This window comes from Anas acuta, chromosome 2 (genome assembly GCF_963932015.1).
Source record: "Anas acuta chromosome 2, bAnaAcu1.1, whole genome shotgun sequence".
Classification (NCBI taxonomy): Eukaryota; Metazoa; Chordata; class Aves; order Anseriformes; family Anatidae; genus Anas; species Anas acuta.
Window position 1 is genome coordinate 130,919,545 of NC_088980.1, and position 288,358 is coordinate 131,207,902.

At 36.8% G+C, this 288,358-nt stretch overlaps 5 protein-coding genes, 1 long non-coding RNA gene and 1 other non-coding gene across 16 annotated transcripts; 3 read left to right on the plus strand and 4 right to left on the minus strand.

The window, feature by feature from the left end:
* Positions 1–13,698: 13,698 nt before the first annotated feature.
* Positions 13,699–37,118, minus strand: LOC137851256 (uncharacterized). Of its 2 annotated transcripts, none has more exons than XR_011093092.1 (3): positions 35,686–37,118; positions 35,309–35,421; positions 13,699–14,035 (listed from the first exon to the last, which is right to left on the minus strand). It is a non-coding gene; the product is annotated as an uncharacterized lncRNA (long non-coding RNA). The 2 variants fall into 2 exon arrangements; XR_011093091.1 differs by lacking the exon at positions 13,699–14,035 and adding an exon at positions 33,195–33,269.
* Positions 17,445–34,990, plus strand: ATP6V0D2 (ATPase H+ transporting V0 subunit d2). The gene is made up of 8 exons (XM_068672211.1): positions 17,445–17,723; positions 23,380–23,551; positions 25,355–25,533; positions 27,349–27,428; positions 29,259–29,336; positions 32,438–32,614; positions 33,968–34,045; positions 34,585–34,990. The coding sequence occupies exons 1-8, from the start codon at positions 17,594–17,596 to the stop codon at positions 34,744–34,746; spliced, it is 1,056 nt and encodes a 351-aa protein (XP_068528312.1). The 5' UTR covers positions 17,445–17,593; the 3' UTR covers positions 34,747–34,990.
* Positions 37,119–54,911: 17,793 nt separating the features above from the next.
* WWP1 (WW domain containing E3 ubiquitin protein ligase 1) lies at positions 54,912–115,467 on the plus strand. Of its 7 annotated transcripts, XM_068672213.1 has the most exons (25): positions 54,912–55,366; positions 67,791–67,892; positions 77,272–77,362; positions 80,825–80,963; positions 83,271–83,395; positions 86,391–86,528; positions 86,628–86,694; positions 88,689–88,870; positions 92,823–93,174; positions 95,045–95,140; positions 95,792–95,966; positions 99,790–99,844; positions 99,956–100,040; positions 100,144–100,272; positions 101,347–101,419; positions 101,510–101,581; positions 102,631–102,719; positions 105,315–105,474; positions 107,843–107,976; positions 108,079–108,219; positions 109,563–109,683; positions 111,220–111,324; positions 112,578–112,674; positions 113,018–113,090; positions 114,529–115,467. In XM_068672213.1, the coding sequence occupies exons 3-25, from the start codon at positions 77,293–77,295 to the stop codon at positions 114,626–114,628; spliced, it is 2,778 nt and encodes a 925-aa protein (XP_068528314.1). In that variant the 5' UTR covers positions 54,912–55,366; positions 67,791–67,892; positions 77,272–77,292; the 3' UTR covers positions 114,629–115,467. The 7 variants fall into 7 exon arrangements, with proteins under 7 accessions (XP_068528314.1, XP_068528315.1, XP_068528317.1 ...); XM_068672214.1 differs by lacking the exon at positions 67,791–67,892 and having other exon boundaries at positions 86,631–86,694; XM_068672212.1 differs by lacking the exon at positions 67,791–67,892 and having other exon boundaries at positions 54,913–55,366.
* A 2,686-nt stretch (positions 115,468–118,153) lies between these two features.
* Positions 118,154–131,764, minus strand: RMDN1 (regulator of microtubule dynamics 1). 2 transcript variants are annotated; one of them, XM_068672224.1, is made up of 10 exons: positions 131,635–131,764; positions 131,213–131,324; positions 129,136–129,223; positions 127,682–127,841; positions 126,927–127,016; positions 126,176–126,231; positions 124,071–124,158; positions 122,912–122,942; positions 120,311–120,444; positions 118,154–118,300 (listed from the first exon to the last, which is right to left on the minus strand). In XM_068672224.1, exons 1-10 carry the CDS (start codon positions 131,731–131,733, stop codon positions 118,262–118,264), a joined length of 897 nt encoding a protein of 298 aa, XP_068528325.1. In that variant the 5' UTR covers positions 131,734–131,764; the 3' UTR covers positions 118,154–118,261. The 2 variants fall into 2 exon arrangements, with proteins under 2 accessions (XP_068528325.1, XP_068528323.1); XM_068672222.1 differs by lacking the exon at positions 131,635–131,764 and adding an exon at positions 131,496–131,628.
* On the minus strand, positions 122,629–122,700 carry TRNAE-CUC (transfer RNA glutamic acid (anticodon CUC)). The gene has a single exon. It is a non-coding gene; the product is annotated as a tRNA-Glu (tRNA).
* On the plus strand, positions 131,690–162,936 carry CPNE3 (copine 3). Of its 2 annotated transcripts, XM_068672220.1 has the most exons (16): positions 131,690–131,829; positions 139,817–139,956; positions 140,548–140,727; positions 141,663–141,737; positions 142,187–142,258; positions 143,140–143,223; positions 144,829–144,918; positions 148,321–148,419; positions 150,590–150,676; positions 151,273–151,332; positions 152,456–152,589; positions 153,035–153,089; positions 153,191–153,242; positions 153,917–154,050; positions 158,748–158,984; positions 160,019–162,936. In XM_068672220.1, exons 2-16 carry the CDS (start codon positions 139,825–139,827, stop codon positions 160,127–160,129), a joined length of 1,602 nt encoding a protein of 533 aa, XP_068528321.1. In that variant the 5' UTR covers positions 131,690–131,829; positions 139,817–139,824; the 3' UTR covers positions 160,130–162,936. The 2 variants fall into 2 exon arrangements, with proteins under 2 accessions (XP_068528321.1, XP_068528322.1); XM_068672221.1 differs by lacking the exons at positions 153,917–154,050; positions 160,019–162,936 and having other exon boundaries at positions 158,748–158,942.
* Positions 162,937–162,971: 35 nt separating this feature from the next.
* CNGB3 (cyclic nucleotide gated channel subunit beta 3) lies at positions 162,972–227,892 on the minus strand. The gene is made up of 19 exons (XM_068672219.1): positions 227,791–227,892; positions 224,628–224,703; positions 220,809–220,820; positions 215,160–215,259; positions 199,253–199,407; positions 197,626–197,811; positions 196,835–197,043; positions 194,416–194,466; positions 192,524–192,610; positions 190,593–190,657; positions 187,911–188,033; positions 180,466–180,607; positions 178,499–178,658; positions 177,983–178,080; positions 176,856–176,939; positions 173,929–174,047; positions 169,425–169,571; positions 167,240–167,420; positions 162,972–166,085 (listed from the first exon to the last, which is right to left on the minus strand). The coding sequence occupies exons 1-19, from the start codon at positions 227,890–227,892 to the stop codon at positions 165,807–165,809; spliced, it is 2,376 nt and encodes a 791-aa protein (XP_068528320.1). The 3' UTR covers positions 162,972–165,806.
* Positions 227,893–288,358: the final 60,466 nt, after the last annotated feature.

A 288,358-nucleotide genomic window follows, 5' to 3' on the forward strand; every position in this document is an offset into this window, starting at 1 on the left:
GAGCAGTTTTCTCTGATGTTGCTGCAAAATTGCTAGAAATCCTATGAGAACAGCCATTCATAGACCTGTGTTAGACTTCCTATCCCATCCCATGTTCAGTGTTGGATCCACTCTCCATGCAGTGCATGATACATATACTTAGATTTCCATCCAATGTTTTGTGAAAAAGTCCTGAGTGGATGACCAGAGACATAATAAAGAAAAAGAAACTTGGAGAGGTTGCTGCATAGAAAAACAAAAGCAATGCAACATCTACTAGCTTGGGATCCAAAGGAATGTAAAAAAAAATATTTTTGGAGGTTAAGCTCACTTTATATAAACTACATGCATTTTAGTATTTCATTATCTTCCTGAATGACTAATATTTCATCACAAAGAGACACTTCTAATCTGTTTGTATTTTTAACTATGTAAATTATAGGATGTGATGGATATAGGATATGACAGTACATGGTCATCATGCACCCATAAATCATAGGATATTGACTATTGTAAATTTTAGTTTCTGTGGCTGCACATATAAATATAATATGCATATATAATATAAATATCATAAGATTTATAAAATTTATACTATTATAACATAAATAAACCCATATATTTAAAAAATGATTCATCTTTCAGGATAAAAAAATACTCAAAATTTTAACTATAAATTGTAGTTATGACATCATGGACTACTTTAGGTTGGAAGAGACATTTGGATGTCTATTCTGAAACCCTGCTATAAGCAGAGCCAACCCTGATATTAGATCAAGTTGCTCTGGCTGAGTTTTGAAAAAATTCCAAGAATGGTATCACAGGTCACAGGCCAATTGGTTGAGGTAGCCACAAAAACAGAGCCATACCACTCAAAAAGTATTAACATAGCAGGGTAGATATATCAGGCAAGCAATATTTCTGTTCCAAGATTTCTGTTCTACTACATGCACTCACACACTTGCAAATCAGGTCCCAGCTCCTCTTAGCCAGTTAATACAAACTTGCACTATGGACCTGAGGGAATGGGGCACTCACTGTGACTGCTCGACATGTGGGGTTCTGCTGACATCTTGGCCCTTGCACATAACTGTTCTGCCTCAGGCTCTGCCTTTTACATGTCCAAACATAAACTCCTGGTGTTTCCCTCCTTTCCCAGATGCTTGGGGCTTGTCTTAACTATTCATTGCTTTCTAAATTAGATTGTCAACATAAACTGTTAATGACCTTGCTAATCACACAGCCCCAGGCCAATTTCTTTGACTTTCTCCATATCTAAGGCAATTACTGATCGTCCCTAGTGTTTCTATCACCCTCCTTCATCAAATATACTATAAAAAGTATAGATACTACTACCTCTGGGCTTTGTTTTCCAGCTAATACCAGGTTAATCTAGTCAGTTCTCTGAATGGGTAGATGCAGTCGTTTGCAGTCTCATTTGCTTTTGCAGTACTTTCGGCTGTGCTTGTAAATTTTTTTCCTACACCTAGTAAGAATTTCTATTGTAATTTGTAGGGAAGTCTCTTATCTTTTATTGTACACTTCCAAGAAGAGTCTGGTTTTGTTTTCTCTATAAATTTCTATTGGACCTGTGAGGACAGCAAATAGTTACCCCTTACCACATTGGACTTCTCTGTTGACTCAAGTTCAGTTTGCTTGCTCATCTCCAGACCCCTCCTTTTTTTTTTTTTTTTTTTTTTTCTTGTAAAGTAGCTCCTGGTCAATTGGCCTCCTCTTGCACTACTGAGTGGAGCAACTCCATCCCTAGGGGACAAAAGGCATTGCATTTTCCTTTGTTGAACTTCACGAAGTTCCTGCCAGCCTAATTCGCCCGATACTTTGACATCTCTCTGACTGTAAGCCTGCCTGTGTTCTCAGCTTACCTCATTTTGATATCATCTACCCATCAATGTGGTTAAAGTCACCCAAGCGTGGGATTAGGAGACTTATTTCAGTAGTGTGAAAGTGACTTTAGCTACTTCTGCTTTTTGATGGAATGGTCTGTAGCAAATGGTAAATGTGACATTTTCCTTGTCCACCCACAATACTCTCAACCTCTTGACAGGCCTCTGATAGAGCAGAGCTCCATGTGTTTAAGTCATTTTAGGCAGAACACAACCTCCTTTCCTTGTGTTTCTTCTCTCTCCCAGAGAATGTATTTCTACCTCCTGCAGTGGACTTTTCCCACCATCTTTCTTTAACACCAATGATTCCATATCTGTGACTATGCATGGACCTCTTTCTCCTTTTTGTTTCCCATGCTGGGTGTACAGACACTTCAGATGGGCCCATGGTAGCTTTGTTTCTTAGAAGACTGTAAGAGTCTTATCTGTTATGCTGCCTTGGCTGCTGTTTCCGCTTTATTTCCTTGGGCTGTGGACTTAATCCAAGGTAAAGATGGTGTGACATCTCCCTCAGTTGTTGGAAATTTTTTCTTAATTACTTCATCAGTCAATTCTGTCTCTTCTCAGCAGTCCTCATTGCTCAAGGAAGTTCCATGGCCATATCAGACAATAGAATTCTAAAAAGTCCATGGGAGGCCTTTAAGAAAACTTCCAATAATGAGAAAGAGTATAGATATTCTCACACATATGAATTTTTCTGTTAAACCCGATTATATAATACATGAGAACAAAGGGATGATTTCATATTAGTACAAAGAACTGAAATTTCAATTTAAAAAGCTACTAAACCAGAGACATCAGCCTTAAACAGCCAATTAGAGACAGAAAAAATACTGCTACCTCATGTTTTTCAGATGTTTTCCAAGTTTTCTTTTTAATTGAATTTACTTAGGTTGTTAATGCTTATCGTCAGTGACGGAATAAAATAAGCATTGGTTACAGCCTAAAATGCTAATTGTTCCCATGTGACATCAAAATCTTTAGCTCTCCAGAAAGCATTTTTTTCTCATTGTAAAAGAGGATTGCTAATAGCTACTTATTTTACTGTCACACTGTGAGAAATATTTAAAGTTCCTTTACTAGTTTTGAAAACACAATTTCCCATATTACCACCAGCTTCAACTCCTTAGCGCTGAAATAAATTCTTTTTTTTTATACATGTTAATGCCAGAATTTGTCATTAAGCCATAAGGTTCACAGCAAGAAATAATGTTTTTTTTTTTTTTTTTCTTGAGTTAACAAAGCCAAATTTATGTGTAAAGTTAATCTATAAAGACTGAAGGCAAGTCACAACAAGCTACAAGATTTCCATAATAAGTTTATAGAAGATGCTTTACTACAGAAGTTTTACATAGGACCAAAAGTGTTATAGCAGTTTTGAAAACCAATTAAAGCAATAACATTGTATTTTTTTTTTCTGAACCTGTGCAGTAATATATGATTGAGTGTGTGGGCAATGATTAAGACCATAATTATCTAGAGAGAATTAAGGAAATAAAATAATCTGAAATAAGATCTGTTCAATTTTTGGAAATAGAAAGATGACATTTCAGAGTATTATGATTATCTCTTAAGGACCATGGCATCTGAATTGCGTCTCTGGTCTGTCTAAACTTCCAGCAGTGCCAGAATCTGACGATGTGAACCATTTATAATGGCCCATGGGGAAAAAAAAAACAGACAGTTTGTATGTCATTTGCAATCTGAAGCAAGGCATAGAGATTTAGACTGAATTTAGATTTTGTAGATGAAATCGTTATCAATTCTATAAACAGCTATTTCCTTCTTTTAATTCAGGATGCAAGTGGCCTAATAAAGGGATTTATTTCACTCACTGAAATTTCTGAAAGCACACTGAAGTTTCAGCTTGTCTGTGGCTTGTCTAAATGACAAGGAATAGATACCCAAAAGGAACAATCCACTTTTAGGAGACAGATTTAAGGTTCTCATTGAAATCACTTTAAATAGACATAATTTGGTGTAAAGTGTAAAGTAATCATTTTTTGCTGAAAAAAAAATATAATCATATCACACATGCAGGATTACAAAAATGCTTGTATAGTTTTCCACCTGATTCTCACCTCTGATTACAACTGAATATATTATTGAAATCTCCGATCTCCAACCTATGCAAAAATTTTGCAAAGTCAGTTGTGAAGTCCTGTCCTGCTGAGTTTGATATCTGCTTATCTTCCTGTTCTGTGGACCTTGATACTAGAGCATGTCTACAACACAATACAAGGAGGATGAACAATGTTTAATTTAAGTACTAAAAACAAAGCAGCTTTGATGACATGGAATTTTGTTGTAGCTAAAGCTCATGATGCTTGTACTTCATGAAGGTATTTGGTAGCTAAACTATCTCATTTATGTCAATATGAGCAATATTTCATCTTTGGAATAGAGAAGCAGAGATAACAGTAACTTATCTTGTGAATGTTGTAACTGGCCAAAGGTTAGATATTTTTTGGTGCCTGAATATTCTCCAAAGACTTGAAACAATGAAGAATGTGAGTAGGCATCATTAAAACAGTCTTATTAGAAGGTTACCATTTATAAAATCCAGAACTTCTCTTTGGAGTACACTTAATCATATCTTAAATCCACTCTGGTTCTGATATGGGGAAAAAAATATTTAAACTCTTTTGTACCTGGAGAGAAATGTGAAGCAACTGGAGAGAATCAAAAGGAGAGTGAAAAGAAAGATCAGAGGCCTAAAAGCATGTTTATAATAATACATAATTACATAAGAGTAATATTAACTTATTCTACAAATGTACAGTGAGTACAAGCAAGTAATAAATTCAAATTGCAGTAAGGAAAATTCCTATTAGACACTAAGACAAACTTTCTGATGCTATGGCCACCATAACAATGCAGTAAACTGCTCATGAAGTTTTCAAGAACAAGACAGACAGATGTCTGTCAGAAGTTAGAAGCAGTTTTTCCTACCTGATGATCTCTTCAGGTTCCTTCCAGCTCTCCTGTGCTAATACAGAAGGGGATATTGTGAAGATGAAGTAATGCAATCTTGTGTTTTCTGGAGCAAAGAGAAAGTACATCACCAACTAAGCCAAAAAGGGACACTCAATTTCATTTTTTTATTTTTATTTTTAAATCTTTTATCTTTTAATCCAAGATATATGCATGTATTCATTTTCAGAGGAAGAAATGGGATGAAGAAATGGAAGATTATGATGGCATATTTATTTGAAATTCTATCTCACAGTTTTTGGGTACCTCATGAACATTCTATAGAGTTGATGAAATAGTGAAATATTATAAATTAGCACATTCAGTCCTATTAATTTATTTCAGATATTTTTCTGACACTGCTGCAGCTAGAGTGTTTTGGAATGTTTTCTGTTAGTTCAGCATGTTTTACATGTGGATGAAGTATGCACAGCGGAATTAAAGCCTCAGGGCTCTTCCCTACTAACTAAACATAATTTTGGCTTAAGAGAATGATCAACACAAAAGTATAGCATACAGCAGGACAGGCAAGGAAAGGAACTGCAGGACCAGCGTTTCAATTGCATTCACTAAAGCCACTAATTGAAGTCTTAGAGATCTGATAACCACTAAACTTGCACTGTTTCCCCTCTCTAGATACTTAAATACTTAGATGACTCATTAAAAGATATAATTTTAAAAGATAATGCCTGCATTATTTTTTATTCACCAAAAATAACCAAAAAAGAACCCATCTAAAACAAACGAAACAAAATAAAACAAAACAAACAACAATAAATTGTGGAAAAGCAGTATTAGTTCGCAAAGGAGATAATGTGACATCATCTACAGAGCTTGAGGAATAAGAACAGACCAAGAACTCTAGAAATGAACCATTCTTTGCTCTGTCTTTGTATAAATTCCCTCTATCAAAATACTTCATATATGTATGTGTATGTCTGTATTTGTATATGGCTGTTTAGTTCGTAGGTTCTCAGATGAATGTTTGACCTTTGTACAATAACTGTAGCTACTATAAGAATTCTAGTTTCAAGAGTTTACTATCAAACACACAGCATTCATATGGCAGCATTTCTTCTCATCTCAGTTTTTGATTTTTATCCTTTTTTCACCTTTAGTGGGACTTCTAGCAGTACAATACTACTAGCAGTAGCTTAAGTAATATGCAATGTTTTCAAATAAATTTAGTCTTTCAATATTTTACTCAGCATTTTGTATTTTGATTTGCTTGGTGAGGCAGTTATAGGCATAAAATCATAAAAAAAAAAAAAAAAAAAAATCAGAAAAGGCCACTATTTGAGGTCACTGAATGCCAGACACCCTGAGGCACATTTTCCACAGACAAGTGAAAAATTAGGACACGAGTTTCACCAATGTCATTTGGGAATCCATTGCATTACAGCCACCTTTACCGTAGAAACTGTCCTCCATGGATTTTCAGAGATACTTAGCTTTTATAATTCAGAACCTACAGATAAATGAGATTTGGAAAAAGGGAAAAATGAGCAATCATTTTGGAAAATTTGGGTCATATACTTTTGTAAAGTACTTACTGGACTACCCAGTTATCTTCCCCAAAGTTTTGATTCTCTGCCATTTATTACAGTCTTCTTCCATTCTGAAACACCTATATGCTTCACTGAATTAGAAAACAATCACGGATTAATCATGGAAAAAATACCAGAGAACAGAAGCTTCTCAGAGAATATGAACTTAACAGATAAGTACTCGAGCAATACATATTTAAAATTTATTTTCTTTGCAGAAAAAGGGAAGAAAGAGGAGGGAAAGCATGAAAATTAACAGTGAAAAAAAAATCACAATCATTTGAAAACAAATGTTAGTGATTTCTGTTATGGTGTCTTGTTTTATAGTTAAGAATATTTCAAAGTCATTGAGAAGCATCATCCTGTGACTACCACTTAGAAATTCTCTGGGTTATAGTCCAACTAAATTCCTTGGGTCAAAAATCTGGTAGATAAATGAATGAATCTAACTAATACATTATTTCACAAACTATGCTGGAAAATTCCATATTTTCTATGAATAAATCTGAAGACAATAACCAGCTGCTGTTCAGCAGTGCCTTTTGCTTGCACTTGTTCCTTATTTCTGTATTTATGTACTCTATGTAACTTAGTGGAATCCATATATTTACTTGGAATGGCAGTAGTAGATGTAGAGAAGTATGAATAAAAGCGATTTTTACTGTGAGAAGCCCAACCTACTTTTTTTTTTTTTTTTTTTTTTTTTTTTTTAATCCCAGTAAATGATCTTTTGTATAACTAGAGTTCTTTCTATTTCTAACCATATGTGCACACAGGTAACAATAGGGATGAAAAGGCTATATGTATAGTACCAGCTTAAACCTTTACCGTATTTGACTTCTGTTCATAATATCAAAGGCAAGGAACTATAAATATAATTTGCTCAAGATAATATATAGGACGTGGTGATTAAAAAGATATTTCATGGTATTATTTTTTAGCAAGTTACTTACCTGTTTTCTATGACTGCTTGCCTTAAGACCTCCCATTTTACTATAAAGCTTTAAGTCTGCGTTTAGTGAATCTGCTTATATTTATGAAGACATGAACATGATGTTTATGGGCTCTGTGGACCAGATCCTTTCCCCTCAAGGTATTTTAAGATTTTCATATATATTTCTTTTATAACAATTACTGTTGCGACAACATCAACTTCTATTTGAAGTCAGATCAAGTTCTGATCTGTTTGCTGGCACTCATCCTGTCCATAAGAGTGCGAAAAGTTTGGCAACTCATTATACCTTTATTTTTTTGACAGATTGGGTCTGGGATCAAGAGGGCCTGAGATGCAAAACTCCAGAGTGTTTAATTCAATACTCCTGGCAGTGTGCATGATGTTTGCAGCCACAGAAATCCATGTTTTTACTTTTTAATGCTAAATCAGATCCCAACTACACAAATAATGTTTTGTTTTGTTTTGTTTTGTTTTGTTTTGTTTTGTTTTGTTTTTATCGTCTTTCCCATCTGTCCTCAGTAAATATGAATATGGAGAAGCAGGCCCTGGCACTAAAGAAAGTTTAGCTTATTTATTTATTTATTTTAATAAAGGAAGCACATGCATTACATTATATCTTATCACTATTAAAAATTTTATATTTATTGAACAAAGTATATGACTCTTTATTGGAAAAGGTAAAAAAAGAAAGCATTGTCCTGAGATAACCTTTCCCATGATTTGTGCTTACTTGGGTTTGTAGGAAAATGTGATATTAAGAACTTTTACCCTGAATAGTACTTTCAGACTTCTACTGTTGAAGTCCTTCTGACTATGTGCTCTGGACATTCAGTCACTCAATGTGCAGTAATGTTGAAGTAGAGTTCTGTTCAGCCAGGAATTAATAAAGGGAGGGATCTCTGCATCCAAATATCAAAAATAGCAATAATTGCTTAAAACCAACTTTGACATTTTACTGAAGACTGAGATTAATTTAATTATGACATTCCCATGCTCAAACAATCTATAAACAAAAAAATCTTACAGTTAGAAGGTGTTAATAAAATGTAACAGAATATCATTTCTGTGTTTTCTTTCTAATTTAAGATTTATTGTATTCATCCTTTCCAGCAGCAGCTCTAAGCTGTCTTTACTGTGTCTGATGGTTATTTATTTTCTTGTCCTTTTATATAATTACACAAACACAACTTTAATTCTGATACATGTGTAGGAAATGAAGGGAACAAATGCATTATCAAACTCACTCACAGTATTTGATATTTCACTATTTCACAAATAATTCACAATATTTGCTTTCACTTTATATGACATAACTATGACCATATGGTCCTTAAAAAACTTCAGACACCACACAAATGCAAAACTGAAAAAAAACTCAGTCATTTCATAAATCATCAGAATAACACATTCAGGTATTATTTTCTAAGTCTGAAGCGACAGAACTAGGAAAACATAATAGGAGCAAATCAAGCTGTGAACTGAAATGTAGGTATTAAAATGTAAAACAAAAAGATATCACTGAGCACTGAATAAAAAGTACAAAGCTATCACCTTGAAATGTTATCATAAAATTATATGCCCATCTTTCTTTGGAAAATATAGTTCTGTATAAAACAGATTCATTAAATTTTGATAAAGAATAATTATCAATCCAGGAACCGAGAGGATTTCTTTAATGTAAATTCTATATTCTGAAAATTTCTAAACCTTACCATCAGTATTTCTTAAATTAAAAGTCTTGAGATGTGATTGAAAGGGGTTTGATTTTTTTTTTTTTATTTAAGTATCACTATGTTTAAAAGCAATCTACCTTGAAAAGAGATTTTCACACAAAATATAAAGAAATGATTGCCTAAATTTGCACATATGTGAAATGACACTTACAGAATTGTAACTAAGCATATAGCTACACAACATACAAATCAGAATTTCTTTTTATTTCTTGTTACATACATCAAAAAAAAAAAAAAAAAAAAAAACTGGACTGTTTTCTGAGTTAATTTTGTATCAGTTAAGAACCACTCATGAAGATGAGAATAAAAAAGAACTAAAAATAATAATTCTACATTTGAATAATTCTTAAGAGGTATCCGAGTTAGAAAAATGCTTATCTGAAATTGAAAACAAATATTCAAACGGGATAAAATTAAAGAAATAAATTTCCAAGTTTATTTTCCCCATTTACAATATACAATGATTTATCTTAGAATGTATTTGCGTATTTAGCATTCCTGGCACAGCAGCTGTAAGCTGGTGTCATTTTAGGAAAGGTGTCTGGCTCCATCTAGTGACAAATTTGTAATACATCAGGCTTCAAGTCAAACTGAATAACGTACACATCACATCTTCCGTATTCATGCAGCCAAATAATTTATTATTATTATTATTATTATTATTATTATTATTATTATTATTATTATTATTATTATTATTATTATTATTATTTCCGAGTTATTAATTCCTGTATTAAAATAGAACTGTGATTTTGCAGTTCATACAAAGTATTAAGACTTTATTCACAACCATTACACATAAAAATAATAAATGGAAAGGAGAGCTGTAATAAAGATGTGCATGAAACTGAATGTAGATGTCCTTCATCCCAAATGACTGAAGACATCTCAGTGTCCATCCAGTTGCTCTCTCTTTCAATACAATCTCTCTAATCCTGATTAATCTATTTTTTCTATCTTATACTGTCTCTATTTATGATAATCTTTAATAGCCTATCCATCCTATGGTATCCTACTTTTTTGATCCTAATTCAAGTTATTCTCACAATTTTCAATAAAAGCCATCCCTGTCAATGACCACTTCCCCATATTCATTTTTCTTAATTTATGTATTTGTCAGCAATATACATTAATATCATCTTCACTTATTAGGCACTAGGAAAGTCAATAGAGCTAAAAATATCAGAAAACCATGCCCTCAGAAAGGCTTTATTTTTTTTTCTTCCTGGCTGTTCTGTTTCCAGTCAGGTCAGGAAGTGGCTCCAAACAATAGCTCCAGGGCTGTTTGATTTTCAAATTCATTGTGTTATTTGTTTTACATTGAATAACATACTAAAAATAATATTTTTTTTAAATGTTCATTTTAGACATGAATATCACCTATTTACAGTAGGGTTTGTTTTATTTTATTTTATTTTATTTTATTTTATTTTATTTTATTTTATTTTATTTTATTTTATTTATTTTATTTTATTTTATTTATTACACATGTTAAATCATAGTCCATGGTAGCCCTTGTGAGGAGGCTCATCTTCCATGTGTGTACATTATTATTTCTAAATGATGCATTGTACATTTGTGCAGAATATCTGTAGAATGTAAAATAACCTAAAAAGTTGTAAGAACCAGTGCAACAACAAATATTATGTGGCAGAAGAAATAATAAGGGATCTCTTTTCAATGTGTGGAATGTATAGCTGCTCTTTCCCATTTAATAATTATTTAACAAGAACTCAGCATGATTAGAAACATGTTATTTTTATCCATTAGATTGGAAACCAATTTTAAAAGTTGAATTTTGACAATACCTGCTACTAATTTATCTGAATCTTTTTTTTTTCTTTTTTTTTCTTTTTTTTTTTTTTAAGATAATGTATACATGCATTTAAATTATATCCAAAAGTTATTACTTTCCAACTCTACCCTTCATTGAACTACCCTTTCAAAGTACAGTGAAAGCTATTTTTCCAATTCTACAATTGTTTTCTTATGGTAAGCAATTTTCTTCCATAAAAAGAGAGCTAGCAGACTTCTGGTATGACTCACATTGTAACACAAGCACAATCACAGTTGCTTTCAAGTACTTAGCTGCTATGTTTAAAGAGCAAGAAATAAAGGATCCTTCTTTTGTCTATCATGAACTTCATGATATGTTAACAGAAGGCTACATTTTGCATTCATGTACATCTTCTGACTAGTTTTTGAAGTGGATAAAGTTGACAATGAAAAAGAGATTTTAATGTCCAATGACTTTATCAGAAATATTAATTTTCAGAATTTGAGTCTGTGTCAGAAACTGTTATGGAGCTGAGGAAACCACTCAAATTGTAGTCCGCAGAGTGAGGGGATTGGCTCAGCAGAGAACCGTGAGCAATGGACCATTTGCACTTCATACTGAGTTGCATGTATGTTTTATTTTAAAGTTTTGTTAATCTTTCAGGATGTATCCAGGATAAAACCTTTATGATACCTGAATCTGAAGATACTATCAGTTGATTGTGGCAGTTAAGGAATAATTGGCCAATGAAGAAGATAAAAGGGTATTCATCTGCATTTAAAACCTTGTCAGTAAGAGGAGTAAAAATTGAGATACCAGACAAAAAAAAAAAAAGCCCTGACACTGACACTGTGCAGATAAAGGCTTAAAGGCCTTAAAGCCAGGATGTTAATTCCTGCAGTCCTCACTAGAATTAGACAGAACTTGAGTCCTGACCAGAAGGCTGCTGAGTTCATGTGAATGCCAGCCCCACCCCTAAAGTACAAATTATTCACACCAAAGTAGCCCAAATTTGTAACTGAGTGCATAAGTTTTGTAAAATTCCAGCTTCAGTTCTGAAAGCATTCCAGAGCTTTGTTAATTCTCTTAAATCTGCTTTTCTCTAGGTTTACATCTACCAATAATGATTTTCTGCTGGCTTCTCTCCACAGACTTACCACTTTAAGTCTCTGATAAAATCCATCTTATTACACTGGCATGTAATTCTTTGAACAAAGACCAAAAAAAAAAAAAAAAAGAGAGAGAGAGAGAAAGCTTGCTGACCTACAAAGCTGATTAGCTTTTGAAGGTGTAGAAGGGGAAAAAGGAAGATCTTTGATATTTTATAACATCAGTGGGAGATGTTTGTGAACCCAATATGAAAATGACACTTCTAACAAGGAATAGGAATAAAAGATTCATTTTATGTAAATTGTACAAAAAGCTAGTCAAGATAGGAAAGTTGGTGCATTACTGCTGTGAAGGCTCTCAGCAAAGGCAGTGTAAATTGGCTGGGTGGGTTAGCACTGGGTGTGCCTGCTAGGTACAGAACTGTTGTTGGTACACAAATACTGCCTCCCCTGTGTGTAAATGCAGATCTATCAGTAAGATCTGCATGAGCACGCCCCTTTATCTTGCTTTAAAAGTAGCTACAAAGCATGGCAGCTGGGTTGTGCCTATTCAGGTATAGTTTATCATCATTTTCAATTTTCATATATTTTTAAGTACTCAGAGTGTATTGGATTTACATGACAAGTTTTTGGTAGTAGAAGGGCTGCAGGGGTAGTTTCTGTAGAGCCCAGCAGCTGACCCATGTGCTATCAGAGCCAGCTCCAGTGAGCTCCAAAAGGGACCAGAGGAGCTGGAGAGAAGCTGGCCAGAGCTGAGCCAGCGAGTGACACTGGGTGGGCCTCTGGCAGAGCAGATTAAAGAAGGGGACAATAAAACAACAAACAACAAAAATTGCTTTACAACAGCAGCAGGAGAGAGTAGTGAGAACCAGACTCACAGACCATCAGGTGAGTTCAGCAGGAGGGCAGGAGGTGCTCCAGGCATGCAGCAGCAGTTCCCCTGTGTCCTGTGGAGGGGCCCCTGGTGGAGCAGGCTGTCCCCCTGTAGCCCACATGGAGCAGATCTCCACACTGCAGCCCGTAGAGGAGCCCCCGGTGGAGCAGGTGGATGTGGCCTGGAGGAGGCTGCAGCCCATGGAGAGCCCCCGCAGGAGCAGGCCCCAGGCCAGAGCTGCAGCCTGTGGAGAGGAGCCCACGCAGGAGCAGGTAGTCGGGGTGGGAGCTGCTGCCCGTGGGAGACCCGTGCTGGAGCAGGGGCAGAGACTAACCGTGATGGAGCAGCAATAAAAGCATTCACACTAACAAAGCAGTGTGGACTGACCACAACCCCATCCCCATTCCTTAGAAGAGGGTGGGTGGAGGGAGAAGGTGTTTTAGTTCTCACCACGCTAATCTGCTATCAAGAGGTAATAAATAACATTAATCTCCCTATACTGAGTCTCTTTTGCCTGTGACAGTAATTGGCAAGTGATCTTCCTTTTGTCATCTCAACCCCTGAAATATTTTATTGTATTTTCTCCCCATTCTTTTGAAGGGTATGGAGTGAGACAGCAGTGTGGTGGACCTGGGCTGCCCATCAGGGTGAAACCACCATATCCATTATGGGCTATTACTTTGTGGCTGAGTGAAGCTCAGCAAACTGCAGAAACTGGGACCGGCATAATTATATTAGCTGAGTGTACTGAGGTAGCTGAGCTACACTTTTGCTACCCATGCTAGCACACTTCTGATTTCTATGTAAAGGAGGTGCATTTTCTACAGATCGTGTAGGAATTATAGAGTGTTAGGTCAAAAATCTCCCACATATAAACAGAAAGAGTCATACTATACACAGAGATAAAGAAATCTGTTTAACCCACACATTGAATCAGCACTTTATACTGATAAAAGCGAAACTGGCACATATAATGCTGATTATATATGTAAGCAATTGTGCAATCACAACTTCAGTAACTTCTGTTTTATTATCTTTCAGTACTTGTGAAAAAAGGAGTAAGTTTAATTCATGTGAGTTAGGTTCAACATTCCATTGGTATAACACATAACATGCCTTACTCACTCTTCTGCTGATTCTTTATCATTTGTTCGTCAGCATTAACCTCGTGGCTGTTAACACTACTAAAAAAAGGAGAAAAAAAAAAAAAAAAAAGAGGAAGCTCAGAGAAAATTTGTAGATGTAGCAAAAATATATGTAAAACGGAAATACTTTGTTTGCCACTTCTGAGTATATGTGGTTTTTATTGTTAACATTAGATTAGTTAAAAACAAATTAAAAACACCAGAACTTCTTGTGTATTTCTTTCCAAGTCAATTTCTTCTAGTGAAAGTGAAAAAACTGGCTGTGGTTTACAGCAGTCTTAGGATGACCTCTTGTGGTTGAATAATATGCACATTTTGTTTCACAGTTTCTCAGAAACCTTGATATCGAAGGTTAAATTCTGCTCATAGATTTGAACAGTTTTGTATTGCTAATTCTGCTTAACCTCAATTAACATCTGCTTACAAACATGCTATCAGTATTTGCTTAGCTCACTGATAGAAAATTCTTTTAAATATATCTCAACCTTTGCACTCCACAAAGGTAACAGGTGAGAGTATTGTATTTTCTCACATGGTCATTTTTTTAAAGTCAATTCTGTCTAATTAAGTTCATAAATATAAAAAACTATAATTTCTGAATAAAAACATACCCACCCCAAAACACTGAAGAATCCATATGGTACCAGCCATTCATGATAAGAAATTACGACAGATACTGAAGATATTCTCATATATTTTTATATAAAAATTTAGGCAGGTCTCTAATTATGTGCATTCTAAGTTTTGCTGGTAAAACTGTCTCCTTTCAACCACAACTTCTCTTGAAACAACAACAACAACAAAAAAAAAAAAAAAAAGTGAGAGAGAGAGAAAACCATTTCCTGGTGTTGCTGAATGCAGCCTACTAACCCAAATTACAGCACTGGACTCTTTATCCCCTAATAGATAAATTCTCTAATAGATAAAATCACCCGAGAGTCTAGCCTGCTTTCATGATGACGTGAAATCTTTCAAAAATACAGCGATTTCATGAAACAAGTTTGTTGAGAGATAGCACTTCACATGATGGGCCTGAAAGCAGTATTTTTGGATCTTGTGGTTGCAATTTCTCACTGGAGGATCACCGGTGGTGGTATTTGCACCTGCCAGTCAGTATTTACATGACCCCAAACCTTACTAAATTTAGGCTCTGGTGCAAAGCCATTTTTGCACTGGCTCTGCTGTTTGAAGTTCTGGAAGCTCTTCAGCAGGACAGGCTTGGACTGCCACCAGCTGGATGTGTTCCATCTTCTGATACACTCTGATTGCAGCTGGGGGAGGCCTGAATTCAGCTGCTGCAAGACATTACTTGTTTATGTAATGCACACTTTTAGAGATGTGTAGGGTAAAAACAAACATTGCTGATAGTGTACACAATAATGAGTCCCTCGTGTTTTTATTTTTCGTTTATATTCCTTGAAAAAATGAATAACAGACAGTTGAGTGGAACAAGCTAGAACAATGATGATGACATCGAAAAAGCAGGTTTAAATTAAAATTTAGATATCTTCACATGGCAATAGGAGGCACTGAAAATGATAACACACCTTGAAAAATTTCCCTGGATTTTGAAACACCAACAAACTTCTGTCAGTTTCTTGCATTCTATGCAAGAGGAGAATCTGGACACTGTGGGCATGGAGACTTGGGAAACAAAAACAAATAGCTTGTTTGGGGAAGGGGGGGGTCATCTGTTTCATTCTTTTGCTGGGTTAACTCTGCAATATTAAAAACAGACTTCCTTAAAATTGTTAGCCCAATTTTTGAGAAGGAAAGAAACTTCAATACCCCGGGCACCATTTGAACTTTCAGATACTTACACTTTGCATATCAGTGCACATGATTTTTTAAACATCCAAAATGCTGTCATTATTTTCCCTGAAGTTGCTCACAGGCATGGAATTAACCATGTCAGCCTGAATCAATTTTAATTCAAACTTCAAGCTGCTAGTACTAATTGTACCAGTATTGGCCTGGCCTGACGGGTGGGCCATAGCTCTCGCTAGCCCACCAGGGACTCCTGGACAGAAAGCCAGGTAGCTAGTGACCTTCTTCCTAGGGTGGCTGCTTGATCAGCAAACACCCAGGCACCTCGTGCTTCCCTGTGTGGCACGCAGAGCCGTGCCGCGGCCAGGAGTGAGGCAGTATAGACAGGAATGACCTAGTGAGTACCAAGTTGTCATCACTCAGCTCCCAGGTTAGGGACAAAAGTCCCATAGTTTTGCCGGTGTGGCTGCCAGCTCACAGCTCTCACTGCAGCCACGTTTCAATGCAAGAGATCAATAGAAAAGCCAAGCTGCACATCTTCAGCCAACAGAAGGCACCAAACTTGTTAAAAGCACTGAAAACCGAGCCCAAGTGTTGAGATGCAGACGACAGACAGCTGCTGTAGTTCCTGTTGCTGGTGCTAACCCTCCAACCACACAGCAGTCTTCAACACCTCACTGAAATGTTCCTGAGCTCCAGTTAACTACATAGCTTAGTATCACCTAGTGCAATATGAGACTTTCCCTTCCAGCAAAGCCTGAAGACATATGTTGCATGCGATAGTGAATTTAGGGGGTAAAAAAGACTTTTTGTGTTGATTACAGAAGTGTAGCCACTTTGAAGAGTCAGACTGGGGACAACTAAATATGAAAGGCAGCAGACTTACCAGTTCAGTATAAAATTCACTGATAGATTTAGCACAGTTCTGAGTTTAATTTTTAATCAAAATCCAGAAACCTACAAAGGCCCGAAATTTGCATTACAGAAATCAAGATTCTTATTTTTCCAATCTTTAATTTGTAAGAGGAAAAAATATGAGTTATTTCCACATCTTGGTGAATATAACCAGACTATTTTGACTTGATCTTTGACAAATTATGGTTTTGAGATAAATTCTGGATATCCACTTTAAATGTTAATGTTAATGTTTAAGGTTAATGAAAATTGAACCTTTCAAAGACCTTTCACTTATCTAGCACCTATGGGCACGATCTAATGTTCACAGTAATTATTATAAGACTCTTATAATTTATATACATATTTCTCAGTAGTGATAGGCAGTAGGAAATTTGGGGTAATCAGAAATAAAAAGTCATACACAGACACTTAAAAAGCATTTAAGTAACATTAATAGTTTATGAGATTCTTTTTCTGTGGTCTACTGCAGTTGACCATTTTAGTGTGGAAATATTTATTCAATATATATTCACAGATAACTTTCTGTTTGTTTCATATTTAAGAAATATGAAAATGCTATCAAGCTTTTTAATAAGCTTTTTTATTTTCCAGTCAGTACAGAGCAGTTTTGCAATCAAAGGTTAAATCTCATGCTCCCTTTTTGGCTTCTCTTTCAACAATAATAGATTCATTTTCTGGCTCTGACAGGAGGGAGTTGGATTTGCTGGCTGGCTGTTGTGTAAGCATCAACTATACTGGAACTATATATACTTGGAGCAAGAAACAGGAAGAAACTAGTTGGTAAAACACAATCATAGGCTGGCAGGAAAACAGTGACTATTTGTCACTCCTTCCAAAGGGGAGGAAAACAGTTGGTGGCAAATACTCAGTACCATCAAGAATCCAACAGAAAGCTCAAATCTCCTTTTCTCCATGCCGGGCTACTCAGAGTTTTACTTCAATGTGGACCATGGCTACCTGGAGGGTCTGGTCCGAGGGTTCAAAGCTGGGATCTTGACAAGTGCAGACTATGTCAATTTAGCACAGTGCGAGACACTAGAAGGTAAGTTTGGTGGATTATTTTATTTGGGAAGAAATACTGTTGCTTGGATCTTTGAAGAATGGAAGGTAAAAGACCAAAGTATTGACAGCCTTATCTTAAAAGTCATATATGACCCTGCTTTCCTTTAAGAACTGTTCTTATATTTAATCTAATAGGTTTCCATTGAAATTACCCTAGGATTGTACAGACTGTGATTTGAAAAGCAATCCAGATGATGGGGTTTTCTAGTTTACTGATAAATCTTGGAAATCTCATCCACAGACTTCCTGTAGGCACTGGTAATCTCACATATATTAACCGTTGTACAGGACTACGAGAATATGGAAGTTTTGTAACATTGCAGCTGGGCAAAATACTTTGCAGAATCTTATTAAAAACTTACCATTCAGCACTGAATTTCTCTATAAAAGATATAAGATATAATTTCAATACTTTATTACTTCATGAGTTCTAGGGCAGTCAAGGACATTTTGCTTACCATGAAGAGAAACATATATGTCACAAAGGTAGAAAACTGAAATACTCCGAAGCTAAAAAAAAAAAAAAAAAAAGGTTTTTTTTTTTTTCCAAGGTGACTTTGCCACAGTAATAAAAGAACACACAGTAGTTTCCAAAGCAGCTTTCCGTGGCCAAGACTGGTCACAGCCTGATGAAGACAGACTTGTACAAAAAATCATATGACATACCTTCATACCTTTGGACACTTGGCAAGACAAAAAGGCAACAGAAAAATTCACCTTTTTAAAGGAACATAAAGTTTCTTTCCTTGACCCCAAATAAAAGCTATGATTGTATACTGAAATCTCATCTATAATACAGAGTATATTAGATTTATTTGCAAAAAGGACAGCAAGAATTAATAAGCTTATTCTGTTTTCAACTGCTTTGTCTATGCAGTGATAGAGCTGAGGAAATGAGAAGTGAAGAATGTGATGACTCCCACATGCATCAGAGTCTTGAGACTGTCTAAACTGTTACAGTGTAAGCCTGGGAAGGTTGCACACATTAATCTTGCAGATTAAAAGAACTGCATTTAAATAGGCAGATGTAGGTATTTAGCTGTCAGCTGGGAAAAAATCCTCTCATAGTTAAAGAAGAGATTTTTCAGTACAGTCAATGGGACTAGAGACTGTTGAACTGACCAAGTGCATGTGCCTACTCTAGTTGATAAACTGGAGACCTACATGAGCTCTTCATTTCATACAGTGTCAGTTTGGACACACAGAACACATGTAAACACTTACTTACTCTGAGAACTGAAATGTATTCTTTATGTCAGCTAGACAAAACCAGCAGTGTATGATCTATGAAAATTAAGGACTCTACAGATGTTGCATTTAACTGCTTAAATTGAACAGTCCTGCTCCATGAGTTTACACATGCTTTAGGAAAAGCTAATAGAGCTTCAAACATCTGTAAAGGACAGGAAAGACAGAATGATGGAATCATTAAATCTTGTTCTTCATTTTTCTCTGCAGAGGAACCCTGGAGATGATGTCACCAAAGGTTCCATGAGGAAAAAGAAAATAAAATCCTGGCTATTTCTGAATAAGTTAAAAAATAGACAAGTTTAAATATTTTTTTAAATGCATACAAGGAAACAATATTTTCCTCACCCTTTCCAAAAGAATTCCTGTTCCTGTTCAAGAGACATGGGTAAAATGGTTAACCATGTCTGGAGAATGGTTAAAAATTATTTACATTTTTAGTGATTTTTACAAGAAAGATATTTACAACCAGGGAGTAGTTCTCAAATATTACTGAGATATATGAACCTTTATTAAGCGTGTGCCCTGTTCCTTATGGGAAGATCACAACAGAGAGGTGACATCATTTCTTAAGTAAGATTTACAGTAGAAAGAACAGCAACTTTTTTACTTTTGAACTTTCTTCTTTCTAATGTTCATTCAATTTTAGAATGCAAATGCATTTCAGCTATAGAAAGAACAGTCTTCATCAAGCTGCCTATAAGAATATCTTCAGCACCCACTATCACTTCCTTTTTCTTTCCTAATCAGCTTAAGAACATCACTACCTCCATTGTACCATTTTTCTACTTGTAGAAAAAGTGTATTTGTTGTTGTTGTTGTTTTTTTAAATCAGGTTGCCATCACTTATCTACCAAGCATACTACTGAGAAATATTGGATTTGTCCATGGGGTTAATTATACAAATCTCTGTGCAAATAAATGATGCTGTAGTACTGAAGTTGAATCACAAGTGTACAGTACACCAAAAGCAGACCCTTACCTCTAAATTAGGAAATGGAGTTGGATCCAGCATATGCATTTGTGCTGTAGTACTACTTTGCTTGTCCTATAATGCCTTCAATTCATGTATTCACATTCAAAGGTAATAAATTTACACCACTGTGCATTCTGTGGCATTGTACCAGACCACAAAAAGTGGAGTAAGTTAAAAATATTATAAATATGCTAAAACCAACAAGCAGAAACAAAATCAAAACCACCCCAAGTAACCCATAAATAGAATCAAAAAGGTCTTTTAATTTCAAAGTGGTTTTGATATCTCTGGAGGAGAACCCATAATGCCAGTACAGAAGAACCACAAGCAGAAAACATGGGTTAGAGCTTTACATCTGCTTGGCAATAACAGGGTATGTAGAAAAGTGAAAGGGAAAGGTAAAAAGGAGGTTGCTAAGTGGCTTAAGTTAGCATTGTGTCCTCTCAATTCAGGGCCACACAGAGAGAAGTGCCCTTCAGCTGAATTTAGATATCCTTTGGGGCTTGTATGAATTATTATCATTTTCATGGAGCTACCTTGTGGTCCGCAACACTGGCTGGAACCTCTGCAACATGGCATGCTACCAGTCTGGCTCTACAGCATCATTTGTCTTGGGGGAATGGGATCTCCAGAGCAACAGCGCTGGCACTGAAGCAGAATATGTGAGGTTTTACATTCAGTGCTTTGTTCTTTCCTTGATTCCTTGCCTGATGGAAAGAGAGCTTCCCTGCTCTCTAGAAGGGAAGCAAAGTCACAGAAGGATAAGCAGTCCAGCTCTGCTCCCACCAATGAAATAAATTCACAACTTGCCTGTGCTGGAACACCAGCATGCAGCAGCTGAAATAACTGTAAATGAAAAGTGATGGTAGCTGGCTATTAAAGTGAGGAGTCAGACAAGACTCCATGTGCTTGATGCTTAGAGATCAGACTAATGCTTGGTTCAACCTCTTCCAGTACTCTTTCTTCATGTTTTAAATACTCTCATCTTAAACTAGCCTCTCCCTGCCATGGTGTGAACTCTGATTGTGATGATCCTGATTTATATTATTGGAGCTTGTTGATTATTATTTTCTCAATTGTTCTGGCCAAGATTATGGCATCAGGTTGACTACTGTTTTTTACATACAGTGTGCATGCTGGAATTTATTAAATTGGGTAGAAGAAATATTTCTCTAAAATAGGCCATGGAAGTGACAGGGTCATTCATCCAATATTCCTGGACATTGTATTTCTTCCATGATTTTGAGAGCCAGGTAGGACAATATCATGTGTTATGGCTAATATTTTTTATACCTTGTGATTTGGTGTAGATTCTAAAACTACTCAGACAATAAAAGAACCACGGCAGACAATCACAGTCTTGTCAGAGACATCCTACCCACAGTAGGTTGGATTTGGTTTCTGTTCATCACATTATACTAAACATATTTCAGAATGGTCAATACTTAGGATTGATATTTGGGTTTTGCTGTCTGCTTTAGGTGCTAAGCTCCTGGAAACCTGTGTCCAGAATGCATTTACAGAGTGTGACTCAAGCTAGGTATCTGGTTCATTTGGAAAGGATTTGAGGAAAGCTAGATTTTGGCTCTCTGCATGTAATGAGGTAGTGTATTGTAATCACACCATACACCGAGTATTTTTACCTTCTTTGCAGTAAAGAGAAAGTAAAAATTATCAGTTTGCAGAGGAAATTTGGCTCTTATATGAAAATATTTTTGTATTGTTTTTTGTTTTGTTTTGTTTTTAAGTTAGTCTTAAATATTTAGATAAACTTCTGTCATAATTCTGTATTTTTTTTTCTCTCCTTCACCTTTCTTATCTCTCTCTTGAATTAAGTAATTTTCTTTTTTTCATATTTGGATTCTTTTTCTTCTTCCTGAATAGAAACCTGTACTGAAACTATGACTATTTCCTAGTATATGACTCTGATGACTGAAAAAACAACTCTCCAGTGCTCTCTTTCATTAACAGTTCTTTGATGACCTATATTATTTTAAGAATCAATTAGTTTAAACTGACAGCATGACTTCAATCTCATGCAGGAAAATCTAGAGAAATGCTACCAGTTCAGGAGTGCTACCTGAGCAAGACTGTCCTATCCAAAACAGTGCATTGATGTAGTCACTGGAATGAGCTGTATTGCCAGTAAAACTCATGTAAAAAACTCTAAAGGTTATCTATCTCGTAGTGTTAGTGCTAGACTTAGGAGTCAGAATTGCAATGCACTAATTCTTTTGCATTGTCTCAGTGTAGGCATACTAAGAAAATATGCATGTGTGGAGTTAGGAAAGAGTATCTACTCTACTGATAAATGCACACCTTGCTAATGCATATTAAATTCTCTTGTAGACACACCCTTAATTCAGTTGGTGGGAGTGTTGCTATTCATTTCCCTAAATATCACTTCAGTTTTTATATGGAAATCTAATAATTATAAATGTTAAAGCCTTATAACATTATCTCAATCTATAATTTATGGTACTTTTAATAAAGCATTTGAACATAATTACACAATATAGCAGGGCCTTTTCTAAAAGGAAGTGTTAAACTGCTTTGAACACTAAGAACTGATTCAAATCAGTTTTGCTTCATGGTGGAAAATAGCTAACAGAGGAAACTTATCAAATTAATTCTTTGATATTATAAAAGATTCTTTCAACTTTGCTGCCTAATCAACCCATTTTCTCCAATTACCATGGTGGGAGCACTGGCAGAATGTCACGATAACCCAAGTTTCTGGAACAGCTTCTTAGGATCTGTTAATAGCAGCCATAAATCAGGCAAAGCCAAAACAGAAATGCTAAGGGAGGGTAACTGTGCCCTTTCAAGCACTCTCCTGCAGACCTCATTTGGAGACCAGAGTCTGAGCCAGGCAAGATGTGTTCTCTCATTTTCTTCAGGCAGCTTGATTACATGAGATTATAGTCTTACATGAGATTTAAACGTTTCACATGAAAATTGAAGATCTTAACAAAGTTACAGGATGATTCTTTTTGATACATAACAGTCTACTGTATCACAGGAGAGAAAACCGACACATTATAATGATTCAGTACTGGTGCCCTGAATAAATCTGTGAAATCAAAACATTGAGCTGGGAAGGGGTGAGGGACAGCAGTAATTAACACTGTGCTTGTTGTGACTGTAAATTACATTTACGAGTAAAACTTATGGCAGAGGTGTAAAATACTTCTGGTTTCTTGTAGCAATGAGTCTTACTCGGAGAAGGCAGTATAAATTTGCAGTAATTATGCATTTACTCTGTATCATCTATGGTAAAATCTTATGTATGATCAGACCCTTCATATGAAAATATAACATTACAAAGGAACATTTTAAATATTGTTTGATTTTATTTGTAGACAATATAATGGCATTTTATTTTCATGATCTTCCTTGAATCTAATTTCAGATCTAAAGTTACATCTACAGACTACAGACTATGGCAACTTCTTGGCTAATGAACCTGGCCCTCTCACTATTTCCACTATTGATGAAAAACTGAAAACAAAGCTACTCACAGAATTTCATTACTTTAGAAACCATGCTTTTGAACCACTTGCAACTTTTCTGAATTTTATCACGTAAGTAATATTACCACATTGCTTAAATTATGTACTCAAAGCAAAAGCACAGCTTCAGGTTAAAACAATGTAAATACATCTTAGTGGAATTTACATTAAATTTCAAAAACAGTGAAATTACTTTGATACTGTAATATTTATATACCTTATTTGCTAATATCTATTTTGAAAATAATTGTTGTCTTTGCAACCACTTATTTTAAAGAACACAAGATTTTTACTGCACACATGGCCTAGAGTAGTGGGGGAGACTGAGAAAAAACTATTATTATTTTCAAGTGTCATTTAAATCAGAGAACTTGCAAAAATAAGTTTGTGGGGGTGACTCATGCAAGATGTACAATTTCATGATATCCAGTGATTTAATTCCTAGGCATGTGTCAAATTCTAGATTTTGTTTAAAGACTACACATCATATACCCACCATACTTTTTATACCATTTGAACATTAAAACCAGAACAACCTTATATTGTATATAGCAAGATACTTAGATCCAAGTGGCTTTGTTTAAAAGCACAAGTGCTGTTTGATGTCAGATTAAGAGAAAGTTCTGATCTCTATGCAGTTATAAACAGACAAAACTTGTAAATAAATGACTTAACATTAAGGAAAGAATGGGGTTCTGCTTTATAACAGTATAACAACACGGATTAGTGAAATGTCACTAGAATATTTTACTTAACTGTTTATTCCCCTTGGTCTTTTTAATGTATTCTCACAAGACTGTTCATCTTACTTTCAAGGAATGTTTTTATCATAACAGTATCATTTTTTTTTGTTCAAGTGTGACTAATCAGTTTTAGGTTGTTATATCAACAGGATCTTGGAGACTGCCCTGGGACAGACTGCTATAACCTATTGGTATACAATGTTTGGGTTTTGCTTCAGAGAAATGAAAGTGAAAATATGAAAATTATGGCAGCTCTTTTCTTATACTGATTGATATGCGTATGTACACATGTGCATACATTCTATATGCTGTTGTTTTGTGGTAACAGAGACATTAGTTTAAGATATTTAACAAAACTATTGCATCACTGAACTATGTATCACCAGATCCTTAAGCTCCACCACAGATTTTGTGTGAGATCATATTAATCTCTGTATGTTGCTAGCTGTGTTTTGAACCTACAGCACAAGCGGAAGACTAGCATCCTTGTTATAAGCATCCCAAGGGAATAGCTTTCACATTTCCATTTCTGAGTCACTGATGAAACTCTTACCAGTCTCCAACAGCAAAACTAGTAAGAAGCTCATGGAAAATTTCTACTGAAAAGTTTTAGCAATAAATAAGAAATCTGTGAGACTTTGTTCATAGTTTCCTCCTAAGATGATGTTTAAAGCTGAGTGAGAAGAAAGTCTAAGACTGGTCCATCTGCAGTTTTAGTGCCTAGATTCCTGTGCACTTCTCCCCGTCTGGATGTGATATAGCAAAATCCCAAACTAGAGAAGCTATTAGCTCAGGTGATTTACTTTTCTGTATCATGCATTGTCAAACCTACATTTCACAGCTGCTAAGCTTATCATGTTTCAGTTTCCCCTTCTTTAGAAGTGTCTTTTTTGCAAACCAGTCATCATGTGATTTAAAACAAAAACTGTGTTGCCAACTTGCAATTTTAAAACTTCTGTTTGTTTTTGATAAATGAGACATTGATAAAGAGTGAATATAAATACCTGCAAATACTGTGGTCATTTCTGATTTCAGTGTTTTTAGTAATTTTCAAAAATCTTGCTTTTGTATTTTTTTCAAACCAAAATGCATCATAAAACCAATGTTAATTTATTTTTTATTTCAAATACAGATACAGCTACATGATTGACAATGTAATTCTTTTAATAACTGGCACATTACATCAGCGACCCATAGCTGAACTGGTTCCCAAGTGCCATCCACTGGGGAGTTTTGAGCAAATGGAAGCAGTCAGCATTGCCTCAAACCCCACAGAGCTCTTCAATGCAATTTTGGTTGACACACCATTAGGTAGGAATACCAAATTACTTCTTATTTGCTTCTTGAAACTACTAATTTTGTATACTTGAGAACATCTGAGATCAAGTAGCATGTTTTCCACTGGATATGCTGTGCTTTGGTAACAAAAAATGTTTAAATAATTGGCTGATGAAACTAGATCAAGCACTTCTGAAGTGGTGTTCAGCACTTTTTCTGGTAACATTTATTAACAGCGTCTATATCAGCCTTGATAGCAGACACAAAGAAAACACGCTACTCAAGAAGAGTAATGGATATCTTTTATACTCAAAGTAGCCATTGATTTAGAGCATCTAGATTTTTATTTCAACACCTGCATCTATAATTAAAAAATTCAAGATAAAATCTTGCCTATCCCTCACTAAGGATCAAGAAACAGACAGTTCTAATAAATATTAGATGTTGTGATATAACCTAGAATCTCTCTCCTGAGGATTTGGGCATTATTCAAGCACACAGACAATCCCATCCTGAAGGACTAATTCTAAAGGCAAAATAGAGCCGGGGCTGGGAACTTCACATTCTGAAAGTGAGGTGAAATTCTCCTCAATGTGCTGCAGTAGCCAACACAAACAAAAAAAATACCAAGTTGTGGGGCTTTGTTGGGAAGGGTACAGAGAATAAGATGTATCTGAATAGATTTGACCATCTATGGAAGCACTGAAGTTATGGCAGGTTCGTGGTTTGGCTCCAGGCAGAAGCCTGAGTCCCACTCCGCTGCTTGCTCTTTCTCTGCCTCCATTGGAAGAGGGAAAAAATGGACAGAAAAGGGAACTTGTGGGCTGAAATAGAGACAGAGATCACTTACCAGTTGGTGTTGCAGATAAAACAGACTCAACTTGTTTAAAATTAATTTATTGCCAATTAATACATATATATGTTTAATTACTGAACATTATCAATTATTATTATTATCAAAGATTGATATTATCATTTATTTATTATGTTTAATACTAAGTATTATCAGATTTTTAAGAAAACAACAGAAATTCACAGGCAATCAGATACTCAAGGAAACTATCAGGGCTATGCCCCTTAGTGTCTTTCATCTCCCTACTGGATGCTGGGAGAGTAAGCCAGGCCTACACACTCTCCCGAAATACTATCTCATGTTGCCACTGTCTCAGACAATATTCTCTCTAATGCAGCACTGGCCTGCCCCACTAACAAAGTTCATTAACAGTGACAGATTGGCATACTTTTGCAAATTATTTTATATAGTATTTTAAAGTGGCCCAGCCACATAAATGAACTTCATCCCCCGCCTGCCTTTTCAAAAGTTTGCTTTTTAGCCAGTTCTGCAGAGGACCTGGAAATACAGACGGTCAGGGTCAAAGCTTGTGCCCCTTTCTAGTTGCATCCTGTTACCTTTCTCCCACTGACAAACATATCCAAAAAGGAAGAGGTAAACTAGGAAAGAGGATTCTCCTTAACAATGGAAGAACACCTGTGTGATTTAGGACAAAAATTATATTTAATGTTCCTCACTGGGAAATCTGCCTAATGACCAAACTATCTACTTCAGAGAAGATTAGGGCTTTCATTAGCATTTCCCATTTGATGGTCTTTGGAGATGTGGACTCTGCTGCACTGATTGATTCTCTTCACAGCAGATTCTTATTAAAAAGGAGGGAGTACAAGGATAAGCAGAAAATCAAGAGGATTTCTCTTCTCTGTGTATCACTGTGTCTCGTACAACAGAAATATCAGATCCTTGCTCATGCACTGGTATGAATGGCAATAGACAAGAGATGCATATTACCAGCATGTACATTCATACTGCAATATAATAAATTCTACTTTCAGCTGCTTTCTTTCAAGACTGCTTGTCTGAAAATGACCTGGATGAAATGAACATTGAAATAATGCGCAACAAACTGTACAAGGCAAGTTCTTGCAACATAACAATAATACTTGGGGTTTTAAAAGCATTTTAGAAAAGGAGGTCAGCATCATTAACCCTTTTTTATGGATGGGGAAACAGAAGCATGGAGAGACAAAGCAAGCTGTCTAAGGTCACCTGGATGGTAAGCCCAGGAATCAAATCCAGCTCCTCTGATTTCTACTCCAGTGTCTGAAGAGATTTCAAATTTTAGGTCTGCATCCAAAATCGAATTTAATATCTCATTAATGAAAAAGCTTTAGATGTCAGGCTAATATCCAGATCCATTTGTTTGTGAATAACTCTTTTATCCACCAAGTGCCACAGAACTGTTATCTACTAAATAATCCTGGGCAGACTTTTGGCTAACATTTATTTTTATTCATAAAAGGTAAATGTAATTTGAAAAAGGTCTAATTTCTTTGAGTCTAGATGGCATTTTTTAAATTAATGTTTTTGCTTAATTTTCATTCTTTTTTTTTAAATTATATTTAGCATTGCTATGACACACTAATGTAAGGATATTCATCTAATATGTGCCTTGTGTTTTCAATGTACTTTACAAATATTAGCACACAGGTCAATACTTTTATGGTGGTGTCTTTAAAGGCTATAGATATTTCATCCTGTTAATGGTTTCTCCCAGCATATTCTCTGCAGATTCTTTGTCATCTTTCACAGTGGATGCCCCAGACTGCAGGAAGTATTCTTAAAGTGATCCGATTGCATTAAGGGAAAAGAAAAAAAAATCTTCTATTAGAAATGATATTTTTTAATTCCCAATATGATATTTAATTCTTAAATACTCTGCTAATCTTATTATTCTTAACAATATCAGTTACTAATAAACTAGACACTTTCTATTTGATAACATACAGATTTGATTCTTATGTCCTGTATTTGTATTTGTAAATTTGTATTACAACAAACTTACAATTATTAAAACTAATATTTATATTTTTTCTTCTCACACTGCTAAGTGTCAGGAGGATCATTCTGCAAACACTTCTAAATTATTAACATATCCTTTCTCCTCTGCTTCAGCTGTCAATGTGATCAATTATGTTTCAGCTCTATTATCAGAACTCTACAGAATCTAACTAAAAATCCCATGCAGCAAATCCCCCTCGAGACATCTCTACTTAAAATTCACTTAATTGCATAGCTACTGACATCTTCCTTCAACAAGATTGGTGGAGTTGTGGCAAATGCATTCAGATAATATAAATGTTCCTTAAGACAGTATTTTGAAGGAGGGGGAGGCAGGGGGAACAACATTTCTGAGATACGTGGGGTCCTTCCTGCTCAGGTGTATTGAAATGGATGCAAAGGAGGGAGTCTTCAATATACCAAAGGGTTCTGCAGACCATTATTACAGAAACTTAGTCCACTGTTCTGTCCTAATCCAGGGTTTTGAAGGGTAGAGCAGTAGGGATTAGTTTGTGTATCCTCATAGTGCTGGCCAAACAGCCGTGGCATATACCCAAATCCCCTCCTCCACACTATAAACACAGAGTTGCCTTCAGCCATCTGCTTATTATGCAGTGGAAGCTCAATGGAGCTAAAGAAGTTCATTCTTTATGAATGCAAAAGAGAGCAAAGAAAGCATAATATTTGTTCTGTAACATCTTTTAAAAACATTTAAATATATATTGTAAGAACATGGTATTTGCATTTTACTATTCAATCCAGCAAAGTAATTAAGCACATAAATGAATTTAAATTCGTAGGTAGAATTATCAAAGTTAATGGAAGTATTTAAAAATGAGATTCATGACTATGTGGTCAACTTTTTAAGTAGCATTTAAAATATTTCTCTTCTTCTTTTTTGTAGTCTTATCTTGAGGCGTTCTATAAGTTTTGTGAAAAACAAGGAGGTACTACAGCAGAAATAATGAGACCCATTCTTGAGGTAAGAAAAAATTCACTCATTGTACATGAAAGTACTCCAAAATGCTTTTATAATTAAGTCACTTTGCTTTTCCTGTTTCTTCTCTCTCCACTTGCAGTTATTTGTCAGATGTTTGAATAATAACTCTGAGAGGTACTGAATTCTTTATTCTAGAATGAGTTTTACCTCCTGACTTGAGAAACAGATAGTCCAGGGAGGAGTTAGCCTCAGTTAATATTTTTCTATAACAGAACAAAAAAAAAAAAAAAGGTTCACTGATCTTACACTGTTGTCCCTTAACATATTTCTATATTATATAGAGAGAATAAAGGGAGCTCTTATATCTCCTAGAGCAAAATTAAATTTGGTATAGCTACATTCTGGCATTACTGTGTATGAATGAATCAATATTTTTTAAACTTCATGGCACCATCATGTTTATTTACTCTTCTATTAAAATTAATGGTTGAAGTTATAGTTGAATGGCATTCAGAAAAGTCCAACATTTCAGGATTTTTGTCTCAACTCAGAAAAGTTAAGCACTTATTTTTTCCATGGTATACAACATTCCTAGCACACTCATAATATTGAGTTCTCAGTATTCAGCTCTTTTTTTTTTTTTTTTTCCTAGATCATTTCCTTCCGGGAGGAAATAATCCTAACAATCCTTTTTCTTTCTTTCTTTCTTTCTTTTTAATTTTTTTTTTTTTTTTTTTTTTTCTGGGTAAGCAAAACTTGTACTCTGCAAACTGACTGAACAAAATTCACTGAGCTTTTATGACCTCATGCTAAAAGTCTACATTATGGGAGAGAGATACAAATGAGCCTAAATTATATTTTATGAAATAACATACTAATAGGACAATGCAATTTGATGTTTTATTTTACCAGTTCATAATGTTATGGTTACTTTCTAAAGAAAATATCCTTAATCAAGTTGAATTGTCCAGAAATTAAATATTTTTACTATTCCATTCTGAAAAACAAAAATCAAGAGATTGGTTGGCAGAGGTAAAGACATTTCTCAGTGATTCAGATTTTGCAGAAAGTTCATTTTTAGTTTGACATTCATGCTGAGAGATTACTAACTAGCATTGGGTTAAGCATATTGTAAAACTCTGTTTATACTAGTGCTAACAGTTTGGTCCATTATAAGCTCTTTTAAAATCCCTGCCTAATGTCAGCAAACTTTTCTCTAAATTTCCTTTTCTACTTTAATAATGTGAAGGTAGATTGTTGAGTTTACAAAAAAGCCCAAAATTAGTTATTCAAAAGAATACTGTTTATTTATTCTGCCAAAATGAGTTTTCTATTTTAAAATCCCTAAATCCTTGACCATCACATTGCCAACCTACCACATTGAAAGTACTGGTGATCTCTCTTTGGACAACAGATGTTGCATGTTTTACCCTGAATCTGACAAGAAATTGCACTGCAGCTAGTGCTGGGCATGTTATTAGGGTGCCTTGCTAATATTCAGGTAGCAGACACAGAGCTTCAGTTTTCCCTAAGGAAACCAAAGCAATTAGCAAATGGTCATCCTGTGACTCCACCCTCACCTGCAGCAATGAAGTGGCCCAAGTCACTGAATAACTAACTGCCTCCTGACATTACCCTCAATGGAGAATCTTGTGTGCCAATAATTTGATGAGTTAAGAGGTCTGGCTGGATAGGACCGATTCTGCAATTTTTCTCAAGCTGGGAACCACTCCAGGATTAGGCCCCATACCTGGTAGCATTAGTTGCAATTGCCTCTGAGCATGTTTTTCCAACAAAATATTACAAAGCTACCAGCTAAATTCTACATGGCTTTAATAGGTTAAAAAAGCAAAGCATTCATCCTTCCAAAACAGTTTCACTAGGGCCGATACGCCTGTTCGTATTAATAAGGCAAGTCAAATTTGGCCCTGTTACTCATTAGCTAGAAATCTTTTCAAGCACACTTATTTTCTTCTCATTATTTCTGTATTGTTTATTCATTTTCCTTACTCTGAAGTCAGTGCCAAAGGGCAGCTGGGTACCTGTTACAAAGTGTTCCAGTACATAGGAGTAGGACTTATGTGCTTCACTGCTAAATTTGTAGAACAGTGTCGCAATGGCATTTGTCAGTCTTTTTCAACAGAAAAGGGTACCTTTCTGCTTGAAACAGTTCAAAAGTTCACAGCACAGGAAAAGTTGCAAACTGCCTAAAATCTGCACATGCTGTATTTTCACTCAGAAATTTTTAGACACTTCTGAGTGGACACTTCCGTGTTCTTAAAAAATGAAGGTAAATAATAATAAAAGGAAGAAAGAAAGTCATAGTCAGTTTAGATCTCAAGACAAAAGAACAGATTTAAATCAGACAGAATTGGGTAAGATTATTTTTATTTGCCATATTTTTAATTAATGTTGTAAGTATGGCAGGTAAAATTTTGCCTTGTAGAAAACACCAGTGCAAGATCTAGTCAACTGAATGACCTTCAGTCTGCTGCTGCAGGGAAAATGTAGATGCTATAGCCTTTTAAAAGTGGGAGAAGAAATATAGCCCTTGATTCTATGTATTTAAAAATAACTGTTATTTGAAACATTTGAAAACTTTAACTTGGCAGGTAAACAACCTCCTCCACAGAATTGAATCATTGTTTTAAATATGTGCATTCAGAAACTATATTTTTCCATTTTTTTCATTCAACTTTTACTCTCAGCAGCACTTTGAGGTATCTCAGAACAGTGCTATTGATTCCTGATCCTTTCAATATATTAATATTATTATTTCTAAGACTATTATTTCGTAACTTCAAAGGGTGTGTGAGGAGATGTTTTGTCAACAACTTGTCAACCGAGCAGGGAAATGAGGAAGTAGCAGTGTTGATATTTTCAGTACAAAATTCACAGAATAAAAGCTGTGCTTGCAAAACACTGTTTGACCTTCTAGTTAAAATTTAACAAGTATTTGCAAACTAGAATTTCCAATTTGTAAATAAGATGTTTCTAATGCACAGTTTTATTTTTTAAGCCTCCATAGTTTAGCTTACTGAAAATGAAACAAAAACAAAACAAACAAGCAAACAAATAAACAACTGTTATTTTGAACTGAGATATCTAATAATGCCTGTTTATTCCTTATTTTATGCATTAAGTTTGAGGCAGACAGACGTGCTTTTATCATCACCATTAATTCGTTTGGCACTGAGCTGAGTAAAGATGACAGAGAGAAGCTATATCCAACCTGCGGAAAACTGTATCCAGAAGGCTTGCACCTGTTGGCCAATGCAGATGACTACGAGCAAGTGAAGTGTGTTGCAGATTACTATGCGGTATGTAATCTAATTTCTTAAAACAAACAAAAAAAGAAAATAAAAATACTTAACATCTCTTGATGTCAACAAAATTGTAACAAAAATTCACATAAGTTGAAAGCATTTTTGAAAGAATAAAGGATTCATCAAAGATACAAATACAAAAGATCCTGCAGAGAAATATATTGAATCAAAGGCCTTTGATATAAAGACAGAGTAACTTATTATCCTAATGCAATACAAAGTTCTTCTTACAGCAGTGTTTAAATACCACTAAATCACATCATAATAAACAAAACTGTTTTTACTTCATTAACCCTCCCCAAATTGAAGTTCACAGCTGCTGCCTGATTTTGGCACAAAAACATGTTATTTTAAAACAAGAGGATCAAATAATTCATGCCACACATGACTGCAAACCTCATTCTTTGCTAGTGTACTGTAAAAATAAAATGTTCTTAACATTTTTCCCTAAATCACAGATTGAATCCAAGAAGTAGATGGAGTTATTAATACTGATGCAGCTAGCACTGCTATTAAAGATGAACCAATATAGAACATTTGCTCTGTAAATTAGCTATGGTACTGTGATTACTTTTAATATTTAACCTACCTCAAAGTAGGTACACCAAACAAAATTATGTCCAGTCTATTGATTTCTCCATACCTGTTCCTGTGCACAAGCAGAATGATAGAAGTACGTTACCATATCAAATGTGGGACAGAGCGAGTATATTCATGTGATGGTGGGACATTTAGATGAATTTGGGAACCATTGTACTAGACCTATATTGTACTGCTACTTTATAGGAAAATCATAACCAACACATGAAGAAGCAAAACACACAGAAAGGTAACATAAGAAACAAAGTCAAATATGTCTGTGCATATTGCAGAATATTCCAGTTACATATCAGACTGATGGATTACAATATTAATGCAGATAAAGCAAATCTAGCTGACTACTGGAATAAAATGATCACTCGTGAGGATCAGAGTTCAGGGTTTTGGCTCCATTTACAACTCTGGCTCTGATGGATACTATTTGTACAAGAAGTTCAGTACTCTATATCCAAAGGAGTGAAAGGTCATGTGTCATTTTGCAGTCAGTCTCTTTCAGTGCCTTCAGAAAATTACTTTAAGCTGTAGGAAATGACAATAAAAACCACAAGAACAAACACCTTTTTTTTCCTTCTATTTATTTTTGGTGACTATATGCTTTCAACTTTTGATTTATAGAAAATTGTAATCTATACATGAGTTCCACACAGAAAGATTACTTAATGTAGATTAATTAATAAAGCAAGGTAGCTGTGATGCACAAAATGCAAAAGTTCCTTACTTCTGTTGTGTGATTGTCTATGCTTTCAGGAATACAAGGCTGTGTTTGAGGGTGTAGGGAGTGACGCTGGAGAAAAGACACTGGAAGATGCATTTTTTGAACATGAGGTAAGAGGGTCTAACCATAAAATATAAAAATGAAAGTTAACCCCCCCCCCAAATAACATTTAAAACAATGAGATACTATGCTTTTGCTTCTACTATATTGCATCATTCAGTTTTATATTCAAAAACGCAGAATTGTTATGACTGCCAACTTTTCAATGAAATGAAATAGGATTAACCTTTTTTAAATAAAATAAATCCCAGGGCATTTTTTTTTGAAGAATAGCTATAGAACTGTCAACCCTGATAGCCTACCTGAATGGCATACCATGTAAAATGCTTAGTGAAATTTCCCTTGAATAGTCTACTGAAGAAGGTATTTCACCACTGCCCTTTACTTTTTACTTGCCTCTAATGCTGCTGTAGTCTGTTACCAAAAGAGATAACCAGAGATGACATTTCAGTTATATTTCTACTTGAGTCTCCTAATCAGTTATGATTGCAAAATTACGTAGAAATCTTCATGATGAAAGCTCCCGTTTAAAAATCCCGCTTGCTTTCTTTAATATATTACCATAATACTTGTTTAATCTTTTCCACAGGTAAAGCTGAATGTGCTTGCATTCAATAACCAGTTTCATTTTGGAGTATTTTATGCCTATGTGAAATTAAAGGAACAAGAATGCAGAAATATCGTATGGATTGCTGAATGCATTTCTCAGAGACACAGAACCAAAATTAACAACTATATTCCAATTTTCTAAATCTGAGAATTTATAACCCTACTGTGCTTGAAAAGAAGTAATATTTCATATAATAGAAGAAAAATGTTATTTTAAAAGTTAACTCTTATGTGTTGAGTTGTATTAGTGATTCTCCTTCTATAGTGCAGTGTGACAGAAAAGTAATATAGTTATGGATATATGTATCAGGAAATATTAATGGACTCATTCATAGCTTTTGTGCCCATTTTAATTTAAAAGATCAATAAAAAGTCTCTGGAAAGGCCTTATATGCATATTCATTTTATCTCGTGGAAGTAAGTTTTACACCAAAGATGTTTGTAAAGCTCTTTAATGCTTAACTTTGATTAACAGTTTTTTCAAAACCACTACTTCTGTCTTACACTTATAGTCTTCTTCATGGCATACAAGATCTTACCACACAAAGGTCTTACCACACAAACAGAGATAAACTTTAGGGTTACTCTGAGAGTCCCCTCAAGGAATTTCAAGAGGGAGCTTCCTGAACCTTCGTAACTGTGAGATGTCTCTGGAGTTAAGTGTAAATATGTAAGTGGGATGTCATGAACATGTCTTCACTTACTTCTTTACGGTCACTTGAGGTGCACCATAAGTGTCCAGCAGGTGTCTGATCCACTTCACAGCAATATAATTATCTCCTCCAGCCACACCAAAGATACCGACTTCATGTATGCACTAGGAAAGATTATGAAACATGAATGAAAATACCAGCCAAGTCTGTATCAGTTTTACATCAGGCACAAACAACACCAGCTCTGAGCTATTTAGGACCTGGCTAAGATCAGTAACTAAAAATAGAGCAGACAGTTGAAGCCAGATTGTAGTAGGACAAGATTAATTCTGCTGAGGAAAAAGAAAGGATTTTGAAAACCTCATCAACATTCTGCCTTCAGAATCCATTCAAGAAATTTGCCCTCTTGTATTTCAAACAGGCTATACCTTGATTTTCTGCATGATTTCTTAGCTTCAGGCTGGACCACAGAAAATCTCAATCTTCAGCTGAGTATGTAATAAAATCCATTTCCTGCTGAGTAAACAGAATATATATATATATTATATATATATATATATATATATGATGTCAACACCTTAGAGTTATGGAAGACATTCAGGCATCATGTTTTTAAGAACTGAGATATATCTCTCCTTGTAACACATACATGCAGACATATATACATACATAAAAAACAGAAAACATCACACTTTTTGTAGCTAAAACTGCACTGCTTAAACTGTAAATGTAACCAATGGGTTATATCCCAGGACATCCCATACAGATTTAATGAAGAATTTGGAAGATTTTCAATATTTTGCTTTATCATGAATCAGTAAGAACTTTAAATAATTACTTTAAAAATATTTTCATTTAGAAATAATTTAGTAGGCATTTAGGAGGATTGCCTAAATAGGCATAATTGTAAAAGAAAATAATAAAATCTTATTTCCATATTTAGGCTTCTTTATTCTGTAAACCTAGTAATCCAGAAGCAAAACAAAACAAAATACCCTGACCTGTAAGATGTCTGCATTGCAACTGCAATTTCATTTTGGAATGTGCATCTGGAATGTGTATTTCTTAATTTGTATTTCCCATGCTAATCTTTGACCAACATTTTCCAGTTCACACCTATATTGCAAACTATATCATAAACTGCAGAAAAAAAAAAAAAAAAAAAAAAAAAAAAGCAAGAGGGCTGCATTGTCTCGAATTTGCATTTTCCACATAGTTTAGTAATTGCATAAGAAAAAAAAATTAAAATGTTATGAGCAGAAGAACAAAATCAACTGATCTAGGACGCAGAAACTGAATTCTTGCCTTTCAGTGCAGTATTTATAAGAATACTTTTTCTGTGCTGATAGATCAAACCTCCCTACTTGAACAAAACAAATCAGCTGGCTTTCTGCCAAGAATTTTCTGAAGTGATTTGAAGGGGAAAGAATCTGCTCTCCACCCTAAATCATTCTGTGCCAGGGAAGATATGCAGCTGCTGTTGCTACAGTCCGTGGACACTGTTAGCTCAGAGAGAAATGAGTAGGAGTTGCAGCTTACACAATTATGTTGTCAGCAGAACTGGTCTTTAAACTATGGAAAAAACAGCATGAGTGTTGATTTTTTATTTTTATTTTTTAAAACCAACTTTCTAGATATTTGCTAAGTAAGCACAGGAAGTAACAGGCATTGTCTGTACTTCATTTAAGAATAAGCAACAGAGTCGACAGACTAAGAAGGAAATTGGGACTTCAGAGTTACAATTCCTCAAACACCTAGCTTTTTTTACAAATAGTATAATTTAAATTACTTTCTTGTTAACAAATTAGCCTCCACGCTAGTCTATATACATCTATACACAAGGAAAAATATTATAACATGTAATCTCTAACAATATCTACAGCGGAAGTCCAGATCACAAAATCACTACTACAAGCATCATTAACTTAGTAATGATCTGTCACTTTGTGGAATAGGGAAATATGAGACAATGAGCTACTTTTCTTGTTCTTCTTTGCATTTCTCAACAGGAACTTGTGTTCCCACGCTTAGATGACTAAACTTACATAGGCAAGTTTGTTCAGTATGATTATCATGACTATGCCCCTTTGCCTATGTCTTCAATGTGAGATGAAGAACAGGACCAGGATCGAACTTCTGCTGAGCTCTGATAGCTGTGAATCTTTCGTTCTCTTCATTTGCTGTAGCCCAGGCTTGAAGTACTCACAAACAGCTCAGCATCACTGAACTGTGGATGGACAGGGCTGCAGTGTTTCAAGAACTGCCCACGAACAATCCCTCCTTCCAGCACAAATGATAATTTGCATCCATGCTTGAAAAAGAATATTGTTCACTTACAGAATGAACAAGAGCAGAACATGATCTTAAGACTAAATCTGAACCTACAATCAGTCAACAGTCATAGAGACTCTCTTATTCTGGTTCTAGCAGTTCCAACATAACTTTAAGGTAAAAATAAATAGAATCCAATACCATACTTGGCCTATTCTGAATATTTATTAAAGCTAATATTGTGCAACTTAATTTTCTTTCATACATGACAATATGGTGCTTCCTGTTTTTAATAATTATGCCTAAGTAACACAGTATATTTAACTTTTCAACAATTCTACTTAAGATCAAAACAGCAGATCCAAAGTATGTGGATGGAAGGATGGTTGGCCATCATTCTATTTGCATCGGAATTATGAAGTTGTTAGCATGAAGATTAATGGCTTAAAAAAGAGATGAGACAAAGTCCCATGATATGCTGGACAAGTGGAGTACTTTACTAAAGAGTGGGAAAATGGTGTAATATAAATCACAAAAATAAATGACAGTGACGTCTATAAGACAGTCAAAATAGTGTATAAGATACAGGAACTGTTCTCAAACACAAAATAAATTATTCAATATATTGGGATATCTCCTGAATGACAAATGAGAAAAGCAAGTCATGGAATTCAAGAAATAACAAGACAAACCTCACAAAGAACCCACATAAGGATTTCATATTAATGACACACAGTGAGAGAAACATTTGAGAATTAGATAGTTTAAAAGATTTTTAGTAAAATCCATTAAAGTCAAATAAAGCAAAGTATTTGCATTTTCAGCTACACTGATTTAAATCAGTGTGGAGGAGGGGATTTGGGACAAGTACTGCATTCTCTTTATATTGTTCAGCACAAAAGGCAAATGACAGCACTCAAATAATTACAGGCCAGACCTAAACTCATCAGAATTGTTTATAACTACAGCAACACTTTAGTGAAGTTTGGCTGAGCCCTACATGAGTGTTGTTTACAACCTCTGACTGCAGTTACCAAAAATCCAACCAAAAAAAAAAAAAAGCAAACAAACAAAACAAACAAAACAAACAAACAAACAAAAAACCACAAAACAACAAGATTGAGTATGCACAGCTTGGGGACCAATGCTGCTTCTTCTCTGGACAAATAAAGAAGCAAAGATGAGGAGGTCACATAATCTCTGTCCTTGGTAAAAAAAAAATCTAAAAACTCAAAAGCAGAAATTAAATAAGCTTCTCTTCCCCCCACCCCCCCACCCCATAGATTACAAAGGAGTTTTGACAGAAATATCTAATTTAATATATATATCTTGTAGCAAAAGATGACTGAGCCATCATAACTGTTACAAAACTGAAGTGTTTTTATCAATCATCTGCTACACAAAGAGGGAGTACCGACACTGTTACAAACGTGTAGAAACCAATAGAGACAAAATAAAACAGAAGTTTATTTATAGCAAATATTATGACTTTTGTAAATGTATGAAAACCACAAACTCCAAATTACTCAGCATGTTATAAAATCATCTTGCTCAAAAAATTAACAAATGATTTAACAAAATATATAAAAGTACAATAAAAGCTACCATAGGTCATAGTCCACTAGTCTGCTCTTAAGGAAAAACAAACAAAAAAGAGCAATATTCCTTTTGGAGTCAGTGACAGCAGGGTTAGAACCTCTGGGGTTCTATATTTTCTTATATATATACTTTTATATATATATATATATATCACATGTATTTATAGCCCCATTTGCTGTGGGCCTGTAAGTTGTATACAAATATATATTTATATTTGTATAATATTTGTATATATATTTTATATATATATATGAAAAGCCTGAAGCTGTTCTTAGAGCTGCCCAGTATGTTAGACTGCTGTCCAGCAGGCTGCAGCAGCCAGGATGCTGAGAACTGTTGTGCTAGGTGGTTAACCAGCATGGTCACTGTGCCCAGCACAGGTCACAAAGTACTGAGCAGCAGATAACATTTTTCTTAGAAACCTTACGTGTATTAGTGTTGATGGCCAGTGATATCTATTTCTTTGAGCACATTTCTCTAGCACTCCTGGTTGGCAGGAGGCAATGACATAGAAGTTCTGCTGACATTGTTATCACTAACTTCCCTCTCTAGTGTCCATGATCTATCGTTAGAGGACTTCTGAGGTTCAGAGGTTTCAATGTCTGACTAATTAAACAAATCTATTCAATTTAGTATATCGGGAGCCAACCACATGAACCCTCCTTATTTTGATCACTACAAGCATGTGGAAAACAAACAGCCACTGCTAGTAAAGTATGCTAGTAAATGTGACTGCATAGAATCACGTCATTACTTACGTATCAAAGCTCTATTTCTATCATTCTAATGCATTTAAAGGTGTGAGCTTTAACTTTTTTTTTTTTTTTCTTAAAAAGAGCTGTAACACTTTACAGCTTCCACCATGAAACCATGGCTATCAATCTATAAGTAATCCTATCAGCGCAGCTTTTTGCTCCCATGGTTTTCAGATCAGTCCTTGCTATTGAATCACAAGTAGTAGTTTTCTAGTTTATCTTAATCTCTCAGGACCTTATCCTTACCAAAGCTTAAGTCAAGTTTTGTATTTAAACAAATTCTTGCCAAAAGTGTTAACTCATTGATCAAAATGCCTGCCTTTCTAGTCAGGCCTACTCATTCTAACCACATGTTCATTAAATGCTATTTTATCTAAGTGTCTCTCAGTAAATCAAATATTTAATTGCAAAAGTCTTCAAGAGGTGTGGGCCAGACCTTGAACAAACATTCCGTCTAGCTGTCCAGTCTTGTCCTTGATGTGGAACCTTCAGGTTCCTTGGAACTAACTGAAGAAAAATGTTAAGTCACTGAAACAGATTACAGCTACTCGCTCAAGAACTCAGAGTACTGTGAACTCTGCAACCTGAAACTGGATTTGAGACCTAGCAGGATAATAAACAGGTAATGAAGTAACTAGAAAGTTCTTTCCTGTGAGTATTATGAATAGGAATCAAACCCAAAGCCAACTGCAGGTGGGAAGAGTGGTTTACTAATGGGCATTATTGACTGGAATTAAACTGAGTAGTCCATGTACTGCTTTGATGATCTCAAGAAACGAACAGAAAAAATGCCTGCTATCATAGTTTAGTAAGTGTATATAGGATTGATTAATCTCAGAAGCCTCTTTATAGATATCTGGGACTTCCGGCTCCAAAGGAAAATCACTGCTATGGGAAGGTCCATACTGTTCTTAAATATCAACCAATGAACGGCTTCAGAGACGACTTGCCCCTACAGGAGACTGAAACAGTACAGCTCACTAAGTAAACTAAGCTCTTCTGATGTTTCTATGGTTTCTTGGCAGCAGGACAGTCAGTGAATACCCATTTTGTGTGAAATAACAGACAAATAAATTTTGTAAATGGCAGTTCAGAACAATAGGGAGAGTCTCATTTCTGGGTGTGAAATAAACAGATATGGTTTAGTATCTCACAACAGTTTTAAACAAGACCTCTAATGCTGAAAAGGTTATTTGCAACTATGGCTATGCACACTGGGAAAGTGGGAGAAAGATTCTGAAGTAGAGACAACCACTAAGGAGATACGGGAGCCATAGAATGGTTTGGGTTGGTAGGAATGTTGAAGTTCCAACCAGTTCCAACCCCCTGCCACGGGCAGGGACACCTTCCCCTAGACCAGGTTGCCCAAAGCCATGCACGTACACCCATAACCAGCATTACCTCAGACATGCTTAGGTTCAGTTTTAGCCAGCTGTTGCTTTTCTTTAAATGTTAAGCTGGACAATATAGGGAATGTACTATCTGAGATGCTGACAGAAGACAAAGTTGACCTAGCTCTCTGCCTTCTAATAGATTTAAATTATTTTTTCTTCTTAGGCTTCGCCCTTTTGGGCATAAAAGCATGTATCATATTCCCCTTTTGGGAATAAAAGCAACAGCATAGTTCCATACCAGTAATAAGTCTCTGAAATGCTACAGACAAAACACGTTTACAAAACAATATTCACTTGTATTCTAATGAAGCGATAGCAATTAAAATGTGGGAGCTCTCACATGTCCTACTCCCTGATTTTGCTTACAAAATAGGTAAGATATGTAGGTATGTTTTAATTTGAAATACGATATCTATAGCTCTTAATCAAGATAATGAGGCCCCTCACCCATTAGCAGAGTACACAATTAAAGCACTAAATACTGAAAGTCTGCCAGGTACATGGCTACCTCACAGGGTGTCCTAACATTAAGATTTGTTTCTTCCCATGCACTGTCTGGACTGCTTAAGCAACTCAAAATGGATCCTGCATACTGAGCAAAGAGACATATTGCTGATTAACAGCAAATGCTAAGCATAGGGCATATCTATACTTCACAGAAGCATAAGTGAGCAATCCAGTGCTGGAAAAGGTACCTGTATCTAATCAGCATCTAGAGGCTGCTCCTACATATGGATGCCAACAGCTGCATTAACTTATCAATTAAAGCCCTCTGCAGGGAGAAGATCTTGGGCTTGGTCCCTGCTGCGAGAACCAATTCTTTATCTCTATTCAACAGAAAAAAGAGCTGAAACAGTTTTTTTGACTGGCTCTTGAACAACCCAGGCTCAACGAAGCATTCTAACCAGCATAATTTTAAGGCATGAACTTGCACAACTAAGACATTGGAAACCAGATGAAAATGGGCCCTGCAACCAACAGATCTCTGGTCTCTGGATGTCTTGCATATGTACAGAGTGACTCTGCATGACAGGAAATGACTTGGAGTTGCACCAGTTCCTTCTCCTAAGCAAGTTTAAGCAAGACCTAGTCACTAACTTGTTCAGACTGAGACAATTCTGAGCAGCCAGTAAAACCAGCAAACAACTGGAAAACTCTGGAATCAAATAACAGGTGAATTCAGACATTTCGAAGAGCTGAACAAAATTTGCTTGGAGCAATTTTAGAATCAAAACCTTCAAGCATGCCAGAGTTCTGTTTTCAATGCCAAAGTCCTAATTGGTTTAAGTCCTATAAACAAAACAAAGTGGAAAAATATTAACACGTTCATGCTAGTGGATCAAAGAACAGAGTGATTTCCCAAGGCCACTTTGGCAAAAGAGACAAATACTGAACACACATTTCTCATGCCACAGCCTGGCATTTCCATCAGAAGATTCTTTTTAAAAGATTTATTTCCCCAGATACCCCCGATAATCTCACCAATAACGCACAGCTCTCCTACCCATCCCGTTCCCCCCCCCCCCCCCCCCCCCCTTCCCCACCCCCAGGAGTTGATCAAATTATCATCAAAGAATAACTACCCTGAAAAGACTCTGTTTTCTCTGCTGTTGTGCTAAGCAACTGAAACAAAATCAGTCTTTCCTTGTAGATCACATTTTCTAGATGCCTGATAAAATCTGTTGGTTTGCTCTGGACTCTTTCCAATTAGTCCACATCTTCTGAAGTGCACCAATTCAGATTAGTTTTGGGCACAGCACCAGGCACATTAGTGACAATGATGATTATTGAAAACTCTCTCAAAACATTTCTGTTTGTGCACTTATAGAGGGCACAATATAAGTGGAAAGAAAAATAAATAAAACCTTTTGGAAATTTAAGCCTCCCAAAAGAGTTCTATCACCTACTCAAGGATGATGGAAAACAAAGTCTGATTATTATTCAGACAGTAAGTCACAGAAAGAGCAAATAGCTGACATATTCTGGCTAAGTCAGACTGCATCCAGAATGGCGACAATGATCTAATTCCACTGAAAGAAAAACAGTTAGACGGTCTATATGAAATCAGAATTCAGAACTATACAGATTAATATCAAAAGCTGCCATAAGCCTGAAAAAGTATAATGACATAATCTGATGGTATTTTGATACCAGCTCAGAACTGTCCAGCTTCATAGAAATTTTGTTTGAAGACAAACAAAATGTATTGATGTATTTCAAGCAAAGTGTCTGAACCCAACTAAGGGGGGGAGGGAGGGAGGGAAGGCAGTTTTTCATCTTATCTGCTAACATATACAAAGTTAATACTAGCTGCAATAGGATGAGTTTTAAAAGATTAGCATTAGTGTATGTTAACATACAAACAGATAAGTTTGGGTGCAGTTTCCCCTTGGCTAAGAAAAGTGATGCTCACACACAGCTCAATGGCTTCTCTATCCGTAACACAGAATCTCAGCATAACTAATGCCAAATTTTCAGAAAATAATCTATCGTTCCCCTGTTACAAATGGAATCCATCAACTTAATGGAAGTTACAGCAATTCTAAATGGTCGCGTATCTTTTTATACCTTCATGGTGCATGACAGAGCTACCCTCCACAGTCAGGCAGGCTCTTATAGTCTCAATATAAGAAAATGCTCAACAGTGAAGGAGCCTGTCCCAGAAAGAAGACTGAATAACAGCCAGACTATTACTCAGCAGAAAGAAAAAACATGTTCTGTGGCAAAAAAAAAAAAAAAAAAAAAAAAAAAAAACACTCTTGTAAAGATGAAATTTAGGCTGTGAAACAAAAAATGTAATACTTTTTGTCTTCTTAAAACAATGGCAAAGGATTTTCACCTCCTACCTATATTCAGGTATTCATAGTGGCCTATATAGAAATAAGAGTTATCATTACTAAAAAAAAAAAAAAAAAAAAAAAAAAAAAAAAAAAAACCACAATTAGGGTTGCTTTTTGCCAAATTAATACAATATCTTGTTCCTGTTTTCTTCCAGGCTCCAAGCTACATGAAATTAATTAATAAGCTGCTTCCAGGATGTGTCTTACTCCCATTCAAAAGCAATGAAAAATTAAATTTATCATATTTAATCCCCTTACTCTCTCAAAGAGAGTATTGGGTAAAAGCAAACTTTGATGTATATGCGAATAGTGAAGATGATGAATTTAAACCAGCCTAACCTCTCATCTGGTTTTTGAAAGTTAGATGCTTAGGAATTACACTGCCTTGACAGACAGAACTACATTCATTAGAAAAAGTCTTCAGGCAAAAACACAGAATGAAACAACAACAAAACCACCACAGAATAAGCTAATTCAGTATTAAAAGAAAAATAAAAACACTATCCCTGCACTCCTTATAGAAGTCTTCATAAAATGGTCAACATTTCATGACACTATGGATTATGTACATCACAGAAGTTAAAACCAGCCAGTTTAAGGGTCATGTCTAATGACTGAACTCAATGGAAATGCTTCCATTACAGTAACTTTCTCTGATCCATTTCACATTTGCTCAACAATCTATTAACAGTGATTTTCAGAAGTTTTTTAAATATAAGAGAAAACATTTTTTAAAAATTTTGGAATTTTAGATAGCAGTTTTTGCACTAAACCATGTAGAAAAATATGTTCAGTTTGCATAGACCTTTCAGGCCAGCAGTGCAAGAAAATAGAAAATTAAACTGAGATAAATAGCTGAATACTGGTGATGCTAAAGAATAGAAGAGATTTTGATGACTGACAATCTTGGGGCAAAGAGTCAGCTACTCTAACTAATGATTAAAAAATTAATTAAATTCCTTCATAAAGATCACTTTACTTAATTCTTCTGTCTGGAGCCTATCTAGCATTCCTAGTTATGTTGACTAACAAAAAAACAAAAACAAACAAACAAACAAACAAACAAACAAAAAACAGTTGGTTACAGCTCAGTCTTGTTATCAATTATTTATTTGCAGGTATTTCAGTATATTCAAATTACAGTGAATCCTTTTAAATATACACAGTTTTTAACTTTTACACTTAATCTGTATTTCCATGCCTTTTTTTTTTTTTTTTTTTTTTTTTTTTTTTTTTTTAATATAATGCCCTCTCTTCTCCATTACAAAGTAATCCAAATTGAGTAAGGATGCAATTACCACATTTTAGCTCTTGTCCAAGCCTTCTGCTTGCTATTTGGCCACTGGTAGTGCAGCTAGCACAGCTGATGAAAAAAAAAAAAAAAAATACCTTGGAGACAGCAAATCCTAGCATGTAGACCACTATTGTGCATAGCATTTTATGAAAGAAGTCTGATTCAATAATACCAAGAGGCTAATGTAATTGAACCTGACCAGATTGCCACAGCTTTGCAGAAAGCCAAAGCAATAGTCTGCTATGAGCAAACTATTTCAGAGTAACTCTGCAACATCTATGTCTTAGAAGGGAGAATACTCATGCAGTAATATCTCCACTTATTTCTGCTTTATTTATTTATTAATTTCCGTTTCAAACTGTTTCTGGCCTTGAACCTATCCGAAAATTTAAAATCCGTCAAGTTCAAGGTGAGTTACTACTAAAAAAAATGTGTCATCCAATATTATGAGAGTTCTCACTTTGTTGCTAGATGAATATTTTACCCTTTCTGGTTCATTGAGTTACAGTTTTGTTAACTTTCATAAAATAAATGTGAAATTAATCTTGTATCCCAAGACAAATCAGCAAAATTGGTCTGACTTCCCTGAATACTGCTGGACTCGCATGTTCATTATAAAAGTTAATGTGATACTTTTTGGGAAAGAGGGGAGAATACAAGGCTTTTACAGTTGAGAAAAACAAGTTAACTCTCTCCCCCCAAAAGTAGTTTTTAATTTCATTCATAATAAGATCTGTATCACTGGGGACATTGGTCTTGCTAATTGACTTTTTTTTATTATTATTATAGGTAAACAACACGTTAGAACATTGCAGCATTTTCAAATAAACCATTGCTTTACTGGCAGTAAGTATCAAGAAACATTACTGGAAACCTGTTATTGCTGGAAAAGCATTTTTGAATGTTGTGCAGAAAAGTACAATAATCAAACATCTTAAAGAGTTACATTAGTCAATATCACTTTTTCCTTAGTAAATTTTTGGAAGGAGGATGAAAATAAGTCATGTTTTCAGGGTTCCAAAATTATTTTTGGCATATAACACAAATTACATGTAAACAGTACACTTTCTAGTTAATCAGTCCTCCATAAATACTGAAATAGTTTTTGTTTAGTTCTAGAGAGGAAAAAAAACACCTTTAAAAGAACAATGCACCAGCCATGTTATATCTTTCATTGCCAAAACTAGCTGTTGTTTCTCCCTTAGGAAATGCTGGACAGAATTTTTAGCAAAAAAATAGGAATAAAAAATAAATTAATTATTATTAATAATAACATATACGACCAGCAACCTTGTAGATTTCTGTTATTACATGTGATCCTTCTTCCCTCAGCTTTCTCAGTTCAACCTTGCATTCATTTTTCTGCTACCTATCACCCAATGAATGTAAGACAGATGGTGGGTAGTTCTACTTTCTGAAAATAAGAACCATCCCTGAGGCTGTGTTCATAAAACAATCTTTTGGTACAGTATCTCACGTCAGTTCTGTAATTCACTCAGTGCTTGGTAGAGAGCCAAAGGAGATACCTACAGTTCACACACAGAGATGTGCAAGATAGGACTCACCCTTGAAACACACAACAAAACAAATGTATTTGAGTTTATCTCCCATATATATCTTACAAATACCTTTGCATATAGGAATCTATGCTCTTGAAAATTCTCAAGAAAGCCTTTTCTTCAAAGCCTTACACATGACAGAGAAATTGCTGTGGATAAACATGGATTTTCTAAATGAATGTGTTTTCACTTGGAGCTTACTTCTGTCCACTATATGGCAAATACTTGAGACTACAGCAGGAAATACTACTTAACGCTCATTGAATTACTTGTGACACTGCCAATATTTTAGCGATCATATATGTATAACAAACTAGTTTTCCAAATCAACTGATGTCATCTAGGTGAATGCAGAAGACAAAAAAGTGGAAGAATTGCTCTATTTCAAACTGATCTCTTGCCCATCTGTCAGATTTGTGCTGAAACTTCTGTATTGTAAACTGAACGTGCAGAATGTGAAAGTAACACTACAATTCATTTTAAATGCTTTTAAAGAGCAACATACTCTGATTTCTACAGTAAGCATGCATGTGTTGTTCCATATTAATATTTAATTGGTTAAAACACTCCTGTATAAGTCATGAGAGAAGTTTTAAAAATAACAATTTATAAATATTCTTATTCCCCTTTGTGTCTAAAAGACTTTAAATATCAAATAAAGTATACATGAGTATGAATTTTGTATCTCATTTTAACTATACAACATGCACAAATTGCTAGTGAAACTTTAATTACATTCTGGGGACAATGTCTTATAGCTGAGAATAAGAAAGCCTAAAGCAGTATAGAAATTTCTAAGGTAAACATTTTCCAGTCTATCCCCAGTTACAGTTTAAATAGTCATGGAAGAAACTGTTCACCGAGATTACTGTTCTACTATGGATGTGTATTGCCTTAATAATGAAGTGAACATAAATTACTTGAAACATTGGAGTTATACATACAGAAACATAACAGTAACGATACTGCAAATACCTGGGGGAAAAAAAAAAATCATATTTTTAGAACACATGCATGGAACTATAAGTCTATTTTATTTACTGTACTATCTTGGCCTAAGTCTTATCTCCAGTTCAGGAAATGAAGTGATGGTTTTCAGAGATAAAAGGAGTACTAGGGCTTGAGAAAAAAAAGTTTGCAGTTAAGAATATAAGAAAGGTCAGAGAGGCAAGTCAGGAAAAAGCTCAGGTTCACGATCTTTGTTTTTCTTTAGAAGAAAAGAAAACTGTGTTTTCATGAAAGTCATGAGTTTTGCACAGAAATGCAATATGGACGTGTTCTCTATCAAAGGAAGAGTTCTTAAATAGAGTTCACAATTCTTAAATAACCATGAATGTTATAATAACCCATATAGTGTTAAGAGGAAAAAATAGATGGTTAAGTCTCAGAAAATACCAAATTGAAGATTTGGATTTCTTATTTTTTCCAGATAATGCTCAGAAAAGGGTCGTGAAAAGACAAGTAACTTGCAGATAAAACCAATGTCTGACTGGTTCACTTAGGCCATGCACTCACAATGGGTGAACACAATTTACACACACTTGTGAATTTTCAGTTCTGCTACCTTAATAGCTAGATAAAAGAAAAAGGACATATAGTAAACAAAACCTTGATTCCCTTTTACTGTGGTCCCCAGAGCACTACATTTCTCAATCTTTTAACTGAAGAAGCACTTAACCTGTAGAAATAAGTAAGTAAGTAAGTAAATAAATAAATAGAACCAATCTCACATTTCAAAGACCATCTTGCACTTACTGTTACAAAGTAGTCGCAATTGCTTTCTCTTACAGACAAATACAAAGATACAGAAATTATCCTAAATTTATTTTCCTCTTCCATTTGGCTTGTATGGCCTGAATGAGACCATGTGTGTGCACAAATTTCTGGCTTTGATTTTCTTTCTGAGTTCCCCTTTTATATGTTATTGACCATCAATAACTATCAGACTATCGGCTTCATAGCCTTGCTTTAGGTGATGCTGCAGTTAAATCACATCACTCAGTGGTACGGGAGCTAATAAAGCTTGGTCTCCTAAAGATTTTTTTCTCATGGTTGATTGAGTCTGGGGCCTAAGAATGCAATTCCAACTGAAGCCTTCTTTTACAGCAAGCATCCATAAGGGCTGGCTGGCTTATTGCTTACTATTTATCTCCCCATTCTTTGGTGATTAATAGCACGCACTTTAATGATATAGCTTTTCCTTTACCTGTAGACCTTCCAGGGGGCATTTGCAGAAAGTACCCTGCTATCTATTTTTTGAAAGTTTGTATTTGCCTGCCTGTTTAAGACACATTTGAAGTCGGCCACCAAATTCAAAAGTTGTGGAGGGGTAATTGGTCAGTGAACACACATTCACTCAACATAGATCCTACTTCTACAGGAAGTGACACTAAAATCATTTTCCATACTCTGTTTTGCTTTTCCAAAACTCATTGTCTATTTATTGCAGAGAAAAAAATAATAAAGCTACTGTAATATGAATGGAACAAAACAACCTATTCCTGTCACCTTATTTCAATGACCCTCTCATACATCATGCCTTTCTCTTCCTTCCCCTGGCTCCACACTGACTTGCTACGCTCCCACACTCTTCTGGTGCATACCACTTACTTTCATAAAGCAGGACTAGAGTCCCTCATTCTCCATTACCTGACTTTTATCTCCTCAGACATCTCAGCAACACCCAGCTTACTAATTATCTGCTCCCAACCTCACCCTACCTGAGACCTGCTTCCAACCCAGAAGTGCAGCCATGCTTCAAAACAGTGACCCTGTATGAGGCAAGGACTTCAGACAGGCTCAACTTTTTTTCTGCTACAATTTCAAGAAATGTGAATTCATGTTAGTAAATTACACACTATTGCAGTGTGGAAACGGCACTTGATAAAAAGGTACTGTACACTTTGTCTACGTTTCAAACACTTTCTTGTGAAATTTGTTTTTCTGAGTTTGGAGAAGACCTTGCAGTATCAGACTTAAACCAAAGCAAACAGGTATGTTCCCTGCAACAGGAGATGAGACATACTGGTTTGTACATGATTTATTTTCACAAAGTAAGTCTTACATCTTGTGAGACAGCCCACCAGAAATAACAACGCTTTCAAAAGTTGTTTTCGTTGACTTTTAGGATTTGGCACACAAACCTGAATGCTTACATGAAAAAATAATAAATTCATTGCTGGTTCACCAGTGCCTCAGGGATGAGTAACAGACCTGAAAAGATGAAAATGTCAAGGTACCGAAATAATTGTACTCCCAAAACACGAAGCCATTTTGGAAGATGCTTGTATACAGGGAACCTACACTTTATTGGACTGTAGATAAAAATAAATGGTTTTTACCCCTCTCAGCCATTCACTTGTCCTTTACAGGTACAATTTTTGGATTGTAACATTTTGTTTTGGATTAACACTTTTTTGGTGTTGTTGTTGTTGTTGGTGGTCCAGGCAGAGGAAAAAGATTCTCCTTTTATTTCCAAACTTCTAGGTAAAGAAACTGATATTGTGTAAGACCAGAGCACCAAGGAATTTTATTGATTTCTGCTAACTGGAAGTCAAGTCTTTGCAATTTGTCTGTTTTTAATTTCTCCATAATGCTGCTTAAAAACAAAATAAAACAAACAATATTTTAATGTAATCAGCCAGAAAATTCTTGCTAGGCATCAAGTTAAATCAGGTGTGGCCAACGTAATTACTAGGTATTATTTACACTGCTACACATGTGAAAAACCTTGTATCACAGACTAGAGCCTTATTGTGCCAGATACTGTGTACATAACAGTAGAATCCATATTTCATACCTTAAGTAAGAAGCAGCATACGCATACCTCAGAGAGATGGGAGGAGATATGAAATAGTAAATAACTGGAAGGTACAGTACCCAATTTCCCTAATCATTGGAAAGCTAGAGACTTTAAAATATGCTGGAAAAAATGCCTAAGGTAGGATTCTACTTTGAGTATAATGTTAAAAAACATATACCGCCATTAGCATAAAACCCTGCCCCTTACTTGCCATATAAATAAGATATTCTCATATGTTTGAGGTGTAGTTTTACAAACATACATATGTATATAAATAAAATGTATATATAACTATACTCAATCCACTTTCAGATCATAATAATCATGGAACCAGAGAGAGAAATATGAGGAGACTCTGACAGGATGCCAACAATGCAGACATTCAGTTGTTATAGGGAGTGTTTATTGTCCTGGAACAGGAGCCAATACTGTGCATTGAAAAGCCATTGGTTATGTCTGAACGCTGTTGGGAAGTACTAGAAACTAAAACTTTCCAGCTGTTCCAGCTAAGTTCCCTAATTGCTGGGCCATCCAGCAATACTCTTGCACTACTTCAGTGTGCTTTTGTGAAGCTGCACAGAGACTGCTCAGGATGGATAATCCTGACCCAAATCAGACAACCCTCACTGGTCAGTCAGTCTTGTCAGAAGAGGTTGGCCTGAGCTTTTTGAAGCTGAGGAGGGCAGAGAATGCAAGTTCTCTAGGTCCCATCTTACCTACGCATGATAATACTGTAAGCCCGGTGATCACTGCTACCACATTTCCGTCTGCTTTTATCCTCACAGCAACTTCTGTACTTTGTGTGGGTTTCACATCTTTTGTGTACTTGGTATACCCTAACCATGACTCTCTGATTTGGCCCACCGTGGATTTCAGATGATATACTACCTTCTGTTTGGACTGCAAACAAAACAGGCAGAAGTCAATCAGCATTTTTTTTGCTGCAGCGAAGACATCAGGTGCCCACTGCCCATGCTTAGAGTCACCAAATATGCACACTGGAAGACCCAAGTGACTACCTCCATGGTGCTCTGCAGCTTGTGCTCTTGAAGCGAGAATTTAATTTCTACCCAAGCCACACCTCACGTGCCCAGATGCATTTTTACATATGGTCCAAAGAAACTTATACATAAGTTTTCTTACTCTGCATGAGTTTTGTATAATAAATCTTCATTCAAACTGTGTTACAGTTGACAGGCAAATCTTCCCTCTACTCTCATTAGATATTGCTTCTCGGATTTTTCACAGTTGGAAGATTAGCGCTGCATAAGCAACCAACCTAACCACTTGCATTTAAAACGTATTATAACTCTTTGCTCATTTCAAACAACAGAAACCACACATACATGCAGAATAGTTCTGCATGCCTTTTCTCAAGTGAAACCAGTTTGTATTTGAGTCTCTTAAAGAAAGAAAGATTTGGTTTCAGCATCATCTTCTACTACTGTGTTACTGTTATGGAAGTTGAATTATTACACTTCATTTTTACTTTTTTTTAATAAAATTTTCTAAACTGTTCTGTAGCACAAGGACATTATAGTTTAATGGGGCTTTTATAAGATGTCTGAGAAATTCAAAAAGAACAGAAATTAAAATAGATGGTACTCTGTACTAATTTTATATGCTGCTGGAGACACATTTATATCTTTTAACGGTTCATTTCCTATTGAGTTCCAGAGGAGTTCTCCAGAAGCGTTGTTTGAGCAAAACCACTGCCATTCACACAGACTTTCCAATTAAAGGTTAGCTGTGCTCACTGCCAGTCCTCTGTGAGCAGTAATGTTCGCTGAAGAGGAAAGATACAACTCTGACCAGTGGACACTCTAGTCTTCTCTAACCCAGATTTTGCAAAAGCCGTGCTGATTGAATTTCAAATAAATCTTCACACAGGCTGTTTTGTCAAGTTCAAACTTTGGGTACTTTATGTTTTGATAAGGTTTCTGAGACCTTACCTGAGGTTAACAAGGTATTTCAACCCCCTAAAGAACAAAGGTTTGAAGCACTGAGGCAACTGAACCTGCATTCATTCCTCCCAGTCTTCAGGTCTGAATGACAGAAAGTGTAATCTTTACTGGCCATAGCACAATAGAAAAAAAATAAGGTGGATACCTGCAAAATGAAGTAAACCACATTTTTTCTGATTCTTAACAAGTATACCTTAAGTATAACATGTTTTCGGCTAGTTTTCCATGCATAGTTTCTAAACACTATGCATATACTTTTATTTATTACCTATTGCCCTAAAACTGGTTGTAAAAATGGAAGAATCCTGAGGTTTTATAAGACATTTAAAACCCAAATTGTGCTATTAATCAACTTGTGACTTTTTGCTTTCAGAAGTGTATCAAATGTCTTTTTAAGAGGGAATAATACTTGGAATGTCACTGTTCCCCAGGGTGAGACAAATGTACGACAAAGCTTGTTTTGAAACAGAGGAGGAAAGCCAGAGAAGCCCACAACTTGCATACAGAGTATTGTCTCAAATCGCTACACACTTTCATACTTCATAAGGCAAGGGTAATTTTAATAATTTTACACTTATAGACTATTCTGAAGAAATAATGCTCATATTTTTCATGAAATACCAGTATCAGATTACTGACATAAGTAATGAGCAAAGCCTTGGAAGAGGAGAACCTCAGAAATGGAGAATTATGTACAGAGCAAGATGGAAATGTTGCTATTTACACCTTCACCAGTCCTTTAATGCTGAGAATGCAAAGATGCATCCAATGGAAAGTTCCTCAACATAATTTTTTCTCCTGTAAGAATTGTCCCCACCCAAAGGTACTGGCATTTTTACTCTAGATTTCAATTAGATTGCTTTACCTCAGGTAAAAAAAAAAATAAGTTAGTAGGAAAGAGAGATGGACCTTACTGGCAGACTCCGAAAGACAGTAAGAGTAGTTCCTTGGAGTAAGACAGTAGTTCATTTGGGACAATCTCATAACAAAAGCAGGATTGCATTCTTTAAATGTGTTAGTTGATGCACAGAAAACATTATTTGTTGAATTCTGCAAATCAGATGGCTTAATTAGGTTGCTAACTAAAACCAGGGAGCCTTACGGCCCATGATGGATTTTGCAAGCCTGAAGCTCACATCTGTCACAGCTGTAGTGTGCAAATACTCGTACTACCACAGTTTTCATGCTTTCTTGTACCAGTGTTACCAGTGAAGAGAAGACCTAGTATTATCTTGTAGAGAAGGCCAGTCAAAGAAAACTCTTTAAGTTGAATTTTACATGTTTATTTTTTCTTCTCCAAACATTGTGGTACTCCTATAGATCTTGTATAAAGAACAAACAGGTTGGAAAGCAGTACTTCTGTGCGCAACCTGAAGGACTTTGTGTGCCCAAGTCAGGCTGCTGGATTTTTATTTTTATTTTTTTAATCCAACAAAACGCCAGACTTGGCTGGAATCACAGAATCACTTAGGTTGGAAAATACCTTCAAGATCATCTGTTCCGACCAGCCCCTTACCACCAACGTCACCCACTAAACCATGTCCCTAAGTGCCACGTCCTGCCTTTCCTTGAACACCCCCAGGGACGGTGACTCCACCACCTCCCTGGGCAACCCGTTACAATACCTGACTACTCTTTCTGAGGAGAAATGTCTCCTCATTTCCAACCTAAACCTCTCGTGCAACTTGAGGCCATTCCCTCTAGTCCTATCACTAGTCATCTGAGAGAAGAGGCCGACCCCAGCTCCCCACGCCTTCCTCTCAGGTAGTTGCAGAGAGCAATGAGGTCTCCCCTGAGCCTCCTCTTCCCCAGACCAAACACCCCCAGCTCCCTCAGCCGCTCCTCACAGGACTCGTGTCCCTTCAGGCAGTCCCTTCAGGCTTCCACGCTGCGAGCTGTTGCTCCTCGCAGCTCACCGTTTACCCCTCGGCGTGAGGCAGAAGCCTCTCGCTGTGCCCCGCCGGGACAGCCCGTGCCTCCCTCAGCCATGCCGGGGCCCCGTGCTCCAGGTGCAGCTGCGGGGGGAGCCCCGAATCCCCCTCAGGGAGCAGGATCCGACCTCCACCAGCCGCCACCCCCCTGTCCGCGGGGGAGCCCCTTCCCGGGGCGCTCCCCCTCAGGGGGCAGCACCGCCCGCCCCAACCCGCGGCTCCTCCTCCCCGCCCGGCTCGGCTCCGCTCCGCTCGTCTCCCCGCCGCGCCGCCAGACTTGGTTCAGCCCGGGGCAGGCGCTCGGCAGAAGCCCTGTCCCCCTGCGAAGAGCCTCGGCCCGGACCCTCCTTTCTCCTTCCCTCCCTCCCTCTCTGCGTCCCTCCCAGCGCCGCTGCGCACTGCCGGGCTCCGAGCGGGCCCTGACGCCCGGGCGGCGGCGGCTCCGCCACGGTTCCCGCAGCCCGTGCCGGGGGCGCGCACACGAGGCTGGCTCGGCCGTTGGGGGCGCGCCGCGGCGGCGGGAGGGGGGTTGCTGTGGGCGAGCCGCCGCTGCCGCGGTGAGATGGCATCATCCTGCGCGGCGGCCGAGGGGTGAGGAGGAGGAGGAGGAGGAGGAGGAGGAGGAAGGCGAAGCAGGAGGAGGAGGAGGAGGAGGTGGGGGGAGGAGAAGGAGGCGGCAGCTGCGAGGCTGCGAGCCACGGTAAGGAAACAAAACAGGCTGCGCCGCTTTGCGGGCTGGCCCGGCGGCCTGCCGAGCGAAACGGCCGCGGTTTGGGTTGTTTTATTTTTATTTCATTTTATCATTTCTCCCCCTCACACCCACCCACCCACCCACCCTCTTCCCATCCGCGGGGGAGGGGGGAGCCGGGCGGCTGCGGGCCGCCCCTGTCACCGCGCGATGGGCGTGGGGGCTAAAATGGCGAAGGGAGCCGGGGCCAGGTCGCCGCCGCCTCGGCCTCCCTCCGCGCCCCGGCCCCTCGCCCTCCGCAGGGGGCTCCGAGGGTCCCTCGGCCCCCACCTGGCTGGGAAGGGAACGGGGAGGAACCCGGCTTATCGCGGCCCAGGGCTGGGACCCGACCTGTGGGGAGCCGCCCGGCGGCTTATCTGCGGGCTGGGGGCCGAGGGGCAGGGGGGGCGTGCGGCTTCGCCGGCCTGGGGGGCGGCCTGGGGACAGGAGGGGGTGAGGAGAGGTTTGTCCTGCACCGTGGGCTGCTGTCACCCTCGTCGCTGTGCTCCCCAAAAGGGGGGTACAGCAGGGAGGGGGGACCTCGCTGCCACTGTTTGAGGTGTCCGCAGGGCTGTCGGGGTCCTCCTCATGCCTGTTTTACCGAGCACACCGTCTGGGTGCAGCGCCTCGAAGGGTCTGTTTGTGTCGCCCGTCCCTGTTTATGTGGTGGCAAAATGTTACAACTTGGTGTCAGTGTTTATTTACTTGGATTTTTTTCTGTAAAGCCTAATGCTGGGAACGTCTGTTCTCCTCCAAGTTGAAGTAGGATGATCTAGCTCTGCTCCCAGGTCTATAAATGTTTAAACTGTGCATCGGAGGGACAAGGACTGCATGCTGCCTAGTTTTAATGGGAGCTCTTCGGTGTTTGTGTGGAATTTCAGTATTTGGATGAAACAAAAGGAGATTTTCATATTTCAACCATATTTTCACACAGAACCTGCGTCATATAGAAAACTTTGCATAAAAAGCCCAGGTTGTGCGAGTTTACCATCTAGCAAGTGACAGTAATAAAACTGTCACTTGATGGAGGTGGCCGAGTTATTTATAAACATACACATGAAAGACAATATTGCCTTCATAGTAATAAGTGTCTCCCTTTAAAACTCATACTCTGCTTTAATCCCTTTCTTGTCAGAGGAATGAAACGATTAATGATTGGCTGTAATAATTCTTCATTAACCTGGGCTTTTTTCTGTGTGTGTGTTGCCTTATTTGAGTAAGCTGGTGGATTTAAACTGAACTATTATTTCTCATGAATATTAATACCAGTGAAGATTAAAAAAAATAGAAAATATCTGTGTATTTTTCCTCCTTTTGAGAAACATTGTACAGTTGTAAAAGCACAGTTTGTCTGGAAACTTGATAAAGGTGCTTTCAACTGGGACAACTAGAAATAGTTTTAGCTGATGGTGCTTGTGAAGCTGTGGGCTTAGAATCCTTTTATCGCTTCCTTGGTGTGTATGTTCATCGTTAAAGTGAAGATGTGATTCTGTAAATGCTTCTAGTTTGAGTAACTTATCATTATCAGTAGTCTTTTTCCAATGATACTGTAAGATAATTCTCTTAAATGCATAATTATACCTGAAAACATGAAAGCAATGTTATGTACCAAGACAGATTTAATCTGTCAGTATGGAACAGCTTATTACCAAAAGGGATATAATTTTTTTTTTTTTGAAACGTATGTTTGTTGCTAAACATCAGTGAACAAAACATTGTGAGTTTGCATGTATTCTTGTTTAAGGGTTGACAATAAAGTTAAAATAATCACCTGTCTACAAGTGCTTCTTAAATCAGGGGAATACTCACAGGGTTCTGAGCTGATCGGTCTCGTTTCCTGGCTCTGTAGAAGGAAGAGGAATATCTGCTAGTTCTGTTGCTTATTGTTTCCATATCAAGTTGGGAACTTTAATAAGCTGGAAATTCCACCCGCTTTCCTGGTTTCTCTCTGAGAAGAATATGTGTGGAAGTTCTTCTGTTTCTCTCCAGCTCTTCTTCGTGTCCAAACCCAGCATCTGTCACAGGAAGTTGGTTTGCCTTCAGTTTTGCCCTATGCCATTAAAATAGTAGATTTGAAATCCAAGGCACCATAATAAAAAATTAATGGCCTATCCATTTCCAATTAATAAATACGGCTTACCATTTGTGCACTTAGGCCAAACACCGTTAGCTTAAAACTAAGCAACAACAACAAAAAAACAAGTCCATCCTAGAATTTAATTGGCAAAAATGATGTGGTTTGGAGGGGGAGTGGACAGAGGTACAGACAAGTGCAGACATTTGTGCTGGGATGGCTTCCTCCAAGCTGTGCTTCAGTGATTGTTGGAAGCTACTTTTAATTTAAGATTTTCTCTTTTGTCGTGATGGAGACTGAAGAGAAAGAGTAAAGCTACTCGAAGTATGTCATATATTTTAAGCTATGTTACCTGCTTCCGCACAGTGTAGCATTCACCTCAATTAAAAAGTGGCTTTTGAGCTCTTAATCAATTGCGTAAGACTCTAAGTCAGTAGATAAGCTGCTCCAGTATGCCTTCCTGAATAAAAATGTGTAAACTGGGGGGCAGGGGTGGTGGTGGTGCTCTCTACTTTGTATGGTAGTGTCGAACCAGATCCTGTCATTTTTTGCCGTCCTTATGAAATTATGTAAGCTTAGAGCTGTGGAGCTTTCTTTGGATTCCGAGTTAAGCCATGGCGAGGGACGTGTTCTTTGTTCCTTCAGCTTACGTGCAAGTGCAGAGAGCAGGATTTGCTTACATTCAGGCATTTCTTTAACATTTTGTTTTCTTTGCATCAGTAGGCCACTTGGTTTCCTTGTAGGTGTTAGGTCAGAGCTAGGATGTTCTGTAGTGACCTAAACTAGTCACAGGAGGGACCAGTACATGTTTCAGGGATCTCACCTCTATTTTCTCGAAGGAAAATGGTTTAGTTGGGGGGAGAAATTCATTTTCCCCATTGGAAAGGAGTTGGTGTGGTCTGGAAGAGGCAATCTGAGGGCTTGTAGTAAAGAACAGATTGTATGAGTGGTGCACTCTCTTTTTTTCCTGCAGAGCAGTGGCATGACATGTTTATTATTGCTTAACATTTCCAATAGTATCTTTTTAAGGGAGAGTTTTTTATTTTTAATTATTTTCTCTAAGTGGGAATTCGTAATTGCTGCCTTCTGGGGTATGTTTTTACTGTGTTTCAGGACCTAATAGTTTAACCAGAAGCATGTTTGAGTTTAGCTTTGTATTGCTTAACCTAATGCTGCTTTACAGAATAACATGAGGGACTCAGAGGAGCTATGAGCTGTCAAAATAGTTATAGTATGTCAGAATTGTTTACCTGGGAGTGTGCTATGGTTTTTCCTACTTAACATTTCAGGGAAACCTTTATCCTTGTATTACGTGTAGTTCTTGGTAGCTACTAGACACGTGGAATGTGGTATGGAGTAACTAATGACTGCAGGTTTGCATGACTGTATACTGCAGTGGTTCTCTAGATACAGGGCAAACAAGTTATTTTTCAATCCCTCACCTCTCAGTCAATTTTGAGGATTTGTCATGTAACGTAACGTTTGGTAATTCAATATTGTCATGAAAGCACTTTCAAAGTCGTATTTAATGAGAATATGAATTCAGATTTAATTTACAAGTGTCTTGACTTTGAAGAATAAACTGAATTTTGCTTGGAGGGTAATGTTACTTTATGAGGCCTTTTGACTAAAAGAAGCCTTTAATAAAAAATGGAATGAAGCATGTATTTAACAAAGCAGATTATCTGCTTGAGCTTTTGATTTTTTTTGTATTTATCATCATTTTTCTTATTGCTGGAATATGTGAGAAATGTTAATGTTCTACTTCAAGTCACGAGGGTCTGAGGGTACTCGATTGTAACCAGTTCAAAACCTGAAGACCTCTTAACATCCATCACATGAGATGTTAACTGGGAGTTATTTAATTACTTCTGTAGTAAAATTCAACCTCTGATGTCTGAAGCAAGGAATTTTTCGCTGACTGAAATCACTTTGGAATAATTCCTCCAAATATAAAGATCTGTTCTTGAAAACACAGTAGCACTTTCTCTCCATTTATCTTGGATATAAATGGCACAGAGTACAAGTGTTTGTAACTGACCTTCTCAGGTGGTTCTAAAGCACAGAATCATTCCATACGATTTTTTTTTTAATAGAACTTCAGAGTTAGGTTGCTGATTGTGGAGGTAGAAGAGAACAATAAATAAATAAACAGAGGAAAGTAATTTTTTTGTTGTTCTAGACATTCTGGGATCTTCACATTGTAACCTGAAGTGGGCAGGAGAGAGCTCTTGTCCTCTTGTCTGTGCTTCTGTGAATGCACAGAGGAAAGTGCATAAAGTATATTCTGTACACGTTTCTAGTTACTGGGGTTTCTAAATGAGATTTTTACTATCAATATTTGAATGGAGCAGCAGATTAGCAGAATCCTTTTAAAAACAAATCAAAAAACACCACCACAAATGAAACTTTTCCTCTGTTTCTCATGTTGTTGGATCTTGAGAGAATTTTGGACTGTATATACATTTAAATGTAGCCAGTGATATTTCAGTATAAGTCAAATCAAAGGAGCTATGGTTTTAGAATAGGGAAAAGTAAACAGGAAAGATTATGTTCCTAATCTGCGAAATTGCACAATATGTTCAGGCATTAGAACTAGAAAAAGAACACACGTACAGTTTTGAAACACAGTGCTCTGCTCATTCTTGAGAAATTCAGTAAGATGTAATGTATTTTTTGTATGCGTAAACTAAAACTGCCAAACAGATCAGGATACATACGTTTTAAAATCTGACCTTGTTTTTACTAGCTGGTAAATTGAATTAACTCTTGCATTTTCTAGTATGCATGCTGACACTAGAGAATCTGTGCATAACAGTCAAAAAACAAAATTAAACATAAGAGGAAAGCTGAAATGAAGATGAAGAGCAGCAGGGTTGCCACACTTCCCTTTTCTTTTCCCCTCAGGATAGAAGTGTGGAAGCACTTTTTTTTCTTGAATTTCAGTTCCTTTTATGCCTTCTTTCTTGCCACTTTTTTTTTTCCTCCCTCTTCCCCAATTCCAGCTACATTCTTGCACTGTTATCTTTTCAAAAAATGAGTGCTGTCCTACTTTAGTATCTGGAAAGACTTTTTTTTTAAAGTGTGTTTTGACTTTTGGATGTTAGTTACAAGAATGGGAAAAAATTCAATTAGAATTGAAAATCTGATGGAAGACTGATGTAATCTGTGTGCCATTTACAAATAAAAATAATAATAAAAAAAATCCCTACCTGCCTGTCTTGTGAGAAGTTTATGACAAGGCTGTCTTGTCATGGAATGGTGAATAAAACTGCTTTGTTAAGGGAATGGTTTTGAGGTAGAAAACTAGTTGGAATCTTAGCTTGTTATATGGCAAAAAAAAAAGTGCTACTAATGGATTGGATGTACAAGTGGTTATTTGTCCTTTTTCTAAAAAGAGATTTAAATAAAAAAAATCTGTCAAAATCTGTAGGTTGTGAAATTATTTTTTGAGTAGTAGAAGTGGGAACTTCAGAGGGACAAAACAGGCTAGCTTAATACATCATGATGGGTACTTTTTTTTTTGCTAACATACGAGGCTTAATGCACACTGGAAGAAGTAGCTAGAACTATTCATCAAAATGGGGTGTAAATTGAGTACTTAGTAATAAAAGCTTGACATAATTACAGATTACTCTATGAAAACATCTGATTGGGAATGAACTAAAATGTAAATGTTGGAATGTATTAGGAAAATACTATAGATTAGCTTGTATACTAGTTTTTATATTTATTTTATAAGCTGTTTCAGAAACTGCTAAATGTTACCATTGTATGTCAGGTGGTCCCTGTATTATATGGGGACCTCCTATCTTTAGTTCTTTTGCAAACAGACTTGTTTCTTGATTGTTTGTATTCAATTTTTTGATAGGGAAAATAACCAATTCAAGTAGAAAACTAGTACTGCGTCTGTGCAAACAAACTGGAAAGTAGAGCTTATTTTTTAGGTTGAAAGAACTGGAGGAAGAGGGCACCTTCAGCAGAGGCCAGCAGACCTTTGAATGAGGTTGAGTCTGAGTAAATTCCAGCTTGCGCTTTTAACCTTCTGCCGTGTAACTAAACAAGCAGATACTGGAGCACACTTCAAAAACCTGAGTAGGGTAGTCTGTCGGGAAGTAGTTGTTACAAGGTTCAGTTGGGATTGGCTGATGTACGACTCAAACTAAGGAACAGATATGGACAAGGAAAAGATGTGTTGATAAATAGTAGGTGCTTTAATAAAAAAGATTATAGACTTTACAGTTTAGGATGTGGACTAATCATGTTTCTAAGTATGTCCTATGAATGTATTATTCTAGACTGACCACTACAGGCTTTTGTTTGTTTATTTCTTGGTTAGTTGGTTTATGCTTTGTTTTCTCAAGTACTTGGAACAGACAGTTTTCAGGGTAGGGTGATGTGCTTCTTTATGTTTGGTAATTCTATTAACATTGTTTGCTTCAGTTTCAAAGTTCGAAAAGGCGTAAGAAAGTAAGATCAGAGGAAGTAGATCTTAATTTGCAAAGAGATGCTGTTTGGGCTTGTTTTCCTACATCCTAGAAAATTTTGTTTCAAGTGTCCTATTCTCCCACCCTGAGGGCTGAAGTAAGAACACATTTCTAGATGTTGATTGACACTACCTCTCGCCCCCAGCTTAAATAGTTGATGTCTCAAAGGTTGATGGAGAAGATGTTTATTTTATTCTCTGTTCTATTCTAACAACATCATCATGCCACCATTTATACCCATGGTATATTCCAGTCTCAAATGAACGTTTTGTGCATTTTTTGATCTTACCCTCTCTTTGTCCTGTCTTTAAATAGTGTGTCATCAGGACAAGGATGACTGACTTCTGTGGATGAAGACTTACAGAATGACTAAGGATTCTTAATACTCTTCAGACTGGAAGAAGGAAGGATATAATAACCAAGACTGGCATGAACAATAGAGTGATTTATTAGTGTATTTTCTGATAAATTTTACCAAAGGCAACAGAAGCAAGGCCATATCATATGAAACTAGTAAGCATTATTTTGAAAAACAGAAAAAAGGAAGTGGTTCTTCACAAAGCTTAGGTGTGGAACTTTTTACTGCAGGGTAACATAGATGTGAAACATGTGGTATTATGGAATACGTCAAGCACATTTTAGTCTGTTGTGTGGCAGCTCAAGGCAATATATTGCAGTCTTTGAATCCAAACATCATGTATTTACGATGAGAATTTTATGCCTGTGTAGTTTTTTGACTGGTTTGTTAGGCTCAATGGCTGTTGTGAGGGACCTTTCTGGGAGGTTGACTCTGGAATCAGGGCTGTTCTTTGGAGGTAACATCTCGAAGTACATGTTTTTTTGGAAAATTGCCAGATAAACCAAAGAAATGTGGGTTTGTGGAAAATGGGAATAGTTAATGTGCAAATTCCATTACATATAGCCCCTCAACTCCTCAGAAATTCACTTACTGCATTTATGGACTGAAAGGATTTGCAGCAAAAAAGTTATGTTGGCCATGATTAAGTTAGGGGGTGCTGGTGATGCTTTTCTCTTTCTTGTCACTCCCTGCCTCTAATATCTGTCCTAAAAAGTTGCTCTAAAATGAACAAGAATGGGGGAACAATTTGGAAATTGACTTCCTGCAGTGGGGAGTTGGGTGGCCTTTGCTGTGCAGTGTTTGTTGTCACTTGGTTTTGAAGTTTTCAGGGCAGTGTTCTCCAGAATTAGCTGGTAATGCTTTCAGGTTTATAAAATAGCCTTTTGCTTTGTATCAGAAGGATACAGACCCTCGTGAGCGTATTTCTGCATTCCTCATGATTGTCATGTGCTAAATGGAGAAATGTAATCAATATTTCCAACACTGTTTTACTACAGAATTTAAGTTCTTTTCTTATAGTTCATTGATTCATTTGTAGCTTTGAACTAAACTTGATTTCAGATATATTGATGTGTTTCAGTACTGACGCTTGGGAATACAAGGTGCTTCTGGTAAGGCTTATATATTACTAATTTTTATCTTCTCAGCTTGCAATATTTGTATGGGACAAGTGTTCATAAAGTAGTTACATTTTGTTATTGGGTTATCTCAGAATCATACTGGAAAATAAGTAGCAGAAATAGGCTGCTCTTTGTTTTAAGGAGGGTTTATCACCTGTGCACCTTATTAAGGACCAGGTTTATTGCTAGAGGATTCTACAGACTGGAGGGCCCTTCTGAAAAACAGGGACAATGCTTGGGTGAGTGATCTCACTAACAGGTAAGACTGGCGGGCTCTGTGCTGGGAATTAGGACAGGCATGTTTTAATGTTTAACACTGTTGAGATTGACAGCTGGAAGGAGGCTTGCATAGCACGTTATAAAAAGCAAACACAGGGAGGAAAGAGTGGGAACATTCAGTGAATTCTCCTTTACTGAGCTGTTTTTTGAGGTAGCTGTTGAGAGGTGGATCACATCAAACCTCTTACTGCCAAAAATTGTGCAAAGACCATTTCTGCTGTTTCAGCCCTTAACACTAAGCAGGTTTCTCTTTGAGTATTGACTTACTGCCTTTTACTGACTTACCAAAACAACAGAGAGACTGGGAAAGACCTATTTTGCGAGACAGTATTAATGCATTTCTTGTAATTGGTATTGCTTTATCATGGGTTCTTCAAACCCCCCCAGAACCAAGGGGGAGGGATGATGAGGGCACAGCAGAAACAACAAAGCTCTTTGTCATTGTCTTCAGTGTTCCTTTGGAATTTTTTGGTTAGTTCTGCTGTGCCTGCAGTAGGGACATGCTTACACTAGTAATGGTTCTTGTGACTAATAAGGCTGTGGTGATGCGAGTGGATTTTATAAGCTATCTGGGCACTCGTGGTATGTGCTCAGGCTGCCTGCCTGCTCTGCAGCCCAAATACTTCTCCATTTCCTGTATTGCTGTAACACGTTACATACAGTGTTAAATTTAATATCAATGTACCTCCATGTGACTGCAGTCAGGTTTTCTGTTCACCATGCAGATAGACTAAAAATGCTGATATTTTAGGGATATGTTTTACTACATTACTTTCATGGCTCTCAATGCAGGTCTGATACACAATAATTTATAAGTACCATTAGGGTTTCCCGTAGCAGAAGGTAACCCAGAGAGACTGAAGACTAATTATAACCAGTATATGATGTATGTGGGATTTTGACAGATGTGGAAGCTATTCAGTTGAATATTAAAATGAGGGGGGAAATACTCACCCCAGATTTCTTGATATATGGATTGTGACCATTGTTCTATTCAAGATACCTGGAAGTTGTTTATTCGGGTTATTACTTTGTGGGAGGGGGGGCCTATCTAATACACAGAGGAGGCATTTTAGTGTTTTTTTGTTGTGTGATTTTTCTGGTAGGATCAAGAATCATCATCATGACTATGATTCATAAGCAAGGTGTGCCCTAAATATTTTGTCACAGAAGTTGTTCTGTGATTGGGGAAATTTGCCTCATGATTTTTTTTTTTTTTTTACATCATCACAATTCTCTCCTCTTCTTCTGGACCTTTCTTACAGTTTAAAAAAAAAATCCACTGTACACAGCAGCAACCTAGACTGATTTATAGCTCTGTCTGTCTTTGGGCCAGGCAGCATGGATAACTTTAGTTCATGCTGTAGTCCTTTGCTCAGCAAGTGCAGGAAATTGTCTTTTTCCTCTACCTAGCTGTTGATTTTCATGAAGCTTCTGGGATCCAAGTGTATCAGAGGATGTTACTTTTCAGTTAAGTTAAACTGAATCTGGTGGTGAACAGATTCATTTAGAGGGATAGAGATGAAAGGAAGAGTGGGAAGAGGCGGTTGGACAATATGAATCATACATGCGATGTTTGCTTGGGAAAACAGGCTAAAAAAGGTCTTTGCCAGGGAGCTGCTAGTCTAAGTATAAGACAAAACAGAGCAGGCAGACTTGTGCCGTGGATTCATAGCCTGTGATTTGTTTAGACCTCTTGCATAACCCTCTCAAAAATAGGTTTTGTAAACCTCTGTAATTGTACTGTATTTTTTCTTAGCCCCTACTATGCGGCTGGCAATATGTTACAGTTAATGCATGGTTCGGTATTCCCACGTCTGAAACAACGGTCAGTCGATGTGCTTGAGAAATGACAGAAAATGAAATATTTTTATATGTAGCTTGCTCTCCATGCCTGCTGCCACTCTGAACGGACAAAGGTTTGTTTGCTCGAAGTGGGGGGTGGGGAAGAACTGCATGTAGGTTGGCCTGAGAAAGATGAATTAATGTACAGAAAAACTTGCATCAAACCCAGTGTCTGAAGAAGAGTAGCAGTTTGCTTGCCAGTTCAGATCTGTCTCGGTCTGCTATAACGCTGGTAACTTGGAACTTACTAACAAAATATTTGCAGTTTATTGTGAATGTTGGAGCATCTCAGGAGAAGCTGTTAGTTGCCAAAAACTACAGCCTTGTCTTGCTGACGGGGCCTTACAGACTCTGAGGAGGAGACTGCTGAAGCTGAAATTGTGCTACTGACAAAGCAGGTTCTAAGGAAGCCAACAGTATATGCCTGCCCATCAGGACACTCCATGGGCTTGATGTAAATGAAACATACAGGATTATATATAGTGAATGTGCAGTTTATATACTGAATGTTAAGTATCAGGAACACTTCAGTCTCCAGAAGTTTTCAGTGTTCAGAATTAACATGGAATATATCCTACAATTACAAAGGTTTTGAAACAATGAAAAGTACTTGCAATTGTTCCTTCCTGTTGTCCAGATCCATTTGTTTTTGTAGTTAATATTTACAAGTCTGATGGAGTACTGCTACTTGGTTGACTGAAGTTCAGAACCAGAAGTAGGTGCCACAGAAAATAATTTGTTGCTCAGCAAGTGATGGTCACCATATTACAATCTAGTCCTATGACTTAGATTATTCAAAGACAAAAATAGCCATAGGACTGAAAGTTGAAGGTGAAAACAACAAAATATAATGGTCTTAAAAATAGTAAGTGATTGAACTTAAGCAGGTTTAAAAAAAAAAAAAAAAAAGAAATTTGATTGGGAATTGACAGTTTGTGTTAGGGCAAAAGGAGAATACCAAAAGACAAGGAACTTGGCATATTCTGTGAAAAAATGCAACATTTCAGTGTCATATAAACAGATCTATTGAGTTAAATTGACAGAATGTAAACTCTTCAAAGTAAAGCAGACAGATTAGAAAACAAAGGTTAGAGCTGTTTGTGTAATTTGGACCTTGCCTTCGTTCTGTATGTTTAGTAGGAGTTAATTAAAGTTAATAAAGTTAATTAGTTATACCCGAAAAGGAGAATTATAAACCAGTGTATGCTTATATTAAATTCAGGCATCCAATTGAAAGGAATCAAAACTAACCATCAAGTATTTTGACTAAATATATAAGATACTCATGGATATAGCTTCTTACTTTAAGCTTCTGTTCATAGGAGAAGATTGTTCACCCCTCACATATACAGATAAATTATTTGTTAATAAAAGCTAATACTGGCTTACATACTGTTTCTTGTCCATGCCCCTAGACGATCACACCTAAAATAAAGTACCTTCTTGGCTTCACAATACATTCTTAGTTACTTCATATTTGGTTAGAAAGGAGGATGGAATTGCTAACCTTTTAATTAGCCGGTAATAGGAGATCTTAACATGGTGGAGAACATCTTAAATGGAAGAGGACAGATCAGATTTTTAGGAAGTAAAGAACAATAAATGAATTTTGTTACAAATATCAAGCAGAAACTTTAATGGTTCTCAGATGGCCCTATTAGTGTTTATAGGAGATATCCCTTGATGATAAGTGTAGGCTTTCCATTGCTTCTTACAGTCGCAAACATGCTGGTGGAGCTCAGGGAAATAAAGCTTTGACTTTAAAGTTTTGTATTTGCCTAGGTGCAAGTATTGTTGTAATTTTAGTTGTTGATTACCAAAGCTATCTATTTAGGGAGTGTCATTTCTTAGAACTCCTTTGTTAGTGTTGGCTGTAGGCAAGACGAGAGTTGTACAAATACTCATTTGCTGGCTGTCCGGCTCAGTTTAATAAAGGTCAATGCATTTTTGGGTACACAGATTCTTCTCCAGATCTGAAACAAACATGTCAAACTTGCAGGTTGGATGTTAAAGAGCAATAGTTCCAAATTTAGTTAGGTATGCACTGTAGAGATATCTGAGAGGGAAAATGGCATCCCTGGATTAGAAGTTATGGTGTTTATGGGGAAAAGTGGTGTATATGGTGGGGGAAAAATGACAGGTGTTCTTCAGGTTGTGAAACATGAAGAGGCTATTAAGGGGAAGGAGAATCTATAATGTGCCATAAAACTAACTGTCAAATGTGTGATTCCAGATATCCAGAGGAGCAGGCCCCATGTGGGCAGAACTTTGTCACGAGGTTGTTTCAGAAAGTGTCTTGTGGGCTGCCTTGGGCATGAGGACTGGGAGACCAGAGGTAATGATTAGTCTGCAAGATATTCTACTGTGCAATCATTGATTAGTTGGCCAAAGTGCAAGAATTCAGTGCGCTGGGTAAGGCATTAGAGTGCTATGTTTAGGATCCAGTGAACGACCATTCATTTAAAATATTTGCTGTATTTGTAGATACACTTGAACATTTCTACATTTATTGCTCAGGGATGCACTTAATATGTTGGGTACCGGGAGAACCATGGGAATTGTTAAGAGGGGAGGGCGTCTGGGAATACTAGTTCCAAGGTTGGATCTCTCTTAATGTTTTAAGGATAAAGTCCTGCTTTGGTCTCTTTGTGTATAATCAGCTCTGAGATGGATTTTTTCCAATGTCAAAAGGAGATATCCTTTTTTTTATTACTATTATTAATTATAAAGAATTACTGCTTCTCTGAAAAGAACGCAGCTGCACTGGCAGTTTTTTTTTTAATCAGTTAATTAGGAAAACTTTCAATTAGCTTTAACAGAATTAGAAAAATACTGTGCTTTTGGTAGAGACATTTTGCATTCTACAATTACCTTAAAGGAGGCTATAGCAAGGTGGGGATTGGTCTCTTTTCCCAAGCACCAAATGATAAGATGAGGAAGTGGCATTAAATTGTGCCATAAGAGGTTTAGGTTGGATGTTGGATGTAGGAAAAAACACTTCACTGAAAGGGTTGTGAGGCATTGGAACAGGCTGTCCAGGGAAGTGGTTGACTCACCATACCTTTTTTGCTTACAGGGGAAAAAACTTAAATAGCTGTGCTTCCTTGTTTTAAAAAAAAATTAATAATTTGAAAAAAGATTTTTTTGGTCTGTATTTCCATTTGAATTCGGAGGATATGCTCTCATACAAGAAAAATAATACTTATGACACTGTGAGAATTTTACCCATCTGTATTCTTAGTTACACTTAAAGTAAATTGAATGAAAGGTGCTAGTAACATTTAGGCTTTTTGCATATCTACTTCCTTTGTCCTTGCCTAGTGCATTTATACAGCTAGATTTCAAGTTTTCTTATTTCGATTTGGGGGGATTCAGGAAGGCTTTTGATTTGACGGTACTTATTCCTGGTATAGTCTGTATTCGTGCTTATTTTTCATTCCCTTATCCATCCAGTTCTGTATTGTTTCTGGAACAGAAGCATCAGATTAGCAAGAGCATAAATCAGCGTTTATTAAAGCATGATCACTAAGCAAAATACATTGTGATTGCATATAACTTGTTTTAAATGGCAATTACATTTATTTTCTATTCAATCTTCTCTCTTGTACTGGCTGAAACTGCAGTCAGCTGAGTGACTTCTTAAGTTCTCTGCCATAGTTTTGTATAAATATCTGATCTAAATGTCTGAAACTAAAACTGGAAAAGTTGCTGTAGTCCAAATTGGCATATGAAGTAAAACTTCAGCTTTATGGATGGTTTCTGAGTTCCTGGCTATGTCAGCATGTGTGTTTTTTTATTTTTAAGTGGACTAACGTCATAAGAATGTGTGTGTGTGCATCTGCTCATGTGACTGGCTTCGTGACCCACTTTATTACATTTTTGTCAGTATGGCCAGACAGCTTATGCTAAGGTAGGGTGTGTTTCAGAGAAACACTCCAACATCCTTGAAGTTTTCATTAATTGGACATCAGAACGTATATTAGAACAATTGCAAAAAATTGTAACGTCATCTTCCTCACTCAGAGCTTCTTCGATAAGTATTTTCTTGGTATTTCCCTGATTTGTTAATTCATAAATATGTATTTGCTGTTCCAATGATACTTTTTATCTCTCAGTTTTAGAAGAAATGCTATTGTTTGTTTTAGTATAGCACGATAGAAAGTATCAGCCAGGTGCAACCATTACCAAATGGGCAGTGTCATAAAAAGATAACTACTAAAGTTCCATGAGTCCATTATCTACTAAAGACTAAAAATAGAGTAATGCAATATCCACTGAAGTAATTGTCTTTTTTTTTTTTTTTTTTGTGATGCTTTAATAGCATTTTGGGATTCAGAGAAAGTGTTTCCCAGAATTGCAAATCTAAAATATTGTTATTAATTAGACTGTCTTCCATGAAACTGTTGATTCACATGAAACAGGAAGCGAGCCTTCAATTAAAAAAAATTAAAGGATATATCGTGGTTTAGGTAGAGTCTTACTTTGTCTTAGCTGATCTGTAATTACACAAATTTGTATACAAAACTAAATTAACACTAATTTTAATGTATCTGCTACAGGGGTTTATAGAGAGATTGTATTCTTTGAGCTAATGTAGTGGTTATGTATGTTGAGGATGGTTCAGAAAGAAGTTTGTGACAACTGTGAACTTTATGTGGCTCTCAAGACTCTGTTAATTCATTTTTGGGGCCCAGGAATTCATTTTTAGGGCCCAGGGGGGTTCTGTGTGTGTCAGTGAAGCAGCTCAGAAAGTAAAGCTTCATATCTCTTACAGCAATGAAACTTAGCCCAGGCACTTGAATAAAGAGATGTAGCAAGCTTATAGTCAGGGATGTGTTATGGCTGTAGCCCTTGTTAGAATTAATCCAGTGATGTTCAGCAGGATTATAAGTGCATGGATAGTGACCCTTTACATTGCTGTATTTAATCCTCTTTTTAAGATTATACAGAGATAACATCAAACATTTTAAGCCTTAATCAATATGTTTAGTAGCTAAACTGGACATTTATTTTGAGTAGCAAAAAATAAAATAAAAACGGGGGGGGGAGGGGGGAATTGGGGGCTGCGTACCACGTGGCGGTAAATGGTGCCTATAGGACATACGGTTCCTTGCGCACTAGTAGCTAGGGTTTGAGCTACTGGAAATATATATATTTATATATTATTTTATTATAGCATATTTCTGTGCTTCCTCAGCAGCTGTTTCTCTTTCTCATCTAGACTTTCTTGCAAATAAGATCAAGAAAGTACTGGTGTTTTGCTTTTGACGTCTCTGGTTATGAAAACTCGGTCCTCCAGATGAGTATCATCACTTTAATGACTTGCTGTAACTGCCGTCCCCTCCCCTCCTTAATCAAGATCGGACAACTTGTTTAGTTTAAGTTTTGGTTATTTTCTGCTGTGCAGATGTAGGGTTTTCTGGCTTACAAAGATGGGAGTCTCCCATTCCTTGAAACTTGGATTATTTTTTTCAGTATTTCTTTGAATAATTTCTAGTTGCATGACCTTTTTTTTTTTTTTAATCAGCTTATGATTTTTTTTTTATTCTAATGAGGTAAAACAGTGTTGGTGTAATCCCATCCTACAGCAAATCTGTCAGGCCCTCTGTTATGTGACTTCTTTACTGTCCCTGCTTAGTTTCACACAGCCTGTGTTTATGCTTGCTCTCTGTCTGGTGCAGCATTGCCTGCACTCTCAGAAGCCTGAGGTTTTTTGCAAGCAGTATTTTATTTCAGTAGCCGTTACGTTTGTTTCCTATGTGTTCCCATGTATTTCTAGATTATTATCAAATTTACTTTAGCCTTAATTCTTGTTAGACTACTCTGTCTTTATGCTCCCAGTAATGCTCTTCGTGTCTTGTCCTTTTCTAGTATATGGCAATCTACCACCAGCACCTTACACAATGTCACTAATGCTATTTTTGTCACTACTGGAAACACTTAAATGATAAATTGCTTTTTATCTATTTATTATTTTTATTTCTGTGGCTGCATCATAGTAGTAGTTTGCCTGTTAGAGGAAATTTCCTGAGGGGATAAGCTTTGGTTTGTACTTCTCGTCTTTGACTGTGCAGCAGCATTTGTCCTCTGTCCAGAACAGCCTTCAGAGGGTAATAGGTGTTTCTATTTCAACTCTCTCGATAAGATCCTTCATCTTGTACAACATAACTTGGCTGGCTTTTCTTCCTGAAGGCTTTGTTTACCTGGAAGAAAGACCTGTCCAACTGTGAGTGTTACTCAATGTGCATCAGGCAATTAAGTTTCTTTTTTTCTTTGTTGTTTTGGACCTTGAATGAAAATCACAAACATGAGGTGAGCAAGCTGTCTCTTCTTCCAGGAGAACCAACCCGGATCAAGCCTGATTTGACAATAACTTTTTAGCCCTGTTCAAAAATGTAGTAGCTGATTTGAATGGTTACTGATTGAAGTAACTGACAACTGTCTGAAGCATTGTCTTTTTTTGATGTATTCCTAAAAAATAAGTTACTAGAAAAACAATTGATAAATTTTCCTAATTTGACTTAGAAAACTGAATGATTTTTCCCCCTATTAATTCTGTATCAGTTCTTAATTCCTAATTAAGCAAGGATGGGGAGGTCTGCAGCTTTGGAATCTTTAAACCATGAAGTGACCAGAAGTACTTAATTCAACTAGTTTGCTCAAAAGCCATTTTGAACACAAAATATGATGAAAGATCTCCTTCACGTATTGTTGATACTGAAAGTGATGTCTATTTAAAAGAAAATGCTCTTTTTTTTTTTTTGGCAGCTGCATATATTTTATTTTTCTAAATAGTATTTGACATGCGTGCTAATGCAGTATTTTATTTACAGCATTCTAAAAAATTTAGAACTGTAATCATTGCTGTGTACATGTACCTAGGTGTACCATATTGTCAAGAATTTAATACAGGCATTTATTATAAAAGGATGTTGATTTTTACAGGGGCAGCAGAAGCAGAACATTGGGGCACTGATGGTAGGGACGTAGTCGTGTAGTTGTCACAGAAACATGGAGTCCCGCAGGCAAAGCCAAGCCTAACTCCGTTTCATGTCCTTGATACGTTGGTAGCTTCCTGGCATTGTAATGTCTTTTTTCCTGGCCATTGTCATCATTTTTTTTCCCCTGATGGGGAAAGATACAAAGCTAAGTGTAGTCAGTTTTCATTTCAGTGTTATCGGGCCATTGGTAAATGTGTACACCAAATTCAGTTCATAGCTTAGGAGCAGGCAGGGCCAGAAATTCAGGTTAGGGCCGGCTCTATGTCTTGCAGATAAATCAGCACCTGAAACCTGAAGCCTAAGTAGGTTGGGCAATGAGCTGTCTGCCCTGTCTTCCTGGGGACTTTGACACAGTTTTTGTTTTTATTTATTTATCTTGATTTGTACACACTAAAAGTACAGTTAAAAGGAAACAAAACCAAAATAAAACAACTCAAAGCAATACCCCAAGCATTTTAGACCTATGCAAGTTGAGTCATAGAACCACAGAATGGTTTGGGTTGGAAGGGACCTTCAAGATCGTCCAGTTCCAACCCCCTGCTATGGGCAGGGACACTTCCCACCAGACCAGATTTCTCAAATCCCCATCCAATCTGGCCTTGAACACCTCCAGGAATGGGGCAGGAGGACAATAGGGGGAGGAAAAAAAATATATATATATATAAAAGTGATTGTGATTTGTCAGTTACAAAAATATGCCTAAACTTAATTTTTTCATGTATGATCAAAACTAGAGTGCAGATTGTGTTTTCTTGTGAAGAGTTTACTTTAGCTGCTGCAGAATTGATTGCGTGTGTTGCTTGCTTAATGCCTTCCGTATCAGTGGTCTTTAAAGGGAGGCTCCCAAGATGATCCGTTTAGGTGTGGGAAGAAAATCCTAGGACTTGTGTTTTATCTGAAGTAATAGGAATACAATACCAGGGAGATAGCCAGTGGGACCTGTGATTCCTGCTAGGGTGAAAGGCTGGAACACAGAAGATGTGCCTTTGGTATAACAGGATCAGGTCGGAGAATACTTAAGTAAGCTGGACATTGATAAATCCATGGGCCTTGATGGGATCCACCCATAAGTGCTGAGAGAGCAATCAGATGTGATTGTGAGGCCATTCTGTATAATCTTTGCTGAGTTGTGGCAACTGGGATAATGCCGAAAGACTGTTGGAAAGCAAATGTTGCTCCTATGTTCAGGAAGGACAAGGAGGATGCAGGGTTCTACAGGCCAGTCAGCCTCACCTTGATCCCTGGGAAGGTGGTGGAACAGCTAATGCTGGAAACTATTTCCAGGCACAGGAAGAAGAAAATCAGGAGTTGTCAGCATGGATTCACCACAGGCTAGTCATATTTGACCAGTCTGATAACTTCCTGTGATGAAACAGCTGGCCTGGTACAGGTCAGGGGAGAGCAGTGGATAATATCTTTCTGGACTTCAGTAAGGTCTTTGACACTGTCCCCCATAAGATCCTCATAGGGAAGCTGCTCAAGTATGGGCTGAATGAGCAAACAGTGAGGTCTACCAGGTCTAGTCCTGTTTCATGTCATCGTTAATGGTCTCAATGACGGTGAAGAGTGCATACTCAGTAAATCCATGGATGACAGACATGCAATAGTCATATTGCTATCTAGAGGGGGACATCAACAGGCTGGAGAAATGGGCTGATGGAAACCTCATACAGTTCAACAAGGAAAAGTCCTGCACCTGGGGAGGAGTAACCGCAGGCACCGGTACATGCTGGGGGCCACCCAGCTGGAAAGCAGCTTGACAGAAAAGGACCTGGGGGTCCTGGTGGACACCAAGTTGAACGTGAGGCAGCAATGTGCGCTTCCTGCTAAGACAGCTAATGCTATTATGGGCTGCATCAGGCTAAGTGTTGCCAGCAGGTCAGGAGAAGTGATCCTTCTCTTCTACTCAGTGTTGGTGAGGCTGCATCTGGAGTACTAGGTCCAGTTCTGGGCCCCAGTGCGCAAGAGACGTGGACATACATGCACTCAGAGGAGTCCAGTGGAAGACCATGAAGAGGATGAAGGTCAACATGGTCCTGGTCAACTGGCTGTCATTGTCCCTGCTTTGAGCAGGAGTTGGACCAGATGCCCTCCAGAGGTCCCTTCCAACCTCACACATTCTGTGATTCGGAGGGGAGGTGGAATTAAACTTTAGTAATACTTAACATGGTCTTGCATCTCATACGGTTTCAAGAGGGGACAAGGTGGTATTGTGCAGCTTGGGGTGTGTGGGGGGGTGGGTGTTCCATAGTGGCACCTTTCATATATTGAAGGTAGTACTAATAATGCAAGCATGAGTGAACAAGAGCATGGCAGAGCTGATGCTTCTCCTACCTCAGGTATGAACTCTTTGTCAGTCATATTGTGAGGTAAAAACAGTGACAATTTAATCAAATCTGACAAGAAGTGGACCAAAAGAAAAATCAAAAGTATCAAGAAGACTATTTCAAATACAGGTCACCATCTTTAATGATTAACCTCATCTCTATTGTATCTTGAGATATTAGCTAATGATAATGTGAAGCACCATCATGACTACCAAGGCATTTATAAACTAAGCATCTAAAACACAAAGTCTAACCTCTCAATTTTTTTCTGCATTGTTTAAAGTCATGTGGTTTGCAATCCAGTACTCTACAAGATTTCACTATATGATAATGATAAATCTTCAGAGAAACCCCTCCTGAGATTCCTTACATAATAACAAAAGGAAAAAAAAAGCCACATATACTGGGGAAACATTTGTTCTTCCTGGTGTGGTAAAAATGTCTGACATAATAAATGGAAAAGAATATGGCAACTAAAATACATTTCTTTGTTAGCAATTACTGTTAGAAAACACACAGAAAGTAGTACTGAAGATCTGAAGAAAGAAGTACTAGAACAAATTGCACTGTGTGAGGTTTACTTGGATGTAAATATAAATGTTTCTAACATCCCTCAGTTTATGGTATTTGCTAGATTCTGTTTTGATAAGGAAATAGACAATGAACTAAGCCACTAAAGGAAAGATGTACCAGAGAAGAGATATTTGTACCAGTAAATGGCTTATAAAAACATTTTTTATGGAAAACTGTAACCACTGATGGAGTGCCTGGTTTGACTGATGTTTAAAAAAAAAATAATAAAAAAAAAATGGGTTTGGGGAATTACCAGGTAAGGTTAGAGAGAGCACCAGATGTGAAATTGACTCACTGCATCATTACAGGCTATTACAGAAAGGAAGTTGGAGCCAGAAGTGCACAAAGTGCTGCAGGATGTTATTGATGTGGTTAATGATATGGAAGCAAGACCTTTAAGTAGCAGTATCTTTACAATACTTTGCTGATTATCTCATGGCAACGTGCTGTCAAACAACGATGAATTATGTATTTTTCTTTCACAAAGCAACAAGTGTTATGTATTTGCTGACCTTCTGTTACGACAAGTGGCTGTCAGTAGTATACTACCCAGCAGATATTTTACAAACAGCAACACCAACAAAAAGACAATGTGTCCCTTCCACCCATTAAAAGAGATGCTTTGATGTTGAGAAAGTAACTGCTTTTTGAAAGAAATCTGTGCCATGGAGCATTTTGAAAGTGAATGTTTGGAAATGTTTCCATGCTTATGTGCTTTTGTTGCCAGAAAGGATGTAAATGTGCCACCAGTATCACATCTGCATCACCTCTCATATCTGTACCTTTAAACTTGGAAACAATTTCCTAACCTGAGGAGTTTTTCCTAACCTGATGAACTTAACCTGGTTCAGTGGGCTATGAACCTGTTTGTTAAAAATACAAAAGTGCAACACCTTCCACTGATTTGCAGAAACAACTGATTGTCATTGGTGAAGGTGGAAATGTACTAGCCACATCTGACAAAAAATATATGCATAATTGGTGGGAGTCAAAAATGACTTATGATTTAGTAAGTGCAGCCAATAATGTACTTCTATTTAGATCTGTGTATCTTTGTGAATTACGTTTTCCAGCTATGATGGATATTAAAATCAAGTATTGAAATAAACCGAATGTATAGCCTACTTTATTTCTAGCTTTGTTTCCAGTGTAGTAATTTGAAGGGAAGGGATTGATGCGGTGTGCACGTGCTTCAAGTGGTGGGATGCCCTAGCTAAGATCAGAGCCCCAGTATGTTAGTTGCTGAAGGGTAAGATGGGGTGGTCCCCACAAAGTACTTGCTGCCTCGATGGAGGAGGAAGGCGATTGGTACGTGGACCAGCAGAAAGCTGGTTGCAAGTCCTAGAACAGAATTCAAATTTTCTTTGTCTAAATCACCTGTGGTGCAGCTGCGGCATCTTGATTTTCAAACATATAAGCATTTTGGACACATTCACTTGAAGTTGTGGGTGCTTAGCTCATCTGAAATCAGACCATGGGCATAGTTTCTAGAGATAGATAGGAGCATTGATGTCACAGCTGATTTTTTTTTTTTTTTTTTTTTAAGCAAGTAACTGTGTAAGTGTGCATGTATTCATAAAATGTATTCTAAACATACGCATTACTGAAGTGCCTCGGCATGCTCAAAGGTGTAAGGTGTGACAAATTTGCAAAGTAATTTTTTTTTGGACTGGTGTTATGAAATAATACTGAATTGTCATACAGAAGTAACATTTGGTAATTTGGTGATTAGTTGAATACTTTTTTTTATAGTTGCAACTAACATGCAGAGACGAGTACTTTTTAATAAGCATCTGTGTGCTTTTTCTTTTAGGCTAAAGCCTAAGCCTCTGACATGGCCACAGCCTCACCAAGATCTGATACAAGTAACAACCATAATGGCAGGTTACAGATGCAAGTAACAGGCAAGTAGTGATTTTTGTCATGGTGATTTTTACTGTGAAATATACATATTATAAAAAAATAAATAAATTTGAAACCAGTGTGAAAAATAGATCAGTGTAGTCAATATCTTAATTAACTGGAAGGTTATGAATACGAGTATGACTATAACATGCGTAGGTGAATTGCAGCTAGGTAGAAATGGTGGAATGAGTTAGGTGACAGAACTATATGAGCTTTTCAAATCAGAAAAAAATAAGTTGCAATGCAACAGTAGGGAAAAATGTAAGGAATTGTGCTTGGGAGCGAGTAGCTAATGGCACAACATCTGTAGAGTGGAACATATATTACTCTAGTCTTACAAAAAAAGATGGGCAGTTTTAATGAACTGCAGTGAAAATGAGTGCAATGTTGCATATTGTGACTGTTTACTTTTTTCCTCTTAATGTGTTTGTTCTCAGTTTGAGGTAGATTTTAGTCATCCCAGTAATCTACTGGAAGGGAGACAGTGGTCTACAAACAACTCTGAAAATTTCTGACTGCGTTGGGGATGCTTTTTTTTTTTTCCTAATTAATGCTGGACAGGCCACATAGGTGATTGTATTTTGCTATTCGTGGATAAGAACTGGTCAGGAATGTGATAATCGGCATCAGTCTTAGCTGTTCTTTTTATGGCATGGGAAAGCAGAAGAAATACCCATTGTAGTCCAAAGATAAGCAGGATGAATCTAGGCTAACAAGCTTGACAATTGCTGTATTGCTGTCTTAATTACCCAAATGTAAAAAATGTTATCAGCAAGTAGTTAGATATTATGCATAAATATATATATATATATATACACATTTATATGTGTGTGTGTGTGTATATATATATGTATGTGTTATTTTACCATTGATACATAACCTGAACTTTTCAAGGGTTCCTGAGAAATCTGGGAACCCTGAAGTAAGAAAGAATGCATGACTAAGAATATATCGAGTCTATCTTGACTAAAACTTGAAAAGCATCAGGAGGATACCATGTCTTAAAAAAAAACATATCTGAAGAAAGATGCAGCACACTGGGTGGTAGAAAGAAGACCAGGTTATCTGAGAAAAAAACAAAACAAAACAAAACATTGTTGTCCCCAGAATGGATATTTTCATTAATGAAATGAGAGGAACCTTCTGTGGGGAAATTGATTAACCTTGTGTAAGGATCAGGTAATTTGATAACATGACAAATTGTCATAATCAAGTATAAGTAATAGCATAGATGGGGCCACCTGGATCAAGTGTATAAATAACTGTAACAAACTGAGTTACATAAATGACCTGTAACTTCAGAACTGGGTATGCAGAAATGATCATTCTGATACCCTGTACTGTACTGCACTGCTAATTATATAAGTAGTTTTGTATTTTCCTGGCACTGGAGCTTCTCTGACTTCGAGATCTGGTTCAAGGATTGAAGTGGACAGAAATCTGTACAATTTTTAAGATTAGTTTTCTGAAAGTTTGGTTCTCTAACCAGCCTTCATTGCAAGATCAGAGGAATGCCAGTGGCAGTACAGAAAAAGAGGTGGGAGGCAGAGGAGTGTCAACTGTGGTTTTTGTTCAGATTAGTTTGCTGTTGCAGAATCTAGATTTATATTTCAAGACCTGTAGTTGAAAAGCACTTACGTAAAGGAAGCAAGCAGCTTATGCTCATTTTGTAGGCAGGGAAATTCATATGGAGTGGTTTTGGTTTAGATAGTTACAAGCCTGTTGCCAACAAATTATACCATCATTATTTTTTCAAACAGTCTTAGTGAGTTATCTTGTTTAGTCAGTTGTTTTTGAAGTCTTTTTGCTAATATTTTGTATTTATTCCTTTTTTTTTTTTTAAGAAGTCCTTACCAAAAAATGGTACAATTCTCTGTGCTTGTCAGGGGACTGAAAACTTAATGACTTAAAGCATAATCAAAGAAAAGGGGAAAAACTAAAAGGAAGCTTGTATATTCTGACAGAATAGCTTTATTTTAAGAACTGTTGCAGTTGCTTTTAAAAAGCAAAATATGGAGAAAAAAATAAATGTGGAATAAGTAGGGGTTTTTGAAGCTGAAAAAGGTATCAATTTCAGATGAAAAAATATGGCCTGTGTGTGGAATCATGTTTCTAATCTTTTACATTTAATCTTTTCATCAGTATCAATGCTGCAGCTCCCTTTTATGACACGTGACACGTGAATTAGACATGAATTTTCAAATGTAAAGGAGTTAAGTGTACACCTTTTAATTGAAATTAGGTAAAAATTTGTGGTCAGTGTCTTTAGGGTCTTGGACAGTTGCATCCCACTGACTTTTTACATAACTAATTCATACTTTTCAGAATACTGTAATCCAGAAATATATTACAAACCTTTTTTGTCTTCCTTTCAGACAGTTTAGTTAACTCCCACTTATTTCTGGAATAGCAAGTACCAGGCAGAAAAGTAACAGGGAAGGATTAGTTCCAAGTGGCTGAAAGTATTCAGCTTTGCTTTAGGTTCAAAGTGAAGGGAAGGAGGATCGCATTGAAGTATAGGAGGAATAAGAAAAAGCATAGCCAGCAGGTGTGTACAGCTGTGAGCCTACTGATGTGTTCTGAAGAATGTGCCTGAAGTAGAATTTAAAATATTGGCAGCTTGGCTGCTGTTGGTTTTTATAGTAACATTATCAGCTGGGTGAGGAAGTGAGAGAACAGATTTATATTCAGGAGCACTGAGGACCTCACTAGTCATTTGAAGATAAAAAATAGCTTCTTTGGTCATTTGCTCTTTCTAATTGTTGAAGATTTAGCTGAAGCCTTAAGTTTATCTGCAAAGCTAAATAGGGGGAAATTTTGCTAAAGCAAAATAGGGGGAAAGTTGAGAGTTGTTTTAATTTTAGCAAACTGATGTGTTAAAACAGAGGTTAACTGGACAGGTGGAATAGGCGAATAGATGAAGTGCTGCATACTGGCTTTGCAGGGAAACATATATAGCAGTGAAAAATTTTTAACAGTGAAATTTTGTAATAGGTTTAAATTGCGTATACCTTCATAAGTACATAAAATTTAAAGTACTAAAGATTCTATTGAAAAACAGCAGCAACAAAACAAAAAAAAATTGATAATCTTTCAGATGTATCATACTTAGCTATTTTTCAGTTAGAAAATAGAGGAGTTGGAAGAGGAAGAACTGTGAGAAGATAAACAAAAGAAACCACATGATTTTCAGTTTTCTGTAAAATAATTGTTGTGCTGTCTCTCTTAACTATGCTATCAGTACATGGGTAAAGGAACATGTCAAGCTTGGTGTCAACTACCTGACAAAGTAGTTTTTGAAATTAAATGCTACCATTTTAGCATTGACCTCTTTATGTTCAGCAGAAGTAGAAAAGGTGAGGAGTAACATTGCTCTGCCATGTTCTATGCATTGTGTAAGTGGTACTTTTTCTAGTTTTCAGCAAGTATGCTGTTTTAGATAAAGCAATACATTTTATTAGTTTCTAGTGCCAAACTGAAACGGAAAAAGAATTGGTTTGGAACAACTTTCTACACGGAATTAACTGCAGATGGAGAAATCAAGAAAACAGCAAAATCAAGTAGTTCTTCAAATCCAAAGTGGGATGAACAGCTGACAGTGTAAGTAGTTTTTTTTTGATTATTTAATACTATTTATTAGCCAGACCCTGCAGGCAAATATTTACTAGGCTTGGCTGCCTACATAATTTTTTCTGGCTGTTGATAACCAATTGCAGATGTAAGATGCTGTTTATCTTAAATGAAAAGTCTTACTCAGTGCCTATGATGTTCCAAGAACATTTTTATTTTGTTTTGTTTTGAGGAGAGTGTTCTTGTATACAGCTACTGTCCACAGTATACCCTTAATATTTGTTTGTATTGTGGACCTTTCAAGTTTAAGATTCATCTCTAGAAGATCTGACTGTCATTCTCAATGTTAAAATGCAAAATTTCTCAGCCGGATAAATAGTAGTTATGAGGAAAGTCACTTTTTGTTTTCAATTTCCTAATGGAACAGATACATACACAAAAACAGTTTACTGCAAAATGGCCATGTAACTTATCCTTCCGTTTGAGCAGTTTAATTTGGTTATGGTTTAATTTGCTTACTGTGCAACAGGTGCAGATATACCTGACTATGACCCTATGAAGAACTGGCAAATCTTGCACAATGTAGTTGTCTAGAATGCATTATTATGCAACCAAGATTGTACTACTACAGATTTGGGTGTGGAAACAACACAGCTACTTTCAAGAGGCATTGAACATGGGCTAGTATGCCTTACAGCATCTGACCTGCCTTTGTACAATAATAGCCAGTTTGTTAGTTAGGGGAACCTGGTTTGGTTCTGGAGAATGGGGAGAGGCACAATATAACTAACTTTGGGGGAACTGTTTGCTTAGGAACATTAGTTGATAACTGCAGACCTGGGCTGAACCAGGTGGGTATTCCTCTGTCACATTTCTTGATGTTTCAGGTTTAGTAGTTTATTAGCCCTTTGTAGTACAGCAAAACTGAATAGAAAACATTGATTTCGAGGAGTTATTACTAGCACAAGTACAGAGCTATCGATATTCACAGAGACCAGAGTTGAGGAGGCAGGTTTCATTTGACAGGATTTGGTGAGCTGATAGAAATGAAGTAATTTGATGTATACAGTACAGCCAAACGAACTCATTCCATCATCAGTATTATTTAGGATCTGATTCTTATATGTCAGGTATTCTGGTCCCCTTTTCTTCTGTCTGTCAGAAAGGTATCACTGTTTCAGTTGTCCGATCTATTTAGGAATAAGTGAACTCTCCAACTTAATAAGTTCCCATGACATGTATGGGGGTATGCATGAGCACCAGCAGTGTATTCTGTGTGTACTTTTCCTCCCCACTCTCCATTTCTTTTTTTTAAGCTGGTCTTTTAGTAAGTCTTCCATTAGAAGGCAGACTATTCAAATTATAAAAGCATACTTCCTCATGGATTTCTGCAAAAATGATCCATGTTGTCCAACATGTTTAAGTGACTAAAGTTAGCTCTGTTGATGCGGCCTGGGGATTGTTTTTAGCATTATTTTTAGCAATACTGATATAACTTCATGTTTCTAGTTCTGACGGATATGTGACCTTGGACTCTCAGTACAATGCTTCTGCTCCATTTTTCACAGCACCCTTGCTGTAATAGACCCTATCTTGCAAAAACTTACTCTCCAGGACCTAGCATTGTTTTCCTTCCTGAGCAGGGGGGATATACTGCCAAGGCTTATTGTAGCATTACTGTAATTGGGACCTTTATCTTTCTGCTTTCCTCTAGTTTTTACTTTAGCTTTATCATTTGAGTTTTTTCCCCTCTGATTTTTGTGAGCATGCATTGTGATTTTATATATATATTTGTGGATTCATAAGCAATGTTTTATCAACATTTTCATGGCAAGTTGACAGCTATGGAATGTATTCTTCCTGCTTGCAAGTAGTTGATTGGTTGTATTTTCTTTTCATTTTTAGTAATTGGTATTTTTCTTTCTAGTCACAGACAAATATACTTACTACCTTTTTATTCACATTAAATAATGTGAGTTTTTAGTTAGAATTCTGGAATAGTGAGGAATAAGGAAAATATGTCTTTCATAAACCAAGTAAGATATGTTGTTATATAACTGAGCTTTGAGCTTAGGGTAGGTTTTTCTGATACTACCCAAATTCCTTATGCTATTATAGTAATGCTCTTTAATTGATCTTAAAGATAAATATTACAGTGTTTTCAGTGCTTAGTTAATTAAAAATTTCCCCTAACGGTACAAAAACCACTTTCAGTCAATTATTATCAAGAAATAACAATAAATATGAGAAAGTGAATTAAGATCAAATACTCCTAATAACACGAATGAATACTTTAAAATTTGTATATATTTTTTAAAAAATGTATTTTATATGCAGGAATGTGACTCCACAGACTACGCTGGAATTTAGAGTGTGGAGCCATCACACTTTAAAAGCAGATGCTTTATTAGGAAGAGCCACTGTAGACTTGAGACAAGCTTTGGAAATACACAATAGAAAATGTAAGTTATCCTGAAGGATATTTTAAGTAGAATTATTATTACTAATCTATATATCAAAACTGGCAATCAGACTACTAACTATACATGTAATTACAACTGATTTTCAGTTGATGTCTTTCCTTGTCTCTTCTGGACATGTCTAACTGTGCTATAGAGAAAAATTTGAATGTAACAATGGGATATAATAATTTTGAAACATACACCAGAGTACAAGTTACTACAAACTAAGTAACCACAGTAGTGATTAATTGAAATGTTTTGTGGCAAACTAATATCTAATTTGCTAGAAGATCTGTTTTAGACTTGTTTTTAAAACAAACAATAAATCTAAAGTTTTTGAAAAGCCATCATTGTTCCTGTTTTCCTTCTTTGGAATTGTTAATAGAAGGGCTGTATATTTTTCTCTCATAATTTAACTGCCCAGAGAGCAGTAGAAACCATTGATGAAAAAAGAAATTTGAGAAACTTATTTTTAGCATATCAGTGATTGTTGTGTTCTACGTAACTTTTAACTTTTGTTGTCTTTAATAGAATTAAAACAGGTCTTCTTTATCTAATTCACTTTTAAATTTTTTTTTCATGAATGCAAGAAGATGGTGAATCCACACTTTAAATTCCACTCCAGAGTGGCAGTAGAATTCCAGCTAATCCAATTTCTAACCTTTCTCACAAGTTAGATACACAAATCTGAGAGATCTGTGTAGGGAGGTGGAGGAAAGGAGATCCCACCCAGCCCCCTTACCCTGCTTCATTTTTCTGATTCTTACAGAAAATCGAAACAGAATGCAAAATCAAGTGGAGTTTCTTCAGCATTACAAAAAAGATTCCTGACCAGGATTTTATAGTTAAGCAGAAAAGTTGCATATTTTTTATTTTATTTTTTTTAAAGTGATTTCTAAAATGACATTATAGCGAAATAAAATACTATTTAAATATTCATTCTGACATTACATGACCATATTTTTAAATACTTTCTAACAGAATAAAAAAGTGATCACAAAAAGAATTGTGCCTTCCGTACATCTAATGCATGATGTTTTATGCTTTAGCTGTGTCAGAAGAAACTGGATTGTAATAGCAACAGCAAACAAAATAGTTAATATTTTGTTGCTGTAGATACAGGGATTGTAGGATCCAATAACCTGTCAAATTCTTTCAGGAAATGGTTGACTGAGTTAGCTGTACATTGCACTAAAGGTAATTTATGTGCAGCACTTCTGATTTTGATGTGTCGACAGTTTGACACATGCTGGATTATCAAGTAATTCATAGACAGAATAATCTGATCAGTATCCTTCAGTGTTTCAGTTATTTGTACCTAACGTAAAATGCAGTACTTTAAAGGTGCTTTACTGAAGAAAATGTAAAGAGGATGTCTTCTAAATGAAGAAATTTTAGAATTACTGCTATTACTTCCTTCTGCTAAGCACCATTAGTAGTGAATTGCTGCCCACACCCCTCCCAACTTTCTTGCAAACTCAGTTGGAGTACAGTGAACAGTTGGTCTGGTTTTGGAAGTTTACCTTTTAAAACAATACAAAGTAAACCAATCATCCTTTGCAGAGATGACAATTAGGAATATGTATCCTAACAGCTCTGTGGTAGGCTAGTTTCTTCTCCCTTTTCTTTTCCTACCATTTTCCAAAACGCAGATCTCAAACCCAATAATTTTGTAGTAATTTGGCAGTTTTGTGCTTGCTCCAGTGAAATCCATTTGTAACATAGCAGTGGGTGTCTGCTAGTAACAGTTGCCCCACTACATATAGTTGAATCTGTTTTTTGAAATAACAGATGTCAGTATTGACCGTAGCAAAGCCTTGGGGACGTCTGGTAATAGCTGATGGTAGCATTCCCTGTTTTCATGTTTATTGTTCATTTATGATGTTTATTAAGAAATTAAAAAAATAAGGAAATGCTGGCTAGTTTAATGCATAGAAGTGCAAGTTGCATAGGGAGCTTTGACTTTAGCTTGGAACACTGTCATATTGAGGGAAATATGCTGATACATCTTGAAAAAAATAATCCTTTAATCTGAGACCACAAATATTAAAAGGCCGTAACCATTTTAACCTGATTAATGTGAACTCATAGCTTACTGTGTTTGCATTTCTGACGTGTAGTTTTAAATTCTGTACTAGTAACAGGTGACTTAGGGAGAATTATGCAACATCCACAGCATGTTTTACCTCTGGTTATGTATGTCTGTCTACGTGTGTATGCATTGCTTACCAGTTATATTGAATTTTTTTTACTGCACCATGTACATGTGTTTTGTGTTGGTTTTTTTTTTTTTTTTGTATATCTCGAAACAAAAAGTTTGTCAGTTTCTCATTTAATTTTTGATTGCTTGAGGTATCCTCTCGTACTGTTTAATCCTTGGAGTTGGAGTCTGTGAAAATGCTCCTAAGAACTTACTAAAATATATATATGTATATATATATTTAAATAGGAAAGACTGTGTGGAGTTTTTGGATTTATTTTTTCCTCGAAGTGATGTTCTTTTTAGTTGTCTCTTAGAACTACTTTTGGAAGGTGATAGAAGAAATGAACATAAGCTATGGTTGTAGGATAAAGTTCCCTGTGACTTGTAACATGTAGTATTTGGATGTGTAGTTCAGAAGTTTTTTTACTTTAAGCCTTCCTGTGTTATGTAAGTAGTGCATGGTTTCAGAAGGGCTTAGTGGAAAAAGAAAACCTGGGAAATCATTTACAATAAAGTGCTGAAAATACATGGATTCTATAGTATACCTAGAATATGTTACGTAAATGGAGAGTTTATTTCTGTAATATACTGTGGTTTTACCCACAGCTGGTGTAAATTTACACAATTTCATAGTGAACTGTGGTGATTCAAATCGTCTGAACATATCATGTTTCATTTTGTGCAACTAAATATATTTTTTGTTGACAGTCCTTTTTTTAACATCGCTTAGAATTTAATCTTTCCTTTATCCCTTCTCTCCTCTTCTCCTACCCAACCCAATTCCGTTTCTAGTGGAGAAGGTGAAAGAACAGTTGAAGCTATCTTTGGAAAACAAGAGTGGCATGGTGCAAACAGGTGAACTGACAGTTGTGCTAGATGGTTTGGTGGTTGAACAAGAATCTCTTACAAATATCAGTTCACCAGCAACCAGTAAGTTAAAACAATTCAACTGGATTGTAATATTTTGATTAATATTTCAAACAGATGTAGTGGAATATTTCTATTGATTTTTGTTTGTTTACTGTTCAGTAGAAGTTCAGCAAAATGGTGAAGCTGTGCATGAAAACAGAGATGCTTCAGCAAGAAGTACAATAAGGTTGGAATTTATTTTTGTATTTTAAACTCTATGTGACATATATCAGCAAATTTATCTGTTAGCATTTTTTTGTGTGTGAATGGGAGTGATTTTCACTGTCAAGCCCCTAATTATTTTACCAAAGGCTTTAGAAATACAGTTTGTATAATAATTACATAATGTAGTTTGACAGAAATTAAATTTGCAATTGTCCTTCCTCTCCTGTTAGAACCTGCTCTCCAGTAGTTTATGATTGCCTCTTGGAAGTGTAGCCCTCTGAAAACAGATTTCTTGTTGGCTGAAATTTTATGAAATCCTGGGAGCAGTGGCTCACTGTGATTTTGAGTACTTACTACGTTCTTTTTTTTTTTTTCTTGCTGTTTAAGAGATATTTCTGTTCATGTGTACTAACTTCTTGCAATGTACCATTTGAACGGAAGGAAGAAGAAAAAAAAGTATAAATGACTTCCCCTTTGCCCGGTTCCTTTTTTAAGGTTGTTATCAGGAAGTTGTTGAACAGACTTGTATTGCATTTAGGAAGCAGTATTCAGAACACTAAGGCAAAGACTTTGCCTGCTTCAACCTGAAGTGGCAAGAAGACGACTTTCGGATCAATTTAGAGCTTTGTTCTTGGTGCCTCCATTTTTATGCCAGATGATGGACTGCCTGCAGAGAAGTAGGTGTAGACTGTTTGACCTCTCACTGTTAGTGAGTCAAGTAGGTCAATATTCACATCAAATTAACATTACTTTTTAGTTTTTAACACAGGATGCAGTGAAAAAGCATACAGTTGCTATGAATTTGAACGACAGTACACATTTGTAGTTGTATGCTTGACTTGATTCTTCTTTTGAAAATAAGTTCTCCCATAGGTGCCCAATAAGAGGGAGTGAGGATAAAAAGTTACTTACCCTAGTTTGCTTTAGAAAGGTTTGGGACTATGCAAAGTGAATTGAAATGCATATGCATAACACTTTGAAACATGAGTAGCAATTCTTTGTTTTCATTCAACTGTTACTGCTCCCAGTGTAGTTTTTACTGTCACGTTTACTTGATGCTTGTATTCTGATTACAACAGTTCTCCATATAAATTTCCAGCAGTTTTGATTTACAGTTTTAAAACAAAAAGTTTTCTAGTCTAGAATTGACAAGGGATTGTATTTTAATTATCTGTTAATACTACTCATCTTGTTGGGTAAGATAGCATGGAAATTCTATTTCTTCCTTTCATATTCTGCAAAGTGGGACTTGTAACAATTCTCATGTTTTTTTGTTATATATTTAACTTGAATTTTTAGCCACTACTCCTTGCAAAGATGGGGAGTTGGCACTGAATGTAATTTTCATAATATGTGATTCTGGTGGGTGGCTTTATGCATTCTGGGATAGATTTAAGTAAAAGTAGTGTAGTTGAACAGGACTTTGCATTCATAGGCCCTTACAGTACATGTATTTCATTGCAGCCATTCAAACATAGAGCTTCTTGTGTATGTCTGTCCACGTACTCACCCATCCTGCCTATACATAGAGAAACTAACTTTACTGAAGGAGTTTTCTTACTTAAGTTATTACTGGAAAAAAAAAAGAGATATGACAAAATTATTGTTCCAGTTGCTTAATGAGAGAAAAAGTTATCCTGCTCATAGCTGCTGCTTTGGAATGGTTCCTAAGGCATTTTTGGAAGATGTGGCAGGCACATTGGTCTGCCCAACTCAATTCTAATATGCCATTACAAAGTAAAAGATGAAGAGGAAATGAGAAATCTTATCTGTTTTAAGTATCTAAAATTCTTCAAAACAACATTTGTATGTTGTTCCTTAATTGTTTTTGTCTTGCACTTGACTGTTACCTAGGCTGCATACGTGGTATTATAAACTGTTGTGAATTTACCACGGTTTCTTTGTGTTTCTTTACCATGTAATAGTGTAGGATTTGTTTTATTTTGCCTAACTGTTCGACGTGTTTGTACTAGTGTAAACCTATATATATATATATTTTTTTTTATTTTTACCAAGATCTGCTTGTGATATTTCTAATGGGATAGACAATCAAGTACCTTCAAACTCTGTAGTACAGAATGCGTTCTGCACAGAAGCTATTAATGGAGACAGCTCACCATCTCCTACTCACGTTGCAGCGAGACCCAAAAATACACCAGTACCAAAACCACTTGCAGCTCAGCCTGTCAACAGCACTGGTAAGAATGGGAGGGTTATGAGACTATGTACCGTAAGGTTTTTTTGTCTAGTTGAAATGAATCTGAAGTTGAATCACTTTTCCTGTACATTTTTTTGTTAGATTTTAAAAATTCTGAAAGAATGTTTCTGGGCTTGAATTTATAATCTTGTGTTTTCACTTCCATGAATTTTTCTGGAGTAGGTCCATTCTTCAGTCTACCAACTTTCACACTTCCCTGTGAATTCTCATCTTGGATGAAGAAAGATGTAAAGCATCCAAATCTTCCTTCCCTATCCCAGATGACTAAACCATATTATGAGTTGTCAGGAGGAAAACTTAGGTTTCTTTCACAGAATTAATTTGAGTAACTGTAGTTAGGTTTCTTGTGCTATTGGATAAATCTGCTGTTTATTGCTGTCAGGGAATCACAGAACCATCTAAGTTGGAAGAGACCTCCAAGATCACCTAGTCCAACCTCTGACCTAATAGTAACAAGTCCTCCACTAAACCGTATCACTAAGCTCTATATCTAAACGTCTTTTAAAGACCTCCAGGGGTGGTGACTCAACCAGTTCCCTGGGCAGCACATTCCAGTGCCTAACAACCCTTTTGGTAAAGAAGCTTTACCTAATATCCAACCTAAACCTCTGCTGGTGCAACTTCAGCCCATTCCCCCTCGTTCTGTCATCGGGAACTATTGTGCTCTTAGTTGAAATGTGTTGTAGATTCTTTTTGCCTTCCATTTAAAACAAAGACAAACATTCACTAAAGTAAAAGAAGTGAAAAGCAAATATTTTTCATTATTTTTGTTCTTCAGAGAGAGCTTTGCATCTAATCATGACTATGCTTTCTAAGCGCTTTCCGTCTTTCCTCAGCTGATTGACTGAGATTAGAGTGATAGCAGAGCAAAAAGGTACTCTTAAATAGGAAGAGGCAAGCTGTTAATAAACAGGAGAATGGAGACTGTCAAGCTTCCTGTAATAGAGTGGGAAATGTGGGATGGTAGGAAGATGACGGAAATAATTATAAACTTTAAAAGGTAGTAATTAAATCAGGTCTTCTGTGAAGTGAATCTCTATTTAGAGAACTTGAACTCAATTCCCTTCTCTTTTCAGTTGAAGGCCAAAGAGCATATGTATTATTTAAGTGTTGTTCCCTTTTTAGGGAGAGAGATCCAATAGCTGAGAGATCCATTTTAAATTGGTATTCAGATAGTGTAATTGCAGAAATAATTGATTTGTTCAAATAGTAATATTGATGAAACCATACTACCGAGCTTGCACTAAGTCACTGCTATAACAGTTTTCAACTACTGTACCTGTTGGTGGAGACTTCTTTGAGACAAGATGTAGAATGAGTCTTCATGATTTGTTGATGACAGTTTTTTTGTTTTGTTCTTCTCACTGTTGTGCTTAGCAGGATTGTCATTTTATGTGATGTTGCCAGAATTGCTTTTTCAGATCTGAATGATGAGGTAATCAGCTGATAAAATGTTTTATAGATCTGTTTTGGAGATCACCTTACTAAGAGAGACAACAATTTGTCAGTTACTTTGATCTCTGACTTCGTTTTGGAATCTCATAGATCCTTTCATGTAGATGAATTGAAATTACTTTTTTAATGAAAGCTGAAACTTCAGCTGGCATTTTTTCTTATTTAAACAAAGCTGTTGGTAGTTAAAAGAGACATTTGAAGAAAACTGATCAGGTTGTCTGTAGTTATATATATATTTTTTAATCTCATGGTTTATAGTTGCTTGAACTAATACAAAGTCTTGATGTGGCTTGGTGTTGGTTAACCTGTTCTGTGTGAGATGGAAGTAGTGATATATTGCCCTGGAATAGTTCTGTTAATAAAGCAATGCCTTTACAGATCTTACAAATCGGCTGCTAGCTGCAAAACCATGCTCATTGTTCTGCATGTGAAGAAACATATGTGGCCCAGTGATAATTCCTTAAAGAGACTGGCTTGCTAACTGGAATATATTACTGATTTCTGTTTTATTGCTTGTAATTCTTTGATCTGCTTGTGTGTGTGTGTGTGTGCATGTGCAAGTATTTTAGAGGAAAATGAGATTTACAGTTTGCCAATATCTGCTCTTACTTTCTGGGAAAGCAAGAAATTGCTGACATTACAGAGCTATTGCAAGTAGTATGTAGAGTCTAGCTAGCTATTTATTTGTGAGGATGCTATACATAAATAAGTAAACTCTTTAAAATGGTGTTCCATCATTTTATAGGTACTAATCTATGGCTAATTTTTGCACATTTCTATCAATAAGGTTATGAATATAGAGAGCAATTGTAGTATTTTGGCCTCAGAATTGTAAGCTGATAGCATGCTATCAGTTAGAAAATCACTTGAAGTCTGTGTTGCATATTATATTTGGTCTTGAGGGAAAATACTTCCAACTCTAAAAAAGGTATGAATTGAGAAGATTAAATAGAATTATCACTGATGTTAGCCTGCTTTTTCTGCACCCCTAGTTGTGACTGATATTGCATTGCTTTAAATAAGGGCCTTGACTTTTAATGGGGGTCCTCTGACTACTGTACCTAATTTGTCTTGTCTGAGGCAAGGTCATGTGCTGAGATACCGTTCTGTTAAGCTCTGCAGATGATCGGTATTGATGTATTACTAGCCAATTGGGCTTGGGAGTACTTATGCCTTCTTAGCCCCTTTTTTCTGCCAAATCCATGTCTGCTTTAAACCTGTTATGAGATTATGCTTGCTTGAGTTGGATGACATTTGTGTTGTTCTTAAAAAGACAGAAATCAATTTAGTTTGATTCTAAAATAATTTTCTCAAGTCTTTGACCTATATAAATTGCAAGTGTCATGGGTCGGACTGTGATGGAGTTTGTATGCAGCTGTATTTTAGATTTGTGACCAAAATAATGTTGATTACACAGTTATGTTTTAGCTGTGGCTGAACAGTGCTTGCACAGAGTTAAGGCATTATCTATTTCTTACTCTGCCTCCCCCAGGTCAGTAAATAGATTGTGAGTATGCATGAGGTTGGGAGACAACCAGGCAGATGACCTGAACGAACCACAGAGATATTCCATGCCTGTAGTGTTATGCTTGGCAATTAAAAAAGGAGATGAGGAAGTTTAGGGAGGTTAGCCATCTTTTTGCTAGGAACTGACTGGGTATCAGTCTACCCACTGAAGGTGGTGAATGATTGCCCTTACATCACTTGTTTTGTTTTGTTGTCTTTCTCTCTTCTGCTTCTTATTAACTATTTTTTGCTTTGACCATCAAGTTTTCTTGCTTTTACTCCTCCTTTCCTCTTGTCCCATCACACTGTGGGTGGGTGAGAAGTGTGAGTGAATGACTCTGTGGTACTTAGCTAATTACTTAAGTATGGTTAGCCCACAACAGTTAGCAAAATACAGATTTTTAGGACTTACTGACCTTGTTTGGGGTGTGAGGAGGAGTTTTTTCTAAGCCGTACACAGGTGTTTTTTTGCTTAATTGTACAATTCTATATCTCAACTCTAAAAAAATGGAAAAAAGTGTAAGAACTACCTCTTAGTTTAATGTATTTCATATAGTTACTTAGCTCCTAATATTTTTCTTTCATCTCATGCTAATAAAAATTCTTTTTTGAAGTTTGTACAAGTTCACAGTTTCAAAGCAAATAAGGTGAAGCAGATGTCTACCTTTTGCTAATCTAAAGAATAGAGTGTAAAGTTGAATTGAACAAGATATGCGGAAACTAAGGTGTTACCTTTGCTGGATGTATAAAGAATGGTTTGCAGATTGTACGTTTTAATTACAGCTTTAGCTGAGGCAGGTGCACTGTGACTTTTTTGTCATCTTAGGCAAAAATGCTGCTTATGGCATGTAGGTGTGAATTAAACATGTTCCTTTCTTTCTTTCAATGTAGATTGCTCTACAAGTAGATCGTTAAAAAAGTAAAACTCATCAGAATCTGATATGCAAATGTTCTTATTTCCCATTTCTTAGTTAATGGTGAGTCATCTGCCTCTGCACCAGAAGCTGGTAATTCTTCTGTCTCCGAGGCAGTGGTGGTAGGTTCAGCAGAAGCTCCCATGTCTACAGATTGCACTAACACTACAGTAGAACCTCAGTCAACAGCAGAAGCAGCTAGTTGTTCCGAAAGCCACGCTTCTACATTACCTGTTGTGTCTGCTGGACTAGAAGATACAGCTACAACGGACTGTGCGCAACCTAATGCCAGAAACAGTACAGCAGCAGATGCAGCAAAACCTAGGGAATCCTCCTCAACCTCAAGTGCATCCGGAGAGCCTGTAAGACAGCAGCCTGGTAATGCCAGTACAGAACCTTTGCCACCAGGGTATGTGGGCTTGATTTTAATACTGTATTTGTGTTTGGTCTGAATGTGTATATAAAGAAACAGCAATTTAATTCCATATGGAGATTGCCAAATGCAGATCAGTTGGCTGAGAAGGGGTTATTTGATCTAAAATGGGGTTTGTACTGTGCTGCTATAATTGGCTAGTAGCTCATGCCCCAGAAACTAGCAACTGATCACTGATTTGCTGAGACAGTAATATGATCTAAATAGAGGAACTCTTGGGCATTATGGATGTGAAAGCTTTTCATTTGATCTATTCAAACTTATTTGGGTTATAATTCATTGCTCCTTCAGTTCTTAAACTATAAGAATGTAGTAGGAACTAAGATACAGAGAAGTGAAAATGAATAAAATAGTCTACAAATACTTGTAGGTGCTTGCAGCATAGGAATATAACCAATAATGTTAAAAACAAAGATTTGAAGTTTCTATATATGCTCAGAATAACTAGAAACTGTTATTTCTATGGAACTGTCTGAGACTACTGCTGTAGTCCTAAACCTTAAGTACGCAATTAAAGATATGCTTAAACATTTAATAAAAATATGATACATGTTCCAATACATATATCAATCTTAAACAAAACAAACAAAAAAACAAATGCTTTCATGTTCGGGTGAGAAGGTGTTTTCAGTAACTAACTGAGGATGCTGAAATTTCTGTGATATTTTAAATATTAACTATTTTAGCATTTTTGAACACAGACAGTTTATTCCCAAAGCATATATAATTTATGCAATTGCAGCTGATCTTTCTGAGAGCCTGTCTTGTATCTGCTCCCTCTGAAACAGGTTCAGTAAGTAATTAGGGACAGTTCACTTGAGCTTCTGCATTTGGATAAACATGAAAACAGGAATCTAGAAAGACAGATGTATGGTATGTACTTTGTAGGGAAATATTACAATTATTATTAAAATATTATTTGCTTCTCTTTTATCACGTCATAGTCTTGCCATTTAACCTCTTGAACTGCAGAAAGCATTTCCAGGAGTTTTATAGGATACTTTGTAATAGTGAGGAAATGCACATCAAATTCTATGAGTAGCAAGCAAGATGTTCTGCCTATACTTTTAGGAGCTAATTAATTACATTTATAAGAAAAGCATACATCTAACACAAGCAAGGGCTTCAATTCATTGTCTAATCCAGTTTTCCTCTCCCATTTAGAAATGGCATGTATTGTATTACAGCAGTTCTCAAGAGCATGAAACTTGAATTGCTTGTAATGTTTGGTCCTCTGTCCATCTTCATTGTAAGGGCTTTGCAACTAAAACTGAAGAAGTAATCCCCAAGGATATCAGATACAGAATTTACCAGGACAGGAAATAGAAACACAGGGAAAATTAATTATCTGATAGCCCGCGTTTCAGGTTCACTCTGACACTCTGAATGATCCTGTTGTTTGTTGGGTACAAGGAACAGTGCTTCAAAATGTAGATTACTTTTTTTTTTTTTTTTTTTTTGTGAGAGGCAGGTACTTGAAAATGCAAAGAATGTCTCTAAACTTTCTGAATTTAGTTATTTTAGCATACAGACTGTGTGTAGTTAATTACTTGGCTTTGTTTTCAGATACCTTAAATAGAATTTGGAAATGTTTGTGAATATTGATGTATGCTCATTTTACGTACCAAGTTCCTTAAAGAAATTTTCATGGCGATACCAGTTCAAGCAGGAAGCAGGAAATAAATGATTTTTATTCTAGTGTGAGTTGTCTTTGGTGTTTCAGAATGAGGTTTGGATCATTGTGTGTTCATTCAATAGCAAAGTGGTTTTTTTTTGCTTAGTGAGAAATAATTCCTTAAGAAATGCTTTCACCTTGACTTATATGTAAGTCTTTTTTGTCTTGAAGATGGGAGCAAAGAAAGGATCCTCATGGTAGAACCTATTATGTTGATCACAACACGCGAACTACAACATGGGAAAGACCACAGCCCTTACCTCCTGGGTAATGTAGACTTTTTTTTTTTAATTTAAATCTGGTAATAGTACTATTTTTATGTTGTTGTTTGGTTGGTGCAAGAAGAACTACAGTCATGTTTTTAGTAAGCAGCTCATTGAAAATATATATATTAAGAAACCTTAACTTTCAGTTAGCTTAGAGTTGTGTTAATTTGCATAAGTATATTGGTGTATATATATGTCTCATTCTGATGACGTGTTCAAATGTAGCTGCTAAATTCTGTTTTTCTTCCTTTAAAACGTAAACATTAAAAAATGAATGCTTTACCACCCTTATTTAGATGGCACAACTCGCTGTAGTGCTGTTGTTCCTGACTTCTGATTCTCAGAAAATATGGTTGTTTATTTTGTGTGTGTGAAACCTGCCAACTTGTTCATGGCCACAGGAAATTGCAAAGTTAAAACTGAGGTGACAGAAAGAGCTGAGGATGCTATTTCCTGCAGTCTGTTTGCTCAGTGTATTTGTTCTTCTACCAATGAAGCTGGGGAGTACTTTTGCATACTTTAGAAATTAAAAAACATGACTGTCACTCTCATTACTTCATTCAAATACTATCTAGGAACTTAGCATAAAGAGAAAATCGGTTATGTGATGGTACTGAAAAACGTAACTGTTAACATTTGTGTTTCTTGGTAGCTGGGAAAGAAGAGTTGATGATCGCGGAAGAGTTTACTATGTGGACCATAACACCAGAACAACAACATGGCAACGACCAACAATGGAATCAGTCAGGAACTTTGAGCAATGGCAATCTCAGCGTAATCAACTGCAGGGAGCTATGCAACAATTTAACCAACGATACCTCTATTCGGTAATTTTTGCATAAAATTTAGACACGAATAGAGATATAGGTATACTTCCTGTTTGATTTTTCTAAAATGCTTTAATAACCATTCAACCATATGTGTTATATTTCTCATCAACAATTCAACTGATTCTGTTCACAAAGTTTGTAAGAGTCATCCTTCAAGAAAAAAGTACTCCCTTCTGAATCTCCTTCCTAACTTGAGTTTTGTGGACTGTATGATACTTAAGACTTTCAATGACTGTAGTAACAGGTAAAAGTAGAGCACTCCCTTAACTGAAAAGGAGTGTCAAAGATGGGATTTGGGCATTTTGAATATTAAATGGCATTCAGAAATTCCCTAGTGATTAGGAGTCTCTCATCATTACAGGTGTGGAATTTTTTTTACTTTGAGCTCATTTTGAATCTAAGTCACCTGGTTCATCTCTGGAATTTCTAATACAGCTTTCCATTTCTCTCAGATAGTTACTGAGTCACTTAACTGTTGGAAGAAAGTATCATGAGTAGCTTCAAAGAAGATATTTCTTGAGACAGATTTTTTTCATTTCTAATGAGATAAATGGGATAGTTGTTTTTTCTGCAGTTAAAGATGATGCCTGCATGTCACTGTTATCCTAAACACTTTATTGTAACTGTTCATTCTCTTAAGTCTCTAGGATAGGATCTTAATTTAATTAATGATAAATGATGCTTTAATCAATTTAATTAATGATAAATTATTTTAATTAATAAAATTTATAAATTTAATTAATGATAAATTAATTTAATTGAGTTGAACAAATTCAACTTGAAGCTGGAGTGCTTTGAGAAGAAACTGTTGCAGTATAAGTCTGAATCAGCATCATTTTGACTTCTGGACTAGGACTCTATACATCTGGATACTTAACTTTCCTTTGAATTTGATAGACCTCAGATATCTCAGAAAACTCTCACTTTTCCTGACCCTGAGATTTATTTGGTTTTGAGCTAGATTTATTCTCTCTCAGAGTACAGAATATACATGTCCTTTCTGACCTTAGAATCATCAAATTAGAATTTGTCAGATAGAATATGCTTGAAGGAAAATAAAAATAATTGGACTGCTTGCATGCTATTTTGCATCTCTTTACAGTTCTGTTTTTTAAGTCGTGCATCAGTTGCATACCTAAAACTCAATTTTTGGGGGGGGAAGAAAAAAATTGAAATGATATTGAAGAGAATGTGAATGCAGGTTTTTTGTTGTTACTGTTTTAATTTAAGTGGTGCTATATACATTTCTTTTAGAAATGTTGTGGTCAAACCACAGGTAACTTCCTCTGGTGACACATCAGAGCTCTGCTTATATAGCAGTTTATAAGTGAGATTATAATTTAGTTTTTTGGGAAAAAAGTGAATTAATCCTCTTAATAAATGATGGAATATTTCAGCTACCTTGAATGGTCAAAGCTAAGCCATATAAAGAAATTAAAGTGGATAGAGTATAGTTATTTTAATTACTTTTACTTTTTCTATTGTGTTCTTCTCAGTGGTACTTCTCTCAAATTGGGGACTTGAATTATCTTGCTTTTGATTTATATGCATTTCTTTCTAGCTTCATTCTCTTTTGTTGTGTTGTCATAACAGTAGGTAGTCCTTTTTTTTCTTATCATCTATTTTATGGAATGTAGCAGTGATTGTATTACTACGTACAGACTTAGTATTAGTTTATCCTCAGCCAAATCCATTGTGACTTGCACCCAGTTGTGGAGTAGTTCTACCTGGAAAGACTACTTAGATATTTCAAAATATTTAATATGAGAGAAGTTGCTTCAGACTTCTTGCTTCATTTTTTTTTTTTTAATCTCTTAATAGGCACATAACTAGTTGCAGTGTAACTTGCTGAAGTTACTGGTTTTTAAAACATTTAACATCCTGCAACTATATGCAGTCAAATGAACTTAAAAAAAAAAAAAAAAAAATCTATAAGTGGAAAAATACTTCCATGAAATGAATACTTATCCAAAGTAGGAGTTGTTTCTTTTTTTTGAATATTAAATGGCATTCAGATTAAATGAATATTTTTGAATATTAAATGGCATTAAAAAAAAAAAGCTTTTGAATATTAAATGGTATTAAAAAAAAAAGCTTGGGAAAATTAATATAACTTTCTTTAAAAAACGCCGCTCACTACTAAATGATAGCTGTTAGAAACATTCAAATGTTATGGTTTGTTTACTTACAATCATAGTATTGGCTAGATAGAACAGCCTTCATCTTTTAGATGATTACCTCATATCAATTTGAAAGCTCAAAGCATGTTGATGTGTAAAAGTATCTTTGAATGTCATAGACTGTTTTCTAAGGATGGACCTTCATTATTAAAGCACAATACAAGACACTGCTTGTTTACTATTTTAACATCTTAGTTTTAATATGCAGCGTAAAGTGCAGTACCATGTAGAAATATGAATTAGCTCAGAGAGAGACTAGATACTAGAAATAATGTGACATATTAATGAATGCTTTACTTGGGTTAATATACTGTGCTGCTTTTGTTATTGAATCTGGCTCATTGAAATGGGGCCACTGTCTAGCGTTACAGTTTGTTCTGTAAATGTGCATTAGCCAGCAGCCACATATAAACCTTTGGGCCCATTAAGAAGATCAGAAAACTCTGAATCATACCACCATTCACATCTTTGGCACGTAGCATTTTTTGTTCTGTGCTATTCTTCGTATACTCACCACAGAGAAGTCTTTGGTTACAGGGTCATTGTGACTGTATAGATTCCAAAAGCAGAAAAGGCTAAGTGCATTTGTTGATGAGATGGTGGTAATTCTCTCTTCACATCTAATAGCCTGATCTTGAGTGTATCCATTGCATTTTCTTCTAATCCTTGCTCTGTTTATATTTCACAGGAAAACATGAAAAATACTGTAGCTTTTCTTGCCTGAATTTGGTGTTTGTAAACTCTTAGATGGATTTGAGATTTTTGTATTGCTAATGCTATTGAAAACCAAAGCAGTATTAGCAGTAAGATGATCCTTTTAGATACCCTTTGGAAAACATAGATTGGTTTCCACTTATCAAAATTTAATTGTGCACAAAAGAACAGTAACACGTAACTAGATAGGTGAATTTTCCAACCAAAAAGTTATAGGGGGTGATGCTTTTGATTATAAATTAGAGCATGGATCTTGCAGTTTGGGGGATTTCTGCCTTTTATATTCTCTTTATTCCTTACATTATAGTCCTGGAAGCTACTAGGAGACTTTTGCAAGGTTACAGTTTATTAAAAGTTTAGCATAGTTCATAATAATTTAATCTTTTTTTAAAAATAATTATTTTTCCCCTTTTAACCTTATTGTGTGTTAGTATAATTTTAAACATCTGAACATTTTAATGGAATGCAACTGTTTCTCCAAATAACAACAAAGTTTGAAAACAGCTAAACACCCAGAAAAGGCATCTGCTATTGAGGAACCAAAAAAAACCCCTATATTGGCAGTAGTCATTGTGCTTTCACACTTAATTTCAAATGTTAATTAAAAGTAAAGCATATTCTTAAACAAGAAGCACTGCTTATATGTGTTTTCATAAAACTGTTGTGAACTGTACATCTTCAAGATCACTGGCTCTCTCAGGTTTGCTCTAGGAAGGGAAGGGATGGTATGTGGGGTTGGAAATAGTGGAGGCAAGAGCACAAGTGATATATTATCACATAATTATGCTTTTCCGTAAAAACAGACTAAAAATGGCATGGTGTTCAGAATGCACAGTCTTCAGAACTCATGGTAATCTTGAAACACATTATGGGAAAGAAAGGTGAATAATACTTGCCTAACTGAATGTCCTTTTGTTTATAAATAGGCTTCAATGTTATCAGCAGAAAATGATCCACTTGGGCCTTTGCCACCAGGCTGGGGTAAGTTAATTAGCTGTTGATTTCAGGAAAGGACAGTTAAAGAAATTTGGAATGCAATTGTTGTATAGTTTATTTTTGGTTTTGTTTGCCTTTTTTTCTTTTTTCCCATAGAAAGGAGAGTGGATTCAAATGATAGGGTGTATTTTGTAAATCATAACACAAAGACAACACAATGGGAAGACCCTCGAACTCAAGGGTAGGTGTGTAAATTGACTGCACAGAAAAAGAGCTTGCTTAATTGTTATTTTAAATGTCATGACGTGGGGGGAAAAAGTACTCTCTGCAATTTTTTTCTGCAGTTTACAAAATGAGGACCCGCTTCCGGAGGGCTGGGAAATCAGATATACTAGAGAAGGTGTGCGATACTTTGTTGATCACAATACTAGAACCACCACCTTCAATGATCCTCGTACTGGGAAATCTTCTGTGTAAGTAGAAATTAAGTGTAGTCTCAAATGTTTTAACTTGTTACAGTTTAATGATGAAGTTCTTCTCATATTGGAAAACAATCTATGTTTAACTAGAATTGAACAATAAATCAAGAGCAAATCATTGTCCTGTAAATCAATTTTTAGCCTTTGTCTTTTTTTTTTTTCTATGCCACGTTTCACCGTACTGCTTTAATGTTAAATAGTTTTTATACATTGTTCAAATAACAAGATTGTATTGGCACTATAAATTGAGAGGGGAAATAAGGTAAACTTGTAAATTCAACTAATATAACTAATAGACAAATTTTTAAAGGAAGCAGGAAATGATTGTGAGGAGTATTGCTTATAGTTACATATTCTGTAGCAATATTAATGCCTAAGCAAGCAAATTCAGAATACTTTACATTTTTATATGAAAATCTTTTTTTATTCTTCTTTTTTTTTTTAATTGGTTAGTCAGAAGGATTGACCCAACTGATGTGTACCTGTCTTAATGTTTTGTGTAGAGCTTACTGGATTTACCTTTGATGTGTTGATGGCCTCTTTTTCAAAGAGCCTATAGATTAACGTTCCATAAATTTCTTCATAGTTCACAAGCACCTGAAGCCTTCATTGTTGATCCTTGATTTTTTGTTGATCTTTGGGTGACTATAGTGTGACTGAGATCGTACTGCAGTCTTTCACTTCAGCTGTCTTTCCTTTTAGGTGTCTTTCCTTTAGCTGTATTCTAATTTTTACAAAATTGATAGGAATTTGAAATCCTCAAAATCTCTACTTTTCTTCCAAATTTGGTAAATTTGCTATTGTCTTTAATAATAACAACAACAACAAAATAGGTGTGTGTTGCACAGCCAACGAATGGAAAACTGGTCAACCATCAGCTGCTTTTTGTTTCCTTGGGAAGCTATATAAAAAAGAAGTCAGGACATATATTAAGGATTTTCACTTGTTGATTGTGTCTTATGATCACAGTTTTTAATGTATTATTGAAATCTGCAAGCTGTTGTTTAGTGTTGAATGTGTTGTTTGACGTCTGTGTATTTAATGCATCTCAAATATATTCCCTTACAGAAATAAAGGGCCACAGATTGCTTACGAGCGTAGCTTTAGGTGGAAACTTGCTCATTTCCGTTACTTGTGTCAGGTACTGATAAAGTAATTTTTTACTTTTTGAAACTATTTGAATTTACAGTTATAGTTTCTGCCTTTTAACACGATTACCTTATGATTACAGTCCAATGCACTGCCAAGCCATGTGAAAATCAATGTATCCAGACAGACTTTGTTTGAGGATTCCTTCCAGCAAGTAAGCCTGCAAAATTTGTTGTCTTTATGTTTATTCAGAAAAAAAAACATAAGAACAAAAATAGCCATACCTATTTCAGACTAACAGTCCTTCAAGCGCAGTAATCTTCCTCTGGTATTAGCCAAAGGGGGGGCAGGGAGGTTAGGGAGGACTGTAAGAAAAGATGTATATGTTAACTTAAAAAAATACTTTTTAGCTCCCAACTGTTTACAATTCAAATGTTTTTGAATTGGGTGTGTGGTTTCTGCTTATTTATTAATCATCAGTGGATTTCTATTTTGTGACCTTGTCTGTGCTTTTCTTGTTAATTTTTTTTACATATACCACTTTATTTGGAAATACAGATTTCCAAAACTGAACCATATTGCATACCATATTAACCTAAGCACATCATATTTGCTTTTCTTTTTTTTCATGTGTATATATATATACAAAACAAAATGTTTATCTTCTCCAATTAAAACTGGTGCTCTGCTTTACCCTTCAAAGGTTAAGTTGTGTAATTAATGCTAATAATGATCTTCAATCAGTAGCAAGTGTATGTTCCCTCCTTTTTCTTTGTAACAATCAAAATGCTTGTTGTATTTGTTCCATTGAAACATCTTGAGAAGGATTCTCTGTAACCAAGCAGTATATCATTAATGGGAGCAGTACACTTATTTTGGATTAGAGGAAATCATGTTATTTGTCTAAAAGCAAAAATATGTAATATGTCAGATGAAAAGCCTTTTAGCCTATTTTCCTTTAGGAGTGGCTGGTAATGTATACCTTTGGAAGAGTGTAAGAACAGTGTAACAACCATTTAGTGATAATTTCCCCTACTTGCTATCAGTGTGCTGCTAAGGGATTTTGAGTCAGAGTTTGATATTTTTGTATTCAGTTCATTGACTCAATGTTTCATGAGTTGGGCAAATTGCTTTTCGCATCTGTGTAAACATTTGGCATATGTGAGATATCTGTACCAATTAAATAAAATCTGAATTTGAAGGAGCAATTGCGTTGAAAGTGCATCATCTATAGTTTATTACAAATTTTGATTCTTTTAATAGATTATGGCATTAAAACCCTATGATTTGAGGAGAAGATTATATGTTATATTCAGAGGAGAAGAAGGACTGGATTATGGTGGCTTGGCAAGGTAAAAGAAAATTTGTTTAACATAGGTGTTCGGTTTTTATTAGCACTTTAACCTTGATTTGTAATGCTATTCTGTTAGCAGAGTAGCTGCTTACTTTTGCAGTGTCACCCTGGTTACTTCTTTAGCTCCTGATAATATATTAAGAAGGTAGAACTGGCAGCACTGGCAATTGTTATGGGTTATGACCTTGTGTTAGAAAAACTGTGATCTCAGTCATTAAGTTCTTTGACAAAGACTGATGCTTAAATTGGCTTTTTTTTTTTTTAATGCCAGTTAATTGCTTTTGACTAAATTATTTCAGGAAGTTTCTACCAGACAGTTCATCTTTCCTGAAAATTAAGATAGTGGAAAAATAAATTCTTTTGCTTACTTAGAGAAAGTCAAACAAGTAAATACCAGATTGGGGCTGATACATGCAGACAGGATGTAAACAAGAAGAGAGTAGTGCAGGCATAAGGTAACAGCAGAGGACTGTGTAGGCTGTACAGGAATGTGCAACAACTAGAGCACAAGTTGGAAAATCATACACAGTGTGTTCTGTTGCCCATATAGAGGATAACCAACCACTCATTACTGCTGTGAATTACTTGACTGAAATGTTACCTTTAGGATGAAAATTCGTTACTACTGCTGACCCATGGAACTAGACAGAGCCATAGGTGAAATTTCCTTTTTTTTTTTTTTAATGTAAATGTATTCTGTTTTGATTTTGTTCTCAATCTATGTAGCTAACTGTGTTATAATGAAGTTCAGTTAAAATGAATAGCATTTTCAAGTAAGGAAATATGCTTCAGACGTTTGAGCTTTGGATTAGTGGGTGCTTATGCTTCTGAATTACAATAGCACATAGGCTTTTTGGATAGGCCACACTTTTTGCTTTGCATGCTTTTGTTTTATTTTGTTTGGTGTTCCTATCATACTGACTTTAAGTGTAAGACGGTAACCAGGAGAGTTCAAGTAATCTGTTCCAGAGAAATGGTGTTTTCCAGAGAAGTAATGTTAGAATAACTTAACTGAAGAGTATTAGTCACAACAGGTAGCAGAATAATAATAATAATAAAAAAAAAGTAGTATAGTTTCATACTTTTTAAGTAATAACTTTTACCCAAGATTTTGAATGTGAAACTGAGAAACATCAAGGATCTCGTAATTTGGCTGAGAATTCTTAAGTGATACTGAGTATGTGTACTGGCTTGCTAATGTAATACTGCATTAATACAAATACAGAAAGCTGATGCACGTGATTTATTGTCTTGTCTCTTAGCAGGCTAAACTCTGTGTGTTCCCTCCAGATGTTTACCTTCTCTTTAGAAGGACCAACCTGATACTTTGTCCTGTGGCTAGTTCTGGCTGTTAACATGAAAAATATATTGCTTTTATGAACTTCTTTCTGATGACTAATTTCTTTGAATCCTCCCTTGCTATCTGGCTTTGATCTAATTTAAAAGCTTATTAAATTTGATATTGCTATATAGAGTTAATATAATTGCCTCAGTACAAAACTTGCATAGAATGTTGTGCAACATTCTTGTGCTTATTAAAAGATGCAAAAAAACCAATAGGGTTATGGTATTCTGGTATCCTTTTTTTTTTTTCTTTTCTTTTCTTTTTTTTTTTTTTCTTTCTAAATGTCCTTTGGGTTGGAAGCATACAGTAGCAAGTCACGATCCATGACTTCAGTTTCACAGAACTGTTAGGAAAAATAACCCTGCAAGCTTCTAATTTTTATTCCCTGATTTCAGGTAAATACAGGGATAGAAAAGGTATCTATTAAATGTGACAGCTGAAGGGCATTCAGAAGAGAATTCTGTTCCTGCCACTGTTACAGAACAGACTTTTGTTTTTTTTGCAGCTTTCTCCTAGGTCTGGTTATTCAGTTTCAAGCATTAGGGTCTGATACTAAAGTTCCTAAAAGTCTTTGGTTATATTAAAGATACTATAAAGTGACAAGTATTGTAAAAATCAGCTATCCTGACATGGAAATACCAGATTCTATTATAATTTCAGGTCAGTTGAGTTGCAAGATATGAAACCGGTGAATAAAATGTATTAGTTAAACCTCAACAAAAACATATTTTCACATTGTTGTGTCCTATTGGCTTAGCTAATGCATGGTAATTTGTTAAATTGCTGTAACTCGGTGTATGTTCTGCTGTTAGATTGGGAAAGGAAATAAGGTGTTCTGTTTTATTTTACCTAAGTTGCTTATATTTTTTAATAGAAATTTGAGTTGTATGCAGTAAAAGCAGGCATAATGAGGATAAACGGTGTGTACTGGTTGAGGCAAGGATTCTGTAAGCAAAAAAGTTACTAGTGTGCAGCTAAAACCTATCTATGACAGTGTGTTCTAGGTGACAGCTATCATTTATAAACTTTGGAAACCATGATTTTGTAACATCATAGATTTTAATTATGGATTTCTTTTATATCTAAGAAGTGTATAATGCCTTATTTCTTCTGTGATTGTAATTCTGTTTATGTAATTTTTCTAAATTTGCATATGTTTTGACCATTTTGCTAGTTTACCAAAGGGGAATGGTGATAAACATTTGTATCTGATGGTTTTTATGTGTATAAATGTTTTTCTTTCCTTAGAGAATGGTTTTTCTTGCTTTCCCATGAAGTACTGAACCCTATGTACTGCCTATTTGAATATGCTGGCAAGAGCAACTATTGCCTGCAGATAAATCCAGCATCAACAATCAATCCTGACCATCTTTCATATTTCTGTTTCATTGGGCGCTTTATTGCCATGGTAGGTTAGATTTTTAAGGTTATTTTTTGCTGTAGCTGTATATTTATTCCTGAATAGTATTTGTTTTTCTGTTTTTTAAAGGTTATATTAATCCCAGGAAATGGAAGATTAAGGCATGTAAGGTTATTGACCTAAAACATTTCCTGAGAGTTAAGTCTCTTAACCACTGAATTTTCCTGGGATGGTGATAGAAGAGAATATGACATTCAAAATAACATTTTATTGTTGTCAATTAGATGTGTGTACTTCATGCAGACTGTTGTTTGATTGTATGAATACTGATGCTCTGAAAAATGTGACTAGTATTTTCCTTAAAAAGGCTCTTCAGTTAGAAATGTTTTGCAGTACAGTGAGCCTTAAATTAAACATGCTTATTTGGATACAAAGGTCTCATACTGGGGAGAGCAGAAGCTTGCAGGGAGCTGATAGCATCCTGATTCACTGCCATCACGTTTCTCTTGAACTGAAAACTGAAGAGGCATATATTATCATTTCTTCTGGTATCACTGAGCCAAGTGTCTGTGTGTCTTGCTATGCCATGGCACATTTCTTTCCTTCCATCTAGTGATACGATCTTCTTGCTATGTGATCATGATGTCTACAGGTAGTCCCCAGTAACTTCCTAGAAATGGTGAACAGTGACACCAAAAAGAGTAGATGAGGTTTTTTGTTTTGGTTTGGTTGTTTTTTTCAGATTTCATAGAGTGGCTTGGGTTGGAAGGAACCTCAAAGATCATCTTGTTCCAACCTCCCTGCCATAGGTGTATTGAAGATACTGTTGTCTTCTCCTGTTGCTCAGGCTTTTTGCATGAAATCAGAACAAGTGCGAGTGAAGTGTAATTGGAAAAATACTTTCAGAGTTAAGATAAGTTAGATTGGGGCTGTTTCTTTTGCTTTTTTTGTAGTTTCTTCTTGACACATAAGTTTGTTCTGTTTTGATGGTAACACCTTCAATTTTGAAGATCTTATGGCCAGTTTCCCCATTTAATAACGCTGCAGAGGTATTGAAATAACCACAGACATTTTCATCTGAAACTGGGTTAAATGGAAGAATGCATATCGTATATTACTTTGTGTACTCTATTAATTGTGTTGCTCTATAACAAAAAGCTGTTAAATGCGATTAACTGATTCAACTTAAATGGGTTGCTCTAAGATTACTATAGCTATTAAATGAGATAAATTAAGAGCCTACCTCTGAAAAAAAAAAGGAAACAAAAAAAAAAACAGGAAGTCATATGGCTGGATGTCACACTCAACATTTAATGTGTCTCCTTCTATCAGTTCACTCTCCTGTGAGAATTCTAGACTGGTTTAAAAATAAGTAAACAATTAAAGGCCTCCAAGGGAAGCTTTTTAATCTCTCCTAAAGCAGAAGAAAATGCTTGCTAGCATAATCTGGAGAGGGCAAATTGGAATGTGTGGTGGGGGGAAAAAGAGGAACATTTCCTTTTTCTGGGGAAAATGGACTGTTACACTGGCTTTTCCGGTGATGGAATTTAGGTGCAGGGAGAGACAAGCAATAAATTCAATACTGTGGCTTATGTTTCAAATGATTTTTAAGAGCTATTTTAGTGAAGAAGTTAAACTGGATGAGGAAAACTAATGTTTGCACAGTAGTACCTGTGCTCTGTCAGCTTTCAGAAGCACCGAGTCTGTATAAAGGCTAATACTCTGTGTGTGTGTGCATGCATGCATAGTATTATGCTTCAGAACTGCAAACTAGATCACACCCTTTGCGTATGAGGGGTGAGAGAAGTGTGACTTTTTTTTTTTCAGTTTGATTTTTGGTATAGAAGAGGATATCTTTTCTAGTTCTGTTGCCTATAAAGAATGTGATTCTGAAAGCTCTTTCAGAAACTTTCTGTGTTTGCTCTTTAAATTGTTTTACAACCTGCAGTAGCATTGCATAAAGGATGATTTTGCAGGATTTATGCATGTAGTGAAAAAGTTCAGTGGTACTCGTATAAGCTCAAATAATATGCTCAAGTAAGATCAAATAACACTTGGCATACATACCAACCCACATAATAAAGAGGAAACTTTGTAATTTCCTCTTTTCATAGACTGTATTCTTTATGAGAAGTGTTGGTTTTTTTTTTTATATCAAAGGAAATCTAAATCATAATGACAACATATGTTTGGATAAACTTTGCCATATGTATAATCATATGATATTTTTTATATGTTTTATATATGTTCTCATATTATAATCATAATCATATTAGTGTCTTCTCGCTAAATGTAGTGGTTTGTTCTTTTGAAGTACCAAGCTGCTACTGCTATTTTTTATTATTTGAAGGAGAAAGGAAAAGTAAATTTAGTAATTCAATAAAAGTCAAACAGACTGTTTTTTTCTGTTCAACAGGCATTGTTTCATGGGAAATTTATTGACACTGGTTTTTCTCTGCCTTTCTACAAACGAATGCTGAGCAAGAAACTTACTATTAAGGATCTAGAATCTATTGATACTGAATTTTACAACTCCCTGATTTGGATAAGGTTTGTAGTTTTCTTTTTCCTGAAGTTTTATGGATTTTTCTGTTTTAGCCTCCGTTGTAATTTTTTGTCTTTTTTTTTTTTTCTTTCTTTTCATTCCCTCAGAGATAATAACATTGAAGAGTGTAACTTGGAAATGTATTTCTGTGTGGATATGGAGCTCTTAGGAAAAGTAACCTCACATGAGCTGAAATCAGGAGGTTCAAATATACTGGTAACTGAAGAGAACAAAGAAGAATATATTGGGTAGGAAGGCATAGATGTTGAGAAGTATTTCATGTTACTTCTGTTGCTCTAGTCTTTTTTTACAGTGTGAATATATATATAATTTCTTTTTCAATTACTATATAATTCTTGGAACTATTATTGAAATGGTAACTTGGTACATTGTGGTATCTTGGTAGATTTGGCTCTTTTCTTTTTTCTCTCCCCTCCCCTGTTCACATGCTACCATACCTCCTGCCAATTGGGGGGGGAATAAAATAAAGGAAAGACCTGTTAGAGAGATGAGGACCTGTGTTATTACATCTACAATGAGAAAACAACTGGAACCGAAAATGAGCAAACCTATTTTAAGTAATTAGGTAACAAATCCAGATAAAGGGAAGATGTATTTGACAGATGATTTCAGAATTGTTTAGTACTTGGCTGTCACTGTGATAATTGAAATTCAGAATCGTGAATAATGTGGTGAGACTTAAACTATTTTTTCTTTGTTTTATTGCGCTGGTCTTTCCTGCTTCCCTCCTAATCCGTATGATTGCCTTTTTTGTGAACCTGAATTTCTGATCCAGCTATTCAGAGTGATCTCAAAAGCACGTGTATCCTCTTCTGTGATACAGCGTATGTTCCATGCTGCACATATAGTTCCCACTTTAAATTAGCAGTCTTTAACTTTGCAGTGAAATAGTTTCTGTAGTATGCATATTTACTATATTTACTGCCACTTTTTTTTTTTCAATATTCAGAAATGGCTTAACCATTATAGTAGGAACTTAAAAAAAAAAAAAAAATACATCACCTCTTCCTTCCTCTGAGTCTTAGCATAAATCAGATGTTCAGAGTAGAAAAAGACTGTTTCTTGTTGAAGCCTGAAATAATCTTACGCTGGAAGTACTGGACAACTGTAGCTAGAAGTATTGTAGTCAGAACAGTAAGAAATACTGCTGCTTACACAAATATTTTAAATTGGTGGAAATTGTTCTTTTCTTCTTTTGAAATGCTAGGACTATCAGCTTTTTAAGCTAAAGCAATTTTTTCCCAATAACAAATCATAATGCCCGAGTACCATCTTTGTCATGAAAAGACTGCTCAATTTAGACGAATAAAAGGTTTATAATAATTTCATTTTTTTAAACTGGAATAGTAACTTAAATACATCCTGCTATTGTTACCGTCATTTGTGTTTGAAGATTTTAATAGTACAATTATGCCAAGTCCTTTATAGTCTATGGAATCATGCAGTGTAAGAAAGAAAAATTTGAGGGAATTTTACCTCACTGGACCACATACATAATCATGCATGTTTGAACTCCTTTTTGTTGAGTGCTAACTGATGTTTAATTTATATTTGTTTTCTTCCATCCCAGGCTAATGGCTGAGTGGCGGTTTTCTCGGGGAGTTAGAGAACAAACCAAAGCTTTTCTTGATGGTTTTAATGAAGTTGTTCCTCTACAGTGGCTACATTACTTTGATGAAAAGGAGCTGGAGGTGAGGCTTTCTGTTCAACATTTTTACATTTTGCAAAGGTAATACATATGTCATGACTACGTGGATAGGACAACTTGAATCTCTCATCTGTGTCATACTACATTTGAGAGCTTGTGGAACACGGAGAATTTAATGGGAGAGGTGTGGGGGTAAATCTCAATGGCAAGCCAGTAAGTATCTCTATTGCATCTGTGTTTTGTGTTGTCCTATAGATGTGAATTTTAGATTACATCTTCAGTTTTGAATTGTGTTTTGCAAAATTCTGTGAAAGGAACACAATATGAGATCACAGACTGATCAGTTAGTTTCAGAAAATTTATCTTTAGTAAATGAGTAGAATTGTCTTTTAACAGTTGGTACAGGAATTGATTCTGGTGTATGTTGGTTGCTCAGTTTCATGCACATAATCATGTACATGATCAGGACACTCAGGACTGAAAGCTGTAGCAACGATCAAGGTTCAATATTAAATTTTCTAGATCTTCAGTATATAACCTAAGGCCTAATAACAAGTATAAGTTGCATGCACCATGTTTAATTAACCTCTGCCTGACCTTTGCTCTCACTGTTGGGGTTGTGGTTTGGAGCAAGGACAAAAGGTTTTGGAGTGATAGGCTTATTTATTTCTGAGAGATCAGCCAAAGTTGCCTGTATGTAATAAGCAGTGTTCTGAAAGTTTAAGTTAAATGCGAATATTCCCTAAAAAAGGGCTTAGATCTATCTTATATTAGTTATGTTACTGTTCAGTTTTTAGGAGGCTTTGTCGTTAGCATGTTCAGCTTTTATTGCCTCTATTGCTGAATATTTTGCAAACTTGGCCTTCACAGTGTATTTTAACTTTACTAGCAGTAGCAGCAATGCTATCATCATCATCATCTTGGAATATGAGGCAAGGTTTTAATGGAAAAGATAATATCTTTCTTAATATAAAACTTCCTTTAATGGAAAAGGTTGTATCTTCTATTACTGAATTATTAGTCAGATGAAACTATGCAGGCTTTTAGACCACTGAAGAACATAAACAATTTTGGAGTTCTGTAAACTTAAGATAATCTGATTGTAGCATAAAATGGAAAAAGAAAAAAAAAAAAAAAAAAAAAAAAAGCCAGACATACAATGATAGACTGGCTTGCTTGCATTAGAAGGGACTTTAAAGATCATTCTGTTGCAATCCCTTGCCAGGACACCAACCACCAGACCAGGTTGCTCACAGCCCCATCCAACCTGGCCTTAAAGGCTTCCAGGGATGGGGCATCCACAGCTGCTGTGGGCAACCTGTTCCAGAGCCTCACCACCCTCTGAGTGAAGAATTTCCTCCTAACGTTAAATCTAACTCTCTCCTCTTTTAGTTTAAAATCGTTCCCCCTTGTCTTATCATTTTCTGCCTGAGTAAAAAATTGCTCTCCATCTTTTTTATAAGCCCCCAGTCCTTTGTTTGGAACAAGAACCTCAGTTTTTGTTAGCATTTCTCATACGATATACAAAATAAAATTGTAATTTATGTGTATAGATAGGTATACTCATTCTGTTTTCTAGGTTATGCTCTGTGGTATGCAAGAGGTTGATTTAGCAGACTGGCAAAGGAACACTGTTTATCGTCATTATACAAGGAACAGCAAGCAGATCATATGGTTCTGGCAGGTATATTGATCAGTAAAATTTCTTTGGGGTTTTGTTCTATTTTCTTACACAAATGACACATGGAGCAGAAGAATGACATCTCTCTGAAGTCTCCCTCTTACTCCTTTTTTCCTTTTCTTGAAAAGGAAAGGAGGAATTCTTGGGGAGCATACTGTAGGGTGGGAAATGGCAGAGAGATACCTTCATCATATGTGGATAGCTGAATCAAATACTTTTTTTTTTTATCTATCTTGTCCTTCTTATTGCTATATTACAATTGAGCTTTTTTGCATTGTTAGCAGTGATACGTACCTTCTAATGTCCTCCTCTGTATTACATCTGTACATCTGAAATGCCACATATTATTTATGATTATTGTCATATTGTGCCAGTCTAGTACTGACTGATTATAACTCACATCTTAATGGAGTTGGCCAAGAATTAGTTCCAGAAAAAAGAAACAAATAAAAAAAAAACAACAGGCTCCCTCCCAGTTGTTATGAATTTCCCTTAAGAGAAGTCACAAGGGGGCATTTCCCATCTCATGATAAATCGTGATTTAAGAGATGCTTTTGACAAAGTTACTGTAAAAAATGATGCAAATCAATTACTTCCTATCTTACCTGCATGATCAGAAACGTAAGATCTAAGGATTTCTCAGAAAAAAATAATTAAGATTCTTTCAGTAATAAGCTTCTTAATCAGAAGTTCAAGCAACTTGAATATGGTTTCAGCGTTGACACAGCACAAATACTCATTTTCTTATCCGTGTTTTTGAGTAAAAATCCTAGCTGTATTGATCCCCCCCTCTCATATCGAGATAGTTTCCCCTCTTTCCTTCCTCTTCACCTTCCCAATACATTTCCGTACAAAGCTGTTAAGGATGGTGTTCTTTCTCATTGAGACTGTCACATGCAGGGAATACTTAAAAGTCTTGAACTACCCAGAGTCCATGACTAGGCTATTGCCATGTTTAATCAAAATGGCAGTAATCCTCATATAAAGTATTAGCATGTTTTATATTTTAGTGTAGAATAAAATAGATTCTTATTTGCTGATAGTTGGTGCCAGCATTCATGTTGTAACAGTCAGTAGTGCATATAATCTAAAATCTGTCTTCTTCCCCCACCTTCAGTTTGCTGAAATCAAGAAAGCTGAACTGTTCTCAAGGTGTCTTTTAAAATGGAATTATACATTTTCTATGATCTTGTAGATTTTTTTTTCTCCAGCTATGTCCAAGATTTTTACTAAGTAATTTGAATCTCTATGCCTAGTTTGTAAAAGAGACAGACAACGAGGTTCGCATGCGACTTCTGCAGTTTGTCACTGGCACTTGTCGATTACCTCTGGGTGGATTTGCTGAACTTATGGGTAAGTGAAAGAAGACCAAAATTTTATACCATTATTGTTCCATTTGCAAATGAATCATGCTCTAAGTGTACAGATGCCGAGAACTTCATGTACATCAGCTTGATTCTAGAAGGGCTTTTTATATCAGAAATCCCGTTTAATAACTTATAAATGATTAGGGAAACAAGCTTATTTCTGTTAGCTGAGCATTCACATTCATGTGACAATAAGCTCTGTCTACTCTATCTGAATTGTCTTATGTATCATATATCATATGATCATATATATGATATATGATACATATATCATATATTATGTGTACTATTTTAAAGGAACAGCTTGTTCTTTTAATCCTCTTTTCTAGGAAGTAATGGTCCTCAGAAATTCTGCATTGAAAAAGTTGGTAAGGAAACCTGGTTACCAAGAAGTCACACTTGGTAAGTTCTTACACGTAAACTTTCTGTACCCTTTAGTGATTCTCTATGCTGGTCTTGCATTTACCAAATCAAATGAAATCTAATTTGAATCTGTTATTTATCTCCAGCTTTAGCTTCTTTGATTGCTCTGACATGCCAGCATTGCAAACTCTCCTGGTTCCCTTACTCTTACATTTTGCTACTGCATTGTACGTTGTTTGTCACTCTCAGATCTATCAGAAGTCGAATGTCCTTCTTGTATAGAACTGTGAGGTGTTTCTTCATTTTAAATAATATTAAATAATCAAAAAAAAAAGTCATGTGGTTATCAGGTATATGCAGTTATCAGAGATGCTTTTTATGCTGTAACATTATAAAAGGTCAACATATGGTCATGGGAGAAAGTAGTGTGAAAGAAATCACAGCGAATGTTCAAGGCTGTGATGCAAACCAAGAATGAGTTACCTTGCTGAGTTGCTCGTTACAGATCTCACTCCCTTTTCCTGCTAGGCTTCAGACTATTATCTTGACTATTACTCCAAACTGGTACGGTGATTGCTTTCCCATATATACTGTGTGCAAATGAAACAGACCTTTTTTTGGCAACCCTGTGATAGTAGAATCACAGAATCATTCAGGTTGGAAAAGACCTCTAAGATCACCTTGTCCAACCTTTAACTTAGTACTGACAAGTCCACCACTAAGCCATGCTACTAAGTTCTACATCTACATGTTCCTTGAAGACCTCCAGGGATGGTGACTCTTATTCCAATGCTGCACAATTCTTTCAGTAAAGAAATTTATCCTAATATCCAACCTAGGTGACAGTGATATACCATCACTACCTAAAGTATGGAGATGAGTATTCCCCATATTTTTTAAGTGCTGCAGGGAATCCTCTTCTACCATTTTCTCCGTTTTTTTTTTTTTAAAGTGGCGTATGTGGAAGTTAAGCATTCCTCTTTGTCCAAGATAACTTTGGATAAGACACAGAATGAAACAGAATTCTGGCAGAAGCCTTTTGGAGCAAAGCTTAAGGAAGAAATAAAACCTATTTCTAGGCACGTGCAGGAAGGAAAAGACTTTGTCATTTTTCAGGCTTCTGCTGGAATTTGGAAATGTAGCAAATTAGGATGATGTTGAATTTCATGGTGAACATTCACCTGAGTATTATAGTTCTCTGTATCTTGAACTTTTAGTCTTCAAAGTGTTTTGTTTGTTTTTTTTTTTTAAACTGATGTGATATCAGCCTTTTGTTTCTTGAAGTACTACTCTAAAACTTTGTTATTACTGTTCACAGAAATGTCATGGTACTGAAATTGCACTGATTGACACTTCTTAATTTCTAATTGTTAGATCAGAACATTTTAGCTTCTACTATAGCAGTCAATTGCTGTAGTGTTCTATGTGGGATTTAGATAAACTTAACACAGTTCTTTTTTTTTTTTTTCCTTCTCAGTTTTAATCGTTTGGATTTGCCACCCTATAAAAGCTATGAACAACTGAAAGAGAAGCTGCTCTTCGCCATTGAAGAAACAGAGGGATTTGGTCAAGAGTAGAAGTGGCTTCTAGTCTAAAAGGAGATCTTACATATTAAAAGGCCCAGCCAACTAAAATTGCACACTTAATTGTATATAAGCTTTTTGTTCTGTACAGTGATCTTTCTGGAACTCTAAAAGTATAATTGTTCTCCGTTCTTCCACAAAGATATGCAAAACAGTTCAGCCTTTTCTACTTTTATTTATTGCCCTTCCAAAAGACCAGAAAAATCCCTCATAAATTTTGAAAGCAGACAAGAGACTTATTTAAAATATATATTAAAAATATAAATATATATACTAATAAGCTCTAGTTTTATAGAGCTTTAAGTGTATGAAAAGTTGCAGCCATTTAAAAGGGCCTGGATTTGCTTTATCTTGGCTTTATTATTTAGAAAAAATGTTTAAACTGCTCTGTGTTCTCTCTTAAGAAACATCTCCAAGTTTGTTTTATTGCATGGCTGTTCTAAAAGGTGTTAAAGGCTTAGGCCAAACGTATCCTAAATATGTAGAAAGATGCTGCTGGTATTTGAGATGACAGAATACGATGTTCTGTCAGTTTAATTTTTTTAAATACGTAAATAGCTGATATATCCCTCTCTACTACACTGATGTAGCCAAGGTCATGAATAAAGCCTTTATTACTTGCACAAGAGTCATGTACAATAAGTTGAATGTGATTTAATGTTGAAATTAATTGGTGCCACTGTTCTGACTTATTGTAGGAGCTGAACAGAATATTTTAATTCATTTGAGCAGCATTGAAATTTGTTTACATATTACCTTGGGTTATTACCACGAGGATGTTAGGTAATCTTCAAAGAAAAAGTTAATAATAAAAGAGAAACTATTACACATTCTCTCCTTGGTCTGGTGTCTTACAGGTGTGTGTTTTTTTTTTTTTTTTTTAACTTTTCAATCTGTATCCTTTTCACAACTTCAGAGTATATTAATGTAAACTGAGATGTAAGGGTCTACGAAAGGTAATGTGAACTTTGCTGCTTTCTATGCTCATGTTCAGTTTCAGTTATTGGATCTAGTAAACCCAAATAAAATAAAGTTATATAAGCTTTGCACAGATAAAAGTATTTGAAAGTATTAAATACTCTTATTCCTCTTAAGTTCCTGTAGAAATTCAGATGTACCTGAATTACGTATGTCTAAAACCTGTCATTCTTTTATGTAGACAAAGTTTCTCCTAAGTACACAGTAATAAAAACTGATTTTTTTTTGGTGTTGAGGGCATTTGCTGAACTGCAAAGATATTTAAAAAAAGTTACCACACTTTATTCATGTGAATGATATTAAATGCTACTTTTTAGCAAACTGTGCTTCCTTACTATAGAGTAAAAATGTTTAAAATTACCATTTGTATTATGCTTTAATATTAACTGTAAATTCCATTACATTTAACTTATACAGAATTTTGTACACACATGAAAATGATTTCTTAGACTATGATTAAAAACATTTCTGTAACATATCATATTGCACTGTTAAAAGTGTACATGCAGGAAAAAAAAAAAGCTATATCTGTTTATCTGTTCTTATATCTTTCCAATACAGCAACTGAATTCTGCCAAAATTTTATTTTTCTACATATCAGATTCTCCTGAGGCTTTGTATCCAAATGCACAGTTTGCTGTGTAGCTGTTAACCTGTACGGAACCTTGATAGCAGCGGTACTGCAAGTGGCCCAACAGACTGCTAGCTTGCGTTAACTTCCCATAAGAGGTTCGACAACTGCCATTTGAAAGTTTTTCATACTACACCAAATATCTTCTGCAAAGCCATGTTCATAAATATATCATTAATTTCAAGTGTAAATCCACCTAAATTATGGTTTATGCTGGTTAGAATGGAGGAAGCTTTAAAAAAAGAAAAAAAAGTCAAAGGCAGGGCAACAGAAGAGTGTGGCTTGCCTAAAAGACAGTTAAGAGGGCTAAATGTCGTACAGTTGAACTTTATGAATTTGCACTAATGAATGACTTGGTAACCCACTACCAACTGCTGAACTTTGTGAATCTGTGAGTAAGCAAATAATAATAATAAAAAAGACAGCACATCACAAGAATGTAGTTGCTTTATTGTTTTGGTAACTTCAGCTGTCTCGTGACTGTAAATTTTTCCTGTGGGTAACAGTAAGCAAGGAAAAAATAAAACCCTGTGTCCTTCTCTACACGATCTACTAGTTTGGTTCAAAGACTCACTACAAACATGGTTCAAGAGGCAAAAGAACATGAAGAACAATCTATGTACTCATGCATGTGTATGCAGTTAACTTGGATATCCAGAGCTGAGTGTTCCAGTAATACTGCATTGCTACTTCTTTCCCACCTGTGTTGCCCGTAGTTACCTGTGCTTAGGGCAGAGATAAAGGGATGGTTGAAGAGCAGGCAAGCAGCAAAGGCTTTAGGTATGCAAATAATTTCAGTGTCCAAGAATCTCTCTAAAGCACTGTGCATCATCCATCCCCAGATTTTGAAATACCAGTTACTTCATGTTGATGCTCTACTAATAGAAAAGTAGGAATTATTTTTCTATAGTGGAGAAAATCATCCTCTAAGTAGTTTCATCCCCTGAAACTAGAATTAGAATATTAAATTAGTCAGTTATAAAAAGCCACAACTGAGAGAGTCATTAGCTTGGCTTGTTAGTTTAAGCAATTTATGCCCTTCTTGTTCCTCCTATAGATCCTTTTCTTATTAAAACACTAGGTATTTATAGTTAATTTGTTCTAGATTGTTAGACTTTCCACAGGCAATATCCTGCAGTATTGAGTTGTGTGTTTTTTCATTTATATGGTCCTAACCTATGATCCCAGGTTAATTTCTTCTTCTGGATAAAGTTCATGGTAAAATTATAGCATGAACAAGAAGTTTATCTTTCTCTCTACAAATAAACAACTCCTTAATGGTCTTCAAAACTGTAGTTCCCAGCCCTTCTGTATTGGGAAGATGCATTCCTCTTGTTGTCCGAGTCTGGGGCATGTTGCGCTTATGTCCAGCAAGTGTTGGCCGCTGAATTTTCAGAATTCACACTCTCTCAAAATGCAACACATATTCATATTTAATAGGAGTTTCTTCCCTGCAAATGCTACAGTCAATCATAAATGGATTTTTAAGTTTTCCCTGCTTCACAAAACCACAGCACTTCTTGCAAAGTCAAATATCAGCATTTCAGTGTATTGGCATTGAAGTTGCTTGTGTAGAAGAATCTGTAATGAACCTTAATCAGAAAACTGTATCCGTATCTAATAATGTTAGCATATGATGTTATTACTCTTGAAGGCTATTTCACCATACAGAATGCTCTAGAAAAAAATATCAGTGGCCTTAAAATTGTGTCATGGTCCTGTATCTCCTTTCCTTACAAGTTATGCCAGTCCCTAACTTGCAGCTGAAGTGTAAAAACTTGCTCCCCCCATATACCCTGCTTTTGACCTTGAAGACCTTTATTCACACATTTATTCTCACATAAGTGAACAATCACATAATAAAACAATTTCCCTGTTGACAATTTAATTGAAACAATCGAAGTAAACAGTAAGTTTAGGCTATATATTTTATTAACAGCTTCAAATGAGTAATAGTAGTATTTAAGGTCTTTTCCCTATGCCGTTCACACCTGAGGTACTGAATTCCCAGTATCTTGTTATATAGAATTAAGCAACTCCAAAGCTTCTTTCTGTACCTGAAATACATAAATATAACAATACAGTGTAGTTACAGTGTAGTTACAGGCTTTTCTAGCAGAATTTATCATGCAAGCATCTGAATGTTTCACCATGGTTCTATAGATTTGTTACTGTCCTAAGACTAGTAAGTTTCCTTCCCCTATTGAAGATACTCTGCATTTTTAACATGAATGGTAATAAAACGTCTTCACCCAGTCCCTTCAGTGTAATTAACATATGTGTTAATTATAACAGTAAGTTTATTTGGGTTGAATACAGCAGATGAGCTCTTGATTTGCTACAGTGTTAGCATGTACCGAGTTATCCTATTCCTGGCCATAACCAACCAACCAACCTGGAGTTTTCAAACTCTGAATGGCAGCTAAAGAAGTGTGAAAAGTATCTTAATCTAGGGACTCTGGGTAAAGTCTAATAAATTTTGAAGTTGATTGCAAACATCAGTGTTAAATAAAGAATAAAAAACCTCTGGCCCTCACAGAGCAAGCAATTCAGGCAATGCAAGCCAGATATTATGGAGAGTCAGAGATGAGAAAAGCACAGAATATTGACTTATGCTGACCTCTGTCATACACAGAAACAAGAATGCCAAGTTCTTTGCCCAGGCCACTTTTCTTCTTGCTGGACTACACTGTCTAGTTCCCACGTTTGTGACACCTGTGATTTTTGCATTTTACACAACAACCCACAGAATGCAGAGAATACAACCTTAATTTAGCAGCTGTGCAGCGTTTTAGGAGATAGATAAGGAAACAGATCTTTGCACCAGATGAGCAGACGAGTAGTTTAACAAGTTGGCTATGGCACAGAAACCACTACTGGCTCTTTTTGTCTGGCTTCTGAAGGCAGGAAAGCTTTTGTCATCATTGGTTTCACATCTGCATCCAGACACCAATTTGTTTGGCAATTGCTAAGTATGGAACAGTTTCATACAGACCTGAGACCACTACACCTTTAGGCTATTGAGCTCCTATAAAAACTGCAGAAAAATGGAAGAACCTTTATTCATTTCTACTGAAAGATATTGCTGAAGGAACTCACTCCTTCTGGGAGAAACAATTTGAACCTCACTGGAGAATCCACAGAGGAGGAAAAGCTTGAGTAGTGTTTCTTCTGAGGTGTGAAATGCAAAATCCTTCCCAAGTATTTCTTACAGCTAGGACATTCAGAACATGACAGCACATTTACACGTTTTCTGTAACAGTTAAAGCATGATCTCACACTGCAGCTTTATGCAAAACAACTTTTAGGTCAATCAACCATAAGAAAAATTAGTCCTGATGCTAACAGAATTACTTGCTCACCAAAGACATCTGCAGTTTCTGTGGTTTACATTGAATACAGCACTCGGTCTGCACAAGGCTAATGAACTACCCTCCTGGAAGCACACTATATATATAAGTAGGCAGCCAATACCTACCTGTCCAAACTAGGATCCTGAGCAGTTCAAAACGGCAATTAAGTGTCTATTTATTGCCTGCTAGCACTGGAGATTTGCTGTCAGAGACATTGCTTCCATTTGACTCAATTAATGCACTCTGAATCTTTCCCTGTACTGTCAAGCTTTACAGATCTAGCACGTTTTTGATGCACCCATGCTTTTGTCTTCCTCCTGCTCATGATTCCATTAAGGGGGTGTTTTTTAGCTCTTCCAAAATGTGATTTCCAACTGTCCAGTTTTAGGCCTATGAAAAGTGACTCTGTGCTCACACAGACTGAGTTTAGCTCAGGTGCCTGCCTTAACCTGAGCAACACAGTTAAGAATGGGTGGCTATTAGCACCACAAAAACATTTTGAAGAAGAAAGAACAGTTCTTTATTAACAGAACATTCCGACCACTGTATCCAGAGGCAGTCACCAAGATACTAGATTTTTTTGGTGTCTGGGTGTGATCCTGGAATATAGAGCAAATTGTAGTTAGGCATCTGAGGTAACCATTCCATTGCCGTGATGTGACTGACACGTTGGTTACTGTGTGTGGTTGCATTATTCAGTCCTTAGCTTCTTACCTGTTTGTCCTCTTCGGTATGTGCAGGATAATCCTTTGCCTTGCTTAACCACAGAAGAGCCATCTTTTTATTGTTTAACTTCAAATATGCCTTCCCCAAAAAGAGCAAATTTTTGCTGTAGAAATTTGGGTCAGCTGCATAGAGACAGAAGAAAAGCTTTGAATGATAACAAGCAGCATACTGTCAAAGCCATGATATAATGCCATTCCTTTAAATACTTATTTCAGAAAAGATTAATAGTTTTTGGCTTTAGAACAGATGGAACCCAATGTAAAACAACTCTGCTTTCTAAAATTTGGTCTCCTATAGTAAATGTTAGCTAGCAGCTTATTAATTAATATGCTAAATGAAACTGATACCTCACAATGAGCATACACAAAGTGTATGCATAAGAAACAGCTTCGCTTTGCAATTTGCAAATTTGCAATTTGCTCTTCTGGACCTAGTAGATGCAACAGGCAATGAAACCAGCTTAGAAAGTATAGGCAAGGGAATAAACAGGCACATTTCCTAGCTTTAGACCATGTACATACAGATTGTTTTAGTGTATCTTTTGCTACACAGGAAGAGAACTTAAAATTGTACACAAGTTTAACTTTTCCTTTTTTAAGGAGAGATTTAAGAAGATGCTTTTATAAAACATACTTTGCCCATCAACCTTTATTAAAGACCAGTCTTGTGTACTGTTAACACCCATTACAGCACAAGCTTCCTCTGCATTTGGATCTAAGGTCAGGATGCAAAATGCTGACAACCATTTTTTGTGCATTTTGTGCAATAATAAAGTACACAACGGCACGTAAATTCCTCTCCCTGAGGAAAAAGTGTAGTTTGGTAAAAATGACAGAGACTGACAGCAGCAATCCTGCCTGCTCCTATCTCTTCTTCTAGCAGGTGGACCCACTCTGTAGAATACATTAACTTCAATAATAAGCTCTAGCTTTGCCTGTGATTAGCATACTACTCTATTAAAAAAGAAAAATGGAATGATTTCACATGTACATACTATGTGAATATCCAAGCATAGGCTATAACAATACTTTCAGAAATACTGCAAAACTTGCCAGATTTTTTAGTCACTGTCTATTATTCTGTCCTTACAGTTCAAATTCCAGCAAGCAAAATTCATAGCTGCACAAAATAATACAGAGCTTGGACCACTAACATCAGTCAAAAAAAAAAAAAAGTCAAATATCAGTAAATGTATGGAGGTGTTTTGGAGGCACATTTTGAGATTAACTCTACCATTCCTGTTCACAGATGCACTACTTGATACACAGGGAAAGATGCACAATAAACTTTTCCATCAAACCTCATTTATACAACTATATAGAAACCTTTCACGGAACACTGTCTTCCCATATCTTTCAGCTTACCAGTTTTGCTTGGGGTTTCCCTGTTGGGGAAATAATAGCTACGTATTTTCTTGTATAAGAGGCCAGTTTTACTGCTATTTGGATAGGTACTCTGATCCAAATAGCTTCCGAAATCAAAAAATGTGCTTTCTCTGTCATCCTATTGAAAATACAGGGAAGTTTTAAACTTTAAGAAAAAACTTGAAAGACTGACATAGAAATCTCACTTCTGCTTGCTTCTTTGCTCTGCAATAGTATATTCCAGTTGAATCCCTCGGGGAAATGTAAGTTGTTACTAATAGGGTAAAAAATAAAAATAATAATTTTTTTTTTTAAAAGTATGAAAAAAGAAAAAAAAAAGAAAAAATATATACTCACAGAATGACTGAGGTTAGAAGGGACCTCTGGAGGTCATCTGGTCCAACTCCTTCTCAAATATGGACACCTAGAGCCCTAGACCATTGTCCAGGTGGCTTCTGGAGGTCTCCCAGGAGGGAGACTGTACTACCTCACTAGGCAACCTGTGCCATGCTAAGTCATCCACCTGCACAGTAAATAAAGTGTTGCCTGATGTTTAGATTGAAACCTTTGTTCTAGTTTGTGCCCATTCCTTCTTGCCTTGGCACTGGGCACCACTGCAAAAAGCCTGGCTCTGTCTTCATTTCACCCTGCCTTCTGTATTTACAGACATTGATGAGATCAGATCCCCTCTGAACATCCCCAGGTTGTTCGACCTCAGGATCCTCCAGGTCCTTGATCAAGATCTCGGTGGCCCTGTCCTCTGGACTCTCTCCAGTATGCCCATGTCTCTCTTGCGCTGCAGTGCCAAAGGCTGAGTACAGAAGGGATCACGTCTCCCTCAACCTGCAGGCTGACAGCACTTTATCAGACACCACCCCAATAAACAGCCTTCTGAGTGGAGAGGGCACGTCACTGACTCAAAAGTAGTACTTTTTAGCACTCTTCCCTGACCGGGAATCGAACCCGGGCCGCGGCGGTGAGAGCGCCGAATCCTAACCACTAGACCACCAGGGAGCGCGATAAGGGTGTTTTCCATGCTGATAATAAGCGTGTGACACACTCTGAGCTTCTCTGAGATGCCTTCTGGCCTAACAGTCCAGTCACCTACCGCAAAAGCTGGTAAGTTTATCAAATGCTATTCAGATAATTCCTGAAGCTAGAGGTTTATGCACAACAACCTGCAGTACATGACAGCATTCTACCTACAAAAAGCTACAAGAATTACCTTCCTCTGCCATGTGGAAGTAACGCAGAGCCTGCAAAAGAGAAGGTTGTCTTCTTTAAAATGAACCATGGTAAACTGAACACAGCAGTCAAGCTAAAGTACTAAGCATGCTCAACACAGCTGAAGGACACCTATATCCTCCTAGCCATCATTTTATTTCTGTTAACTTAGCACGTTCCAGATTGTTCTCATTCAATGTACAAACAAATTCAGTTTCTTTACCACAAACCTACTCATCCAGCTATTTTCTTGCCTCTATCAGTGTTTATTATTCCACTGTAGGTATAGTACCTCCTGTTTGTCCCTAGCAAGTTTGATGGTATATTTCCAAGTTGTCAAAACCATTTCTAATTTCATTTCTACCTTCCAGTGTATCCACAGTCCCTCCAAGCCAGTTCTCATGTATAAATTTAATAGACAAGTTTTATCATTCATGTAATTAATACTGACAAATACTTCAGAGAGGACTAAGTCCTACAGAACACCGGGCAGTATCTTCCTACTTGAAGATAAACCTTTATGAAATACACACACATTTTTCAACTAGTTTCACATACTGCACCTCGGAAACTTCACTTATCTCTTCCTAATGTTACCAGCTGGAGGGAAAATACTATCAGAGAATTTAAAGTGTGCATGTATCTACAAAGCAGTTTTTGTATTGAAACTGCACAAGTCTTATCAGTATGGCTCAACTACAGACTCTGGGACAAGGCTGCTTCTTTAGCTGCTTTAAGCTCTCTACACAACTTGATATTGGGATTGGTAAAATTCTGCAGTATTTGAAATCTGAGCTGACACTTTGTATTCTTCCAAAAGTGATTTTCAGCAAAACTTAAAAGCTTGACATTTCATTAAAAAGTTTTCTCTCTTTTTCAAACAGATCTTCAACTGCTTTTTGTGTTAACAGCAAGCAACCTTCTGCAATTACTTTCTAGTGACTCACTCACCCCTCACAACTTAAAAGAACAAAAGATTTTGGGCCAGGATTGTTGTTCTAATAGAAAACAAAGATTACAATGGCTGCCAGAGGATGAGAAAAAAGGTATTTGTTAGTAAGTAACAAATTGAGCTGTTACATTTTGCATTTATATTAGTAGAAGTATAGCAACAGCTCTGCAGGGGAAATAATAATCTAGGAAACATTTTCTTCTTGTACCTCTTGATAAGTGGAAGTTGGAGGTGTTGCAAATAGCATTGCAGCTATTTTTCGTTGGTACCATGGCATTTCAGCAAAGGAGTAACACCTGGAGCAAAAGGAAATGTTGATTAACACCGTTCACCTTTCTCCTTGAACGAACATTCTCAGACCTTGGATATCATAACTGGTTGTTGCCAAGAGTCACAACACCCACAGTCACGCTGCAAGTTCTATAAGCAAGTTCTTACAACTCCACAACACAATGCAAGGTGTTTGCAATTGCTGCAAAGTTTGGCTAAAGAGGTTTTGGTGTGTCTTCTACTGGGAATTTTTATTACATTAGGCTGGAGACAGTTATTAAACATGAAACAGCTTTTCAGCTTGTAGTATTTTAACAATTAATGAGCATTTTATATTGTTCTAAAATATAAACAATACAGCACAACTGAGTAATATCACTGCCTTACCTCAACATTACCTTGTTTTTCCTCAATTATTAATACACAAAAGCAGATGTGCAGCACATTCCTGAAAGACTCTGATCTATAAGAATGAAAATAAGCCTAAGAATCAAACTACTGTGTTCTAAGCTATGCCATTCTACTGTTTTCCTACCTACTGAATAATAAAGGTTATTAGTCACCTATCTCAGAGACAGTAAAAGGATTAAATATTTACGTATTTCAAATACGTAGAACATTCTACATCTAATATTAAACAGCACTATTCACTTTTATTACTGTCACACAGTGATGATAAAAATGCTTTATTCACTGCATAAAACAGAACATGCAGGAGGAGGTGAAAGATTAATGAGTAGAGATATGGAGGTGTTTGGGGGCAAGGGGAGGAACAGGGCATGGAAAACAAACTACGCTAAAAGTTTGCCATCAGACATGCCTTATCAGAATTGCCAATAAGACAGGTTCAGTCCAGTGAATACTAGGAAAAGAGATGAGAATCATACTCAAGAATTAAACAATATGAAATTCCAGTTTCAGATGAAGATGCTCTGGGGCTCAGTAATGAATATATGTAATCATAAAACATCGGGAAATTTTAGTACCCAAAACAATAACAATCCTCAAATTTCTTATCTTTCTGTTTTTCCTTAGGAACAATGTTTAAAGTACCTTTCCAGAACAGGATTCCTATCACAAAAGTGACACTAAGGCTCATTCAGTTGGGAGTACACACATCTGCCTAAACATCTGGACTATTGCTGGGGTTAGGTCCTGTGGGAATAAGTAACACTGAGATACTGAAAATTTGAAATAAGACTTCTGATATTCAGCAGTCCAGAAAAGGCACAGAAAAAGTAGCTGAGATTTTTTTAGGATTTCTTTACAAATCCTTTGCCTTTATTTTCAATCTCTCAGTCTCGTAGTAGAGATTTCCTGTAAAACATCTAGCAGAGACCAAAGCCTCTATACGTTACATAACCAGAAATGCTATCTGGAATCTCTCAATAACAAGTAAAAGATACTGTGTTCAACCAACTTGCTTCCACAGAAAATGCTGTTAGTATGAAAAGCTGTATTTCCAGTCCTTTGCCTGCATTGTAACGGTAAGTCTTAGTGCAAATTTAACTGAGCAGTAAATTCAATGTCAAAGATTTTGATAATGCACATGCAGTCATAAGCTGCATTTACTTCAACATAACTTTTAAAATACAGTATCATAACAGATAATAGACAAAGTATTTTATGAACAGGTATCACATTTGATTGCTTTTCATGATACACAGACTCTTAAGTTGCAGCCATCAGTGAAATTCAATGTAGGTTCAGTGTTGAATTTTGTCTCCATTCACACTAGTCAGAACAAAATGACTTGTGTGTTATGGACATAAAAGTCTGGAAAACAAGTTTGTAATAGTTCAATACAGAGAAACAAAGAAATTCAACGAACAAGTATTTTTTCATCTTTTTGAACTGTGTAAGAATTAACAGCCAGATGCTTTCAAGGCATGACCTCCTGTGCCATTCAATAGGTTTCCATGTTTGAATGAACTAATTACAAGCCACTGAATTATTCTAAGTATTTCTGCAATTCATACAGTCCACTTCTATTCTAGCATTTCTCTTTACCACATGTTAAGTTTTGTTTAAAATGCACCTTACCAAATGCCCATAAGATGAATTGATGTTGCATCTTTTGGATTCAGTTCAATGGCTCTCTAGTGCAGGGGAGAAAAAAAAAACACAAAACAAAGATGTAAAAGTTTATTCTGTTGCACCCGGCTTAAAATACATTAAACAACTAAGAAACATGTTGACTTGTTGTTCTACTACTAATTAAACCACATTAACTGTGTGTAGAGTTTCAGGGACACAGTATTTATTCAGTGCACAACTGAATCTGCTCACCTCCAAAAAACTGAACACCCTGACAGATTTCTAAGCGCTCATGGTTAACAGGTCAGTAAGAGTTTCACATGAGACTTGACGTGTTCAGATTCTGATATAATTTCTGGTGATACAAAGTTAGTCAGCAGTCCTGTATCTTCTCCAGTACCTGTCCTTTACTGGTACACAATCCACACTTACAAGGATGGCCACACACCCATTCTCAATAGCACAGCTATACTTTATCTAGTCCTAAGGGACAGCAAAAGCACTTCAGCTATTTCAGGACTCTCTTCTATAGAGACTTAAGTTTACAGCAGGAGCTAATTTGTATCCCTTTTTGCTTTGGAATCCCAGACCATCACAATAACCCCCAAAATCAAATTGTCACCAGGAGATTTGAACAGCAGTACATTTGCAAGTTTTCACCACCAGCCAGTTCATAGCTCTCAAAAAATCCACGTATTGGACACATTACGGCTATCATATGCAAAGAAAAAAACAACCAAATAACTATTTACATTACCTGAAAATGCTCTTTGATAACAAAGGCATTTGCAATTTTAACCTTGATTCCTTCATAATCACCAACATCACTGATACAAATGGCATACCACTGTAATTCAAAGTAAAAAATAAAACATTTAATAAAGCACTATATTACTAGTAAATTAAAAAAAAAAAACAAAAACAACAAAAAAACACAAAACAAAACATACAGAACAGCCACCACCCCCACCAAGCAAAAAGTATTTGTTATGAACAGTTGTAACAGCGTCAGAGCAACCTGCTAATCTGCACAGATAAGGGAATCAGTGTCCACCTCTTATCTGAGATGCCAACACAATTGACTATACTTTGTTACCTCTCTGCCTGAGAGAAACAGCAAAAAAAAAAAAAGCAGAATGAAGCCAGAGCCTGAAGTCTTTCCAATGAAACTCTATAGAGCTACAACTGCACACAGAGACAGCATGCTGGATGTGTGGCATGAGGAGATCAGCTGTAATCTGTGTGATCTGTCACCTGTTCCCACAGTCCTGCACACATTAAACCAATTTCTGTTTCCTGCGTACAGGAAATTTAGCTGCAAAAGTCTACGATCTTAGAAACAAATCAGTGAGAATTAGAAGCAAAAGAGTGAAAATTAGAGAATCACACATTCTTAACTGAAAAATTAAATTATGCTGAAGTTTGCTGAAACAGCACAATGACATTTGTTCCAGTTTCCACTGGCAGAAATCAAGGAACAAGATTTCAGTTGAGTTATTTTGCTTGGCTCACCTTGTGCGCTGCAAAATTTGATTCATTTTTTTCAAGCGCCTTTTTTGCATACTCGAGGGCTTCGTACACCAGTTGTCTTTTCTCCTCTGCGGAAGTACTACTTAGTTGAGCTAAATCTCGTGATGCTCGTGCCAGCCGCCACAGTAACTCTGCATCCTCACTAGTTATGAATAGAAACACAAATGTTTTAAAGTAACAATGGCAACAAAGCTAGTAAAGGTCTCTGATCAGTCTGTCAATATGCATCTCAAGGGGGTGATAATATCATCTGGCGTTCTACGCTATATACAACTTCAGGGTAACAAACAACAAGTGAAAACCTGCCATTTTACACTGTCTGATGATACCTGTCTGAAATGCATTTCAGAGCTTTTTGCTGTCTGGTCATAAAACACTCCACTCCCATTTAAACAATCAGAAACCAAAAATATTAGAAAACATACCTGAGTCACTGCTAGACTCAGAATACCCATCAAAGCCAGTTTTCTTTTCTGGAGTCAAACTGAGTCATGCTCACAGTACAGCACAGTCCTGCTGTCATTAATGAAGTAACACAGAACTAGCAGACTAATTTTTCAGCCACATCACAAGAATGTTAAGTACAGCTACAGGGGATCATTACTTCTCACAGAGTAAGCAGCACTGCTATACACTTAGGAGCAAGGTTACAGTTTGCTTATGGCACCATGTCCCTTGCAGGCCAGGACCTTCCTTTAACTTCCCAGCCTTTGTACTTGTGCCTCTGTCAAGAACCAAAAAGCAAAAACAAAAAAAGAAAGCAAACCATCCGAAAACAACTGAATAGTTAACTTCCTCCAGAAGTGTTCTAGGCCCTGTTCTAGTGCCTTGTTTCCAAAGGAAAGGACTCTTAATTTATCTATGCATTTTCTGCTTTTTCCTTAAGCAGCCTGTTTGTTTCAACTCACTTATCTGAAATGTTTTGTGTAGCTAAGACATAACTACATGAGTAATAAACTTTTTCTGTTCGGACTCAAATCCCAACAGGAAATAAATGAAAACAGAAAGAAAGAACAGCTGGTAAGCAATGTAAAAAAATATCAAAAATTGTCAATGCCTAAATTCTAGATACTGTGGTCATTACAGTAATGTGTAGACATGCTGTGACTTTTCCAATGCATATGTATATTTTTAAGAATTATTAAAGTAATAAACCAAATAAACCTAGAACTCCCTGCAGGAATGAAAACCTTAAATGTTAACCCTCTGCTTCTACAGCTGCACTCTGCTAAAAATCAGTACCTTTGTCATTCATTTTTCCATGGGGAAGAAAAGATCAAGAATCCTTTCCTACTTAAACAAAGATGAAAGTAAGGTTCTCCAGCATACCATAACAAGAATATTAGTTGAAAACTGGTATAAAAGAACACATTAAAAAACAAAATAAAACAAAACACCAACAAACTAATATGTAGATATTCAATTCAGTCAAGTACCTATTTTTATGCTGAACCAGCAACCGATACAGCTTTTCAGTTTCTCCACTCCCGTACAGGTAGTCTGCTTGCTCTATAACTTCTGCCACTAAAAAAAAAGAATGAGAGTTGTGGAAACAGAAAAACAAATTGCATGTAATTAGGATATTAGGGTATAAACAAAATGTTTCAGAGCAAGTCAGTCTAACTGAAACACAAAGAACAAGTTACTCAATTTTTAGGCCATCGTTCTAAACAACTTTCATGCATGGCAGACTCAGATTAAGCTACTCATAATGAACAAGTAGGAAGAGATACAGTGCTGAATACGTGCCTCTCTCATTGAACTGGGGAGTGGACTTCAGCAACAAAGCATCCTGTGGATGCTTAATGCATTTAACATTCAAAAACGTCTTTCTTAAAGCATCAGACACCAGAAGCAATTTGTTTTCTTTGCAAAAATATCCAGAAAAGGATAATGAAGAACCTTCACTAGTACATGTATGGAATTTAAATGTAATAATCTTAAAAAAAAAAAAAAAAAAAAGAATTTTGTTAAACTATTCTTGGTTCTTAATACATTTCCATAGTTTTGCCAAAGACAACCACAGATTAAGTATGGTTCATTACCTTACCAAGCCAAAATGAAACATCGATCAAAGATTTTTCTGACTGAAGCTCTTTAAATTTGAAAAATCAATGTTGGCTTTTTATCAATTTATAAGCTAAGTATTCAATGTACTTAGAGCATTTAAATTCTTCTGACGACAGAAAAGAAGGAATATGATTTCCACAACTGGATGAATATAAGGTAGTAATATAATATATATGTATATAGTACACAAAACAGTATTCCACATTTGTACCAAACAATTCACAATACAGGATTCTAGCATGAGAATAGACAGAATTAGGAGAAAAAAAAAAGCAAATTGAAGCAGGTAGATCATTCTATTGAAGTATACAAAGGTGTAAGAGCAAAACTCTGAGTTTATTCTTCTACCAACATTAAAACATGAAAAAATGACACTAAGTAAAACGTCCCACCGAATTTTATTTAGAATTTGCAGCTACACGATTATCTCTTTAGTGCTACTCCTCGGTCTGTGATGAAACTTTTATGTGAAAACATAAGCTCAATCCACGCTTCATAAAAATTACATTTATAAACTTTATTTTTCAAGTTATCTACTGAACATGGTAGTCATATTTCACGACAACATAGTTTTATTTATAAAAGAAAAAAACACTGAAGACTGCTAAATACAAGTCTTATGTTCAGCTTTAAAAGCTCCTAGAATATAAAGACTATAAAAAAAAAAGCTCCTAGAATATAAATCACTGAAGATTAGAGCACTCTGGATAACTTTTTAACCTTGTCATCTCTAAATGCCTTCTATCAACAATTTCAAAGCTACAATAATGGTCTACATGGACTTTGGATTTAAGTGCCTAAGATAAGCCTCGTAGTACATATGCAGCATTAAAGTAACCTCAGCGAATTATGTTTGCTTCCTGAGACATCCTGAACAGGATTGTCAGTATGGTCCTGTCTAATAACTGAATGCTCAGAATTCAACATTCTGAACAAATTACTAGCTAGGTGTTTTATGTAAATTATAAGATTTTTATTTCTTTTTAGTGTAGCAAAAACATGGGGTATTTCTCATTCTTGTTTGAAACACAATCTCAGTGCTACTTGACTACATTAAATGAGAACTCCACGGTGTTCATATAGAAAATCTCAATTAACCAGAATTCCAGAAATTGATCAGAGCTTGGTTTGCCTTCCCAAGTGAATCTTAACCTTTCTCAGCAAGTTACTTAAAGCCTGGGTGACAAATTAGGTGTCACACACCTTGTGCATTGATCTCATCCTGTCTACGTCACCAGATGAGATTTGGTTTCAGTGACAATAAATTGCTAATTAAACTGTTACCATGCTTTAAAGCCCTGAACTAATTCAAAACCCTATCAGTGAAATGTCCTGCACACAGCCTGAGTGGAGAACCTCAAAGACATTACACCATTTTCCTATATAACCCTGGCAGTAAAAACCTTATGCTTCACATTAGAACGACCCATTTGAGAACATTACCTTTGAAGCTTGCATGAACCTCAGCAAAGCCAGAAAACAGCTTGGAAGCTTCATAAACCAAGAAGGACCCCGCTGAGAGCGCAACCCCCCTTTTAGGGCTTTTTCTAAGCACCTGCACGGGACCATAAAACGTGCGTTAATCAACGTCGTTACTCAGAATTACTATTTTTGCTCATCTCTGGCACAACGGTTGTATTTCCTATTCACAGCCCACACCCTCCCCGCCAGCTGGGGGTGTCCCGGGGAGGACGAGGACAGGCAGGACCCGCTGCCCCCCAGCTACCTGGCTCCGGCCGAGCCCTCCCCGGCCCCGCGGGCCGCCTGTGGCGACCCCCGCCCGCCCTAGCAGCGAGCGGGCGGAGAGGCGGCCGAGGGGCCGCAGCAGCAGCGCCGCCATGACCGCGGCCGCCGCCATTTCGCACCTCCGCCGGCGGGGGCGGCGCTGGCGGCGGGGCCGGCCGGGGAGAGACGAGGCCGAGGCCGGCCCGTTCCGTTCCGTTCCGCCGGGGGGAGCCGCGCATGCTCTCCCTCGGTACCCTCAGGGCGGAGCGGGGCCGCTCGGTGCGGGCGTGGCGGAGCCGCCTCGGGGTGAGGGAGCCGCCGTGCGCTGCCTGCAGGTGAGGGGCTGGAGGCGGGGAGGGGGTCGCGGCTGCTCCGCTAGGGAACGGGCTCGGGCGCCGCACTGCCGCCCGGGTGGGGCCCCTCCGGGCAGGGCTCTGCTCCCCGGGCACAGGCGGTGGCTGAGGTAACGGAGGGCTGTTGTGAAACGGCCCCGTGGGTGGCTGCTGCTGTGCTCCTGCCGCGGGAGAGCGGCCCCGGAGCAGCCTCCTGCGAGCGCTGAGCCGCCTGCCCCGGGGAGCGGAGCCCCGTGGGTGCCGCCCGCCTGAGCTTGTGAGGGCTGGGTGCCGGTGTGGGGTGCTCAGAAACTCGCCTTCGCCCCTTGGAGAGGAGACTGGCAGGAGTTATTGGCTTTCCTTGAAGTAAATAGCTACAAACAAGGCGTCCGGTTCCCGCAGTTATTGTTGTTCAAGTGTTTGGGGCTTATTTTTCCGCCCTGCTGCTACGTGACGTGTGAGGCTCGCCTTAGTTGGCGTGCTGCTGGTCGGTTTACTTCTACATTAGGACACAACTAAACTATGAAAGCCTCTGCTTCTGCCGCTACCGTCATATAGTCAAAGGGCATTAAGAGTCCTCAAGCTAACATACACCCTCTTGCCTCCAAAACGTCATGATGCATTCATTTTCTTTGGAGTTGTATGTCTCCAAAAGTTCAAGATATTTCAGTGGTGTTACAACAAAGTGTGTTTAATGCAAGTGATTGGAGTCAGACTTACTCCCAGGTGTTTTTTTTTGTGTTTTTTTTTTTTTTTTTTTTTTTCAGTTGAGGCTTTAAATTGTTAACTTAAATCACACATACAGATTTTATTTGCTCAGTCTACGTAGTCACATAAATGATTTCTTTTTTCAGAGTAGGCAGAACTCCATACAAGTATTATTCATGGGAAGAATAAAAAGTAAGGTAAAAAGATGTGTAAAGGAGCAAGGAGAACCACACAAAAGTCTTTATTTACCTGCCTTAATGTTAGGGAGAATGCTGTTTTTCCAGTGTGCACGTTTGTGTTAAATATATAAGAATTAAACAGTACAAATCAATTACGTGTGACTGTTAGACTATTTTTAATTGAGCTGTTAAAGGCAAATGCCCTTAAGTCTAGAGGTAAGCCATGGTAGCCATTTAGTACAGACAATGCAAAGACACATCTTTTAAGTGTAAATGTAGCATAACTTAGCTAATGCTAAAATCTCATCTTCACAGCTGAGTTAGCTTAATATTGTTACCTGGGGTGGAGTTTTTTCTCGGTTTTGCTCTAGAGTAAGGTAAATGCTGTCATTACCACAGTTTCCTTTAAGAAACACCCATTATTTAAAGAAAAAGTTACATGTTTAGATATGTTTTTTTCCTTTCCTTATTAATTTTGTTAATTTTTTTAGACACAGGATGACTTCCAACATAAGTAATACATGATCAAGTTAGTATCAGTGAGCATTAGTTCCTTCTAAACCCAACAGAGTTACTTCTCTTGGTCAGTTGGGCTAAGGTTAACAGCCACTTCCAGCATCACGTTTGACATTGTGGTATGGCTTGTTAAAACAATCAAAGGAACTTTTTTTTTTTTTTTAACTTCTCATCTACATGTTGTATGTTTACTTTCCTCATTTGGTGTTTAATTGTACTTTATATTTGATTCTTTTGCTCAGGGATTTAAGAGTGACGTTTCTCAACGACTGAAAGATTTCTGAACGTAGGGGTTTTGGTGCTGGCTTGCTGAGTCTTAATTTCTGTTAGTCTTGATTGAACAGTCTTTTGGATAGTGATAATATTGAAATAGTGATTTAGACCATACTTTCTTCTGTGGATGAAAGATTATATCCTGTAGATCCTTCTTATCCTGTGGCTGGATCTGGTGTGCACTCACTGCTCTGTGCAAGGCATGGTTAGGAGCAAGATGAAATAGTTGCTAGTTGTGGTTGGTGGCAACTGTCTTCTGGTACTTTTCACATCCAGGAGAGTTATCAGCATGTCCTGATGGTAGGTGAGTAGCATGTGTGCAGTAATCTAATGGTTCCAGGAAGCAGTGTATTTGCTGTCTTAGTGTGTTCAGAGCTACTCCCTAGGAATATGCAGAGCAGGCATGCGTGATACCTCCCAGGGATAATGAATACAGAGTGCAAGTAGGTGGTATGCTACAGAATTGAAAGACAAGACCAGAGAGCTGTTGGTTGTCCCACAGGAGGATTTGAAATATATACCATGTAAGGTATAATTCTCTGAATGGCAGTTTGAAGTTAGTGCTGTTTCTTGTACTGAGATAGTAAATGATGTGTTGGACCAGTGTGGTGTAGTGTTTCTATTGATTTTTCGTAGAGAACCTTAGGCAGCATGATGAATATAACTTAAAGATAGATTTTTATATTTAGGAGCCAACTACAAATAGTTGCCTGACTTGTTACACCAGTGTGCTACCAATCCAGTGGATAAATATTTGAGCTACCTGATTATGATGAATCTTTTATAAATAGATGATTCATTGCCCATAGAGAAAACAGTATCTCACTCATGCCTCAGATTTCTTAAATACTAGCTCTTATTTTTTTCTCTGCATAATCTCCAGTTAAATGAGCAGTGTGGTCACTGTGGTTTTATCAGCATAATCTCATTTGTTCAATTAAGACTGATATAGTTCCTCCATGCATCCGAAGTGATGTGTGTGAGGAAGACAGAATTTACACTCGAGGTTTTGTGCAACTCTTAGAAGCCTTGGTGAATGATTCAAGTTGAGGTGAGATTCTTTTGATCTGCTTCTATTATTCAACTTGTCAGACCATCAACTGATGCAGCAGAAGAGTTTTATCAGCACTGTTGTCTGTAAAGAAAAGAAAGCAGCAGTGGAAATTCAGATTTGTGGTACGATTTTTAGAGAAGCCTCAAATTTTCAAATGCAGTGCTGAAATAAGGTTCTGAAATGGTCTTAGCCTTTATAACTTCATGAAATGGCACGAGGTGGTTTGTTTCTTTCAGAATTGAAGGGTTGCATTGACTTTATTTGAAATCCACATCTGTGCATTAAGTGTTCTAGTATGATTGGAGATTATAATTCTGTTAGCCCCCTCTGGGGGAAAAAGCATCTGTATTTGTCACAGTTTCATTGTCAGTTTCTTGCAGCAGTTGTGGCTTTTTCTGGGAAAATGTTGTTGTTCTGTGTTCTCTGCATATGCAACAGTTACAAAAAGATGTCAGGACCACTCTGATTATGGATTGAGAAGGTTATGTTTCTCAGGCGGGTGTTGTCTCACAGGTTGTTTTCATTACTTTCTTATTTTGTTCATCTTTGTGCTGCCTCTTTGTTGGAACCCTCCTTGTGAAGGGCTGTTGCAGGAAGTGCTGTTGTTGCTTGGTGAGAGATGCAACAGAAGAGGTTCCAAGGAATACAGGCCTAGGGATCTTCACTGCAAAATACATATATATATATTTGCAGGAGATGGTATCCTAGTCCTATCTGAAAGTACGGAGACTGAATAATTGCATATACTGCATGTCCAGGGCAGTAAAGCTACATATTCATTATTTCAGATTAGGGTTCATTCAAGACTAATTTCTACAATATGCCTGTATAATTAATTTCCGTGTTATTGTCTGCCGAAGCTTATGGGAAATGCTTAATAATCCAAGGAGAATCAGAGTACTGCTTTCATAAGATGTTTTTCAGTCTAACACACAGCTTATGTAAAATGCTTAACTGTTGTAGTGCCTAGAAGTGTCAGTGAACAGGACCAGGCTTTATTAGCAAGTTCTGGAATGTCTCCCCTTTTTTTTTTCTGTGTCTGTCTGGGCATTGTAGCAATGAAATACGGAGCTTTTGTCTGCTGTCATTAGTAGTTCACAGCAACTAGGAAGTGCTCTGCTAGCGACAGCTTGTTCACATCAGAACAGGTTTGAGACTTGTGACTAAAGTCAGCAAAGCCAAACCCAGCTAGAGCAGTGCTCACTTCATTAGTCCTTCTGCCTTGCTGTAGTTAGGTATTTCTGCTTATCAGATTGCTTATCAGATTGGATAGCACCTGCTCTAAGGAACACACCTCAACACTGCACTGCCCTGGAAGTAGCACTTGGGCAAGTCTGTGCTCTCCTCTGGTAGGTATTGCAGCATTGATGTGATTGCTGCAGTCTGAGAGTACCCAAGTGCTCTGTTAGAAGATGATCCTGATAAGAGAGCTGTTGCTTTCCAGGTGGAATGCCCTGCTTACAGTTCCTGTTCAAAAGGAACTGGGTCATTTGGCGGACACCGCTTGTCTTCATTAGAATCCCTGGGGGAATTCAGGGAACATCGTGATCAGTGGAACTGCAAGACAAGGCTAGTCCTTGACTTGCTGTTTTGCTTTGATAATGACAGCCCAAGCGGAAATACCTGCAATATATTTAGTTGAGCTAATCATGCTCTTGAATGCCCTAGGCTTTTCGTAGTGTCAGGAATCAGCATCTCCCTTGTGACTGTACACTGCTGCAGTTCAGAGTCTGGATGTCGCAAGCTCTGCTGAATTGTTTAGTAGTTCAGTCTCCCCTCATCCAGCATTATCAGTGGTTTTTAAGAGCCTGCTTACACTCCTGTGGTCACAAAATCTATGCCAATAGAAAGAACTGTCTTGTCACTGTCACCTGGCCCCATCCCAGTAAGCTTTTAGCTTGCTTCATGCTGTACCCTACCTGGAGGGCAAAAGGCTGGTAGGTTGAGAAAGGCTGAGCTTTGGGTTATATTTGGCTGATGGGGAGTACTTTCATAACAGCTGATTGCATAAATAACTGTATTGTTATGTGATGTAACTTACTGGCAGTCAAGGCTCATCTTACCAGATCCCAAACAGTTTCATCACTTTGTGTAAAGTTATTCCAGTATCCCAAATCTGCAAGTAATCTAGTCATGTGTTTGAAATATTTTGCATCTGGCTTGCCTACTAGATCTGGTAGTTTGTTGTGGAACGCCGTTTCGAGAAGTAATAATACATTAGTGCAGCTGTGATTCCTTCTTTCCACCATCCTGAAGAGACTGCAATTTGCCAGACTCTGTGTCCCAGCAGGTTTTCAAAAAGACAGCGCTTAAGTGGCAGTGACTCCCTTCCACGAAGGTATTTGTCCTCTTGGGAATCCCCCCACCCGAACCTGTTCTGGAAGTTTTCACCTAACACAGGCTTTCAGACACGAGGAGAATTGGGTGGAGCAGAGATATTCTTGCTTTTATGCGGCACGGGATTACAAGGATTCACACAGCGTGTGCAGAGCTCTAACAGCTGCCACTGGTTAAAAGACTTCTGGTTCATGTAGACATGCAGAGCATGAGTACCCTTGCAAGCTATGCACTGACTGAAATGTTGCAAGGAAATTATTTATTTTATACGTGTTTTCACTACTGTAAATATTGTTTTGGGTTAATGAGATAGGACTTCTTCCTCGCCAGTGGGTATATTATTAACGTTTAGTGTTTATAATGTTACCTAAACATCAGGTTGTATACAGCTATTTACTATGAGATATATGAGCCTTACATTATTATGGACGATCATGTTGTCTTTTTCAAATAGCAGAATTATTTCTTGAAATACGTTAAAATGTTATAGACCTCTTCAGTTATAAAAATAATAATTTCTAATATTCTCAAAATCTCTGAGGAAAGTGACTTGTGTTATTTTCATTTTGCATCTCGTGAAACTGGGAAGCGAAAAGACTAAAACTCGGGATTTGGGAAGTTTTTATTTCTAGGTTTCAAGTCGAGTGTCCTCTGCTCAGGTAAACACATTCTTGTTAGAAGCTGTCTTTTAGCTACTGTGGACACAATTACTAGGTCTCGAACAAGAACATGTATTTTGGGACAGGGAAGCAGGCTTTTTAATTCTTACCCTCTTTGTGTGTTAAAGGATGCCTTTTCACCGTGCCTCTTTTGCTGAATCTGTTCTGTTCCCACACTATGTGTATAGTGGGGAGACAGTGACATGCAGAGGAGGAGAGGAAGTCACAAAATCAAAGTATTCATGTGAGAAAGTGCTTGTGGCACAAGAGAACTGGGACGTGTGTGCACAGGCTAAGAAGAAAAATCTGACCGGTTTTTAGGTTGATCGAGTGCTGTCCATTTACAAGTGATTATGGAAAGATTACTTAGCCACATGTCTTCAGTTAAGGAGTCTCAGTGAAGTTAGGGCAAGAAAATAGTGAATTTTTTAGAAGTAGGTCTCAATCCAAGTGTGAATTCTGTTACACCTCATGAAAACCCTTTCTACTTGCTGCTGTAGCATCAGTGGGTGTTAGAGCATTGTTCCGTCAGCAGAAGATTGTTTTTCTGGAAACAGCCAGTAAGGAGTCACGCTCTGCTTTGCACCGGGCAAAGCCACTGTTAATGAGCTCTGTCTGGCAGCCAGGAAAGCAATAGGGAATGGAAAATACCAGTATAAAAAGAAGCAGGAAAAAAAGGGCTGACAGTTTTTTAAAAGTATGCTTTCTAAGCCTAGGAAACATCAATTTAAAAACTGTTCTCAATGTTTGGAACTCAGAGCTTTGCTTTTTTTTTTTTTTTTCCTTTTTTTCCTCCATAAGTCTGATGTGCTCCTTAGAAGTAGTGAGTAGTGTATATGAGTGAATGTTTGAGTGGTTCCTTTACGGTTTATTTGTGTTTACTTCAGTTGGTAGTGGTCCCTAAAGGGTCCATCCATCTCTAAGGCAGCAAAGCAGAGATGGAGAGGCAATATACAAAGTGTGCACCAGTGGGACACAAGAAGCCTTAGGAAAGCTCCCTCAGACTACATTATTGTTTACTTTCTCCTGTTTTCAATTCATTGGTCCTCTTTTCCATCATTATCATTTCCCTTTTTGTATGTAAAAAAAGAAGTTCTTTTTCACTAAGAGTCATAGAAATGTAGTGAAAGGAAAAGGGCTGAGCACAGTTTCAGGTGCACTGTACTGTAAATGATGTAAGTAAACTGGCTAGATAGAAGCATGTGCTTTTCCTTCCTTATTCTGTGCATTTTTACGATAAGTTAACCCAGAGGGATGCCGTGTCTGGACTGTGGACTTGCTGTACAGAAGAAATATCTGCAGCTAAAGAGGCTTAGGAACTTCCAAGACAATCTGATTTTGGACAGAGGGGGAGTTTTTAGTTTCTGAATCAAAGCTTACCCCCCAGGGAGATGCTGGAAATGTTGAACTGTAATTCTTGAAGAGTAAAATCAAGAGTTTCATAATATAGAAAATATCTATTGGTCAGACCTAGTTTAGATTGCAAATTATTGTTAGGCCACATTGGGCTTCATAATTGGTAATGAAGATATTTGTTTGTATCTGCTCGTATAGTTTTTGCAGTTCCAGTAGAGAATTATTGAGAAACTTCAATGGAAACGTGAGAAAGCTTTCATTATTTTTTTTTTTTTAACTGAACCTCCAGGAAGAATGCTTCCTCCTTATTCTTAGTTGTTACATTATTTCAAAATTTTTTATCCTTATTATTAAAGTTGTTGTTGTTCTTAAAGATTTACTAAGCAAGATTGATTGCTCTTGTTCCCTGTTTAACTCCTTTTCCAATCCTGCCATGCTTATCACTTCAGCATGTTGTTACAAAGATTTGTTTGGGGGAGTATTTAATATTTTTTTCTAATTCATTGAATTATTATTAGTATCTACATTATGAGATACTGGCATTCATGTGGGTTTTACAAGATGAGATTTAGAGTATGTGAAATTTTATTGTCAGCAGTCCAAACCACTGTGCTTTGTGGCATATCCTGTTTTGCATTTGGTTCCTCAAGCATTCTAAGAAACTTGATGTTGTTTCTTATTGCAGACTTTGAAATGAAGTTTTATCCCAGTATGGCAAAGCCAAGAATATGGTGGTAATGCTGTAATCTTGGTACCTCATAAATTTTTAAAATGGTATTTAATGCCTTAAATTATGCTCCTGACAAGCAAATGTTTCTAATGATCAATCATAGAATTAATGCATTGTGACAATCACAGTATTTGCTTTTTAATCCGTTTAAAAAATAATCATTTCTATTGTTTTCTAGCTTAACAAATGGCGGCGCAGTGTGTGACAAAGGTGGAGCTGACTATTTCATGCACCAATCTCTTGGATAAAGATGTTGGTTCCAAGTCAGACCCTCTGTGTGTGCTTCTTCAGAATACAAGTGGTCAGCAGTGGTATGAGGTATATATATGATTGCTCTCATGAATCTGTTAAAAACAGTCTAGCTTGTTGAACCTTTTAAAACACTGGAGCGTAAAACTTCATTAAAATATTTTAAGTATATACTCGCACCTTTGAACACTTCTCATTAGGTTACGTCTATAATAGGAGTGCAAATAGCACACTAATAATTGCTTTCTAATAAATACTTACCTGGTCTATTTTACCACTGTTTTCGCCAGCCAAGACAGACAGACAACCCTTCCAAGTGCTTAAATGTGCTTTTATAAATACTGCACTCCAAAACTATGGTCTCATCCTTGATTTGACAATATGCAATTTTTATATTGTATTATGTTATGTTCTTGTCTGTGAGTAGGTAAGATACTCCTTACAGGGAGCAAAGAAAAACAGGACTTTATCTATCTCTGACTTACCACAGCGTATTACAAAATCTGTTGCTGTTTGTTGTATTTGATGAAAAGGTTGTTGAAAGATGCGACTTTACTAAAGGCTTTCAGAAGTGCTTTGTAGTATAATGTTACTTGATTTTGGTGCTTCTCGTAGTTGGTTGGTGAAACTTTGCGTAAAGTGATATCTTTCTATTTGCAGGTTGATCGCACAGAAAAAATTAAGAATTCCTTGAGCCCAAAGTTTTCAAAGAAATTCCTAATTGATTACTATTTTGAGCTTGTTCAGAAACTTAAGTTTGGAATATATGACATTGATAACAAAACCTTTGATCTGAGTGATGATGACTTCCTAGGAGAACTTGAATGTACACTGGGGCAAGTAAGTATGCAGATTATTTCCCTTGTAATTAAGAAAATATAAATTAAAGCAAACCATTAATCACTTTTATCTTAAATTTATTAATTACTGTGTTCTTTTTTATTTTTTTAGTTACTCTCATGTTTAATAAGTTCCCTCTTTTTCCCCCCAAGTCTCAGTTCAGTAATACTTTTATTTGCAAAAGATTTTGAGATGCTGCCTTAAAATGTGCTCTAGAATGATGACTGGATTGCTGTCTGAAAGTAAGTGGACTATCAGTGAGCCCAATGTAGTAATTGATATTACTTAGTCTAATACTCGAATTCATGTTTCTATGCCCTGAAAAAGAGAATTGGTGTATAGCAACATGTGAGTGTACACAAAGGCCATATTAATCTTAATTTGTTCTTCATTCGAGGCACGCGGTGATTCTGGTTCTACTTATTATTGATTTCATTCCCATTTCCTTCTCAAATTTTACTGTTAATGTTACTGCAATTAGGAAGGTTTTTTTTAATCTTAAAAGATCCTTCAAAGGCATTTCTTTTCAAGAGAGTCTTCTTGGGATTTATCTCCCTGTGCCCAATGTCTAAGTGTCGTTTTTTTCAAGTTCATTATAAAGACAAGCACTATGAAATGAAATTCATTAACAATTTAATAATTCATTCTTAAAGTAAAGAAATACAAGTAGAATGAATAGAGACATTTCTGAGAAACCATTAACCAAAAAGGCTAAAATAAAGTCTACTAGAAACATTATGGGGGAGAAGTGATGCTTGTTTGCATGACAAACACGTTGTGTTCATAAATCTGTTTAGTGAAGCTGTGAAGTGTGACTTGCATGTGCTTGAATGGTGGTTATGAAAAACATACGTACCTCACTATTTCATTACATTCATTTGAAAATCTATTAAATTGATCTAATAATCCTTGACACTCAAATTTTATCTTGGCAGATAGTTTCTAGCAAGACTATAACAAAACCATTAGTACTTAAAAATGGCAGACCTGCTGGAAAAGGAAGTATTACGGTAAGACAGTAACTCACTTCAGCAATTATACTTAAGTATTGTTTTGTTTTATTTATTTATTCTGTAGCTTTAACACAGTGGGTCTCGTGTACAATTCTATGAAGAGTGTGTAGTATTTTCTTCTCCAGAAATACTCTTTTGTCATCCAAAAGGAGGGTTGCCCAGCTTCTGTGGTTGTAAGACTCACTGCATCCATTCAGATAATTCGGGCTACAGTAAAGCATCTGATGCACTGCTATTTGGGCAGTGTCTTTAACTGTCAGTGTCATCATTGCGGTTAATCCTGATATCTAAACAAATTATCACTCCCTTTGCCCCCCATTTTTTACTGGCTCATTTCTGAGCAAACGTGACCTTTTGAAATGGAACTGTCATAGGAGTATTGTGAGCACTATGAGACAATATAATTTCTGAATACAAAACGTATATATATATATTTTTTTACCTAGATTACAGCAGAAGAAGTGAAGGATAACAGAGTGGTTCTATTTGAAGTAGAAGCAAGAAAACTGGACAATAAGGTATTTTGCTGTTTCTTTGGTAAAGCAGCAGAATCAATTTTGTCAGAAGACAGAACATCAAGATGCTCAGTCTTATTTTTTGCTGACATGATTACATCCATTAAGATTTTGAAAATGCTAAAAAAAACTGAGGGAAGATAGCTTCAGAGTAACTTCATTGACTATGTTCAAATGAATTTTGATACATTTCTAAATTAGGTGAGTATATAGTAGGGATATTCTGTAAACAGCACTCTTCCATTGAATTGTAAGTCTTTATGTTTAATTGCAAAGATAATGGAGTTCTGATATATTCATTGGCTTGAATATTTGTGTAACTGTTTACCAGTTAGTGCTCTAAAAATGGTAAAAAAGAATAAATAAGTACACTTAGTCTATAAATCTGTTATGTTAAGTATTTTGGTTAAAATGATTGTATTTAGAAAAACTTCTTAAAACAAAAATTTAATATAATTTTAATATTTAGCTTCATAAAAATGATTTTTAAATTAATTATTTTTAAATTAAAAGTATTTTAAAACTTTATTTTAATTCAGTAAAGCTAATGTTGACTGAATTTTAATCCATCAATTTAATGATATTTTTGAATTGGATCAAATTCTTAATGTACTTATATCATAGTACTACTGTAAGTATTAATTTTCTTGAACTTTTCTTAGATAAATTGAAAGGCGTCCCCTGTTCTTTCTCTTTCACAGGTGGAAAAAAAATATGATAAATTATATCTGATAAATATAATAAGAAGTGCATTTCTTCATCTAAAGTATTTGTTCCCTGAATATTTAGTTTACCTTTTGTTAATCTAAGTGCGTTTTAACTAGTGTTTAATCACATTCATGCCACAGGCTGTTCTGGGATAATTACATGTTATTTAAATACAGGATTTTTTTGGGAAGTCAGATCCTTATCTGGAATTCCACAAGCAAACTGGAGATGGAAACTGGGTGATGGTTCACAGAACAGAGGTAGGATATTTTTTGTCAACAACCTAGAGGCTGATGTAATTTGATTTCCAGTATGTCACAGCATTAGAGGTACAGCACCTTACAACCAGAAGAGAGAGTGGTCTGGTAGCTGACATGCAGGTGGGTTAGAAATCATGTCAGCTTGACTTTCTAATATGACAAAGATTACTGTACTCTGGTTCTGTTTTTAATGCCATCCTATTTTAAATGACAGAAAAAAATAACTTTCTGTAATCTAGAAGACAGATGCTTTAAAAAGGTACTGAATGCAGACAGATTTAACTGTTGTTCTGAGGGTAGAATTCAGGCATTCCTGTGACCGTGTTGCCTTTATGTCAGTGTCACCTAGCTGAACTGTTTACTAATTAAAGCAATTATACTGGATGCTTGTATAGCAAGGGCATGCCAAGGATAATGCAGAGTGAGGGGAAAATGCACTCAAGCAGCAGCAGCAGCCTTCCAGACAGGAGGTAGGCAGGTTCCATGGCAGCAACTGGCAGGAGCGGGTTCAAAATGTTCCACTGTAGTGTAAGCTCAGGCCCTAGTCAAAACTTAGGAGGTATGCACATTGGAAGGGGTGACCACATTCATTTTGAGAGACAGATTCTGAAGAAGCACAAGTCTTTTTTTTGTGAGACTTATAAAAATATTTTCCCTCACAGGGTGTTTCAGCTGCATGAGAAGTATCTTTACCATGAGGATTTTTTCATCTTCAGTTTAAATAATGAATAAATAATGAATCCAGAATTTGCAGTTCCAACCTAGGATTGGCTCTTTGTTAGAGTTTGAAAACCATGTGTGCGTTTGTTTGCTTATGTTCATTTATTTGTATTATCTACTGTTTTCAAAATAGGTATTTTTCTCTATGCACCAGTGCTGGAAGCATCAATATTGCTATTATTAGATATTATTAAATATTACTTGTTGCGTTTGATTTCTTTTGCTTTATAAAATCACAATTGGGTATTTCTATTATGGATACTCTCCAGTTGACAAATTCTGAAGATCTTTCAGTGGCATACTTGTTTAGCTTTCAGCTTGAGAGACTGTGTGCAGTAGGGTATTCTTTTATCATCATGTGCTATTTTTACTTAACTATACCATGAATTTCTTGAGGGAATATTTCCATAAGTGGCATTTCAGAATAAACACTGGCTGAAGAGAAAAGTAATCTCCAGAACACTGCTGTATTCAGAAATTCCAGTGTAAACATTTCCCCTGTTTTTGGTAATTGCGTGTGTTTTAAAAAACAAAAACAAAACAACCCACTATTTTTAAAATTACTTGAACAATGTCAGTATATTTGTAGATATAAAGAAATGGTAATTTTTGCAGGCTGGTAGCTGAATGGTATAGTAGATCACTGTGAAGTCTGAAAAATAAAGTTGGAAGTTCCTTTTGGAAAGAAATCTTTTGAGCAATGAAATTGTGTTTTGGGAATGTTTTGTTTATATCCTGTGTGTTAGGCTTTGAGCTTCAGGAAGTGAATGACAGCAGCATTAGTCAACAGTTTTGATTAGAACAATCAAGATGTGAAGGTATGACCAATTTTGGATCCCTGCTTTCCTCTCTTGTGAACTGTACTATTGTCTTTTATTCTTACAGGTTATTAAGAACAACTTGAATCCTGTTTGGAGGCCCTTTAAAATCTCTCTCAATTCTCTGTGCTACAGTGACATGGATAAGTCGATCAAGGTAGTGTATAAGAAATGTGTATATTTCAAATGTGTATTTGAAAAAATATATAAAATAAATTAGACATGTATTATTTTAGTTGCAGTTTCTTTTTGTTTCAGATTGAATGGGAATTGGTAGAGTTTTTATTATTATTTGTTTGAAAGTAACAGATAGAAGCACATTTAAGGGGGGATTGGTGATTTAAAAAAAATCTTACAATTACAGTCTCAATGTTGGTCTTTGAAAGCCTGGGAAACCAGTTAAACATAAATGGCTTTGGAATGTCCAGGTCAGTTTCTCACTTAGATTGTACACTTTTAATATTGCACCAACAAATATTGGTGCTGGGAAGATAATACATAGTAAAAGTTGCATGGTAAAGGTTAGAGTATGCTTTACTCTATGTTATGTGCAATAAATAACACTGATGAAATTCTTAATAGGCTACCTGATGTAATTAATTACACTTATTCTTAATATACAAGCGGAGATAACAGATGCGGACCACATATATCTTGTAGATACCAGATTTTCTCCTACTTTTCTCCTCAGATGAATCTGAACCTTCTGTCAGAAGGTCAACCACATCTGTGGAGTCAGTTTTACTGGGACTGGTCTTTAACTCTTGCATTTCAAATCTTACCTTGAGTAAACTGCGTTTAACTTGTGAATGTTTTTTCTTCAGGAATTTCCATAGTTTAGGGATGGAATTGATGCTAAGCAGCCCATCAAAATGTTATTTATAAGCTAATATGAACATGTTAGAAACGTGGTATTTTAGTATTTGGAAAAAAAGCAAAAGCAACAACAAACCACTATACTTTCTGTTCTTCCTCTGGGAAAAAGCAAATGAAAGCATGATCTGCATGTGACAGGTATTAGTTATATGGCTTGAGGCAGTCCTCGAAAATGCTTAACAGCCACAGGGTTGAGGGTGTTACAAGCACCTGTATAGATTTAAATATGTAATTACAGAGCAGATTAACGAAGAACTTCACAAGCCCAGAACCTCAGAACCTGCTTTCCTTGCTGCTTCTGTGTTTTTTCTTTTTGTTCCTTTCTTTTTCCCTTTTCCCTGAAATACCTGTGGCAGCTCTTGCTTTGCCATATATTGTTGTAAACATATTTCTCTTTTTCAGTAAACAGCCCTGCTAAAACTAAGACCATTTATTAAAATAATTCTTTTAAGATGAAGTTATTCTCAACTCTATAATGGTTTTAATAAAAGCTGTTCTCTGGAATCTTACTTCATAAGTGTAGGTTTATCTCCAGAAGAAATAAATTTTAGTTGGGAGTTCTGGTCAGCTCGCAGACAGACAGTAGGCTGAATTGCAGCTTCTGGTATGCCTTAACTTAGAAAACCAGTAGCTATCACCTCAAACATAAAAATATAAACAGAATTGTATCATAATATTAATGAAGAATTAAACAATGCTTTAACACTTTTATACATGCACAGTTGCATACGTAATGGGCTATTTGTCATAGTAAGTAAAAACACTGACTTTTCCCTAATGAGTGGCTTTTCATGCATTTAATCGCTTAGTTTGTGTATTCCCAGCAATACACAAACCATGTTGATTATTTGTCTTCTGAATTTATTCCTGAATTCCTTGTGTGTGTGTTTGCAGTCACTGAAGCCTTTCTGTGCTGAAAATATGAGCCTTTCAACTGGAGCAAGAATGCCTAGCTCTGCTAGGGAAAATTTATATGCAATTCTGCCACATGGTTCCCTGGTGTTATCATGTGTCCAAGAGAGCATATGTGGAACAAAAGGAACATTTCTGTCTTGTCTGGACTAAGTTCTGAAAATTGGGTTAGATCAATCAAATATATCAAGCAAGACAAGCTTTAATCCCTTTAAAAGAAAAAGAGAACTTCTCCAACTGTGAACAAGTACTGCAACTTTTGGCTCAAGAAATGACTTCAGTTTTAAATTTCAGTTACCAAAGCGCTTGGCTGAGTATTTGATTGGCTTATTTATGGTGTTCAAAAGGATGTATACATCATCTGCCATGATTGATATCTGTTGGTACTGTGAATGAGATTTAAGTTGCTATTCAGTGCATGTGCATGCATTTTATTTATTGGTGCATTTAAAGTATTGTAGGAGTAGTACAGACAACAATGTAGAGGCATGCTCCCCACAGTGTAGAATATGCAATGTACACATCATATTTTGTACTTCAACATTACTGCTTGTTTCTGGAAAGTTAATTTCTCTCAGAAGCTCAAATATATGTTAAAGCTCTTTGTTTTTCTTTGTTATTCCTAAATGAAGTGGCCAATGCAATTAAACTGTGTTTCAAATATAACAAAACTTTTTTCAGTGTTGGAAGAGAGATGTGGAAACAGTACTTCAGTTTAAGCCACATATATACACATATATATTATTTACATATACATGTTTATTCAGGAAAATAATTCTTGAGGTTTATGTTTTGATTCCAAATAACAGGAAGTTTTTTCTTGGACTATTGTTTTTTTAGTATTTTAATTTGTTTTAATTGATTTTTTAATATTATTTGATTAATTAAAGTTAACTAGCATGTCTATGTTGTAAAACTGAAATAAAATATCAGAAGTGAATGGCATGTACAATTATTAAAAACGTATGCAATTATAGTTAAATACGTGGGTTTTTACTTAGGCAATTGGATAACATTTGAAGCTTGAGCTTTCAAAAACCGAGGATGTTATGATGAAAGTAATGGTGGTAAAATTGTGTTTTTCCCTTGTTCTGACTTCCTTGGTTGGATTGGATGTTGAAAAATGAATTGCTCGAATCGAATGGTAAAGTTTTACCATTAAACCAGGCGAGAACGTTTATTTTTAGTTGACATTCTGATCCATGAAGTGTGTATCATGAAGACTGTTTTCTAAGATTAAGGAAAATTCAAGTCTTTTCTGGATTTTGGGCTGAAGCTTCATATACTTATAAATTCTAAGCTGTCTTGGATTTTAATAAAGTAATATTCAAGTATTAATAAAACTCTCCTGATTGTGAATAGATTTGGTGAATTTTTAGCTAGATGCTCAGTGATTTGGTTAAGACCTTCACAAAATTAAACCTAATCCGTGAAGACAGTAAAAGGCCTATAGATCATTTTCCTACTCTTCCCTTCCTCTCAAAATGTAGTTTGATATGATTCGTGTTGCGTACTGATCTGAGACCTGACACTATTTAGTGTTCTCAGCTGTCCTCCACTTCAGTGGAAGATCTGCTGGGTAAATTCCTTTACCCAATCATAATGGTTAAATGCTTATGCAACCCTAAGGCTGCAGCACAAGAAAAAACTTCATGATGCAGGAGTTCCAGGAATGTTTTGGACGTTCAGGTTTATGTAAAATGTCACTGTGGTGCTTATTGCTTTGGTAGGCCCATTTCTGCTGCTAACACTGAATAATGCTTCATTTTAGGTTGAGTGCTATGACTATGATGGTGATGGGTCTCATGATCTCATAGGAAGTTTTCAGACCACGATGTCAAAACTGAAGGAAGCATCTCGATCCTCACCTGTAAGTGTTACATAGTCTAAGGTGCTTGTATGTTTTTGATAAGCTGTTTTAGTCATTTTGGAACGAAGTTTACATCACTCAATTTTCTGGTACCTAAGTTGTGTGAGGCTACAGCTTAACAATATCACTATAGTTGAGGCTGACTCAGTCTTTACAATGTGAATCCGCTTTCCTATCTTGGTTAGTATTTTTATAAATGTTATATATCTAAATACCAACCATCATCACAAATGAATTTCATTAATCATAAAAGCCAAACAAACCAAACAAAAACCAACAAAGAACAGAAATCAAACAATTTAAATGAAGTATGGCACTTTAGTGAATATAGAAAAACTTCAATATTTATATTACTGCACAGAACTGCACTTGATATGTTGCAATAGGCTTGTCTTTTTGTGTTCTGACAAGCAGTAACAACTTGCAGACCTTGTAATAAACAGTATCCACTTGAAAAAGTGAAAGAAATCATTGGTAACCTTAACATTAAGCCTTTGCTTTTATGGACATGTATGTTGCCAAAATATTTTACTGTTTTTCCTTTAATTCTGAAAACCTGCAGAATTGCTCCTGAATTGCAGATGAGATAGATATATTGAGTGCCTGCTTACACTTTTTTGACATCTTGAGTGTTGTATTTCTACTAAATTCTTCAGAGCTGTTGATGGAGAGCCTTTAACTGTAGGGTTTTTTGTTTTTTTGCTTTTTGCTTCAAGCCTTGCCATGCTTTTTTTTGTTGATGTCTGTTCCTGAATTCATTTTTAATTAGAGGGTTTAGTTTAATGCCTATTAATGGCTTGTATTATTTGCAAGGAATTTTGGTTACTTTTTATTAGACACATCCTGCATTTGTTGGCTTATTGGAACTCTTAAGTGTTTTTTTTTTCGCTTCTTTCTAGATTTTCAGGAGCCAGATGATGTCAGTTTCGCTTTCCATGCTTTTAATGATTTGACTTGCACTTTTCTTAGAAAGCAGGATCATAAATTGAACACACCTAGCAGGATTCTGTACATTCACATATTCAAGCATGTGTTTTTGGAAAGAACTGTGGTAGTGATTTCCCAAGCAGTATGAAGCATGGTTATGTGGAGGCTCTCTGAGAATACAAAAATTAATTTTTCCCTAGTAGCATAATAAGTGACGTTTATTTTGAATTTAAAGAAAATATATTTTAAGTGATAATCTTCTTGTGCTGTTTTTGGAAATGCTTTTGGACAGTTGTTTTCATGAGAACTATGGCTGTGCCTGTTCATAGTAATTTATCTCTGTCAGTAAGGTGGAGCAAAGATATAAGATAATACAATGATCTGAAGGATCCTTCTACTTTTAAAAGGAGCTAATCTGTAATCCCACGTGATCTGATTTATTTGATAAGGTCTGTAAAATATATCCAATATATGTTGGCATTTGACTTGGTATGTTCCAAGTGTGTTCTTTAGCTATTCCCACAATTTTGACATCAGTTGTCTTTGTAGATTTTTTTTCTAAGAGATGTAAAGAAGAGGCATATAGACTTCTCAGGTGCTAACGTTGTTAATGTATTCTGTCCCTTTTTTCACTTGATATTAATTGCAAGATCACTTTAACTTAAAACAAAGCAGTGGAACTTGTTTCTGGCAGAGAGTCTGAAGGCACGGCTGGGATACCTCAGACTTACTTATGCACCAAACACGCTGGATTGTGTCATAGTGACTGTATGATGGCACTACCTGCTTAACCTAGCTAAGCTAGCTGCTGATCCTGCTTTGCGGTTAAGGTATTGATTTAGTTAATGAAGCCTGAAGAAATGATTTTTGGAAAGCTTAAAAATATACTTTCTATTTCATTATGTTACTGCCACTGCTGCTGGGAAAAGTGATGATTTGCCTGAATTTCTGTGCCTTTACTAAAAATGTTGTTGGTAGGATCCTCAGAGAGAAAAATATACAGAGTTGCCTAAACAAACTTTTTTGTAGTCTTCCGTGTAAGAGAGGATTATCAGTTTCTTGATGGGAGGATGATGGGATTTTTCTTCCTGAATTTGGGCAGGCTGGGTTTACTTTGGTTTGATAGTAAAACAAATGCATTTTTAATACAAGCCAAAAGTATAGGTCTGAGAATGAAAATTTTTGAATGTGTCCCATAAATTATATTTATGATGTTTTGTTGTTTTCTTTTGCATCCATGCAGGTTGAATTTGAGTGCATCAATGAAAAGAAAAGACAGAAGAAGAAAAGCTATAAAAACTCTGGCATTGTGAGCGTTAAGCACTGTGAGGTCAGTAATATGTTATAGTATGACTTTGCTTTTAAGTGTTTAGCCATAACTCTCTCCTAGTAATACTTTCATCCTCAAGCTGTAAGAAACTTCACAATAACTGAAAGTGATAGACACAATAAATATTTAAGTATTCTGATTCATATAAGGAGAGAGTTTTACATGTGAATCACACCTGTCCTTGACTGCCCTTCCCCTCCCCCTAACCCTCTAGAAGTTGTCTGTATGGAAAAGGTTGCTTTACCAATTTGTAAGGCTGTTCCTGAAACATTGTGGTTTCTAACTTACTGTTTTATGGTGAATCACAGTCTGGTAAGTTTATTTATAAAATGACATATTAAGTCAATGGTGCTTTTGGAGCTGCTGTGTTGTCTGCCTGTTATTTTGTAAGAGCTATGATTCTGATGCAAAGAGTAGCTGGTAGTATGCACTGTAAGTATCGTCGCTGCAGTGGGAGACGCATTGATAGAGTAAAAGTAGTGATTTTCATGGGTAAAGATAAGAAATCTTGAACATCAAAAGTTGCTTCAGTAATATTTATCGTTCTCCCTTTCTAAAAAAAAAAGTTAATTTCCATCTTTGACTTTTATTTTTAGATCATAATAGAATGCACATTCCTGGATTACATCATGGGTGGGTGTCAGCTGAATTTCACAGTAAGTTAAATCATTTATATAAAATTTGTATTTTTGGAGCAAACTGAACTTTATCATTGATTGCCTGTGCTCTTTATTTGATTATTGCGTTTTTATTTTATTCTTTGGTGTGGAGGGTTAAATCTTGGCTGGCCACCAGGCCACAATCTCACTCCCCTCCTTCGGAGGGCAGGGGGAGAAAATAAGATGGAAAAGTTTGTGGGTCAAGCTAAAGATGGACAGAGAGCTCACTGATTACATTGATGGGTAAAACAGACTTGACTTGAGGAAGGTTTGTTTAATTATTGCTTACTGAAAATACAGTAGGATAGTGATAAACAAATTTAAAAAAAACAACTGCCAACCCTGCAGCTCCTGCTGCTGCAAAGACCTTGCCATGCAAACCAAATGTAAGGGGGGAAGCCATTTTGCCAGAGTTTTAACTATTTTTTTTTAGGAAAAATCTTCTTTACTCTTGGTACAAAGGTCTGAACCTGTGGTTATTTTCAGTAGGAACTGAGAGCTGTGTGGAAGGAGACCAAGGAGAAATTTACAGTTCTGTGCTGTTCAGATTTAATTCATGATGTTTTTGTTTGCTTGTTTGTTTTTTCATAATAGATGTCATGAAGCTTTCGTGTTGTGTCTGGCTTCCAAGTTGTATAATTCATAAACCTAAATGCTGCACAAATAGCAGTAAAATGTCTTCACCCTAGTAACATATCTCATCACCAATACAGAGAAGATCTTGACCTTGAGGTCAGAGAGAGAACTATTTCTAGGCATCTGTTGGGTCTGCCTAGTTGTATGTCTGAGAGGAAAGATGTATATGACAAGAAACAGGAGTTAATTTTCACAACTATTGAAGAGCTGTTGTGAATAGTAATTTACAGTAAATATAGGCAAAACCTGACAGATGGAAGTAATTTCAGTACTTCCAAGAAATACAGAGCTTCTGCTGGTCTTGTGGTGGCATTGATTTAAGAGGGCTAATATTCCAAGAAACTTGGATCTTAAGTATTGTGCCTGTTAGAAATTTTTTTTAACAACAGTTTATAACTCTTTTGTGGTTTTCACTTTAGGTTTGTCAGAGATTAGAAGCATAATTTCACCTCTAACAGCAGTTTGTAAATACTCTGTTTGACAGGTGGGGATAGATTTTACAGGCTCAAATGGAGACCCGCGCTCTCCAGACTCCCTTCATTACCTCAGCCCTAATGGAGTTAATGAATACCTAACAGCCATTTGGTCTGTAGGGATGGTCATTCAGGATTATGATACGTAAGTTTTAATTTTTTATTTAAATATTTTAAAAGTATGCATAGATTTTTGTTGTAGCCAGTATTGAAGATACTAAGATAAATAAAAATGAAAGTTCTGAGCTGAATGTAGAGCTAAAAAAAAGACTTTGCAATCACTGCACAATCACATAATCACAAGCAGAATCTTGTATTTACAGCAAGATAAGTAAGGCTTTTTATCTGTGATGTAAAGAGCAGCATTAATTTAAATAAATGCTAAATTTTTTGCCAATTTGATGTTAAAAACGGTTTTGGTCCTAGAAACAGTTACAGGAGGAAGTTCCACCTAATTTTGCCTCGTAGCTCTTAATGATCAAAAGTATTTTTAATAATCAAAAGCAACACTGATTAACTAAACTTAGTGAACTATGATAGCTTTTAAAGGAAAGCAATTGCTTCATTTTCTTGAAAATTTGCTTTTTTAGAGATAAGATGTTTCCAGCCTTTGGATTTGGTGCACAGATTCCTCCTTCCTTTCAGGTAATAGAACATGTAATTCTAGTACATAAAACAATTAAAAACATTTACTTCAGGAGAGGATTGTATATACTGTTCTGACCTTGCCTTTTGTGTATTAACAGGTGTCACATGAGTTCCCATTAAATTTTAACCCATCAAACCCGTTCTGTAATGGTAAGTCCAAAGTAACATCAGACTTGGAGGATAAAATATCTTACATGATTTTAAAGATTAAAAAAAATAATCATGTGAAATGTGGACTGTGAAGCATGTTGCTCCAATTAAATAGACAAGATTAGTCATGTAGCAGAAAACAATTTCATAATGTGTATCTTAGTTATTAGAAGTAACATTTGGTCTCTCTCCTGAAATTACCTGGGAAAACAGATTTTAACAACTAGGGCCCAGTGCAGGTAAACTGGGAACAGTTCTCACCTTGTCATGCAACTTCAAATCTCAGTAAAATAGAATGTCTAGTTTGAGTATGATGCTGCTAGAGCCTGTTCAACATGGCCTCTCTGATCATGTTCCTAACTACCGCCAGTTGCCAGCTGGAGAGCTGTTGCAATTCAGTTACGTGCACTTCAGTACAGTATTTGGCCTTTCTATTCTTGATGTAAGGCAAAGCATGTTAAGCATTGTTGAAGCTGAAGGCCTCCATTGGTTATAAATCATTTATGTTTTCATCATAGGAATCAAAGGATCATCATGGTTGGTTTTAAATCTTTGCACCATTATTTTAAATAACTGATACATAGTGTTTTTAGGAAGATTGAGTGCATCAAAAGCATCAAAATATCCTAATTCTAATATGCAAACATTAGGTTGAAACTATTTATGTTCTCTAGGAATCCAAGGCATTGTTGATGCGTATCGGGCTTGTCTTCCTCAAGTGAAGTTATATGGGCCAACCAATTTTTCTCCAATTATAAATCATGTGGCAAGATTTGCTGCTGCAGCTACACAGCAGCAAACAGCATCTGTAAGTTCTTTACCATAGTGTGCATATTTTTTTGCTTTCCATTTTGGCTTATTCTGTTTTTCTTTCAAGCTTGTAAGTGTACCTGTTTTGACAGCTGGGCATTTACCCGGTGATTTGGTACTTGATGTCTTTTGAAGCTAGATAAAAGCTAACTTATTCTTGCGGATTGTGCACAAAGATTCTCTCATAAATTAACAGAATGAACTCATCAGAGTTGAAATACTAGCTTAAAAATGTATGGCATCTTTATGGCATCTTCTGTTAAATGCCCTTGCTGTGCTATGCAGTTATTGAAGTCTAATTAAAGCATTTGAATATATAGAATCATAAAATCATTTAGGCTAGAAAACACCTTCAACATCACCAGTTCCCACCATCAACCTGACCTACCAAGTCCCATTACTAAGCCATGCCCCTTAGTGCTACTTCCCTTGTCTCTTAAATACCTCCAGGGATGGGGAATCAAGGTCTACCCTGGTCAGACACTTTCAATCCTCAAACACGCTCTCTGTGAAGAATTCTTCCTAATGCCCAGTCTAAACCTCCCATGGTGCAACTTGAAACTGTGTCCCTGCATCCTATCACACTATCACTTGGAGAAAAGAGAATGAAAGCCTCCTTGCTGCAACCTCCTTTCAGGTAGTTGTGGAGAGTGATGAGGTTTCCTCATCAGAGTCTTGTTCTCAAGACTAAACAGCCATAGAATCATAGAATGGCTTAGGTTGGAAGGAACCATTAAGACCATCTAGTTCCAAGCCCCCTACCATGGGCAGGAGTGCTGACAACCGGATCAGGTTGCACAGGTCCTTGTCCAACCTGGTCTAGAACACCTTCAGGGATGGGGCATCCACAACTTCTCTGTCCAATCTGTTCCAGTGCCTCATCACACTCTGAAGAATTTTCTTTCAACATTTAATCTGAATCTCCCCTCTTTTAGTTTAAAACCATTCCCCCTTGTCCTGTCTGAGTAAAAAGTTGCTCTCCATCTTTTTAAAGCCCTCTTTAAGTATTGAAAAGCTGCAATGAACTCACCCTGGAGTCTTCTCTTGTTCAGGCTGAACATCCACAGTTCTTTCAGCATTTCTTCTTAGCCTTTCACTGCTCCAGCCCTCTCATGATCTTTCTTCATAGTCCTCCTCTGGACCTGCTCTAACAGCCCCACATCCTTCTTGTTTTGGAGGCCCCAGACCTGGATACAGCACTCCAAGTGCAGCCTCACAAGTGCAGAGCAGAGGGGGACAATCACTTCCCTTGACATGCTGGTCACTCCTTGTTTGATGCAGTTGGCCTTCTGGGCTGCAAGTGCACTGCTGGCTCATGTCGAGCCTTTCATCCACCAGAACCCCCGAAGTCCTTTTCTGCAGGGCTTGTTCTCAATGAGTTCTTCTCCCAGTCCATACTCCTGTCCGGGATTTCCCGAACCCAAGTATAGCACCTTGTACTTGTCCTTGTTGAATTTCATTAGGCTTACATGAGCAGACTTCTCAAGCTTGTCCAGGTCCCTTTGGGTGGCATTCCTTCCTTCTGTTGTATCAACTGCACCACTCAGCTTGGTGTCATCCGCAAACTTGTTGAGGTTGCACTCAATCCCACTGTCTATGTCATTGATAAAGGTTATAAACAATGTTGATCCCAAGACAGACCCTTGAGGGACAACACTCATCACTGGTCTCCACCTGGTATAGAGCCATTGACCACCACTCCCTGGGTACAGCCTTCACACCAGTTCCTTATCCACTGAATGGTCCACCCTTCAAATCCATTTCTGTCCAGTTTGGAGATCAGAGTGTCATGTGGGACCATGTTAAAGGCCTTATGGAAGTCCAGGCAGACAACATCAACTGGTCTTCCCCTGTCAACTGATGGCAGTTACTCAACCATAGAAGGCCACCAGACTGGTCAGGCACAATTTGTCCTTGGTGAAGCCATGCTGGCTGTCCTGGATCACATCCTTGTCTTGCATCTGCTTTGATATTGCTTCCAGGAGGATCTGTTTGATGATCTTGCCAGGTACAGAGTTGAGGCTCACCAGTCTGTAGCTTCCTGTATTTTAATTTCCACCATTTGTAAAAATAGTAGTGATGTTTCCCTTTTTCCAGTCACCAGGGACTTTGCCCTACCACCATGACTTCAAATATGATGGAAAGAGACTTGGCAGCTCCATCAGCCTGTTCCCTTAGAACCTCAGGATGTGTGTGGGCATGCATGTACTTGTATGCTCAATGTATTTGTACATTTAGACTTGTACCTGATGAGTTTCATCAGGTGGTCTGGAACCTGCTCTTTGCTTATAGTGGGAGGGACTTAGCTCCCTCAGCCCTCACCTACAGGTTTGGGGTCTTGAGGGATGTAGGAAGCCTGACAGGCAGCAAAGGCTGAGGCAAAGAAGTTTTAGAGTATCTCAGCCTTCTCCACGTTTGTCATTACGAATTCTCCCTCCTCATTTATCAGAGGAGATAAACTCACCTTGGTCTTTTTCTGACCAATGTACTTCTTGTTATTGACCAATAACCTTCTTGTTATTTTTTGTGTCCTTTGCCATGTTCAGTTCTGTCTGTGCTTTGCCTTTCCTGATCCCATCCCTGCACATCTGGACGGCATGCCTGTAAACAAAATGACCCCCATTCCATCAGCTCTCCTCATGCTCATATCTCTACACCCACTTGAGCAACTTAATATCTTGCATTGAGAGGCCCAAAACTGAATACTGTATTTGAGGTGCGGTCTCACTAGTGCTGCATTTAAGGGGACAATCACTTCCCTAGTCCTGCTGGCCACACTATTTCTGATACATGCAAGGATGCCATTGGCCTTCTTGGCAACTTGAGCACACTGCTGGCTCACATTCAGCTGGCTGTTGATCAGCACCTCCGGGTCCTTTTCTGCCAGGCAACTTTCCAGCCACTCTTCCCCAAGACTATAGTGCTGTATCAGGTTGTTATGACACAAGTCATGTAGTAGAGTGACTTAGTGAAGAAAATAAACTAGACCTTGGTTCACATCAGATAGCTGAGAGAGCAAATCAACTCAGAAAATGGTAGGTATACCTCCTGGCATGTAGGTACCAACCTAAGCGATGAACTGTCCTTACTATAAAATTTTGGGTGCTGTATGCACCCTCCACCTTGCTCCCTCTTACACATCACGTGTGAGATGTTGAATTAGGAAATCTGAAGAACAAGTCTTAAGTATCAAATCCTTTAGATAATACTCCATACAAGTTCAGTCAGTCTGAAGCTATGTATATCTGAACTCATTGATCATAGCAAATATTTCTCTCAGATGTCATAGAAAATCAGAAAATAAAGTTAGCTATTTTTGCATATAAACGTACCTGTGGAAACCAGGTTGGAAAAGAGCTGTGGATTTTCATATACAAAGAAATTTGGAAGCTTTTTCCTTGATGGTCTTTCAGTAGCAACTGTCATCAGTACATGTATTAGGAAAGTATTTAGAAACCTCTGGACCTTTTTTGAGTGCAGTATGCCTAGCTGCCTAGCAATTTCTTTTTTTTTTTTTTTACCTGAAAGGATGTATTGAGGAATTTTTGCTGCCTTGCCATTTAATGCATACTATAGATTTTTTTTTTTTCCTAGAATGAGAGAAGCATAAGGAGAGAGAAATAAATCCAGTGATAGGTACTATCATGCTTTTGGTCATAGCCTTCTGATCATGGTTGTTTTGTAGGCATTCTTGCTGGAGTGGGGACGAATAGAATGGGTTGAAGCAATGACAGAAGGTGGCGCTTGAACAGTGGAGAAAAGGGAATATCAATTATTTTAGAGGCATCTAAAGAAAGATGGAAACCCAAATACTGAGGAGAGACTAATAAGAATATGGGGAGTACCTTTGAAACTGGAATTCATGCTGTCCAGTAGTCGTCTGAAATAAACCAAGTGAAAGAAGACCACACGTTCAAAAAGTATTTCATGTTTTCCAAACTTTGTAGTTCTAGTTTGTTCATGGTGCTTCAATCTGAGACAGAAGGTAGGAAGCCAACTTCTAAAGGTCCTGGCAGTATCATGGAAGCAATTCAAGTGATACTTGACTAAATTACCAGAGGTAATTTAGTCAAGGTGGTCCCAGATGCCTAGCTAATGAAATTCAGAAAGCAGCTAGAAGACAGTTAAAGGAATTTAAAAATTATCGTGTTGCTTTTCAGAAGAAAAAATAAATTGTTTTAATCTATAGATTTTAGGAATATACTGAGTAAATGAGTGGCTGTTGTATTTTTCTTGGTATCACTTTTGTTTTTCTATTCTTACCTGGATGAAGCAACAGGTAGCATTTTATAAAGCTGTCAGTAGACCAGAAAGGAAACAAAAGCAAGTTTCACAAATATATCCTGTCCAAAACCTCAGTAAACTGCCTTCTATACCAGCACAAATACTTGGAAAATAGGTTAGCTGTTAGTTTGTCTGAGGATTTTGAGAGTAAAGGAAGGAGGACAACATTATTTTTTGGGTGGAGGGTTGTTGAAAGATTACTACTATTACTACTATTAAAAGATTTTGCTGTCCATGTAAATATCTTTGGACTGTACAAAAGAAGCAAAACACAGATGTTTGTACACTTGAGTAAGTACAACGAGCATGTTTAAAGTCAGAACAGTATATAGGCTGCGTGCATTTTCTAAGCATACGTACCTACATGTTGTCTATTTTTCTGTCATAACACAGTGTTTATTGATTTGACAGCAATACTTTATTCTTCTGATCATAACGGATGGCGTGATAACGGACCTTGACCAAACTCGAACTGCCATAGTTAATGCTTCAAAATTGCCCATGTCCATTATCATTGTTGGTGTTGGAGGAGCAGACTTTGATGCTATGGAGTTTCTTGACGGTGACAATGGAGTTCTTAGGTCTTCATCAGGAGAACCAGCTGTCAGAGACATTGTCCAGTTTGTGCCTTTTAGGAAGTTCCAAAATGTAAGTAATCTGAATGATGTTCTAATTAAATACTGTAGAAGTATGCTGGGTTTGCTAGGTTATATACAGTCCTGAGCCTTTGCAGTGTCCTTGAAAGGAGCTCTGGAGTCTGAGATACATACTTATCAAATACTCAAAAAGCCCTGACTTCAGTATCTGTAGAATTTCTATTAGGTAAGCTGATTCATGTTTAAAAAACTTCACTGGTGGTTTGAGCACTGCATTTCTAACAAGTTGCTATAGGAGAATGATCTGTGTAAATCTCCCTCAGACTTGATTAAACAAATGGATGTGTTTTTCATTTGGGAGGAAGAAGTTACTTTTTCATTTGGAAAAGTGTTTTTTTGTTGTAGATATGTCCATTTGTAAATGTGGTTTACTGTGACATTTTAATATGGTGTTAAAATTCAAAGCTAAGTTGGAAAAGGTGGTCTTCATTAGAAATTGTGTGTGGCCACAGCAGTGGACAAAAAAGACTGAGATGTGGAAGAATGGAGTCTTGTACAACCAAAAAAAAAAATATGCACAGGCTTTGCATGGAAAAAAATAGGCACATACTTTGCAGTTTGCTATGAAAGTCATATCTCTGGAAGAAGTAGATTTAAAAAAAAAATAAAAAAAATTCTTCACAGTGGGGAAATTCTTCACGGTGGGGAAGATCTCTTTGTATTTTTATTTTTTTGATGAGAGCTCTTTGTTTAATTTTAGTGCAACTATATCAATATAGAGTATGTTTATTGAATAATGTACTTGGATGTAGATTAATTAGGTTCAATATTCAGTATAAAACTATTCAAATACTTTCAGCTGCTAGAAAAAGGAGCAGGTTTTTCTTAATGGATATTTTGCCTTGGAGTAAAAACAGTAGAACAGGGAAGCTTCCATCTGTTCTGTAAGGGCACTGTAAATTCATCTGTAAAGTGTCAGACTTTAAATTCTCCTAGTATAAGAGATGCTTATTACTCGTCTTAAGATCTAATTTAACAGTTGGTGGAGACTTATACTTGGTGTTCTTTTTTTTTTTTTTTTCTAAGTCTCCAAAAGAAGCTCTGGCTCAGTGTGTCCTGGCAGAAGTCCCTCAGCAGGTGGTGAACTACTTCAGCACCTACAAATTGCAACCTCCTAAGAATCCTGCTGCAAAGTGAATGGGCTGAGCAGGCGAGCTGAGACCCTGTGCCTTCTTTACTTGGTGTACCTACAGACTTTGTTCTTGACGTGCTTCCATATACATGTATACGCATACCTCTGTGATAATGCCTGTTAGCTTTTGTCTGTGAGAGTTTGCCGAGTCTGCCTTTTGAGGGCCAAAATTGTAATTGTTTCAATATTCAGCATTGATTTGTGGGATAGGGCTTCTGTGGGTGTCTCATTTTGAAAAGTAACGGGGGAAAAATTGAATATGCAGGGAGGATGAAGAGAATGCTGAGGAGAATGATGATGAACAGCCTGTTTGATAAATACAGCTAATGAGAGTGTTCAGTTACTTCAGCAGGGATCAACACCAAGTGCTGCAGTTTCTCAGTGATTATAAAACCAGCCTGATGTGGAAAGAGGGCATATACCCACCAAGCAGATAAAAGTTTGTATGTGCTTCAACAAATCTGGAATACTTAAGGGTTTTGTGTCTATGTAAGCCACTGTAAGAAAATTTTGTCACAGTAGTGATACAGTTACATGAGTGCTAGAACAAAATGTAAAAGCCTTCCTTGTATGCATACTTGACATTTGCTACTTTAGTGCCTTTGGCCAGTGACTGCCATCCAAGACTGTATGAATATGAGGGAAACCTCTAACATCTCGGATAAAATACTGTTGGCCTATGAAGCTACAGCCATAGAGGTTGTAAGATATGTTTTGAGTGTGATCTGTACTGGAAAACAGGAACTTCAGGTGTTTTAAGTAAAACAGTCATATATGTGACTATTGATCTTTAAAGAGCAAGGGCTTATTGTGAAGCAGGAACTCACTTTTTAATTGGAAAAGTTCTGTTTAATAACTGCACATTATCCAAAAAACATCTTTGTTTGAAGTCCTACCTATTTATATTGGTTTTGTTATATTTAGAATCATGAATCTTTCTGATGAGCTCACTAGTGAAAAGTGCCTGCAGAAAACTTGTCTTCCTACTGGGAAGGAAGAGGAAAGATTAAGAAAGTCTCTAAGCTTAAATCCTATAACCATACTGCTTTTCTAGGGCAGACAATTTGTTATATTTTGTTGGCTTGAGTTTTCTCTTCACCATCTTTTCTTTGCAATAGACCTTAAAGTGTAAATCATGCTGTGTGTGTGTAGTGGACAGACAAAGCTTTTTTGTCTCCCAGCTGCGTAGTGCTTGATGAGGATCTGTTCTGATCCTCAGTGCATGTGGATGTAAAGGTCCCATTTATCATTTCAAAATGCCTGTCCTAAACATTAACTTTGCAGTTTCACATTTGAAGTGGTTTAGAGTTAGACATCCGCTTGATCTGATTTTAGTTGGTCTAGCTGTAGCATGTTAAAACAAAATGGACTAAACTAAATTTAGCATTCTCGGGCACCTAAGATGGCACCAGATCATAGTGGATGTGCTTGTTCTAGTTGCTGGAGCTGCTCTGCTCTCTTTCCACACTTGTATAATTCTGCCAAAAATCTGAATTCATATTAACACTACTGGATGAGTATTGAGATTGTCTTACACGTCCTGTAAAACATACCAAATGTTTTGTAGTAGTTGACTAGTTACCAGTTATGAATTAATACAGTATTCTACGCTGCCTTTTCCTTGGTGGAAAAGGGTCCTAAATAGTTACAGGAGTGGAATAGTAAGAAAGATTTTGTTTCATGTTAAGCCATGATCTGTATTTTAGAAACAAATTCATTTATTTGATTGTATAGAAATACAGAATTATCTCTTCATTGATATGCAAATGTATTAGTACTTGATACATAATATGTAATGAATTGTCATACAAGATCTGCAATATAAAATGCTACGATCAAGGAAGTGGATGCTTATACCGAACCTAAATCACGCTGCTGTAAATGGATAAAGTATGATTTTGCACCAGTAAAATGTTTCACAGCCAAGTGGTCCATGTAGACAGATAAATGAATATAGACAAAGCGTTAATACTGCATCTAGTTAAGTGGACGCATACTACTGATGAGAATTCAGGATGCTACTGGAATTCCTCTGAACTATCTTCCAAAAATATGATGCTGCCTCTGAGTTACATTACAAATTCTTTCTCATGTTGTGGTGGAAGTGCATATAAATGCTTTCAAGTATGTTAATAAGCATAATTGTGCTAAACATCTGCTGCATATAAAATATCTAAAACTTTTTTGGTTTTCGATAATCTTAACATAAATTCAATTTCTGGAGCAGAGAATGCATTCTCTTGTTGCAAAAATGCTCCTGTATTTCTCAAGCTTAGGGAATTAAATAGCATATCAGTGATACCTACTTCTCAATGTGCTCTATACTATGTAGAAGAAAAAATGCTTCAGACCGGACAGTGGCAAGAATCATTTTCCACATATAACTTCTTTTAGAGGCATACAGCTAACAGCATGTTGAAATATTTAGAAGCTTCCATGTTAGGCTGAAGCAGTATTCTGAGTCAAGGTATGTACCAAATTGTGAGTCAAGGGGAAGTCAGTTTATTGTTTTGCCATTTTTTATTTGTACATGCAAAAAATGCCTTACCAGCTTGAGCGTGTCAAGCAAAATATTGTCAGTTTGTCAAGTGAATGTGCTTGTAGGTCACTTGCACCACCTTGTGACAGAAATGATGTATAGCAGTCTTCATAATCAAGCTTTTTGCAATGTAATGTCTTAATATATATACATGTACAGCAGAGAAATAACCCGTGACCAGGGTTTTTTTTTTTTTAAGTACTTTCTGTATGTATTTCAGTTCAGAAGTTGACTGATTTACAATGCCTATGCATTAAAACTGTAATTTCAGGACACTGCTCTTCTGTCATGTTTTTGTATTCAGCATTTTCCATGAAACAATGAACACTGCTTTTGCAGTTACTATGATGATGGTTCCACAGGCTAAGCAGCTTAGATATATAACAAGTATTATCAGATTAGATTTTTACTCAGTGGTTGTGAACGTACACTGTGTATTTCATAAAGCATAACATACTGGCTTTTATCAAGATATTTTGAAATTGGATGGTTTTAGCAGTGAGTCTTTCATCCTCTTTGCTGTGTTAGAGTTCCCCTATTGATGCTATTCCATATACTTGTCATCATTTTTTCCAGGGCGCGTTTTTTTTTTTTCTTTACAGGAAATGTGCATTTTAAGTAGAAGGGCATGAAGATTTATTTTATATTTCATCCCTTTACCATTAATGGTTTCATGACGTGTAGTCAAGTCTGAGATGCTTTATTGGGAAACTGAGACATGCTAGAGACATAACATTGCATCGTGTGTTTGCTATGCCATAGAGAACCTGAGTGAGCTTTGCTGAAAGATGCATCATGTAGGTGCTCTAGAGCAGTTCACGATTTCTCCACAAATTAAGAATCCACAGGGTAAAATCAGGTTCTGAAAGTAATGCATTTTACACAAGGAGCATGTCTTGAGTTTTCTTGTGCTGCGTGTTGTTCCTTCTGGTGAAAACCTTACAAATAGTTGAGCTTTGGCCCCTCGCCACTCTCCAAAATGGAGGGATTCTGGGAAGGGATTCAACAACAGAAAAGAAAGATGTCAGAGAAGACCCAGATGTCTGTCACTTAACGAAATCTTGACCTAATGCTCTAACCCTTTTTTGTTTCATTTTGGATCTAAGGAACTCGAGGGCTTTGCATGACTGGATAATTTTGAAGCCAGAACTGACAAGCTTCCCTTGCAATCCTAAGCTGTGAAGAACTGTAGTAAAGCAGCAACGTGAGAGATGCTGTGTTGCTGCAGTGTAACACTGCTGAAGTTTCAGACCTTACTTTTATAATATATGTCAGTATGTGATTGATGAACTTCAGTATGCCAACAGTGGAAATGTTTGTTTTGAAGATGTGACAGCATTTGTGTAGGCAGAAGGGGGTTAGATCTTCTGCAGTGAGAACTTTACTCATCAATACCAACATGTTAAAATATGGGGGCTTACGTGCTTTCCCCCCCCTTCCATAATGTTTTGAAAATTGTCCCTCAAAAAGTGTTGTAAGAAGAACCATGTATTGTAATGAATTTGTAGATCCTTACTATTCACAGAAGGCCTTACTTGTGGAGTAGTTTAGCAGTATTTCTAATTTTGATATTGTACAGAGATACTCCTGGATGTGCAATAGGCAAACAGTTCTTTATGATGTCATGCAGCAGAAAGAGGTAAGATGCATCTTTTTTTCTTACGTATCAAATAGAAAGTGATACACAAATAACGATGGTTCTTCCCATATGGTAGTGAGCCTTTGACCTCACTGTTAATGACGGAACTTTTTTTTTGAGAGAGATATGGCTATCAGCTGTGTCACAGAATGTTTGGAATATGCAGCATATTGAATAAGTCATCAAGGCTTTACCCGGGCAAAGCTTCTGCAGATTCTGGTTGGGCTGCCAGCTTTGCCTATGATTGGAGAAGTTCAAAGGCATTATAGAGAAGGCCTAACAGAATGTGTAGCCTACAGGAACGTATATAGCCTGCAAAGGGTTCAAAAGGCCTCATTTTGGCACAATATTTTTCTTATATATTGGCTGGCTGGTCAGCTGAGGAACTTTTTTTTTTTTTTTTTAAGGTAGTTGTGTGCAGCTCCTTGTTAAAAAAGCTTTAGCCCTCTCAACTGCTGCACTGGATAAAGGATTTACTTTAGTTCATAGGTATGATAAAGCTCAGCCCCTGTAAGGCATGTAGTTTGCTTGGTATCATCAGGCTGTGATGGAAGTGAACAACTGGAGCAGCCAACCTGTTGGTTGGAGAAAAAGAGCCAGAGCCAGAAACGTAAATCCTGCTTTTTTAAAAATACCTTTGTTTCTGAAGTGGCCACTAAGTAGGACATTTTTCTAAAGTATGCCTGTAGCAACTGCTTGCTTTTTAGAGAGAGAGATTAATGCCCAATCCCTTGAGAAGATGAAATGTGTAAATCAGCAACCAAAAGTTAAAGGTCACTCTTAAGGGAGAATATCTTCTCTATTTTTATTCACCAGAATCGATAAAGACAGCTAGAACAAATGCTTTTGCTTTCACAAGTTGGCAGTATTTATGTAATCTGCTTCCCCGTTGTGTATGTTGTGAATATTTTTTATTTTGCTTTTTTTTCTAAACAATTTTTAATGGCATCTGAACATGCAACATCATAGCTTTCTGCACTCAGCCATACTGATCACAAAAGCATGTCACTGATTAGAAGTATAAGGGGAGGAGAGAGAAAGATTGACAGAAACATAAGTAACCTCAGCAACAGTAGTGCAGTAACAAGAAAAAGGACAACTATGGGAAACCAGAAAAGAAAATAGAAAAGAACAGACATGAAAATTAAGAACAAACTGGCAACCATGAAAAACAATAAGAAAGAAAGAATAAATAGGAGAGGGAAAAGGAGAAGCAGGAACAAGACGGAGTAAGAGAGAATGGAGAGCATGGATCAACCAAGAAACAAGCTGTACTGAAACCCAGTTGGATCTCTAATTCCTATTACAGCAGGAGTTCTCTCTTCAGGCTCAAGGTTCAGAGGTAGGTGTACAAATCTGCCCAGATGCCTCAGGAGAGGACAGAAAGAAGAAGAGGAGCTGGGATAGGTTCTTTCTTGAGTAGCCTCTACTTTTATATTTTGTACCCAAAAGCCAAGTCACACTAGCCCTCCGAATTCAGAAAAAACACAGCCCAAAGCACCATCTATTTCCTTTTCTTCTCTTTAGCTTCAACTTTAAGGATCTCTCCTTCTCCTGCTGTAGGTGATGGAGACATACTAATGATCAGAGACTCATTAGTGGTTCCTCTGTGCATAACTGCAGGTGGTTTAGGCTTAGCATCTGCATTCGGCTCTTCCTTTTGTGCAGGGGGTGCAGATGAGGCTGCAGGCTCAGGGGGTTTCTTCTCTTGTTCAGGTTTCTTCTCCTCTGGTTCAGGTTTCTTCTCTTCTTGTTTAGGTTTCTCTGTTTCAGCTTCATTTTCCTAGAATCAAGAAATTAAATGTTTTCTAGTGCTGCAGAAAAAAATTGGGAAGGAGTTCTGTATATGCAGTGGTAAGGCACAGCAGGGATGCTGTAATTAATGGCATGCAATGTATGTAAGCCTGCATTCAGCAACCAAAAATTTTGTGGAAAATGCTATTTCAAGATCAGAATGTCAACAATAAAACCCAGGAAAAGCTTGTGGATACTGATAGTATCTGCTTCTCATGAATACTGCAGGACGAAACAGGCACATTTCGGGGCACACCACCTTTCCTCAAATTTTACCTTGCTTTATGTACTTATTCTAGTATAGAAAGAAAATGTGTTATGTAAATCTCAACATATTCCCCAGTGCCCCAATTCCTCGTCCAAGCCTATTTACTTTAAAGTTCATAAATACACATTAAATTTAGTGAATTTTATGCTTCAATCATGGTATTGTTATAATTAATTTAAGCAAGTTCATTATTTCACTTATAAGAAGGAAAGTATAAAGATATCCAGCTCAACCATAAAAGCCAGAAAAAGATTCTGCCACCTCTGGGCAAGAATTTAGAACTGAGCAGGTTCTTACTAATAGGAATGTTTCTCAGAAGAGAGTATAATGTGGGAATTACTTTTAATCAACTGAAACAAATTTTCTCATAAGTGTACTATATTATATATTTAATCAGATTTAGCTGTGTGGTCTTAACTTGAAATTTTGTCCTCAGTATTTGTTATAAGCACAGTTCTGACTTTGAATTGGAAAGTTCGCTGTGTGCTTGAGTCAGCTGGAGCAGATTACTGTGTTAGGATATGCCTACATTTACTGTTCTTTACATAAGATTAGAAGATCAGATGCTTTTAGTGTCTTCGCAAGGTCTATTTTATTCTTGCTTTCCTAGAGGATCTTTGTTTGCTTTCTTTGCTTTGCTTTTGTTTTTCTCTGTTCTGCATAGAGTCCAGATCCAGGAAGATTTGAGCCAAATTTTAGAATCAGTGTTTACAGAGATTAAGTACCGTGATTATATCTCAGCTACTGGGAATTTCTGCTGTTGATTGCAGTAAAACTACATTTTTATTTATTCTGTTTGCCCAAACCCTTCCAGAATATTTCCCATTTCTCTCTTCAGCACTTAAAAGAATCTATTCTGTTTTCTGTGGTGTTACCTGAATGTCTTGTTCTCTCTTCAGCTGCAGCAGTTTGGCAAGACCTGCTTTTCCTTTACCTCCAAGCATCGCTTTAAACAATTTTGGAGTTTCCTGTTTCTGCCCAAACAGACCAGCCAAGCCCCGTGGTTGTTGCACTGGTGGTCCAGGAGCAGGTTTCCCCTTCTCCTTCAGCAGCACCCTGGAGACAGGAAAGAATGAGAACACACGGCAGTGCAGTGAAACCTATAAAAGTTCCTGCAAAACCAAAATGCCACATTCATGGATGAAAACCTGACACCTTTTCCAGCCTTTTTTTTTTTTTTAATCCCAGATGCAGTGGCAAGAGCAAAGCTGATAAGGGTAAGGGTTTTACTGGCTTTGGCATCACTTAGTCAACTGCAGTCTGCTATTCTAATTTGGAGGTTTTTTTCTATTTGCTGTAGTCTAAACTAGTGCAGGCTCAAATTAAGGTATCACAAAGCAGATGAGAGCTTAGTAAGGTGAGAAATAGTTGAGGGGGGTGGATGGCTTGCACCTGAGGTGGAAGTCTCCTACCTGACCTTCTAGATGCAAATCGAGAACAGTTATTTCTCTATTTGGAGTTTAGCTGATGCTTGTGTAAGTAATAGTTAACCAGCCTTTCAGCATGGCACATCTCTCACGGGTTAGGTTAGGGTGGGCAAGAAAGCAGGAGAAGGTAGTGTAGGACAGAGAATCAGAAATAAGTTTTGATGATTGTACCATTGTTTAGAAAGACGATGGAAGTCAGAAAGGTGCTGGTGACCATCAGTCAGTGGATTTGTTCTGCCTTTCTACCTTCTGGTGCTGGTTTTGACAACCAGCCTCTCTGAAGATTCCAGATGTGAAAACAGGTGAGCAAGATGTGTGTCTGCATTGTTTGGTGCCATGGGCATCACATCAGACTATTCAGGGGTCTGTCACTGAGTATGGAAGCCAAGTATGTATGCTGCTGGTCTTCAGTAAATCTGGATTCCAGAGCTGTCAAGAGACTTTTGCTTTTTTCAACATTCATTACCGTCATAGGCTGTCCCCAGTGACTGGCTGGCTGGCACATCCTGCTTGACTTAGATAGAATTTGAACTCTTCAATGTTTTTGGCTAGTAAACTTTTTATACTGTCCAATATAAATGTTCAGATTCAGGTTTCCTTTTATTCTTGTTCTACCTTATCTTATGAGCTGGGAGTGCCATGGACAAGAGTTCAACAGACCATTTGGGGAAATTTCCTGCAGATTTGACACTTATGCTTTTCAGATGGCCCATTCTGCATTAGGTCCTGTGTTTCTCAGGGATGTAATGATTCGCAAGGTGCTGTCATTTGATAACCAGAGTTGCTGAAACAAGCTGAATGCAATCATTTGCTAGCACTTTCATGAGCAAAATGTCATGCCTATGCTAGCATTCTCTGGTGGAATTTCAAGTCTGGGATCGTTCTTCCAAACTTTGATACCAATGCAAAGCAACAGCTAAGAACAATACAAGTGCTGAAGTCTACTGGTAAAGACAAACTGATTTATGCACTTCAACCTGATGCAAGGTACTCACTTCTATAATCTTATGACAAAATATGACCACATTTTGCCCTGTCAAAGCTAGGATAAACTGTGATCCTAGCAAGCTACAGCCAAAGCAAGATGAGAAGCAGTTTCTGTTCAGAATCCCATTTCAGAATCCCTTTGCACAAAATGCACACCTTTCAAATCTGTGCGATTATCTTTCATCTTTTCAGGCCTTACATTAAATCCATTTCTAACTGCTCTTTGAGACTTTGGAAAGGCATATGACTCTGTGGGTGCATTGAAGCATATCTCTTTAGAATCAATTGCAGATCTTCAGTTGTACCCTTGAAAACATACGGCTTAACTGGCATCTGTCTTGCACTCTGTTTGCCTTGGCTACCTAAGGAGTCCTGATGTTCATCTGTTATCTCCTATTTTGTTACCTTAAGTACAAGGGAGAATTCAACTGTGTTCAGGACTTTATTCTATTTACCATGTTCCCATAACTCTCGGATTACCTGCCAAGACTATGACTTCTGTTAAGTATTACCAGACAAATCTGACCCCTAAGTACAAACATGCGTATATTTGTTGTTCTTCCAAGAAATGCAAATGTTTCTAGAAGCCACAACTGTCTGTTCTGCAGCTAAACAATGTGATTTAGAAACTGTTATTAGGACATACTTTGCTTTCTTCATCAGAAGTTTTTCTGAGTCAGGATAGTGTACCAGGATTTCGTTGAGTGTTTTCTTGTCTAGAATGAAAAGGTTGGCAAAACCATGAGCCACCACGTTGGCAGTCCTTCGATTTCCTCCGCCTGCAGCTAATAGGCTGCAATGAAAATAAATATTGTCAGTTACTTCATTACTTGCCCTAGTCAGGAATATCTTTGCTGGTGGCTCTCCACTGAAGTCATTGCAAAGCTCACTTATGTACCCAGCTGTTCTGGCTGATGCTGCAAGAAGGCAAATTGTCACTTCTGGTTGTTATTGTGCTTGTCCTAAGGACTGAGAAAAGTCTTGCTGGGTAGACACCCAGCAGACACTACTGCAAGGACTGAATTTGTTTTAGTCTGTGTGAGAACTTGGCATTTCCTCATTTTTATTGCTGGAAGTGATTTAACACCATAAGGAGAGCAGAACAAGTCCATTATTACTCAAAGCATTATTTACAATAAATGACTCTAAGAATTATAATTTTCCTGAGTGAATAACTTCTGTTGGTCTCTCTTTTGTCCCACATATCACATCTCACATTTGGATGTTGGCAAGCTGAATTAAAAGGATTAGGAAGGTCTTTCAGGCTGACAGTTACAGATGTGTCTGCCTGAAAAAGGCGGCTATTTTGTTTTGAAAGTAAGGTGTTACAAAATTAAAATAATTCATTTCTCAGATTAAAAGAATTCATTTTTCAGCTGTGGTGATAAGCAAGGGAAGCTGCATTTTGCTCTCAGTAGTAAAATTGCTTTATCAATATTTGAGGAGATTTACCCTAGAAATTTGTCCCTTAAATGTTTCCCTGTGAGTTACTATTTATGAAGAATAATAATATCTAAATTTAAAGGTCATTAATAAAGGCTAATTGGGACCCTATCAAGGGTGAACTAATACTTTACCCTCAATATTAATTGGTATATATTAATAGTTTCTAAGTATAAAGGATATGTATGTAGCATTTATAAATACTAGATTATGCAGAGGTCTTGTGATCCTTTATTTGTAACTGTGTGTACAAGGCTATTTTTACATACATATTCAGTTTTTCTTTGATCCAAGATAACAATCAATATATGAAGTCAAGCTGAAAATGCAGTATATTGTCTTTTTAAACAATTGTGTACTATTCTGTAGGAAAAAAAGTATTTGCACAATAAGAAAAGCAGCTGAAGAAAATTGCAAACAGCTTTTGAGTTCTGATGAATTGCATCTCAACAAGTCATTGAACAATCATTTTCAGGCTTTCCTAACAACAACCTCATTTTATCGAGGCAGACTAGGACTAAAGAGATCGGCTTTTTCATTATGGTGATGATGTGAGGTGAATTTTACAGGGGAGGCTCAAACAGAATCATCTTTGACTAAAGGCAGCATTATGGGCTTCATGACTCAACCTTTTTTGGCTAGTGTGCTAAGAGTTATTTGATAGGCTAAATCTTTAAAGATAACTGGCATTTGCCTTACAATGGCTCTTGATGCTATAATATCTATAATAATAAAGAAAATTGCATATTCACCTTGCATTTTTTACTGCAGTTAGTCTGAAATGTTTTTATACTTGTATGAGATAACTTCTGAATTCTTATGATAGCAAACTTTAATTTAGAGTTATGAAGTTGTCAAAGTGATGACTCAGCTTATCTACTCCTCTTTTATAGCTGATCTCAATAGCAAGCTGCCATTCATTGAAATGAGCAAATTGATCCAGGGAATGGTGTGCATATCACCGTTGCAGGGTGATGGCTCCTCAGCCTGCATAAGGAAAGAACTGGTAAGTTAGGAAAGGGTCTGGATCTGGCTTCTGAGAAGAATGTCAAACACCAAATGGCAGAGCTCACTGAAAAGCAGCAGCTGCTGCTGGGCCAAAGCAGAAAACTTAAACTTTCACAAAGCTAAATATTCTTTTTAGCTTTGACTTTTATTTTAAAAGTTTAAGTTACAAAAACCACTGAAAGGCTAAAGATGAGACCAAACATTTAGAGCTCTTCCTGTCAAAAATGCTTTAGTTTTTCCAGAGTTACCATTTTCTGATAGGAAATTGTTCTAGTGAAATAACATTGAATGAATGAATGAGGACATCTGGCTTAAAGTGTAAACTTGTCTGGGCTAATGAAGTGTTGTGTTATAGTTTCCCTGTCTTGAATTTCTCTCTTTCTCAATTGCCTGTACAGACAGGCTCTCATTAAGTCAGCAAGGCAAAAAAAAAATAAATGTTTGCCTCTGTTTCTGAGATTATTTTGCTTCCCCGAACTGATATTATCTATACAGGAAAGTAGTAATGAGGGTAAGATGTTAATTGGCAGGTAGCTCCTATTACTTAATCTGTTTCTGTAACAATTTTGGAGGATGGAATTGGCAAAGGACTGGCTTGAACATTAGTCTTGCATTGGATTGGCCTCCTAGTATAATTCAGGATTTTTTTTTTTTTTGAAATGAATGAACATTCTTTGTTTTCTTCAACTCCTTTGACCAAGAAGGCTTTATAAGCACGATTTATGTGCATTTTGAACAGTGAGGTTAAACAGCAAGTATCTCATGAAGCTGACACAATTCTCTAAACAAATCTTGATCCAAACATCAGAAGGAAAGCCGTGACGGTCCAATACCATGTGCTAAACAAGTTTTCCCCTCAGCATTCATAGTGTGATTGTGCTAAATGAAGCAATACCTCATCTATTAAATACTTTTTTTCTTCCGTTTTCTTTGGCTATACAATACTCAGAAGACCTTGACAAAACTTACAAAGAGGGGTGCTATACAAACTCATTATTTTCTAACACATCGCCACAAGGAAATGGATAAATCTCTGGTGATATACTTAGTGCTTCATGTCTTTGCTTTCCAAGTTTGGAGTTGTCTGCCAGTTCCTATATATTTTCTCCTTGAGTTTATCCACTACCTGTCATTTATATGCAAAGTAGCTGTGTCTGTACCGGTGTGCTGTCTCCACCAGCGCAGTAGGTCAATAATGAATAAAACAAGACCAGGAGTGTAGGGTTAGAGCATTGCTGAGGGTTTTGCTGGCAATTACATGAAAAGTAAAATATATCAGGAAATGCATCTTAAAAGGCAGCTGTGTAGTTCTCATATGGAAATGAGTACTCACTTTTATTAGATCAAAACATTGGTTTGAAAACAAGGAAAGGATTTTCAATGACTAACATTTTTCAGTTTAAAAAAAAAAAAAGTCCTTGCTCCAAATGCAAAACTAATAAATAATTGAAAAACTAGGTGAGAGTTACATATCTGGGCTGCTGCAGCTTTTTTCCTTTATCTTTTCAGTGTCTGGCCCTTCCTGAAAATCAGTGCGTTCTCAGTCTTTCCAGCAGTTTGTTTTGAGGTTTTGTTTTGGTATTGTATTGCCACACAGAGAAATACCTTTAAAATAACCTTCATGTGAAGAGCTGATACAATCTCACTTTTCCACTCAATGAGAAATGCCTGTATCTGTGGGATATATCAGGTGTTTTTCATGTGCAGGTCTCAGCCAGTCCTCTACACCCATCACTGAATAAATGGGAATGTTTCCACTGCTACAAAGGGAGACGCAGTAGAAGATAAATGTAAACCTAGCATAGAGCTAATTGCCACTTCTCAAAAGACAGATTGAAGCTACCAGCAAGAGGATTAACAATAACAGGAAGGCAGCTGGAAGAAATCAAGAATCCAGTTTATCACATGCAGGAGCACATGCATTTTATTACTTTTCTTTAGGCCAACCTCAGCAGGGGATGCAATGCCTAAAATCTAGCACTTGATTGGTTAATTGGTGAACAAGACACATAAGAGTTAATGGATTGCAACTCTCCACATAGTAGCTATGTGGAGAATATAAAAAACATTTGTAGCCATCTGAGAAAAATTTTCTTTTATGGCGAAACTTAGACCCCAAAACCTGATCTGTCAGCCTTTTTCTCTTATGCATGCTCTTAAACAAATATGTTTTAAAATGCAGATGATGACTTTTGGCAACTTAATCCCTACTTTAGCGCCTCAAGAACCACTCTGGTTTGTGATTTCAGATTTTTTATCTCCTTTGTTGGAAATTATCATTTTTACTATCTGCTCTGTAAGGACACTTAGTGGCACTATACAGACAATAAAATACATTTAGTCCTGCCCTATTGCAGACCTTGCAACAGGAAGATGCATTAAATCTTTTAAATGCTGAAGGAGAAGTCCATCTGTATATCCCTATGAACGTTTCCCAAAACACTGATTATACGTTATTTGTTGTTTAGAAGGCTCAGATCTTGCCAGATTAGTCTCCGAGTTTTCATTTACTTAGTTTTTCCTTCACTTACTTATATCTCTTTGCTCACTGTCTTCTTGGCTGATCTTGCCCAACTTTCCATCCTCCCAATGCTTACAAGAGAAGTTAAATTGATTATTTAACCAGTTAATTATTTATTATAAAACATTGATTATTTGACCAGTTCTAAAGGAAGTGTTAAAAATAGTGATGGACCTACCTGATCTCCCCAAATACAGCTCCTGCTCTTAGTGTAACCAGGACTTTTGTACCATCAGGACCTCCAAGGACTTGAACTTCACCTTGCTTGATGATGTACATCTCTCTGCCAATCTCTCCCTGGACACAGAAACATATAACAATCTAATTTTTTGACGTAGAATAATCTGAAAAACTTCCATTTAAATATATTTCCTTGTTCTTATACACTGTTTTGCCATTATTATAGAGAAACTAATTTTTGTCCCACTTTTTCTAGCACCGAACACAAGTGCAAGGACTGACTTTGGCAGATCTAATTGTGATGTGAGGCAATATTTGAGTAGAATTAAGACTATCCAGGCCAGCTTGAAAAATGAAGACTAGATAATAAACAAGATTATATCAGTCATTTCCATCAAGTATCCAGGTAGAAACTAAAGTAATTCAGCAGAACATTCAATAGCAGAAGTGTGAAAACCCCTGTGCTTCATGGTTTAAAAAGTTTCAGTTTTCACTCCATTAATTCTAATCTTCACTTATCTAACTTACAAGGAAAATAAGAATAAAAAATCACTCAAAACTTTGTCTACTTTGATGTAATCACTGGATGGCTTGAGATTATTAGTTCACTTATTTATCCTCCACAAGACCTCATGAGATTAAAACGCATGATATCAGTATATAGGATGAAAAGCAGGCAAACTGGAATAATAGAAGGGACATCACAAACATGATCATAACTGTCCTTACAACATCTCAGTAATGAGATGTTTTGTGCTGCTGGACTAACTGAAGAAAAACAACCATTTCATTTTAAAAGCAAAAATGCAGCAGCAACAAAGCTAGGATTCAAAATGTAGGGTTTGTACTTCCTTTCCCTTAATCTGGTTTTCAAAACCTGCATGCTGGAGCCTCTTCGGTAAGGTATGATGAGGCACACCCAGGTAGGAGGTACTCCCAGTTCTCAGGTTCCAACAGGGTTTTATTCCTTGCTAAAAAATACAGTGTTAGTGGGACTACCATGGTTGTTGGCCACATTGTAGATCTATATAAGTGAGCGTCCTCAGTGCTCTGAATCTGTCTCGAATAAAATGATACTCCCATTTTTTGTAACCCATCCTTGTTTAGAACTGCTTTTATCTGACTGCAGGATCAAGATCTAGAACCTGTTACTGTCATTTATTATACTTGCTGTGGCAGAGTCCCAGCCACAGTCCAAGATCCTCTTATGCTGTGTTTTGTGCAAGCAAATTACTCTCCCATCCTGCCTAGCAATCAGTAATTCTGTGTCCTGGTTTCAGTTAGAACAGAATTAATTTTCTTCCTAGTAGCTGGTGGAATGCTGTGTTTTGGCTTAGGATGAGAAGAGTGCTGATAACACCCCGATGCTTTAATTGTTGCAGAGCAGTGCTTATACTAAGCCAAGGACATCTCAGCCTTTTGCTCTGTCCTGCCAACGGGCAGGCTGGGGGTGCAGTAAGAACTGGGAGGGGACAGACCCAGGACAGGTGACCCAAACTAGCCAAAGGGGTATTCCATACCATCTGACGTCATGCTAAACAATATATAGGGGTGGCTAGCCGGGGGGAGGGGGCCGGACTGCTCGGGGTTAGGCTGGGCATCGGTCAGCGGGTGGTGAGCAATTGCATTGTGCATCACTTGTTTGTACATACTATTATTACTTTCATATTATCACTATTGTATCATTATTATTATTATTGTTATTATTATTTTTGTTATTATTATTTTCCTGTCTTATTAAACTGTCTTTATCTCAACTCACGGGCTTCACTTTCCATTTCTCTCCCCCGTCCCAGAGAGGGAGGGGGGAGGGTGAGCGAACGGCTGTGTGGTGTTTAGCTGCCGGCCGGGTTAAACCACGACATTCTGGGATTGGTCTTTCAAGGGACACACCTGATCCTTCAGTGCATTCACAAATAACTTCCTGCATTGTGGAACTGGTGGGACTACCTCAGCATTCAGAAAGAGGTTCACAGCATAGAATCATGGAATCACAGAATGGTTTGGGTTGGAAGGGACCTGAAAGATCAATCATCTAATTCAACTCCCCTGCACAGGCAGGGACACCTCCCACACCTTCCACCTTCCTCAGCTCCTTGAGGGAGCAGGACCTTTGTGACCAGAACTAGACCAGATCGGCTAAAGCTAAGTTAAGGAGTTCTGATAGTCTGTGCTGTGAAGTGTGGGTCACTTAAAAGAACACTAACAGCACTGTTACTTTACCCCCATGCTTTAATTACATCCAGCAGAGCCTATGAGTATGGTAACAAACCTTTGAAAATAGACTTGGGCTTATTTGGACAGAAGACAAGCTATCTACTTGTGCTGCTGTAAGACCAAGTTTGAGCTAAAATGCAAAGAGAAGACACTTCATAGCTATGGGACAGTGTGTCAGCATTCAGCTTAAGTCTGGAGATGGTTCCAGGCTCAGAGTGAAGGCAAAGCAAGATCAGATCCTGCTGTAAGGAGCAATATGGGTTATTTACATTCCTGAGTAATTCCACTCCAGTATTTCTGAATACACAAATGAAACACATGCAAAGCATCATGGATTGAGATCTGTAGGGTAGGTTTGTATGTATATATGTATAAAAAATTAAGCTTGCTCCATTTTCAATATTCAAACTTCATGATGTGTCCCTAGATAAGCCATATTTACATTAAATACTTTCCCATACTATTATAATTTTGTTTGCTAATGTAAGTAATAAAACCCATATTGTCTTGTTCTGTGTTGAAACATGAGAGCAAATTTGTTGTTATTACATAGAATACCTTAATTATTTTTATGCTATCTAATTCACTCAGGATTAATTTTATTTAAAGAATATTATTGACCTATGTCTGAACTCTTTTTTTTTTTTTTTTTTTTTTTTTCTAAAATACATATTATATTTATTGTTTGAAAGAGACAGAAATGCTCACCTTTTTGCAGACAAAGTCACCAGGTAAATACACAATGGATTTCAACCTTAGCAGCATGTCATATATCATTTGAGTATCACAGCCCTGTTAAAATTAAGTAGAATTGTTCTCTATTGATTTAGTAACACAAGTGACTATTAGTGCATACACTGGGTAGCAAGTTAATACAATAGTGATCCAGGGGTTCATAAGTGGAATGAAAAATGAAAACGTAGTAAGGGACAGCTTTTAAAAGAGAGAAATTATTGAAGGAAATGTCATTTCAGATACTTATAATATTCTCCTTGGGTTGAGCAATTTTTTAATATATATATATTTTTTTAATGGAGTGAGCTTCTGTACATCTACGACGTTCAGTGCTTTTTTCCTGTGTTTTATAGGTCTTTTAGGTGATTTTTATACTGACCCAGGGGAAAAAAAGCAGGTCAAATTCTTTTTATGATTCTATTAATTCCAAGTCTTTGGCAAATGTTGCAGAAACATTGGAACTATGTAATGTTTAAACACAGACACCCTGATTTCTTGCAACTGTCCTAAAAATGGTTAAGCTCAATGTATTTCATGACTACTTCTAAAAATGCAATGTCTCCCCATTTTTGATGTAAAATATCCAATCTTAAGTACCACATTTAAATAACCTCTCTTGAAACCTATCATGATAATGATAAGAAAGCTCCTTTGAACAAAAAGCTACTAAAAATAACATTCACTACATCAAAGCTGTGTTCCCAGAACAAATAGTAACCATGATCTCTCAGGCAGTGCTAGGCAGTAGACAGCAAGGTGATCTGTACTAAAAGCTATATTCTTCTAAATTTGGCTCTAGAGATTAGTTATACTCTAGAATCTGACAGTCTGACCATCAGCTTTAATATGTCGGTATAACAGGACTGTTTCTTAATCTCATTCACTTTTTTTTTTTTTTTTTTTTTTTAATCTCTGATTTAACACAAAAAAGGCAGGTACTTGTCTTTGTCCTGACTTGTCCCCACTGACTTAGATATTTCTTAGACTTATTTTGCCTTAAATATTAACAAATACATTCTTAAGTGTGGCAAGATGCACAAAACAAGGTTTCTGTCTCACAAATACCACACATTGCTGCATTCTTCTGTAAAGGTACTTGCTTTGAATAAGTCAACTTTATTGACAATTGCAAAGTTCACATCAATTGCAATGGCTAATTGCATTTTGGTTGGCATCTGCTCCAGTAATTCTGATTCATCTGTAACAGAAATTAAAAAAAGAAAAAAGAAAAATGAAAACCTGATTAGTGGGAAACTATAAAGGAATAATGAAAGAAAGTCTATAAGAATGAGCATTGCATAGAAAAACAACTTAGTGGAGTAATTCTAGCATTTATTAGTTCAAATGAGGAAGATGCTAATATGCTAACCAGAAGAAATTGTCTTTTAAGTTGCATATCTTGTCTAAAGATATAACCAGAACTTTACATAAAGTAATAGAAATTGTGAAGCGTTGTATTGCTTTGGGGTTTTTTGCTTTTCTAAAGGAAATGGAATACCCTCCTCTTGCTCTCTCCTATGAAATTCAGAAAAGAAGAAATGCGCATTTCAGCTTATAGCTATATCTGTACAGAACACTCTTTGAGCTTCTGTGTAACTGGAATTGGAAAGCCTTACCCAGCATTCCCTGAGAGTCCCATGTGTATTCATACCAGGTTCGAACACGATTTTGAACCACTTTTGGAATGGAGTAAGTGTTCATATAGGAGACAGTGTTGTCCATACAGGATCGGTAGTAGTTCTGTCCTGCTGTAGCTGCTCCGATTACATCTCTCATCTGCAAACATCAGTTTACAGATTACTACACATTTCAGGAAAAATAGTCATGATTTGAGTATCTTATCAATGACATTAAAAAAAAAAAAAGGATAAAACTCTTGTTTACAAAATTGCTGATTAATTATGCATTCGACTCCATGTTTTGAATAGTTCCTTCATCTGCTTTTTCAGAAACATTAAAGATAAAACTTAACTGTGTAAGAAACAGTCTATATTTTTTATTTTTAAAGGAATCATTTGTATTTTTCAGCTTGCTCTTCTGTCTTTTATTTCTGTAGTTGCATGAAAAATACAGATAATGCTTTTGTAAACATCTATAATAAAGCTACTGTGCATTTGTTGTGCCATGCAAGTCAGAAATGAAGCAAACCAGGCTAAATTTCTGTAATAACATCAGCTGGCACCAATAGAGCTAAGATCCTGACACTGTTTAAATTGAAGCTAGATCAGTCCTAAAAATCCACTTTGGGCTGAAAGTTGACCTTGAAGACTTTAGTGCAGGAACATCATTTAAAATTTCAACACAAATGTAATTTGTTTTTAGTAGAACAGCTTCACACTGCAGTGGCCAAGGATTAGTGTGCTACTGAGGTAAATTCTATTTCTTATTACAGAAAGGCAATTGATTGGAGGAATAACAATTTTTAGGCAGTTATGCTAAATTGGGAATAACTCAGTAAGTTTAAAATATTTTTGTAAACAGGAATTATAACAAAATGTAATGAAGCTGCTCGTGTATTAATAAGTTTTGATTCCACAATTGACTACCCTGGTTCCAAAAGATAATCTCGAATCTATTTGGGGAAGAGAGCTTTTATATGAATAATCAGTTTTGGGTAATTTTTGGTTTTATTTTTGGTAATACTTGTTTGTGGATGAATTTGAAATTTTATAGGAAAGAATGTTCTATGATAATTGGGTATCTCACACTTCTAAATTGTGAGAGGCATATATATTTTTTTAACTTTGGCTGAACTTTTTTTCACATTCTGAACTCATAAAGAAAAAATCACCAATATCTTTACTTTTTCATATTAATTCTCCCAGTAACAGACACGTAGAAATCAAAAGCTCTGGAATCACTTCTAAATGAATCCAACACAAGACACAGCCTGACATAAGAATCATTTTATTTTTCTGTAGGCAAGGTATTTTAAAACCTGTGGACCTAAAGCCCAAATTTAATAGTTAACAAGCTACAAGCTGGAAATAGTCCATGCTGGGTTCCATTTGTTTGGAAGTATAACTGATTTGCTGTGCGGTAGGCTTTTTTTTTTTTTTTTTTTCTCTTGCTATATGAAAATCAAGAGAAAGAGAAAATAGTCAATTTTCAAATCAACAAATATTTTGTAACTTATGGAAGATATCTCAATTCTGGTTTGACAGAAAGCTTGCGATTTGTATTCTCAGTAGTATTAAGTATGATTTATTTGATAATTTGTACATATTAATATAATTATACTTGCAATTATAACTTTCATATCAGATTTAACAGTAGAGTGTGAATGTTAAGGAACTGCCTCCTTGGCTGTGAAGAAGAAAAAAGGAATTGTACATAGATTTAAGAATTATCTGTGTCATGCAGAGACTTGGCTTTAAATCAACTTGTGTGTGAAAGGCTTACAAAACCAGGAACTGATTAAATGCATGCAGCAGTCAGAAGAGTAACTATGGATGACAATGAAAAAGAGGGACATCCATGTTGAAGGTAAACTTTTTCCTGGAACTAAACAGAACAAAATTGAATATATCAGTGCTACATTATAGTACATTGAATACAAGTAGTTATTGATTTCTTTATGTACCTGACCAATTAAGCTGGAGAAGACAAAGACACCCAAGAAAAAATTCAGCAGTTGAAAAACTATCTCAAACAGGGTTTGTGGTTCTGGAAGGCCACCGATGGTGATTAATGTACGAACTGCCCAGTAGTAACACCTCAGGTACCTGTGGATACAGACAGAATTTTTGCTATTGACTGGAGCTACTTATGTCACCTTAACAAACACTTTCTTGCCTTCACTACTTTCCCTCATGCCTGGGAAGAACTGTCCATGTGAACACCCTTCAGGCTTTTCTCAGAACTCTCCTGGTCTGGAGGGCAAATATAGCAGTTAGCAATAGTCAGTCACTAAGAGTATTTCAACATATGGCTTATATTGCCTCCTTCCCTGTATCCATTTGCTGTCTCTCTCTTCCTATGTTTAAGTGTGAGCTCTTTGGCCAAAGGCTTTTTGTTCTGTTTGTACAGTCCTTTTTGTACAGCCCTGTGCATGACTGAGCCCATTCCATTCAATCACTGTATTTCCATTAGTTGATAACACGAGTTTATAAAAACAACAAAGGACCTGTACAGAATTAATTCTTTTTTATTTTGTGAGGATAGCCATACTAACTCTATACTTATGTATATAAAGTGCCTTGGCATCTCTAATATTCTTTTTAAAATTTCATTCTAAAACCATTAGTAATGCAGTGTACCCCATTAAGTGCAGCTGCAATTAATTAGTTCTAATCATTGCCATGAATGTGCTATTGTTTCTTTCTTTTCTGAGCTAACAAATAAATGGTCCAGGAATATTTCTAAAGGCCCCCTAATCATTAGAATTTGACTTTATAAGTCTCTATACAATCAGATTTCAGCTTCTCTAATAATTAGAATTATGTTTTCCTTAATTGTACAGTGAGATTTCCTATCAACAATGACCATAGCTTCTAAAGCAATGAGGATTCATTCTATTTCTTGAATTTTATTGAGTTTGAAATAAAATAAAATTTAAAAAAGCAACAAACCCCCCAGCAACAAAACTGGAATAAATGCTTTTGGAGATGTTTCTTAGAAACAGACAGTCTAGCATATATCTTCTCATGCCTGCACTGAATTTGAGGCCAACCTGATTGGCCTGCAAACTTCAGGAGTACATTTTAGTGTGGTGGCCCCCACTTTAAATTAAATCTTTTTTATTATTATTATTATTTTTATTAAGATATGAACTCCACTCATATTAATAAATGGTTTGTGTAACAATACTACAAGAAGGTCAGTTTTGTTCAAATATAAGATAGCGAACTGACAATATCAACCACTTCCAGTGAAGAATGTTCCATTTTAAATAACTTGACAGTGTTTCCAAATCTCTTCACCTAAAATGTCAGGATTTCCCATGCAATCAATTTTTGGTTTTCACTACAAAGTCACATTTCTCTTGGTTTCAAATTAATGAAATGCAGTAGCAATGATCACTTTTACCCTGGTTTTCTGGTTTTAAACAGCCAGAACTGTCAGTTTTCATTCAGAGTCCTTAAATCAAAAATCAATTGCATATGTGTCATCCTGTCATTTTTCCTTGTTAGGGATGCAAAATGAACAGTTGGATTACACCAATACAATATTTTCACTCAGGTTCAAAAAAACCCCACCTTTGATTCACACTTGCATCAAAGTATGCATAAGTGGCAGCTTTCACTCAAGAGTTCTGTAGCTCAAAGAAAAAGCAAGAACAAGCCTCACATACCTGTTGGAGGAATTGCAGATTTAAACATAAAGTGATGTCTCTATCTTGTCTAAGAGGATTTGTCATATGAAGCATATTGATATTGTATTTGTTTGTTATGTGTGAATGCTGTAGAGCTTGAAACATGTAGAATTCATGACTATGAAAATGTAAAGAAATTAGCAGTACTTCTGTGCTTAATTACTATGGCAAATGAAACAAATTAACAAACTCCCTCACTCCCAATGACCTCAGTTGCCAAGACTGTTAAATCCACCATGATATAATCTCCATTCTGGGAGAGAATCTGTGAAGCATGAAAGCAATTCCTGAAAGGACTTTAGGGATCCTTAACATGCTTCTTTGGAGAATACAGGCTCCTGAGGTGTTTTTTTGTTTGTTTGTTTGTTTTCAGAACTGCCCATCCCTTTCTGAAGATGTAGTTAATACAGTGGTTTTTTGTTTGTTTGTTTGTTTGTTTTTTTTTGTTGTTGTTGTTGTTGTTTTTTAATTTTACTTCACAGGAAATTTTCTACAGATAAAGTCACAGTGATATTCACTGTCTCTTAGGCACAGATTTTATATTTTCTCTTTTTACTTTACTTTATTGGTTTTGTTTTAATCTGACATAAACGTTACAGTGTTGAAATATAAGGGAATGTTTTTCCTAAGAAATGAGATTGTAAATTTTGTTTATGGAAAGCCAGAAAAAAACAGACTACAGTTTCAATGGCATTAGCAGCTCTGTTTCCTACTAGCTAGAGTGTCTGGAAAACATCATTGCTTACCATATGGCTTACTAGCCTGCTATAAAATTACTGTTGGAGCAAACAACAGTTTTTGTTGTTTGAGACAAGAAAGAGATTTTCACTCTGCAGAGCATAGACTGTAAGTGTATCCTTCAGGCAATCAGACTACTAGATTTTTCCCTGAAATAAGTCCTATGTATGAAAACATTCAGAAAAAACAACACATAAAAGACACCTTGTAATGTTATGACAATAAAAATGTATTTTTGTAGTGGGTCAGACCCAATACAATTTTTATAAAAGTCCACTTCAGAATATGCTGAAGTTCCTACATGGTTTTGGTTAATACAATTAAATCAAATCTTTGTGCATATGGCTGTCAGATTTTAAGGCGGTATTCACACAGCCCGGTGAAGCTATATTTCAGGGCTGTCACATTTTTAATCTCTGATTACAACCAGCACAGGTTTGAAGTGGAATAAAGAAGAGGCTTTTATAAACAGGCATTCTAATGATGTCCTCCTTGGTACCTTTCCTTCTTGAATGACTTATTCATCAAATGACTGTGGGCGTGATGTGCTCAGAGAGTAAGGTGTAAACTACAATGATTTATATCAAAAATAAGGCTACAAGTAGCAAATCTCAAAGCATTAGGTCTGACATATGTATGGGTTGGGCTGCTGCGTTCACATGGCAAGGTTTTGGTAGTGGGGGTCTGCAGGGGTGGGCTCTGTGAGCAGAGCTCAGCAGCTGTCCCATGTCAGATAAGAGCCAGCTCCAGCCAGCTCCTGGATCTGCTGCTGGCCAGAGCTGAGCCACTAAGCAATGTTGTTTGCTCCTCTGTGAGAGCAGATTTAAGAAGGTGGGGGGGGAAATGTGCTGCACAACAGCAGCTGGGAGAGCATGAAATAAGAACCAGCCCTGCAGACCCCAAGAAGTGCAGAAGGAGGGCAGGAGGTGCTCCAGGCACAGAGCAGAAGTTCCCCTATGGCCTATGGAGAGGCCCCTGGTGGAGCAGGCTGTCCCCCTGCAGCCCACATGGAGCAGATCCCACATGGCTGCAGCCCATGGAGGAGCCCCTGGTGGAGCAGGTGGATGTGGCCTGGAGGAGGCTGCAGCCCATGGAGAGCCCTCACAGGAGCAGGCCCTGGGCCGGAGCTGCAGCCCGTGGAGAGGAGCCCACGCAGGAGCAAGGGGTTTGGGGGGAGCTGCTGCCCGTGGTACAGACCCCATGCTGGAGCAGTTTGCTCTGGGGGGATGGACCCCATGGTATGGAGCCATGTGGGAGCAGTTCTTGAAGAGCTGGGCCTGTGGGAACACTATGCAGGATCAGTTCAGGAAGGCCGGCATCCATGGGAGGGACCCTACATCAAGCAGGGGGAGAGAGTAAGGAAGAGGAACAGGAGGTAATAAGTAACATTATGCTGTCTGTTTTTCCCATGATGATAACTGGTGAGTGATCTCCCTGTCCTTATCTCATCCCTTCCATTGTGCCCTTTCCATTGTATTTTCTCCCGCTTTCCCTTTGAGAAGGAGGAGTGTGAGAGTGGCTGTGGAGTTCGGCTGCCCATCATGGTGAGACCACCACAGCTGTGTATTCAGTTTGTTTGGAGGCACAAAACTGCCTCTGTAGCAAGCTCTGTGGGTGTGACACATCAGACCTATTTGGAAGTACAGCATATAGGTGATATGCACATACGCAACGTCTTTAAAGATATGCCATTCTTACTGCATATTGGTCGTTGTAAACCAATGAAGTTGAATTGTTCTAGACTCACACAGTGATCATTTTCTGGGATTTCCAAATATCCACTACGTCTGTACCCAGAGCAGGAAGGCAGCAAGCCATAGAGAAAATTCATTAGGATACAAATGGATGTTTTGATTAGTAAATATGCTAGAGAATTTTGCAGCCTACTTGTAGACGGCTTGCAAACAGCAGAAAAGATATACCATGAGATAAGTGGAACAATTTTTTTGCCCAACTTTATTGTTGAACTGGGGGGCTGCATGAGAATTTTAGCTCCTTAGGTTTACTTTCCCTTATAGGCAGTGAGATGGATACTTCCAGGGGACAATTCAAAACCATGACACTAGGTTCCTGCCTTTAATCACTTTCTAGAGGATTTGTCCATTTTCTCAAGGAATTAAACCAACCTCTTACTTACGTAGTTAAACTAGACTGAAAATAAACACATATGGTTCAAATTGTTCACTTAGCTAGAATTAAGAGACCTTCTCAATATCCTGCTGCTCTGGTCACATAAGCTCTGTGCTATGTTTTTGCATCTGTGATGCTACCCTCCTGCATTAGGAGGGACTGAGGTCTATCTACATAATTATGGGAAATTCATCAAGAGCAGTTTTAATGCTGGGAACACCTTGGGTGGATAATTTTTTTTTTTTTTTTTTGGACTGGTGCTAACATTTCAGAGTCTGGATACAGACTGGAAAAGAATACATTTAACAGAAGTTTGGAAGAATTCCTGCTTTGATAATTTGACTTGTGGTTTGAATGCCGTGCTACAGCTGTTATAAATTGGACCTCACTAGTTTGTATTCTTGCTCAGGAATACGTATAATCAAACTGATGAGGGAAACTCTTGCCTGTGTGTTCTTTTTAGCCTGGGAAAGGGAAAAACATGATCCTAAAGTGTTGACATTTTTAAGAACTGGGTTTGGACATCACTAGCAATATTTTATGGACACAGCAGGGATTCTACATAAAACCTTAATGCCATTAAATCAATGCCAGTTCACTTGCTTTGAGTCAGTGTAATTGGAGACTGCTACAGTTTTGTTTCATATGTCAAAATGCTGTCTGACTTTTTTTAATTAGTTAAGAAGCCATGTTTGTTTTATCTTCTTTCTGAACACATTCCCATTCTAGATGAGAACAATATTTTACTTCAAATATCTGCCCCTCTCACTGCTGTGTGAAAGGAAATTATTGCTCTACCATAATATATACTTCAGTTCTGGTCACTTATTCTGATATATTTTTCTCAGATTGGAAAACAGGAACAACCAAGAACAAAGAAAAATATATACCTTGAAGTATATTTTCTGGCATGTTTAATTTCAAACTGCATCTCCAATAATAACTGTTGTTCATACTATGACTCTCTGTCAAAAATTTCCAAATATTTGACAAATAGGTATGTCTTGCCTTAGTCTTTGATTTGATGACTATCCTATACAAAAGCCATTTACTGTTAGAAGGATAACAGGTTATACTTTATGAGATGCAGCTCAACTTGGGATACTGCTTGAGTTTCCATGTACCTGGGATTTTATATAGTATAAATTAAGTAGAAGCAAAAGAATAATTGCATGCTAATGTCAGATGAGGTAGATTAATGGATTAAAGAAGCATACATGAATATATTCTTACGTGTGTTTTATTTCAACATCTCAGTGTAATGACTTAAGTTATCAGTTTATTATTACTGTTAATAATAAATTCTGCCATAAATCCCATTTGATACTAGTGTGACATTGTTTTCAAAATTTTTTTGCTTCTTCACAGAAAAGGGACCACAAAACATTAAAAAACATGACCATTGCCTCTGGGCACAACTGTATTGTCTGTGGTCAAGCCAGAAAATAATTTCTACCAATTTTTTGCATGAATGCAAAGTAAAATAATTTTGAATTTTGCCTGTGAAAAACAGGAAGACTTTTTTTTTTTTTTTTTTTTTTCGGGCTCTTTATTCTCAGAACCTTCAGGTGCTTAGTCTTAGTTAACTTGTTTTTTAATTACAAGACAAGTATTCCCAAGAATAACATTAACTGAAATTGCTATAAAGGAAATTCATTATGCATTTTTCTTGACAGATTTCTAGAATACTTGATCCTGTGAAGAAATACCTGTGTATAAGTTTACTTACATAAGTGGTCCCACTGAGCTCCATGAGTCTGCTTGCATGTCTGGTTATAAGATTCCAGCTGCGTATTTTAGTGGTGTGTGAAAGCTTCAGCCATGTTATTTTATTTTATTTTTTGAGAGAGAACCTTAGCTATTTAAAATCAATGCTACTTTACACGAAGTGTGTTTTACTCTAAAGGTTATTTTCTTACCCTTCAAAACAGTGATTTCACATCAAACTTCTGAAGTCTGACAAAATTACAAAAAAGAAGAGCACATCTCCAAACTATTAAAAGAGAAGCATGAAAAGTTGTTTAAAGGGTGTTTTATCTTAGCAGCAGTATGCACTTTTGCAAATAACACAGTTAATGAACAAATTATGTTTCTGGGGCTTTAACTATTTTGTGGTCTTTGAAAAAATGTAAATTTTTTCATACATCTACATAATAGATATGTTTTTATATAACTACACCCAGAATATATGACTGCTTGTTTTCTGTTGCTTCCTCTCCCTCATCTTAATGATGGCATTTCTGTCATAAGGAGTTTGTGAGAAGTGTGCCAATATCCACTCCTTCCTATTGGGGACACCCCTTGGCACCTGGTTAAGGTCTTTTCCAAAAATCAGAGATCTTTTTCCAGAGATCAGAGATCTTTTCCAAAGATCAGAGAAAGTCAGTAGATTTTTTTTTTAGACCAATCACAATGGTGCTAAGTGGGAATAAAATGTTGCATTTTAATGACAGTGCTGTGTGGCAGAAAAAGATTGGTGCCTCTGATTCCTTTGAGGTATTGTTCTGTCATCCTTCTAACAGTTCCCATGTGCATAAGTAATCAGTGAGTTTAATTTATCTTTGTTGCTTTCTAAATGTTTAATTAAGTTAGTGCTTAGTACTGACTCATAAGCCTATAAAAGCTAAAAGTACTAAAACAATTATTCACTGCACCTGCCCTCCCCAAATATGTGCTAGTAATGAAAGCTGCTAATCAACAGTCATGGTTCTAAAAGTTAGCTATCCAAGCTAACAGCTATGCACTTGTAAAGTAGGGCATAACCTGCAAACAAAGTCATGGGAAAGGGAGAGGATGAAGGGAGGAGCAAAATCAACGAAAACTAATTGTGAGAGAAAAGGACTTACATGTTTCCTTGGCCATCGTACACCCATCTAGTGCTGCCAAGTCCTTCATAGTCTGAAGCCCAATAATACAAGCATGCATTAATGTGCAAGATAAACAGCAAGTATCCAGTTGTTCGAATGACCCTATAAAAGTCAACAGATTCCAAATTGCAGATGACTAAATTCCTGTTAAAAATGTATATTTTTCCCTCCTTTTAATATGGCACCCTTTGCTTTTTGTGTCAATAATGTATATACTAAGCATACACTAAGTAGCTCCCCACCTGTATTGACTGAAAAAAAATAGCTGGCCAAAAAAGCTTGTCTCTGATGTTTGTCCAAGGTCAAATAAATATCTTTCCTTGAGTATTTGACACAGGAGTATTTTTTAAATTATGATGTCCTGAGTACTTCAAAATCCACCTCTTTTACTGGCTATGAATATATACAGAAATACGAAGCTATATTAATGAGGCTAGAGGGTACAAAATTATGTGTTTGTCAAATGCCGTTCAAGATAGGCTCTGAACCAGTGAACTAAAGCCAAGGAACGTCGGAGGTCAGAAATGAAATGCTTTGCAAGAGCTTTGCTGGGAAGCCTACAGTAGATCTGCTAAATAGTGTGATTTAGTGGCTACAGCAGGAGTTATATCATTCCTAATCCTGGTTCTTATGCTTATGGCCAGTTCTTCAAAGAACACTGGTGATGAACTACTTACGAACTGAGCGGCTTCCTGTTTAATACAGTAATGATCTCATTGTATATCCTCTGTTCAGTGCATGGGGATCAAAAGGAAGATCTCCTGGATTTAGCTCTCTGTTCAAACATTCATGTATCCAAAGGATAAATAAGGAGGAAAGTATAGGACTTGCCTAAACACAGGGAGGCTGTTCCATAATGGCTACATCTGCTACAGCCAGAACGCAATGCATTTCACAGTGCATAGTAACTGAGAGGGTGGTTATATTTTAATGGTGGTTATAATTTAATGAGGTCTAATTAACTTGGATCTATAAATTAAGCTAATGGGAGATAATGTTTCTGTGGTTGCTTCTGTATTGTTCTCCTTTGCTTGTTCTTCAGGTGCCGTTGCATGACCTCTTTGCAACTCCATGCCACTGAGCCATCCCCTTACTTGCACTGTTTCTGGCAACCGAATATCACTTCTCCGGTGAAATGTTGGTGCACTTCCAGGACAGCTCTGTTTAGAGTTGCGAGATGTTGAGAACAGCAGATAGCTGATGTGAGATAGTACTATTGCAAAACTGACCATGCTGGGACTTGGGTACTTGTTTGAATCCATGCAGGTGGACTCTTGAGACCACAGTAAAGGTTCTGGAAGCACTTGCTACAATATATGTTGGCATATATATATAGGCATGCACCTAGAGAAATATATGCCTTTTTATGGCATCTGCCATAATGGTGCAGTAACTTTTTCTAGCTCTATTCCTACAAAAGCAAACAGGTGAATTTGAGAAGTGAATCCATCCAGGCCCACTGTGAAACTGAAAAGCAGTTTCTTCACCTTGTGGAAGTTTAGAGAAGCCTGATTTTGTACCAACAAGACTTAAAAAAGCATAACAAAGAAAGAAAACTCCTCAGTAAGTAAAAGGAGAGGGTAACATATAAATAAGCTTTTAGAAGGACAGAATCTCATAAATACTTTAGTAGAACTTTCAGACTTCTAAGGTCTTTTATTTCTCAGGTATCTGAAAACATGAAACATCATGTTTCAACCTCCTTTTTGAATTTCTAAATCACATAAAATATCTCATTTGCAATGTACGAATACAAAGACTACCATTTAAGTGCAATACTCTCTGAAATAAGTTGGTAATCGTATTTTAATAAGATGGTATTTATGATGCAGCAGTACACAGGAAACAGATTTTGCCCCCGGACTGGGACAGGGAAAGAAATCTGTTGGTGTAAGAACTGAACAGGATAAATTAAGGCTGTTGACAATGTTTGTCAGTAAATGGCAATAATGGTAATAGAGTAGATAGGCTGATCAGGTCCTAGATGCAGCAGTGACTGCTGAGGGACCTATGAAATTTGCCATACCCATGTCCATGGGCTGCCTGAGTTGGAACCAAAATTCTTTTAGTGAATACAGAAGGTGGGAACACAGTGCAGTAGATATCAATTATAATCACTATTTGAGAGCCGTAAAGAGTTGATTCTCATTCCAAGTTTAGTCAATGTAGTGGAGGATCAAGTTTCTGTATATGCCAGGTTCATGGTGAGAGCATGTTTGAAGAAAAATGTTGATATAGGCTCAAGCTCATAACTTTTATAAAGTACAAATAAACAGCTACTGAGGATTTGGCACTGCTAGGAACCTAAAGAAGCTGTTCTTTAGCTCTTTCACTGAAGAAACTTCTTTCTGATCTGATCAGTTAAATTTTGACAGAAGCCTCAGTGTGGTGAATATTTTGCATGAAAGTAGCCTTTGCACTCAAGCAGACCAGCTGAACTGAACAGGGCTTCGTAGATGAATAAAGCTTTACATTTATTATTTTAATGAGTACAATAAAGACAAAGAGATATTAAAAAAGATCTTAATTTGAACAGTTAAAATCTACCATACTGTGCCGACAAATATATACTGTCCAGTGCTTCACTGACAACTTACGACATTGAATGAAAGGCATTCTGTGCCAAGCTGTGCATTCTACAAGGATTTAATAAGCACATACCTGTAGATGTATGCTTTGTCCAGAATAGCTTCCAAACGATCATTAAACTCAAAGAATGTGTTATGCTGAATGGAAAATAAGTGAAAGTCATCCAATCATTATCTTTCACCACACATTTTTCTAGTAATACTGTTATTAGTTCACAAACACATTTTGAAAATAATGGATTTTTCAGCAGTCTGAGTTTCTTTAAACATTTATCTAAAGGTGAACTGCAAAGATAAAAATTGAGTAAAACATTGTTTTGGGTGTTGAGTGTCCATTAATCTGATTACAGAGATAACCTTGCTGTTTAGGTCACACTGATGTAGATAATTGACTTCTACTTTTTTTTTTTCTGAAATTCCAGTAACTATTCAGTAAGTGCTCATATGTATCAACAACCACATATGCAATTACATAGTAATAATTGCTGCTGTATCCAATTCCTCCTGTTAATAATTTCTAGTTCACTTTTAGCCCTAAGTCAAATCGTGGTTTGTTCAGCCCAGAGCAGAGCAGGCTGAGGGGAAGCCTCATGGCGGCCTGCAGCTCCCTCACGAGGGGAGCAGAGGGGCAGGCGCTGAGCTCTGCTCTCTGGGGACAGCGACAGGATCCGAGGGGACGGCATGGAGCTGGGACAGGGGAGGGTCAGGATGGGGGTTAGGGAAAGGTTCTGCACCCAGAGGGTGGTCAGGCACTGGGACAGGCTCCCTAGGGAAGTGGGCATGGCACTGAACCTGCCAGAGTTCAAGAAGCATTTGGACAATGCTCTAAGACACATGATCTGATTTTTGGGTGATTCTCTGTGGACCCAGGAGTTGGACTTGATGATCCTTGTGGGCCCCTTCCAACTTGAGATATTCTATGATTCTATGATAATATTCCCACATACATTTTTGTTGTTGTTCAGTACACATCTGTTTGACTAATACCAGGTAAAGTTTAACTTTTTATTCTTTCATACTGTTTTGGTTCTGATTTATGGAATTATGAAGTTTTGTTGAAGACTGAAGTGAAGAGCACCCTCATTTAATTCTTAGAGTTCTTGTTGCTTCTTCCAACTTTAAATGAAAGCCATTTCTTTGTCAACATGCTGCTCCATATTAAGTGCAGTTTCATAAATGGTTTGTAAGTTGAAAAGACGTTCACCTGGTTATACGTGACTATCATTAATTGTTTTGGTTGTGCAGACACAGTATTTTGATGGTGATTCACACAGAGGTAGTTTTACAAAAGAAGAGAGAGAAGAATAATATGGCTCTGAGGTAGCATTTAACCATTAAACTGGTCAAAGGAATACTACCATAGTAGTATTCCTTTAGTAGTCAAAGGAATACTACCAGAGCCTACCATATAGCACAGAGAGTTCAGAGAGAGACTGTGCTCATGTGTAGAGAACATATTGAGGCCTGTTAGGTATTGTGAAATAAAGGGAGAGGGATATTGTCTAACCACATATCAGCCCCTCCACTGCATGTCTTTGGACTCAACAGAAGTGGGTTCATGTTTGTTAAATGTGCTGTGTACAGCTTATGTTGTCATTAAAATTTCCACCTTTGCTTATAAGCACCTGACATTACCAACAGCAGGAGAAAATACATTGGCATTAATTAGTGATCTTAAATGAATATTTTTGATGTTTGAAAACTAAACAGTTTATTTAAGATTAAGCTAATTTAAATAATGGAAACAAACCTTTATTAATCCCAAAACAGCTTTTTTATTATAAGAAAGCTACAAGAAAAATAAGAGAATAATGGCTTCAGTTGGCTAGACAATATTTTTTTTTTTTTTGCTGTTTATATACTGATGTAGCTTAGATTCAGAAGATTCCATAAGATATTTTTCATTTTCTCAGCTCCATATTCCTAAGTATTATAAACATATTTTCACTGGGATTTAGAAGCATTTATGTGTGGTTTGCCATCTATTGCTAACACAGATCTTACCTTTAGCATTCTATTTGCTCTAAATGCTGGGTTAAATCCAAAGAAGATATATAAAACTTCAAATGGCAATACTGATATCACATCAAGCTGTTGAAGAGCAGAGAGAGAGATTTCAAAATAATCATAATGCATTTACTTGCTGTCAAAAACCTACTTAGATTGAATCATGATTGAGTATAAAATTGAACAGTCAGCATGCAATGCCCATAACTTCCAAAGTACTAGCAGGCAAGATTATCTCTGAAAACACCAAGAGCTTTGCTTTGCCCTACTTTTAAGTCCGTTGTGTCTGATATTTTCTTCTGTTTCATAGGGATTATTAACAGTATCTCAGATATTTGACTATTAATACATTCTGTTATTTCAATTATGATTCTGACAAGATTTAAATGGTAGGCATGTGGCTGGTAAATGGGGGTGCAAAAAGCACTTCATAGGCACTTCTACAGCTTTTAAGGTCAGGCTGCCTAAAGCAATCTGGGGGATCACAGTGAATTAGACTCCTTGATTGCAACTGGCAAAATTCATGTGTTTCATACAAAAGATTCATCAATGAATCATAGGAACTTAAAAATATATATGTATAGATGTTGGTTATTGTTATATGTGGATGCTTCTACTTCCCATATCAACAATTGTATGATAACTTATCTGCTTACTCTATTCTTTCCACTAACACTGTGCAAAGAAGGAATGCTGTGGGAAACTTGGCTTTGCCTAAAGATTTGTGTCTTGAGATGCTTTCCTCTGTTACTGATAACATTTGGGAATACGAGAGAAACATGGAACTGCGGGCTTCATCTCACTGTAATCAGAAATTTCTCTGCCCTGAGAGATGCAACTCACTTTGGCAGCAACACTGCCCTTTAATTCCATGCAAGGAAGATACAGTTAATACCAGAACTCTGTGAAAAAAGGAAACCAAGCCAAAAGCTTGATTGAGGACAAACAGCCTTCTATGGCTTCTCTCCCTCTCTCAGACACATGTCTAAGAGGAGGCAAAGATTAGTCAGAAGTGCTTTAATACCAGTAACTGTTAATTGGTACTTAAATCATTTGACTAATTCCCAGTTTATGTCTACATCTTGCATGTAGTGAGAACACTCACCTTCCATTGGTTTCCGTAGAAATCAAGAGCACTAAACATATTTCAAGAGTGAACCTAAAATAAAACTGTACATATCCATTTCATTCATTTGAGTTTAGTTTGACTCCCTTCGGCTAATTTTGCTCTAAAGTGTTTATTTGGGATTTATATCCTGAAAGCACTTTTGGATAGCTTACCTTCAGGCATATAGATAGTGCAATCTACCAATCACTGAGACAAATTTTAGCTCTGAAACAAGACAGGTGCAAAAGTATATACAGAAGAGAGAGCAAAAAATGTATTTTCAGAGATGCAGGCTCAGTGTCACAGAACTGCATGTGTATCAGGAATTCAACAGACTACCTTCCCTCTGCTGGTAAATCCAATATTTTGGGAAAACAAACAAACAAACAAACAAAAACCACAACAATTATTCTAAAAAAAAATATAATTTTTTTCTTTTGATTTTAGAAAGCACTATGGGCATCAAAAACGTTGCTTCAAGTTTTTATTTGCTTATGCGAGCAATGGCATATTCACTAACATTAGGTACTTCACAGAGTTCACTGAATAGAGTTATCATCTAGTTAAAACTTTTAATTGTGTCTAATGAACCCCTGGCAAACTATGCTGTTGTCTTTCAGTTTGTATGGGGATGACCTTGCACAAATTCATCCAAAATCAGAATTTTATTAATTTTATTTTTTTTTTCAATTATTATTATTTAGTATTATTTAGAATTGCATTTATAATTATTATGTTTTAGAAGCTACAGTGTGACACTAGTAACACAGGACCTACTTACCCGAAACTTCATAGAGCTGTGGTAGAATTTCTTCATTTCCACTTTGTCTGACTACAGTGAGGATGAAAGGAGAAAAAGGGATAGTCAAGAACAGCATGCAAAGAATGAGCTCTGATAATAAGGATGATAGCATTTATATTAACAGTGGTTTAAAAGTATGAATGGTGAAATATCTGTAGGAAGAAGTAGTATTTTTATTAGACCAATTTACCTTAGACCATATTTTATTAGACCTGCTTGAAAAAATCAGGTCCAGGGTTTATCTGTTTTTTATCCAAGTCGAGCTATTGGTCTAACAAAATATGCTATATTTTCATACAAACCTTCCCTCTCGAGGTCTTGGTACTGGCTGATCCTTGACCTAACACCCTTCAATTTGGGAGCCAAATGCTCCTTTTGACTTTAATGGTTCCAACAGAATGTTTCTGGTGGTGCTGTACAAAACTAACTCCTTGAAAGCTGGCATTAACTTGCTAACATTATTAGCATAATAATAATCAACGCTGCATTCATTAGTAATGATTAGCTATTTATTTTTAAATTGCTCTCCATAGGAACTGATGCTAGAACCTTAATAAGAAAGGCTAATCACAAGTATCTAAAGAAATGTATCTATTATTATACTTACTGAATTTATAGCAGGGACACTTTAAAAATAGCCTTAAAATCTTAAGGACTTTTCACTATTATCATTTTAAGCATTAAACTCAATGCAAGAGATCAGGTGGTAGATGATTTCTTCACCCACTAAAATCTTTGAATTGTACAAACAGTTTCAAGGGAAATAAAAGGTAAGCTTCCTACATTAAATTTTTAACCTTGTTCATAAAACTTGAGTTTTCTAGGATTTCAGCAAGATTACCGTTTTTTTTTTTTTGACTGGCTAGGCATAGAAAAATACATTACACTGCACTGCATTTAATATCTATCCAAACTATATTTACACAGTTCTATCTGAGATTCCTCTGTAAAGGTATTAGTAATATCTTGGATGTGTAAAATTCTACATAAAAGCACTGAACTAAAGCTAGTTCCAAATTACATTTGAGGATATATAATTTTGAATTTTCAGTCTGTTGGGCACAATAATGTCACGCTGAAGTTACCTAAACTCTTTTTTTTTTTTTTCACATTAGGTTTTCTTCTCTAAGAACTTAAAGAGTCAAAAGCAGGGAAGATTTTAAAGAAAAGGGCATGTTCTATATGTCCTTTTCATATGTTAAGGGCAAGACTTTACCTTTTTACAGGCACTTGCTTACAGTTTTATTTTGTGCTGTTCTCTAAAAATATAACATAAAACAGTAGCAAAAAGCAAAATTGTATATATATACACATTATGTGTATATATATATACACACACACACTATATATATATATCATATATATCATATATATATATATATATATATATATATGACAGAATCACAGAATTGTCTAGGTTGGAAGAGACCTCAAGATCATCAAGTCCAACCTCTGACCTAACACTAACAAGTGCTCCACTAAACCATATCACTATGTTCAACATCTAAATGTCTTTTAAAGACCTCCAGGGATGGTGACTCCACCACTTCCCTGGGCAGCCCATTCCAATGCCTCACAACCCTCTCAGTAAAGAAGTTCTTCCTAATATCCAACCTAAAACACACCTGGCACAACTTTAGCCCATTTCCCCTCGTCCTGTCACCAGGCACATGGGAGAATAGACCAACCCCCACCTTGCTACAGCAATATATATATATATGTACATATATATATATACAGCCCCAGGAAAAACAAACTAACAAAAAAACAAAAAACACAAAACACCACTAACAAAGAACAAACAAAGGAAAACACACACACAAATAAAATGTTTCTTAAAATTTAAATTGAAATTTGAAAATTTCAAAATTGAAATTTTGAAATTACTGGGATTTGTTCTGATTTAGGCAAAAAATTATAACCTCACAATCTGTAACAAAGTGCTTATATTCTGTCCATACGTAGCAGAATGTGCACTGTCTTCAACTATGATTCCTGCACAATGTGAATGGAAAGTGGAAAGTTTCACACAAACATACAAATGCATACATACACATATGAGTACATAGTCATATAATCACTGGTTCCAGGGAAGCTGCACCAATTTACTCCTGGTAAGAAAGAGTTTTATGCCTGTTCTGGCTGCTTGTATCTGTTGTTTTCTAACCTGCTTTTCTCTTTTTAGTTTTTTTTGTACGTAGAATTCACTTGTCCAGAATGTAGGCAATAGATATGTTTCCTTCTTCCAAAACAGGATAATAGTAGGTCAATGAAGAAGAATATAGGTATACTTTGATAAATAAAATGTTGTGTAGATTTGACATAGTAGGATATGTGTATCAGCAATTTCTATAAACACATACCCACTATTTGTGGAAATCGTACTTCCAACACTTACTATTATATCTCCACCTTTTAAAAATTGCACTCGGGGCTGGAAAACCAGCAGGTCACACAGGTAGCAGATATCACAGATGATGTCTATGGCAACCCAATATATCGTATTACTTGGGGTTTGATATGGAAAGACAAAGCGAAGGGGGATAAACCAGCAATTCCAGTTATAGGCCAGTGTCACAAGCATGAGCCATGCTACATAACGTCGATCTGAAAGACAAAATAATGAATTTCCAGGCATGAAATTAAAATCTTTTTTCATTCTTTTAGATATACTTATTCTAGTGCGGCCTCTGGGAACCTTTCTTCCCAGAGCAACCTCTCATTCTCCCTTTTTCAGTAACACAATCTCATAAAAGTCACACAGGTTGAAAATAGGAATCACGCAATGAATAAGCAAAAGGGAAAAAGAAAAGTTTATGAAAGCATACAGGATTTAACGTATCTGAAAAAGCTCAAAATGTTTTGTTGATGCATAGTGTAACTGACAGAATAATTATTTTGCCTTAATGAATGGGAAAAATTCTCGATCAAGAGTCATCAGGTTTAATTGTGGTTGTTTTATATATCAGCTTCATGACACTTAACAAAATCACACTGTCATAGTCTTCCTACTGTTGTCAGTTTTCATGGCTTTTTCCTGTTTGGAATGTAAGTTCTTGAGGGCTGGATCTATGTATCCCTCTGAACTGTAAACAGGAACGTGGATCTTGCTGTGACTTGTAGTTATCATATACTACTGAGTCACTTCAGCATGCCTTTACTCCATTCTATTGCACAGTTTTAATTTACCTGTGTATGAGTCTATGCTGTCTGGTAGTTGTAGATAGGTCATGTATTTTTTCAGTGGTGGTTTTTTGAATTTACAGCAGAGCATATCACAGTAGTGATCCTCCTCTGGCTTTGCTTCTGCTTCCTCTTTCTTTTCTTCCTTTTTTTCATCTTTTGGTGGGGGCGGAGGCTTCTTTTTTGATGGTGCTAGTGAAAATAGAATATCACAACAAGTGACCTTTTAACAGTCGTTTAATTACTACACCCTCTATTAACATATACAAGAACTTCATTGTATTAAAAACTCTTCTAAAATCATTTGGGAGTGACTAAAGCTACAATTCATTACACTATTGAGTGTATTAAAAAACAGGTTGGAATTAAATAACCGCTGATATAATCATGCACACCTGCTATCACAAACAGGGCACTTCATGTTAAAGAGTGCAATATATGTTACTGTATTTCCTTGGTGCCCACAACCAATGCCATAAAACACTGATAAGAAAAAAAAAGGTAATTCATAATTCATCATTCATTAATTCACCTGGGCTTTTCTCTGAACATGATTGTTGCAACTAATGCATAGTTAGGATGGAGATAAGAAAAGATGTCTGTGCCATGGGCTGATCACTCCCCTCACCTAAGATCCGATATGCAAGATGCAGTAGGTGAAACTAATGGGAAGCCTATGGTTTTCTACATTTATATGCTTATGAAGCCTTTGAGCCCTGTTCTTCCATCTTTATCTTGGATAACTTTTTGTCCCATTAATTCTGGTGGCTTTACCTCTGAATAGGATACACAGTCTTAGCAGCAAATTGATGAAATGGAACTATGGTAATTTGAGAAATGATTGTAAGTTTTACAAATAGGACAAAAGAGGTAAATGAGCAAAGTATTATTAAAAAAAAAAAAAAAGGAATTACTTTATTAGCTGGTACAGTTTATAAGATGTCAAGCTCTGTTTTTTTCTATTTTATTAAAAAATGGCTAAACACTAAACAGCTTCTCTAAATGGCAGAATATCAAATCACCACACTCAATTCTTTGTGAAAAAGAAATGAAGTAAAACTTTCCTATAAAGAGTAACAACATTGTATTTGTTTGATGTTTCATATTTTATCAAAAGTCAATATTTAATGAATTTCAGATGAGTTTGCTCTACTTGAAACACACACATAGAGTCCTCAGTGTGTCTGGAAGTTTGCTGCCATGGCTAAAATTTTATTTACTTTTACATAGCAGATCTAATCTCAGATTGACCTATATTTACTTGTAAGATAGATATGTTTCCTCATATGTTTCAGATTCATCCCAATGAATAAAGGTATCTAGGATTTAATTTAAAGTATCTAAAACTGCTTGACAGACATGTTTCTAGACTTGATTGCCCAAGATTTTCCCCATAGATGTTTCAGTGATGGGGTTTAAAGGGATTTTGTACCTAAGGACCAGGCTTACTGTAAACTATTACAGGTGGCTTGACTCCAGTGGGCACAAAGTGATTCATTTCAATGGGTAAACATGTGAAGTTTTCTATACTTACCAAAAAATGTTATCACAGCATTTTCTTTTCCCACAAAATAATCTTCATCTTTAAACTCAACTGATACACAGCTATTTCATATATTCTAGAGTCACTTACAAGCTGTAGGACTGCCTTCAGGGGAGGACAGCACAGGGTCTTTCAGCTTTTCCTTATAGACTGTGGCCCTTTCCCGCATTTTTCTGACAATCTCTTGAAGCTGGGCATCAGCATACTCATTTGTTTGGAATCCTTGAGGTGTTGTCTTCTGTGTGCTAATTAAAACAAAAGGAGATGTTGATGTAGTGGAAAGCTATGGAAGAAACAGTGCTAATTCTACAATATAAGCAGAATTCAAACATTAAGACTGGATCTTTATTGGCCACAATGTTTATTCATATCATTTAATTCACTGTAAGTGGACACATGAGGTAACTGCTGTTGCTTCCAGCTTGTGTCAATCGATATTGCTGGCTGAATTCAGGAATCTACATTATATTTCAGGCAGAGGAGGTCAGGGTGCACCATGCTCTGTATAGCCTTCTACAGGAATGGCTTCCCACCACTACTTTTCACCAAGTTCTGCTTTGACTATGTAAGGCCTAGAGCTTATCCTACATATTCGCTAAGATACAAAGCATGTTCTTCCCATCTGTGAAGTAAAAAGAAGTCATTATTATGTGGTAATATCCAGATGTTGACAGGATGTAACTGAGTTATATTAAAAAGACGCATATGGTGGTCCAGGTGGAGAGATTATGTTTACTTCATGCTCGTAATCTTTGGAAAACTGATTTCATCTACGATTTTTTATGTGTTTTAGCTACTAGGAAATAATAAAAAAATACATACTTTTTACCTAGTGGGAACAAACCAGTGGTGTTCTTGCTAAAGTTTCTCCAGTCACCACTAAGGTCTGCCCCCCCACTGTGTGTTTACTCAGGCTCAGAGCAACATGGAGCTGATGTTCCAGCTTTAAGCATTTCTTCAGACTTAAAGACATTTGATTTTCAAATACCCGCACTCTCGCATTGTGCACAGAGACTTATGGCTTTAACAGGATCTATGCATACTGCTCAGTCAATTAGAATATCTAGCTGAGACTGTTCCTTGATCAACTCCTTTAGGCTTATTCTTACTTGAAATTTCATCCTTAGTTACTTGTTAGAGTCTGACTAGGCAAACTGGGGACATTTTGGAGTGCCAAGCAGTTGGGCCATGCATTTGGACTTACTCTGTGTGGAGACCAGGATATGGATATTGCTGTGTATCCTAGACTGAACACTTCGCAACTGGTGTCTCACCCTGGTGGCACAGCCAGCCAGAGAGAGTTATTACAGGTAGGTGCAGGGCAGCTGGTGGCCTACTCCCATGCTGGTCACGACTGCTGTTGTCACAACTGCTGTTTGGCACAATCCACCTGTGCCTGATACAGGGAGTACAGCAGAGTAGTGCTCTTTAAGGGTTTTTCAGTTCTGTACCAAATACCGGATGGGGCTGTTACAGAAAGAGAAGCAGCAGGGCAAGAGTGAAGCACGCCTGAAATTTCCCATTTCTGGAGAAGATCTTCCCAAAGGTAAGTACAAGAAAAGTGGTACAACAGCATATTGGGTAGGGAAGAAGTGAAAAATACTGCAGAGGGATCTTTGAATAAACACTCTGTCTCCTCAAGTCTTAAACTGACTTTTATGTTTCTAACAGGAGGAGCTGCAACTAAAAAAGGAGTGTGTCAGGGTTTTCTGAGAATCACAGTTTTCTGGAGACACACCACATATCACATTGCCCAGGGACGTATAATTTAAGGATGTGAAAATGCTTCTCCAATAAAACATTGGATAAAATGGAGACATGTCATTAAAAACAGAGAAAGCAGAAGTCTGAAGTGTATGTTTATCATTCTTCTAATTTAAGTCTTCTGTAGTTTCTATTTCTTAAAACTCCCCAGACAGGAGATTAATCAAACTATTCTGATATACTTTGTAATCTCATCACAGTTTATTTTATGTCACATATTCCCTTTGCTCCAGCCATCTGCAGTGTATTGAAATTCTTTCTTATTTTGAGCTAACATGTCACAATTGGTTTTTCAGCTTTATGCAAAGAATTTAAAATAATTCTTACTCTTTTCTGTTGCTGTATTTGCTCAAGGCATTAGCTATTTTATAAAAAAAATACACTTATCAGAAATGTCATAAGAAAAGCCCCTGCTATCTGCTTTAGAGGGATAAGCCAAAAGTTGTGTGGGATTTCTTCTATTCCACAGCCTCTCCCAAACAAGATAAAGTCTTCTCTATCATAAATTTGGTGCTTTATTGCTGCAGTGTAGGAATCATGTTGTTATTTGGTACTGATTGGAAGCTATATGAATCTGTTTAATGTTATTTGCCCTGCAGTTGATAAGAAATTGATTTTCTTTGCCCCACTTCTCATTTGGTTTGCATGAACTCCTCCTCTGTTACTTTCTAGTGAAGACATGCTTAAATTTTCTATGGTTAATATAACAGGAAAAGGGTACTTGTTGAACACAGCTAATTTGAAGATATGTTTTGTACGTGTACTTCACGTGGAAGTGCACTTTAAATTGCCTTGGCTAAGGAAGCCCTTTCAAACTGCACCTCTCACAATAGGTGGTGCTTTGCCATGAATATGTGACACCAGTGCTATGCAGCTGCCTTTCGCTGCATGCTACAATCTGGTGGAAATCAGGGCCTGGCTCAGCACCTCCTACTGGGCCTGAGATCATTACTCAAGATTTGTGGTCCTTTCCTCTCTCTCAATCTCGATCTCTCTCTCTCTCTCTTTTTTTTTTTTTTTTTGGCAGATGTTTCTTTCGCTATGTGTGTGCTCTTTCATGTGTAAATCTTTTAATAACTATATTAATAGACATATTTTTTAAAATTAATATACATAAGCACATAGCTGCTGGCAGAACATATATGAGAAGCCAGCAGAAACAAGAGCAGTGGGTAAGCAACCCTGATAAGGTCATTTGCTGCTTTGAAGACACCACATTTAAAGAGAGTAATTGGTACCTCACACTACATTACAGTATTTTCTCGTTCTGGTTCACTGCTCCCCAGACTTTAGGATCTTGTGCTTGTGGGAAGGGCTACTCTAACTTATGTTTTTACCATGCTCTGTTAAGGAGATAATGCCTCATTTGAATATGTAATTATGTTACTACAGACTGTGTTGATTTCACTTTCTGGCTTTATTCTCTGTATGAAAGTTCTCACTGGGTGATCAGACTTGTGGGTATTGCTCATTTCCTGGTTTGCCTCTTCCTGTGTGTCACATTGCTGAATAGTTTGTGGCATGCAGGGGCAGATCTGCACATTCAGAGGTAAATCTCCCTTACAGGCACACTGCTTAGCTGGGCAGAAAGATACTTCCTCCCTGGTTTTCTGCTAAGTGCAAGGTTTTGTCTCTAAGCTGATGTATTATTCTTTAAGCAAATTTATCTCTGATCTTTATACAATATGTTACAATAGTAGTAGGCCTACACTTGTAACACCGTACAGTCCTTTACAGAGTGGAAATATTTATACTCTGCAGTAATAACTTCACATGGTCCAGTAAATGAAAGAGTCAGGACCACAACTCATGTACTAGGCATGTAGTTTTGTTAATACTTCAAACATACTTTGCCTAGCAATAGCAGTGTATGTAACAAAATTGCAACAATAATGCATATTTTTATCTTCTTAACTTGTAGGTTTAACTTAACTTAATTCTCCCCAGGCCAAGAGAAAAGATTTAGACACCTGTAACACAGCAGAAGAAAAAGGTCTTGAAAGAACAGGCTATGGAAATACTACGTTGAGTGTACTAATGTATGGAACATCTGTTAAGTACTGCGGCTTTGAAGCTTTCTGTGTTGAGTTCAAACAAAACAGGAATCAAGAAATGTTATGGGTGATTTCAGAATAAAGCATGTTAAACCTTTTCTAATTTGAAATCCAGAGTTTCTTTCCTGCTTTCTGGCCATAAACACCAAATACTGAGTTCAACTTCCTCTTTTATCTACCAGGTCACCCCCAAGAAAAAGTATTTCAAAAATGCATGCTGTTGCCTAAAAAAAAATCCATACTGCTTTTTGCTGAGTTCAGTTATAACCCTTCTTTTTGCAGCATTTAAGAAAATCTATCCTACCTACTAGGGAATATAATTCTTGACCTTGCAATAGAACTTTTAGTGTTTTCATTGAGCATCAATATATCTAAACCAGTGTCTTAAATAAATAATTTCTTGTCTTGAATAAATTATCTAGAACATCTAATCCAGATGACCAATTTTCAAAAGGATATAAAAAATGCATAGCTATGCAAATGTCCACAAAACACGATATTATAGCTGAGAAATATTTCAGTGTGATAGAAAAACGTAGTTCTAGGTGTCATGAAAAGTATTGATTCAAAGACATTTTCAATATGCCCTGACAATTCCAGTGTGGGTAGAGTTACAGGGACCAGAACCCAATATCCTTTGCCACTTCCCAAGCTAACATCCTAGACGATTAAGAAACCTCATGGCTTTGTGTAAGAGAAAAATTGTGTTAATCATCTCCTTGGTCCAGGAAAAGGAGTAATCAGAAAAACTAACTATTCTCTTTTGGCTTTCTTTATAAGCAATAGAAAGCTTCTCTGAGGAGAGGTTCAGAATAACTAAGGTAGGTTTCTGCTCGCAATTGCTTTTGAAAAGAACCTATCCTTCTGCTTTACCTGCACAGGAATCCTATGGAGATTTAGGAGTCACCTTTAATTTTTCTTTAATGACTTCTTTGGTGCAAAATGTAGTGGTATGCTAGTGATGTTTGACAGTACATTGAATTGGTACGTTTACAAAATAGGACTGATTTCTGTACCAGACAAATTGAACTATTTAGACTGAGTAATAGAAATGAGAGCAAATCTAATGCTACGTAATGAAGACTTTCACTTAAAATAATTGTAAGAATTTATTTTGTAAGTGTTGGAATCATTAATTTCAAATGGCAAAGGGAGAAATTTCCAAGTGTTTCAGTCAACAGCAGGGTGCCTATGGAGCCACATTCTAATTTGGCTATGAAAAACACTGCTAGAAATAAAACCTTAAAATGCAGTTAGCATATTGCCTGTGAAGGAAGCGTTAATATTGACGTATAAACACATGGTGATAATTATTCTGACCATCCAGACTCAGAAGGTGAATTCACATAGGAAAATCTAGTATCATAGAATGATCAAGGCTCATGAGAACCTGTCTTATAAAGTAACAACAAAACAAACTGAGAGGCAGTAAGATCATTGTCTATAATTTCAAATTTTGTTGGAGAACCAGGCAGGGAGAAGAAGTGTTTGAGTTGAAGAACAGTATTGTAACAGGAATAAATATGTAGAGAAACACTGTGAATTAGTATGAAAGTTTCTAAGCCTGTAAAGACTGGGACAGCCTTGTGTTCTAGACGGCCTTCTAATATTCTAGGATGCGAGGAAATGGCCACAGTTTGTACTGGGGGAGGCTAAGATTGGATAGCAGGAAGAATGGAAACCCATGGAAAGGCTCTGAGGAACCTGCTTTGGAGGGGGATTGGACCTGATGATCTTTTGAGGTCCCTTCCAACCCCTACAGTTCTGTGATTCTGTGATTCTGTTTTCAAGCAGTGGAACTGGCTGCCCATATAGTATTTTACAGTTCTGAAACAAACCGTTGACACTTCAGATCATTTCAAAAGTTCAATTAACCATTTCAAAAAGCTATTAGATCAATTTCAGTTTCCTGTAGCAATCTTAAAACCTGTACCTTACTGCGCCCCATCATCTCTTTTTTGTTGTTTTTTTTTGAGGGAAAAAAATGTTTGAGAGACAACAAACTTTAGTGACCCAAGAGATCATGTGTTTCCCTGTTTGCTGCATGTTTTGAGATATTGACAGTATATTAACTTTTCTTTGCACTAAGAAAGGATAAAAATACATTTTATTTTCATTCTTTTTTAGGATTGTGTTGTGCTTCACAATACAATTTGAATTCAAACTAATGTTACTTTTCTCCTAATATCTATTTTCTTATATATTTGATTAATTTAAAGTGATATAATATCAGGGTTAGTAGTTTTGACTACATATAAATGCAAGAATAAGCCATAAGCATCAATAAGCTTCATGTGGACTCTGTAAATAAATTTACCCATTGGAATTGATGTCTTTCTATTACCTCAGTCTCTTTGTACTGAAATTATTCTTGTTTTGGCCCTAAGGAAGTGTTTTGAAACAAAACATGAAGACAATTCATTTTGCATATCTCATGTTTTATTCTTATAGTAAAATGGATATAGAAGCAACAACGCTCAAGTAAGCTGCTGTATTTCTGAGTTATCCGCTGGCATTGGACTCAGAACAAACTTCCCGATGTAGCGCAGACTGAAATCTAATCATCTGGGCTGCATGAGATTCCTCCTGTTTAGTTCAAAGGTTTGTCACAGCAGCTTCTTTGACAATCCTCTTAGTTATTCAATCACATCAGGCTGTGAATCCTCTAATCTTCTTTGCAGAATTCTCTAAGGAGAAGTCTGTCTCAATACTGAACACATGGAACTCTGACTGAGGTACCAGATTAAAATGTGAATAAGATTTTATTTTAATTAGCAATTTTGCAGTATGATCTATGCAAAAGAAAGTAGGGTGAATGTTGAAAGTACCAATTAACTTTTAAAAATCACCTTTCTTTAATGTCACTGGTGATATAAAATTGTTTAATTGCACTGGATATTTGCCATGATGTAAAAAATAAAGGCAGCATCATTTCTGACACTAATAGCTCTAGAACAAAAGTATAACATTCTAAGAAAGAACCATATGGGAATAAATGAGACTGTTGTGCTGTTGGGGCTTTCTTATTTGTAAGTGATTAAATCTCGTCTGGGACATTTGCCTCTTACCAGGAATTTCTGAAGATATTTTTTAGCATATAAATGAAAGTGCTGTACAGAGTTCATTAGCACAGCACAAATCCATCTTCAAACTTTCTATTCTTCTATTTTTAATAATAACCAGGGAATAAAATCTAGAATAAAAACACTGTGATATTTTACATAGTGAATTTGTTAAAAAGTTGCAACAAAATATTCCAAATGAAAAATTTCACTTTCATTGATGCTTTGATGTCTCATCTGAATTTCTGAATTCATTCAAATCCTAAAAAAAAAAAAAAAAGGAAAACAACACCCAAGTGACATTTTGAGACTTGAAACTTTGAGACAGCCTATAATCTTACTTCCCTTTCCCACAGCTCAAAACAAGATGAAGCACACCTATGCCATTCCTTACACATTCTTGTTTAACCTTTTTTAAAAAATATGTCTAGTGATGGCTATTCCATAATTTTCCTAAAGAATTTATTCCAGTGCTTAACTAGCTTCACTGACAATTTTTTTTCTTAACATAAATCTCTTTTGGTACAATTTGCCCTATGAATATAGGATAAGAAGTATAGTTCCTTCTTTTTTATTTTATTTGTTTGAACAATATTATTTTCTATTTCTGTTATTATTCCTATTATTATTATTATTTGCAAGGGAAAAAGATTGGGAGAAAGGTCACTCATAGTGTGGCTAAGAATATTAGTTAATTTTTCTAGCCCTCTTCACCTAGAATAATTCATTGTTCCAAATGCCCATTTTAGAGTTTACAGATTCCTGGCCCCAAGAGCTTCTTTTACAGAGCATACAAATACTATTTATCATACTCACTGGTGGAGGTGATTATTCAATGCACAGAGAGGTATGAGTACCTGAATAAAAATCTCTTAACCAAAATATACTTCAATAAGCTTTAATTCAACTAGAAAAGGTAAAAATAAAATTGAAAAAAATAGTGGCATAGATTCAGCTTGCATGGAAGCTCTAGTATGTTGGGAACTCTGGCAGTTAATTGCATGATTGCAGGGAAATTAGTCACTGTTGGGAATTCTGGCAGACTTTCACAAGATGCTGAAGTTTGTGCCACATACTTTGCCACATACAATTTTTGCCTATGCTCATTATATAAAATCTGCTTGGTGCAACCAACTTCATTGCAATTCTGCCTTCAATGATGGTAAACCATGATTCATCCATCTGTGCAGGAATTCATGCCATGCTCCCAGTATCAGTAAGAAAGTTCATGAGAGACAGAAACCAATCCTCTGAGATGACGTTCAATTATCTCTAAGGCCATTGTTTCTCTTTCTGAAGCATCATTCATCCAGGACACAAAATAAGGCTGGTCTGCCAGACTCCTTAAACTTCTCATCTGATCCTACTATCTTTACCTCTCTGTTTCCTCTGTTCTCTCATGCTGCACAACATGCAATGTTTTCATCTTTGGTGCAATTATATTACACACAGTAGTGCACCTGTTGCAATGCTTGTTGCTTTTCTCAATTATCCAAAGATGATTGGATCAATTTCTCAAAGATAATTGAGAAATAAATAGATAGATAAATAGAACCATAGATAATTTGAAATAAATTACCATTCCTTCCTTCCTTCCTTCCTTCCTTCCTTCCTTCCTTCCTTCCTTCCTTCCTTCCTTCCTTCCTTCCTTCCTTCCTTCCTTCCTTCCTTCCTTCCTTCCTTCCCAAATAACAACAACAAAACCCACCAAAACAACAACAAAAACAAACCTTTTTTAAGATCAACAAAGGATTTACACAAAATACTTTTAATTAAGTAAGTAAATCAGTGGCAAAGTGACAAACCATACCCTTGTTTTCCTATGTATTCTAAACAAAGTTCTTCCATTTATGCTTTCAGAAGTAGGTATATATGAGTATTATGAATATATAATATAAAATAATGCAAAGGAAAAAAAAAAGAAACAACAACAAAAAAACATTTCAGCCTGCATAATGACATTCCAGTCTTTTTGCATGCTTCATTCTGTCTTCAAGGAAAACATTCTGAATTCATTACCTTTTCAACTTCAGGCTACCTACTTGAGTGTCCTGCAGAGCAAATGGCATTAAATAGCATGGGCAACTGCATCCTGCAGAACAGAATTTAAAGGCTGTGGGAAAATACATCTCAGCTATGATTACAACAAGTTTAATCCATTTAGATACAGGCAGCACACCATCACCTTTCTATTTAATTTGCAGGTTCTCTTATTTAGCCATTGCAGAAATTCAAATCCAGGCACTAAAAGTGATGAGCTCTGACAGACCTAAGCAGAAGGAATATAAGTTTTAAGAAAAGTATTTTGATTTCGCAAAATGTTTTGGATCTGTTCCATCTGTTTACAATTTTATGTACTGCAGTGTTTAGCTGAAAACAGCTAGAGAAAGGCAGGTCTCTTTAGAAGATATGTTTGTGACTGTAAACTGGGATTAAACTGGAATTTCAAAAGAGGGATTTTTCAGAAGTGCTCAGCATTTACCTTGTTTTACTTTCTTTCAAGTCAATTAGAATTTAGTACCGTTAAGTATCATCTTTTTGGGTCCTTGGTAAAGTAAACAATGATTTCTGGAGACTGCAGAGGGTTGATACTAGATCTGTTTCACCAAGGTGCTGAGATTTTGTTCAATTGATAGGACATCATTTCTCTAGGATACGTACATGTATGCTCAGTGAATTGATGTGTAGCAACTAGTGGATGGCAAGCACTAATAAGCACAGTAATTTTCTTGGTTGAGGTAATTGAGCTAAATGAAGTACATTACTCACTAAGAACAGGATAGCAGCAGGAGTTCTCTTTATTAACCTGGCTATGCACCACATAGCAAATTGCCTCTTAATCTCTGTTTATTTTGTTATCTTTTTTTTTTTTTTTTTGCTATTAGCCAAATTAGAGAGGAAAAAAAATCTCTTTTATGGGCTTTAGAAAGGCTGGTATAACCTACTAGGTAATGGGATGTGGCTATGAAAAAGACAAAATACGAATGTAATTCAGTCTTCCCAAGCCACCTGCCCTCATATGAGTTTGCAAAGCAGGAGCTCTCCTTTTTGGAAAATGTTGAATGCTGGGTTTCTGAATTTGCAAAAGCAGAATCAGAACAGTATGTGTGCTATGTGGGAATGTTAAACACATTTTATTTAATTGCTATGTATATATATTTATTTAAATTCATTTAGTGCATTTTCTTCAAATATTCTTTGCTAATAGTGCTTAGATGCTGAAGGTAGCATATCAGATAAAAATGTTTCTTCCTCTCTGAACATAATCCAGAATGTGTAAGATGTTGACGTGAACTATGAAAGCATCTGAAGTCTTGGCTATCCACTGTATTTTTTTATTCGTGTACTATTGGATATGTAGCCTGCAAATATTGACTGTCATTTTACGCAGCATTTTACAGAGCAGGTTTCATGATCCTTGACTGGGATTTCAGCGTACTGTATAGTATAAATAGTACAATGTAATCATCTTGGTAATCTGGGAAGATGAAACACTCTTACAACTTTAGCCAGGTTTATAGGCTTTTCAAAGACACAGAAGATTGAGGAGGTCATAGAAGGTCTTTATATCCCTCCATTTTCTCCGATCTATGCTCTCAGATGCTTTGTGTGCCATTCTTCCATCCTCAACCTTTTCTAGGCTGCTGCAACTTCTTTGTTCCAAACCTTTATGCCAGGCATCCACTTCTACTTCTTCCTTAGGCATCTGTCTCCCCTCTTCTTACATGCCAAAACCCTTTACACATTTTTCTTCATCAAGTATTACATGCCACAGGCTTTGTGTTGGTTCCACCCTTCAGGGTAGGGTGATACCAACTTCTCACATTTGTCCAGTGTCAGCTTTGTGACATCTTAATCATGTCTTTTCAAAGATTTTTGTTAGATTTTGTGTTCTAAACAGAACCTTCACGAAGCACATTATGGTGTTTTCTCTTGTGTATCCCTCTGCCTGCAGAACAAGGTGGTCTGGAGATCTTAGGTTTTATTTTTATTTATCTATTATTATTATCATGATCATGATCATGATCATGATCATTATCATTATCATTATCATTATCATTATTTGAGTGAATTCTAGGTTCACTCAGTAGACTTGCTTTAAGTCAGTAAAGTTTTTGTACTGGTACCTAAAGCATTCCTTCAGCTTTGTGTCTGATGAGGTACGTTCCTGGGGTTATCTCACTGCAGAGAAATAACTTTGCTAATGCTTCTTTCAACATTTGAAAAGTTTTTGTACAGTTTAAGACCAAAGAAACCATCAGATTTTCTAGTCTGTTCTATTTACCAGAGCCTATTGTTCTCAGGGTCTCAGACTCATGAAACACTTGTCAAGTTTTCATGCAACCACTTGGCAGTGACTGAATCTTGCTGCTCCCTGAGGAGGTCCCACATTTGCTTAAGTGCTATGAAGTATCTCACCTGAAATACTTGCACTGCATTTCAAAAAATTGTGTGATTGTGTACGTGCATGCATATTTTTATGAACCCTCTCCAAGAGAAAGACATCTTGATGTATTGTGAAGTCTGAAATGATGTTCTATGCTAGTTCCATGTTAATAAGATGCCACTGTTTTCTATTAGAGTGCAAATTAGGTTCTAAGTGCCGTTCTGTTCCCTCATTTCTTGCTGTGAAGAGACAGCATACTCTTAGCCCTCCCTCTCAGAGATTATTATTGCTCAGCAAATAGCTGTTCATGGAAATAGCTTATTGTTCTGTTGTGTTATCATTAAAGACGGAGGGAAGAAACAGTACATTGGCAGACAAGACAGACCTGTGTGGAATCCTATCTAAGCCATTGTGAAACACACATTGAAAGTTTCAGTCACTGTTGCAATTCAGCACCTTGGCACATTAGCTGTTCATGTGTATCTTCTCTTTCAGATGTGACGTTCACATGGCTGTAGGCAAACCACAGCTATATCTGTCCATTGCAGTGTACTTTTATATTTGAAAAATGAGTACATGTTGAGAAGGAAAGCCATTTTTTTTTTCTTGTAGACAATTTCTGTGGGAGCTTTCAGTAATAAATGCTGTCTTTTTCAAAGCCATCGTTCACTTAGTAAGAGAAATAGCTGGTTTGTTCTTTCAGAGGAGGTTCAAAAAATATTTCCTTATTAATAGATAACACGGGCTGTGTTGCATCATGAGTAAAAAGCTACTCTGATGCAAATGAACTGGAAAGAGGACACATCTGGTGCACAACCCTACAAACATACATGTACGTATTCCTACTTAATTCTGTTTGCAGATATGTTAATTACACTAGTATAAATGTTCATATAGTAATATTATCTGAACCTAAGATTTTAAAATTTGAAGTCCTTCTGTGGAAGTTGATTGCCTCCACCTGAAATTCTGTATGGAGGGACACAGGCCTGATCTAAATGGAAAATGTGGTGTTTTGAACATGAAAACTGCCTTTTCTCTTCCCTAATCTATGTATCTGAGTTTGTACAGATACATTTAAAAAATTAACAGTTGCAGTAAATGAGAATAATGTGAAACCTTTTCTATTAACATAATTTCCATGAAAATTGAGGTGCTCTGGATTGTGAACAGATAATACACAAACCTTAATTATCTATCTTCAAAATCTATGGGCACTGTTCCAAGGTGCATACTGATGATTTTTACTGTGTAGATCAAGTGATCTTTTAATGAACTTTGAGAATGGCTAATATGGAAAAACAGTCTACCTAAGGCAATACCATAATATCAGGACCTACAGGCCTTAAAGGCCCTGTGCAGCCTCCACTGGAACTTTAACCTGAACACTCTGCCATGGATCTAGTCTGTCCATGCCTGAGCTATGCCATAAGTGTGTCTAACTCTCTGATCTGTCTCTTGGACAGACTTTGGAGCCATGTTGTAGCTGGGTCTCCACTCCTCCCTTTGGACCTGTCTTTTTTGCTCCTGACTGGACTCCCTGGATAGTCTCTGAATGTGGTTCATCGCTTTGCCTTGTTGATGGACCCTATTACCAGGATCCTGCTCTTCTGCTGTGTTCAGGCTACACTAGGAATGCATCTTGTTGGTAAGGGCACTGCTTGCACTGATGTAACCCATCACAAATTAGTCAGTTATAAATACATCACAAATGCTTTTATTTTCTGTAACTGCAGCCCCTCCTAGATTTTGTTAAAGAGGACATCTATGAAATTCCTAGAAGAAATCAAATTTATTTCACTATGGAACGATATTCCCCGTGTTAGAAGCCTGAATCCATTTTAAAATCTCTCCCTTCAAAATAAATAAGTAAATAAATAAATAAATAAATGAAAATAATTAGAAAAATAACTCCCAGCTTAGAAAAAACCCTCCCAGCCTCCCTTCCCTCAGGGAGCAGCTTGCCCTTGCTTCTCCCCAAAATGTAGCTGGACAAAATACAAAATTCCAATATGAATTAAGAAAATTCTACCATCCATTTCACCTACCCTGAGTTCTTTCAACTATCTAAATGGAGCCTCTGTCTATAACAGTAGATCAAACAACAACAGGGAAAACTCCTGGGCATTGAGATTGTCAGTTGACTATCCTGCTGAATCATAAGAACAGTCGTTCTTCGTATAGTTTTGTCTAGTCAAACCAGTGATTTCCCAAACAATTTCCAGGTATGGGAATACCCAGAAATTAGCATTGAACAAAGATAATTGACAACTGACTTTGTAAGGAGGTATTCTGTATTTTTCTAGTTGACCTGAGGGTTACAGAGTGATTTGAGCATGTTTCATTTGCTATTCTTATAGACTAAATGCATCCGTTTGACTCAGATTCTGCATATGTATATATATTTATCTAGCTTTTCTCCTGTTAAAAAGGCAATTGATTTTGTTAAAAGTATTCTAGTGGGTAAATTTGAATGCATAGACACAGTAAAGTAGTGACCTTGAGCAAGAATGTTGTCTCAATAGACTTCCATGAATCTTCAGGGGCAATGAATTAAATTCCAGCAAATGCACCATTTAAAAACGATTCTCCTTCCAGTTCTGAAAGCTCTATAATAGATATGTTTAGTTTAGTTTCATATAAATATGATGACACCAGCACCATGCCTTCTAAGCCCTTCTCCAGAATTCAGTGGGTAACTGTTTTGATCGTGGATTTTACCAAAGATTTATTATTTTTTTTGAGTCTGTTGCTGTAATTAGACTGACTAGTTATATCAAACTGGATGTATGCAAGACAATGAGTCAGAACAGCTCTGAGAAGAGAATGTTTAATATAAACATTTTAAATTTCCCTTTAACAGATTTTGTCTTCTAATAACAAGCAACATACCTTTTGTTTCATAAGCATAATGAAATCGTGTTAACCATGCTTATAGAATTTACCAGTGGAACTGTAAGCATGTAATAACATATCCCACAGTGACAAAAAAGGAGATAGCTTTAGCTTGGTTTTCATTGCTGACCTACAGATTCACATTTAAATTACCAAGTTATTTATTTATAACTTCTTCAGTAATTCTAGTCAGTCATTTTTATTGCATGCATTGTTTTTTAGAGTCATATGCATTAGTCTTTTGCTTGATTATTGCTTGTCACTGTCTATCTTTGTGAAGAAAAGGAAATAGCTAATCTTCTCTATAAATTAAGTTGCTACATGTCAGGAAAAGACCTTTGTTTTGTGTCATCAGGGTAATCTGACTAATAGAAGGCAAAAGCAAGCAGGGGAAGTTTCTACCTGGTTCTAAACTGAGTATATACATAATTTGCCTTTCAAAGGGCTGGGGGGTCAGACTGTTAATAACCCCAGACAAGAGTAAAGCCTTGGGGCTGACTGACTGGAAAACAGCCTTGCATAGAAGGGTCTGAGGGTCTGGTAGACCACATTAAACTACAGTGTGTTCATGTGGCAGTGAAGTCTAACCACATGCAATACTTTAGAAAAAACATATCTAACTGATTGGAGGGATGTGGTTATTTGTTTTTGGTGTAATATTTGTGAGATTGCATCTGTGTTCAGCTTTCCTGAACACAGCCTTCCCTGTACAAGAAAAACATTGACAAAATGGTAAAATACAAGCTGAGGGTTGTTAAGATGACTGGGGACTAGAACACAGGCTGAATGAGGAGACACACAAAGCTGGATTTGTTCAGACTAGAGATGAAAAGAGTTCAGAAGGTGGTGATAACTGCAGTGTTCCACTACCCAGTGGGTGATTGTAGAAAACATGGGTCATGTACAGGTGTACAACAAAAGGGCAAGAAGCAACAGAAGAAAGTAAGAGCAAGGTAAATGTCAATTTTATATATATATATATGTATATATATATGTATATATACATATATTCATAAGGAGGATGGTCATAATCAGGTAGACCAGACTGATGAGAGAAACTGTGGAATTTCCATCCCTGGATATTCGAAACTAGAGAGAGCAAGGCTCCGAGCAACTTGATCTAACTTGGGAGCTGGGTGTAATCTCTAAATTCATCCTGCTTTTAGCAGGAGTTTGGTCCTTGTTACTCCTGAAGCAGCTTTCCAACCTCATCTGTTCTACGAGGCTAGTACTGTAATGAATATAGATTATTCTAATATTAGGGTTTTCTGGATTTCATATTCGTTCCTGTTTTAGGAAAAAAAAAAAAAAAAAAAGGTCACCTAAACTTTCTCCAAAGGTTTAATAACCCCAGATTTTCACCTGAAGGACTTTTCCCCTGAAGGACCATTATTGCTTAATTTGTTTGTCTTTTTTCTGGAAGAGACAGTTCTAATCATCTAATTGCATAGGCTAATGCTGATTTAATCATGTAACTCAGCAAAACTATGTTCAGGGTAAAAAGGATGATGTGACAAACATTCCAGCTATTCAAGGCAGCATTCTGGGACTTAGTACTTTGCTGCAAAGTAATAATGACCGAGCATTGATATAGAACTAGTTTATATGGGTAGTTGATCAAATTCTTTTCCTTGCAGTTTAGGATGAAGTACAGAATAAACTGTCAATACCACATACTAAATGAATACAGCACATGTATGGTTGCCTTAGAATTGAAATAATGCCCTTCAGGTACAGTACTGGAGACACTTTTAAAGAATAGAAATATTACACACAGAAATGTAATGTCAGGATGTCAGGAAAAAAAATCACATTTTAAAATTGAATTTACTTACTTTGCATCTTCTTTTCCGTTATTGAGCTGATGCTCTTCCTGTTGAGTTGCTTTAGCTGGTTCATTTGATTTTTCAGTTTGTGAAGGCTCAGGTGTTTTTGCTGGAACTCCCTCTGCATTTGGAAATAAGTATTAATTTTTGAATACCAGTTTTTAAAGAATGATGATAGCACTTTTGGAGGAATTTTTGGAGGAACTTGGCTGACATTATTTTGTCAATGGACATGATACTAATTCTAGCACCTGACCTTTGAATAATTTGCCGCATAAATCTATTTCAGTGCCAGCTGTACAGAACATGTTTATGATGAGTGTATCTTTTAGAATGTGAAACTTAGTGGGTTTTGATCTTGATTTATTTGTAAGCAGTTCAACAATGGTGAATATAGAGCTCTTTTATATTTATAAGCAACAAGAACTTGTGCAGTGTCATAGAATTATAGTGTGTACATATTTAAAAAAATAAGTAGAGGACAGATAGATCTGTCCTGAAATACATCGTAAAATACAGGAGGAAAAATGAAGAGTAGCTTATTTGCTTATGCATAGCAAATGCTGATAGCGTTATTTATACTCTAGTGTTTGAATTGCTTTAAGTCTCCTGTTGCTTCGGCTGCTATGACAGTCCTGCTTGTTGCTGAGTAAACTATGATTGAAATATATCATTAAGGTTGTGAGTATGTGGAACTTTGGCTAGTCTAATTCTTCATATTTGTTACAAGTAACTTTGTTAAAGGAGTTTAGCAAGAAGTTTGTTTCACTTTCCCTTATGCAAATAGTATATTCTCTTGCTATTTAAGTGGCCTTATGTGATTAATTCTTCCAATTAGTCCTATTTCTTTATTTTAAATTTTTGTGCTGAAAAATAATTTGAAAGCTGTCATCAATCTGCCACTTGGCATAAAGGAGGAACAAATCCAACCTTCATAAATACTTTAAGTAATACTATTATAGAGGAAAAAGCTTGGCAGCAAAACATCATAATAAATAAATCAGGAGCTTGTTGTGTATATCAATTTTAAATTCAAGACAGCTCAAAGAAAGTAAAACCTTGAGTATTTTGGATAGACAGTGTAAGATTAGTTTTTTTTTCTGTTAGTTAATCTCCATATTTAGGGAGTTATTTGTTTCAAAGGGGGACAAGCAGTCACAGCAATAAACTGTTAAGCTACCCATCTGGAAAAGGATTGCTTGAAACAAAACTCAGTGAAGGACAATGGATCAGTTTGTTTACAGGACCTGATAAGCTAAACTACCCCCATACAACCATATATTCAGATAATTTTTTCTTCCAGGCATCTCTTGGAAGTGGATATAATGCTTCTCAAATTGAATTTCAGGTTTTACAAGATGAATAACCGATTACAGGACCAGTAGGGCATTTCTAGAGAGAGATTTTTTTTTCTTAGTGTTTAGGTTAAGAAGTGAGAATGCCCTGTGTGAGCCCTGCTGCTCTTACAGAAATTTGCATCTTAAACAGGATCAAAGACAAGGCCTAGTGTGGAGTAAGAAAATGCCAGAAATACTCAAGCCAGAGTCAGGCAAGGAATTGAAGAGAAGGCAAAGAAATCTGTGTTCTCCAATGTGCTGGTTGTTTTGGCTTAGCAAGTTTAGGGGTTAATTTGGAAATAATCCTTGGGAGAAATGAAGCACTATAAAATATGAAGAGACAGCCTGCAGGATTTGTCTTACTTATCAGCTGTAAACTGGGAAGATTTTTGCGAGAAATTCCATTTAAAACTCTGACATTCTATTGGATTTATGGCTTAAATTGATAATGGTGTCTTGCCCACCTAATAGAAATGTGGATTATTATTTCCTTTCTGCAGCAGTTAGTCTCACAGTACTATCTTGAGGAAAAGTCTATTGCAAATATAATACTGGGGAATATTTCATCTTGCCCAAAGGGTGCACACAAGGATTTTCAAGGTAGAGAATAACCCACATGCAGGGAGGTGAGAAGTCTACTGTTTCTGTCACCAGGAAGGTTCAAGAGGGGATGAAAGGATTTTTGTTTGATTACAGGGTTCAAAATACTTCTGACTTATAGTCAAAAAGATTATTTTTCTAATTATATTTATTTATTTATTTATTTATTTATTTATTTATTTTGAAGGGAGGGATTTTAAAATGGATTCAGGCTTCTAACACAGGGAATATCATTCCGTAGTGAAATAAATTTGATTTCTTTTAGGAATTTCATAGATCTCCTCTTTAAGAAAATCTAGGAGGGGCTGCAGTTACAGAAAATAAAAGCATTTTTGATGTATTTATAACCAACTAATTTGTGGATCTTTCTACTGAATCAGAAAATGTTCTGTTAAAATCTGCTTCACCTGTAAAAATTCTTTTGAACCCTTACCCCAGAGAACCTCTACCAATGATACTATTGACTCTATGCTTTCCTTAGCACAGAATCCTCTCATGGTTTGTGGTCAACATAACATGATGTAGAAAAGGAGATACAGGAGCCAAAAGTTTCATCACTTTATGCTGTTTCTGCTCCCTTCTGAATACATGGATTGTAGTTGTCCAGAAATATTGTCCCTGACTCTCCCTGCAAAAAAAGCCATGAACCCAAGAGTGACAGGATAACAAGTCGTAAAATTTTTGTAATTATCTCACTTTGGATTTTTTTTTTTATAGCAATTTCCCCTAGCTACATCTATGAGCAGGAAATGCAACCTGATAGGAGCAATCAGTACAGTGAAATGGTGTTGAAGGCCTGGCATCAACTATGTATCTATTTGAAGTAGCTGTGTGACAAACTGGGTCTATTGTGATACTCTGAAATAAGTGACTATCAGCAACTCAAGTAAAATAGGTATACTCATGATGTGCTTCTTCTTGCTTATTTTATATTCTAAAGGAAACCAGTCATGCAATCTTAGCTTTTCTGTTTAGTTTAGTTTTGTTTTATTTTTTAGCGAAAAACTAAAACACAGTGGAGGACAGTATAGAGATTCAGGTCAGAAAGGAATTCTTCATCTGAAATAAAATACCAGTGTAGATACACTAAATAGAGTAACAGGCTTGTGGATAAGACTAACTGTCTCTGGAATGACAACGTGTACTGGAAGGAAAGACCACAGGGTCACAAAAAATATGGTGCTTGTGTATAAGCATCCCAGTGCAGAAGGATAATGGCTTCTCAGTCTGCTAGATATTCTCGTCTTGGCCCATGTAGACCACTACCTGCTGACTGGACTCAGACTGACGGAAAACATCAAAACCCATGAATATTCCAAACTTCCATGAGGTTTTAGAGTTCATAAATCTCCAGTCTCACAGGTTTTATTTTCATTAGGATTAGGATATCAGGGTCTGGCATCACTGCCAACTGCATGTCAAGTTTTAGTTGCTTCTTTATGTGCAAAACTGTGAGTGTTGTCTGTGTAGGCACATTTAAAAAGCCCTCCTCACTCTTCATTGCTTGGAGAATCTAACTCACACTGCTCTGAATTCTGAGACCAGCCCCCAAAGGAAAGACCTAAAGGAACAATGTGGTAGTCATTTTAGGGAACACTTAGAGAGCAAGAGTTGGTTTCTAGAATAAATAACAATCCATCAGGTAGATGGCAAGGCTCATAGCTTCAAGAAAGCTTCTATTGGCTTTAAATAAATTTGATCATGGTAAAGAAATCACGAGTGAGCAAAAGAAGGCAGAATTATGCCAAGGTGCAATCACCTAAAGCAGTTTTCGAAACAGATAGATCCAGGCTTACTTGGGAAAACAAGAGATTTTATTTTTTTTAAATATTTTCCATTCCTGTTATAGTAGAATATAGGTAGCTAAATCTGCCACTGTATTACAGGTGGGAGTTGAGGAATGCAGCCAATTGATGTCAGAATATTCTAGATCATTTGGTCTGCCCGTAAGAATAATATAATTTAAAGCCAAAATGGAGAAACTTGGGCTGTAGAAGTATAAATTTTGGAGCAAAACACTATTCAAAGGAATCACTCAAAATGGTACCTGGTTAAGGTGAGAGGCCCACTGAAACCTAATCATATCAGTGATCTTCCTAGGATAGCAAGGAGCAAGATGCAGATTATAAGACCAGGTTGTTTCCCTCTCGTAGTCTTTTATTTTTTTTTTATTTTTCTTTTTCAAAATAGTCATAAAAAAAGGGATATTGGTGGGATATCAGTCTTTTACCTAAGTGTTATCTTAGGTTGAAGATGGTCCCAGCCAAAGGCTGATATTATTAAACCTTCACTGTTTATTCTTCTCTCATAGATGAGAGTTTTAACCCAATATATTTTAGATAATTTGTACTTATTTCTGGGTTTAAACCTTTTTGATTTATATGTATATATATATATATATATATATATATATATATAAATATTATCTTTCTCTCTCTGCAATTCCAGAGGTCTGAAAGTCTGTTTTTTTCTTTAATAAAACTTACAGTTCTTTGTATTAATCACATGAAACCAGGCGGTAAGGCTTCATGAAAAGCAGAGTATTTTGCGGATAAGCATAATATTGGAAGAGCTGGCAAATTTGTTTTTAGTTTAAACCTGCTCATGTTTTCGAATGAGGCTTTAGAAACTTTCATATTTCTAAAATCCAGTACTGTGTATACAAACTGTCCCTAAACTGTAGGTATTAATCCTAAGGATCTTTTTCCACAGATGAAGGTACTGGTATAGGTAGATTTGCCAATGCACTGCAGAGTCACTACTACCACCATAATAATTTTGAGTCATCTAAAGTGTTCAGTCCTGAGCATACATAAGTATCTGTGGATCCAAAAATCTCTGTCATGGGCCTAGCCCCAAGGAAGTGTTGTAGACTTCTCTTCAGACAATAGGCAAAGCCATCAAAGGACTCTAAAGCCCCATGGATCCTCTGTGATAAATGTTAGCTTGTGGCCTTCAAGGTTATCATGATCCTTCCACCAGTAGAGCATATAATGTTATTTCCTTAACGCAGTAAGTACTTAGCAAACAGAAGCGCAGAGTCAATCATGCTATACTAATTCATCATTTATTCTACTTCCAATCCAATTCTCACTGTTCTTCAAAAGCTCTAGACCTGCAAAAGGCAATTATAACCTCTCCACGCTGGCTTGGACAGCTCCTTCCTCTTATTCTCTCCAAAGACCAATGTGGGAACAGAGGAGCTGAGCTGTCATCCTGCTGTTCAGAGCCAGGGAACAGACTGCCTGAGCAAGCATCTTATCTCTCATCTGAGCCCTGCTGTGTGCATACAAACATCACCAGAAGGTTGAAGGACAGGACAGAAAGCACTATATGCTGTGGAGACCATCAACCTTATGGGTTATCCATCATCATGAGGTGCATCTGTAGCAGCCCACCAATGAGAAGGGGCTTTCTCCCAGAAAATAATAAAGCATTTATCTCAGTCACTAGGCTGACTTTACAAACTGTATTTCTTGGATCAGTTACGTTCAGACACACGTTCTGTAGCCATAAGGCTTTAACCATCACAAATGTATTCTCTTCATTGAAAAAAGGTATGAAGAGAAGCAAAATATATATAAAAAAATGTAGTTTTTAGAGATAAAGATAGAAATAAACGATAGATATTAGCAGTTAAATGTGTTCTTGTGAATAGAACAAAGAAGTACCATTGCTTTGCCACACTTCTGAAAAGGAAGAATTCCCCAGAATTCCCAGCCAGCTCCATTGCCTTGTACTTGCAACCCTGAGAATATCTTGTTTAGCCTTCTCCTCACTTTCTGAAATGGTTGTGCATATGTGAAGGAAAAACTTTTAATGGCCAACAGTTACTTAGGGTCCTCATGCAAAAAACCAAACAAGTAAAAAAAAAACAACACACAATGTTTTAGTGCTGAAATAAAAGTTCTCCTTCCCTCCTACAAGGTTAGTTTTTCAATTAACTCATAGGTTAGATCAGGCTTCATCTTGTACTCACTCTTCCTTCTCAGTCTTCACAGGTTTTGCATTCTTCTCTGCACTTACCCAGCAATTAGGAAGGTTACAGAATTTCCACCCCCATCTCTCTAGTCCAGATTGTATGTGGGTAGTTAGGTCACTGGAATGGGAGAAATATGGATTTGAACTCCCTTATCATGAAGGAGTCTCCACAACAGATAGGCTAATCTGCAAAATGCTTTTCTTATTTGTTTAGTAAAACTTCTAATGGAAAAGTGAATGTTCCTTGAGTGCATAAGTGTACTTGCTGTGACAGAGTCTGGAGTGGACTGTGGACTGAAGTTTCTTTAGAGTAATCATGCCTTGGAGGTGCTAGACACTCAGTGATGCTGATTTTTTTTTTTTTTTTTTTTTGACTCTACCTGGGCTTCTCATTTGGGATACAGATTTTTTTGAGTCTGTCAGAAGCATCAGATTCTAATTTGCATTATAGCTTGGCACTTGCATTTTGTTTGGGGGTCAGTAGGTAGTCTTTTATATATATATTTTCCAAAGCATCTATGAAAATCTAAGAGCCAATGAAAAATTAACATGGTAGTCTCTTAGAAGGGAGGCTGTGTCTCCTTTATGATCCAGACATGCAATTCAACTATATAGAGAAATACCCAGGACAGTTTTAGACCTACTTTCTCTCTCAGGTCCTACCAAGAACAAAGATATATCACTGTGGGCTTTAGAGAAAATGCCATAAGTATGTCTGTGAATCTGGACAAACTCTTTGAGACACTTTTGATTTTAGTAGAAGCAGGAAGACTGAAAAACTGGATATTGTAAACAGGCCAGTTTCTAGTGAGGGAAAAGTGAGATGGAAATGAAAGGAGGATGGACTTTAGAAGAGCTGTACTTATGTATGGTGCTACGGAAAGGGAAAGAAAAGGGATGGATTGGGAAGAATCACACTGGAAGGAGTTAGGAGGATGAAAGAAACTGTGTTAAAGAGGGTGATAAAGCAGACACCAGCAAGCAGGTGAAGACTGGACATAATTTTCTAAACAGTGTAACCATCAGCAGAGCTATTGAACAACAGTGTGTAAAACAAGTGAAGGATTTGTATAGCCAGTCAGTTATGGAAAGTGATAAGTATGCAAAGAAAGTATGGAAATTGGATTCAATATCATGGAGAACCTCTAATTAGGTGAATCATACTTTGTTAAGCACATAAAGAAATGCAGGGAATAAATTTAAAAATGAATTAATTATGGAAGAAACCCACTTAGCACAGAGAATTAATTACAGAGTGAGCTAATTATGCAGAGAATCTATCACAAAGCAAGCTAGTGAGAGAGAGGGCAACTGAGGAGGTGGGAATGAGGCAATGAGCGGCCAACAAAGAAGCCAAAAGTACCAGGTGTTGCTGAGTGATGTAAGTGGCCAAGTTTTAACCAAACAGGCTCCAATTGTGTTGCCTGCTGAGTTCTCATCTGTGCTGGGAACATCATGCTGCCTTGTGAAGTGCTAGAAGGGAGGGAGGAGGTGATGGTTGCTTTTGGCCATGTGAGAAAAAGGGGCTGAAGATAAGCTCTGCTCAGGACGTTGGTTTACATTTCAGGATGGTGGAGCTGCCTTATGGGACAATGATTAGGGGGTTTATTAGTCTATATTATTCTTGTTATACCAGAGAAACGACTTAGAGATCTTGGAAAAGCTTTTCTCTGATTGGTTTTACTGTCTCCACCAGTCTTCCTTAACTTGTTTTGAGTGACCTCTGTCTTAATAATTCTTTTGAAATTTGTACATACACTGTAAAGTGATGTCTCTGGTCTCCTAACATTTGCTTCCCCACAGATACTCTCTATTTTCTTCTTCCAGAAGCTGTCCATGTCATTTTAGGCCTGATACAAAGTTCAGGAGCCTATATTTAAAACTTGGCATGAACTGCTTGAAAGCAGCCTACTTTTCTGCCCAGAGATTCTGGAGTTCCTTATTCAGTTTGTTGCCTGTGGTAATTCTCTGCATTGTATGGCTAATGTCTACCTAACTCATTAATACCCACATACAAAAGGAGAAGCTGTTTTGGGGCTATTTGAAAATAAGGCTTTGAGACTTCCAGAGAACTACTGTTTTTAAAAACAAATAAACAAATATGGAAAAAAATAAACAAATACTATTATACTAGCCTTCAGTTACTGGTATGGTAGTTGCTTCTATGCTACCGCTTATTTTACATTTTGGAAGGGAAAAAAAAGATAGTTTTTACCTTGAAATATAGATTTATGAATTACATTAATCTCATAAAGTTAGATGAGATTTTGGGTGGAAGCAGAAGAATTTTCTATAACCATATTTCATTCTGTCATAGCCTAGCATCTATGATTTAATGTTGCTAAAAAGCCACATAATTTCTGACTTGATTTTTCAATGGTTGGCTTACTGTTACAGTTAATTCATGTCAGTTTTTTTTTTTTCATTGATTTAGTGCTACAGCCATTTTATAACAAGATAATTACATTAAATGTACTTTGTTTAAAGTTTCATTATATGAGAAAAGGAATTGTGATACTAGTTATGATTATACAAAGTGCAAGTAGGGATTGTGCAAGTTTCCTTATGGTCTTTTTCCAGTGCTCCTCTCTCCTTAAATTATCTTTATTACAGAAAGCTGAATGTTCCTCAACCTATGCTTTCTGCTTCAATAAAAGGAACTTGAATTGTTCTTCCAAAGGAAAAGTGTGAGGTGACAGAAAAGCTGCACTTGGTGCTTTTCTATGGATGTTTTAGTGAAGGATGGAAAAGGAGAGGGCTGCAGCACTGATGCTGTAGGGGATGATGGCAAAGGCCAAGGCCCACAAATAGTTGTTGTGTAATGCATCCAGAACTTTTTTTTTTTTTTTTTTTTTTGGTAGCTGCTGCATTCTTTGTCTGTTTTAAGAGGGGCAGAATAGCCATGGCCAGCTGCCATTGTTTTCAGCAGCCAGTTGTTTAGGAAGATGATTACCTCATATTACTGCCCTGAGCTTTATGTTCCAGACGTGGGAATCTTCCAAATGTTGATGGCAAATTTTCTGTAATGGCATTGCATTTTTTCTGTTTGTTCAACAAAAAAAAAAAATTGAATGGCAGTTCAATTAATTTAAAAAAGAGTTGAATATCAGCTCGACTGTCTCTATTTATCTATTTCCCCTCCTTTTATTGGTTTACATATATTTGACAAACATACACAAAAGATGCATTAAAATATACAGTTTTCTTTCTTAAGCTAGTAATTACCTTTATTTTAAAGAAAAGTTCCTAAGAAGAAATCAAGATTACAGTAAGAGGAAATAGGTTTGTGAGACTAGCTCATAAAAGCGGACAAACTGATGGAGGGATTGTGTGCTTGAAAGCTTGTTGCCTTTTCTTATCGTTGACCAGTGCTAGGATTCCTGTAGCAAATCATTGGTTTGGGGTCAATAGGAATTCAGAGTTCTTAATTTCTCCCAGAAATAAAAAATAAGATCAGCACCTGACAGAACATTTTTAAGAGGGACATTCTTATTTACAGTTGTATGTAGGGTACATATATATATTATAATCTCTGAACACTCATAAATGGCTTACTGACCTTGTTCCTTTGGTAATGGTTCTGCTGTCATATTGTTTTCAGTTTTCTGTGGCTTATCTTTTTTTGTATTTTCACCCTTGAGAAAATAAACGGAATAAGAAACTATAAATGTTTATTGTTGAGAATGATAAGGACGGTTTGATTTGTCTAGGAATTTAGTTAATCAAGTTGACACCTACTGAGCTGTGTTCCTGTGTTGTGTGTGTTCTTGAACTAGAATTTCCAGCTAGGTTCACAAAAAGACTTGGAAACTGAGATCAAAAAGTGATGCCTTCACACCTGCTGCACAACCTAAGTTATTTAGTCAAGTTTTGCTGCTGCCTGTTCCCAGAGCCTCTTTCATGTAGTCAAGGCTGGCTAGTTCAGTGCTGCCACTCACAAGACTTTCTACATCCCTGAATGAGTCATACTTTCTGCAGGGCCAATAGACCTGGTATGTTTTGAGCTACGTGACCACAGAGACAGATATTGATCTTTACAAAATACAGACAGTATCAACTTTTACTGCAAAAAAGTTAACATATATATAAATTAAAATCACAGTGAATCTTTATGCATACTAAATATATTGCATATTTTTTTTTGTTTGTTTTGAAGGTTGTTTTCTTTGTTTCAGGCTTCCTCCTACTAGCATATGAACATTAATATGAGTATAATGCTCTACAGTTATCAGCTATTATGTACATATCTTCTTTAAATGCCTTTTGTTGCAGGCAGAAGATGTCTTAATTCTTGACCAATTTACCTATCCCCATCCTAAAAACATCTTATAAATAGTGGAATATAACAGTGGTACAATCTGGGTATTGCATTGATATATGGAATCATTCTGGTGTGACGGGTAATCCATGTATCTAGGGAAATATAAATAAATAAATATATTTTCCTAGAGCACTTTGCCAAGTGAGGTATCAGGCTGCACAGAATTCAACTGTTTGGATTCAGGATTTTTATTTTTTTCAATATGTTTTATTGACTTAAGAAAATGGACTTGCAGAACTTTAAAACAAGCATGAGCAATACTCTTAGTGACCTAAATGCTATTCAAATACCTATGTTCTGTGAGTAATCCCATATGATGAAGACTAGGGGAGCTGAAGCTGAAATAACCTTCAGCTTTGCAAAAACTTTTTTTTTTTTTTCCCTCATGAGTCAGAATTTACAGTTTCTAAGACCTTCATACCTGCTTCACTGTAACCTCTGTAATTTTCCCTATAACTCTTTAATTTCTGATACCTAATAGTGCACAGGCAGTTCTGCTCTTAGAAATGTGATGTGCTTTAGAAGTATTACTATTACTCCGTCTTCCATACAAAACATTTCCCTAATTCTGCAGCAACTTCCCTGATGCCTTGGTCTCTCCACTATGTGTAGTGTTCAGGCTATTAGTACCAGAAAGTAAAGCTGTCCTGCACCACAAGGAATCACTCTTCACTTATTTTCCTAAGTACTTACGCCACTGTAAACAAATATAGCAAAATGGAATTTGTCTCTAAAATTACAGAGCAGTGGAAATTATTGATGTGCACTTCAACATTTCAGTTTTTCCCCTGTGATATTTTAAAGCTTGTTCTAAATTCTTCATTGGATTTAGTTGACTGGAGTGTATGATTCCACAGCTCCTTTTCATAAGACTACTTGCTTTAGTTTCCTTTGAACTGCTAATATCTTACACAGCTTCTGAAAACTGGTTTGCTCTATATTAATGTCTGAGAAGGTCTTTTGTAACTGAAGAACAGAAAAATACAGTAATGAATCCATTTCTCTTTCAAGAGACTTTATTTTATCATGTTATGGACTTCACTTTGGTTGAAAGAAATTTCAGAAGAGGATGGCAGGCTCTTTGTTCACCTCTATAGACTGGCAAAATACTAGAGAACTGTGTGTCCAAGGTAACTGGGCTGCAGAATATCTGTACAACCATTGACTCAGAATCAAGGATTCTTGCTACATAGCAAGATGATGCTATCTGCAAGATCATTGCCTGCAGATCTGAAGTACATGAATAGTTTGTTGAACATTTTTTGCCATTTTGATGAACGGATGACTCCACACAGACATCCACTCAAACAATAGGTTTATTTTTTTTTTGCGTGTTTGTAAAGAACATAAATCAAATTTGAGTTGTAGCTGGACTGCTTTAAACCACAATTTCCTGAAGCTGTATAAAACTATGAGTTTAAGAAAATTTCACCAGTTATAAGAAATGAGTCAGTCTTACGAATGCTTGTGCATGTAAATCAAGATTCCCAGAATTAAATTCAGAATCTTGGTACATCTAGACTATTATGAACATGTTAAAAAGTTACTTAGATTTAACTTTAAACTTAAGTTTAATTTCAATTGTTTTGGTAAACCCAAATTCAGATTAATAGCTCAGATATTAGTTATTTGGTTAAACCTTAAATTGTAGCCTTTTTGCCTTGTGAAAAACAAGCAAAAAATAACTCAAAACACTTTCTCTGATGTAACCGGGAAAAGATTAAAAATATTAAAAAGATTAAAAATTCAAAGGTAACAAGTGAAGAATATCTGTTCTTATGTTTCTTTTGTATTCCATTAACTAGTATGGAAAGGATGAGTTAACTTTTACATTAAAGAACTACTAAGCAAACAAACAAAGCAACAACAAAACCAAAACTGTAGACTAAAATGACTTACTATAGTTTTCAAATCAGAGTTATATTAATAAAAACAAGCCAAATAAAAAAATATATATTTAAAGCTACTAAAATACTTTGCCTTTCTAACAGTTACTGGGAAGCAGAGTGATATATACCTGTATTGCATTCCAATATTCAGAAAGAGTATACTGGCGTTTTCTACCAGGAGGGAACAACATGAAGAAGAACACCTCAGCACAACGAAAACAGTCATACCAATATTTCTAATTCCCTGTTTGCAATGTTGATCAAGGCCTCTCATAAGCTTTTATTGTTTCGCGTTAGTCCTATTTGGCAAGTGATTTGCGAAAGGAGGAAATCTTTTCTCATAATGAAAAGGTGAGAGAAAAGAGGGGAGGCATTTATTTGATTTTGCTAAATAATGTTTATATCCTTTGCAGTAAATTTGCTTGAAAATGTAATCTATTATGATATTTAGTTACATAAATACTTTCCAAACAAAATATTATATTACTGATCCTATAAAAAATAGACTATACCTGTTTTGTAGATGGCTTGGGAGGAATACTGCCATTTTCACAGTCTGCTTGCTCAGGTGATAATTTTGCTCTAGAAAACACTGCTTTTAGTCTTCTAAACATCTTGCCCATTCAACTGTCCTGAAGCCTCTATAACCCTTTTACCATGAATAGGTATATAGCATGTTTTCTTGCCATCAGTAATCAAGCCAATTAGACACTTAATCAGGTTTAGGTGTGATTAATGTCTTAAAGAAATTCCCTGTACAGTCTGTTTTAGTGTTGGTTTTCTCATCATTTGTACCTTAGCTTTGTATCATAGATTTAGCTATTTCTAGCCTCAGTGACTAAATTATGTACATAGTCAATTTTTCATGCACAAATTCAAAGGAGAGTGAATGCTTTCTGGTTAAAATAAATCATTGTCTGATCTTTTAAGTACTGGATATCAAGCAGTAAGTTTATCTTTAGAAGTGAAATTTTAAGTCTTAAAGACACTCATAGTTCAACTAGAGGTTGATTGACCAGTAATCCTGGCACCATAGCATCTACCTAGTAGATTACATGAGGTAAATCTCTCAAGAGGAGAGAGAGTATTCTGTTGACATGCTGGAGGGAAGGGATGCTGTCCAGAGGGACCTGAACAGGCTTTAATGGGGGGCCTGTGCAAACCTCATGAGGTTCAACAAGGCCAAGTGCAAGGTCCTGCACCTGGGTCAGGGCAATCCCAGGCACAAATACAGGCTGGGTGGAGAACAGATGAGAGCAGCTCTGAGGAGAAGGACTTGGGGGTGTTGGTTGACAAGAAGCTCAACATGAACTGGCAAAATGCAACTTGCAGCCCAGAAAGCCAACCGTATCCTGGGCTGCATCAAAATCAGTGTGGCCAGCAGGTTGAGGGCAGTGATTGTCTCCATCCGCTCTGCTGTTGTGAGACCCCACCTGGAGTCTTGCATTCAGTGCTGGGCTCACAGCACAAGAAGGACATGGACCTATTAGAATGAGTCCAGAGGAGGGCCACAAAAAAAGGGCAGGAGCACCTATGAAGACAGGCTGAGGAAGTTTGGGTTATTAAGTCTGGAAAGAAGGCTCCAGGGAGAATTTATAGTGGCCTTCCAGTACCTGAAGGGGGCCTACAGGAAAGCTGGAGAGGGACTCCTTGTCAGGGAGTCTATCAGGGGATAGGACAAGGAGTAATGTCATAAGAATAAAATGGTAGATTTAGATTCAGAATAAATTCTTTACTGTGAGGGCAGTGAGTCACTGGCACAGGCTGCCCAGACAAGCTGTGACTGCCCCATCCTTGGAAGTGTTCAAGGCCAGGTTGGATGGGGCTTTGAGTAACCTGGTCTCATGGGATGTGTCCCTGCCCATGACAGGGTTGTTGAACCTAAATGAGTTTTAAGGTCCCTTCCAATCCAAACCATTCTATGTTTCTATGGTTTGTTCTTACATGTTTATGCCTGGTTTTATTCCAAGCTTTTTATTTTAAAAACTGGAAATAATTCCATCTTTCATTTTCTAATGTATTTATAAATGATACTACATTATGAAGAGTATTAGCTAAAATTGTAATAAAACTAAATTTTATGTTAATGTCCTACAGATAAGTAAAATACTATATATATATATATATTATATATATATTAGATTGTATAATAAGGATATGATTCTGAGTTTCTGTAGGCTTTGCATCATCCTACATAAATCTCTTTAAAATCAAACATGTTTTAATTTATCAATAAAACTCAATTTCGGATGCCTTTACTGCCATGTTGATTCAATGCCTTCTAATCTTTACAACTCAATGCTCCCCTTGTCCTTAATTCTACTTTATTTATTACAAGACTATGCCTTCTCTCAGAACTCCAAATTTGACCTAAATCTCATAATTGATTTATGCTAGTCATCAAGACATGTTGAAATCTACTCCTTTGAGTTATTTCTATAATTACATATTTAGCAATTATAGTGAAGTATTGAAAATGTCACAAAGGCTGCCTCCTTGGGGTTTCAGTTGTCTAGCAAGAAGAGTTTCTAACCCTTATTCTACTATGGTTGCAGCTGCAAGAATGAACAACCAATTTTCATTAATTAATTTGCAAGCCTTGTTCCTACACTTATGAAGCAGCCCTTATAATAGTTGGCTGGGTGTCAGTCTTGTAACTGGGAACCATCGCTGTGTGTGTGAATCCATAGTAAGAGAGAAGAAGAAGAAGAAGAACTTAGAACCTCCTTTTGTTCTGTTTTACTTCAAAGTCTATACAATTCTTGCCAATGCATGTCTATGGCAAAAGTTAGTGTTTGCCATGACTAAATTATAAATTCATGTCTAAAGTATTTCCACATTTATGCAGATCAATAGATAGCTTCTTTTGTATGTGAAACTCTGCCTCCATGCTCTTTTTGCATCAGCTGATAACATAAGATTCTCAAAACAAATCCTGGAAAATGTTTTTTGTTTTTCTCTTACTATGTGTGATTTTAGTGGATTAAATTTGCTAGTGCAGGAAACTTTAATCTAGTGCCACATAAAATGGTATTTGCAGACAGCCTTTTTGAGAGCAACTATCTCATTAAAAAAATGTAAATTTCATTATTTTTCTTAGAATGGGTAATTTTTGTTCCTTGATTATTAAAAATTGTAAATAATAAAAAATGTACATAAAACATAATACGATGAAAACATAGAATTTATGTATATATCATATATATATCTCTGTTCAAAATTATGTAATATTATGCATATTCCTCTTTTAAAAAATGCCAAGCAACAAACCGTTTTAACTTTTTTTTTTTTTTTTCTTAATAGTGTTTACGCTGGTTTTAATTTATAATTAAAAACCATGCAAAAAAAAAATATAACTGACATTAAAAGGAAAGTGCCTTTGGGAGCCTGTTAATAACTATTGACATCCACAGTTAATGAATGTTATATTGGTTTAGTCTGTGACTAATTAAATAAATGTTTGGAACCCCTTCATGTGATGCAGTTTTGTAAACAATAAGCAGACCATAGCAAATGTAATATTTTGATGCCAGTGGAGGTACAAGTTCACTTCTTGACCATTGTAAAATGATTAATATGCTCTTATTTTATTTCTCTTCTATGTACTATGCGTATTTAGTTGCTTTTATCAGCCCCTGAACATGCTAAAAGCAATTTGGATAATTGAATATCATGATCTGTTAAGTAAGAAGATTAAGAGTGCAGCAGCAAATGAGATAGCATATGTCCAGTTAGCTTAGCTATGTTGTCTTTGACCAGTGCTTACTATATGCTGTATAGGTAAACCCTACAGGATATAGGGAATTCAAGCTTGTCTCATGCTTTTTCTAGGTACAGGTGAAGCACATCCTATATATATTAATGATGTGTCCCTATCCCATTTTTCCCCTTCTATTTTTTTCCAGTTAACAAAATACTGCTCTCCCATTTACAAATTTGGTATGTGCATAGGCTTTCAAAGCTTTTGGTAACATTATTCTTCTATGGATTTTTTTTTTTTAATTTTTAAATCAAAAAGTAAATTTGAAACAAGGCATTCACAGACTGGATTTTATATTTTAAACTATCGTAAGAAGTTATTCTCCATGAAACATAGTAGGTGTCTTAGAAGCCGAGGTCATTTAAATGCCATATATTCACTTGAATTGTAATCACTGCTAAAATAGCTGGCATGGACCTTTTCCACCACCTCATCTGAAGCTGTTTTAAAGAGTGCAATGCTTCTTAAATCATAAGAATATAAAAAAGGGAGCATGACTTTTTTCCTTTTCCTTTTTCTTTTCCTTTTCCTTTTTTTTTTTTTCCCCCAATCAGACACTTGAAAAATATGAGTCCTGTGCACCCAGATTTAACTACCAGTGCTACCAGTGTATGTAAACACAGAGAGAACTCCAAAAATTACTTTGCATTTCTCAACCAGCAGTTTCAGTATTCTGTGTGTGTGAATGTACGGATCAATAGCTATCATCTGAAGTTTATATTTTTGTATCTAATCAGGTATAGAATGTTACAAAAATAAGAGCCTGTGTTTTAATTCCATTCAAACTTCCAATGATGCAAAATGTAATACGTGGATATTTTTCATAGATAAATCTTCAGCTTCTCTCTGTGATTCAAGGATCTTTACAGCTAAAAGTATATTTCTTAGCTCTGTAACAGTATTCAGACAGGAACTGAATATATCATTTTTAATAATTTTTCCTCTTCACAGTGCAAGATTTGACAATTTTCCCTATTTCCATGGATTAACAAAAATCAAAGCACTAATTTAAATCTTCTGTAATTTTGAGGACTTTATTAAAACTTGTTAATATATATGTATATGTATTTCTTATAAAAAGAAATGTTCTGGATCTCATATTTTTCATATCTACTCACTCTCTCGCGCTTTTTTTTTTTTTTTTTACACTTAAGTCAGCATTGCCTGGCGTATAAGTATGCCTTAACAAAGAGACCAGATTTATGCTTTTAGTGGAAATATGTCTCTTTAAACCTATTACCATAGTCATGACCAGATGTATGCATTATAATGGTAGCAGTCAGTGAGGTATCTTTAGAAATACCAAAGATAAATACTCAAAAAGCATTTCTCAGGATATAGGTTACCTACAAGATGATTTTTTACTTTTTTGATATAGCTATCTCTGCATTGATTCATAAGGCTTTTGTTATGCTGCATTTAATGTACTGGCACAAAAGTATCAGAATCAGCATCTGCAGCCTAAATTTGAGACAGTAATAGGCCTTACACTCTGGAGGAATCTGGAAATTTACAATAATCTTGATTGTCTTTGCCTTCAAGGAATGTGGATTCTACTTTTCCTTTCCAACTCAGTTTTATATGTTAAATCCAATTAACAGAATTTGATCAGCTTAGAATAAAAAAACAGATGGGAACACTTCTGTGGCAATTGGCTGGAAAAGACAGGGTGCTGATATTTCTCATTCCTATTCACATTCCTCTACATAAAATTACTGTGTTAAGGTAGGAGCCATATACTGAAGACCCATCTTCCAGAGCCTTCCCCAGATCCTGGCTAGCCCTGACTGTGATATTATCATCATGCTGTTACATCAGCTAACATGATGTTATGGTTGGAGAGGGCAACAAAATTGACTGTCAGCCTACCAAAACTAAAATGGCTGATAGCACCTCTTGCTAGTGATCTCTTTTGATGAAAGTAACATATGAATCAAAGGAATGGGCCATAACACAATAGTAAAATGTAAGCCTACTTAGGTTTAATTTAACCATTGCTCTGTTGGCTTAATGAAAGGTGAAAAAAGTTTCTTGTCCACCAGTAGAAAACACACTTCCCTTAGCGTGTCTGGCTTTCTTTTTCCTTTTGTTCCTTCCCGGCTCCCGACAAGAAAGGCACCACCCCAGCTGTTTATACCTCCTATGTGTGCTTATGGGCAGAAGTTTTCCATTTTTAATAAAATTGAGAACTTTAAGATATAGAAGCAAAATTGGTAACTTAGGTGGTGCAGTCTCATTACTTTTTCCTAAGATTACTTTCCTTTTCAATCATTTTAGTCATAAAAATTTGAACATACTTTCTTGAAAAGAAATTTGGGAGATAGACGCATGGCTTAATTTGAATAATAAGGGTTCATGGTAGGCAGCTATGGGGAACAGCATCAATAAGCATGGAAGATAAACACATGTGGAAGCTGCCTTCCTGTACTCTCTTGTGAGCAAATTATCAGAAGGAGAGGAAGAAATGGTGATGCATTTCAGGTGTCTCATGCGAGTAATGTTAATACTTGTATAATAGTCTCTCTGAGGGAACTGAAAATAAAGAATTAGGTTATAAACTTCATCTTTTCTGGAAAGCTCTCAGAAGTGTGTAATGTATTCCTCTAAATCCATCTTACTTTCTACATACCCTCAGTGCATCTTCTTCCCACTGCAGTGATGCTAAGCCTTATGTTTTTAGTAACATAAATATTTAAAGCGTGCCACCAACACAAGGTATCTAATTTAGTCAATAATACAGCAATAAGCTGAGAATCAAGCACTGCAGAAATGGTGGTTTAGCAGAGGAAGAAAACTCTAAATACAGAAGTAAATTGGTTTAGTTGATAAAGCACTCAACTGGGACTTACCCCAGTTTCAACCAGTTCACTTTTATGCTTTAACACCTTTATGCTTTACCTTTCTGTATTTTGTCTATACTTAAAGTTGTAATTATCATCTGAGGAGGCTTTCAATGCCATACATACATGTATGTCTAGACCAATCATTTTTTTTTTTTATTTATTAATACTAGCGTTTTTTGGTGCTTTTGCAGTTGTGATGAACACTAAATTGTTCGTTTGGATGGGGAAAACTGGTGGAAAGGACTGGAATTCTTTAATCCATTACTAATGGTACTTCTAAGGCAAATTAGCAGTCCAGTTCACTTTGATGAGACCTTTACATTATAAAAAGCAGACATTAGGCAAACACTCACTTTTTGTGTAAGTGGTTTGGTTCAAAAAAGTAATGTTCAACATGATTAACTCCTTCAGAGTTCCATATTGGTTCTTGCTTTCATTTCTCAACTTCTTTTAAAATAGAATGGTAAGAATGTTTTGATTCAGCTATCTAGCGGGTTGTATCTTAAGCCCAAAATACAAGACCTGGCTTCTGTTCTGACCTCTGACAAAAAAAGATTCATATTCAAAGTTCCTACTCTTCTGCAGTACTAGATTGACCTTTCTTAAACATGATGAGTTATTCTCAGCATCTCCTGTTGAAATAATATAGATATATAGATCATAGTTTGAACATTAACTGAAACAGAATACAGAGGGAGAGTAAGAGCAAGTGTTAGCCCTGCCCTTCAATCATTTAGGAAAAGAAGAGCAGAGGGTTAGATTCTACTGTAAAGTCAGGACACTTTATACAATTTCAGATATAACGTGATGAATAAAATATGTGACACTTGTAGGAGTTAAAATAAAAAGGAAAATGCTTTGAATAAATGTTGCTTGTGTAGCACTGATGGCCTGTTTGGCCTGGACATCAGAGGGGTCAGGTGATAACTACTGGATTTGATTTGGCAACTTTTTTGATTCAATGACAAAAGGTAAAAAAGGAATGACTCTATGAGCAAGTCAGGCTCCACTTCTTGCTTCCCCTGGATGTGTCATTTGCAAATATAACATTGGTTATACTTACGGTAATGCAATCAGCTCTAAGAGAAGATGTAGAAGTTAGTTTTTCTGTCAGTTTAACTGTTGTTTCCACTACAAAATAAGATCAGTTTGAAGAGAAGAGCATTTAATGGAAAAAAAAAAAAGTCCCTCATCATTTTGGCTGGCTTACTGTGTCCACAGGAAAAAGTTTACTTTTGATTTAAGTAATGATGTGAAGAATTCATGCTCCCCCTTTACCTTTATTTTCAGGGCAATATGTGCAAAATGTCATTCTTCCAACTGCAAATTATAAATTGATAGATTATTTTCTAGAACATGCTCTCTGAATTAAAAATAATTAATTCAGATTCCTATTCTGTAGGTAGGAAAATCCTGCAATACCCACTGGAGCCCTCCTAACCACAACTTTATTTTTAAACTTAACTCTGAAATTCAGTTTAATATCAATATTCCCACCTCTCCATTAAAGCTTATTTCTTTACTTTTAAGGTTACCTCTACACAGCTGTCACATCATTTAAGGAGAAGGGTAACTTAACCTTCTGTAACTCGATGAGCTGAAACTATACCCATCTGAGATATTGGTCCTGTGTCTTCACATAATTCTGGAGTGATTCTTATAAATACAACAGCTGTGAGAGACAATTATTTACCTCAATGATTCTTCTACTTCCCATCAGCTATCTTGCTGTTTGATTCTGGGCCTGCAGATATTTGTGCATCCAGTTAACTCTAAAAAAAATGTAAATTCCTCCACTGAAGTCATGAGGAAAAAAAAATAATTTGAGGGAATTATTTCTCTGTTTAAAGTTCAATATCTCCATAAATAAGCCTTTGCAAGTCTTAAGTGTTATGAGTTAAACTTGAAAGTTCTTAGATTCCAAAGTACTGTTTGCTGGAAATAAACCTAGTTAAAAAGATTCCAAGGTTGAAGTAATATTTGGTAGAAAGATGCTTTTTTTTTTTTTTATTCAAGGTTACTAATTCTGGGACTCTACTTTTATATAAGGAGGGGAAAAAAAAAGCCTTAAAGAGTTTAAAAGAATGATTGGTTAAAATCCATTAGATTTTGTATTAGACTTTGTTAGTGTATTTGATATCTTCTTATGGTAAAGCTTTTTCTTGGAACAATGAAAGTTTTAGCAATGTAGGAAAAGAGATTTATTTAGTATTTAAAAGCTCAATCAGTGCAGTAAAAACTGGAAAGAAGCCATTTCCCTTCTGCTGTAGAGTTAGCTTAGTTATAGCTCTCAGTGTTACAGCAGTGTCATTTCTTATTCAGATAAAATATGACCTTTTTTCCTCACCCCAGTCATTAATCAAAAACACTAGTAAGTTCATGATTAAGCAGTTTATGAAGTGCCGTAAATTTTATCAGGGAAAGCAGAAGATGTGTATGACTTTTTAAAATTATAGTTTCTTTAGAGTTATAAAGCAGCAGACCAGTAGTCAGTTTTCCTTCAGATAAAATTCTGGTAAAGTTGTTCTTAGTTACAACTTTCTCATTTATTCAATTGTATCTGTTTGGTCTTCAGTGAAGATCCCTTATTTTTAATGGCATGTGGGCTAGAAGCAAGCTACTGTGGGCTCCTGAATAACTCCATTTTTCTGTTTCCTTTCATGTGTATGTGTGTGAGCATGGAGTATGACATCTACTCATACCTCCTATTGGTCCATGGTCTTTTGCATCTTCAGCCTATGTATATTGTAAGAAACATGTCAACTTCATGTCAACATGTAAACTTCAGAAGTTTAGCAAATCTTTCACCCATATTCTCTCCCTACGTAGCATCAACCCAGAAAACCCATGGATGATCAGTCATATAGTTCATTTTTACTTGTATAATGACTCCAAATTACCTTCTTCCTCATTCCCATTCTTCAAAGCGTCTCTTAAATCAGCTCTTCAGCTCCTTCACAACCAGTGAACGTTATATTCTTCCTTCGGTGTTTTATCTTGATTCCTACCAAGCTAACACTAGAGAACCCTGAGATCCAGTATTGCTCCACTGTGACACCACTAGATTTCTCTTACTTTTTCAGTCAGTGCCACAGCCCCGTGTCCTGCTTAAATTCATGACTAACTAACTTTCCACTAAGCTTCTATCACCTCTAATCCAGTGCTCTGCCAAATCTGTTGTAGAAAGAGCAGTCAATGCAAACTGAGAGCGATTCTTTTTTCACTCTTCAATGACTGTTCTGCTAGTGAGGGCAGTGGCAACTTCTAAGGGTCAGCGTAGATTCTTGGACCACTGAGGCACAAAGAAAATCATGACCAAGGCTTGTCAGATAGGTGTTTGGAGAAGAACTTTGTTTAGAACAAGCAAGGGATGACAGTGTTTCAACAGATAATTTTTTTCAGCTTATTGACAAAAAGTAGTTAATGGGTCACAAGTTAAAGAGTCCTGCTATCTATTAGTACACCCATTGAGTGGTTTTGAAGGTAATAGCAAAAAAAAAAATAAAAAATAGTCCTGATAAAGGATTGGATTTTGTAAAATTCATGCTCCTTTTTCATACCAGTAAATTAGAAGTGCTGTACTCTTTGGTAAGAACCAAGTGCTGTAAGAACAAAGGTGTTTAATTGCTTAACTCCCTTTAAAGTCAGTAAATAATAAATGACTATTGACTATAAGACACATAAATACACTTTGCAAATGTAATCCTGGTAACCAAAGCACTAGAGATTCTCCTGCTAGATAGCATTTTAAAACTTCATGCGTTAATTTATTTTATTTTACTAGCAGATAACATTGTATTGGAAGGGGGCTCTTCTGTTGTCTTGCTTCTCTATTACAGATGGTAGACGTTTATTACAGTCTTTTGTGGAAATTAATCAAAAGCCATCTTAAACATTTGGATTTGGCCAGGCTGGATGGGGCCAACCTGATCTAGTGGGTGGCATCCCTGCCTGTGGCAGGGAGGATTAAGTTCCCTCCAAGCTGAGCCATTTTATGATTCTGTAATTAGTCACACTTTCAGCTACCACTCTCACATCTCAAGGTGTTTCTGAAAATATGAGTAGCCTGTAGTTAAGTTACTGATTTGTCCTGACGTTTCTCAGAAATAATGAAACTCTGCTCTCAGTACTACTTTAGTGATTTCCTCAGGCAGAAGTGATGAGGAAATTGTCAGAAAATTACAACACTGTCAGCTGGACAGAGTGAAATCTTTTTCATACATTCTCATCTGTATTGGTTCTGAATGGCCCATACAGATAAAAAGAGTAACAAATATTTTCTGAGTGTGCAGGTATGATCCTGGATGCACAGGACAAACAGCCTATTTGGTATGATACTGTCATACACAGTTCCTTTTAACACAGACTGAAAAATCTATATCACTGTTTCTAAATGAAATATAGAATGTACTGGATAAACAAATATTTTAATATGTACGTTTCTTTAAGCACTTATTTTTGGGTAGGATTATGCTGAATTTGCTGTACTACTCTGTGGCGCAACAATACTATATAAACGTCTTCTAGGAAGAGCTATATAGAAGAGATATTCAATCCCTTCAGATTCAGTAGCCTAAACAAATGAAAAGCTAAAAATGCGTTTGAGGTAATTACTGCCTATAGAATCTGCCAACGAAGCAGATGTCATCGCTAGAAAGCTACAATAACCTCAGCAACTTACTATGCTTATTCTTTCATAAATATCGGGTTCCAAATCATCAGTCACTTTCTTGACAACTCTTCGTTTTGTTTTAATTGTTTCTTAATCTTACTGTGTACTTTATTGGTTCTTCTTTTTAGCTTGATTTAGTCTTCATCTCACACCTATCCAATGTATTTGAAAATTACAGCTTGGAAAAGGATTCCCTTGACAGTAAGCACTTGTGGGTCTGCTGTGTTTAAAAACTCTGACGTGATATGGTTCATTTTACTTCTGGAACCCAATAAAATTTCCTCCAATTTGATTTAGTAGTCAGAAAAAAATCTTCAAATAAAGAAATTGAAGAAATTGTGCTGCAATATATAATGATGGAAGTGTCCTAAGGAGATGTTTTTACATGGTGATATATGTATATTTGAAATACAGATTTCAGGACTGTGAACCACCTTTTTTTTTTTTTTTTTTTTTTTTTTTTAATAGAAGATATCCTTCAGGACTCTCCATGCTAATGTAATTTTATGCAACTTAGAGGTACTCTTTTCTGCTGTACTACAAGTGTTGATCTGTGGACAGTGTATAATGAAAAATATGTTTTGAATCATAATGTTGCTCTCATAGTGTGGAAAATGAAGGAGTTACTCTAAGAATGAGTTCTCAGGTCATATGGGAAGTATATATATATATGCATGTGTTTTCATTTCAAATCATTTTACTTCATATTTTGGCTATATGCTAGTTTTCTCAGCAGAGAATCACAATGCCCTTAACAGATGGTCCCTCACAAAGAAGAGACCACTAGTATATGGATTTTTGTTTTTTAGTAATGAAGTAACATATAGAAATGAAAGAGAACAGAAAACTTCATATTCCATGTAAACAAAATGTATTGGGAAGGAGATGTTTTTACAACAGTCTACATGAAGCTGCGTTTATTTTTATCTCTGCTTTTGTTTCTCATCAGAATTTGTGAGACACTCACATATCATAATATGTGAGTACCTGCCCATTTTGTAAGATGTTTATTTTCATTTCTTTCCTATGTCTTAAAGCACTATTGCTGTCTCACTGGGGAACTGAATGCAGAGACTGAGATTCTTCTGAACTATCCTGAGGGGGAGAAATAGGCCTGAAAGGAATTTGGGCTCATTTCTGCCTTTCTTTTCACAACATTACAGAAGGAATCAGGAGAACCGAATTTTGAATTGGGCAATTCAGTTAAGTTCCTGTACATGAAATTACTTGGCAGCGTCTCTTAAAGACCTTGTAGCAAAGCTACAAGAATGTAAATGTCTAGAGTCCTTCTCTAACAGATAAGCAAATTTTGTTCAGTGGTGCGTGTCAGCTCTATAATAAGCCATAACACAGTAGGGGTGATATTGCAGTAGTATCCACGAATGAAAATGTCCTTCTGTATTTGCTTTCCATCTCAGAAGATGCACAGCCTTTCTGTGTTTCAGGCTGAATCACAAAGCCCTGCTTTTTGCATAATTTGCAGTTTATGAACCATTTTTATATACCTTCTCCTTTCTTTACATGGGAAGACCATGGCTGGTGTTGGGTATTTCTTTTTGTTTACTTCTGTAAAAGTAATTCAAAGAATTACTTTTATTTATTTATTTATTTATTTATTTATTTTCCCTTTCACTCCATCTACTAAGCTTTAGGAAGAGATGGGCTATTAATTTAGAAAGGCAACCTATAGTAGTTGCTGGTTTTGGATGCTATATTAAGCTAATGAATTGATGTACTCCAGGTACCAGACATAGCTACTAGATATATGTCATATGAAGGAGGGGCAGACATTAGAAAAAAATGTCTCAAGTTTTGTTAGAAATGTTAAAATTGAATTATACTCCCTCAAAGAAGAGGGTCTACTCCTTGCTGCTCTGGCAGGCTGAGAATTGGGATGAGAGCACACTTACTGGCTGAATTTGCTGCTCTTGCATTATGGACAGAAGGAAGGAAAAGTTGAGATTATTGCTGGGAGGTGATCTCCCCTCACTTCCTTTTAGTAAATGGCATACAACCTTACTGCTTTCTCAGCTGCAGTAGTCAGGACAGATTAGTATAGGCAGGGTAGCTGGCTACACTAGGCTGTCCTGACTACTGACAAATGACTACCTATTTTGGTTCCATAGCTCTTCCAAAATGCAGTTTTCTGTAACTTGAACTAAAAAGACTCCCCATTATACACCCGCATAATTATGTCACCTATTTTCTATTTTGACTGGATATTCAAAATTCACCAAGTGTGTTAAGAGACCCATGCTTCCTATCATCAATGTGCCAAATATATAAATGAATTTTAAAAATACACAAAATCTACACAGTAATAAAATACAGAGTTCAGTTAATCTGTTTAGATTCATTGTATATTAAGGATGCTAGTAGAAGTACAAATATTTATTCAACTTCAGAAATTCACTGCACAAATCTGAATACATAATTATAGTCTCTACTAAGAAGAGTTCATATAAAAGGCACAAAGAAAGTATGATATTTTCATAAATTCAAGAAATATTTGCATATGTGGAAAATTTAATGGCATTTTCTCATTTGAAATGAAATTTTAACAGAGACCTAGCTGAAGAGAATAGGCTATGTTCCATGCATGGGTTGAACATGCCATGAATGATTAAAAGGGAAAGAGAAGTAGCAATTAAATAAGCTATTGAAAATGAGATTGCTGAGTTTGGAAGAGTGAAGAGGCTATTTGGATGCACAGAATAAAACATCCAAGATGTGAGGATTCTGCAAGGAATTTTGAAGGTGATAACATTGAGATATTTACATTTTGTAAAAGGACACTCTTCTATGTAGCACATGATGATTACACATGGGTACCATGGTGGGTTTACCCTGGTATGCAGCTGAACTCCACCACAAGCGCTCTTAGTCTCCCTCTTCAAAGGAAAAGTGGGAGAAAATATGATGCAAAGGGCTAAGGGTTGAGATAAGGACAGGAAGATCACTCACCATGTATTGTCACTAGCAAAACAGACACAGCGTAAGGAGATCAATGTAATTAATGCCCCTCACTAAAATCTAAAAGCAAACTAAAAACACCTTCCCCCCATCCACACTAAAATATGTCCTCTCCCAAGAAGTGCAGGTTGTATTGGATTTATGAGGCAAGGTTATGGTAGCAGCGGGTTGCAGGGATCACCTCTGTGAGAAGAATCTAGAAGTTGTCCCATGTCCCGTAAGGGCCAGTTTCAGCCAGATCCAAGGGTCCTGCCGCTGGCCAGAGCCAAGCCAGTAACTGAGGTTGTTTGTGCTTCTGTGAGGGCAAATTTAAGAAACGGAAAAAAAAAAAAAAAAAAAAAAAAGCTGTGCTACAGCAGCTGGGAGAGTGAGGAGTGAGAACCAGCCCTGTAGACCCTAAGGTCAGTGCAGAAGCATGGCAGGTGGTGCTCCAGGCACACAGCAGCCGTTCCCCTGTGGCCTGTGGAGAGGCCCCTGGTGGAGCAGGCTGTTCCCCTGCAGCCCATGGGTCCCACATGGCGCAGATCTCCACGCTGCAGCCCCCCCCATGGGCGGTGGAGCAGGTGGATGTGGCCTGGAGGAGGCTGCGGCCCATGGAGAGCCCCCGCAGGAGCAGGCCCCAGGCCAGAGCTGCAGCCCGTGGAGAGAAGCCCACGCAGGAGCAGAGGGGCTGGGGGGAGCTGCTGCCCATGGGGGACCCATGCTGGAGCAGTTTGCTCCTGGGGGATGGACCCCATGGGACGGTGCCGTGTGGGAGCAGGTCTTGAAGAGCTGCTGCCTGTGGGCAGCCCCTGCAGGCTCATTCTGGGAAGGACGGCATCCCATGGGAGGACCCCATGTGGAGAAGGGGCAGAGAGTGACTGTGAAGGAGCAGTGGAGACGAAGCATCAGGGACTGACCACAGCCCCCATTCCCTGTTCCCCTGTGATGCTCAGGGGAAGAAGTTGGAAGAGGGTGGATGGGGGGGAATTTATTTGTTTATTTATTTATTTAAGTTTCTCATTTCTCTATCTTGTTAATAATAAGTAATAAATTTAATTAATCTCCCTATCATGAGTCTGTTTTGCCCACAATAATTGTTGAGTGATCTCCCTGTCCTTATCTGAACCCCTGAGCCCTTCTCATCATATTTTCTTCCCCTTTCTCTTTGAGGATGGGGAGTTAGAGAGCGTGGTTGTGGTGAAGCTTGGCTATCCAGCTGTGTAAAACCACTACACAGGGGGATAGGGAAAGGTTCTTTACTATGAAGGTAGTGAGTCACTGGAACAGGTTGCCCGGACAAGCTGTGGATGCCCCATCCCTGGAAGTGCTCAAGACCAGGCTGGATGGGGCTTTGAGCAACCTGATCTAGTGGGAAGTGTCCCTGCCCATGGCAGGGGGCATTAGATTGTCTTTAAGGTCCCTTCCAACCCAAAGCATTCTATGATTCTAAGCTTTGTTCTATGAAACTCCTCCATCTCATCTGTTTAGAGTGGCATCTTAATTCTGGACTGCTTTTTAAGTTTAAAGATTGTCTCTACAGTTCTGCTGTGTTTGAGAGCAGTAGTGCATGGGTTGCCCTCCTGTTTTGGGGTTTGTTTAATTGTTCACTAAGTGTGTTCCTGGGAATAAAAACAAATTAAAGAACTAAAACATTTTATTTCTCTGTGGATTCTGCTTCATTCTGTGAAGCCATAAACTTTGGAGTCCCTTCCTTGTATGAAGTGATCTCTGTTCTCTATAGTTTCCTCTCACAGTTTTTACTGATTTATTATTATGCCTGTGTGTATATGTTTTTAATGCTTTGCAATAATACCATAGGTTTTGTGAATCATGGACTGTACTGTGTATTTGATGAGAATTTGTATTTGGATAGGAACATAAGTCTTGCAATCCCTTGTGATAAGAATTTTCATAGGATTTCTTCATTTATTTGAAAGAGAAGAAGTTTTAAATTACTTGAAAGAGATCTTGAGAAGAAAACATTAAAGAAGATACATAGTTTTCTAGAGAAACTGACAAAAAGCAGAGGGAAAAATTGCTGCATCTTTGGAAGCAAGCTAGTGGAACAGTTACTGAGGCACAAACAAAAGAAGGCTCAAATATATTGGGTTCTTAAACAAACCATATTTCAAAAATACTAAATTCAATTTTCAACTAGGCATCAATCACTCAAATTATACCTATTATGAAGGGAAAGAAAGTCCTTGTCTTCAAATCCATGCAAGGTGAAACATTTCAAAGAATAAATCCCAGTGGATTTGTGTTTCTGCAACATTTATTTCATATTTTCACCATTTATTGGTTTAGAACATTTTTAATACTCCTCAGTTTATAAAAGGTTCACAAGAGGTTAATAGGAGTTCTTCTTACTAGAAGAACCCATTTAAGAATGGATGAATTCTTACCCACTGTCCTGAGACAGAATATGAGTTAAAATGAAAGTGCCACATCATTAAGTCTGTCCTTGTCAAGTCCATTTTATTTATCGTTAAAGCCACTGCCACATAAATAAGCTTATGCATAGCATTGTATTACATATCTTGTATATATCATTAGGTACTATATTTGCAATATTTTATATCTCCCAGCTATGCAAACTGATAAAATGCTGCTGATTGTATGCTGGTTTTCTTGTCTTTCTGCTTGAACTTGGATGGTGATATATCTGTGTTCGGTTTCTCAGCATTATTATTTTTTTTTTTTTTGAATGGGGGAAAACGATAAAATATGAATTTAAAACAAGTATCTTGCAGATCTTTTTCTTATAACTATGCCATCAATTTGGAGAGACAAAACCTACAGTTTGTGCAGTTCTGCACAAAGTCATAAAGACTTTGAGTGGCAGGAGGTGGCGCTGAAGAACACACAGAACAACCGAGTTTTGTGAATGCTTTGAAACTTTTGCAATGGCAATTATTTTCTGCTGCTGCTGCTCAGATCGGCTTCAAGAGCAGAATTTTTAATGCTGGAGGAGTGGAAGCTTCAGTTTTAACTGGCTGTTAGATGGGCAAAATACATCAGTTTAAGGGGCTCAAGGGGCTCTATGCTCATAGAATAGCAGCACACCAATTTGAAGTTACAGTGAAATTAAAATATTCTGAAACAGAAGACATCAAAAAAATTAAAAAAAAAAAAAGAAAAATAAAACCATCTCATCCCTCTCCTTCACCCCGTTGTTGTGACCCCAAGGAAGGGAATTAGAGCTTGTGAGGAATTTTCCAGTGGAAATTTTTTTTTTTTTCTCATTTCTATCAGAACATATTGCTTCAACAAAACCGAACTTTTCCTGGAAAAAAAAAAACAAGCATATACCAAGTTTGACAAGAAGCAGTCTTTAAGTGAAGTATGAATTTTTTCATCAGTGGAAGAGTAGGGGAGGCTGATTTTTTATTTGGATTCTCCAAAAGGCAGATTGTAGTTCTGCATATTAAGTTTGTATCTTCATCTATAACCTGTATAAAAGCAGAAAGAGCAACAGAAGGAAGACAGACAGTTGCAAACAGAATCATTCAGTTCTGTGTATGATCGCTCATCTTATTTTTTTTAATTTTTATTTTTTTTGTGTCAATGAGATTTGGGAGAAACTCCAAACTATGTTATGCAGAAGATTGAATTGTATATCCGCATGCACCTCTTGCATCTTTAACACTGATCTAATGGCTATTGTAAGGTAGCTGAAGATTTTACACTTTTTTTCTTAAGACTAAAAGTTCCTGCTATAATAAAAACAACAACAAAATTTAAAACTTTCATGGAATGGTTGAACTATTTAATACAAATATCAGAACTGGATGGCAAAAAAATCTGTCAGGAATACTTCAGTATTTTTTCAAATGTGTTAATCTCCTTAAGTTAAGATCCAAAATTTTAAGAAAAGTACCCTCAGTTATAGAAATGTTTTGATAAGCAGAGAAATTGAAACAGTTCCAATGTGAAAAGAGGGGCCATCTGGCCATTGTACATGCTGTTGGACAAGGAGGATGTAACTTTCTATGAGGGTAACAGTTCTTTCGTCTGTACTCCTTTCTCCCCGTGTATACTGTTCTATTTTCTAGTGCTGATGAGTAATATATATATGTTTTATTTATTTTTTTTTTTTTCTGAGGGCTTCACTCACTGTGAAATTAAATAATAATAGTTCTACATTCAGTCCCGTATAGGCTCTAGTCCTTTCATCTGTGAACCTTGCTAATTTCTTGGAAAGAAGTTATCTACATATAAATGGTTTTGCGTTTGCCAGTATAAGCATGAAAGAATCCAAGTCTGACCAAAAAAAAATAAACATAAATCCTGTATCTCTACCTTACAGGGTATGTCCAAAGACAGTAATTTGTTGAATTTCTAAAACCTTCTTCCAGATCTCGACAGCCTCCAAATTTACAATAAATCCCAAGGCATTTTCAGGTCAGATAAACAGTACTGCAAACATAACATTTCCGTTGTTCTGCTTTACTTTAAGGTCAAAGGTACATGGAACATGGCATTAAGCTTTTAGGAACATCATGCAGAGTTTTCACAGAACCAGAAGATGAAAGTACTTCCAGAAGAGGATAAACAATCTTTTATTGAAATTCACAGGATATACTTGTTCAGGATTTCTATGGTTTTGTAATTCTTTAAACTATTCAATGCAAATATGATTCAAAGTGTAACAGAAGAGCATTACTTGCAATAACAAAATTATAATGCTTTTCACTTGAAATTTTAATAAAATGAATCTTATCAAGTCATGTGAATACTTTTCAGTCTGTCCATAGCATTGAATAACAATTGCATGGTGACTCATGCTTGGTCAAAGAGGAGAGGCAGAATGAAGGAGAAATCTGGGAGGGAAGAGAAACAGAATATATGGAAGAGGTGCTGTGGAACACAGTCAGAGGGCACTATGCTTTGCTATATCTGCATAGGAAATAACCTGGAAGGCAGGTGGACCAAAGGATGTCCACTTTTTTTCTTTTCTTTTTTTTTTTTTTGTTTTTAAGAAAAAATAACTAAATGTAGTTATTTAGAAATAACTTTATAATTTCATAGGGGTTTCATACAATACAAATTATGTTGAGTCAAGAATATGTCCTGGCAGCCAGGAGGGCAAAATGCATTAAACAGAATTCAGCCAGGTGATTCTTCAGCTATATTGAAGAGCTATGTTTTAAGGTGCAGCCTCACCTTGAATGTTTTGTGTAGTTCTGGGCTCCACAATATGAAAAGGATGTCGTGATCTTTGAAAGCATCCAGACAAGGGCAACAAAGCTAGTACAAAGGCTGGAAGGCATGTCCTGTGAGGAGAGGCTGAGGACACTTGGGTTGTCTCGTCTGGAGAAGAGAAGGCTGAGAGGTGGCTTCATTGCTCTATGCAACTTTCTGAGGTGGGGGAGTGGAGAGGGAGGTGCCATTCTCTGCTCCCTGGTAACTGATGGTAGAACACGAAGGAACAACACAAAATTGTGCCGGGGAGGTCCAGACTGGACATAAGGAAAAAAATTATTTACTGTGCGGCTGGTTAAAAACTGAAAACAGGCTTCCTAGAGAGGTGGTTGATGCTCAGTGTTCATGAGACTTTTGGACAACATTTTAACTTTTGGTTAGCCATGAAGTCAGACAGTTGGACTAGCTGATCTTTGAAGGCCCCTTCCAACTGAACTACTACTGTCTGGTTTACTCTACTCTACTCTACTCTACTCTACTCTACTCTACTCTACTCTACTCTACTCTACTCATAACAATTTGGGCTTTGGAGCAAGTTCTGTGTCTCCAAATCTCAAAATCATACTCTTTCCACTTACAAAATTGTGTCAACATTTTGTAAACAAAAAAGGAAGCACTGCAAGTCTAAGTGCATCTAATGCAAAGTACATCCCATTACCACAGTTCATATTTAGTTTTAATATATTTTGAATAATCCTTTCCAGTTGTTTTGCAATTACACTTTGATAAACTTCTGTAGTAGCAGTTATACACTCAGAGAATTTCTGCTGAACATTCAAAAATACTACAAGGCTCAGACCTGGAAAATACAGGTTTTGTTTAGTGTTAATTTCATTTCCCTTGAAGTAGAGTTAAAAAGCAGGAAATTTGAGAAAATTAGTAACATCAGAGTAAAGGGCACAAAAAATATTCTCAGTCAGTATAAGGCAAATGATTATGAAGTGTATTGACTTTGTTTCTTCAATGTTAAAAGATTTTTTTTTTCTTTTAAAAGAGACGAGATCAAATAGCTTAAGACTCGGATTGACCTACTTTAGGATTCTTATGATTTTCTGTGAATTAAAAGAAAATCATCCTCTCTCCTCCTAAGATAAAACTTAAATGAAGACAACCTTCTTTGAAGATGGTGGAGTTGTTCCAGTGTAAAATTGGCTCAGTTGTGAGGGTAATCAGGCCTCTTAGTAGCACTATGAAAAAGATGATGGCAGTTTCATCCGTGGGAAGTAGATATAGTTACTTTAGTCTCTGCAGGATGTCTCTCTTTCTGCACTTTACTTCAGAGAGTACAATCAATAGAGTAAATACATTCACCACAATCTGAAAATTGTACTTACCTAAGGCAATTATTAGCAGTTTGAGTTTTCAGTGTTCAAAATGTTTAAAGGTGATTTATGTAGCTCTGCATAATGAGACCCAAAAGATGGAAGAAGACAGGCGTATGAAGTTTCTCACTCATCTTGGAAAAAGAGAAAGTAAGATCAAGGAAAAATTTGTTCTGATCAGATTGGAGATGGCATCCTCCTGGTCCCTCCAGTAATTTGGTATTTGAAAGATGGTCATTACCATTTTCTACGTGAGAAGAGCAGTAGTCTTGAAGTTAAATCATGGACCTCAGCATCCAGGGCTTTAGACGTATTTCTTGCACTGTGTGAGTTCTCTAAGTGCTCTACTTCCTCATTTGAAACAAACCAAACCAAACCAAAACAAAACTCTTTATCTCCAGTTTGTTGCCATTAGCAATTCAGGCGTTACTAAAGTGGTATTTGATCTCACTACAGTTTGGCCAAAGTTTAATTTTCTTCCTGAGCTCCACCCAGTGCAGAAGCAGGCTTGGGTAGCAGCAGTAATACTTTCATCCTTAAAACTGAATAATGCTAGTTCCTACCACAGTAGTGTATGGTTTTGCTACAGACACAGCAATAAGTCTGGGAACTGTGCAGTGTAGAAGTATTCAGAATATCTGTGGAAGAACTAGACTGGGTAAGCTACTGGAAACAGTGTAATTCAGCAAGTTTAAGATATTCAGCTGGGTAAACTGGAGTACAGTTAACATCAATGCACAGACAGCTACATATATCTGCCTTGGATGTTCTTCTCTATGTGCTGTATCTGTATCTGTATGGCGCACTGCTCCACCTGGAGATTAGAGCTCTGTGTAATCTGGCTTCTGATACACCCTTGTACTTGACAGCAATATTTACTTGCCTAGTCAGAACCATACCCATAGCTACTACACCTGTGATGTTTACATATAATTTGTCCAAAATTATGATGTTTAGCTGCAATAAGAAAATATTTACATAGATACATGTATTCTTAAAGTGTCATTCTTTAGGAAATAATGTGAAATTTTGAACCACAAAATTTAAAACAAAAATGACAACAAACTAGAAACAAATTAAGTGCCATTTTAAAATGTAGTTAACTAATGTAAGCAACACATTACATATGGAGAAACACCCTATTTGCTAACAGCTTCACATAGAAAATAATGCTGTTCTGAAACAAAAGCCAACTTCAAATTACACTGTTTAAACACACACAGAACACTGCCTGATCTGATTGTATAAATTCTAACAGACTTACTATGCTCATCTTTTAGTCCAAAAAACAGTGAGAAAGAAGATTTTATTTCATTTTTCATCATGGTGTTCTGCCATGCAGAGGGATGTGCGAAGTTTGGGCACTACTATATACACATTACTTTGGAAACTGATTGGTGATTTTCAATCAATAAGTTGTTCCTTCCAATGGAGTGCAATACCATTGGTACAGCTGTGCCACCTTCTGCTAATGCTAAAATCAGTGGTGATAATCACATTTACTTGTAGATGTTTCTTACTCCAAACCTTTTTTTAAAGCATTTCATTGCTTCTTTTGTATAGTTTAGTGAAGTGAAGGTGTTCAAAAAGATGCAAACGATGTTACCTAAAACTGAGATCCTAAAGTTTGTGTGGCTTGCAAAAGTACACTCCAGGTTTGGTTAAGGTTTGAGGCATATCTGTATAAAACAATAACAACAAATAATCAAAAAATATCATATCTAATAAACACAGGCTTCTGTGTTTGGCTGTTTCTTACTATCAGCTAATTCTATGGTAGTTTTTTTTTTTTTTTTTTTTTTTTTTTAAGGGAGAGTAGGAAATGAAGAAAAATGTAGTCTGGTTTACACTGCTTGCTCTATTTTCCTTCTTTGAAGTGTCAGAGAAATAACAGGGAAAAATGAAGTAAGGAGATGGATGCAAATTCAGGATGGAAAAGCAAAGCTATTAAATTAGCTTTTGAGATGAAACAAACTATTTAATTGTGGAGAGAGATAAATGGTAGTTTCAAGTCACTTGAATTTGTATTACTTTGCTCTTGCATATACTTTAAATGAAGCAGAACTGTTAAGAAACAACTTCAAGTATTTCTCCATGAGCATCAGAATTTTTAAATTTTCACTGATGAATAAATGCAAATAGAACTGAAGCCTAGGGCCTGCTTCCCTTGAAGTTACTTGCAGATTCCCAATTTGACTTTACTGATGTGGGTGTGGGACCTTCTCTGTGCAGTAGGCATCCTCTAAAATCCTTCATCTGTATAGCTGAAACACAGCTGCTTCAGCAGCAGCAGCATCTTTAGATGCTGGAATTGTAGAATTGTAGACTAATGAATGAGCTTCTGGAGATCATCTTGACCAACCTCCAGCTCATATCAGGGACAGGTCAGTGCACAATGCTCAGGACCTTGTCCAGACAAGTTTTGAATACACAGATTTCACAACTGGGTAAACTGTTCCTATGCTGACTACCTTCATTGTGATTTTTTTTTTTTTTTTTTTTTTCCCTAATACCTGTGTCTATCATCCATCATCCTGCCCCATTAGGCAATGCAGTCTCCAGTTAGATCTCCACTACCCTTCTCCTGAAAGCTGAAAAAATCTGGCACCCTCAACATCACTCCATGTGCCACACTCACCATCCCACTGACCACCTGGGTAGCCTCCACTGGGGTCACTTCAACGTTGCACTTCTCTGTGTTCCTCCTTACATTTATGTTATACATAAAGGACAAGGGATTTTTTTTTCCCCTCTGATTTATACCTGTTACATCCTTTCACTGGGTGTAACGAACAGGAAAGAAGTGAACAAAGAGCACAGTACCTGAAGCATCTCTTTCCACTTTGTTTGTGTTGCTTAGTGCAAGAGTTTCACAGCAAAGGTCATTGCACATCTGCTACACAAGCATTTTTTAGAATTTCAGATCAAACTGGTTTAGCACTGAACTGTAATAATACATACGAATGACCTAGGACAAACTAGGTTGCTAGGAAGCCAAATGTTGTTTATCTAGGGAGTTCAGGGAGAGGAATGAATTTAAATCCAGCTGTTTTAGAGTATGGAAATACTTATATAAGACACTCAAAGACATAATTATGTCCTACTCCTTCATTTGGAGAGAAAAATCAAGTGCAGTGGTTAAGCCACTTAATTTAATTTGAGATCACAAATACTAAAATACCATAATCAGAAGTGTAGAATTTTATGTGATGTCATTAATAAAAAAGTTAATGTTCTTCCTTATAACAGAAAATATTTCTCTAAATATCCACACACTGATTTCACAAAAAGGCGAACACAGCCCTGTTCTGTATGGTGAACTTTGCCTCCTGTGACATTCCTAAAGGCCTAGAACAACATGGTGCAGGCCATCAGGCATCTCTTGACACAGTTTTGGCAAAGACACCTTAGCTGGCTCAACCTGCTGAAACCTCAGGGACAAACCTCAGCTTCCTTTGTCTTCATTTCCTTCTTCTCCCCCTACCACTTACAAAGTGCTTAAGAAAACAAGAACCCCAAATTAATGTGAAAAGTTTCTGTTTCATTAAAGTGGTATTCTTTGTCAGAGAAAATAGAAGTAGTTCATATAGGACCACATTTTATAAATTAGGCTTACAGATAGCAATTGTATTATACTTTGGTAATGGCTGCAAGTTAGAGCACAGGAAGTTCCACGCTGACAGGTGAAAGAACTTCTTCACGGTGAGGGTGATGGAGCATTGGAATAGGGAGGTTGTGGAGTCTCCTTCTCTGGAGATATTCAAGGCCTCTCTGGACGCCCACCTGGGCAGCCTGCTCTGAGGAACCTGCTTTGGCAGGGGGGTTGGGCCCGATGATCTTTCAAGGTCCCTTCCAACCCCTACAGTTCTGTGATTTTACATAACAAGTATAGACTCACGACCTTCATTTTAATATACATTTTGTGGGCTGCAAGTAACCTTTGCAGTGACTGAAATTTACCATTGATACTAGAAAGATTAAACATTTTCCCTTTTCTTTCTGTATCGTTTGCAAAAGGTCAATGTGAGTATTAACAAACTTATCCTGGAAATCCAGAAAGCCAAGAAGCAGAGCCTATGTATAGAGATCAAATGCAGAATACAAATTAAATAAATGTCTTGTCTCATTTCATAACTTTTCCTATTATTATATTGGTAAGTCTATTTATTTTTTTTTCCTCCTCTTTGGTAGTCCCATGTCTCTTCAAACAGTTAATGCTGGAGGAGATATGATAATATAAGAATAATTAAAATTAAAATTTAAAATTCTGAAACTCTGAAACAGAAGCGTAATTCAGAGTCTATTGTGGGCCCAGTCAGTTAAAATGAACTCTTGTTTCAAAATCATCTTGACGATGCAGCTCTAGGTAAATGCAGATATTGGTAAATGTTTTGGAAGTCCTAGATATGAAAAGAAACTAAGTGTCATGATGTTTTTGTCACTTCAGAAACTCTGCCTGAGGACTGTATCTACTAGTGAAATTCTTGACCCTGAATTAAGTCAGGACCTAACTTGAGGTTCACAAGAACATGCCAAGTGCCAGATGTCTAAGTAGGCCAACAGATTGTGCCACACAGTATGACCACCCTGAAATACTGTCTCTCCTGAACTTAGACACTGAGGATATCCATTTGTGCAGGATTGGATGGATCATCCCTGTCTCCTCTAATGCAAACAAAAGTTATTTCTTTTTGGGCATGCAATATATTCATTGTTAACAATCAAGGTTGGCAGTTTAATGTCTATGCACTCCTTGGTACTATCTGTTCTAGACACATCTTCCTTGTTACAGGAGGATAGCAGTAGTGACAGGGTACAGGGCAGTGATGGTGATTTTCCTACTTTCTGCTAAGTCTGAAACACTTTGCAGTTGGGAACACAGGACTCAAGGAAAAGTGAAGGAAGAAGAGCATGAAGGAGCATGCCTTTGCATTCATGTTAGGGTATGCAGAGGGGAATGGGCTGCTGCTAATCCAGTATATGTGCTCCTAAGTGTTATGCATTTTAAATCAAGCAGTTACTGAACAAAGCCCCATTTAGTCACAAGAACAAAGTTTGGTAACTGTATCTTTCTTTTCTGGGGGCAGTGCCATAGCCTTACTCATACAGTGGATGGGATACTCTCATGGAAATTCTGAACTTTATTTCTCTGATCTGTGTCCTGTTTGCTAGCAGGAAGTTTTGAGCTACAGAGTATGAGGTTGGAAGCAGTCCATTCTCTTCAAACCACATATTTAATGTGAACAGCTGAAACTACTGTGTTTTGTACAATCAGCTGCACTGGTGGTGTGTTCTTAGCATTTCTACAGGAGTGGGCTGCTAAAAGAACTTCATTGCAGGGTTGCCTTGCTTTGTCAACCCTAGACAGGCCTGTATGTGAAAGAGAGCACAGTTGTCAGCACAGAGAGGAAACCAGGAATTCTGGCCATAAGGGTTAGCAAAACAAGGTATCCAAATGCTTCTCAAGGCATGATGTTTGTAGTTTGAATTTCTCCCTTAGTTGCCTTTTTTTTTTTTTAATTATTTTTTTTTCCCTCAGGGCTTTATATATATATATATATATATATAAAATATATATATATATATATATATATAAATAAATATATATACATATATATCGAAATATATATTTATATTTTATAATAATAATATTATATTATTATATTTTATAATAATAATATATTGTATATTATGTGTGTGTGTGTATATATATATATACACACATAATTGAAAACAATGCAGGTGCTTGCTTTCACCCTCTGTAAAATATGATTAATACTTCTATTGTGAAATAGTGTTGTGAAAATATGTTTCAGGCTCTGAGGTAGAATGCTACAAGGCGGGAGGCTGTCTGATGTATTAGCATCTGATAAGTGCCTTAAACTCATGTTTCTGCCCACACATTGTCCTTTTGCCTCAGTAGGAGTAACAGTGATGATAAAACATTAGCAAATCAACAGTGCACCCAGAACTTTTTTCTTTTAGAACAAGAATATTTAAGCGTCCTCTGGGCCTGTTCCAGCAAGGACATGCAACCCAATACCATTCACCATTCAATACCATTCACCATTCACCATTCAATACCATTCCTCTCAGTGATATTATGATAGTGCTAAGAAGCAGGGAAAGATAACCTAGAGCATTTGAATGTTTCAGAGAGTTTCTAAAACTAGACTGGAAATTCAGGTAGCTCCTCAGCTGTCACAGAGTTGAATTTACTTTCTCTTACCTTCATTTTGACAATACTGGTTGGTTTCAGCAAGGCCTGGAAACTAGTTCCAATTACATAGGCGAACCAGTATTATACTCTTGACTACATAAGTGGTCACTTATGAAGTCCTTTTCTTCACTTGTGTGAAGGTGGTGAGGCACTGTAATAGGTTACCCAGAGAGGTTGTGGATGTCACATCCCTGGAGGTGTTCAAGACCAGGTTAGATGAGGCCCTAAGCAACGTGATCTAGTAGTGGGTGGCATCTCTGCCTATGGCAGGGGGGATGGAACTAGATGATCTTTGATGGCCTTACAACCCAAGCCATGGTATGACTACATGATTCTGTAATAAGTGAAAGAACTGCAAATCAAAGTTAGAAGAGTCAGTGTAACAACAATATGATTCAAGTAAGTTACCACCTGTATTTCTAGCCATAGTGGTTTGCAGTCATTTTTTCCACATGTTGTATTCTGCATTTATACTTATTTTACAGTGACAATCATCCATGTATGTTTTTGTTTGTATTTTTGCTCAGCTACTAATCAGTGTTTTCTTAGCATGAGGAAGGAATTGAAAGGCATTACATTGAAAGGAATCAGTTAATTTCTGGCCTTTGTTTATTTATCACAAAATCACAGAATTGTCTAGGTTGGAAGAGACCTCAAGATGATTGAGACAAACCTCTGACCTAACATTAACAAGTCCTCCACTAAACCATATCCCTAAGCTCAACATCTAAATGTCTTTTAAAGACCTCCAGGGATGGTGACTCCACCGCTTCCCTGGGCAGCCCATTCCAATGCCTCACAACCCTCTCAGTAAAGAAGTTCTTCCTAATATCCAACCTAAAACACCCCTGGCACAACTTTAGCCCATTCCCCCTCGTCCTGTCAACAGGCACATGGGAGAACAGACCAACCCCCCACCTCGCTACAGCCTCCTTTAATGTACTTATAAAGAGCAATAAGGTTGCCCCTGAGCCTCCTTTTCTCCAGCTGAACAATCCCATCTCCCTCAGCCGCTCCTTATAGGACTTGTTCTCCAGACCCCTCATCAGCTTTGTTGCCCTTCTCTGGACTCTTTCGAGGACCATGACCTTCTTGTAGCGAGGGGCCCAAAACTGAACACAGTACTTGAGGTGTGGCCTCACCAGAGCCGAGTACAGGGGGACAATCACTTCCCTAGACCTGCTGGCCACTTTGCTTCTTATACAAGCCAGGATGCTGTTGGTCTTCTTGGACACCTGAGCACACTGTTGGCTCATATTCAGCCAACTATACACCAATACTCCCAGGTCCTTCTCCGCCTGGCAGCTGTCCAACCACTCATCTCCCAGCCTGTAGCTCTGCTTGGGGTTGTTGCGCAACGGGTACAGGACCCGGCACTTGGCCTTGTTGAACTTCATACAGTTGACCTCAGCCCATCGGTCCAGCCTATCCAGATCCTCCTGCAGAGCCTTCCTACCCTTGAGCAGATTGACACATGCACCTAACTTGGTGTCATCTGCGAACTTACTGAGAGTGCACTCGATCCCCTCATCCAGATCATCAATGAGATATTAAAGAAGACCGGCCCCAGCACCGAGCCCTGGGGAACACCACTAGTGACCGGCCCCCAACTGGATTTGTCTCCATTCACTACAACTCTTTGGGCCCGGCTATCCAGCCAGTTTTTAACCCAATGAAGTATATGCCAGTCCATGCCACGAGTAGACAGTTTCTTGAGGAGAATGCTGTGGGAAACAGTGTCAAAAGCCTTGCTGAAGTCAAGGTAGTCCACATCCTCAGCCTTTCCCTCATTGACCAAGCGCGTCACTTTGTCAAAAAAGAAGATCAGGTTCATCAAGCAGAACCTGCCTTTCATAAACCCATACTGACTGGGCCTGATCACCTGCTGGCCCTGCAAGTGCTGCGTGATGACTCTCAAGATAATCTGCTAGATAATCTGCTCCAAGAGTTTCCCTGGCACTGAGGTCAAACTGACAGGCCTATAGTTTCCCGGGTCTACCCTCCGGCCCTTCTTGTAGATGGACATCACATTTGCTAGCCACCAGTCGACAGGGACCTCCCCCGATAGCCAGGACTGTTGATAAATGATGGTAAGTGGCTGTTGATAAATGATGGCCAGCTCCTCTGCCAGCTCTCTCAGTATCATTGGGTGGATCCCATCCAGCCCCATCGACTTGCTTACATCCAAGTGCTGTAGCAGGTCGCCAACCATTTCCTCATGGATAGTGAGGGCCACATTCTGCTCCCCATCCCCTTACACCAGCTCAGGGTACTGGGTATCCAGAGAGCAACTGGTTTTGCTGCTAAAGACTGAGGCAAAGAAGGCATTAAGCACCTCAGCCTTTTCCTCATCTTTTGTAAATTAGTTCCTCCCTGCATCCAGTAAAAGATGGAGATCCTCCTTAGTCCTCTGTTTAGCATTGATGTATTTGTAGAAACATTTTTTGTTGTCTTTGATGGCAGTAGCCAGATTGAGCTCTTCTAATTGCCCTTTCTAATTGCCAGATTGCCCTTTCTAATTTTGTCCCTGCACTGCCTTGCAACATCCTCTTTTCCAAAGATTGTAAACTCTCTTTTTTCTCCTAAGCTCAAATCACAATTCTCTGTTCAGCCAGGCTGGTCTTCTTCCCCGTCGGCTCGTCTTTGGCTATGTGGGGACAGACCGCTCCTGCGCCATTAAGATTTCCTTCTTGAAGAGTGCCCAGGCTTCCTGGATTCCTCTGTCCTTCAGAACCGCCTCCCAAGGGACTCTACCAACCAGTGTCCTGAACAGTTCAAAGTTGGCCCTCTGGAAGTCCAATACGGTGGTTTTACTGGTCCCCTTCCTGGCTTCTTCAAGAATGGAGAACTCTACCATTTCATGGTCACTCTGCCCAAGAGAGTTTCCAACCACCACATCTCCCACCAGTCCTTCTCTGTTTGTGAAGAGAAGGTCTAGCAGGGCACTTCCCCTGGTAGGCTCACTAACCAGCTATGTCAGGAAGCTATCTTCCATGCTCTCCAGAAACCTCCTAGACTGCTTTCTCTGGGCTGTGTTGTGCTTCCAGGATATATCTGGGAAGTTGAAGTCCCCCACAAGAACAAGCACTGACAATTTCGCAACTTTTGCCAGCTACCTGTAGAACTCCTCATCAGTCTCCTCATCCTGGTTCGGCAGTCTATAACAGACCCCCACCAGGATGCTTCCCTTGTTGGCCTTCCAGCTGATCCTAACCCATAGGGACTCAACCTTATCATTCCCAGCCTCAAGTTCCATAACATCAAAACTCTCTCTGATATAGAGAGCCACACCACCACTCCTTCGATGATGTCTGTCCCTTCCGAAGAGCCTATAGCCAGACATTGCAGCACTCCAGTCATGAGTGGTCCCACCATGTTTCTGTGATGGCAACCAAGTCGTAGCCTGCCTGCCGCACGATGGCTTCCAGCTCCTCCTGTTTGTTACCCATGCTGCGTGCATTAGTGTAGATGTACTTCAGTTGGGCCATTGCCTTCTCTCCCAGCCTTGCCATTGTTCCCCCTGGCACAGCTCTAACAAGCCTTGTTTCAGCCCTGTCCCCCTTCTTAACTAGTTTAAAGCCCTCTCAATGAGCCCCGCCAGCTCCTGGTCCAGGATCCGTTTTCCCCTTAGAGATAGGGACCCGTCTGCAGCCATCAGGCCGGGTGCAGAGTAAAGTGCCCCATGGTCAAAAAAAAAAACAAAATTTCTGTGTTGGTACCAGCCTCTGAGCCACGTGTTTATCAGGCGGGCTTTCCATGCCCTCTCTGTACCCCTCCCTGCCACTGTAGGTATGGACGAAAACACCACCTATACTCCCGCTCCATCCACTAATGGTCTCAGTCCCCTAAAGTCCCGTTTAATGGTCTTCAGGTTTCTCTCTTCAGTGTTATCACTGCCAGCCTGGACAATTAAAAGAGGATAATAGTCAGAAGGGCGAACAAGGTTGGGCAGCTTTCCGGCAATGTCCCTGACCCAGGCCCCAGGGAGGCAGCAGACTTCCCTACGGGTAGGGTCAAGCTGACCCTGTTTCCCTGAGAAGGGAGTTGCCCACAACAATTACCTTTTTTTCTGTCTTGGTGGTGGCAGTCCTGAGGTGTGGAGTTGACTTCCTTGCCCTAGGCATCTTCCTGGGTAGATTTACTTTCCTCGGATTAATGCTTCAATACCTGTCTCTCATTGTCTACTGTAGTGGGTTTATATGGCAAGGTTTTTGTAGTGGGGGGCTGCAAGGGTGGGCTCTGTAAGAAGACTCCAGAAGCCTTCAAGAAGCCTCAAGAATACTCTTCCATGATAAGGGCCAGTTTCAGTCAGCTCCAAATGGACCTGCTGCAGGCCAGAGCTGAGCCAAAAAGCGACGTTTTGTGCACCTCTGTGAAAGCAGATTTAAGAAAAGGAAAGCAAAACAAAACAAAACAAACAAACAAAACCAAACAAAAAACCAAACCCACCAAACTGCTGCACAACAGCACCTGGGAGAGCCAGGAGTGCAGGAATGAGAACCAGCCCTGCAGCCCTCAAGGTCAGTGCAGAAGCACGGCAGGAGGTGCTCCAGGCACACAGCAGCAGTTCTCCTGTGGCCTGTGGAGAGGCCCCTGGTGGAGCAGGCTGTCCCCCTGCAGCCCATGGGTCCCACATGGAGCAGATCCCACATGGCTGCAGCCCGTGGAGGAGCCCCTGGTGGAGCAGGTGGATGTGGCCTGGAGGAGGCTGCGGCCCATGGAGAGCCCCCGCAGGAGCAGGCCCCGGGCTGGAGCTGCAGCCCGTGGAGAGGAGCCCACGCAGGAGCAGGGGGTCTGGGGGGAGCTGCTGCCTGTGGGGGACCCGTGCTGGAGCAGTTTGCTCCTGGGGGATGGACCCTGTGGGACGGAACCGTGTGGGAGCAGTTCTTGAAGAGCTGCTGCCTGTGGGCAGCCCCGGCAGGCTCAGCTGGGGAAGGATGGCATGCCGTGGGAGGGGCTCCACATGGGCCAGGGCAGAGAGTAACCGTGAAGAAGCAGCAGAAATGAAGCATTAGGACCACAGCCCTCTTTCCTCTGTTCCCCTGTGCTGCCTGGGGGGCAGGGAGGAGGTGGAAGAGCGTGGATGGGGGAAGGTGCTTTTAGTTTGTTTTCTTTGTTTGTCACTTCTCTAACTTGTTAGTAATAGACAATACATTTTATTAGTCTCCTTATGCTGAGTCTGTTTTGTCCATGATGATAGCTGTTGAGTGATCTTTCTGACCTTATCTCAACCATTGAGCCCTTTTCATCATATTTTCTCCCCGTTTCCCTTTGAGTGAGAGGATTGAGAGCAGTTGTAGTGGAGCTTGGCTGCCCACCTGAATAAAAATGCCACATCTAGCAATGACTGCAAGTCCTCCTCTTTCTTCTCATGAAACAGCAAACAAGTGCTAGAGAAGGTAGAGAAGACATTATATGAACTGAGATGTAAAATGGCTGGTATTAAAATTGTACTGCATTGCAATGTCACTTCAGCCATGCCTCATGCTACTTCAGTTTACAGAAGCTCAAGGTGTCTGGATGAGGCAAAGGGAGCTGTAATCATGAAAATGAACAGTTCCATCTTGCCTGCAGTGAAAATATGATGACAATGAGATTACAGTCTTTCTCATCAGCATGGATAATTAATTTTTGTACTCTCTGAATACAATAGTTTATCTAAAATAAAGATCAATAGAAATTAAGTTACCCCTTCCTAGTGCTTTTTTTTTTTTTTTTTTTTTTTTTTTTTTTTTTTTTTAATAAAGGAACATTCAGAAATACTGAAGAAAAATGACTGAGATTTTGAAGCCAATGTCAGTATCCTGAGGATTATTCAGTAGTTACATGCAACTATTTATTCTTCGGTCTCTTCAATGAATTTGTACAGACATTTAATGTATAATAAAGATTACTATTAAATTTATACCTGTTATATTTTGGGTGTGTTTATTGTTTTGAATATTGCATGTGTAGTCTCTAAAGTATGAATGAGTGCCAACAGTGGAATATCTATTATAAAAAAAATTGTTTATACTTATGGAAAACTCTTGATGAGATATTATTTGATGTGGAGTTAAGTTATGAGCCTCAGTCTTGAGTGGAATCATAAGGGAAGAAAAATTAACTTGTTCCTAAGTTCCAGCTTGCAAAGAGTAGGACACTGCTCGTAGCTTTTGCCCATGGTAGCATGCATGCATTAATGGACTTTTCCCAGTCAATGCAGTATTTAAAATATTCTTACGATACATGCCAGAAGCCAGCTTAACCTAGTATCCTGTCATTGAGAACAGTCAAAAGGTAATGCCTAGGAAAAGTTGAATGAAGACTGGAAGGAGAAATAATAAATATATTGTATTTCCCCAGTGATCTCTTGGACTCTAATATTTTTTAGATCAGGGACTTCTCAAGCCACATGTCATTCCTGTGCAATTAATGACCCTCAATGTTTTTCTCTTTCATGAATTTCTCTAGTCTTCCAGTGAAGCCATTTAACTTGTGTGTGTATTTAAAAGGATACTGTCTTTCATTTAGATTCCACAGCTAAATGCATGAACAGCAACAGAAGAGACTGGGTGGAAGAGATTTCCATATACATATATAAAGCAGAAATACATAGATTCACCATATAGACCTTTCTTCTCCTTTCAGATCAAATTCCTTTCCAGCAAAATCTGGAGTACAAGGTGCTTTTAAATTTTTATTTATTTATTTATTTTTATCTATGAAAAACAGAAACCAAGGAACATTTTTTTGTTGTTATTTAGTACTGGAGTATTTGGAAAGACTTGGTGTCACTTCCTTTGTTTGAGGCATCATGGAAATAATAGTACAACAAACTCCAAAACATATATGTTTTTTAAGGATGCAATAGCTTGAAACTTATGATTTTTTCTTGCTACTAGTTTGAATCAGAATTCTACCATATGGCAGAGAAGAAATAGGAAACCATATGCATCCATTACTGGGACTGTGTTCCTGAGAAAAACCAGTTTGCTATTTTTATATTGGCCAGCAGGTGTCAATACCCCAAAGTGATGAAGCTGCCCAACAGCCAGATAGACTTGAAAAAGAGTGAGGCTGAAACAAGGAATATATATATACATTTTGGGTGCCTCGCTTTGAAAGCTGGCTTTGTGAAGTTCTGTGCTTCACTACCACTAGGAAGGAAGCCATCATCTGAGGGGAAAGAGGGAATGGAAATTAAACAACCCTTCCATCCAGAATGGAAAGAGATACTTATTTTTTCCTATTACATTAATAATAGTATTTCTATTCCCTGTCTACACCACTGTGAAGCTCTGGGATCTCTGACACCAATCTTCAAGCCTATGTGCTCCTTAGCCAGTCAGGCAGAATCTACCTAAACACTGTAAAAGTGACTACTTGGTAGTTTTTATCAGTGCAAGGGACATTTATTAAAGGTGTTCAAGTGCCACTACACCCCATGTGTTTATGGAATCTAAAGATGCTACTCTACTATATTTTAATGGAGATTCTTATATTTAAGATCATAGTACCTGTCAGCTGTTGGAGTGAAATATCTAAAGAGAAATTTTTTTCCAATACAAATTTCAGTGTTAATAAAACCACGTGTAAGTAATGTCTTTTTGAATCCCTTTTATACTTTGGTGGAATAGAATCTTGTAATACTTTGTGTAGGAACATGACACATTCTCCTTAGATTAGATTTCAGAACTCTTTCAGTTAATTATAAAGATATCCATATTTCCATATTATTATAAATTAAGCATTCTAGGTACAAATTGGGGATCTTTTAGGAAAGATTTGTGATATTTCAACTTTTTTTTTTTTTCCTGATTTCCAGAGAAGTAGTGCCTGAAGGTTCTATCCTACTCTTTTAGACTCTACATAACCTTAATAAGGAAGTAGTCATAACTGTTGTATTCTTTCACTCTTTTCTTTTCTTTTCTTTTCTTTTCTTTTCTTTTCTTTTCTTTTCTTTTCTTTTCTTTTCTTTTCTTTTCTTTTCTTTTCTTTTCTTTTCTTTTCTTTTCTTTTCTTTTCTTTTCTTTTCTTTTCTTTTCTTTTCTTTTCTTCTCTTCTCTTCTCTTCTCTTCTCTTCTCTTCTCTTCTCTTCTCTTCTCTTCTCTTCTCTTCTCTTCTCTTCTCTTCTCTTCTCTTCTCTTCTCTTCTCTTCTCTTCTCTTCTCTTCTCTTCTCTTCTCTTCTCTTCTCTTCTCTTCTCTTCTCTTCTCTTCATACATTTTCAAGGCACAATATGTTATTTTGGAGCAGTTTTTTGATCTCTGATTATAAGTGAGGACTTATTTATATATTTTTTTAAATAATTTAGGTAAATATGTGTTATTGTATTACTTCTGTGAGTAATACATGGTCTCTCTACCTACCACTCATGATAAAATCCTGGTTGAAACTTTTTTTTTAAAGCAATTGAATTTCTGGCCTTAGCTTCCTACCAGCTGTTATTTTACAGTGAACTGTAAGAGCTAGGGATTTACATACTCCATTTTTAATTTAATCAAATGTTGTCAGTCTGCATCACACATTAGATACTGTTTCCATCAGAGAGAACTTAAAAACAACAACCTGAAAGATTAAAAACCTCTACCTCTTGAAGATAATAATCTTACTGAATTTTAACAGATTGCTTTAGCAGATGGGGATGTGATATTCACTACAGCAAATTGCATTTACATGCTCTCAGACAGAGATGTCACATTTGCCACAGTAATTTACATTAACATGATTTGAGACAGATTTGATTCCCCCCAAAGAATTAGAAATAACATTTTATCAATTCACTTTGCCTTGTCACTTCTTCAGATAATTGTCAGTCTGGACTAGGACATGTTTTTTACTGGTAAGTGTCATGATGAACAGGACAGAAATACTGTTTTGTAGTGGTCATCTATAAATGCTATGATATAAAGGATCCTGCATGCTGCCACACCAATACCATGTACCAAGAAATAAAGAACATGGATCCCAATTATTGTCACAGTGTAGTGGAAAATAAGTTACTTTTGATTCCATGTAATTTATTGATTCAGCTCTGGGCAAAAGTCTTGCACTTCTGCATCTGTGTATAGCCTTTTACCACTACCTCCAGGAGATTTTGTCACCCACTTTAAAAGGCTGATGGAGCTCACTCTGAAAAGAAACTTAACCATCTCTGCTATAGATTAGACCACATCTTCAGGCAGGGGATGGTGTGGGTGCAATTTAGCTGTCTTCTAGTATTGTTCAGCAGATCTAGGAAACATATTTATGATGGCATCTGCTGTACCACTCAAAAGAAAGTATGCATGCATCTCTGTGTATTATCTGAAGGCACTAATGGTCCCCAAAAGTCTTAAATCCTGCCCTAAATCAGCAAACAACTTACAGAAACTGTAAGCAACAAACATACTTAATAAAGCTTCTTTGGGAGAAAATAACACAGCTTCTGAAGCTTTATGGTTCTTGAAATTACTGTATTTCTAACCAGCTCAAGCAAGAGACTCCTGAAGTCCCAATACAGTCTCAAAGGGATTTTTCTGGTCAGAGGGTTAGAGGCCAACCTTGGAGGAAATGCTTCAGGGATATCTCACAAGAGTAACTTGAAGCTGTGGTGAGACCATCTCAAGTGATTGTTTCTGTAATTTGATTCAACATAGATCCAAGAAATGACAAGAGATCTTTGGGAGATGTGTTTGTTTGGAGTATGAAGCCTGGAAGTCTTGAATCAGAACCTGCTTGGATAGCTGAAGACACTCACATTCCCTCAATTAGGCAATCCAATATCAAGTGCAAACCTGTGTGCAGTACTTCATCTCTTTTCTAAAAGATGTTGCTGTGTATACATGGAGGGATGGTGAATGATCTATTATGTCAGTTGGAGAGAGACAGATAATATTTTTTTGCAGGACTCCATGAGAGTCCTAATGCCTCTCAGAAATAACAGAGGCAAATAACACCAAATGGCTGTGTGTGTTGCCACATGGTGAGATTTGTCTGTTATCAGGAAACATTTGCTGGGATATCTCCTTGCATTCTCCATTTTTAACATGGGGTTTACCCTTGTTCATCTTCAGTTAATTCAAAAAAGAAAAAAAATCACCTGTCAAACACTAACCCACTAGCCTGTTAGAAGGAGAAGCATCGTGGGATGGCTAGAAGAATCTAATCATCCCCTTCAGAGAAGAGTTTTAAGGGGTAGTCAGTTAAATCTTGGTGGACAACATTTTTCAATTATAGTAAAGCAAGAGATGGTATAGCTGTTCTTTCAGTTAATGAGACAGATATACTAACAGAAATCCAGACATCCTGAAGAAAAAGATCTTAGCATAATATGCAGGGAAGCCTATCAAGATTTATGGGCAATCTTAGTTCAGACATTATGTTAGATTATTTTAATACAGTTTTTTTTTAATTCTTATTCTTTTATTCTTTATTCTTATATATTTTTATTCTGAGAGAAAGTGAGCTATTATTTGTAAATAAAAAGTAGTATTTCCAATAAATGGAAGAACAGTGGCTGTTTGCCTGCCTAATTTCACATGAAGTTAGCATGATCAGGATATGTTCTCTGTTCAGTAGTGCAATTCTGGTTTTCTGTGTTATCTATAGAGATTTAGATCACCTCACCCTGGCATTGGATCTAGTCATAATTTAGGAATATAGATGCAGCTCATTTTGTAAGTGAAAGACAGATTTTCATTTTTGGATTTAAGCCCATTTAATCAATCTATTTATTTATTTATTTATTTATTTTTAATTTAAGAATATGAAAGTAGGTTAGATTCTCCTTACACACAAAGCCAAAGCTAGGCATTTTAGCTGTATATTCTACTTCCACTGAATTGTCTTATTCAATAGGTGTTTTGCAGATTACTTGTTGTGCTTTCTCAGTCTCAGTTTTCTCAAAGCTTTCTCAGAGCCTTCAGGAGCTTAGAGCAGCCTGGCTCCTGGTAGAGTGTGAAGAGCTCCTGCTACAGTGTAATTGGTGAAGACAGGTAAGATTCTGACTACACTCAACATCTATAGTAATTTAAGGTTGTTGCAAAAGTAAACCAATCCACTCCCTCAAATCAATTCCTCTTCCCATATTATGAACAGAATATGAATTGTATGTAAGCTTTTTTTTTTTTTTTTTTTTTTTGGCAAATATAATGTGCCCATATTCTGTCCAGTAAAACACAAAACTTATAATGCAATGTAACAGTAAAACTTCAAGTAGTGAGGGGGTCAAACTTGTCTGAGAAGAACTGATTTTTGTAATAAAATCTCACCAGAAATGGCTGCAAATTGCATAACATCTGAGGTAAACTTCTGAAACAGCCCTTCTGTACACCCTCTTCCCCTCCCATTGTGAGTGGAGAAAGTATACATTTTTTTTCTTTCTTCCGAAAATATTTTACTTTTAAACAAATAAAAGATGTTCACTCCTCTAGGTCACAAAAAGTCTTGGTTTTCAGAACTAATAATATTTTCCAAAGTTCTTTCACAAATTACAGATGTCACTACAATTGCATTCCATCAAAGAGTTATACAGAAGAAAATCATAATGCATTACTGCAAAACATAAAAGAAAAATAAAAAAAAAAAAGGGGGCTGGAGTTTAAGAACTGTTATGTGAAGAGAAACATGTTAATGATTGTTTCTAAGAATTCCATTAAAATATACATACATTTTTTGCTTGTAAACAAGCATAAGATAGTACAACGAATCTGGACAGCAATGTTCCTGCATTACAGCCAATAAAAGACCAATACAGAGACAAATGGTACTTGCCTATCTGTTTTTGCTTTAGAACAAATGAGGTGCAAAGACCTCAAGTCTATGTTAGTCATAGAATTGTATGCCTGAAAAAAAGCTTTGTAGAAATCAGTGAGGTTTTATAGAACTGGAATCCATCTGTATTTATCAGCTTGCAAGACTGGGTTTTAAACAGTAAATCTGAATAATAAAAATTACAGTTTTAATAGTCTACCTTTATAAAAAGTAATGTATCTAATACTTTTTTCTCTTGAAGCTATTTTAGAATAGTGGTTCCTAATCCATACCTTTTGGGAAATGCTGGATAAGATCCTGTGGTGTTGCTGTAATTCAGAGGGTACTAAAAGGTTAAATTTGAGCACAATGGGATGAACAGAACACAGGGTTGATTTCAAAATGAGACTTTCACAGAATTGTTATTCAAGGACCAATGATGGCTGCTGCTTTCTGCACATTTCATTTAAACTAAAGACAAACTTTCCAAGAGAATTCAAAATCTGTCCAGAGAAAAAATCTTTGACACTTTCAAAAATGTTACTGTACATTTCTCAATATAGTAAGTGTGATAAAAACACTAGTTAGAATTGCAAAACATTTTTGTTATTGTTGTTTGTTTGTTTGTTTTTCCCTTCCTAGTTTGGATCTATTAAACAGATTCATCTTTATTACACTCAGAAAATAAGCCCAACTTGATGTTGTTTTTTATGCTTTGTAGAAACAGAAAGTTTGAACCAAGTTTATTTTTATAAATATTCTGCACTTGCAGGTGAAGTCTGACAGAATGTCACAGCTTACTTTCCATTTAGTTTCTAGCAATTACATGCTTACCACATCTTCTGAATTACCAGCTGGAGACATTCAGATTTCATATTCAATCTCAGCTGCACTTAGATTTCTTAGATTTCTTTTTTCTTTCTCTCTCTGCCCCCCCCCCCCCTTTTTTTTTTTTTTTTTTTTTTCCATTCCATGAAAACATTACTGTTATGGCTGGCAAACTGTATTCTTTTTTCTATTTTTTCCATTCCATGAAAACATTACTGTTATGGCTGGCAAACTGTATTCTTTTTTCTATCAGAAATCATGGTACCCAATGCTGTCATGGCTGCACATTGACATATAAACTTATATTCAATCCTTGAGTTAATATAACGAAATAAGAGAGACCTGCACAGATTTTCATGAATGTCTTTAATTCAGTGCTCCCAGCTCCACTCTGTGAATCATCTCCAGTGTCAGAACAGTGCAGTTATTCAAAATATCCCTTAGTGTCATGTGTCCTGGACATACTGGTTGGGAGACATGAGGAGAGCAGATAGAGTAAAGGGAGTATTTTAAATTACACTATTGGGGTGGATGCAAGTAAATAATGATTGTGACAAGCAAAGGTATTTATTTTCCTGTTATTGCTATGGTTATTAGAAAAACTCTTGCTGGTTTAAGGCTGTGAGCCAGCTGGGCCTGCAGCTAAGAATAATTGTTGTTGCTGTACTGTGCAATGCCTTATGAATTCCTGCTGGGCTAGTAATTAATCAAAAGTGCAGCTGGGAATATTACATGGCCTTGCAGGTTAGTTGGTCTTTCTCAACATTTACCTAATTTCTTGGACTTGGAAGCTGGGATCTGGATTGAACTAAAAGCTAAAATAAGGTGAAAAGTTGTTGGTCTGAGTACAGTGGGTACAGAGTACACTTTTTTCTTCTCAGTTCTCCTCTTCGTTTTCCTCTGGTACCCTGGAAAAATGATTTATTGGTATTGGCAAAATACAGGGGCATACCATCATCTCATTCAGAACAAGAAAGATCTTAGTTCAGATATGAGATCCACCCCACCCCCCCCCCCTTTTTGTTGTTGTTGTTGTTTTTCCCTCATCACTGGTGAGATCCTGGTTTATGTTTTCTTCTGTGTCTTAAAACTAGTGACAGTACCTATGCTAAGTTTGAGGCCAGATTTATGATATAGAAAACAGTATGGTCTTGTTTTCTCCCTAAGTCTGCTGTTGACACTGACGACAATGTGGGATTGCTGTGTGGTGCTACTTCACAGCACAGAAGACTGTTGTCTGCAGAGACTTGAGTTTCATGCCTAGGCTGTACCACAGCTTCACATGTTTTTTTTGTCACCTGAAGATGTTATGATGGTGAATCTGGTTGAGTGGAAGAAACATCAAAGCTAAAATCTCCAGGGGTTTGTAAAGTCTCAGGGACAGCAACGTTAAAAAGGCTGTAAACCACTGACAGTATGCATAGCAAAGGCTGAAGAAAGCAAATCAGCTCATAACTGGATTTAATTTTTGTTTTCAGAAGCCTTTAATTCACTGATATACTTTGTAATACTAAAATATTAAACAAGCAGTATTTGAGGTAATGTTACTGGTAGCCTTAAGGTGGTACCGAGGAGAAGACAAATTATTAAATGTGCTGAAGACCTGCACTGAAGGCACATTTTCTGAGGGATAGTACCCTCTGTGAGAGTCATGTCCTCCAGCTTATGCTTTTAAAACCTAGTAATTTAAATCTTAGACCTCTATGCCAGGTTACTTCTGCTAGAAATAGATGTAAAGAAACTAAGCTCTTTATAGGCCAGTTTGCAGGCCAAAAACAGGTCAGATGACTTACTTTAAATGCGTGCCAGTCTAGGTGTACAACGTTAGATAACATTACTTTCAACCTCAGTTGAACTTAATATACGAACTTTTAACTCTCAGAAGTTAAAAGTGAATGAATTTACATGAATCAACATGTAAATTCATTAAGCTTTCACCTTTCTACCTTTACTGTATTCATGAGTTAAAAGCTGTTGATTGTCCTGAAACTTTGAAGTCTTGTTCTGTTTTAATGGATATGAAGTTACACTTTGAGGAATGTTCTTTGAGGACAGTTCTACAGCAACTGTTCTAAACGGGGCACCTATATAAATGATTTGCATACCATTTCTGAATTAGGAAGGAAAGAGCATGGATAAGAAATCTAAGGAAGGACAGTGCTGATAATTAAAGGCACGCTTTCACTTTGAAAGATAATTCTGAAGACTGTGAGAACAAGATGTTGTTCCACAGCAACCTAGTAACTGGATTAGTGTTCATGAAGAATTTACATTCAGGTGGGACTCTCTAAAGCTTTCAGTAAAACAAAAGTGGCTATATTCAGCTATATTCAGGTGCTATATTTAAGCTATATTCAGCTTGTTATTAAACTTATTGTCTTTCTCTATTACAAAGTTAAAATCCTTGTGCTCTACAACAGAATAAACGGGGAAGCTTTCTGGGCTCTGGTACCCACATGGTAAGATACCAACATGAAAGAGCAGCAGAAATTGTAATAGCTATTAATTAACTTAAAACACTTTGGAGGTTATGTAATATATAAAATCTGGATCTCTGTGTATTCATATTAAAAAGGTATTTCAAGTAAAATAAATATTTGCAGTATACAAAACAGATCATGCAAACATCTGTGTGCTTGTGTTATCTTACCTAATGCTAGGTGTAGACTAAGGTCTTAGGCAGGGAGGTTCTGAAATTACCTCTGATCAGAGCACTAGAGGAAAAATACCTAAGTGCTTTGCAGATGATGCCATTATACCACCATGTGTACCATGTATGTGTACACCATATGTATACCATGTATACCACCATGCTACCATTCTGATCTTGTTTAAAATCTCTCATGCAGGCATTTTGTAAATGTACAAACCTACAGGGTGTAGCATGGTAGAGAATCCAGACCTCTGTGCCTAACTGCTGGTGTAATCCCATTGAAACATGATTAGTGTATTCTGATGCTTTTGCCAGATGAATAGCCCTGTTTACTGTCTCAGTCGAGGCTCTGTATGATTCAGCTAGCAGCACTTGCTTATTACAGAATCATCGAATCATAGAATGGCTCAGGTTGGAATGGACCTTAAAGATCATCTAGCTCCAGGACTTTCATGGATGGGGCATCTACATCTTTTCTGGGCAACCTCTTCCAGTGCCTCACCACCCTCACAGTGAAGAATTTCCTCCTAACCTCTAACCTAAATCTCCCCTCTTCAGTTTAAAACCGTTTCCCCTTGTCCTGTCATTGCCTGCCTGAGTTTGCTTTAAGTATTGACAAGCTGTAGTGAGGTCTCCCTGGAGCCTTCTTTTCTTCAGGCTGAACAGCCCCAGCTCTCTTAGCCTTTCTTTTCTTCAAAGAAAAGATGCTTCTGCCCTCTCATCAACTTTATAGCCCTGCTCTGGACCTGCTGTAACAGATCTACATACTTCTTGTGCTGGGGTCCTCAGACCTGGGCACAGCATTCCAAATGAGGCTTCATGAGGGCAGAGCAGAGGGGGTAGCCCAGGATGTAGTTGGCCTGCTAGCACGTGCTGATGACTCATGTCAAGCTTTTCATCCACCAGAACTCCCAAGTCCTTTTCCTCAGAGCTGCTCTCAATGAGTTCTTCTCTGTACTCATGTCTGGGATTGCACTTGGTCTCATGGAACCTTACTAGGTTCACGTGGACCCACTTCTCAAGCCTGTCCAGGTCCCCCTTCCTCCTGCTGTATCAAGTGCACTACTCAGCTCGGTTTCATCAGCAAACTTACTGAGAGTGCACTTGATCCCATTGTCTATGTTGCTAATGAAGTTATTAAACTGTACTGGTCCCAAGACAGACCCCTGAGGGACACCACTCATCATAGAACAGAGGGACATAGAACCGTTGACCACCACACTGGGTGCGGCCTTCAAGCCAATTCCTTTTCCACTGAATGGTCTGGTCCACCCTTCAAATCCATTTGTGTCCAATTTAGAGATCAGGATGTCATGTGAGACCATGTTAAATGCCTTACAGAAGCCCAGGTAGATGACATTGGTCAGTCTTCCTTTGTCACCTGATGCAGTCACTCCATCATAGAAGGCCACCAGAGTGGTCAGACATGATTTGCCCTTGGTGAAGCTGTGCTGGCTGTCTTGGATCACCTCCTTGTCTTGCATGGGCCTTGACATTGCTTTCAGGAGGATCTGTTCTGTGATCTTGCCAGGCGGAGTTGTAATGCAGCAACAGACAGTAATAAATTTTGATCGTAAGTAGATATAACTCATTTCTGGTATAAATGAGGGCTAAGAAATCAACTGAATTGAAGCTGAAGCTCCTCTACAGAATCTGGGCTTTGGATGTGATCTTATATCTAAAACGTCATCATAGAGAGTCTCACCAGGAGGGCTTTGTGTTTCTGGCAGATTTTAAATTAGACTGCTTTTTGCCTTGCTATCTTGACTGGATTCTGGTATTTTTTTCTTAGAGTAAGGGCAGTTCTTACAGAGTAAATCATTTATATAAAGATAGTTCTAAGGTCAAAAACTTGTAATGGCATATAGAATAACAAAAAGGCAGATCTTGTCTTCTGTCAATAAGTTTTGATGATTCAGTCTTCTATTTTGAAAAGACCTCTTATCACAGAATTTGAAAAGCACTGTATGAAACCAGGCTAATGTTCCAAAACGTTTGCGTGTTCTGCTGTTTCATGCTGAATGCCAATTATGAAAGGCACTTTAAAACTATTTATTTGTGGAAATGTGTTTGTTGCATTTTTACATTAAACAACAAAAACAAAATAGCAACACCATGCCTCACTGATATTTCACTCTACCAGATGGAACTAATAGGTGAACAGGAATCCTTTGAAAACAAAAGAATGTTCACACACTCAAACCTGTTGAGTCAAGACTAGTGTACAAGCCCCACAGAACATTTCTGTTTTGGTTTCTAACGTCACAAAATAAAAGCGGTCTGAGTTTTACATGGTGGGGACATGAAATAAGGTAGTGGAATGCATCAACCAGTAACAGCAGGTGATCCATCCCACAGGTTCTTTGTTCAGACTTTGGATTCTCTTTGTTCTTCTCTCAGGTTTCAAGGAAATTTGTCTATGCACGTTAGAGGTAGCCAAATCCAGTGAGATTTTGTAACCAAGGGTGTTCTCCTGTTTTAACTATGTCAGAACCTAATTGTTGTGCTTGTGGAGGAAATTACATTTGCTTCAGAACTAGTTCAACCAGTCTGACTCTGTTTTGTGTGAGTATAAATCATGTAGCCTCAGCCAGCATGAACTTCTAAGACTCTGTAAAAATGCCATAGTTGGATAACAACATTTGGATATTGGATAACAACACTGGATAACACATGCAGCACAATGAATGACATATAGTTTCTTATAGCAGCTGCACACTACATCTCCTAGAGAATTTGATTTCTCTATCCTTTGTTTTCCCTTCGTATTTTTATTCTGTTTTTCTACAACATCACTTTATACTCTGATTTTACAAAATGAGATAACATAATAATAAGAAAGAGAAGGTTCATTATCAGTTTGCAGGCACTGAGGCAAGACCTGGCCATACTGTAAAAAATCATGCATTATAATATATATTTAAGATTACATTTGATATAGGTTTGCTGTGTGAAGTTTCATAAAGAACAAAATGTTCTCTTATGAAATTCCAACAGCTTAATGAAGTTGTCATCACAAAGTTTTCACAATGAATACTTTATATATTAAAATAACTGAGGTTTTAAGATGTAAAATGAGACTTCACTTATGGCCTCATAAAATTTTGTTTTGCGAGGGTTTTTCATTATGTTTAAACTACAAGATAACCATGTTCTTTAAAAAAAAAAATCACAAACTAAAAACAAGACAAACAAAAAAGCACTTATTTTCATTACATTTAAGAACTTTTTCAAGAATTATTTTTTATTCCAACATATTTTTCATTTACATGAGAGCAGTTCATTCATCTTATTACAAAGTAGTAATTGATATCTACCTCTTTTTTTTTTTTTTTTTTTTTTTTTTTTTTTTCCAATAGCCTATCTGCTATTTAGGCTAAACTATCAGGCTTTAAATGTAGTATCTTCAGAAATCTTATGAGTGAGACATTATGCTTTAATACATTTCCTGATAGAAAAAAATTCTTTGTGAATTGTTTTTATAATCTTGGAGAAGCTTCTAAGTGAACATAAAACTTTTAAAGTCTTTTACCATGAAACACTTCAAATTTATTCTTAAAATAAAGGTTTGACAGCTTCCCCTCTATACTGACAACTATTCCTGAGAATTAAACCTTGCAGCTATCTTTGCTTGATGAACAAACTCAGGAAAAGGATCCTGAGTAATAAATTCAGCTTTCCTTCTAGTCAAGCACTTCTGTAAAAATTCAGTGCCTACTGGCATTCTGTTTTCCATCATTTGTAAATGCCTCCTTGTTCCCTACTGCCATGCACAACGGAGTGGTAATAAATTTAAAAAGATGGATTACATTTTGGTAGCAAAAAGTGTTGAGTTTTCTGTCTTGTCATGGGCAAATTCTGCTATTTTCTTTAGCTTCTGGCTCTGAGTATGATGACAAGAAAGAAACTATCAAGTTGAATCTAATCAGCCCAATAGAAAACTGGAATTTGAAATACTAAGAAATTACTTTAAAAGAAAAAAATGCACCAAAGCAAAATTGCAATGTATTTTCCAATCATTACAATTTTCCAATCATTATAATAATTCCATGTGCACAGTCAGTTCAAAGAAAGGTTGCTACATGTTGAATATGTTTGTTTTTAATTAACAAATTTAGCATGTAAATAAAGAACTGTGGTTTCACAAGATTTTTTCTTTACATAAATAGACAAGGTCATACTTTGAAGAATCAGGTTGAAATGGATTACAAGACATCATTTGATGACTTTTTTTTTTTTTTTTTCTAATACAAAGAGCAAAATGTGAAGAGTATTATGAACAGCAACTAAGGCCTAAGATAGCTTTGTAGAACTGTAGAGTTTAGTATTCTCTTCCTAATTGTATCTGACTACGTTAATCTCAAATTTCCCTTTTAGGATGGTCACCCAACTTCAACAAGGAGGTATACAATGGTTTCTATCCCAATATAGGCTCTAAGGTATACTTTGTGTCATGAAAAACACAGGTGAGAATTAATTTTAAACATTAGGGTGTTGGCACCAACAGGAAGCTAGCATGTAAAAGGCTCACCCTAGGGATTTCTGTTTTGCTAGTCTCACTCTTTAAGTTTAGAATAGTGTTGTTAGGTGAGAAGGTTCCACTCACATACCTATAGACTAAGATAATCTTATGTTGTGTATCTTGCCCAGTTCAGAATCTAAGACTTTAGCTTTGCTACTCTGAGCCTCAGACTTTTCTACAAAACTATCAGGTTCTGTTGAATTTGCTGGTACACATCTCAACCAGTTTGAGATAATTCTAGTGGGATTAACTGCATGGATTGAGCTCATCAGACCCTAATGTAGATATCTTAAATGTGTCTGTGTTCAACGAATCACATTAATTATTATTATTAATAATAAATAAATAAATTAATTAATAATAATATTTATTATTATTATTATTATTATTATTATTAATAATAATAATAATAATAATAATAATAATAATAATAATAATAATAATAATTTTAGGGAGAATGCAATGAGCCTGTTTAAAAATATTAGACATTCTAAAGTCACACGAAGAACATGAATTTCATTTCAAATATTTCAGCTATTTATTTTGGTTATTTCCAGCTCTGAGCTCTGGCAGGTAAAATGTGAAAAGAGAGAATGTTCTAAATGCAGGAAGAGGTGAGATGACTCTTCAAGCATTTCTAGTTGTCTCACAACATACCATCTTATTTAGAATACTGAATTTCATAAATCATATTTGAAACTGTCTAAATCTTCTTCTAGGGAAACTAGGCTTCTAATCTGGATTTGTGAGTTCTATTCCTGAAAGCTGGTTCTTAAATGCTGCATTTCATTTTATGCAGTGTTGTCCCCTGGAATCTGTTTATAGTTTTTTATCCTACTCCAGTGCTTCTTGAATGCTGCTTCAGGTATTCCCTGTGTTATTATACTGTATCCAATTAAGCCATCCCAGGCCTTTCTCTACCAGCTTGTTTGAAGTAAGATATACGGACAAGTATGAATTTCTTTAGTCTCGTTTGTTCAGAAAATCTTTTAATCCCATGTTTGTGATATTTGGTCTCCTTGTTCATGACAAGTGTAGTTTCAAAGTGTTGTAAAGTTTTGCAAGAATTTTATGTGACCACAGGGCTTTTTGAGATCATTGTACACATTTACTTCCTTGGCAGGAGCATTATTATGAGCAAAACATTATTGTATTGCATGGGCTTGCAAACTTGTGTGGTTTGTATGGTTGACTACATATTATCTATGGTAAGCTAGAAAATCTTTACTATCTCATGTGTAATGACAGAAGACTATGTCTGACATGCAAAGCATTGCATAAAAGTACAATTTTTTCCTTGCTAAATGAACATACAGCTTTTCAGGCTCCCAGAATATTCATATTGTACAGATAAGCTTCCTCAGGAGGTAGCAAAATGGCTGGAAACAACTTGAAATGGTTGACTGAAATGTAGCAATTAAAGATAAATAGTGATAAATTATGGTAAATATTATAATAAATTATAATATTATAAGATATTATAATAAATTATGACAACCATACAAACTGTGATTTTGCCTCTGAAAGAAGACAATCTATCCATAGCTTGCATATACCATTTTTTTGGATTCATGACATGCATTTTCTTGAAACAATGTCCTGATGTCTCTTTCCCTTGAAGTTAGTTCTCTGGGGTAGACAGCTGTTCAGCTCGATTTCTGCTTATGATGTGAAAGTCATCCATCTTTTTATATTATATAAGGGACATTTTTCAACAAATTTTCTCTCTCTGAATATTTCCAGGTGTTGATAGTATTTCATACATCAATCTAGTACTAATATAAACCCTTGTGAGATTTGAGACCAATATGATTTAAATCTGGGGAAAACTTAATTATTTATGCATAGACTTTGCTTTGATAAAATATAAAAGGCAGCTTGTCTTTTCAGAACAGAAGCCAGCCTGAGAAGTTACAAATTTGTCTGGTTAGTTGCCTTATTCTTTGTCAGTCAGAAACACAGATCACATTAGAAAATGCTGAAAACACTAACATTAACAGACATGGCAGAAACTTGCAGAGAAAATGCATTCATTAAAGTATTTTTTTTTTTTAAATGAAAAACTACTACTTGTTTGTGGTTCACTAAAATCACCTAGAAAGTGGAGATTTGTTTTTCAATAATGTGTCCTAGCCTTATCTCAGATTTTGTATTCTCCTAAATAAATTTGCCTAAAGTCCCCTAAACCTGTAGTTGTTAAAATGATTTTTTCAGATTATGAAACTTCTCAGTATGATTCATTGGTACAATCTTTAAGCCATAAAAGAATTTGTATTTCTGTTTTTGTTTGTTTCTTTGTGTTGTTTTGTTTTTGAAAATACTTGTACTTACTCGGTTAATCCAAACCTATAAAGGTAGTCTCTGAGACAGATTAGACAGAGAAATGTACACTGCAGAAGCAAACAGGCAAGTAGGATCCCTTGCCCTGTAGTGCCTAACTCACAGTCTGATTTGATTAACTGCTAAATTTATTTATAAACTCATGATTTATAATCCTTGTAACCTTACCTTGCAACTGTAGTCTATCTTTGACTATGGCAGTTAATTTACTGAGATAATTAGCACAGTAACGTGCTTAAAAGTACTAGTTCGATCACTTTCAATAATAATTATTAAAAGAGGCTAGAACATGTTTATTCTGTCAAATTGCAACATGAGTCACAAGCACGATCTTAAAATTGTGAAACACATTTGAACATTTTTAGGACTTTCTGATTATAGTAAAATGTTTTGAGATTGACAGTGATAAAGTATTTGTGATCTTTCTTCAGCCTAATCTTCTGGAATGCTAACAAAATGTCCAGCATATTTTCATCTATCTGAAGCAACTAGCAAGGTCCTTGAGGCTGAAACTGGATGAACTGAAAACCCTGTACCTATTTCTGTTTCCCTTAGATTTCCCGTCCACTCCTCTTCCACTAATTTATGAGTTTTACCTTTTTTTATTCTTCAGTGTGTAGCTCCTGTATCTTCCTACTTCATGGGCTTAAATGCCCTGAATGATCTTTACTTGTGTAAGAGCTCTGTCTTCCTGGCCATGAGATACTACTGTAAAGATAAAGAAGGAAATGTTTCTGGAAGAAAACAAAAAAAAACACAACACAAAAACCCTTGAAGACCCTTGAAAACCCTCCCCATCCCCCCAAACTACCAAGTTTCTTCAACTCTTCTACTAATTTCACCTAAAATAAGCTGCTTTGGAAAAGACTAAATTCCCATCTAAAAGCAGTATGTTTGGGCTGCTTTTAAACCTAGCTCGCACAATTCTATAGCATATATCTTCTAGAGCAATGGATAATGAGTAATTAGATCTTTTCAGCTCTGTAATTGCACTCTGCTTCTTCACCCTACTCTGAAATTATTTTCTACAATTAACTGTTTATCTTTGGTATGTAGGATACCTTGTAATTCAAAGCATCTCAAAAGAATTCTTAAACTTTATTTTGTTGTCCTTGTCATCAAGGATTCTTTCTTGTTCTTCTGTATCAGTCACTTTTATGAGAGAATTTATTTGATTTTAATTACGTCATTGCTGAACCAACATCCCTACTTTCTAATATGTTAAAGTTGTTATGACTTTCCTTTCTGAAGAGCTAAGAATCACTGAAAGCTTTCAGTGGACAAAATAATTTTATAAGGCTATAGGCTCATATTTTTAGACAAGACTGTAAATAACTTATATGTCTAAAAGAGAACAGGACTGAAATTGAATTTAAAATCAATCTTTTGAGTCTGAAAATCCTTGCTACTTTGTACTTGGATGGTGATAATTAGATTTCCTAGGCCCACCAGTTTTTAACAAAGATTTGTCTGTAAATGCTTGGAAACACTTTAGTTTTGAGTCCAAGCATCTCTGTTCCATTTCATGCCTGGTTTCTGCCACTCCTTCACGGTCACTCTCTGCCACTCTCTGTGTGAGGTCCCTCCCATGGGATGCCATCCTTCCCCAACTGAGCCTGTGGGGGCTGCCCAGAGGCAGCCTCTCTTCAAGAATTGCTCCCACATGTCCCCGTACAACAGGGTTCATCCCCCAGGAGCAAGCTGCTCCAGCACAGGTCCCCCATGGTGGCAGCTCCTCCCAGACCCCCTGCTCCTTTGTGGGCTCCTCCCCATAGGCTGCAGCTCCAGCCTGGGGCCTGCTCCTGCGGGGGCTCTCCATGGGCTGCAGCCTCCTCCAGGCCACATCCACCTGCTCCACCAGGGGCTCCTCCATGGGCTGCAGCATGGAGATCTGCTCCATGTGGGACCTGCAGGGGGACAGCCTGCTCCACCAGGGGCCTTACCACAGGCTGCAGGGGAACTGCTGCTGTGTACCTGGAGCACCTCCTGCAATGCTTCTGCACTGACCTTAGGGGCTGCAGTGGTGGTTCTTACTCCTCTCTCCCAGCTGCTGTTGTACTGCAGATTTTTTTCCTTTTCTTCAATTTGCTCTCCCAGAGGCCCAACCAGCATTGCTCATGGCTTGGCTGTGGTCATCAGTGGGTCCCTCTGGAGCTGGCTGAAACTGGCCCTTATCTAACATGAGACAGCTTCTGGAGTCTTCTGGCATAGGCCACCCCTGCAGCCTCCTGCTACCAAAACCTTGCCATGTAAAAACAATGCACAGCTACTTTATTTTGTGATGTGTCATAAGGTATACCACCCTTTATGTTTGGGAGACCAGAGTGCAAAGTATTAATTCAGTACAAAGAAGACTGAACTTCATTTTCTACTGGTCAGGGAATTCAAACTCAGATCTCCTGGGAGAGATATCAAGTCCAATCTCTTCATCCACTAGGTTATGAGGCAAGGAATAAATGTTTTGTATTCCATATGGAAGGGAAGGGAAGGGAAGGGAAGGGAAGGGAAGGGAAGGGAAGGGAAGGGAAGGGAAGGGAAGGGAAGGGAAGGGAAGGGAAGGGAAGGGAAGGGAAGGGAAGGGAAGGGAAGGGAAGGGAAGGGAAGGGAAGGGAAGGAAAGGAAAGGAAAGGAAAGGAAAGGAAAGGAAAGGAAAGGAAAGGAAAGGAAAGGAAAGGAAAGGAAAGGAAAGGAAAGGAAAGGAAAGGAAAGGAAAGGAAAGGAAAGGAAATTAAGGAATATTTACATGAAAAGATGAAATAAATGAGCCAGCATCCTCCCTTCTTCCAAAATTCATTTACATTAGTTATCTGTTAAATGCTATGCTATAACTTAGGTAGTTGTGTTTGTAAAAGTGCATGACCTGTGTTCTAAAAAGATAATCATTTTCTTTAGGCTTTAAAAGAAAAGTTTTTTCTGTTTCTAACATTCTACAAGTTGTCCAGGAATGGAGTTTGGGCTATGGACTGGCGGAAGGTGGTGCTCCATGAAAATCATTCAGCAATTCGAAATATGACAGCGTGAATAACATATTTGACCTCACTAAAAACATTTTAGAGGTGTGTTCAGGGGTATCACAGAAGAATTTAATTTAAGTTTTTTTTTTTTTTTTTAAAGATTAAATCTAATTAAGAGATGTATTATAATTAGGAAATTTGGGTGATATTTAGTGTATTGCACATTAAAAAAAAAAAAAAAAAAAAGGTTGTAAGTGGGAGAATAAGGCTCCAGTCATTAGCAAGACATGATTGGCACTTTGATGGACACTATGGGAACCTCACATTAATTGGTTTGATTATGATCTCAATTTTTCTGCTATAATTGTTTACATTGATAGTACTACTCTTTGTTCAGAGACAAGGGAGATCAGAACTAAGCCTCTTATGTGAGAAAGGTTTAGTCATGCAAAAAAATTGCAGGAACAGAGAAATGATTTATTAGCTGAGTAGTACCTGGAAGTTTAACAATTTATGCTGGCTAAACCTGAAGAAACTCAGTGCTACCCTGCATCTAGTGCAGTGTGGTTTCTGACCCACTCTCACAGCTGGGGGAAAAAAAAGTATTGTTAATAAAATCACAGAAACCCAAAAGAACAAAAGAACCATAATATCAATAACACTACAAAGTTTTCTCCAGGAAAAAAAAAAAAAAAGAAAACCAATGTTTTCGTAATTATCATTAAATTTGGAATAGGAAATAAAAGATCTAGCTTTAGACTAAATCTGCATAGTACTGTATATCATAATCTTTGTAACATCAGACTTTCTGCATCAAATCCCACCATCCTTGTTCTTGGTGATTGTTTCTGTTTGCTACTTTATAGAAAACTGTAATCAAAGAAAATAACTGAATAAATCTTAGACCAAGAGCATAAAAATAGGTTTCTTTATGAACTGAAAAAAGCTCCTAAGAATGTCACATTCTTTAAATATTAATGTGTTGAGTACTTTTACGGAGTAGTGAAGAGACAGTTTTCCCTCAGTTTTTCACTGAGTTACTAATTTTTATACTGAACTGTTGTGGACTAAGATTTAGGAAATTCTCATCTCCCCTGCCACAGGCCGCAGATTTCCTTGATAGTAGTTAGTCCCTGGAGATGGCTGCATGTGAACAGCCCCTGAACGTGTATCTCTGAAACCACAAAACCTGTTCCTGTTTCGTATTGAGTATAAAACGTAGGAGATGATGCAGGAAGTTTTACAAAAATTTCCAAGTCTATATGGAGGAGTGACTTGTTTATTCAGTCATGTTACATGTTACTGGATTTAAAATAAAATTAAAATAGGACCATAGATCTACAAAAATGAATCAAGTCATTAAAAACTTAATAGAGTATATTACTGGAATTTATTTAACAATAAAAGTTCATTTTATCTGTTTCAATGTCTAAACTGGACTTCAAATCTGGCTAATTGACCAAATATATCTATTTAAGATTGTTGTTTCTTTGGGAGCAATTAGAGTTGCAGTTCTCCTGCTTGTGTTTTTGAAGGTGTTTAATGAGGTCATTCAGGTTAGGGTTTGGTGCAAAACTTTTCTTCAGTCCCAGATGAAGTTTTCAGTTCTCTTTCCTGTTTATTGCCTGATTCTTATTTCATGAGAATTAATGTCAGGTTATCATCTTCACTGAAAGGAGCTAAGTCTTTTCCTTTTTCTCTGCTTCCCTAAGGTCTTTTGGTTAATGTTTGTGTACCTTAAATAACATTTTCATGGCTTCAGGCTTCTTTCTTTTGTTACTAACTTCTGAGAAGAAACCGATAAAATAGTATGAGAAATAGTATGAGTATGAGAAATATGAATTCATGGTTTTCTTACTGGATGCATAATTGTTATTTTTTCCTGTAATATTTATGTAAATATTAAACACAAGAAGGTACCAGATGCTAAAACTGGAAATAGGTTGCTCTCGATAACAATTCCCTCTCTACCCCTCTGTTTGGAGGAAATTCTTCACTGTGAAGGTGGTGAGGCACTGGAATAGGTTGCCCAGAGAAGTTGTGGATGCCCCATCCACGGAATTGTTCAAAACCAGGCTGGATGAGGCCTTGGCCAACCTGATCTAATGGGTAGCATCCCTGCCTATGGCAGTGGGTTTGGAACTAGACGATCTTTAAGTTCCCTTCCAACCCAAACTGTTCTGTGATTCTGTGATTCTATGACTCTACGTTCTCTTTCCTCAGAGTACTCTACCAGGTGCTTGGTCTTCTCTCTGATTGTCTTCCTCTGTTGGAACTTGTAAGTGTTTGAGTCTTGTTTCCTGAGAAATCTGTCAAGAATGGAAGTGTTTTGATCACTAGTATGGAACTGAAATAAGAAATTTGACAAGTTAACTTGTGTTGACAATGATCTTCCTTTTCAGCGCCAGAGAGAATGATAAAAATCTGTAGGCAATTCAAGGAGTGCGAAGCAAAAGGCAATGAGGTCTTTGATCCTTTTGAAGACTTCAACAGGGAATGGCTATCACAACTCGGTTTGTCACTCGTGAACTTCATCATGTGAAGATTTTAGTCTTGTATAGAGGCAATATGTCAGATTTCTTCAATAGCTTAATAAAAGATCTTTTTAAAATTTACTTGTCCTAGTACCACTGTTCCTCTTTAACTCTCATATCTTTATTTTGAAACTTTGACTTCCTTCTTTGGTGGAAGTATTCTAGATTAGCTTGGACAGTTTTGACAAGACTGTAGTTAAGTTCTAGCAATTTATCAGTGTACCATCAGAAAACACCATAATCTTGAAATTTGATTTATATGTGGCAAGCCCAGTTTCAAGGTCTGCTTCTACTTCTGGTATTTACACATTTGCCCTACTTAAAGAAGACCCTGAGTACAGTTTATTATTTGGAAGCATGCCCCTATGTAACAAAGCACTCAGTGCTTAATAGACCAAGAAAAGAGACTCCAGAAGAGAGTTACTGTGTGAAACCCCTACTTTGAAAATGCAGTTATGTTTCAGCATCCTTCTTCTCCTTCTGCTTCCGTAAACTTGAATCCTGCTCCCTGGTGTATTCTTTCTTCAATGCTGCAGGTTCTGACATAGCCTGTGGTCAGCACCTGGATCTTCATCCTACTCACTGTCCTCAATTCACATCCACTGCTGTCATATTAAGCACTGTACATAAGATACAGGACTTTGGCCCCAACACTGGCACTATGGCTTCTTAAAACCAAGGCCAGGATTGTGGACTGTAATGTAAACTGCTAGACTGATGCTTTTCTAACACAAACAAAAATGCAAGTGCTGAAAGTGAATGTTTTAGTTTCATGGTCAAACTGAGGTCTACACATCAAAGAGAGTTCAAGATATATATTTGTACCAAAAGAGGTACTTCTAGGATTCAGAGTCAGAAGATCCTTTTGAGAAAATAATTTATTTGTTGTCAAATTATTTAGAATGCTTGAAAAATAACTGCAATATTATTGTTTTAGGTGATTTATCAACTTTAAAATCAAATTCCTGTTTATATTGTTGTGTGGTTTTTACAAGTAACAGCATGTTGTTTTATAATTAAGGGAGAAAAGCTATGTTTTCCCTCTTCTGAGTTCTTCATGTGTTTATTGCACACTGACAGGTTCTCCATGATCAGTTTTCCTTAATGTTCATTCAGATCATTGAAGCGAAAGTAGGAAAGAGAAAAGAACTTCTGTATTAGAAAAAACAAAACAAACAAAAAACACAAACAAATAAAAAATGAACAAACAACAACAAAGTCCTTAACACCGTCACACCATCTTGGTTTGAGACTCAAAAAGAATCTTCTACCTAAAATGATTCATTATTTTTTATTTTATTTTATTTTATTTTATTTTATTTTATTTTATTTTATTTTATTTTATTTTATTTTATTTTATTTTATTTTATTTTATTTTATTTTATTTTATTTTATTTCATTTCATTTTATTTTATTTTATTTTATTTTATTTTATTTTATTTTATTTTTATATTTTAATTTAATTTAATTTAATTTAATTTTATTTTATTTTAAATTGAGGATATATCAGTCAGATTACTCTGATGTCTCAGTTCTTTAATTAACGTGAAATTAAAGATTTTTATGAGCACTGAAGAACTATTCAATGAATGTCTGATCACAAGTTTTGTAAAAGAAGGACACATTTTTTTCTCTGCATGATGCACATTTATTTTCATAAAAGTTAATGTTTTATACAAAGCTTTTAAAAATCCAAATGTACTGCAAAGTCAGCTCTCTTTACAGAAACTTTAGCCAACATGGGTGGAGTAACTTCAGATTTAGGTGGAATAGCAGCAGCCATTGCTTCATTGATTGGTTAAAGTGCATGAACCTGGTACTACTAATATATTATAGGATTATATTTCCTATATAAATATATAGGATTATATATTCCTATATATAAATATATAGGATCCTATAAATATATAGGATTATATATTCCTATTCATTCTACATGTACAGGACCTTGGAAAGAACCTCTTTGCAGTCCAAAACTCCTTCTCAAAGCAGCACTGTGGGGGAAAAAGATCCTTTTTATCTCCATTCTGAATTTTTTTATGTCAATTTATGTCCATTATCTCTCATAATCCATCCATGCACTATCTCTGGTAGGTCTTGAGGGATGCTGTGACATCCCCCTCAAAGTCATCATTTCTACAGGGTGGAAAAGCCCAGATCCTGCAGCCTCTTCTAACAGGGCAAGTGCTCTAGTCCTGACCATCATGGGAGCCTTCTGTTAAACATGCTCCTCCTGTACTGGGGCAAAACTGGATGCTGTATTTTGGATGATGCCTAACAAGCACTGATTAGAAGGAGATGATCAGTACTTGATCCTGTTCTTACAGCCCCTGATATTGTTGGTCTCTTTTCTGCCAGGGCACACTGCTGGCTTGTGTTGAGCCTGCTGTCAACTGAGATGCCCAGGTACTTCTCAGCAGAGCTGCTCCCCAGGCAGTGCATCCCCTGCCTGCACCATAGCCAGGGACTTTTCCCTCCCAGGTGCAGAACTTGGTAATTGTCCTTGTCGAATTTCAGAAATTTGGCTCATTTCAGTAGCCTGTCCTCCGGATGGCAGCCCTGCTCTTGAGCACATTTCCCTGCTCCCTCCAGTTTGGTCTCATCTTCCAGCTTTATGAACATGCTTCCAAATCATTGTTAAAATTTGAACAGTACAGGTCTCAGAATAGTCCCGTATGGTATGTGTAAATACAATATGTAGAAAGCATGCATGGGAATGTCACTGACTGACTGGGAGGATCATGTCTGAAACATTTTCATGTAAAATAATGAACCACTAGTGCTTCAGCTAACATTTTGCACCTGCTTGTTCCAAAGCTGTAGTAGGCTCCTAATTGTCTGTAAGATGGAGAAGCAGTAAGGGTACCCAGGCTATAGAGAAGAGTGACATGGAAGCAGGATTTGTTTTTATGACCTGAAATACTGTGACACATTGGATTTGAAAAAATACGGTAAGACTCTTTTTATGTCTGATGACAAAACCCACAACCAGTTCAACAGGAACGGAAGAGCTGATATTTTACTCTAGAGCTCTTTATTTTTTTCTCTTTTCTTCCTTATTTTTTTCCTTTTTCCTTTTTTTTTTTTTTCCTTTTTTTTTTTTTTTTCTTTTTTCTGTTCTTTTCTAATGCTGTCAGAGGACTGCTGTTCCCTGCTCCTTTCTGGGTCAAACTTCATCTTGTACACACAGAACAATTATTCCATCCATTTTTATTTGGAAAGCCCATGAAAATCCCTGAACAGTGAAGAATCTGAGCTCTAATACTGCTAGTTTCCCATCTGTCACAATGACTTGCTAAGAAGGATTAGAAAATAAAACTAATTTACTGGTATTAGAATGAATTAAGTAATGAATGACAGTAAATTATGGATTAAAACAGGGAGTGCTGCAATTCTGAGAAGTAAAAATGCAGCTTTATTTTAAAATGCATTTGTCTTCAAAATGAGAATGAATTTTAGATTTCAAGCCTTGACAAGGGTTTTAGTTTGGGCATTTCTTCTAATTTAAATGATTATAATATTTGCACCTTGAATGACACATATCCCTGGCATTCATCTGATATCATTTAGTGTGGCCCAATTATTTTCAGTGATGAGTCAGGGGCAACCAAATGCAATGTGTACATCCAAAGGCTATACTAATACTGCCTCATTAGGCACAAACTGAATGCCGAGGGACACTTAAGGCTGTTAAGCATCTGGGCAAATACAGGCATTCATGTTTTCATAACTTTTTCTTTAAATATTTTGTATCTCTTCCCACCCTTCTACCAGTCTAATCAGAACATGGTCCTCCATCTTGCAGTCCCACAGTGCAGAATACGTGTTAGCATATTTAGAATATAGGTCACCGTGAACTGATTTTTACAAAGCAACTTGAACACTGAGGGATATGCAGTGCTATTTTAAATGTAGACACATTTAAAATGTACAAATGTACAAAGCCTGTTTTTAGTGAAGTAAATATTTTGTCAAGTGATAATGCATTATAGGCCAGCCTCTGAAATCTAGAAGCAACACTCCTGTACTGCTGTTTGTTAAGGCTTTAATTAAAGCATGAGTACACAAATGCCTTCCATGTGAGGGTGTGTGTATGCAGAACTAGTGCGAGGCTGCAGCTAGAGGAGATGAACAGAAGAGAATGGTTGTTCCTACGCCACCGGCCCTAGAGCATGCAGGGCAGGTGTTCCCCTTTGATGAAAGTGAACTCTGTGCATGTCTATATGTGCACTTGGATAGTGCTTGCATGTGCTGCACATGCACTTTGTGTGTTAGGACTATTCCCTATATTTGAATTTGATATATTTGAACCTGATTTGGTACCAAAGGACTACCAAGATGACAAAGAGGCCGAAGCACTTCTCATGAGGAGAGGCTGAGAGGGCTGGGACTGTTCAGCCTGAAGAAGGGAAAGCTCAGAGGGAATCTCATTGGTATCTATAAATAGCTGAAGGGAGGGTGCAAACAAGGTGGAACCATGCCTTTAGTGGTGTTAAGACGAGGCAAAGGACAAAGAATGGAACATAGATGGTTCTGTGTAAACATCAGGAAGCACTTGAGCAGGGGGTTGGGCGCAATGGCCCCCAGAGGGGCCTTCCAAACTTATTCATTCTATGATTTTGTGTTTCTTAGGCTTTTGAAAAGAGACAAATTTGTGCAGGGTGTTTGTCTTTATTTGATTACTCATTGTTTGTATCATCAAAAGGGTAAGACTGATGCGTTCCTTCTTCTGTATCATTTACAGTTTAAATACTGATGAGATGTTCTGAATTTCTTTTTTAAGCATCTTCATATGGTTGTAATATATAAATGAAATTTTCTGATTCAGAAAAAGCAATTTAAAATAGGTTGTACATAATAAGTGAACTAATGGAACAAAGAAGTAAAGCATAGCAACTGTACTGCTGTAGGATTTTTATAATGAGGAATGGAGCAGGCAAATGTGACATACTTGTATAATCAGTCATTTAGAGTATTTATTATAATTAAAATTGTAGAAATTATATGGATAGTAATCAGTTTTCATTATAGTTCTTTACGCATTTCAGTGCTATAATTAGATAGTGGCATCTGTCATTGCTGATTAGTTTGTAGACAGCTCTATCTTTCCACTAAGATTTACTGTGCACCAGTCAAAAATTTTATTAGCTAAAAATATGAATAAAGAGTAGTTTGCGGGTGTAGCTTTTTTACTTTGTAATTTTGGAAAGAAGAAACTGCTGTGTAAAAATTTTCTGATTAGTATTTCTCCTTACACTCTCTGAATTGAGAATATCCCAGCAGGATCTGTGCAATTCTCCATGATCAACACTGGGTAGAAGGAGCCCCAGCAGTTTTTTTGGCCTTAGAAAATAAAAGCCATTTCTTTCTTAAAACCTTTTTCTGTAAGCTTACACATTTTGGGCTCAGCAGCCTATGAAAATCTGTTTTAATGTTAGGAAGAGAAGATCTGTACAAAATCAGGCTGTGAAGAATAACAGTCTATTCTAAATTGCAAAATACTTAAATGCCTCTGGTGCTCCAACTGTGGTCTGCAGAAGCTTGCTTTTGGCCCCAGTTTTACTAGGATTTATTTTACCCACATTTGTTATACTGTCTGTTGTCTTGAAAAGCTTTCTACCTTAAGTAAATGAAAGCTATAATGTCCTGATCTGTTCACTCTGCTGCTGGGTTGCCAGAGTATTGTGCTTGCTTAACTTTTGCAACAACATGTAATGTATCTTATCTGCAGAAAGACTAATACAGCTGATTGATGACCTGGGATAGGTCTTCTTAGCGACTATCTTGCTTTTCTTGTGGGCTCTGTTTGGGCTGTTCTTCATGATTTCCTGGATTTAACAACAAAGGTAGTTTACAAAATAATTTATGAAGTGTATTCTCCTACTGGCTGTTCTCACCTCTATGCCAGATTTCAGTCTCCTTGGCTGTTCTGTCAATTTTCTTCTGTCTTCAGTGAAAACTGAATCACTGAGCTGATTTAAGTTAAAAGCTAAACTTCTGAAAACAAGGCACAGGCAGCAACATATGGGCAAAAATGGGCAGATGAGATCAAGAAAGATGGGAGCTTTTCAACCAGTTTCTTTGCCAAAATTATCGTGTTGGGACTGAATGACTTCAGTCAAGTCAGATGCATACTAAATCACAAGGAAATCAGAAAGGCAAAGCCATCAAACCAAGGCAAACCTTGCATGTATCATTTCATGACATTCACACCACAGCTTTCAGCATATCTGCTTTATGGTGAAGGACTTATTTGGACTAATTTTGCCATCTGTCTGTTAAACCTGTCAAAATTTTCACTTTATGGACAACCTTCTTCCATGTACTGAAAACATTTCTTTTAAAAATGAGTATCTTCATACTAGGGAATCAGGAGTCAAATGCTAAATGTCCCTGGTGTATGACAAAGAATGATGATAACTTTCAGTGCCTAACACTGAAGAAATGACTTTTAGCATAGAGAACAACCATAGTTGTAGCTGATCATCACATGCAGCCAGGAAGACATTTCATAGAAAGTGAGAGCAGCCTTTTCCCAAACCAGCTAAGGTTTTGGAT

Excerpts from the sequence above, each read along its gene's own strand:
- ATP6V0D2 (XM_068672211.1), top strand. The coding sequence starts at position 17,594 with ATGCCGGGCTACTCAGAGTTTTACTTCAATGTGGACCATGGCTACCTG. Across the intron at positions 23,552-25,354 it reads ACTTTTCTGAATTTTATCAC|ATACAGCTACATGATTGACA; the intron begins GTAAGTAATATT and ends TTTCAAATACAG. Across the intron at positions 27,429-29,258 it reads TGCGCAACAAACTGTACAAG|TCTTATCTTGAGGCGTTCTA; the intron begins GCAAGTTCTTGC and ends TCTTTTTTGTAG.
- WWP1 (XM_068672213.1), top strand. The coding sequence starts at position 77,293 with ATGGCCACAGCCTCACCAAGATCTGATACAAGTAACAACCATAATGGC. Across the intron at positions 93,175-95,044 it reads ACAGAACCTTTGCCACCAGG|ATGGGAGCAAAGAAAGGATC; the intron begins GTATGTGGGCTT and ends TTTGTCTTGAAG. Across the intron at positions 113,091-114,528 it reads TTACCAAGAAGTCACACTTG|TTTTAATCGTTTGGATTTGC; the intron begins GTAAGTTCTTAC and ends TTTCCTTCTCAG.
- RMDN1 (XM_068672222.1), bottom strand. The coding sequence starts at position 131,627 with ATGGCGGCGGCCGCGGTCATGGCGGCGCTGCTGCTGCGGCCCCTCGGC. Across the intron at positions 120,445-122,911 it reads CTTCCACATGGCAGAGGAAG|CTGACCCAAATTTCTACAGC; the intron begins GTAATTCTTGTA and ends GTCTCTATGCAG. Across the intron at positions 118,301-120,310 it reads ATACCGAAGAGGACAAACAG|GTACAGAAAGAAGCTTTGGA; the intron begins GTAAGAAGCTAA and ends TATGTATTTCAG.
- CPNE3 (XM_068672220.1), top strand. The coding sequence starts at position 139,825 with ATGGCGGCGCAGTGTGTGACAAAGGTGGAGCTGACTATTTCATGCACC. Across the intron at positions 141,738-142,186 it reads CTGGAAAAGGAAGTATTACG|ATTACAGCAGAAGAAGTGAA; the intron begins GTAAGACAGTAA and ends TTTTTTACCTAG. Across the intron at positions 158,985-160,018 it reads CTTTTAGGAAGTTCCAAAAT|TCTCCAAAAGAAGCTCTGGC; the intron begins GTAAGTAATCTG and ends TTTTTTTCTAAG.
- CNGB3 (XM_068672219.1), bottom strand. The coding sequence starts at position 227,892 with ATGTTTAGAAGACTAAAAGCAGTGTTTTCTAGAGCAAAATTATCACCT. Across the intron at positions 178,659-180,465 it reads TCTCCAGCTTAATTGGTCAG|ATGAGAGATGTAATCGGAGC; the intron begins GTACATAAAGAA and ends TGATGTTTGCAG. Across the intron at positions 169,572-173,928 it reads GCTGTATTTGGGGAGATCAG|CCTATTAGCTGCAGGCGGAG; the intron begins GTAGGTCCATCA and ends TTTTCATTGCAG.